The 288,358-nt window shown below is 45.3% G+C and overlaps 1 protein-coding gene across 1 annotated transcript; it reads left to right on the top strand.

Annotated features, from left to right (window-relative positions):
* Window positions 1-44,697: 44,697 nt before the first annotated feature.
* On the top strand, window positions 44,698-236,363 carry CHD7 (chromodomain helicase DNA binding protein 7). The gene is made up of 38 exons (XM_052652070.1): window positions 44,698-44,944; window positions 106,884-108,739; window positions 148,014-148,444; window positions 162,478-162,619; window positions 167,407-167,544; window positions 168,609-168,674; window positions 177,051-177,106; window positions 183,448-183,562; window positions 187,166-187,249; window positions 189,230-189,367; window positions 189,464-189,585; window positions 189,959-190,202; window positions 191,385-191,561; window positions 196,163-196,306; window positions 197,454-197,709; window positions 203,476-203,686; window positions 204,236-204,431; window positions 204,718-204,885; window positions 205,396-205,575; window positions 208,975-209,085; window positions 209,171-209,376; window positions 211,830-212,029; window positions 212,185-212,344; window positions 218,245-218,334; window positions 218,801-218,904; window positions 220,234-220,363; window positions 220,789-220,861; window positions 221,020-221,077; window positions 222,009-222,237; window positions 222,482-222,690; window positions 222,934-223,584; window positions 224,314-224,474; window positions 226,605-226,832; window positions 227,034-227,477; window positions 231,064-231,285; window positions 232,564-232,704; window positions 232,907-233,011; window positions 234,441-236,363. The coding sequence occupies exons 2-38, from the start codon at window positions 107,060-107,062 to the stop codon at window positions 235,356-235,358; spliced, it is 8,988 nt and encodes a 2,995-aa protein (XP_052508030.1). The 5' UTR covers window positions 44,698-44,944; window positions 106,884-107,059; the 3' UTR covers window positions 235,359-236,363.
* The last annotated feature ends 51,995 nt before the right edge of the window (window positions 236,364-288,358 follow it).

Raw genomic sequence — 288,358 nt, forward strand, 5'->3', positions numbered from 1 at the left:
TCAGCAATGCTCTGTCAAAGCTTTGACAGTGCTCTTGGGAGAAGTCACCTAATGCTATCTTAGTTTTAACGAGCCCCTCGAGGGCAGAGGGAAAGGTGAGGGGAAATCGAGGTTCCTGAGTATTTTTACTATACTTGTTTTTCCCTGAAAGTGGTGTTACCAAATTCCCAGTCTTCCCATTCACTCATCGGTGGTGGGCAGGACAAGTTGAAACAACGGGGACTTGTTCCACTCAACCAGGAAGAGGATGGTTCTTCAACTGCCATTAATTTTTCCAGAAGCTTAACATATTCCTTTCCCACGCTGTCTCCTCTAATTCTTGTATAAATCAAGTATAAAAACAGAAAGTAATGGTAAAAAAAACAACAACAAAGCACATGTATTTTAATAACCTAAGAGGAGCATGCATATGTGCTTAGTCACAGCCGACATTTGCGACCCTATGGACCAGCCCCCCAGGCTCTGTTCATGGGATTCTCCAGGCAAGAGTGCTAGAGTGGATTGCCATTCCCTTCTCCAGGGGATCTTCCCAACCCAGGGATCGAGCCCAAGTCTGCTGCGTCACACTCGAGTTCTTTACCATCTGAGCCCCAGGAAAGCCCTAAGAAGAGCTGGAGCCCTCAAGTGCAACCCCGATAACAGCCTTCCCTGCCTCGGGACTTGGGCAGCAGGGGCATGTAGGGGCCTCTCTGTAGTTAACACCGCTTTCTCTGCACACCTCACCTGCCAGTAAGAAACGTGTGGTGAATCCTTTACTTCAGTCAACAAAGCAGCATTACTGTCTAGCTTCTGCTCTCCTGTTTCACAAATAATGTAATGGTGATGCCTGGAACTGAACCTTTTAAAACTTTGAGTCTTCAGATGATCTTTGATCAATTTTTGTAGCATCCATGGACATGTTTTAAGAGCTAGAAAATCAGTCACTAAAAAATACAACTTTTAATATCTCAACATGTAACATTACAAAGTGGTAATCTTCATAAAGACAGCATTATAATTTGCCTTCTGGATTTAACAAAACTGAATTAAGACCAAATTTTTGAAAGAGTAGCATATAATCAGATACACAATTCAAACAATACGTGAAAGCAAAACTATATCTTCATACACTTATTTTTTATTGATGTATAGTTGATTTCGGTACTGTTTTAGTTTCAGGTGTGCAGCAAAATGATTTGGTTATACATACGTGTGTATATATGCTTTTTAAAAGTAGCCTTGTCACAGGAAAATAGTCCATAATTTTCTTCTAATAGGAAAGTAGGAATTTATATTATACTAAAATGTCTAATCACTCCAAAAGTTCTGTTTGGCTTTGGAAAACATTAAACATTTATTTTCTCGTAGCTAGTGAAGCACAGTACTAAAGTTGGCAGCCCAAGGTTTGACTGTGAGTTAAAAAATAATACAAAAAGGAAACCATAATAATGGAAAAGATGACCCTCTTCCATGATATGTAATTGACTATATACCTCCCTGTGTTTCTTAGAAAGAGTTCACACGTGCTTTGGTATTCAAATGAGAATAGAGCCTAACCCCAGAAGTAGAGTTTCTCATGTCGTGTTGGTATATACTAGACAACAGGGCTCACTTACTTGGAGTCAGGATAGGAAATAAGGTGCCAGTGTATATACTTGGTGTTCATTCATTAGCTTTGGAAAATCATCAGGTCAGCTCTTAAAAACTGAAAGACAAGAAGCAAAAACCTGCTAGGAAAAAGTTCACCAAAGAAAGATAAACAGAAGTGCCCCTAAAATGTATTTCAAAATTCAAACGGAACTTATAACTTCCTTGGTGGTCGCTGGTTAAGACTCTGCTCCCAACACAGGGGGCCCGGGTTTGATCCCTGGTCAGGGAACTACATCCCACATGCCTCAGTGAAGACCCATTGTGTCAAAGCGTCATAGCCAAGTTAAAAAAAGACCATGCTTCCAATGTAGGGGACACAAGCTTGACCCTTGGCCAGAGAACTAAGGTCCCACATGCTGCATGGTGCTGCCAAAAAATAAAGTTCAAACAATTAGAGAAATGCAAATTAAAACATAACATCTCTCTCCTATGAGATTGGAAGAAGTTTAATACACAAGTATGACAACACATTCTGTCGGTGAAATGTGTTCCTGGTTAAAGTGCAGACTTAACGTTCCCTTTCTGGAGAGGAACTCGTAATCCCTATGGAACTAGGAGACACTTAGCTGTTGACCTGGCCTTCCCGCTTCTGGGAAGATACCGGATGATACCTTCCAGCAGTGTGAAAGCCCATGTGCACAAGGTTGCTCAATGCAGCATTGGCTGTAATGACAAGATCATTGAAACTGACCTAAATGTCTACACATAGTGATTCAGTGACCTGGAACATCACAGGATACAGTCCACAGCTGTATAAAGTGTATGGGAGAGCTCTACGTGCTCATGTCATTCCCAGGATATACTGTTCAGTGAGAAAAGCAACATGTAAGCATGTCTGCAGTTTGTCATCCTTTAATAAGAAAGGCAGTAGAAGAAAATATGTATGTACCTGCTCATCTGTGCAGAAGAAATACAAGGATAAACTAAAAATTAAAGAGACTGGTTACCTACAGAGAATGGTCAGAGTAGCAAGTAAAGAGGAACTGGAATGGGGTATTTGGGACAAGTAGCACCTTTCAATATACATTTTTGTTTGACTCAAAACTATAGTAATATTTTACATACTCTGAAAATAACCAAAGTCAAGCATAATGTACCAGGAACTAGAAATAAAAACTAATGATTGGACCTCTATAGTATGAAAAAGTGACATGACCACACGGCACAATGCTGTGGAATTCTTGCCCAAAATGTATAACCTCAGCCGTGGGGAAACCTCAGACAAACCCAAACAGGAAAATCTTACAAGGTAAGTGGCCGGTGCGCTTCGAAACTATCAAGGCCGTGGACTTCCCTTGTGGTCCAATGATTTACAAAACTCCATACTTGTGCTGCAGGGGGTGCAGGTTTGATCCCTGATCTGGGAAGATCCCATGTGCCATGTGGCATAGCCAAAGAAAAAATTCAAGGCTGTGAAAGATAAGGAACAGCCACAGATTGGAAGAGACGAACATGACAACTAGATGCAATGTGGGGTGCTGGATGAGTCCTAGATGGGGTGTTGATGGAGGGGTGTGCGGGGCACCTCTGGTGTAGCAGTGTTCTGTTTCTTGGCCTGAAAGGGAGTTACAGGGGTACTTGCTTTATAATTCTTTGTACCTGTGTGCAGTATGGCTAACCTGGTTCCTCAGTGGTAAAGAATCCGCCTGCAATGCAGGAGACACAGTTTCGATCCCTGGGTCAGAAAGACCCCCTGGAGAAGGAAATGGCAACCCACTCCAGTAGTCTTGCCTGGAGAATCCCATGGACAGAGGAGCCTGGCGGGCTGCAGTCCATGAGGTTGTAAGGAGTCAGACATGACTTAGCAACTAAACAATGTGCAGTATGCACTTTCTTGTAAATAAGAATTTGTATCCATCGAACAAAAACGCTGCCTTATGAGTTGCCCTCAAAAGTTACATATGTGAAGTTTACCCTATCCCCTTTCAGAGGGTTGAATCGTGCTCCCTATCCCTGCCCCCATAATATACTGAAGTTCTAGCCCCTAGTCCCTCAGAATTTGTCTTTTTCTGGAAATAGGATGGCTGCAGATCTGATGAGTTAACATGAAGTCATATGAAAGCAGGACTGTGGCCATGTGAAGACATAGGGAGAAGGCTGTGTGACGAGACAGCCTCAAACCCAGGAGCCCGAGAGATGGCTACCAAACCACTGGCAGCCCAGATGAGTCCCCTGTGGCTTCAGAGAGGTTACAGCCCTGTCGACTCCTGACTTCAGGGGTTGAGCCTCCACAGTTGTGGAGTAAGTTCCTGCTATTTCAAGTCACTCAGCGGCACTCTGCTACAGCTGCCCTAGGAAATTAATACATCCCTTATATCTGATGAATCAAGACATTTTTTGACGGCTTGTCTGTGTCCCTTTGGTGAAAGGTCATGCTGAAGTTTGGAGTCATGGAAATGTACCACCTGCTTCACTGTGTGGCACACGTAAAAGTCATCCTGAGAGAAGCAGAATATTATTTTTACATTTTCCTGCTTTGGAATACGCATTCGGCTGCTATTCAAAATATGAAACATTTGTACATAGAGATTGCATGAAAAATCAGATACAATGCAGGACTTCCTTGATACGATATTAAAGATACAGTTTTTAATGTTACTTAAGCCCAGAATTCAGTTTAAAATTGAAGTAGTTGTCAAATGTGTATAAGAGTGATCTTATGATTGTGGAAGTGGAGATAAAGCAAGTTCAGCAATGACATCCTTCCTGTTGTGAAAATAAGGGAGAACAAATTAAAAGGGGGGTTCAAGCCGATCAAGAGGGGTTGTTTGGGATCCTGAGATCATTTCTGATCATTTGAATATTGCCAACAAGGTACAGAGCATCCAGAACAAGAGTGAAAACAACTAGCTGGAGGGTGAGGTGGTCACTAGGGAGAAGACCGCTGCAGTCTTATATTTGACAATCAATTTTGCATTCAAATTGCCACATTCCAGTCCCCAGGAGCCGCTATACTGAGTTCACATAAGAACGTGGAAACTGGCCGCAGAGTGAGCCCTTGGCTGTGTCTTTTCATGTACCTGTGTGTGTGTTGGGAGTGGCCAATACAAATATACATACCTCGTGTCATATCTGGCTTTCAAGCTGGTGCTGATTTATGTTAAAGCACTAAAATTCAGCATCCTCTTTGCAGTCAGAATTATGAAAGCCTTTGCTAAGGACTGCAGTCAGAGACGGTTCTCTCAGGGGCTTTGGCCACAAAACTACCTGTTCATGGAACCTGTCCACTGGAAACTTACTGTCTCAGGGGACCACGAGTTTATTCCATGCAACCAGCCATTACATGATAGGTGATGTGTTTATGCAACTAATGTGCCTTTTAAGGTAAAAAGGATTATTATACAATGTTTTGTTAGTTTGCTAGGGCTGCCATAACAAAGTATTGTAAACTGGGGGGCTTAAATGACAGAAATGTATTATCTCACAGTTCTGGAGGCTTAAAAATCCAAGGTCAAGGTGTCAGCAGAGCTAATCCCCTTTGCGGATTGTAAGGGAAGGTTGTTCTAGGCCTCTCTCCTTGGCTTGTAGATGGCCTTGTCATCCCTGTATCTCTTCGCATCATCATTGCTTTGTGTTTGTCTTCAAATCCAAACTTCCTCCTTGCACAAGGACACCAGTCTTATAGATTGAGGCCCACCCTAATGACCTCATTGTAACTGGATGGCTTCTGTAAAGATTGTATCTCCAAATGAGGTCACACTCAATCTTAAAACACTGGGGTTTAAGATTTCAACATGAATTTGGGAGGGGAGCTACACAATTAAGTCCATAACCAATGTGGTTTTGGATTGTGGATTTTAGACAGTAAGAAAGGGAGCCAACTGGCCCTTTAATCAGCCTCGCCTGTGTTTATGATGAAGCTAGGCTTTGACGGTCACATGGGGTGTGAACAGGCCAGTACGATCCCCAAAGGATACCCTATACCTATTCATCTGTTATTCTCCCTTACCTCTCCACCCTCCCCTGGTGACCGTTTAATCTGTGTCCTATAGCTGTGAATCTACCTATTCTGGACATTTCGTATAAATGGAATCATATGATATGTGCCCATCTGTGTCCGATTTTTTCATTAAGTGTGTTTTTGAGGTCCACACGTTGTAATATGCATCAGTACTTCATTCCTGGTTGTGATTGAATACTGTTCCATCGAGTGGATCAACCACTGTTTGCTTGTCCATTCAGTCACTGGTGGGCATTTGGCCAGTTTCCACCTTGTGGCTATTGTGACAACATCTACGATGGACAAGTGTGTGTGTGTGAATCAGTCTGATGATCTGATAGTACTTGGCGCCAACCTAGTTCTGATTTTCCTGCATTTAAATAACAAAAACATGGCTTCGACATTTTATTAAGTATTAAAATGATGCTTGCACATAGATTTTTTAAAAGATGAATAGTCAGACTACCCTGGTGGCTCAGTGGATAAGAATCTGCCTGCTAGTTCAGGGGGCATGGGTTTGATCTCTGGTCCAGGAAGATTCCATATGCTGCAGAGCAACTAAGCCCATGAACCACAGCTACTGAGTCTATGCTCTAGAACCGGTAAGCCACAACTACTGATCACACATGCCGCAGCTACCGAAGCCCACGTGCCTAGGACTTGTGCTCCGCAAAAAGAGAAGCCACTGCAATGAGAAGCCTGAGCACTGCAGCTAGAGCAGCCCCCACTTGCTGCAGCTAGAGAAAAGCCCGTGCGGCAGTGAAGACCCAGCACCGCCAAAAATAAATACATAATGAAAAAGGAAGATGAACAGTATTAGAAGGCATAGGTAAAAACAACCATCCTTCATCCCACCCGTCCCCTTCTGATAACCCCCTCTCTGGAGCTCTCAGCCCTGCTCCTCGCCTGCTCTGTGGTGCCTGGCATCCCTGTCCATCTCCAGGCCCTGTGCTCAGAGGGATGGAGATGGGCACCCCGGCTCAGCATCAGTGGGAGATGATGGGAGCCAGCCTCGTGCCTCCAGCTCCCCTTCCCCAGTGACTGGCTCCCTGCTCACAGACCTTCCCTCTACTCAGTCAGAGTCCTGTGGACATTTCTTGTACACGGCCATTTTCCTTTCCTTTCCTCTTTGCCCTGTGTGCTTGTCCATTTATCTTTAATGCCATTTGCTGAGACCTTGGGGAGGAGGTAAGGCTTCCCTGGTGGCTCAGAGGTTAAAGTGTCTGCCTGCAATGCAGGAGACCTGGGTTCGATCCCTGGGTCGGGAAAATCCCCTGGAAAAGGAAATGGCAACCCACTCCAGTATTCTTGCCTGGAGAATCCCATGGACAGAGAAGCCTAGTGGGCTACAGTCCACAGGGTTGCAAAGAGTCAGACACGACTGAGCAACATAACTAACTAACTGGGGAGGAGGTAAATGCATGTATTCAATCTATCTCATTTAAGATTTTTCTTTTTTTGATGTGGACCAAGTCTTTATTGAATATGTTACAGGTTGTGTTTTGGCTTTTTGACCTCCAGGTATGTGGGATCTCAGTTTCCCAACTAAGAATCAAACCCACACCCCCTACATTGGAAGGTGAAGTCCTTAACCCCTGGACCACCAGGGAAGTTCCCAGTGAATTCCTTTTTTTCAAAAAACTTTGCCTTCCTTTATAACTCATTAAAGTGCAATCTATTTGCTGCAGAAAATGTAAACAAAAGAAAATTGTGAAACTATTCTCCAAGTTTGGATACCCCACAAAGAAGAGATTTGGTTACAAGAGAGTTTTAAGGAAGAGGATGTCGGGGGTATAGTGAAGACCTGCAGAATCGAAGGGGAGAGGACACCATGCCTGCAATGGGCAGCGTTATCAGAGGTGTTGCTGCTGCAGGTGCCCGAGGCTCGTTGCCCACCAGGGACCCTCTGAGGAACAGAAGGACACGCCCCAGCCAAGGGCCCCTCCTTCACAGGTGAGCACTGCTGCCAGGACCTCAGCTCCCAGGCCTGCCCTGGACGAGGCACACTTGCCCTTAGGCAGAAATTCTTGTTCAGTCGCTCAGTCGTGTCCAACTGTTTTGTGACCCCATGGACTGCAGCACACCAGGCTTCCTTGTCCTTCACTGTCTCCAGGAGTTTGCTCAAACTCATGCCCATTGACTCAACAATAATATAGATTTTATTAAAGCTTTTCTATAAATAATTTCCCTCCAGAAATGTACCAATTTGTATTCCCACCAGACCATGAGAGCTCCCTGTTTCCTGTACTCAGTTACTGACAGTGGGGATTTTCATTTAAAAAATACACTTTTGGCAACTTGAAAATCTCTAGTTTCAGTGTCATATATTAAGTAGTTCTTCTTTCTCTCATTCCATTTAACTGCTTTGACTTCAGACAAAAGTTTTTATGTGCGTATTTGACTTGTTTCTGACATTTTTATCATGTCATAGATGACTACATTTCTGTGTTAGCACCATCTCTCAAAACCTCCCAAAATTCTATGGGGAATTTTTAAAATTTTTTAGAGTGTTTTAAATGTACCGTTTAATTTGGTACAGAAATCCACATTTTTATGAGATTAAATGCTGTCATCCAGGAATAAGATATGTCTATCTGTGCAGCAAGGACTTTTATGATAACGACATTCATTCCAGAAACAGAAGTTTAAGGAGCTCAGTTTGTTTTCAAAAATCTAAAATTAATCTGACTTCTGCATTTTTAAATTCAGTGCATTTTAGGGAGGAAATTTCTGCTCATTTTGCTTTTTATTTGATCAAATCTTAGGCATTTTATGATTTCCACTTATTTTAATCATTTCTCATTTATGTTTATTTTTCGACTATTTGTTTTCTCTTCTATACTTCTTTTGGTTCATGATCCTAAAATACAGCCTTTCATTTTTTTTGCTATGAAATGTCATCCAGGAATAAACAGCAGATACTCACTCAGTGTGCACCTGATTCAGTTCAATGTAAATGAACATGCAGCAAATACTGCATTTTTGCCAAGTAAATAGAGTGAATCATATGAATATGCTACTAGATAATATAATGAGATATTGTTTCATATTTAGCCTCCAAATCATTGAAAAGCAATGACTATGGGAGCCCTCGCTTATGGCCTAATTGAGTTTTCCACATGGTGTCCTGCCCAGCAGGTGGGCTCTTTTAGTTCTTTCACCAGGACAAATTGCGCTGATTGGCTCCCCGGCCCATCCTTCCACTTTAGAGACAATGTAAAGATGGGTTCTCTGGGGACTTCCCTGGCAGTCCCGTCGTCAAGACTCCACGCTCCCGCTGGCATAGGTTCGATCCCTAGTCAGGGAACTAAGATCCTGAATGATGCACGGTGCTGCAGAAATTAAATACAAATACTTAGTAACATCTCAGATTAAAGGTTTACTTGTTCATAAAAGGATGAAGGGGGACATTTTATTTCTAGCTCTATGTTTGATATCAAATACTGACACACTCATATCAAGGAAGAGATCGCATGCAACATAATATTTTAAGATAAAAATGTGATGCTGCTTTTTTGGGGCATTTGAAATTTTATATAAAGGAAAGAATTTCTTGAAAGAAAAACATAATGGTGAGACATAACCTGATCATATGATCCTGCAATAACTCACCCATATAAGTTGAAAACTTACATTCATACGGATACGCTACACACAAATATTCATAGCAGCTTTATTCATTAATGTATGAACTTAGAGGGCTTCCCTGGTGGCTCAGACGGTAAAGCGTCTGCCTGCGATGCGGGAGACCCGGGTTCGATTCCTGGGTCGGGAAAATCCCCTGGAGAAGGAAATGGCAAGACACTCCAGCACTCTTGCCTGGAAAATCCCATGGACGGAGGAGCCTGATAGGCTACAGTCTATGGGGTTGCAAAAAGTCGGACACGACTGAGCGATTTCACTTCATTCACTTTTATGAACTTAGAAGCAACCAGGCTTCCCTGGTGGCTCAGACAATAAAGAATCTGCCTGCGAAGCAGGAAACCTGGGTTCGATCCCTGGGTTTGGGAAGATCCCCTGGAGAAGGAAATAGCAACCCACTCCAGTATTCTTGCCTGGGAAATCCCCTGGACAGAGGAGCCTGGTGAACCACAGTCCATGGGGTCGCAAAGGGTTGGATACAGCTGAGTGACCTACACACACACACACACACAGAAGCAACCAACATGTCCTTTAATAGATTAATGGAAATGCAAACTGTGAGACATCCAGACAATGAAAGAGTATTCAATGCTAAAAAGAAATGAGCTATTAAGCATGGAAAAACATTGGAAGAATTTTCAATGTGTATTGCTAAGTGAAAGAAGACAATCTGAAAAGCCACATATCTGAATGGTCCCAATGATAAGACATTATGGAAAAAGCAAAAACTACAGAGCCAGATTATTGATTGCCAGAGGTTTGGGGAGGGAAGGATGGAGCACAGGGGACTTTTAGGGCAGGGAAATTATTCTGTATAACACTACTATGTTGAATACATGTTGTTACACATTCATCAGAACCCATAGAATGTACAGTACAAAGAGTGAACCCTGATGTAATCCATTGACTTTGAAGTAGCAGTGGTTGCTCTGTCATGTCCAGTTCTTTTTGACCCCATGGACCTAGCCTGCCAGACTCCTCTGTCTGTGGAATTCTCCAGGCAAGAATACTGAAATGGGTTGCCATTCCCTTATCCAGGGGATCTCCCCAACCCAGGGATTGAACCCAGGTCTCTCGCATTGCAAGCAGACTCTACTATCTGAGCCACCAGGGAAGCCCCCAATATACTGACTTTAGTTAATGATAAATATATCAGTATGCATTTATCCGTTGTAACAACTTATCACACTAACTCAAGATGCTAATAGGGGACATGGGGATGGCTGAGGAAATACATGGAAACTTCTCTATAAACCTAAACTTTCTACTTAAAAAAAAAAGTCTATTTCCTTAAAAAACTGGAAATAGAACTGCCATAGTACCCAGCAATCCCAGTGCTGGGCATACACACCGAGGAAACCAGAATTGAAAGAGACACGTGTACCCCAATGTTCACTGCAGCACTGTTTACAATAGCCAGGACATGGAAGCAACCTAGATGTCCATTGGCAGACAAATGGATAGGAAAGCTGTGGTACGTATACACAATGGAATATTAATCAGCTATTAAAAAGAATGCGTTTGAATCAGTTCTAATGAGGTGGATGAAACTGGAGTCTATTATACAGAGCGAAGTAAGTCAAAAAGAAAAACACCAGTATAGTATATTAACACACATATATGGAATTTAGAAAGATGGTAACAATGACCCTATATGCGAGACAGCAAAAGAGACACAGATGTAAAGAACAGACTTTTGGACTCTGTGGGAGAAGGCAAGGATGGGATGATTTGAGAGAATAGCACTGAAACATCTATACTATCATATGTGAAACAGATCGCCAGTCCAGGTTTGATGCATGAGACAGGGTGCTCAGGGCTGGTGCACTGGGATGACCCTGAGGGATGGGATGGGGAGGGAGGTGGGAGGGAGGTTCAGGATGGGGAACACATGTACACCCATGGCTGATTCATGTCAATGTATGGCAAAAACCACTGTAATATTGTAAAATAACTAGCCTCCAATTAAAACATATATTTTTTAAGTCTATTAATTTTTTTAAAATGTGAAGGGTGAGGTGCATGCTTCTCACCAGATCTCCTGATGGGAGAATCCCAGGCAGAGCCTAGTAATCATCACAATTTAACTGCTCCCTAGGTTAAAGCCCCACCCAGATGCTTGAAGAAGGAAGAAGGAAGCATGCAAATGGCAGACAGATTTAGCTGGTTTCTTTGCATGAGCAGAAACCCCATCAAAACATTAAATATCACTTTCTTCCCGGCCCCATAATATCACTCCAACCCCCGCCTCGACACCCATTTCCTGCATCTTCACTCACACCTCGACCAATTGTCAGACGCTGTTTCTTGAGTCTGTTCAGCACCACACATGAAGACTCTCAGCTGGCCCGCCTGGCCCGGCTCTGACGAGTCCTAGGGAAGGCAGGGGGGCTACTTCTAAACTCACACCATCGTCATGTCACGTGGGCCCGCAGGCCACCAGGTGGCTCTTGGCCAGAGACATGCTCTTCCTATAGCCTCATCTACCTGAACTCCTGTGTCTCAATTTCAGATTCAGTTTTCACCAAAACATAAAGTCCAAGGGGTCAGAGAATGCTATTTTAACTGTTTTGATCTCTGATGTAGCTCCTGCATCTAAAACAATGCCTCATTCATAAGAGGAGTGTAAAAAATATTTGTAAAAAAAAAAATGGATGAAGAAAAAAGGAAAAAAATATATGTATACATATACATATTGTAAAAATATGTATTGAAATATATATTTTGTATATATACAAGTATATTGTAAAAATAAATATATGTTGAAAAATATATTTTCCCTTTTTTATTCACCCACTTATATTTTTATTCATCCATATATTTTTTCCAACTGTTTCCTTTTTTGAAAAATCTCTTTTTCTCTAAGAATATTTTCTTCCTATCTCTTTGCTGTTGAAATGGCTCTTTTCAAGAAATAGTGTTTGCCCCTGTGGGAGGTACATTTATTTTACATGATCATCCTTAGTATTTTTCCCTATCACCTGTTCAAAGAAATGCAAATTTTAAATAAAAATAAAGTAATTGAAGTCCTTGCTTTTATGATGGCAATTTTTAAATATAATTGGCAAAATTAAAAAAATTATTTGCAACCTTGGATTAATTTCTCAAATTTATTTAATTTGATGTTTGTTTTTAATAGCAAAACCCTCAAATCCTGCAGCACTGAATACAAGGCTTTGCACCAACTCTGCATCAAATATTTGATGAGTGTGGGAATTCCCCGGCAGTCCAGTGCAATCTCAATGCAGGGTCACAGGTTCCATCTCTCCTCAGGGAAATACATCCCACTTGTGACATGGCAAGGCCAAGAAAAAGAAAAAAAATATTTGATGAGTCAGTGAACAGCCTCTAGCCTGAAACTACTGAGGTTGGTGTAGGGACCTCAGAACAATAAAAGTGTGCGTCGGGATGCGGTTAAGCGACCTTGTCGCTGTCGCTATACTCTAATGATTCCCCACGAGGCCTGCACCCTTGGGGCCTCCCCAGCTGGGGGGCAGTGCGGGCTGGCAAGGTGGGCCCCCCACCAGGATCCTGGAGCCCATGGTGCTGGGTGGCAAGTGAGGCTTTGTCTGCGTCAGCGTCGCTTGGGGCTTGTTCCAGGGCCACAGGATTGAAATGGGGGCGGTCATAGAGTCCTGCTGGAAAGACATCCTGCAAGACTTTCAGGCTGCTCTGCCCTCTCCCCCACATCCCTCTCCCCTGTATTCTCACCTACGCATCCCCGAGGCTGGCAGAGCGTGACCTTATTTAAAAATGACATATTTTCATGTGAGGTCACACTAGAGTTGGGGGATCGGGAGGGGAGCTTAATCCAACACGACTGTATTTTTCCAGAGGATGAAAACAGCCTGTGAAGAAGCACACCCCCAGGAGAGGCTACGTGCCACCCAGGACAAAGAGGTGAGTGCTGGGGCAGCGAGCCAAGGACCGCAGGTACCAACCACTGTGCTGGACCAGGCCGCGCGCATGCGCCCAGGGCCCAGGGCGGAGCGGCCCCGCCCACCAGCTCCTTGGCTTCAAAAAAGAAGCTGGGCTTGCAGAGTCAACCAGTTCTTTGCTAAAACAGCAACCTTAAGAAATGGGTGCAGGTTTGAAATGTTAGATTTCTCCACTAGCTGACAAGCGCGCCTGCCAATTCTTTGTTTTGTCTTGTTTTTGACCTTGCGAGTGATGATATAATTTGAACTCCATGTATTGATGGGGCGCTGTGAGGTAAGTACCCCTTTATTATTCCCCCTCAAATCTCCCACTCCTGGGCCACGGCTGCTCATATGACACCCACAGGATCCAAGGCGGGGAGCGGAGAGGGGGTGGTTCCCAATTCTCCAGCTCTTGCTTGGTCTTCAACTGGGAGGTCGGGGTGGGGGGTACCCCGCGGACCAGGTTCAGATGCAGGCTCAGATTCCGCAGGTCGGGGTTCACCCGAGCCTCTGCATTTCCAGTGATCACCCGATGCTGTACTGTTGATCACTCCCAACAGGCTTGGAGTACCAGAGGGCTTTTATTTCACGGCCCACTGGGGTCAGATAGAGAACTTTGGGCTCTTTGAGAGAACAGCCAGGCTGGATGGGGGAATGTAAGAACGGGCTTCCCTGACATGCATTGAGTCAGGGCGTACAGAACCCTGCCAGCTCTGGGACGCTCCCTGCTGCAGTGACAGGGGACAACATCCCTTCTCCAGGGTTATTTATTTTTATTGCCAAAGTCTTATCTTTTAGATTCCAGTTTACTAATGAAGACAGGGTTAGAATGCCTTGCATGAGATCGAGGAGATTTTGTTATCAGCGCCACCGTTTCCAGCTTGTCAGTACCTCTGATTCCTCTCTGGGGTTTCAAAGCCCTTCCTAAATCCAGTTCCTTGGAGCACTTAAAATAAAGATGCTTTAATAATAATACAACTTGTAATATTTCAATCAAATCATAATTGAAAAAGAAATCTACACTGTTTTCACCTGTCCAACATCTACTTGTTTTAGGGACGTTTGAACCCCCTTCTCAGGAGTGATGGTGGGTGGGATCAAATAGAAGACAGCATTGCTTTTTTATGTTAACATTTGACAGTGTGAGAAATGGACTTTGTCAAATTAAGGACTGCATTACCAATGCATCAGAAGCATGCATCTCAAACAAGTTTTAGTTCCTTCTGATGACACAGCATTAAACTGAACCATAACCCCACTTCATCATTACGAAGAAGGGTGGAACAGTGAGAGGCCTCTGTCCCGGACGGCCTCTGTACAGACAGCCCTCGGATGGCATTTCTTTAGGGGCTTTTGTTACTGTGAAGGAAGTCTTTTTACTTCTGTCGCATGATTTGACACTGAAAATTATTGAAAAGAACAAAACCAAAGCCATGATAAAAACAAAAAACAAAAAAACAACCCAACGTGTTGTGTATGTGTATCATTTGTATGGCTGGGACTGGTTTTATTGTCTTTGGAACTATTACAAGACTTCTGTTAAACATGTTAAATGTTAAGAGGAAACAGACTCTTGGCAAATGTGGAAAACCAATTACAGAAAACGTCTCTGCTGGAGATGGAGAAGCACAGGGAGGGACAGAGGAACACGTGCCCCCGCCCTTCTCCAACTGCTCAACACACACAGATGATGCGCTGTCTTGAGAGAAAATACAACTGTTACGTCGTTACCTTTACTTTCATATTTACAGTAAAATGACGCTTCTCAGTTCAATCTACTTGTAGTGTTGTAGAGTACAACATAGAGTTACTTTTCTTAAGGTAAATCTGATGTAAGAGAAGTAGTATTTCCAAAATAAATAACCTAGAGTATGACTATTTGCTCTACAAAAGAAAAATAAAAAGCCTCACTGCTAATAAATCAAATTATCTTAAATTTTAAACATTTGAATTAGAAATATTAATCTACTTCAGCTTTGAGAGCATGTCTGTTGTGTACAGTGTGAGCTTGCTATCATGTGAATATTAATTGTAAGATATAATTGGGCTTCCCAGGTGGCGCTAGTGGTAAAGAACCCACCTGCTAGTGTAGGAGACAAAAGAGATGCGGGATCAGTCCCTGGGTTGGGAAGATACCCTGGAGGAGGGCATGGCAACCCACTCCAGTATTCTTGCCTGGAGAATCTCATGGACAGAGGAATCTGGCAGCCCGTGGGGTCACACAGAGTCAGACACTACTGAAGCGACTTATTACGCATGCACACATACTTATACTTGAAATAAATGACTCTTCAATTTTGAATTGATTAAAATTTGCAGAGCTAGAAAGCTGATATCCCGAATGGATCAATCAAGGAGACAAAACCTTTTCAGCTGGGGTCTAGCAGCAGTTTCTTGATGTTCTTGATGCGTTCCACACTGTGCTAAGCTCCAAGGTACACAGGTGAATAAAACGTGGTCTCTTGATTTCAGGGAACCTCCATCTTGGAATGGTAGGACATTAATTCAAACGTGATGTGGTCAGTGAACAGGAGAGACAGCCCATGTGGAAGGCACCCAGGTTGTGTTCATAGTGTCTTTGGGACAGAAAGAGCAGTGGACTCGAGGGTCCAAGTATGTGGGGAAGAGGAGGAGGAGTTTACTGTGGGAGAGAAAGGATACAGAAAGGGCCAGGTACAGGCTACACTGGAGGAGTGGGTTGGGGCCAGGTTCTGATGGATGTGGGAGGCGGGAGAGAATGGAGCAAAGAAGAGGCACACTCATTTGGGCTTTTTGGAAAGACTTTTAAGAAGTCTGGGCAGGGGGCTTTCCTGGTGGTCCAACAGTTAAGAAGCCACCTTGCAACACAAGGGACACGGGTTTGATCCCTGGTCCAGGAAGACCCTTCATGCTGCAGAGCAACTAAGCCTGTGCACCGCAACTGTTACACCCACACTGTCTAGACCCCACACTCTGCAACAAGAGAAGTCACCGCAATGAGAAGCCCATGCACCACAACTGGAGAGTAGCCTCCCCTCACTCCAACTAGAGAAAGCCTGAATGCAGGAATGAAGACCCAGCACAGCCAAAAATAAATAAATAAACAAATAGAAAGAAGTGTGGGCAGACTGAAAGGACTCACTGACAAGGAAAGGCACCCGGGGACCAGCATCCCCGTGTAGGCTGCGGATCACAGAAAGAAGGCCCCATTTCCAGAATCTGGCTGTGCGCTGGAGCCCAGGAAGAGACGGTGGCCATATGTGGAATGCTAAGAAGTACTAGGACAGGAAGAAATGAGAGAGCAGGTAGGGCTTCCCTGGTAGCTCAGCTGGTAAAGAATCCTGCTGCAATAAAGGAAAGCCCAGTTCGATTCCTGGGTCGGGAAGTTCCCCCGTAGGGAACTTCCTTCTATCCCTATAGAAGGGATAGGCTACCTACTCCAGTATTCTTGGGCTTCCTTGGCAGCTCAGACGGTAAAGAATCTGCCTGCAATGCAGGAGACCTGGGTTGGATCCCTGAGTTGGGAAGATCCCCTGGAGGAGGGCATGGCAACCCACTCCAGTATTCTTGCCTGGGGAATCCCCATGGACAAAGGAGCCTGGCAGTCTGCGGTCAGGGGGGTTGCAAAGAGTTGGACACGACTAAGCACAGCACAGGGACTTGTTAGTCACCTAACAACAATTGTAATGTGTAAAATATTTTTCTTAATACTTGGATTTGAGAAATATCAGACGATAATAGCTTAATTATGGACGTTTGTTAAAAAAAAAAAAAAAAAAACCACGTAAATAAAAAGACGACCACTGGTTAATTAGAAGCCAGATGATTCTCTGTGGGGCCTGCAGAGGGTCTCCCCTGCCTGTCTGGGCACCTGAGCTGGTGAGACGCTGATGGTGGCCGTGCTTGTCACCCGCTGGTGGCAGGGGGACTCAGTGGGTTGGGCTTGCCTGGCACTGTGCCGCCCTGCATGCTGCTCACTTGAGGGGCTTCCCTGCCAGCATTTCGCTGGAGACGAAGGAGGCCTGGTGACCAAGGACGAAGTGTGGGGAGTGCTGCCACGGGTGCTTGGGGGAGTGGAGGACAGCTGAACGCAATCTTTTTATGCTGCTCAGCCCCCAGGTACATCAAATCCTAACACTGATCCTTCATCACAAAAGTTAAACAGACTTAGTCAACTCAATTTCCTGTGATAATGAGCATCAGAAATCACATGGATTAATGAACCACAAATGATCCCCTTCAGAATAATTTTATTTCTAATTTCTTAACCCTCCTGGTACAAGCCCTTGGAATGAGTGATGGCCAGAACTGAGGCAGGCTGCCCACTCTCCCCGTCCTGGGCAGAGCTACAGCTGAAGATAGCAATGGCCACTAAGCATGGAACCAGCGCCTCCACAGAGCAAGGTAAATGTGAGGACATTTGATTGTCTTCTGCATCCTTGACTGTCTTTAAGGATGTGCCACTTCTCAGCTAAAGGTACAGACTGAAGAAAAAAGGCAGGGGGAAAAAGTCTTAAAGGTACAGCCCTTTGCCTCAGCTTTATGCTACTGAATGTTCCACATTCCTGTCTTACATTCGTTTTATTTATTTAAAATATGCTTCCACTCCTTATGTTTGGCGGCATCAAGTCTAAGTTGCAGCACTCAAGCTCTTTATCACAGCACAGGGGCTTAGTTGTCCTGTGGCATGTGGCTCTCAGTTCCCCGACCAGGAATCGAACCTGCATCCCCTGCATCAGAAGGTGGACTCTTCACCGCTGGACCACCAGGGAGGTCCCTGTGTTGCATTCTTGATTCCTCCTCCCTTCTCTGTCTTCTGAAGGACTGGCTGATTTGTAAGCATTCGGACACTAACTGAATAACTGAACACCCTAGATCTATCCTCAGACTGACACCAGTTAGATGTAGCTAACACAGCCAATAGGTATTAAGGGGATCCTCAAAGAATTCGCCTGCCAGTGCAGGAGATACAGGAGATGCTGGGTTGGGAGGATCCACTGGAGGAGAAAATGGCAACCCACTCCAGTATTCTTGCCTGGAGAATCCAATGGACAGAGGAACCTGGTGGGCTATAGTCCATGGGATTGCAGAGAGTCAGACATGACTGAAGAGGTTTAGCACACAGCATGAGAAGCAGTATGTCCGAAAGAAGAAAAAGAGAGAAGAAAAAGACAAAAGACAGAAAAGCAGAGGGTGAGGGGGCTTGCTCATGTGCTACTGTCCATGTCCATGTCTGTCTGTTAGAGAACAGGAGACGGAAATCTGAGTGGAGTTTTCTCTTTAAAAATGACAGGGATGCTTGACTTTCAGTAGCAAAGTAAATACAGGTGGCAATTTTGTATCTACATAGTCACCCAAAAGATGAATGAAAGGGCTAATAAAAAAGTATTTAAATGTATAACTGTCAAAAAGAACTCATAAAAAATGAATAATCATATTCATAGAAATAATTAAGTCTATCTAGTGAGTGACAGAGCCAGCAGCTTTGAGCAGACTCAGGATTTTAGGCCTGAGTCCCAGCTCTACACCCACCAACTACCTGACTTTGGACAAGCTACCCTACCTCTAGAGCTTCAGTTTCCAAATCTTTAAAATGGGGATAATTATACCTGCTCCCAAGGTTTTTGTGAGGATGAAAGAAGATACTTAGGACAGGGTTTGGCATAGACCAAGTGTTCCATAAACCTTACTGCTCTATACAGACAAGCCTATAGTTACACATCAAATACCAAAGCAAAACTCCGAAGGAAGAAACTTGCTGGAAGAGTCTAAAACTTCTTTGGTAAGACATTTCATGCCTTATAGACTGTATCATATTATTTGCTGCTTGTGTTGATTGTAAACAACCTATTGCACTCATGTTAACCTTTAAATTTTAATAACGTTTTAAAATTAATTATTATTGGAGTATAGTTTCTTTATAATCTGTTAGTTTCTGTGGTGCACCAAAATAAATCAACTATGCATATATATATATATATATATATATATATCTCCCCTCTTTTTGAGATTTCCTTCCCATTTAATCCACCAAAGAGCAGAGGTCCCTGTGCTATACCATATGTTCTCATTGGTTATGTTTTATTCCTAGTATCAATAGTGTATGTCAATCCCAGCCCCCCAGTTCTTCCAGCCGCCTCTTCCCCCTTGGTATCCATACATTTGTTCTCTCCATGCCTGTGTCTCTGAGTCTGCTTTGCAAGTAAGATCATCTATACCATTTTTCTAGATTCCACATGTACGCATTAATATGTATTTGTTTTCCTCTTTTCTAACTTACTACAATGTTTGACAATCTCTAATAAAATTTAGTAACTTTTAAGTAAAATTCATTTAATTAGAAAAATCAACAATTTAAATGCTAGAAGTTTAAATTATCAAATGTACATTTGCTTCACTGACAGACATCCACACAGTTATTCATGTTTCACTTCTGGAGACAGCTAGAGTCTTTATACTGATGGTTTTTGCTTTTTCATTTCTTAATTACCATGGGTGAGGGTAAGGAGCCTGCAATAATTGTCATTTGAGGAAGCTACAACGTTTAAATATCTTGCTTTTATTTCTTCTTTTCTCAATATTTCTTCCCTTTTCCATACCAAAAGGGGGGGCACTATCAAATTAATATAATTTTGAGGAAAGTCTGTAAACTAAATTTATTTAACATCAAATCTGGTTTAGTGGAAATCCCTCTATTAAGGAATGAGGTCATGTCTCTTGCAATGAATCATGCCCATTAAATTTATCTTCTTTTCTGGATACTTTCCTTCCTTCATTTTGTCATTTCCAAGTCTCTAATTCTTGTTGATTGCTCAATTAAATGGAAGCACTGATTTTTTTTTTTTTTTAGTTTTGAAAAGGGCATGAAACTCAAGCTACAAAATATTATTTGTATCAACATATCTGCTTTTAACTCTGCAATAATTTTTCCTATCCAGTTTTTTTTAAAGCAAATACTGATTTAATTTTATTCAAAACTCTCCAAACATCTTCTCTTCTGATCGATTTTTTCATGTGTGTCTTCTCTTTTGCCATCTTCTGACTGCTTCCATACTGAAAACAAAATAGGAAAGACGGTTGTTCCCTACTATAATATTCTATTACCCAGAAAACTTACGGAGAACGAAAGTAAACCCTGCTCTTCAAGTTGGCTAATAACTGATTCATCTCCATACATTTCTCTACTGCTCATTTTCCTTGATGCCAAAATTACACACTAAAAGATTACAGCTCCACTTAAATAACTCCCACTTATTTTCATAGACAGTCCGAGGAGAACTATAATCTTCTCAAGGATTCTTCAAAAGGTCTCATCTATTCCCAGGCCTTGAGATATGATCCAGTACATAGGATGTATCAGGATTTTACGCCTGGATTCAGTTAACAATGGAAGCAAATTTGGAAATCTACCAGCCCCGTATCCTTTTTTAACGTGTAAGGAAACTAAGACCCAGAGAAGTTGTACTGTATAGAAAATAATTATTTCACAAATATATATGTATATATCATCTATACTGCTTACATTTTTATAGAGAATATCACATGAATCGTCATAGATACTAATTAAGGGGATCTTGAAGACAAAACTAGGCGGTTTTTATACAATTGGCCCTTTTCAATTAATATTTTTAATCTTAAAGGAAATCTTTATGGCAACACAAATGATTTTATTTCCTAGTGGATATGATTTTGTGTTTTGAAACAGCGCCTTTATTCCAGGTTCAGATGCCGTGACCTTGTATAAGTTCGGTTTCCCACCCGGGTTCGCCCCCGGGCAGGGACTGAGGGCCGCCCAGGCCCGGCTCGCACCCATCTTGCCCAGTGCCCGGGCGGCGGCGGGGACAGCGACGGCCGCGACCAGACAATGTCCTGCATTCACGGAGGCCTCGGCCAATCACAGGCCGCCGCCTCCCGGCCCCGCGCGGCGCCACCGGCCACGCTCGGGCCGGAGGAGAACCTGGCCTCCAGGCGGCCATCTACGGCCATCCTAGGGCCGGACGCCGTGCCCCGCCTGCGCCCCGGCCCGGAGCAGCGGACCCGGAGCGGCGGACCCCGGGGCAGGGGTCGCACTCGGAGCGCCGGACGCGCCGCCCCCTCCGGCTCGAACGCGGCGCTGTCCCTTTAAGACGAGCCTCCTCCCGGGCCGAGGAGCGCGTCGGCGGCCCCGCCGCGGGGGGCAGCGACATCCGGGCTACCGGGCTGGCGACGACGACGGCCCCTCGGGCAGCTCCCAGCCTCTGTGGGACGCCCGGCTTGCCGCGGTTGGCGGGGAACCGCTGCCGGGGAGGGAGGGGCGGGCTTCGTCGCCACGTAAGCCCCCGGCCCCGGTGAGCCTCGCCGCCGCCCGCCCCCACCTCGCGGTCGCCGGAGCTTGGACGCCGAGGCTCGGCACGCGGGTCACGGACGCTTCGCCCTCGGGGCCGCGCTTCGCGCGCCCACGTCGGGCCCGTCCCACCTCCTGCGCGTGCACGGGGGGCGGGGCGCCGAGAAGTCAGCCAATCAGCGGCGGCCGACCCGGGACCGCCCCTGGAGTCCTCGCGGGGGGCGGCGCGGGAGGCAGAACTTCGTGGGGGGCGCGGCGCGGGGCGGCTGGCGGGCTACCAGGGAGTGCGAACCGGCGAGGGAGCCGGACACCGAGCCTACCGGCTCCGACTCGGCAGCTCCGCGGAAGTGAAAGGGAGGGAGCGGCGGGGAGGGGCGCGGGCGGCGCGTGAGAACCGGCGCGGGAGGGGGGAGGGAGGCGGCGCCGGGAGCAGGTGGTGCAGCCGGAGGCGGGGGAGGAGAGGGCGGGGGCGGGGGCGGGGGAGAGCAGGCAAGTCCCGGAGATAGAGAACTAAGGATGGAAGTACCGAGTTAATGAGCGTGAAGCCAGAATCTGTCAGGGCTTATTTATGCAGCACGGAGAACTTGAAGAAGTTGTGCACTCACTGGTGAGATGCGTCCAAAGATTTTCCTCTGTCCGCGTTTTTCTAGAGTGGGTACAGATTTTTGATATCTGGCAAAGTTTATTGAAATTGAAAGTTGATCACAATATTTTATCATGGGAGTTGGGGGCGGGGAAAAGAAACAAAAGGCATTTAAAAACTAATTTCTGCAATCTCTTCTACCGAAAATTTGAGAAAGACTGTATGTTTCTGCAGTCAAGACACACTGAGTTAGTTTTTAGGGTAGAATAGGGGGTGTATGCCGACATGAACAAACCCGCACCTCGAAGTCTCATTTTCCTCGCCTGCAAAATGAAAGCCATGACCTCTACCTAATCTCGTAGATGTTTTGTCGTTCGATGCGATCAAGAAAAAGTGGAATATAAGTTTTGTCCGGTCGCACTGGAGGGACCCCCCTGGGCAGCTGTCCCAGGCCACCTTCTCCCCCCGCCCCGATGGTCTCGTCCCCTCGCACAGCGTCGTCCTACTCCAGCCCACCTCGTCCTGAGGTCCAGGTGTGGGTAATCTGGGAGCCTCAGAAACGTCATCTGGGTGTCCTACACAGAGCTCGGCACCTCCCCTCCAAACCTGCCGCGTCTCCCATCTCAGCAGGTGAATCGCTGTAGCTCGGTCATCAGCGCCTCACCCCATCGTCGAGTCATTAAACCCCTGGGTCCGCTTTACTTCCGTACTTCTTGACGCCTGTTTGTCGCTGCTGCCCTGCTCTGGCTTCCTCCGCGCAGGCCACCGGCGTCTCCCACCTGGGTTACCGTAGTTACCTGCTCACTCGTCTTCCTGTCGGGGGTTTTTGCCCCACCTACATCTCGATATTGCAGCCACGTAGATGTTTTATTGTGAAGTGCCCCGTGTAATCTCTTAGGGGATGTTTGTCACCCTCGGGATAAAGCCCTATCCCCTTAACTTCTCTTTATAAGGCCCTCCTAATCCTGTCTCCTGCTAGATCTCTCACCACCGGTCACTCTTCCCACCCGTCCCCAGTCCCAGCCTACCTGAACTGCTTTCAAATTCTCTAAATGTGCCCAGTCTGCTCTGGCTTCTGCAGCCTTCCTTAGTCTCCTTCTTTTCTGAGAGCTGGCTTCCTACCTTTCCCTCACCTCCTTCCCCAAAGTGTGAAAGAATTAGGGGCACCCACTGCACCCCTACCTCTGCAACAAACCATAGCCCTTTCCTGTGGTGGCTTGTCGTCCTGCCCTTCAGAGCAGGGGCTGTGTGCTGCTCAACATTGTTCCCAGTTCCTAGGAAGATCCTGGCAGTAGTCGTCGGAGCCGGGTGACCCTTTTAGAATACACAGTGAGGGGCACAGGAAACCGATAGCCTTAGGTGTCTACTGGCTGGTTCATTTTATATTGCTGAGTTTTTCAGTTTTGAATTCCTCTTCTCTTTGTTACAGGTTTCTTTATAAGAGTAACATTTTTTTAAAAAAAACAATAGATTTTACTTAAACCAACTGTGTTTTTTTTGTCACAACAATAAATCTCTTTCAGCAGAAATAGTGTGTGTGGTTTATGAAATGAAATTCATGGCCAGTGGCTGCCGTTCAATGCAAATAGGCAGAAATGGGTTAAATGGACTCATTTTACACTCAGACTCTGAATCTAAGCTGAAAGTAATGCCCCAGTGATGACTGAGGGAAGGCATGGAAAGAAAGAGTATTAAGCTGAGAGTTTTGGTTCCTTGTTTATTATTATCATTTTTTAGATTACCATTAGCCATATGTTAAGAAATTACTGATAATGACTTTGAAAAAACAACTCCTGATACACCTAATATTTTTCTTTTGCTTACAAGAAATGTCCGCATAACAAACTGAAATTCTCATTTCCTTGTGCTTGAAGCTCACAATACTAACATATTTAGATATGTAGTATTTCTAAACACCGCCCTGCCACACACTTTCCAATAAAGTTCAACAAGAATTCTTTGTTGAGAGATGTAATATTTGGAGGGGAGGATAGGGGAATAAATCTCAACTACTGCAAATTGTTTCCCTGCAGCCTTACTCTGAAGGAGATCCTTGTTGGCTTTCTCATTACTGTACAGCTACTCTGTTGATTCTGTTACACCTTGGTGGAAGGGAGGGGAGTTCAGTAAGAAATGAACATTTTTAAAAAGAAGGGAGGGTAAGCTTATTTCTTTAGTAAAATAACAAAAAATGAAATTATATAAAAGTAAAAGCAAATAATGTATTTAAAGTATTTAAAGGAGAAAAAACACGCATTATAATGATTTACTATTTCTATACAAAAGTATTCTCTCAGCATGTATCATATCTGCTTATGGGACTCACCAAATAATTATTATAAACAAATGGTAAGGGTTTAAAAAATGTGAGAGAAATGGCTTCTTTTGCATATGTCAGCTCGGGTAATTTTGAGTTTAGAAAACATTTTATGTACTGTGATTTAGTAAAAATCCTATATTTTACTTACATTTTAGCTAGTTCTGTTTTTCAGTTTTTAAACCTTAAAAAACATCTTATTTCCAAACTATAGAGTGGTAAAAGATTATTTAAAAAAAAACTGTTTATAGTGAAACATTTTTTACAAATAGCTACTTTTAAGAGGGGATTCCCTGCAGTGGTCCAGTGGTTAAAGGTTCTGCATTTTCACTGCTGAGGGTGAGGGTTCAATCCCTAGTTGGGGAACTAAGATCCTGAAACCTGCACAGCATGACCTAACAAAAGTAAATAAATATAAAGAGCATCTCTACAACAACATACATTTCAGCCTTATTTAAAAATGTCAAACCTGATTAAGTGACACCTTGAGAGAATCACACATTGAGGCTGAGATCTAAGATTGCCATTTGCTACATTTGTTGGTTTTAGCAGAGATTTCAAGCTGATTGGGCGGTCAGCTCAGCAGAGATATGCAGACAGTGATGACCAACAGGTAGCAAAGTGGAGAGAGGGTGGGTTTTGGAATTAAAAGACTCAGGTCTAAATCAGATAGCCTTGTACCTTCTGCAAGTTACGTCTGAAACCAAGGGTCCACATTTATAAATTAAGCAACTATTTGTTATCTTGACCACTGTGTCTGTGAGGATCATGTGAGGATAATGTATCCTGCCAGCCTTGAAATACTAGATAACTCATAGTTCCTGCTACTGTCCTACACATTCTGCTTTGTCATTGGAGACATTTGATTTTCACAGAAATAATAAAATTATATATGAATTATATATGTGTGCATATGAAAGAGAAAATGTTAGTCCATGGAATGACCTCATGGATTGTAGCCCACCAGGCTCCTCTGTCCATTGGATTCTCCAGGCAAGAATGCTGGAGTGGGTTGCCATTTCCTCCTCCAGGGGATCTTTCCAACCCAGGGACTGAACCCAGGTCTCCCACGTTGCAGGCAGATTTTTTACTGTCTGAACCAGCAGGGAAGCCCATATATATATATATATATATATATATATATATATATATATATATGTTGCATGTTAAGTTACTCCAGTCGTGTCTGACTCTTTGTGACAGTGGACACATGTGGGTTGCCATGCCCTCCTCCAGGGGATTTTCCCGACCCAGGGATTGAACCCATATCTCTTATGGCTCTTGCATTGGCAGGCAGGTTCTTTACTGCTAGCGCTACCTGGGAAGCCCCTCTCTCTCTGTCTCTCTCTCTCTATATATATAAAATGCATGTATATGCATACATATATACATATATATGTATGTATATACATACAAAGGAAAGAAGTTACTTTTTCATAAACTATGACTCCTCAAGGAGGATTTATATATGCTTGCATTTATCGGTGGGTAATAGCTGATATTAGAGACAATTGGGGCACCCTGTATAAAACACAATCCTTGTAGTAAGGGTACAGAGGATGCTGGTATGTCTAGAATTTGTGGTACTCTATGTAGAATGCAGGAGCAAGGTGATATGTGTGTGTGTGAAACTAATAAAAATGGATAAATGAAGATAAGGCAGATAGTTAATAAAGTTCAGTTCAGTTCAGTTCCTCAGTCTTGTCCGACTCTCTGTGACCCCATGGACTGCAGCATGCCAGGCTTCCCTGTCCTTCACCAGCTCCCAGAGCTTGCTCAAACTCATGTTCATCGAATTAGTGATGCCATCCAGCCATCTCATTCTCTGTCGTCCCCTTCTCCTCCTGCCTTCACTCTTTCCCAGCATCAGGGTCTTTTCTAATGAATCAGTTCTTCACATCAGGTGGCCAAAATATCAGAGCTTCAGCTTCAGCATCAGTCCTTCTAATGAATATTCAGGACTGATTTCATCTCTCTCTCTTTTTTTTTCTTTTGAAAAAAAAGTATTTATTTGGCTGCACTGGGTCTTAGTTGTCTCATGTGAGTCCTAGTTCCCTGACCAGGGATTGAACCCAGGGTCGCTGCACTGGAAGCATGAAGTCTTAACCGCTGGACAACCAGAGAAGCCCCAGGAAGTATATCTTGTCTGGTGTTCACTGTCGAAGGCTAAATAAGGAAGATATTCTTCAATGACAGTATTTATTTATTATTATTTACCCATGATAAACCTGGAGAATAAAGTAGCAAAATGGCAACCAAAACACTTCTATATCCTTGATTCCTTCACCCAAGTTTGAAATATCTGGCCAGTGGTTAATTATCCTAGGTTTGACTGAAAACTTTCATGCAGAAAGCTATAGTGCACATGATATGGATGGTTAAATAAACACAAAATGTATTTTCTCTTAAGGAAGAATTCTGAGAAAGAAAAGAAACAGAGCCCTAAGATATCTGTGAATGAGCCTGCACTCTGCCTGGGAAGGAGGCAGGATGGGCAACTTTCCACTGTTTCTAACGGACCTCCCCCCACCAAGCAGAGGAGGCATCTCCTACATGAATACCATACACTCGCCCTGTACTCTTCCACCCTCGGAGTCTCTTTCTCTTGGGTCCTAACACTATCCATTTTCTGAAGTTGCCTATTAAAATATAAATCTCCCTGAGAGGGGTGTCACTGGAACGGGGAGCTAACACCTACATAATCTTTTACCAGCTCAGCAGAGATGGTTCTTATCCTGCTGAGAACAAGGAAGGGAAGAAGATGGACACATAAGAGCATGTGAACAGCCAAGGTGGAGAGGAAGGTCCCACAGAGCGGAGACGGAAGCACGCTGACAGTTTTGCTGGAACAGTCCCTCCAGCTCTGTTTCTGTGCAGGTGTGACATCCTGCCGTGGGGTTCCGACCTCTGCCCTCAGGCTTTCAGATCTCTGCATCTGGCAGTACCCATAGCTCTCGACTGTCGTGAGGTTCAGCTGGATTCAGACTAGCTTTGTGGTAAAGACGGAGCTAGAAGAAAAAACACTCTGAAGGTCAGAAGACCCCAGTTCTTTGGGACTTTGTGCTATTCAGACTTCAGTTGCCACATTTGCAAAAAAGAAGGAATGGCTTCTGTTCCTATTCTGCTCTGCGTTTCATCCTCTCCCTGAAGACTTCTCTCCCAAATCTTTTTACTGTAATTAAGCCTCCACCTTGTGGTAGCTCCTAAAAGGTGGAAACAACCCAAGTGTCTGTGGATGTGTGGATGAACAAATGTGGTCTATACATACAATGGAATATTACTCAGCCTTAAAGAAGAAGGAAATTCTGACCCGTGCTACAGCATAGATAAAACCTGAAGACATTATGCTGAGTAATGTCTCATTCCATTTCACTGGAGGCCTCTGCTAATGCATGTTTTGGAGCTCTGTTTTGTCATGTCTCAGCCTTGTTCTGAACAAACCTCATTTTTAACTGCTCTTTTTGCAGCCCTCCAAAAGTGCTGTACTCTCTTGAGTCCAAATGTTTGCACAAGCAGATCTTGCTGCCTGGCACCCTACTTCTTCCCTCTTCTTTATCTAACAGATCCTACATGTTCCTAAGGGCTCATCTCTGAGAAAGCCGGTGCTAGCCCCTCCCTCAGGCTGTAGGAGGAGCCTATGGGCCCACGGCACCCCCTGCTTATTCCTCCCATCATTTGTGTGTTACGACTTTCCCACGAAAGGGCAGGGATTTTGGCGTCTTTATGGCATGCTCCCAATCTGATACAGGCCTGACACAATAAACCTGTTGAATAAGTCACTGAATATACTTTTAAAAAATGCTTCAGTTCAGTTGCTTAGTCATGTCCAATTCTTTGCGACCCCATGGATTGTAGCACACCAGGCTTGCCTGTCCATCACCAACTCCCAGAGCTTACTCAGACTCATGTCCGTTGCGTCGGTGATGCCATCCAACCATCTCATCCTTATTTTTGATTTATTCCTTTATTTGGCTGCGCCAGGTCTTTGTTTCGGCATGCAGGATCCTTAGCTGTGGCATGTGGCTTCGAGTTCCCTGATCAGGGATCGAACTTGGGCCCCCTGCATGGAGAGAGCGGAGTCTTAGCCACTGGACCAGAAGGGAAGTCTCCCCCTGAATATTCTTAAGAACACATTGTTTAAAAAAAAAAAAAAAAGTACACATTGTTATAGGTTGGTCTAATCAATGATAATTTGGCTTATACATTTTATTTCTGTAATTTTATTCTTATAAGTATCATGTCTTTATCTTTTAGGTTATCTTTTTTTTTACCTACTAGTTAATTTTAATACTTGACATGTCAATAGAATCAGGTTTGGCAGCACATAACAAAAAATTCTCAGATAACATTAGCATAAACAAAGTAGAAGTTTGATCCCAATTCTGCAGAAGTTTTTAAGTACAGACAGTGTTGGGCTGATACCCATTTCCCTCCAAATCTTCAGGGATTAATTCTCTTTCAGCTTCACTTGGCCGTCCTGAGGCTGTCTTTGTGCTCCAAGATGGAGGCCGGGCTGGAATTCCAGGAAGGATCAAGAAAGGCTGTAGGGTATATAGCAGCTGTCTTTCTGGAAGCTCCTCAGATGCTCACATACAGCATTCTTGCTCACATACTGTTGGGCAGCTTAATCACACGTAGCTGCAAGGGAGGCTGAGATACAGTCTGTATTCTGAGCAGACATGTCTCCAGCTAAAATCCCACTGGTGTGGAAGAGGAGCAATGAATATTGGGGGACAGAAAGAAGGGGAGGCCAGATGAGTATAAAAAAGATACAAACATGTCAATACCATAATCCAGTTGAATCTAGATTTCAGATGTATTCTTCCCAGCTCCTAATCTCCTTTGTTGGAAGGTCATGACATTTAGACTCGGGAGTTTTCACACTAAGCAAAGCCCTAAATTTCCAGGTTTTCTCCTTTTACCAGGTAATCAAAGAAGTAAGTGCTGTCCCCTTGTCCTTCGTATGGGGCTCAGAGAGGGGGCAGAGGGCAGTGGAGCTGAGGACTGTCAATGAAGAAAGGGCGCAGTAGTAACAAAGGCAGGATGTCACGTTTCAACACGTCTGATCGGGCCCCTGCGTCTCCCGGGCCGGCTTGGCTTTGTCCTGTTTTTCCCTGGCTCGGATCTCTGGGGCGTGTTCCCAGCAATTCCCAACCTCTAGCACCTGCAGTTCCACCCCGGGAAGCTGGAGGTCTCTGCTCCTCCACAGGCCACTGTGGATGCTCCAGTCACCCTAGAGGAGTCATCGGAGGCCACGGTCTCTGCCACCAGGCCAGGTGCAGATGTTGCCTGCAGAGGACCCCAGTCTGTACCACAAACCTGCTCTCACTTGTCACCAGCCTCATAGCCTTAGCCACCAGCCATGATGGCATGCCCTCATTCCCTGTTCTCACTGTTGCTCTCCAAGCGTCTCCTGAGCTTTTCCCTTCCATTATTTTTCCTCCTTCCCAGTGCCTTCCGGGGTCCTCAGAAACCCTGATTGCTCTCATGGCTTTATCCAGCTTTCACTCTCCACCTAACTCACTGGCAACCTCCTCCCCTGAATCTCTAACCTCCATCTCTTCTCTGTAGCTGAGGACTCTGCTCCAGGCTCAGCATCCTCCTCCCTCCTTCTCCGCAGGCTTCTTCCTCTCCCCCAGAGCCCTTTTTACTGTGAGAAAAGCCCTCCCTTTTTTTGCTGCTCCATCCGTTTTCTTTCTTTCATCGCCAAATAAGGAAAAACACTTTGCTTAGCCATTGCTCCCAGTGATTCATCACCACTCCTAACCCCGTTCCCTGTCATCAGGTGGCACACGCCACCTCTTTGTGGTCCCCGGTGAGCTCCAAATTACATCATCCAATGAAAGCAATAGATTCCTTGATTGTAACATGACACTAACATCACTGCCCTTTCATTACAATTTTCTCTTGCCTTCCATCACACTACATGCTCTGGTTGTTTTCTCACTTTTCATGACCACTCTGATCAGCGGTAAACCATCACTGCTTCCTCGGTGGCTTGGAAGGTAAAGAATCTGCATGCAATGTGGGAGACCTGGGTTTGATCCCTGGGTCAGGATGATCCCCTGGAGGAGGGCATGACAACCCACTCCAGTATTCTTGCCTGGAGAATCCGCATGGACAGAGGAGCCTGGTGGGCTACAGTCCATGGGGTGGCAAAGAGTCGGACATGACTGAGTAACACTTCCAGTTTTCTGACCACACTGATCAGTGATAAAACATCAGTGCTAACAACTAATGTTTAATGAGCACTTACTTTGTGTCAGGCAGGTCAAATGGTTTACACACATCATTTCCTTTAATGCTTGTAGTGACTCTATGGAGGAGATGCAGTTATTACCCCCACTTTACAGATAAGGAAACAGGCTCGTAGGCCTACAAAGGTCAATGATGTACTCACAATGACAAAGCTAGTAAGAGTTAGAGCTAAACTCAAACCCTAGTTTGCTGAATTCCAAACCAGGAGGACCCTCTTGTTCTGTGCCACCTGTTGTCCCTCATTTCCTGATTTCACCTTAAATATGAGACTTTCCCAGGCTTTTCTGTTCTGGGTTACCTGCTCCCCTGGATATAGACACTTACTTTTAAAAGGAAATGTGCTTCCACAGAGTGAGCACTCCATTTGTTTTTATCCCATTATTATGGAATATTTAAACACAGGGAGAGACAGAATTGTGTAATGACCCCTTACCCTGTCCCCAGGCAACGCCACCCAATTCCAACAGTCATCCACTGGTGGCCACTCTTGTTTTGTGTGCACCCCACCATTCCCCATACCCCCTACCAGATTATTTTGCAGCAAATCTCAGAAATCATATCAGTTCATCTGTAAATATTCCAGTATATTTTAAAAATATTGTTGTTTGGTCTCCAAGTCATGTTTGACTCTTTTGTGACCCCATGGACTGTAGCCCACCGTGCTCCTTCTGTCTGTGAGATTTTCCAGGCAAGATTACTGGAGTGGGTTGCCATTCCCTTCTCCAGAGAATCTTCCCATCCCAGGGATTGAACCCACGTCTCCTGCACTAGCAGGCAGCTTCTTTACCACTGAGCCACCAGAAAAGCCCTTGTAAAATGTAAGGACCCTTTAAAAAGCCTTAACCATGAAAACATTAATATGTCTAAAAATGAAAAAGAATCCCATGATATCAGCAAATATCCAATCAGATCACATTTCCTCAGCTGTCTCATGAAGTTTTTAAAGAGTTGGTTTGTTCTTTGTTCAGATCGGGATCCAAATAAGGTCCACACACGTCACTCTTTAAATCTCTCTTAATCATTTGATTCCTCTTTTCTCTTTTCCTACACCCCCAGCCCCCACAATTTATTTGTAGAAAGCACCCATTCCTTGGTACCCAAAATCCACCCTGTGAATTTTGCTGATCACATCCCCCTAGGGTTGTTTAACACATTGATCCCTCCATCCATTCAAATTTCCAGTAAACTATACATTGCCACAACAAAAGTCCGTCTAGTCAAGGTTGTGGTTTTTCCAGTGGTCATGTATGGATGTCAGAGTTGGACTGTGAAGAAAGCTGAGTGTGGAAGAATTGATGCTTTTGAACTGTTGTGTTAGAGAAGACTCTTGAGAATCCCTTGGACTGCAAGGAGATCCAACCAGTCCATTCTAAAGGAGGTCAGTCCTGGGTGTTCTTTGGAAGGAATGATGCTGAAGCTGAAACTCCAGTGCTTTGGCCACCTCAGGTGAAGAGTTGACTCACTGGAAAAGACTCTGATGCTGGGAGGGATTGGGGGCAGGAGGAGAAGGGGACAACAGAGGATGAGATGGCTGGATGGCATCACCGACTCGATGGACGTGAGTCTGAGTGAACTCTGGGAGTTGGTGATGGACAGGGAGGCCTGGCGTGCTGCAGTCCATGGGGTCGCAGAGTCGGACACGACTGAGCGACTGAAATGAACTGATAGTCAGATAGAGATGTGTGAGCTGATTCAAGTTCATTTTTCAGCAAGATGATTCTGTAGGTGAAATGATGTACTTCCATCAGGAATCTTGTTTATTTAGGTGACTTCCAAGCCTGTATCCAGCTTCATTCCTTTATCTTAGGCTAACTGATATTGGCCATCATCTCAAAATCGGCACGTCTAAAAACAAATTTATCTTCCCCCACACAAGCTTTCCCTCTTGACACCTTCTCTGTTTCTGTCATTCCTGCTGTCCTTTTAAATGTCTTGGGCTCTCAGGGCCAAACTTCACTCTCCCTTGACTCCCATGTTCAGTCACAAAGACCTGCCAGTTCTCTCTCTATAGGGTGATAGAACCCTTTCCCCTTGCACCTCACACCCATTGCCCTTGTCCAGGCTTTAAAAGTATTACAATACCTGCCCCCCACCCCACTGGTCTCTCTTTCCTCAGTTCCACTCCATAAACTGCCATTGGACCAAGGTCAAACCTGACGTCTTCCTTCAGTGTGGAATATTGGAGCATCAGATAAACAATTACTCAAGCTCTGGAATAGGCAAAGCTTCTCTCTGAGGATAATCCTGGATTTGTCTCAAGGGACACCCGTGGCCCCACACTAGGGGGAAGGCAGAGTTGCCTATCATCCTGGTGAAACTCTGCTTGCTAGCAGCTTTCTCTGCTTTCCCGGTAGGACATTCACACTTCTGTTTGTGTTCTTCAGTTGCTAAGTTGTGTCTGACTCTTTGCAACCCCTTGGACTGCAGCACGCCAGGCTTCCCTGTCCACTATCTCCCGGAGTTTGCTCAAACTTATGTCCATTGAGTCAGTGATGCCATCCAACGGTCTCATCCTCTGTCACCCCCTTCTCCTCCTGCCTTCAATCTTTCTAAACATCAGGGTCTTTTCCATTGAGTTGGCTCTTCACATCAGGTGACAAAAGTATTGCAGATTCAGCATCAGTCCTTCCAATGAATATTCAGGGTTGATTTCCTTTAGGATTGACTGGTTTGATCTCCTTGCTGTCCAGGGACTCTCAAGAGTTTCAAACACTTGTGTTTGTCTGGTCCTAAAACATGTGCCTGGCTGTCGACCAGTAATACAGATTGGCAGCCACCTCGGCCCTGCTCTCACGTCACCCGCTGGCTGGCTCTAATTACAAGCAAAGCACACAAACACCCAACAACACAAAGAACTCCCAGCACAGAGAGGGAGGGATGTTCAGAGAAAATTCCCTCGGAGACATGCTATCTGTCCACTCTTCCAAGAACTTCATTGAGTTAACCAGTGACCCTCTGCATCCTGGATGCCCTTCAACCAAGAGACTTTGAACATTATCCTGCTGATACTGCTCCTGCCCACAACTCACCATCTGTGAGAATTCCCATGTGATGCTTTCTTGTAAAATTCAACAGAAAGACCTGGTATTCACAGAGCTGGTATACCATCCTTTCCATAGAAAAAGCTATGAGTTTATAGTTTCCCTTTTTATGCTGGTTATCAAGAGGCTCAGGTAAAATTGCAAAGTTCAGTAATGGCTTAATGCTTTTCGTTAGAAATTTTATATTTTTTCCAAGGTCCTGACTTCCATTTGCAGTTCTCCTTTAATAATTTTGTGTTGTTATCTCATAAGCACCTTAAAATGCATTTTGGAATGATCCTGTGTGTGCGTTAAGTGAATAAAATGCTACTGCATTCCTCCATCCAGGCAAAGGTTCATTGATTTACCTCATCTGACTCCAAGTTTACTTATTCTGTACCTTCTGATGGGGACACTGCCCTTTCTATGGTCCCAGCAGCACCCCAAAGCCCACCCACCCCAGATACCTCAGTTCAGATGTCCTCATCCCCCCCATGAACCATCCTGACTCCCCAGCCTAGAGCAAGCTTGTCCTCCTCTGAGGGCCTTTCACGTTGTTTGTACACTATTCATCCACCACTTCCCATGCACTGTCTTTTATTGTTAGTTTTATAAGCTATTTTTTAAAGTAAAAGTAATTTGTACATATAGTAGAAAATTGAAACTGTATGAGACAGGTTGCACGGGAAAAAGTATCTGCCATCCACAATTGCCTTAGAGGCAATCACTATTGCTAGTCCTTTTTGTATCATTCCAGACACATCTATGCATTTACAAACATATGGATATAGGCATATATATACATATATGTATATATGTGTGTACATGTTTTCTTACAAATTCTTCTGTCCTTTTTCCCACAGCTATGAACATAACACATACATTCTTCTGCACCTCGACTTTTTTTTGGCTGCACCGTGCAGTTTGTGGGATTTTAGTTCCCCCACCAGAGATGGAACCTGCACCCCTTGAAGTGGAAGCACAGAGTCCCAACTGCTGGACCACCAAGGAGGTCCCTAGACATTTGTTTTCAATACAACAGTATGACTTGGAGATGACAGCACATTAGTATGCAAATATCTACCTCATTCTCTATAATACCTGCGCAGCTTCTGTTGAAAAGGTACACCTTAATTTATTTGATTAGTTATACATCATGGTTGGTATCTTTCTGGCTTAACGTACTCTTTCTGAGGGCAATGCAGACAATAAAACCACTCTTAGTATTGCCCTCCACAAATCCAGGGTATGGTATCTTCCACATAGGAAAAGCTTAATAAATAACTGATGGTCAACTTTTATCAGTAAATAGTCAAACAGAAAGTAATTCTACTTTATACAAATGTTTTAGGAGTAACTTGAGAAAGTCTTACCGCATCAGCCTTTCAACTATGGCCATCTTTCAGTGACATTGTCTGTGGTCTGGGCTTGACCTTGGGGTATACTGTATCTCAGTTCATGAAGAGAGTGCTGAGGGGACCTGAGCCTGAGGCAGGGCTCCCAGGGGATGCACTGGGTCCAGCCAAGTTTCCGCCTTCAGCGTCCAGAGCAGGGAATCTGTAGGACTGAGAGAAGCTGTCTGAGCTTCCCTGGTGGCTCACTGGTCAAGAATCCTCCAGCCAATGCAGGAGACAAGGGTTCCATCCCTGATCTGGGAAGATCCCTCATGCCTCGGAGCAACTAAGACTGCGTGCCACAACTACTGAGCTCGTGTTCTCGAGACCAGGAGCTGCAGCCACTGAAGCCCAAGTGCCCTAGAACCTGTGCTGCATGAGAGAAGGCCCTGCAATGAGAAGCCTGAGCACTGCAAGCCGAGAGTAGCCCCTGCTCTCTGCAACTAGAGAAAAGCCCGTGCAGCAGTGAAGACCCAGCACAGCCACCAATAGACAAATCAAGGTTTGAGGCAAAGGAAGTGCATGTGATTACAGAACATGGTATCATTTCCCCCAATTCATTCTCATTCCACTGCCTTGGTCTGTACCCTCTCTGAGCCCACATGTACTATTTGACTCGTGGTGGGAGACGTGTGCTAATATTACATTTTCTCTTCTTGAGAGAGGTAATCAAGAAACAGGTTTGGGGGGAAGTATGTGTAGCTGTGCTTCTGCGACTTTCAGCCTAGGTAACTTAGACGTGACCTGAGGGCAGTGGCCCCACCGCAACTCTGGGAGGATAGGACGGGGGCGGGGGTGGGGGACCCAGTGGGTGGGACAGAGCCCTGGGTCCACTCAACTCCCGCTGCTGAGATCTCAGGAAGTTGTGCTTGCCCAGGAACCGGAGTCAGCCTGCGGAATGACATCCAGGGAAACTGCCAAGAGGAAGGCTTAGGAGACAGGTTAATATGGAGTCTTGCTAGCTTTCTAAATGAAAAGCCCCAGCATAGTAGCTCCACCACATTAGAAACACATTAGAAACATATTAACAAGTAATTACTTTGGAGGAAGTTAACTCTGTTAAATTACAAATTAAGATAAAACTAGGAATATTTCTCTTTTCAGATTCAAGTGCACAGGATATGTATAGTTTTAAAATGATTCCTTTCTGAATCCACACATCCTCGCGCCTTAAATGCAACGCTTATTCCATAAACATTTGTCACGTGCCTCCTCTCTGTAAGGCACCCTACTAGGTGCTGGTCTTGAACTAAGCTTTCACAAATCTGAGTGTGGTACTGGATGGGTGCATTCCCACAACCATATTTCACCATGCAGCAGTGAGCAGAGAGGTGTCTGTGTCTCCACCCAGGAGAAGGCATGATTTGTAGCATCATTCTCAAGTCCGTCTTACCCAGAGCTGCAACCTAAAGAAGATCCTGTGAAAATCAGGGTGCGGACTCATCTGTCAAATGTCTTTTTCCCCTTTAGAGCAGAGGTGAGTGTACGCAATTGGATGTAAAGGAGTTCAGTTCACAGCGGATCGTGAGGAAGGCATGGCGTCTTTCCACCATTACTGGATTTCTGTTTGGCGTTGAGAAGACCTGGGTTTGGATCCCGCTTATTCATTCATAGCAGGGCAATCTCTCACGATGCAGATGCCTCATCTGTTGCATGAGTAGGATCTGCAAAAGCCAAATCTAATATTTTTTTCTACTGGGAATATTTTGACCAAGGAGGAAGAGGGCTGGAGCACCATGTGCTAGCAAGAGTTATTGGCAAATACCTAAACCAGAGTTAAATGCAGGCGCATCATGAGGTCTGACACATGCGGTATGGAATTAGGCAACCTTAAATTATGACCTGTTCTCATTTTACGTATCAGAGTACAACTTTAAGTTTGACACAGTTCAGCCTAGAACTGTCCAAGAACTTGCAATGATAGTATTATGTCCTTTTATGTCCCCTGTACGATACTGACACTGCTGAGATCACCGGAACAGAAACAGCACCCATGGCCTTGACCTGATTATCACTGGAATCCAACCAGATGAGCCAACCAGCCACCCTGGAACTTAAGGGAATAGAAGAAAGAGGAGACATATTCAGTTATTTCTCTGTTGTTGTTAACATCTTTCTTTCCCCAAAGAGGATTTGAGATGGCCAGTAATCTCTGCATAATATAATCACATACAGTCACGAGTTGTGTGTGATGATATGTATGTGATTTAAAGAAAGCACACTTGATTGTGGCTACTTCATGAACCATACAAGGTAATCTTGCCTGGTCCCTGGGAACCTGTTCTGGTGATGTGATCAACTATCCTCTTTGGTTCCTGCAGATGGCAATGACTCCCCCGTGTGAACCGGGCAGTTCTCCAGTCCGACTCCTTTTCCCTGGGGTTGAATATCTCTGAAGGAAACTCCAACAGTCTGATGCCTCTGCAGTCCCAGCTCAGGACTCAGGGAGTCCTAGGACTCCAGGAGGGTCCATTCACTTCATTTTCACAGCTTCTTTCTTCCTCGTAGAGACTGTTCCAAGACTGGAATCCTTGTCTCAAATTTCCTGACCCTCCATGAACATTTGAATCTCAGGAGATGATTAACCACTGAATTGAGGGTGGAAAAAAAAGAAGCTTTTATAAATGCATTTGCTTAACTTTCTGACAGCTCTCTCTACCCCAGCCTGTAAACGTATTGCCATTGCTGTCAGCCTTCCTTTGGTTTCAAAAAGCCCGGTGTTGCTCTTCCCATCAACCCTCTGCTGGATCCTTCTTCCTCTCAATAGGCCTGACTCTCCTAGGTCATTTCCCCTCTGCCTCCTGGCTCTTGTCTCTTACTCTAAAGTAATGCACATCACTGTCATTTATAAAAACAACAACAACTATTACTCTCCCTTTAATGGGAGTTCTCCTGTAGATGCTACTCCATCTCTTCATTTCATTTCTGACCTTCTAAGAAAAGAAGTCTGCACCATCTGCCTACACTTCCTCAATACCCATTCACTTTCTCTCCCCTCTGTGATTCAGTTTTTACTCTCAACTCTCGAAACTGCGAAGGTTAACAAAGACTAAGTCCATGAACACTTGTTATTCCTTGCATTCTTGTTCTCTCTGTGACACTTGGCACTGTTGCCCCTTCCCTTCTGGAAACTCTGCTTCCTTGATGTCTTACTGTTTCTTTTGGACAGTGAGTGATTCATGAGTCTTTCTCCAGTGGCTTCTCTTTTTCTGCCTGTCTCTTAGCATGTGTTTTGCATGGATAAGTAATGTTCCCAATGAATCACTCCCTCCTCTGGGCTTGCCTGGTGTTGAATCCGGGACCACGTGACCTGCTTTGGCCAGTGAAACCTCAGTGAACATGAAGTCAGCAGAGTCTTGACAAGGACTTGTGTCTTGGCACTTGCCTTCTTGAAACGCTCCTCAGAAACTTCTGTGTCTTCTGGATGACTAAGATGAAAGGCCAAGAAGAGAGAAAGGAGAGAGGGAATGTCAAAAATACCAGATTTTTTCAACTGAGTCCGAAGCCAGCTCACCCACCAGATGAATCATACCTTTTTTTTGGTTCAAGCCACTAAGGTCTGGGATGGCTTGACATACAGTAATAAACAACTGAGAAGAGCTGGTGTTTTAACGATTCCTATTGTTGTCCTGCATTCCTCTAATGTTGCATATTTTTCCGGACATCCATTCCAATGGTACCGTTCATATGTCATAATTATTAAACTTACGTTTCTAGACCAGATCAGTCTTCTAAACTCCTATCTCTTACTTCCTGGACATCCCTACTTGAATATTCCACAGACCGCTCTGAATTCCCACACCAAAGCATCAGATTCTTCCACAGACTTCTTCCCGCTTATTACTTATCTTGGTTAGTGATGCATCTACTTACCAGTCACTCAAGCAGAGAACTTAGAAGTGAATCTTTAACCCCTCCCTTTCATTCACTTATCAACAATCAGTTGTTCACCAAATCTTATCAAGTATGTCACCTAACTCTCTCTCACATTTATCCCTTTATCTCCAACACCTCTAATGCCCCCTGGTCAAGGACCTCAACGTGTTGTACTTTATCAAAAACCTCTACTGTCTCCCTGCTCTGAGGTTTGTTCTGATCATTTTCCAGCTGACAATCCTTTTGTGGCTCCTCACCTATGGAATAAGGTAAATATTTCTTAATATGCTACTAAACCCTTTCTGACCTGGCCTTCCTCACATTTCCACTGTCATTTTCTGCTCTTTCCCTGTGTATACTGTGATCTGAGCCAAATTACTCACAGGGCCGACACTAGCCATCTGCCCCATGGATGTCTCAGACAGTTTTCCTGCCTGGTACCTCCCCTCCCCTGCCATCTGCAGAGTCCTTGAAGACTCAGATTAAATGTCACATCCTCTGTGAAGCCTCCCTGCCTCTCTGGGCAGAAGCAAAATGAGGCATCTCTTCTGAGTAATCATGTACCCAGTAGTACCATGACTGTACACGTTTTTTAAATTGTGGTGATGTGCTTGAATATCTGTCACCCCTGATAGAGTCAGAGAGCTCCTCCGGGGTAGGGGTGGCTTTACTTTTGTTTTCATAGTGCCCAGCACAGTGTCTGATACACGGCAAGCGTTCAATAATTACTGAATAAATAAGACACTGTATTTTCCCACTTGTAACGTTTTGTTAATGTGCCTTATAATTGGCTAAGTTAGCACCTTGGATTTCCATTTATTAGTCTCAAAATAGAGACTGGAGATTTTAAGTGTTGCTGAACATGACTTAGGTAAGTTTGGTGGTAAGTCACAGAAGTTGGAGCTGGTAACTGAGGGGAGAAGAGGCAAATGCCTTGTTGCAGGTGGGCAGTGGGGCTGTGTTGGTACCACTGCCTCCACGCCCCAAGCAGTGCTCCTTTCAGACTGAGACCACCTTCTTCCATCACAGGGGGAGTGGTCCATCATGCCCTTCTGTTTTTCTGTGGGATGACGGCCCACCTGACAAGCATTTAGGAACACCTTGAGTCTGAACAATAACACAGGAAGTGTGGAATTGATTTTATTTCTTCCCTTTTCTTGCCTTATGAGGGTTTCTTCTCTTTTTCTCCCTGCTTCAGGTACCATTTCCCACCGTCTGCACCCCATCACAGAGGTCTTTCAAAGGAAAGATCTGACTTGTGACTGAATGTTTCAGTGAGCCCCCCCCAATGCTTTTGGGGTTCAATCAAGGGCTTTCCTTGGTTCTGCCTACTTCTCCAGTCTAATCTGCTGTCCCCAGACTCTACCATTTCTGTAAGCAGGTAAGCATTCACTGGGTACCTTTGTGTGAAGGCTCTGTGCCACTTGGGGATGCCAAAGGACAAAGCATAGCCGTTGCCCCCAAGTAGCTCACAATCCAGTGAGAAACTAAGACAAGAATGAATTGTAATTTAATGTAAACCAGTATTAATGGGGACAAGTACTGAATGGATGAGAGGACAGCCAGCCATCCTGGGGGCTCAGTGAAGACCAAGCAGGACCCGCCCTCCATGTGCCAGTTAGTATGGAACCACTTGCAGTGACCTGTGCTCACCAGGCTTTGAAACCTCTGGACCTTGTGGTCCTCCATCCTGCTCTCTTTGTTCCAAGAAAATCGTCAAGCCCCCTTCCTTCTAGGAAGCCTGTTGTGCTGTCCCAGCAGCCAGAACCACTCCCTTCTTTCTGCTGCCACCGAGCATGAACTCCATGTCAACAGGGAGCTCACTGTGACCTCCAGTGCTGCCACATAGTAGGCATTGGATCAGCGTTTGCTAAAACTACTAATGATTCCCTTAGGGAGCCAGTAGTGGCCTGATTGCAGCCCTAGTGGCTTCTTTTCTCCTGGTCTCTTCACCATTCCAATCTTGACAGTTGCTAGCAAAGGCAGTAGCAGCCAGGCCCGTGACCAATGGAATATGGAGGCTGAACTTACACATACAACCAGATTCTTTCCCCCATAAAAAGCATCAGCTGGGAAGGTTACGCTGTCCTTCCAGTGATGTAGGAAATGCTTTTCAGACTTCTCTTTTGGGGGCTTTCTTCAGCATTTATAGCCCTCTAGATACCTATAGCTTTATTTTTCTCTCTTTTCTGTTAAAAACATTTTATGGATTAAACATATTCAGTCAGAATTTATTATAGTCAAGTTTTTAAAACTTTGTGAATAGCTATCATATATACTATTTAAATTCTGTATGATTCCAATGACAGTACATCATTATTTAATGACAAAATATCCTTCTGGAGCTTGCCAAAATCATTTGGAACCAAATTTGATCAATGATAAAGTAGAATAATATAGGTTTTAGTGGAAAAAAGAAATTGGGTGCTAAAAAGAGTTATTTTCTATGATCCACAAATTGGCTCTGAACACGGTTTCAAAAGATGAGTTCCAAAAGTACATCAGAGTAAGTCCTCAACACTGGAACTGGTGTAATAGATTAGTGTAATTAACAATTCAGAAGAACAGATAGGGAAAAGCAGACAGCTTTCAATTGAGTGTGTTCTAGATAAAATTTGGGTACTAGAGATTGTTCCCAGAGACAAATATTTATTTGTCTAAGCAGTAAGGCAGACAAACTGTAGGTCAGGTTGCATTAGTTTGAGTTCCTGGAAGAGACTGTTTTAATTAATTTCAGGGGTCCTAGAAAACCTTTTTGTAACAGGTCAAGTTGTCCCTGGAATTTTTCTCAACAGTTTTCTGGGGGCACCCACTCCATCCCACCTCTAGGCCCACCTCCAGGCCTCTTGCACCTTTCCTCTGCCCTGTGGCTACAGTGAACGAAAGCCTGTCCTATTCCCTAGGGGCTGAGACTCTGAAGTTACTATTATCTCTTAGCACTAAATCAAAACCACCAGCCCATTAGATCCTACACTCCAAGACTGCAGGAACCTTGGTCCGTTCTGCTCTTACTGTATCTCCAGCGCCTAGCACAAGGCCTGGAACTTCTCAGACACTCATCGTTAAATGAAGGAAAAAAATCTCTAAATTTGTTAGTCCCAGCTAGGTGTTGGGAGAACAACCCATTGAACTAATTTGCACTCATCTGTGAATGACCAGGAGTCCCTTATCTGTCCCTAAGGTATTTGCATACTCAAAGGGAAAGCTTGTGAATTCAAATTATTCTCAATGGGAAAACTTCAATAGTGAAGCAAATGGAGAGAAAACATTGGAGGGTAAAGGGTAGGGCTGGGGAGGGGGTGGAGAGATTATGACTCCTAGCTAGGGCTGCCTAGGAGTCTGACCCTGAGGCCTTTCGCTTTCCAAGGCCCCACAGCTCTGCACTGTTAATCACTTTGGAGAACTTAGAGACTCCTCCGTCCTGTGGGAACCAGGAGGGAGATTAACCAGGGAGGGGCTGTAGGGCTGCTGGTCTCCACCTTGAGCTTTGGTTGTACAGTCTCTCATTTGTTTCAAAGGGAAGTGTCCTCACTTTCTGGTTAAATATACAAGGGCACGGGGGACCTCCTCACAGTCAAACCTATTTGTTAATTAAAGGTTAACTAATATATTTTTGGGCTTCCCAGGTGGCGCTAGTGGTAAAGAACCCATCAGCCAATTCTGGAGACACAGGAGACACAGGTTCAGACCCTGGGTCTGAAGACCGGCTGGAGTACAAAATGGCAACCCGTTCCAATTTTCTTGCCTGGAGAATTCCATGGACAGGAGAGCCTGGTGGGCTACAGTCCATGGAGCTGCAGAGTTGGAAAGGACTGAGCACAGCACAGTATACTTTTACTTTATGTAAATATCTTTTTTTAAGTTGGTAAATTGACTTGAAATAAACCCACATCTGACAGAGAGCTGGGTATACTGTAAAGGATAGAGATAAACCCTTTTATGCCACTTTTGAGTCCTCTAACATGATCCGTTACTAGTGATTTATCTGCAGACATGTGTCCTGTCTTTAACACCACCCCTACCCCTACCCACCCACCACATCCCAAGCATCCCCCATGCTTTCACTGAGAGATGTAAACATAATGGAAATGTAAACCTGACCTCAGAATTCTGATTCTTGGTTTATGAAATGAACTATAAAAAAGACAGAAGTTGACTTTAGTGTTTCCTAATTTTTTAACATAAGAATTTTCTGTAAGATCAGCCTTCTTTCTGTTTATTTGTACATTTCTTGAATGAAACATTTACCTCGTTCAAAAGACCATTTAAACGTGTGACAGAAAAGAGCAGAAGCCCAAACCAGTGCATTTCAATAAATGACAGTATAACACATATTTAGAAAATCATTACTAATGTTAGGAAATGTTTGAGTGATTAGATCTAGGATAATCAAACTTAAGTTATTGAAGAGTTGTAGTAGTAATGTAACAAAAGAGTTTTGATTAATCCTTGCTTCAAAGAAATATATTGTGATAGCCTTAGCACTACAGGATCTGAATGAAGAGAAATGATATTTTCTGAGTTTGTTTTGGAGTCATTAATTGGCTTTCCTCTGTATCTGTTATAGGTCCCTATTTGGTTGATATAAGTTCCTTTCTTGATGTGAAAATAAATGTAATTTTAACCTAATAAAGTCATCTTAATGTGTACAAGTGTTGACGGTTTAAAAAATGTATAATTGCTTGGTATTTTGCAGATTAAAGGTACTTGATAAAGGTTGGTAGCTCTATTTCCTGAAAGGAAAATTAGTAAAAGATAAATTTCTCCTGGTTTAATATTCATTTTGTACCGGGAAGGGAAACAGAATAAGAGAATTGAGTAAGGCTAGGCGATCATACAAAAGTGCCATTTTGGCCAAAGAATGATTAAAACACTCTAGTCCTGACACGTTTAATAATGGGCACACAACCTATTTCTTTGTTTCATAACCATTGCGCTCTCTCTCCCCCCCCCTTTTTTTTTTGGCAAAGCAACAAATTCAACAAAATCAACGCCATCTAGTTAAACTTTTTGATTTAGCGGTGGATCCGGCTGTCCTGTCAACGAGGAGGTAAGATCAGCAGTGTGCACAGGCAAGAAAAATTTATCTGAAATGGCAAGAAACGTGCCCATTCTAAATAATTTCCTGTGGGAAAATCGTTCCAAGTTGAAGGATAATTACAGGAGAGACGTCCCAACCCTCTGAGTTGCTGCGGTCCGTCCGCGCAGCGTTGCAAGGCTTCCCCGAGGCCCCGCCACCGCCGGGCCGCCTTCCTGCCGCCGGCGGCGCACCCGGACTCCGGGAAGGTGCCGCGCGGGGAAACGTGGCACCGTCTCCAGCCCGCGCCCCGGGCGCTGCCGCGCGGCGCGGAGCGACCGCTCGAGGAGCCGGGCCGGGAGGGCTGAGCGGCGGCCGCGCACGGGCCCGCGGGGAAAGCCGCCCGCAGCGCCGGCGCCCGCCCGGGGACGGGAAGTGGCGCCCGGCCCGCCCTCGCGGCCCGCGGCCCCGCAGCCCCGCGCCGCCCCCTTTCTCTCGGCCTCTCCCTCGGCCTCCGCCACCCCGGCCGAATTCTTGCATAAATTATGCCAGGCGCGCCTGACGTCAGGTGGCGGCGCGCGGACCCGGCGCGCCGCGGAGGGAGCCGGCGGCGGGCGCGCGCGGCCCCGCGGCCTCGGGCGCGCGCGGCGTGCCGGGCGCGCGCAGGCGCTGGCGTGCTGGGGCCGCGGCGGCGGCGGCGGCGGCGGCGGCGGCGGCGGCGGCGGCGGCGGCGGCGGCGGCGGCGGCGGCGGCGGTGGCGGCGGCGGCGGCGCGGGGGTTGAGCCGCGGTAGTGCGGACGCGCTCGTGCTCGGGAACTATCGGATTAAACTTGAATCGAGTGAAATTACACAAAGGAGCGCCGCGGAGGAGGCGGCCCGGGGACCCGGAGACCCTGAAACTCGCCAGAGCCCCGTTCGCCCCCGGCCAACTCCGCGCCCGAGGATCCAGCCCCCTGGCCGCGGCCGCCGAGCCAACTCCGGAGCCCGCTCTGCGTTTTGTCCCCCCCTCGGCACCGGGCGGCGGAGGAGCCCGCCCGCCCGCTCCGGTAAGCGCGAGAGTTCGCCGGGCGCCTCCGGGAGGGGCGGCAGCGGCAGGAAATCGCTCCGGGCGGGGGCCGGGGCCGCGCGAGGAGTTGGGAGCGAGGAGTTGGGCGTGTGCGGGGCGAGGGGCGAGGGCGGGCGGGGGCCGGGGCCGGGCGCAGGAGCGCAGCGCCGCCGCCGCGGGGCCCGAACCCGCGCCCCGAGCGCCGCCCGGCGCCCCAACTTTTGCCTGCGTCCTCGGGGCTGGCGGCGGCGGGGGCGCGCGGTCCGGCCGAGGGTCACTTCCTCGCATGTAAATGGCTTTTTGTTGTGCTGCCGGCCGTGGGGGGGGGACGGGGGACAGGAGGGAGCGTGTCTGCGCGCGGGGGAGCGCGAGCGCGTTTCCTCCCGCCGGCGCCGAGCACGAGTTGCCGGCTCCATTCGGAAGAAAAAGGAAGGAGGAAAAGTTGGGCTGCAACTCCAGTGCGAGTGGGCGATGGGCGCGCGGGCGCGGGGCGGCTGAGCGGCGGCGGCTCGGGGACTGCGGCGACCCCCGCCCCCCGCCCGGGACCGACCACGCCGCGCTCGCCGGGAGCGGCGGCCGCACCGGCGCGAACAAAGTGCGTCCCTCCCGGCGGCGGCGGCGCCGGCCCGCGCGGGGACGGCCACCGGGCGAGGTGGGTCGGCGGCGGGGAAAGTGCGCGGGGCGCCGCGTGGGGCGGGGGCGGCGCGAACACGCGGTGCGGGGGGCGTCCCGAGCCCGGCCCGTGCCGGCCGCGGGCGCGGAGTTGCGAGCCCGGAGCCGGGGGGCTCCCGGGGCTCCCCAAGTTCGCGAGGAAGAGAAGAAAGGGAGCGGGGCTGGGGCGGGCGCGGGGCGGCGCGGCGAGGAGGGGACCCCACCTTGCCGAGCTGGCCGGGCCAACGGCGGCGGCGGCCGCGGCGGCGCGGCGGCTGCATAATAGCGACTTTAAGCCCCCGGAGGCAACTCGGCTCCCCCACCCCTGAGCCTCCCTGGGGTCAGCGCCCGCGGGGGGGGGAGTCACTAGGTGGCCCCCGAGGTGGCTCGGGTGCTCTCTGCCCCCGCAGAGATCCGCGGCTCGGAGCGTGAATCGTCGAGGTGGCTGGAGGCCAAGCGGTCAGCGGGGAGAGGAAGGAGGGCGGCGGGGGACGCGTTGTTTGTTTGGTCGGCACCGGGGACGGGGCTCGCCAGGGGTGCAGGGGCGCGGGCACCCGGTGGGCTGCCGTGCGGGGCGGCCGCGTCGGCGCGGGGCGAGCGCCGCCCGGGGGAGGGGGGAGGGCGGCGATCCCGGGCGCGGGGGTGGAGGGGGGGGTCGGGAGGCTCCGGGGAAGGAGCCGCCGGCCCCGAGCAGCCATCATTACCGAGCCGCCTTTCTCCGGATGGCTGCGCCTCGAGGAGCCCCGCGCCGTGGGAGCGCACCCCGAACTCCCGACCGGCCGCCCGCTTTGTGAGCGCCCCCGGGGAGCGGCCGGGCGGGGAGTGCCTCTGCTACCGGGCGGCCGGTTTTCCCGGAGGTCACTTTTAGAGACTGTTCACGCCTCGATTTTAAACTAGTTTTTTTTTTTTCCCCCCTCTTCTGAACAGACAATGGACAAAAGAAAAGTGGCAACCCACATGGAGAGTTTCCTTTTGAATTGCTAGAATTAGATACACTATCCAGCTCGCCACTTGCTAAGTATACTTTCTAGTTTCCCATTGTGTATTACCTCGCCGTCGATTTAAAGAACTCATCTTGAAATGTGTCCATCCTCTGGGCTTGATTTCTCAGCTGTATTAAATATTTTCATTTATTTCTAAAGGATTATGTGAAGGCCCTGATTTTTATTTTCAGAGAATTGTAATTCACGCTGTCTTTGCAGTGGGCAGCACCTTTCAAAGAGGTGGAGTGTATGCTCCCCCCCCATCCCCCCAGTTCTCTCCCTATAAGGGGAGGGGGGAGTACTCCCTAAACGTAATAATCAAATAGTTAAAAAAAAAAAAAAAAGCAAAACCAAACAAACTTCTCTTTATTTCCTCACAGATCTATTCTGACGATGGCAAAAAAGAAATAAATAAAAAAAATCGTAGTGACTGTGGTCTTAGCAGCATGGGAACTCGATTTATTCCAGTTAAAATTCCATTTAGGTAGTAGCAATGTATGATCGTATGTAATTCTTATTTCAGAGATAACTGGAGCAGAGCAGTGATTCTCCGAAGTTGAACCCTCCTCCCAGCCCCCGGAGTGCGACATCTGTCGCGGAGTGTTTTTGTCTTGCTGTTGCACAACAGAAGCCCTCCAGTCTTTACCCTAAAATGGCAGCTTTCATTTGACTGGGGCCCATTCATTGACAATGATAATAAAGAGGCTGAAAGCTAGATGCTTGGGGCACGGAGCAGGACTGGGTTTGCCTTTCTAGGTGCTAGTAAGTGGGAGACATTTTATGTCTTCCAGATTTGCTCAGGAAAAGTTTCTTTTTCCTGAAAAATCTGGACTGTGGAAAAAAGTTACAAAGTAAACAGAATTTGGAAGTGGAAAGGGACTTGTAGCAAATTTTAGAAACTTAAGTTTTCTTGTTTCACTAAATGGTGAAATTATGACATCCTCCCTTACCCCTTCCTAACCAGATCAAGGGAGGTAATGAATTTTTGTGAGGCTTGTAACAGGTGAATTTCATCACTATAACACCCAAGAATTGTTTTTTAGCACTTTAGACTTCATTATTTATAGTCTGCTGATATTTTCTATTTTTTTTCCTCCCTCTGCGCAAGTCAGTAAATTGAAGCTTGATGAATTCTAGGTTTCTCAGGATTCAAATGAGTTTCTTGGTAAGAAAAGAATAATAATAATAAAGGGACTGGTATATGAATTTTAAACTCTAATTTTATTGGTTTAATCAGTGAAATTATTTTTGAGTCAGTTAAAATAATTGCTTCCATTTCTATGTCTTAAGATGGAAGTAAGGATAGAGAAGTCATTTATAAGTGATGGTGATAGTTAAAAACTCAAACATTATTTTCCTCTTTCGAGGAAAAAATAACACTTTTCCTCCAAGTTGAGAATATATAAGTTGAGTTTTAAATAACAGATCTTGTAACATGGTTTTAAAACAGTACTTTCATAGATTCTCCTGTACTTGGTCTAGTTGTTAATCACTTTGGCTTACAGGACTATTTCCAAAACTTTTCCACCAGAGTATTGAGTTAAAATGAATACCATGGGGAGTATGTGTATAAAACTGTATCAAAGAAATGTTACAAGTTTTTCTTCATACAGATGCAGTCAATAATGTATTACCTGTAGTATATTTTTAAGCTGTTAGGTCAAAAGAAAAAAATGCATTTTCATCTATGAGGAGATATAGTCAGAGTGCGTAGGTATACATGCCATGTAACCCGTGAGAGCAATCTCAGTGCCAAGGTTAGAGTAGGCATTTCAGACCTTGATGGAAAGCATGTTATTCCCTGTGCTTAAGCAAGTTGGCTTGTCATACAGTCACCATTCATTTGGTTACTTTGGATTCAGCAATCACTAGCGAGTTTTCAGTGTGTAAAAAGACAAATAGAAGGCAATGCTTTCCCTCAGAGAGTTCACCATCTAGTAGGAGAGAGCCTTTTAAAGGTACACGGATACTCACATTTAACTTTTAAGGTCAACTTTGGAGGTAATAGTTATTCATCTTTTATTATCCATACATAGCCATCTTATACATATCTACTATAAATAAGGCATCACAAGAATAAAAATGCTTAGTCAGGGCTGAGCATTTCAAAAATGACTGACTTCAAAAAATGACCCTTAAGATTTCAGCTTTGAAATAAAATGATTTAATTCCAGTATTCAGATGGTTTCTAGATGTAAACAAACTAGTACTTGGATACATCACATAGCTAAATTCACTGGAGGTAGGAAGGGACATTTGGGGTGATGTTAGGAACATACTGGCCCTATGTGATTCTTTAATTGCCTTTTTCATTCACAAGGACACATTTGTATATCTTTAAAAGGATATTCTTTTTATGCCTTCTAGAAATTGAGAATTTTGCGTTGTATCTTACCAGGTTTCTCAAACCATTATGATTTTATCAGTCTGGAAAATAAAATTTTCCTTTTTCTCTGGAAAACTTTATTATTCTTAGGTTTTTTTTTTTAAACTCTGACATTCAAAGATGATGGATGATGTTAAAATATAAAAGAAATTGGGAATAAATGACCCCTTAATTTTTCTACCAAAAAAAAAAAAATGAAGATGTAGTGATTTAATTTGGGTATTACTCAGATTGGGTTGCAATTATGGCAGAAGCCCATAGCTGATCTTGATGGTAGTTAAGAGTGGGGAAAGTAATTAAAAACACTACTGCCATTCTTTTACATTTAAATTCTATCAGTATATAAAAATTCTTAAACCACACCTCTGTGATAAAAATAATAAACAGGAAAGCACAATGATATTGTCAAGTAGAAATTCATCTTGTGATCATTAGTGAATCTTTGGGTATTTAGAGCATGAGGACCTTGGAGAGCTAGTCGAACTTACTCATTTTACAGATTAAGAAACTGAAGCCCAGAGAGATTAATTAAAGGAGCCGCCTCTGGCTGGCCACCCGGTTACTGCTGGGCAGTCTCGGTCACGGTTGTCTTGCTGGCGCCTAGCTGGGTGCTGCTGCAAGGGGATGCTGGGTTGGTCCTTGCTGGATGACAGAGCTGGTTCTTGAAGGGTCTAGCTCTCTTCCTACTTACATCTGACTCAGAAGCACCTTTTGGCTTAAGAACCCTTTAACCCACGCTACAATAGCTCTTAAAGGTGTTCCTGCTATTGCTGCTGCTGCTAAGTTGCTTCAGTCGTGTCCGACTCTGTGCGACCCCATAGACGGCAGCCAACCAGGCTCCCCCATCCCTGGGATTCTCTAGGCAAGAATACTGGAGTGGGTTGCCATTTCCTTCTCCAATAAAGGTGTTCCTAAATCATCATCAATATTGTGTTTGTCTCTACTGTGTAGTGGTTTGGATGTTTTTTGGGGTGTTGGGTGGGGGGAGGTATGGTTACGCATCTAGAGGAAGGTACGGAAAAATTATCCTAAGATTTGATTACTGTTTTCCCTTAAGAGGCATGTATTCTTTATCATAATTAGATTGCTATACCTTTTAACTCATGTTAGGTGACTGCAAACATGATTATGTTATTCTTAGTATTTTTGGAGGGTTTTGTCTTGTTTTTACTTCGAAAAGTAAAAACTATCTTGTTAAAAATGAAAATAGCATAGAACAGTAATGAAGAAGGATTACTGGGTAGGAGGAGGCTGACTGGTCCCTTGGCCCGTTTGCTTGTGACCACGTGGCATCAGAGATGCTTGCTGTCTTCCGTGGTCCTTTCGGCCTCAGTACTGCTGTAGGTGCCAGGCTTGGCTCGAGTGGCTGGCGGCTGGAACTGTGATCGGTTTTCTTTTTCATCTGTTTTCTTGTTCATCGATTCAAGTATTTATTGGGTACCTGTTACCCACAAGGTGCTGGGCTGTACCTGAGTTAGGAATATAATACATAAGAAGACAGAGGAGACCCACGTGAAAAAGAAACAGAACTGCCACAGTGTCGTAGGTGCTATGTGCTGGATACCAGGAGGAGGGAAGATCACTTGTTAGCTCTTAGGAGTGGCCTCAGCACTGCCGTCCAATTGGTGGTAGAAGAAGGGGGCTCACCTGGAGGGTGGCAGCAGGTCCGAGGTCTACGGAGAGCGGCCAGATGACGCCTAAGAGGTAGGCAGAGGCCAGCTCGGGCGTGGCTTACGGGATCTGGAATTTGGGATTAGGGAAAAAGAGCAGCAGAGCCACTGATGGATGCAGAGCAGTGCTTGCCGTGAGCAGGCTTGTGTTTTGAAGGCTGAATTGGCGGGTGGGGCACTGGAGGGAGACTCAGGATGTTCCCCCTGGTGGTGAAGGAGCAGTGGTTTGGACTGGACTGGTGACCGTAGGGAGGGAGAAGTGGAGAGGCTGCAGAAATATTCAGGAGGCTCGCTGGATTGGATTTGAAGATAGATTTGTTCTCAGGGAGAGGAAGGGGTCAGGGAATGTAGGTTTTCTGGTGTGTTCCAGGCGTGGCTGGCTGGCTGGTGATGCTGCTCACTGAGGTGGGGGGCACCTGGTGGGAGCCAGGTCTGAGGAGGAAGTTCATGGGTTCTTATAGCGTGTGACTGAGGTGGCCGATAATGGACCATGAAACCACTGTCTCAGCCTTCTTTCCATTGCTAGCGGCATTCTAAAACTTTCCAAAACAGCCTGCTAGCTTCCCCCCAAAGATGGAGGTATACGGTGAGCCCACCAGGAGACCTGACAGAGAAGGGGAACTTTGTTACTTGCCTCCTATATGGCACTCTGCTTGTTACTTGTTGAAAAGAACTTTGCTTGCTCGTTCAGAGACGAGAAGCCTCCAGTAAGCAGACTTTCTTACATTTTGTTCTTCTGTCTCCACATTCCAGTGGCTGCTTTGTGTTGCTAAGCATGAGGTCCTTGGTCTCCCAGCAGTAGCTGGTGGGTCTCATAGTTGGCTCTGGTTGAATTTTAGAGCTGGTTGCAGCCACACATGGGTGTGGTAGAAATGAATACATTCATTGCTCAGATAATTGTGGAGGGAAGTACCATCCTTGGTCTGAACACTTAACCTGCTCTGGGTGGGGAAGGAAGGAGTATGTATGAACTAGTTTAATGTATCTTAAAAGTCACTTTGATCAATTATTATAAAAAGTTGTTGTTCAGTCACTCAGTCGTGTCTAAGTCTTTGCGATCCTATGGACTGCAGCTTGTCGGGCTTCTCTGTTCTTCACCGTCTCCTGGAGTTTGCTCAAACTAGCATGATTGGTAGCAAATGAGAAGGCCATTTTCTTCTCCAGGGGAATCTTCCTTCCCACCCAGGGATTGAAACTGGGCCTCCTGCATTACAGGCAGATTCTTCACCGTCTGAGCCACCAGGAAAGAGGTACTAATGAATAAATCCAGACATGTTTTGAAGTTTCTGAGAAAAAGTATGAAAAGCCTGAACATTTATCTTGAAACAGTTTTTTTTGTTTGTTTGAGGGAAGTGTTTGTATTTTATGTGTGTGTGCGCAGCAGTTTATAGAGTAGTGATATTATTGTTTAGTCTCTTAAGTTGTGTCTGACTCTTTTGTGACCCCATGGACTGTAGCCCACCAGGCTTCTCTGTCTCTGGGATTCTCCAGGCAAGAATACTGGAGTGGATTGCCATTCCCTTCTCCAGGGGATCTTCCTGACCCAGGGATCGAACCCAGGTCTCCTGCAAGTCCAGTGTCACCCGTTTATTTTTGTTACAGGTCCAGCTTTGTTCTTGGTGTAGAGAGGGGTCCTTCCTGGGCCTTGTTGCCTTTGGTTGGGGTTCATTTCAAAGATGCTCTGCCTGACGCCGGTCCTCACAAGCCGTTTGGTACCATTGTGACTCCATCCCAGCTTCACTAGGGCCCACCCCGCCTCCTCCGGGGTTGGCATGATTGTCCTTTGCAGGATTTTCAGGGGCTTGCCTAGGCTGTAGGGGCTGCTCCATCTGCAGGTTTTGCTCTCTCCTCTAGCAGTCTTTAGGGATTGTTTGGATACGTTTAAACTTGAGGGGCAGTAATGTTCCCATGTGGTGAAATAATATAGAAATGCTGGGTGTGCTGACTTCAGGTGGACTTGGCTGGCGACCCTACAGTAGTTTTCATTTCTGACCCTAGTTCTTTCCCTGGTTAGTTTCAGACATTTCAAAAAACCTTTAAAAATACATTGCCTGGCTTGTTCCCATCAACAGTATATTGGTTTAAGAAACCGTTGGCCTTTCTAGAGGTGCATACATGACATTGAATGTAGGGTTGTGCCATGTGGCCTTCAGTTGAAGAATAAAGGGGATGTTATCCCCACTCCCAACCCCCACCCCAGCTTTAGCCTGTCTGTCCTCAGCATGGGGCGGGCAGAGAGCCGCAGCCACTGTGCACGGGGCCTGGGCTGCCACACCAAGCCTTTGTGCAGGGAAAGACAGGCAGATAACGTGTGCAGTTCTGACATGTCAGGGACTCTCCCCAGGATCCTCCACTCACACATCAGAGATCTCTACACCGTATTTGTGGTTCATCTGATAAAAGGGTACATGGTTCCTCAGTAATTAATTTTCCCCTCGTTCTTTGGCAAGTTAGTGACTGCTTTAAATGATTAAAGAGTCCACTTTGTTCTCTTTTTGTCCTTCTGAAAGAAGCCATAAACACTTCAGAGTTGGTCCTCTTGATATTTAAAACATAATTAGCAAAAGTACATATTATTTTAACACACGTAAAAAGAATGATCCTCTCTACCATGATTCTAAGCCAGCAAGTAGCAAGAAGCTTCTTATAGAATTACAAGCCTGCCTTATTTTCCAAGCCAGGCCTGTCCTGGCACTAGGTGAAGAATAAAATCAATTGGAACACAGGTGTGCAATCAGCATATGCCTTAGTTGTGATGTATTTTAAAGTGTGTGGGTCTAGAAATTACTTTATTTATGGATAGGACTAATAATGGATTGTAACTGTTAAGCCTGGATCTTCAAGGTGAACTTTTCCTTTTTAAACATCTCTCTCACTGTGTTTTATGTTCTTGTATACTTGACCTTGTTTGTGCTTGGGATTTTGCTTTGGCCAATTGCTGGTGTATTGATCTTGTCAGAAAAATCATGCAGACTCATCTGGAGAATGTAAAAATTTTGATTAAATTAGGAAACTGTCTATTTTCTCTGTTAGCTGTGTGATCAACTGAAATAGTGCAGAAATAACCCAACAGCATTAAAGATATCATTAATCACCATAACAACTAACTAGCAGTTGATTTTTGAGCATTTCCAATCATGTAGGGCTTCCCCGGTGGTGCAGTGGTAAAGAATCCTCCTGCCAATGCAGGAGACATGAATTCGATTCCTGGATCAAGAAGATCCCCTGGAGGAGCAAGTGGCAACCCACTCAGTATTTTTGCCTGGGAAATCCCATAGACGGAGAAGCCTGGTGGGCTATAGTCCATGGGGTCACAGAGTTGGACCCGACTGAACATGTATGTGTGTGTGTGCACACACATACAGTCAGATAGGCATTTGCTAAGTGTTTTGGTCACTTGTTAGAACAACTCTAGGACAGGGGTCCCCAACGCCTCTGGTCCTTGGCTTGTTAGGATCCGGGCCACATAGCGGGAAATGAATAGTGGGCCAGCCAGCAAAGCTTCATATGTTACTTCCCATCACCCGCATTACTGCTGAGCCATCACCCCCACTCTCCGCCCAAGGTCCGTGGAAAAACTATTCTCTGTGGAACCAGTCCTTGGTGCCAAAAAGGCTGGGGATCACTGCTCGAGGAAATAGAATGTTTACCCCCATTTTACAGATTCAGAGGCTTGGACTGAGGGGTTAAATTGCCCAGGACCACACATAACTGCAGTGCATGCTGGAGGAGGATTTTTTTTTTAAAAATAATATTTATTTTTATTTATTTGGCCTTGCTGGGTCTTCGTTGCGGTGCATGGATCTTTGAACCTCATTGCCGCACGCGGGACCTTTAGTTACAGCTTGCAAACTCTCAGTTGCGGCATGTGGGATCTAGTTCCCTGTCCAGGGGTCGAACCCAGGATCCCTGTTTTGGGAGCCTGGAGACGTAGCCACTGGACCTCCAGGGAAGTCCCTGGAGGAGGATTTTGAAGTTCACCAGTCTCCAGAGTCTGTCTTCGTGGTCCATCACCAGTCTCGTACCACTGCTGCCTTAATAGGGAGAAGTGCATTAGAAATGCCGGCAATGCCCTGTAATCCTGTGTCTCCTGTCGGCCCAGGCTTTTCCGGTCACACGTGCTCTTTTTGTGCCTGCTGTACTTGGGGCGGGGGGAGAGGGGGCAGGGGCGACACCGTATATTAATATCTTGGGATGTCTTGACTCCCAAGATGACCGGGTCCCATGCCTTTCAGCATCGTACCCTTCCTGTCCCGTGAAGACACTGAGAGGAGTTGTTCTCCAGCAAGTTTTATTCTGTGGTGGCTGAGAACTTGAGTTGTGGCATCCGACGGATCAGCTCAGTGAGTCATGAAACTGGGAATAATAATACTCTCCACCAGCTAGGGTTAGGGCGGAAGGTGGCATGAGATGCTTCAGCTTCAGGCACTAAGTATAGCTTATGGCATATTTATTGAGGAGTTACTAGTAGCATTAGCTGACTCTTGGTCATTGAATTTATCAAACCATGTGCCTTGGTTTTATTTTTACTTAAAAAGTCCCCATAATCCTGAGTCATGAGAAGCCCACTGTGGAGTCCAGCTGCATGGTTTGCCTCAGGAGTCGACATCAGACTTCACAGGTGTGTGTCTGTGTCCAGGTACAGAACTAGTTGTTGTTCCCCTACACAGAGGGAACTTGGATATCCCAGATGCTAACGATGCTACCTTTGAGGGAGCAATCTCTTCCTGGCCCTGGGGATTCCTTCTGCTGGCTGAGCCTTGGCTGTCTCGCCAGAGAACCAGTCATTTCTTCTTTTCCCCAAACCTGCAGTTCTCCAGAGACAGTGGGGATGTCACCAGCGGTGGGCATATTCTATCAGCTCTGGCGTGGACGAGCCTCCCAGCGTAGACCAGAGAGGCACAGGCTGTTCTCAGAATCTGTAACTCTAGATCCTTGAGTTGAACGTTGGAGTTAACCCTCCCCTGCCCCAGATTCCGTCTGTTGCTTAAGAAGGAGACAAGAAAGGATCTAAACTGAGAGTAGATTCGGGGTGGGGTCTAGGACAAGAGTAGCCGCTGTTAACAGAAAATGAGAAGGTTCCATGCCTCTGGAAACATGAGGCTCTGGGGGCGGCTTCCCTGGTATCCCACTCTGTCAGGACTGGCACGACGGTGGGCGAGGTGGTGCATTGATAGCTTCCGTTTTACTGTATTCCATTTTATTGTCACTTAGAAGTGCCTCTTAAGGGAAGGTGAGGTGGGGTGGAGTGGAAGGAGCTGGCAGACAGGGGCCCGTAGGAGTTTCCCGTAGTCTTTGGCTCTACTACAGGGTTGGAAACTTGTAGAAGCTTCTTGGTTCATGGACTTTTAAGAGCTTGACCTCCATAGCTACCATATATGGAGCGTGGGGTTCATGTGAGTTTGCATTTTGCTAATAACCTGTGTACTTACCTGAACTGTTGTTCCCAATGATGCAAGCAGGATTAATCAAGATTGTTTAATACATGGTGCAGTTGGGACTCAAATCAGGACAGGTTCGTTTAAGAGCCTGTAGTGTGAACCTCTCTGCAGAAAGTGCTTGGGATGGCTGGTCACATTGGAATGACCTCGGCCTGAGAAGGGCTGGACCAGCGTCTATCAAGACGTGCACACCTGTGCTTTCAAGGCCTGGCTCCCCGAGCCACACTAAGAGGCCCAGAGCTGCGCATGAATGGCTTATAGTCAGGGGCGCATCTTTTCCTCCTTACACGTCATATCTTATCAATTGCGAACACTTTCCACCTAAAAGACACTCATTGTGAGACTCACTAGTATTCCACCCTGTTTTTGTTTATCAGTCCAAAACGTGACCAACCACAGAGTATTCAGCTTGCTACAGAACTGGCTGTTTCTTTCCAGTGTTTATCCAAGATATATTCATTCACATGGACTTCCCAGGTGGCGCAGTGGTAGAGAACCCACTTGCCAATGCGGGAGGTTTTAGAAACACAGGTTCCATCTCTGTGTTGGGAAGATCTGCTGGAAGAAGAAATGGCAACTCACTCCACTATTCGTGCCTGGGAAACTTCATGGACAGAGGAGCCTGGTGGTCCACATGGTCCATCTGGTCACAAAGAGACACACATGTGTGCACACATGCCAGGTTGCTTCAGTCATTTCTGATTCTTTGCCACCCTGTAGACTGTAGCCCACCAGGCTCCTCTGACCATGGGATTCTTCAGGCAAGGATAGTGAAGTGGGTTACCATGCCCTCGTCTAGGGAATCTTTCTGACCCAGGGATTGCACCCTCATCTCTTATGTCTCCTGCACTGGCAGGCGGGTTCTTTACCACGAACCTCCCGTTAAAACTTGGAAGTTTTGCTATTTTTGGTGCACTTAAAAATTCCGTTTTTGTTTGTGTGTGTGTGTGTGTGTGTGTGTTTTGTTTCATAGAGCTAGGTTTATCACCAGAATTAGCATTTTAAGGTTTCCATTTCCCCCTCTCATTAGAAGACAAACAAAATCCAGGTTGGTATTGGAAGCAAAATTTCAAGCTCATAAGGAACTTCGTGGCTACTGTGGGCCCGTGAGAGCCATTCTGTTTAGCTGCCGAGGTCTGGCAGGAAAGGAGAACTGTCTCATGTCCGCCAGAGGCTTAGTAGGGATGCACTGCTGTGACGCAGTCAGGTAATTTCCCACATGGTTTACCCTGTGGGTGGTGACACAGCTGTGCCTGGGTTGCTAGCAGGCAGTCATTGTCACCATAGACTAGCTGAGAAATCTGGTGTTTGTCTCCGTATGAACGGAAGGAGATGTACTGCCTGAAGGTCCGCACAGAAGCCTGGCTTTTGCTGATGGTGTGGTGACATCGGGGACCGATGGTCCGTCTCTGACTGTATGTAGCTCAGGCTTTTCAGAACTTGGAGAAATGCCCACATCACTGGTGTTATCCTTTACGGATCACTACCACCGTAATAATAACATTAAGAAGAAGAATATCCTCACTGGGCAAACCTGAAAGTGACTCGACTACCTGTGCCTTCTCTAAACAAGACGGCTTGAGCCAGCTGTTGAATTTGGAACGTAATCTGATTTGTGTCACCTACCAGCTCCAGGCTAGGGGTGAGAAAATGGGTCTGTTTATTCAAAGCATTACAGCATTCACTCATATCATTATGAGGTTTTCTTGTGTGTCTCTTAACTCTTCCAATATTCTGTTGTGTGAAAGGAACCCCCACTTTTCCTCTCCTTACCTTTTTGAGACAGGTGCATAGAAGACTCAGGTCCCTCGTTCCCAGGCAGAAAAGCTAACGAAGTATGTGGTGGATTTTGGGGAGGAGGGAGCGCTCTGTCTCGCACCTCCTCAGCAACGTCCTCCCCTCCCTTCTACCTGCCAGGATTCACAGGGACAAGGTGGTTTTGCAGAAATAATATATCCATTGGTCTTTAAGGAAGAGGAGATGATGAGTGGGACTGAGGTTACTTTTTCATCTGTTTTCTCCAAGTGACCTGTAGAATGGGTCTGTTCACGTGATCTTGAGGCTCTTATATAATTATTTCAAAAGTTCATCTGGTAGAAAGTGACGGGCACAGTAGATATTTATTGGGCCTTAGAATGAACACAGTCACCTGGTGGTATGTGCTTAATTACTCACTCAGTCGTGTCCGACTCTTTGTGACTCCGTGGACTGTAGCCCACCAGGCTCCTCTGTCCATGGGATTTTCCAGGCAAGAATACTGGAGTGGGCTGCCATTTACTTCCCCACCCAGGGATCAAACCCACATTTCCTGCATTGGCAGGTGGACCCTTTACCACTGAGCCACCTGGAAAGCCCCACAGTCACCTGTGCTGCTTGTTAAAGATGCAGATTCTGGGAGTCCAGTGATGAGCACTCGTCACTTTCACTGCCAGGTCTCAGGTTTGATCCCTGGTCAGGGAACTAAGATTCCACAAGCCTTGTGGCGTGTTACAGCAACAACAATTAACAACAGCAAAATGCAGATTCTTCAACCCTACATTGGTTTTATTCCTGGATTAAAATCTCTGTGGGCCATCTAGAATCTGAATTTTTATCTCGGTGCTTTTGATATACTCTAAAAGGCCTCACGTTTAGACCAGTATGTTAGTTATACAGTGAATGTACCATGGAAATACAGAACAGTTCAGAAAAATGGTAGCATATGTTTTTACAGTATTTTTTGGAGCTTTGCAGGTAATGTTATTCGTTTACATGTGAGTGAATGAAATGTAGCTGCTATTCGGGATTCCAGCTATATAAAGGGCAAAGATGGACACATGGTTGAGCTTGGGAGCATAGTCTACCTTAAAGGCAGTAAAAGGGATGGAGAACAACATGTGTTTACTCATTAAATTGTATTTTCATTCTGCCACAGAATAATTAAAAACTTATTTTATGTGTAGTTGCAGCTTACATGATTAGCGGGTGGATTTAGGGGACTTCACCAGCAGTCCAGTGGTTATGACTCTGCCCTTCCAATGCAGAGAGGGTTGAGTTTGATCCCTGGCTGGGAAACTAAGATCCTGCATGTGGTGTGGCCAAAAAAAAATTAAATTAAAAAAGTATATAAAAAAAAGTGAGTGGATTATTACTGTTTGGGGGCAGCCCGTTCCAAGGCGGTGTTATTTCCAAGGGCAGCTCAGTCGTGAATGGTGAGTCTGGTGGCATGTCGTCCGGCAGCTGGACTTGGCAGCGTCCATCTCCGTGGGACCCCGGTACTCCTATGGGAGGTGATGGGAAGCGGCTCCTGGCTCTTTTCTCAGCCCTCCTCCTCCCTTCCTTTCCGATTTCTTCCTCAGCGCCTGCCCCATCCTCTTGCCCCACCATCTCCCTGGACCTGGGCTGGGAGGCTCCGTCAGGGTCCTGGGCTTCCCTCGGCTCCTCACCCCTCCTGCTGCTCCCTGAATGCAGCCAGTGTCCTTCTGAAAGCGCCCATCTCGGCTCCAGCTCAGACCCACAGCTCCAGATCCTGTTTCCAGGTGATTAGCTCCTAAAACTTTATTTTTATTCCCAGTATCTTCCCCCAAGCTTCTGTTCTTCATCTTCCCAACCTGTCTGAACCCGAAGTCTTCCCAGCACCTCCTCCTTCCTGCATGAAGCCCTGGCCTCTCAGCCCCACATTGTGCTCCGTGCCACCTCGCATCCCAGCCACCTCTCAACCTCTCCGGGCTCCTCCGAGTTCAGAGGGCTCCACATCCCTTGGGTCCTGGTTTCTTTGACCGCATTACATCCTCACGACACTCACCTGCCCGTTAGCACACAGCGCCAGGCCTGCTGAGCCCTGGCCGTCCTTGTCCTCATCGTCTGCACTGGAAGAGACTGCTGCTTGCCCTCTCTGCTCCCAGCGTTCTCCTTCATTCATTCCTGGGGCAGCTGGCGCCCTGACTGCGGGCCTGGAAGCTCCCAGGCTCCCGCAGAGGGGTCCTGCTCATCACCTTCGAGTGCAGTGGGGCTGATGGGTTTAAAGTCAAGACTATTGGTGTGGGGGGGGGGGGTGAGGTTTCCCTGTGCCTGTCCCCCCTGCCCCCTCCCCAGTGACAAGTGGTTCCAGCTGTACCTGGTTGTCCCCCAGCAGGTTCAGAACGTGAGTGGGAAGAGGAGGTGAGAATTCCTCCTCAGACCCCATTCCCATGTCCCTGCTGTCTAGTTGGAGGGCCTTTTCCCTGGTTGCTGTGTTCTGATTAGGTACTTAAGATGCCCTTTGGTCTGTCTCATGATCTTTAGGTTAGCCCAGGAATATCCATAAGATATAATCTTGTGTTCAGGGAAAATTATTAAACTGGCAACTGAAATCCTTTTGTGGGGAGTCAGTTGTGCTTGATCATGGCCTTAGGGACTGGGGGCTTTCAGAAATGGGCCTCCAAGTTCACGACAGAGTGAACTTTCCATACAGGCCTTCCCCAAGCTGGCTGTAGGAAGGACTTCAGTGAATGCAGAGACATGGCCAGTAAGGGCAGGGAATATTCAGCGGTGTTTCCAGTTTCCACCTCTATAGGGTAAACGGTGATTTCTGTGTGAGGTTGACTGTGAAGTCTTCTTGGGTTTTGGAAACCTGGATGTGTCTGGTAAAAGCTGTTCTTTTATTAACACCTTTCAAAAGATCGGTAAGAATTACAAGCGCACAAATCTTAATATTCTTGCTGACTTTTGGGGATGACACTAATGTTTGAGAAGTGGTGCTCATGGAAAATTGTAGCTGTGCCGAGTTCTGCAGGAGATCTAAAAATGCCGACCGTGGCTCCGAGATGCCGGGTCACACACCTGGGACATATAGCAGGTCAGCACCGTGTGTGGTCAGGCGCTGAGGACGTGTGATGCTCTCAGTGGAGGTCTGGTAGTGGAGGAGGACATCAGCAGATGAGACCCGTGCTGCCTTGTGATAGGCTGGGAGGATTGAGAAATGACAGGAGCAGAACCACAGAGACACAGCGAGGCCAGCCCCCCAGAGCAGGCTGCAGGGCCGGGCTGGGATTGCACCCCCAGGGAGAGGGGCACCCTGCCTCACACCTGCCCTCCTCCCAAGCTCAGGGAGGGTCAGAGGTGGCTGGAAGGAGAGGGCAGGGGATGGCCGGGCAGGGGATGGCCAGATAGGGTTGAGGGTGGGCTGTGGTGAAATTGGTGACATGCATTTGCACTAAGTGATGGAAATGGCATGGTTAGTTTGGTAATGTGTAAGGGTTGGTGGTTGAAGAGGGACTGGAGGGGAAAAGTCAGCAGTGGAGCTCCACCAGGGCAGGGGGATTGAAGAGGTGCGGGGGCGGTGAAATCGGTGGGTGATGAGGAGAGGACCGGTCCTGCCAGGGGCCAGCGCCCACCTGAGAATGGCTTGGAAGCCTCTTTTCAGGAGAATCAAGGTTTGATGTTTCGAACTTAGATTAGATCCAAAAATAGGAAACATTTGAGGAGGGTGAGATGTATGAAAAGATAAAAAGATCACTTTAGAAAGCTTCCAAAAATAAAGCTACATCGCTCATGAAGTTGTGCAACCAGCAAGCCAAAAAAATATCAAAATAGTAACCCCCCTCCCCGGATATTTTAATTAAAGTTAGTGTCTTATGAAAATGATTTTGGAACTGTTTTCACATGTAGTTTGACTTTATTTCTTTAAATGTCCTTACTACTTGGGCACAGCATAATGTGAAAGAGTTCTGTAGGATTGTTCATATTGCTCTTTCAGAATCAAAATGGCACATTGGTAGTTAGGGAGTTTGTAAACGTCTACCCAGTTATTACACACAGATGGTGATCTGTTCACTGGGGTCATGCTTTCTTCTGAGTGTGTGTTCCGACATTTGGAAGACCTGCCTCACCATGTGTGCTTCACCTGCTCTGATGGGTGCGTGTGGATGTATTGAAAAGACACATCAGCAAATACAGTAGAGAAACAGCTCTAGCCCATAGAAAAGCAGTAAAGGATGTAGCAGGTAATTCATAGAAAATGTAACTGCCAAAAACATGAAAATTTTCCCAGTTATGGAGTAATAAGAATGCAAATTAAAATGAGATAACTTTCCCTCCTTATCAAATTAGCAAGGATTTAAAAAGTATTCTTGGTATTGACGGAATGTGGTGAGGCTTGCAGGCTCACTGCTGTCTGGGGTTCGGTGAGTGCAAACATTTTGGAAAGTAGCTGGAGATCCCATGTTTCTAGACCTTCCTGAACAGCCATGCCAGTCTTATCAGTCATCCATCCGAAGGAAAGGTCTGCAGTCCAATCAGCTATGATAAGTAAGAGGTCACAGCATGTTGTTCTGACAGTGAGAAGTCAGGAATGGTTAGATTTGCGCTGTGTTCATAAGCTCAAGTGTGATGCAGGTGTTACAGATTGTGTTTTTGAAAACCGTAAAGCCTCAAAGAGTAGAGCACAAAATAATATATTAAATCTGGCTCTAACTTGATGCAGATTATTACCACAAGCCTAGGGGGGGAAAAAAAAAACTAGAGAAAATACATCAGTTTTAAAAAATGAGTAGTTTCAGGGATGGACAGTTTCACTTAGTTAAAAGCTCCGATTGCAGAGTTACACAGGTCAGGTTTGAATCCTTGCCTGGCCATTTGCTGGCTGTATGAACTTGAATAGGTGACTTCGTAGCTCAGTGACCACAGGCGAGGTTTAAACTTACCTGAACCTCAGTTCCTTCAGCTGAGGCTGGGAGGGGTGGCGGCAGTGCTCAGCTCCTAGGCCTGCTTTTATTCATGCAGTGATATCTGAACTACCTCACATGGTGCTTATTGCATCATTTGCTCTCCACAAACGTCAACTGAGGTTGTGTTTATTTTAATTTGTATTTAAAATTTTATTTTAAATGTATTTTGATTCATCTTTACATTCAGATTTACAGTCTTAAATATTTTCTTAATTTTATACTGAAAGGCACTTTGCATAATCAAGAAAAACAACCGTCACCATCCCGAGGAGCATCTCTTGCTTCTGAGGGGGAACAAGGAAGCCCGACAGTTTTTAGTGTTTTCTGATATAGACAAGAAAATCTTTATAAAGTAATTTCAACTACTTATTTTTCTGAAATGATTACTCCCCAATTTGCCTCTTTCCCCTTGTTTTCTAGGTCACTGAGTAGTATTTGGATTATTTTTTTCTATCTCAAAGAAATTTTGTTCTGTAGTAAGTTGAATTTAAGAGACCCCTGCCTCTTTTTTTTTTTTTTTTAAGTTTTCTGAAATCCGGGAAAACAAGAATCATCTTTGAAAAAACTCCTGTAGATGAGATCTGAATTTGGTTAGTGTTTACTGTGCCTTCAGCATTTGGATTACAGTGCTAGCTTCTGTACACCTCACCTAATTGTTTAAATATGTGAGCATGATTTTGATATTGGGGAGGTGGAGGAGAAACCAACCTCCTGAAAGTGTTTGAGCTTGAGTTAAAAGACTTGCTGTGTCTTGGAGTGAGTCGATGTGTGCAGGTGGGAAGTCTTAAGCATCTGGAACCCTTCTACCTTGGAACTGTGTCTTTCTCACAAAAGAAGCACATTGAGGTTGCATGCAACCAGGAGAAGCCTTCAGGCTCTATTTTCTTCGAAGGAGGGCCACAGGTTTGCACTTATAATAAAATAGCTTCAAAGCTTTCGTCTCCTTGAAGTTATGTTACCTTTCATTTATCTCAAACATTCTTTATTATATCTTCTATGGCAAACAGAAGAGAATAAGAAAAGGAAAAACAGATTTTTAACACCGTCTCCTAACTTAATTATGAATAAACGGGTTGATGGTAAAACTTAAACGATAGAATCCGAAATACATACAACCACATTGTATTATTGTGTTTCATCACACTAAGATGGTACCAGTTGTAAGACAGGTCCTATTTCTGACCTATGGGAAAGTGAAATAGAAGTAGGAGTTAGAATCAGTGAAATATAGTATTGAGTGAAAAATGAGGACACCTCCACTTTGCAGTCACTCATACCTTTCAATTTTGTTTACTGAACAAAAAGGAAAGTCACCTGAATGCATCAGGAGTGGGAAGTAAAGCCTCTAATCTTTAGCAGAAAGAATTCATAGCCGCCTGTCACTTTAATCACACCTGGAGCCATCCTCTGCACACCTTGCTGTGCTCGTTGTGAATGGCATGTACGGCGCAGCCTAGATGGGCTCATGAATCAGGCATTTCAACATGAACCTGCTTGGCTACCGGACCTAATGTAAGCAGACAGTGGGCCACTTTTTATAGTGTTAATCTGCCAGACTGCTGTCAACACATTGGGTACCATAAAACAGAGTCACCAAGGCTATTCCACAAGGGTGATGCCAAAATCTATTAAAACTCCCAGTAAAACAAGAAACGTGCTGCTTAACCACTAAAAGCCTGACTTGACAAACAATCAAGTATTTGGGTATAGATTCCGAGTTTAGTGCTGGGTTAGTGCCCACGTGCTGTAAATGCAGAATGAATGGATTTTGCTTACGAGTTTAAAAATCTAATTATTCAGCGATACAAAGCAAGGAGAGGCCCTCTGTCTTTCTTCTTTTTTTGTATCTAGGATAATTTGAGAGGATTTTGCATCAGGTGGTGTGAAGGTAGAATGAAGAGAATGAATGTAGACCCCAAAGGGGACCCAGTATGACAAAGTCAGAGATTTGCTCTCCACCAGTCATAAGAAACAAAAATCTCCAATGGAATTATCACACTGTACAGGTTCTTTAAATGCCTAATTGGAGGTCAGATAAGCAGCATGGTGGAAAGGTCAAAGCTCTGGAGTCAGACAGCCTGGGTTTAACTACCTTTGGAACCTTGGGAAAGTTGCTTAACCCCCAGCCTCAGTTTCCTCATTGATGAGATGGGTTAGAATAGCCCCTGCTTCAGTACCAGCCACTGATTAAGACCAGCAGTTATTTACACTGTCACGGCTTGCTTTGCTTCTTAGGAAAGAGAATGTGAAAGTGAGAGGTGTAAAGATTTAAGAGCCTCGGTGTCTATTAGTATGACTGTAGAGGTTTCAGATGAAGGTGAGAGATAACGCCCTTCTGGGCGCTGCAGCCAGCAGTAGAAGTCTTGAGAGCATCTAGTTATGAAGGAAACGCTGAGAGTACGATTGTGGCAACTACCTGTAGAGCATTTTCTTCTGATACCTCGGTCGGGGTTTTATGGATTTCCCCCGTGTCTTGTGGTTGAATAAGGAGTGGTTTTAACAAGGCAGTGTGGACTTGGGTTATAACGAAGGGGGCAGCAGGACAGGGCTCTCTCTGTCTTACACCATAGATTCTTCTCTCTTGGGTGATATGAACAATTACTTTAATGTCACCAAAGACTGATGACCAAGAAGGACTGAGGTGATTTCAGACTTGCCAAATGTTGATATTTTAACTGGGTTGTTGCTGGTCACCCAGAGGGAGAGTCAGGGGTGTGTGAGAGATCTGTTTTATTTCATGTTACCTTTTTTTTAAAAAAAACAAAAAACTAGGATAACCTGTTCAGCTGCAGCCGGCCTTGCGTCTCCCTCATGGCTGTGAAGTATGTCCCAGCTTCCCTGCTTCCTTCCTGAGAGCCCTGGGGTAGGGGTGGGGGCACAGAAAACCAGAGCAGGAGCTAGGGCAGGGCTGTAAGGCACCACCATCTTCTACGGCCGTCCTTCGCTTTCTGCTCTTAGGGCATCATGTGTTAGTTGACCTGGGTTCTTCTCCCCCACCCCCCATCGTTTATTGTTGTTATTGTTTCACAGTCAGAGCTTGTTTTTGTGGAATTATTTTATTGTAATTTTGTTCATTTATCTTCTGTGCTGGGTGTTCGCTGCTGCAGGCTTTTCTCTAGTTGTGGTGAGCGGGGGCTCCTCTCTAGTGGCAGTGCATGGGCTTCTCATTGCAGTGGTTTCTCTCGTTGTGGAGCACAGGCCCTCGGGCGTGCGGCTTCTCGTTGCAGCGCATGGGCACAGTATTTGCGCCTCCTGGGCTCTAGAGCACAGGCTCAGCAGTCGCGGTGCAGGGGCTCAGTTGTTCCAAGGCATGTGGGGTCTTCGCAGATGAGGGCCGAACCTGTGTCTCCCGTGATGGCCGGCGTATTCTTTACCATTGAGACACCAGGGAAGCCCTGGAATTATTTTAGATTCCAAACATCCAAGTTACAAAATATCATTCGGGGGACTTCCCTGGTGGTCCAGTGGCTACGGCTCTGTGCTCCCAGTGCTGCGGGCCGGGTTTTGATCCCTGGTCAGGGAACTAGATCCCACATGCTGTAACTGTGTCATTAGGAGTAAAACTAAAGACTGAATCGATATTTGGTGATTGCTGGCCTTAGGCTCTTTCCAACCATACTGGCAGCTTTCGCCTTCACAGACTGTGTCTAGGACGTTTCTAGAAACTTACCATGTCACAGCAATGACAGCACCGCTGCCTGTGCTGTAGGAGGTACCTGGGCCTTGTCCTTTGATGCTTGGCTGACACAGCACATTGACCTGATGGAAACCACAGATCATGTGTGTCTCAACCCAACCTGGATGAAGACCAGCGGAAACCCAAAGGAATAAGGACCACGGAATGAGGGGACCGCAGTGCATGACGTCACACAATGAGATTACACCATGTTGAATGGTGAAATAGTTATGGAGACTTAAACACGTGGTCGGCTCCGGGGTTAGTGATGAGGTCCTGCTTAACCCAATGGAAGGGGTCTACACACGGGAGGTGCAGCCGCCACCAGCTCTGCTGCCGGTGACCGTTGGAGGCAGTGTTACCTTACAGGTGGGGGTGTGGGTTCTGAACTCAGAACCTGGTTCTCACGTGGCCCTGGGACAGTGCCTTGAACTCTGCAGGCTTGGTTCCTGAGGGAGCTAGTGCCTGGGCACACCGACAGAATCTGGGGCCTGGGGGCGGGGAGGGTGGCGAGGACCTTCCAAAAGCAGGGGGCTGGCCTCAGTTTGGAACAGTGTGTTCATGTGACTTGTGAGCTGAGTGAGGTTGGTGGATGATGTCTTTTTGGGCTGGAAAATAATCTGATGGAAAGTGAAGCCGCATGCAGTCATCACCCCAAGGTGGTTCAGGGCGTCCTGTGTGGTGGGACAGGCAGGTGGCTGCATCTCAGCTGGGTCTGCAGACCAAGGGTCAGATGCAGAGTCATGGTGCACACGTCTTTATGCGCAGCAGCAGCGGTACAGGGTTAGTCTCCGTCTCATGAGACAGCCCTGAGTGCGAGGAAGTGCCAGTGAAGGGCTGTCGTGATGGACAAGATCATGGACATAGAGTAGGCCTTCAGTCGTGGGTGTCACCTGCAGAAAGTCTGACGTTCCATCCTCAGCATCTTCATTTCTCCGAAGAAATGAGAGTCCCTTCAGGCGAAGCAGGTCCTTGTTCCTCCTCCCTCTTTTCTACATAAACTTGGCCCTGTATTTGGGAGTGGATGGGGCTTACTCGTTGTAATGGAGAGGGTGTTTCTTACTCAAAAGGTGACACTGTGGCTTCTTCACAAAGCACTGTCTGATTGTACCAGGGTTCTTCCTGGCATAGATGTCTATACTGTATAATGGGAGTATATCTTAATATGACACATTGGGAATAGCTTTTTATCAAGTAATTGCAATTTTTAAAAAGAACTTTATTAGGAGAGGTGGATTTGGTAAGGGAAAAAACAAAAAACACCTCTTCTCGTTTGAAAAGTATCTGGTTAGGTAACAGCTGTATGTGAATATAAAAGATATTTTTAACCTTCCTGGGGATTTTTACAAGCATCTCCCCCACTCTTTTTCGGGGCAGGCAGCATCACCACCAAGGGTTGTTTGATTTCTCTGCAGAGGATGGCTACCTGCTGTAGGCAGAGGCTGTTTCTACCTCTTGAGCAAATCCTTCCGCCCCTGGTGGGGCTCTGTGCAAGGTCGTTGGGAGGAGGCCTGTGTTTTCTCCCTTGCAGTGTTGGGTTTTGGAGACCAAGCCAAAAGAAAAAGAAAAACCCAGCTCCTCCACTTACCACTTTGGTGATTCAGAGAGTTGCTCGATGACTTTAATCTCCTCTTCTGCATCTACAAAATGTGGGCAGGTGCTGCCTCAGGGATTGTGATGGGGATTGTGTGTGTGTGTGTGAAAAGCCCAGTGCTCAGTGAGCACTTTGTAAAATGTTAGTTACTCTTCCCCTGTTTTAATGCTAATTTTCCTTATGTGCTGGGTATATAATCTTGAAGATACGGGATTTTCTTTTTCCAAATATTATACTTTAGACTGGGTCTCCCCTGTGGTATCCACCATAGGTTGCTGCATTCACATCACACCTCGCCTCTTTTAGCTCTAATTGTGGTTTCCTCTTCAACTTAGCTGTCCCTTCCAACTTCCTAGACCAACTGGAATCTATTGAATCCACTAACTAAATAAAGCTTTTTATATTAAGACCTCCCAGTGACAAGCACATGGGGAGGAGGAGACTGTGGTTTCAGTTGTAAACTTAAAAACAAAGTCTCTCACCCCTGCCCCTCCCCGTCACAGCTTTGCAGTTGCCGGAGATCAGTTCATTCTCTTAGAACCTGGAGCTTCATGGTGAGTCCAGTTACCTGCTCACCTGGCCGGTGATGGAGAGGGGTGCTCAGGCGCAGAGAGACGGGGGTATCCTGCAGTTTCCGCAGAGGATGTGCCATCCCCGAATTCTGCTGTGAAATGCCTTTGGCCAATGGACTGGTGATGGTGCTGAAACTCCAGGATGCTTCCTTCCTCTCCCATTGGTCAAGGTGGGGTTACAGGTAAGAAACAAAAGAAGACAAGGAAATAAAAACAAAAGTATGTGCTTTCAGTTTCGCCATTATAGTCCTTGAATCTTGGACACCGTTTCAGGATAAGTTCTTGAAATCCTATCTGGTTAAAACTCTGACCGTTGAAATGACAGTCTCTACCCCATTGGCATCACCCCAGGTCGGAGGCAAACTCAGGACGCCCCAGTGACTGGAAGCAGGGCCTTGGCCCTTGTGTTGTTAGTTTAGCTGCATCGTCAAGCTCACTCTGTGTTTTGTCTTCCGCGTGCTGATGCCGGCCTTGCTCAGCCCTCCTGGAAGGGCCGTCCCGCCTGTGTTCCTGCCACCTGGTGCCACCTTGGTTCCAGTCTCCCAGACCCCCCTCCTTCCCCGCATTGAGTCAGTTCTCCAGCTCCTGCTCTGTCTCCTCTCTGAAACACCCATGACCCCTGCCTCTTCCTGCATCTGACTTCATTCTGCCAGATTCATCTTGATCTCAGTCTGTCTCAGCTCCTGGGTCGACAGTGTGAAATTTCCACTTACCTTTGAAGACTCTCGCCACCCACCCTCCCCTTACCTGACCCTCCTCCGCTCCCATGAGCTCATCACCACCACTGATCTCCTGCTGCTCTCTGATTGGTACAGTCTTGGGCCCCCTTTCCTCCTGGTTCTCCCCTCTGCTTTTTTTAAAAATTGAAGTATAGTTGAATTACAATGTTGTGTTAATGATTACTGTACAGCAAAGTGACTCAGTTATACATATGTGCTATGCTCAGTCGTGTCCAACTCTGAGACCCCATGGACTGCAGCCTGCTAGGCTCCTGTGTCCATGGGGATTCTCCAGGCAAGAATACTGGAGTGGGCTGCCATGCCCTCTTCCAGGGGCCCTTCCCAACTTGGGGATCGAACCCAGGTCTCCCGCATTGCAGGCAGATTCTTTACCATCTGAGCCATCAGGGAAGCCCCAGTTATACATAAATATATACATTCTTTTTTATATTCTTTTCCATAGTGGTTTGTTACAGGATATTGAATATAGTCTGCTGTGCTATACATCAGGACCTTGTTTTTTTTCCATTCTGTATATACCGGTTTGCATCTCCTAATCCCCAAATCCCAATCCAGTCCTCTCCCCCGCTCCTCCCCCTTAGCAACTATCAGTCTGTTCTCGGTGTCCCCAGTTCTATTTCTGTTTCATAAATAGATTTGTTTGTGTCATATTTTAGATTCCACATATAAATGATATCATATGGTATTTGTCTTTCTCTTTCTGATTGACTTCACTTAGTACGACAGTCTCTAGTTGTGTCCATGTTGCTGCAAATGGCATTCTTTTTCCTCCTGTGGCTGAGTAGTATTCCACCGTATATGTGTACCACATCTTTATTCATTCACCTGATGGACATTTAGATTGCTTCCTTGTCTTGGCTGTTGTGACTAGTGCTCTTAAGAACATGGGAGTGCAGATATCTTTTGAATTATGGTTTTGTCTGGATATATGCTTCGGGGTGGGATTGCTGGATCGTGTAGTTCTGTGTTTAGTTTTCTGAGGAACCTCCCCATACTGTTTTCCACAGTGGCTGCAGCAGCTTACATTCCCACCAATAGTGTACGTCCCCTCCGCTTTTTGAAACTTATTACACCACTCATTGTGAAGTTTTTCCCTTGTTTGAGTTTCCACAGTGCTCATATGCTTGATCATATATTTCATCTCCCCCTCCCTGAAGTAGTGGCCATAGAATTAGTTGTTTCTTTTAGCTGTTTTATTGACTGATCCAGAAGAGCAGGTTCGCTATTTGTTGTCAGGGCTCCGTGCCGAATGCTGGGCATGCAGAAGTATTCCAGGTGCCCACAGCCAGTGGAACGGATGGATATTAAGCAGATAGCCACACACACATGTAACAGTGCAACTGGAACAATTGTTCAAAAAAAAGAAAGAGGAGCGCGTGGTACTGTGGGGCGGGTAGTGGGTGCTTGAGTGAGACGCACGACTGGCTCACCTGAGGAAGCTGAGCGTGAGCTGGGGTCCTCCTGCTTGGCCTGAGCCCACAGTCACTCTGCTGCACAAAGGTCGGTGGGGTTCGAGGAGGTGGGGAGACCACTGCCTAGTCATGAGAGGAAGTGGTGATCCCGCCTCGAGTGGTGGGTGTGGATGTGGACAGAGGTGGGTGGGCTGAGGTGGATTTCACAGGTTACCTTGGTAGGTGGGTGGGAGCCGTCAGAGGAAGGTGTCTTGGGTGGCTCCCGGGCTTCTGGTCCAGCTGGTCCAGCTTCTGGGCCTGGCCAGCTCACTGGGGGAACTGACGGCCGTGGGCCCACCCGGGCACCTGGGGTGCCTGTGATGCTAACGAGAGGCCCTTTCTCTAGGGTGTGTGCCCGGGCTGGTGGAGTACCGGCTTGATCTCCAGGCCCACTTGTTCCTGCAGCTGCCTGGGTTGTGAAGGGTCCACTCAGTCACACACTGGCTGTAGCAGTCACCACGGGGCAGGCTCACCAGTGTGTTCTCCCTTTCTTTCCAAACCAGGCGACGTTTCTCTCTCTCTTCCTTTTTCTAGAATCAGATGGCAGAGACTTAACAGTTGGGGAAAATCCACTTGAGAGATTATATAGGACAGTATGGGAGAGCAAAGGGCAAGATTCCTGAGAGCGGGGGAGGGGACACAGGCCAGGAGTGGGGGACCTGCCCGACCTGGGCCCTGGGCCTGGCCCAGCCATCCTGTGGTGATAGGCAGGCAGGAGCAGTGGATGGGGGCAGATGGGGGCTGGGGGTGGGGGCGCCTGTTTGCCCCACAGCGTAGGAAGTGAGGTTACCTATTTAGGCCTTGCCCATTCAACCAGAGCATAAATTCACTGGGGACGAAGAGGTGTATAGGTGTAAACATGCTTATTTGTTTCTTTCGTAGCTCTAGGTTGATGGTTACTGAATGGTTGGGCTTCAGTGAAAAATTGGGCTCATTGAAAATTTAGACTTGTTACTTGGGCTTATGCACGAAATTTACATGGGCAGGATAACTTGCTGTTTTACCAAGTTTGCAAAAATATTAAATGCTGTTAACATAAGCCACACTCCGTTATTTCTAACTACTTCCTGAGTGTTACTGACTTAATTTATGGTGAGGTATCTGCAAATAAACCTCATGCAGTGAAAATGGCAGGATTCTTCCTAATGGTTTGATCCACGGGCTTCAGAGAAATGCACACCACCCCTCACTGAGATGAGCTAAAGTACAAGGATGGAGATGACACACACAGAAAACAGGGAGGAAAACCACATGGTCCTTTACATCAACGCATGTGTGTTGGTCAGTGTTGCGTAATAGAGCGAGTCACAGTGTACTGTGTTTTATTGCTTATCAGGCGCCTTAACACTGGCATTGTAATCCATATGACATTTTATAGATGAAGAAATTTAGAATTTACCCAGAGCCACACACATAGTGGGTAGACGAGACTTTTTTTTAATATTTATTTTTATTCTTTTGGCAGTACCAGGTCTTAGTTTTGTTCGGCACGCGGACTTTCCGTCTTCCTTGAGGCACGTGAAATCTCCTCCTCACCCCTTTGTTTTAGCTGCGGCGTGTGGGATCTCGTTCTCTGACCAGGGATCAAACCCTGCATTGGGAGCGCAGAGTCTTAGCCACTGGACCAGGAGGGAAGTCCTGATGAGACATTGACTCCAAAACATTCGGGTGCCTCCTCACTGTGGGCATCCCGAAAAGATGAATCCCATTTGGTCAGCAGACTCCTGCTCTGCAGTTCCAAACAGCGCGGAGTATTTAATACAAACCCACAGACTTTTACATGGTGATTATGTTCATGCCATCTTATTGTTGTTGGGTGATGTAGCAAGTTTTCTGATTAATCTTTTATTTGTTTTCTAATTACATCTGTGCAGAATTATTTAAAATGGTTCAAATTTGAGTGTGGATTAGGTAATTGAGTCATTTTGAATTGCTTAAGTTGGTCTGACATTCATGAAGTAGACAGGAATAATTTAGTATGGCGCTTATTTAGCGTGCATAATATTTTTAAACATTTGATAAAATAGTGAATTTTATGAGACCAGGGAGTATTTTTATGCTTGACTACAATTCCGCATCTGGTGAAGTAGGAACAATGTAAACCATACGCCAAAACCGGGTCTGAGCAGCCCGGGTGCTGAAAGGACCGCATGGGTTATCCTGGGCCACGTGTGATGTGGTCGCACGTTACGGGCCTTGTTCATGGAGGATCTTGCTCTAAGTTTTGAAGAGTCATCATAAAAAGTAAGAATTAGAGTTGTAACACACAAAAAGATGAATTAGAGAGTAACACATTTATCTTCATATTAGGAGGATAAAAGTATAGTAATTTCATTATGCTTTGCTGATTTAAGATGTCTTAAATCTGTCAGTTAAGATATTTTGTCACGAGAAAAAGTGAACATGCTGAAGGTTAATTTTCATATGTGAAGAAGAGGGAAGTTCTTTTAAACATTGTTTACTGTTAAGATCTGGAGAGTTCCTGGAGGCAGTAGTTTTCACGCAGGATTGAAGGAGTAGAGTGGTCCTGGAGAGGGGAGGGAGTAAAACAAAGCTGTGAATTTAGGAAGTAGGAAGAGTGTGGTGTGCATGAATTTAGAGGAGATGTGAAGTCTCAGGAGGCCACCCGGGAGACTCGGGGAGACTCCACTCAGGAGACTCAGGTCTTTCATTCTTAATGCCAGCCTGGCTTTGTGGCCATGGCATTTGCTCTTCTTAAACACATCCTGTGACCAGGCTTGCCTGGTCCATGAACACCCAGCAGCTTCTGGCCTCGGTGCCTTTGTTCTCTTTTGCCGCGCGTCCATTCCACCGCCCCTCCCCCTTCACCTGTCGAAATCCTATTTGTCTTCAGGTTCTGTTTCAAGTGCTGCTGCTTCTGTAAAGCCATTTCTGATTCTTAGCAGAAGAATCCAGTGTCCTTACCTTATACCGTCTTCTGTCTAGTTGGTGGTGCTCACGGCCCCTTGTAGATGACTCCGTCAGTAAACACACAGGTGAGACATAGCATCATCTTGCCTTCCAGTTGCTTGCAAGGCCCCTGTGGGGTCCTCGCTGCCCGATCCTTCCCCTGGAAGACCACCTCTCTCTCCCTGGTGCTGGGCTCTGCCTGTGGCATGCTGCTTTCACAGAATGTTTAAGATGACATTGCTCTGACATATCTAGAGTCCTGTTTTCTCGGTTCTTTGAAGACAGTCTTCATCTATTTTAGTATTTTTTTTTTAATACTTTCCTGATTGTGCCTATTAAGGGTTAGGTTTGATTTCTAAAATAGGTAGTTGAATTGTACATTCCCTAAGATGTAACCAAGGTGTTTTTATATAGCTTGCAATATTTTGATTAACTTTGTGAAATGGTGGGTTCCTTTAGAGGGGGCAATCCTGTGTCTAGAATTGATAGAATTCAGCATGAAGATAAGTATAGTATAAAAATCACAGAAACTCATTCATCTTATTTTTGTATCCCCATAGCAGACAACCTATAGGAGTAGGTTTACAGGTTTTGATTTAATTGAAAAAAAAAAAACAAACCAACTCAGGTAAATACTGTTATTTTGTGACTGAGTTATTAGAGTGCCAGATCTTCTTGTGTCCTGTTAGGGTTCATCAGGAATTTCTTGTTTACTTTTTATTCCCAGGACCAAGCATGGTGTCTCTCACATCCTGTACACTATTAAGTTTCTAAATAGAAATTGAAACTGTGTTTAAGGGTGAAAGGAAACTTTAGTTCTAATAGCAACAATATAGAGACTGACATCTAAAGATAAGAATTTTCTTATAGAGGAGTTTAAAAGTGTCTTTTAGTAATAGTTTGCATCAACTCAAATATTTTAAATTTGTTATTAGCCTTGGGGTATTTAAGACTGGAGATTCATGCATCCAGGTTGGTAGGAGTAGTTTTAGAGATTCTTTTTAAATTTGCAGTCTGAATTCCCTCAGTAATATTGTTCATGCTTGTTGTTCTTGATGGCTTTAAAAAATTCACTCTTAGTTTTGGGGAAAGAAGTCTCCAGATACCAGTTTCTTCTTTATATTTTGTGTAGATGAAAGGCTCTCTTGTTGTTGTTATTATTTTTGGCTGTGCAGCATGTGGGATCTTAGTTCCCCAACCAGGGATCGAACCCGAACCCCTTGCATTGGAAGCTCAGACTCTTACCTGCTGTTTCTCCAGGGAAGTCCCTGAAAAGTTCTCTTACGGTGTTTCACAATCTGAATACATTTGAGATATCAAAATACATGTTCTTAATTCATTATGATTCTCGTGTAGGCTTTTCAGTTTTAAAAACCTTGTCACTGTCTCCCTGACGATGGCAGTCCCAGCAGCAGTGTTCTTTTCAGTAACAAAACCCCGAATGCATGCCTGATGGGGGACAGATGCTGCGACCACCATGTGGAGGGCCGAGTGGTGTGCACGCCATTCAGCTCTCTTTGCCTGCCTGGTGGGAGATAACATTCTGTCTGTCTCTAATGGACCACCTGTGCTAACGCTGGTAAACTGCCGTGCTGGTTGACTTCATCTAATTTAAAATCCAGTTCTAATCAAGATTCGGAAACTCGACGTCTTCTTTGGTTGAGCTCACAGGTCTGTTTTATCTCCCCTTTACTGCTCTTGATCTTGTCTTAGCAATCGCACAATGCCATACCAGAATCCTTAATCTCCAGGTGTTCTAGGTGTGCATATCTATGTCAGGGATGACGAGCCTGACCCTTGTAGGATTTAAAGACGGTGTGTTTTTCTGAGACTAGGATGAAATGTGTACCTCAGAGAGCAGCATGGTTGCAAGAGGCAGCACTGAATCTGCCCTGTGGCGTGGCTGTAGCTGGCGTGTTGACCGGCAGCTTGGATGTCTGCTCCCAGATTCCTGCCTGAGAAAAGGCTGGAAGGATGTGTGGTGTGTGCACTCACGTCTGTGTGCTCACATAGGCAGGAAAGGGTACAAAAGAAACTTAATTGTCTTTGGGGAATGAGATCAGGGTCGGCAGTGGGAGAGAGAACTCCAAACTCATTTTTCAATTTTTATTCCTCTTGGAACTTCCTTGGTAGTCTGGCAGTTAAGATTCCGCACTTCCATTGCAGGAGCCGGAGGTTCGATCCCTGATCTGGGAACTGAGATCCTATATGCCACTCGGTGTAGCCAAAAAATAAATTAGGTCATACTCTTTTGATGTATGTATGTGCACGCACTAGATGTGCGTGCACACACCACATATCTTATTGGATTTTTTTCCCCTTGTCATGTCAGATTATTTTCACACAAAATCAACCAGAGCCAGTTAACATTTTGAGAAACAATCAGTGTGATACAGCAATCCCTGGGTGGGGAAGATCCCCTGGAGAAGGGGCTACCTACTCCTTATTCAGTTCCCTTCAGGTCCCTTCAGTTCTGTTCCACTTATTGGACCCCCAAAGTCTTGTCCACGTGGTGCTGTGAGAAGACGCTGCTGCCCATCTTTACAGCAAAGTATAAACGTGAGTTGGAGGAGGGCATGGCAACCCACTCCAATATTCTTGCCTTGAGGATCCCATGGACAGAGCAGCCTGGTGGGCTACAGTCCATGGGGTCGCAAAGAGTCAGACACGACTGAAGCGACTTAGCACAGCACAGGACTTTTACTCATAGACTCCCATGCAGTCCCACATCCCAGTCCTAAGGGACAAACGTGGTCACCCTTGGGGAGAGCATCTCTGAGGCTCACCAAATCCCATTTCAAATTCCATTTTAGGGAGAAGGTTATAATGGAGTGCAAAGCAGTCTCAAGGCAAAAGTGTGGCAGCCTCATCAGAGACAGCTTTGCGGCCTGGTGACTTATAATGAGGGTGGCGTGTAATTAGAAATCGTCCCTGTCTTTTCTGAGTGCTGATGAAAACCACGGCTCAGAGGTTAATTCAAACAATAATTAATATTGGTCTCTGTCAGTGCAGGGTGGTAATGAAATCTCTCGTTATTTGATGACTTTGACTTTAAACATTGAGCGAGGAGTAACACTGCACACACATCGTGGGGAAGTGCAAAATGGGGAAGTTTGCTTTTCGAGAAGTGTTGCGCACAGAATTTTGTTGCATCCTGTGATTGTCTATGATAGAAGCTCTAAGACAACATGGTGATACTAACGTTTTATTTTCTAAAGTGATGCTTCTTTAGGGTGATCCTAGGAAGGGTTTCCCCATTTTTCTACCGTGTGTGGTATAGGCAGCAATGAAAAGTGAAAGTCGCTCAGTTATGTCTAACTGTTTGCAACCCCATGGACTGTAGCCTGCCAGGCTCCTCAGTCCATGGGATTCTCCAGGTAAGAATAAGGATCTTCCCCACCAGGGATTGAACCCTGGCCTCTTGCATTGCAGGTGGATTCTTTACCTTCTGAGCCACCAGATTACCATCTAAATCCTGGCAGATTACACATGCACATTGATCTAGAGACAAAAACCTCAAATGGCTGGATGACTTGAACCTCCAGTGTCCTTTGCAACCTTGAAAGTAATGACTCTGAAAGTCATAGCGTCACGTTTACTGGACATGTTTCCTATGTAGAGTTGGGAGTTAACAAATGAAGCAGAAGATGTATTCTGAATGTAAGGAGGTGGTTTGGAGACGCAGTAATACTTGTTAATACAATCACCTCTAGCTTTGCACACCTGTCAGTGCTGAGTAGAACTGTTTGACTAAAATAGTTTCTTTTCGGTGGCAGGAAAATACAAACACACCAGTGAGCAACTTGCTCTAAAGTTGGTTTTCCTTTTTGAAGCATGTGTTGGTGTATCGCTGTAGCTTAACCTCTGAGGGTAATGTTTGGTGTCATCATCTTTTATAGGGAAAAGTAACAGACAAATGAAGAGGGATTTGTATGAAGCCTGAATACTTTGGGAGCCTTTCTAACACACGAAAGTAGATAGAAGGCTCCTGTGAGCCGTCACAGACCCTCCGCCAGCTTCGCTATTAACTCAAAGCTGGTCTTATTTCATTCACACTCACCAGCTTGCCCTGTGCTCTGTATTATTTAGAAACAGATCCCAGAGAGCACAGTATTTTATTTTAAAATATTTCAGTATGCATCACCGAAAGGAAAGACTTCTTTCCAAATTAAATTGCTGTAGAAGCTCGTATGGACATTTTAAGAAAGTTTTTCTCATTTTAATTCAAAGACCATCCTGCACTTCAGGAACAGTGTACAAACACCTTTTTTTTTCCTCCTTGTGCTGGAGCAGAGTGGGTGACTGGCAGTTGTGACACCGTTAGGAGCAGTAGGTTTCGTTTGATTTCGAGAGCCACCGCAATTCTGTCTGAAATGAGAACAATAGGATCAGAACACTGTTTTGTTTACAAGGGTGTCAAGACCGTTTGGAGCCCAGAAGCTGTGGGGGAGCTGGGCACAGCTAATGAGACCTTTTCTGCAGCGGTCGCTCTCTGGGGTGGACCACAGCAGAGGTTCCCAGAGAAGGAATCAAGAGTAAGCCTTGCACTGCACTCAAAGTGACCTTTCCCTGCAAAGCCCCATCTTCTCACTTTGCTGAATATCCTCTGTTGGCTTCTCATTGTCTTCACACAGGCCAGGGATTCTGGCCTGATTCTTAAGTCTTTCTCATCCTTCAGCTCCTCCAGGACCCTGGTTTCTCTGCCTTGGCCTTGAACCCTCTGCCTGCTTTCGGCTCCAGCTGCTGTGCAGGCCACGCCCTCTACCGGAGCCCCGCCCACCCGCCTTGCCTCCTCTGCTGGTTCTGCCCCTCCTTTGCCTCCAGCCACAGTCTTCGCTCCAGGAGACCTACCCTGGCTGTCTGTTATCCTGCTTAGGCACCCTTCTCAGTAGCCTAATCTGCTTTCCTAGCCACCATTGTGCTCTAATTACCCACATGGAGATGGACATACCAGCAACTGGAGTGGCTTAGCGCTAGTCAGAACCATCCTTTGTGGCTAGGTGAGCAGATGGACTGAGGGATTGAACAGCCCAGCAGGGTGGTGGTGGAGCGTCGAGGGTGCAGGTGACACAGAAGGGAGGGAAAAGGAAGGACACCCTTCTGGCAGCAACAACTGAGAAAGAGAAGCATTCTGTCTGAAACATTTGCTTTTCGAGTTTACGGATTAGCTGAGTGCATGTCTCCTGGGGTGAGAAACGTGTCTGGGGAAGGATGTGAGGGTTTCACAGGTGATGGTGAGAAAGACCGGCCTCCCCAGGGAGCGCAGAGCTGGGAGCTGATGCCCGAGGCCCGGCCCTGGAGCGTGTTCCGGTTCCCAGGGCTGGAAGGGCCGTCCTTGTCCTCCTAGCCGTGTGGCTCCCTTTCAGAGTCGCCGGTCCTCCCCTGCGCGAGGCGGGCATACAGAGGGCCCACCTGTGCCCAGTGCAGGGAACTGCCTGAGCACCAGCTGCAGGTGAGCTCAGGTGAGGCGGCTCGTGGGTCCAGGCCAGCTTCGGAGACGCCTCGGAACAAGGCTTCTCCATCTTCCATATATGGTAACACTCTACCTTAAAGAAACAAACGGAAGACCAAAAAAAGCCACATGACATAGTGGAAAAAACCCTACACTTGGGAAGGAAATCCAGGCTCCTGTTTTGTTTCCAGCACTACCTTATACAGACAAAACACTTGCCAGTTCAGGCTTCTTCCCTGCGGTGATAAAGGGAGGGAACACCACCCTCACAGCCTGCTTCCCGAGACTGTGTGTCCTGTGTGCGGCCAGAGCTAGGCTGCTCTCGGAGGCGGTAGCTGTCTGAGATGGAGGCCTGGGGATGCTCTTTGACTCCTCCCCTGCTCCCCCTTCTCTCGCTGCGTCAGATGTGTCCTCAGAGCCTTTTGGTTCTGCCGTCAGAACTGTGTGCAGAGTCCGACACCGCCTGCCTCCTCTTCTGCCACCCGCCCACGTGGCCGTTCTTCCTGCAGGAATTCCTGCAGCAGCTCCCTGCCTGGACTCCGCATCCGCCTGCCTCCTCCGGACTGTTTCGAAACTGCAGAGAACCTAGCTTTCGGTCCCTGCACCCTCTGTCCAGTGACCATCCCCCCCATTCTACTTACAGACCTTCAAAGTCCTCTTCTGGGGGCTTCCCCATCCCCACTTTAAGATCGTGCCCTTTTCTCCAAATTGCCTCTCTCCCTTCTGGTGCTGTAGCTCTTCTCTTGTTTTTTCTTGCACTTATTTTACTTGTATTTTACTAGTTGACTCTGACTCCCTGCTAAACTGCAGCTGAACTCCATGAAGGAAGGAGTTGCTGTCTCCCAGCACTAGGGACAGTGCTACACCTGTGGCAGGCACTCTGGGCACGGCTCTGCATGAAAGTTCATGGGAGTTCATCACTGGAGGGAACAAGGTCATCAGTGGGCTGCTCTGTGGGTCATGCTTTTGGCATGTGCAGCAGGTGAAACTTCATGGAAGTTACAATGTGGTGACTTTCAGAAATCAGGAATTTCTTCTGTTTGTGATGTCAGCTTATTAATAGCAACCTGATTAGCAAATTATACTCCCCCGCACCTGACATTGGAACCTCCATGGTGGCTCAGATGTAAAGAGTCCACCTGCAATGCAGGAGGCCCAGGTTCAGTCCCTGGGTTGGGAAGATCCCTTGGGGAAGGGAATGTCTACCCACTCCAGTATTCTTGCCTGGAGAATTCCATGGACTGAGGAGCCTGGCAGGCTACAGTCCATGGGGTTGCAAAGAGTTGGACACAACTGAGCAACTAACACACTTTGGGAACACACACCCACCCCGGTTAGACTTAGGCTAAGGCTTTTTTCTTGGTCAGAGTAACCTGGTGTGTCTGTCTTCAGGGCATTGTGTCAGGGAACATGATATCTCTCGTCCCATTTACTGCTGATGTTTGATTTGATCATTTGATCACTCTGTCTTGAAAAGGAGGTTATTAGAATTCCATGCACAAGCTTAGTTTATGGTCAAATTAGAATTATAGTGATTTGCCTGCTTGAAAGTGAAGGCAAGTGTGTCCTTGTAGTGTTTTCATTTAGTTACTTGCTGTTGGTTATAATGTAAACACTTGGGTTAGTTCCTGGACTTGGTGATTGACGCCTTTGTGGAGAACCTCTCCTCTAAAAACTCAAAATAATTTTGCCTTTGTTATTTCACTGTATGTTTGGTTCATCTGGAGAGAGAGTGGCTGGGGTCTCCATGTGGGTGAGGCCTTAGTGATGGTTCAGAAAGTGGCTGCAGTGTCTTCCCTGGCACTTGTCTCTGTTCTCACGGTAATGTGACCGCTTCTGCAATTAGACCTTAGCTGTTCAGGGCTGGGTGGGCGGGAGGACTTGCAAAGTGAGAACTGACTAACTGTATGAGTTGGAAGTCTGATTATAGGTTCATGGACAGTGTCTCGCATTCTGGACCATCCCTCGAGAAATGTGTAACACTTTGTATTTGGGAAAGAATTAGTCATGGTAGGAAGCTTTGGAATTGATAGACTTCCTTTTTGATTCAGTTAAGTCTGATGTATGATTTCAGATGAGTAGACTGAAAATATTTTTTAAGCTTCCAAAGCAGGAATGTGGAAAATTCGGCCATCTTTCATTTTGACTGTCCACTGTTGTTACGAAATTTAGACAGATGGAACAGTTTTGTATCTTTAGAATGTTTGGAGTGTGTGTGGTCATTTCAAAGATTCATAAACCTTTTTCTCCAAAATTCCCTTGAAAGTGAAATGTGTTTCTGCCTTGGACTGACACGTTCTTATATCACCAGTATTGATTTGATATGCTGGCTCTAGATTACCTTGTTCACATGATCAACTTTTCATGCTAGGCCCTCAGGGAGCCCTGGGATAACAGAGGGGCACTGGGCTTCCCTGGTGGCTCAGATGGTAAAGAACCTACCTGTGATGCGAGAGGCCCAGGTTTGATCCCAGGGTCGGGAAGATCCCCTGGAGAAGGAAATGACAACCCACTCCAGTATTTTTGTCTGGAGAATTCCATGGACAGAGGAGCCTGGCAGACTACAGTCCATGGGGTTGCATAGAGTCGGACACGACTGAGCGACTAACACCCACTGTATACTCAGGTCTGCGCTCAGGGAACTCCCTGCCCACAGACCGTCGTTACCCTGCACAGGGTGTAAGTGCAGTGAGGGGAAGCAGGGGGCGTTGAGTGCAGAGCACAGGTGCCCCTGCTGACCCGGGAGGACAACAGGGCTTTGTGAGGTTTAGCAACATCATCACTGGTTTGAAGAACTCGGAGGGAAGCTAGATCAATTTGACATAGGGAAAAGAATTTTAATAACCTATTTTTTTCTACCATCTGCCTAATTGTAAGTATGCTTGTTCCAAAATAATTCACACCATAATACATGTATAAGGTAGAAAGTGAAAGCCCCCACCCCAGTAAACTCTGGTCCACGAATTATTCCTCTAGGTTTTTAGTGGGAGGAAGGTTATCACAGTGCAGACACATTGTAACTCCCTTTTCTCACAGTATGGTGGCTGATCTTTTCATATCAACACATACAGCTCTGTTTCATCTTTTCAAAGAGCTCAGACAGCAACATCCTGTGCCATGGCCACTTCATCTGCCCATCCTCCTTTAATGGGCATCTAGGTCATTTCTCACGTTCCCCGTTTAAATCAGTGTGACTATGAGGATGTGCCCTTCTCGTCTACCTCCATGTCCCTTTAGGGCATATTCTTAGGAAGGGGTCCCAGGCTGCCAGTTTTCTGCAGGGTGCCTGTCCTCCAAGTTCACAGTCCTTTCCATGGTGTGGGGTTGCCCATTGTTTCCGCCCTTGCCAATGTGGGACTTCTTGTCCTTTGCCAGTTTGGTGCACTTCTTCCATCGTCAGTGAAGTCAGGTATTTTCCTTGTGTGCCTCAATGTTCTGTGTTGCCTTAGCGCCTGTCCCTGGCACCATGTGCTGTGTGGCCCCTGGTGCCTGGAGTCCATCTCTGATTGAAGATCACCGGTGAGCCGGTACTCTTTTCTCCCTTCTAGGGGAGACAGAGGTTAAGGCCGCGGCTCTGAGAGCAGCCTCACGATTGTTGGCAGGCTGTTTGATCTCTAAGCCACCCATTTCCTTCCTGTAACGGGGTGACGAGGATGAAACAAGCGAGGGCATCTTGGCCTTCCCACAGGGCCTGGCACCTGAGTGGTTGCCCACCGTCAGCACCAGGCACCAGTGTGGGGTGCCTTTCCTTCCCTCGTCCCCTCCTGTGGGAGCTCAGTGTCCTGCTCAGCCACTCTGGGTCCCTGGTGGGGCTGGGGTTCCCTCGGCAGGTGCTGCAGCTCCAAGTGACCCCTTTCTCCTTGTCCTGGTGTGTTGCAGGCTCTGAGGCCAAGGGCCTGGATCAGGAGCACCAGCCTCACCTGGGGCCTGAGCATTCTTCCTTCTGAAGTCGGCCCCAGACTGCATTGTGTCCCTCCACATCTGTGTGCTGAGGGCCACCCCCCAACCCCAGTGTGACTGGAGGTGGGCCTTCATGAAGATAGTTAGAGTTAAATGAGGTCACAAGGGTGGAGCCTTCATCCAGTAGAATCAATGGCCTCATAAGAAGAACTGTTTCTCCCTCTCCCTTCTTTTGCACAGAGAGGTCATGTGAGCACTCAATGGGATGACACCTGCTTAGAGGCCCAGGGAAGAAGCCTGAGGATGCAGCCTGCCTTGCCAGTGCCTCAGTCTTGGACTTCTGGCCCTCAGAGCTGTGAGCCATCCGTCCTGGAGTGCCGGCCCGCAGCCTGTGGCATTGATACTTGATGGTAGCAGTTCTAGCACCTGAGATCATTGTCCTGGCCAGTGGGTGTCTGCCTGTGGCATCGTGGTTTCTTGGCCTTTAGTCCAGACATTGGAACCACCTGGAAGGCTTGGCGAAACCCGGACTCCTGGGCTCTGCCAAGAACTTAGAACTGAATAGGTTTGGTTGGTCTGGGAGGTCAAGTTTCTACAAGTTCCCAGTGGTGTTAGGGCTTCTGGAGTAGAACCACACTTGAGAACCACTAAGCAGTGTGTGGAAGGCTTTCAGACAAGACCCCAAGAGACTTGAGGTCGGGGTGTGGGTGCTCCCTCCCAGTTACGGAAGCCCTTTTAAGTTCAGTTCTGCTGTTTGTGAAGTTGGGATAATGTTTACATCACTCATCTCATAGGCCTGCAGAAGCTAAGACACATGAATCAGAGCTTCGCGTCCTCCCGATTTTCAGACAACAAGGTGGGAGCAGGAAGTGTCACATTCCTGTAAAAAGAGAAGAGCAGGATGGAGGCCTGAGGACTGTAATAGTAAGCTCTCCTTTTGCACCCTGGACACCGCCTGGGCATTTGATTTGCTGGCTGTGGGGACTTTCTCTTCTCCCACTTCTCTTCTGTGCATCTCTCACCCAACTTCCCTTGACAGCCAGGCAGCCCAGCCAAGCAAGCAGCTTGGGTCGGACAGTCTGATTCTCTTTTGTCAAGGACGTCTGGTTCTTTTGGCAATTGTAGCATCGGAAACTACTGAGTTTCTAGTTCTCCACAGGGAAGTCTTGCTTTCCATGGCCAGGTATTGTATTTGAAAGGTGTTTTTGTTTTGCCATGTTTAAAATGTTTCATGGTATAAAAGTTTCAGGTGTGTATATGGTTACTGGTATGTTGCATTTTGAGCAGTGACTAGTGACGAGGGTCTTCATCATCAAGTTAGAGCTGTGGTTCTCAAATTTTGTGGTTTCACGCCCACTTTATACTCTTATTGAGAACCCCAAAGAGCTGCTGTTTACATAGGTTATATCTATTGATAGTTACTGTATTTGAAATGAAAACTGCTTAAACATTTTATTTAGTTAATTTAAAATAACATTAAATCCATGGCATGTTAATATAAACAACATAATTTTTATGAAAAATAATTATTTCCCCAAACAGAAGTTTAGTGAGAATGAAGGGCTTTACTTTATATTTACTTAAAAATATTTTAAATTGAAGTATAGTTGCTGTACAGTATTATATAAGTCACAGGTGTACAATATAGTGATTCACAATTTTTAGATTATTCTCCATTTATAGTTATTATAAAATGTTGGCTATATTCCCTATGTTGCATATTATATTCTCTATAAAAAATCCTTTATTTTAAATTGAAGTATATAGTTTTGCTTTACATCTTATTAGTGTGTTAGCTTCAAGTGTATAGCGCAGGAATTGTTTATACATATATAGAGAGAAGGAAATGGCAACCCACTCTGGTCTTCTTGCCTGGGAAATCCCATGGACACAGAAGCCTGGTGGGCTACAGTTCATGGGATCAGAAAAGAGTCGGACATGACTTGGCGACAAGACAACACCAACACACATATATATTTCTTCAGGTTTTCTTTCTTTATAGGTTATTAGAAAATGTTGCGTGTAGTTCCCTGTGCTAGGCAGTAAGTCCTTGTTGATTATCTGTTTTGTATACAGTAGTGTGATATGTTAATCACAACTTCCTAATTTATCCCTTCCCCCAAGCTGTAAGTTTGTTTCTCTGTTTTCTGTTTTGTTTTTTTTTTTTTGATTCCACATATAACTGATATCATATGATATTTATCTTTCTCTGTCTGGCTTACTGCACTTAGAATGATCATTTCTAGGTTCATCCACGTTTCTGCAAATGGCATTATTTCCTTTTTTATGGCTCAGTGTACAATATATCCTTGTAGCTTATTTTATACCTAATGGTTTACACCTCTTAGTCCCCTGCCTGTATGTTGCCCCTACCCCGATTACTTTATATTTTTGTAAGTCTCTTTTAATGTCTGGTTCAAGACAAGACAGAGTCTGATAGCTGCTGTACATTCCATCTGTTGTAATACACTGTTTTGGTTGAAGAACATGAAGAAAATCTGGTATGCAGATTTGTAATTGAAAAGGGAGGAATATTTGAATAGCCTTTTCAGATAATTTGATACTACACTAAAACCAAAAGGAGTAGTTTCTTAAAGGTTAGTTGCAGTGTGGACTCTGAAATCGTATGAGTGAAATTTTTGTTTCTGGTTTCATTAAAATTCGTTGGTGTGTTTTGTGCTTTGAATGGGCCTTTTATCTATGCATGGTTTTGTAACATCATGTGTCGGTAATTTGGAAAATATTGGTTCAGTGAATTACACAAATCTTTCATATGTCAATGCATTTTATTAGACAGTATTTAAAAAAAATCACATTTGTTAATATCAGCACCTATTTAATCAGAGAAGTCTTTTAAGTTCTGGGAGGCTGTCTAGTTCATCATGGTAGATAGAGATTTTCCAAAATTCTGGCTTTTGCTTTGGAAGCTCAGATTTTATCACTGGCAACAGAACTGTCAATTGTTTTCCTTGAAGTGACAGACTTATTTTGTTCACTTTTGAGAAGAACGCCTGCCAAATGCCTGAATAGCTATAGTTTGTCAGTTTCCTTTCCACTCCAAGTCAAAATGCTGCTCTTTGGAAAAAATCTTGCAACTTGGTTGTACGACCTCTTTCCGTATCTGCCCTGAATTGGATGTTTTCTTTATTTTCTCGGCCATCCGGGAAGCTTGGGTGGTTCTGGGCATGCACCACCCTCTGGAGGGGCGCAGGGGTTCAGGAGCGGTGGTGCGGAGAGCAGGTGTCTGTGCGTGTATAAAGGGCTGCCCAGAAGCATTCTGGAGAAGCAAGTATACGCTGCTGGTTAAAAGAAAAAAATCCTCCTAACACAGTTGACTCAATACACCAGACATTATGCAAATGAATGTTGTTTCCTTCAGCACAGTGACCTTGGAGAGAGAACGCTGCGGTCAGTGATAACAGGACAGCCAGGACGTTGAGAAGCCGCCTTATTTGGAGTTGCTGCAAGTTATGAGTAGTGCTCATGCCACAGGTCGTGTCTGGATGTCCTGTTTTAAAACCAGATTGCTTCCCCCGCTTGTTAACATTGGCCCAATGGTGTTATAAATACTGCTTGTCTAGTCTGAGAATGGGGGGCTCGCTCTTCTGCCCTGTGGGGTATTCATTGCAACAGCACCAGACTCAGTCTAGGGGTCTGAGCACTAGGCCGAGTCTTCCTTCTGACCTCAGCTAGCTGGGTGACCTTGAACAAAGCAGGTGCCTCCTCACCGCTGCTGTGTAGGGTCAAGCAAGCGGACTAGGGCTCCAGTCTTTCAGTGCTCCCATTTTGGGTTTCCCAGGTTCTGGAGACGTGAAAGCAAGATTTCCAGCCCCCTTCCCTCTCTGGGAAAGCGGCCTGTGGGGGGCTCGTCTGCAGCCCTCCTGTCCCTTCCCGCCAGCCCCGTGTCTGCCCCCTAAAAGTTGCAGGTTAAGGTGGGTGTCTGTGCTGGGGGGGACAGCCGGTGTCAGTGTCCATCCACCACATGCCAGGCAGTCTGTGAAGAGCCGCTTGCGGCAGGTAAATGAGATCATGTCTAAGCAGCCCTTTGACGGCAGTGAGGGCATGGTGCCGGTCATGTTCTCCTGGAGGGGGAAGCTGAGGTCCAGAGAGCTGCTTTAAGTTACCGGGGCAGAGAGAGTGTCGGGGGCCGGATGAAGCTGGTTTCCCCCCAATTTCTTGATGCTGCTTTTCTGCTCCCCACCTTGGCCCCGACATTTCTTCCTTCATTCCTCTGTGACTATTTCTCTCGGCTTTTCTAATGTGTAGAGAGATTCACGATTGGGCATCGTTCATCTTTGATGAGAGGTGGTAATTTTATAAATGACCTTTAAGTTTGAGAATAGTCAGTAGAAGTTAAAGATGGTAAATGTTTATGTGAACCCATTGTTGTTCAGTTGCTAAGTTGTGTCTCTTTGTGACCCCATAAACTGCAGTGCATCAGGCTTCCCTGTCCTATACTGTCTCTAGGAGTTTGCTCAGACTCATGTGCATTGAGTCATTGATGCCATCTAGCCATCTCATCTTCTATTGGCACCATCTTCTCCTGCCCTCGATCTTTCTCACCATCAGGGTCTTTTCCAGTGAAGCAGCTCTTCACATCAGGTGGCCAAAGTATTGGTGCCTCAACTTTAGCAGAAGTCTTTCCAATGAACATTCAGGGTTGATTTCCTTTAGGATTGACTGGTTTGATTTCCTTGCAGTCCAAGGGATTCTTAAGAGTCTTCTCCAACATCACAGTTCGAAAGCATCAATTGTTCGGTGCTTAGCTTTCTTTATGGTCCAACTCTCACATCTGTACATGACTAGCTTGTGTTGAAATGGGGTCCACCCAGGGTGATTAGACACAGAAAACCGAGTATGAGCTTGGGGACGAGTCTTGTGTGGGGCTCTGAGGGCCGTGCCCGGGGTCTCCCAGCTCCTTGGGAGGGGTTGATCCATGCAGGGACCCATCAAGCAGAGACTCTATACTTGGGGAAATGTCTGGTCATCGTGGGTCATTAGGGAAGGAGATGCTCTAAAGAAATGTTCTGTGATCTCTTCTGTGTTACAAGAGTGGAAGCCGAGGTCAAGGATAGTTTGAAGTTGACATCTCATCTCCTGTGGCTTCTTGATGAGGGAGGCTTCCCATCTGCTTGGTCAGGGTATCAGAGGAAAGAATCCCAGGTTAGACCTCTGAGATAAATCCAAGTGGAGAATAAGCATTTTAATACAGTTTTTGTACAACGAAATGTGTTATTGGCTAAGTCACCTTCATGGCATCCCTGAAGAAGACATTTGACAGTAATCTGCCTTGTTACTGGAAAAAGCGGTTCAAGAAGTTACGTTACGTCATATTGGTTTGTTCAGCAGATGAAAGGGAAATACAATATTCCAGCACCTGGTTCATAGGTCAGAGCTCTCTGGGGCCTCGAAGTTGTGTTCTGGGCTCTTAGGTTAGTAATTCAGTGGGAAGGCTGCAGTTGTGTGGGTAGTTGTGTCTGGTGGTGGTGCTCAGCAGGCAGAGTGCACCTCCGGTCCTGTGGAGAAGAGGAAGTGTGAGGTATCCTTCTTCTAGAAAATTCACTTCCAGTGGCTGTGGGGGCTCCTCACATTAGGAAAGATCCCAGGGGTTGTCCGGGGTTGTTCTCCTGGAGGTGGTGCCGGCTGGTGCCCTGCGCCCCTGCTCCCTTTCTCCAGGTGGGCTGAGGCCGAGGGATTGCCTGTGATGCCCCTGCATGGCATGACGAGCGAGCGTGTTCTGAGAAATGGTGGTTTCCTAATCCAGTTCCGTGTAAATCGGTGCTGGCTTACCTTTGGGGAGCAGTTGCTTTAGGATTACTAGTTGCTGCTGCTAAGTCGCTTCAGTTGTGTCCGACTCTGTGCGACCCCATAGACAGCAGCCCACCAGGCTCCCCCGTCCCTGGGATTCTCTAGGCAAGAACACTGGAGTGGGTTGCCATTTCCTTTTCCAATGCATGAAAGTGAAAAGTGAAAGTGAAGTCACTGAATCGTGTCCAACTCTCAGTGACCCCATGGACTGCAGCCTACCAGGCTCCTCTGTCCATGGGATTTTCCAGGCAAGAGTACTGGAGTGGGGTGCCATTGCCTTCTCCGATTACTAGTGAGTCCAGACAATTTCACATTGAGAACTGAAGCTTCACTGAATTATTTACATAGTATATATGTGTTTGATTTATCTTTGTCATCACTTTTTATCAATTATCTGTGCTTCTTGGAATTTTGATTATTTTTCTCCCATTAAAAGTGTGAGTTTCAGAAGAGGACTGCTATACTTTTAAGTATAGCTAAGTCTAAGCATAGACATGAGTCTCATGGCAAAGCTACCTAGGTTAGCGTCTTCTAATGGAGGGCCCCCTTTCCACCCTGCCCCCACAGGTGAGAAACCGGAGCAGAGAGGCTGAGTAACTGGGTCAAGGTTACTCAGCCTGGTCAACATACTCTGTGTATCTAAAATTTCTCATGTGCGTAATGTATCGTCTGCCAGATGCAGTGCCAGGCGCTTTACATATACACTCCAGTCTTGATGAATTAGAGTCAGTGGTCTCATCTGTGCTTTACAGATGAGAAAAGGAAGCTCGAGAACAGGATGTCATTTCACAGCTGGCTTCAGACCTTGGGTTCACAGTGCCCTCTGACCCTGACCCTTGGTTCTGTCAATTCTTGGGGTTTTCTGTGGTTCCATACAGATTTTAGGGTTGTTTGTTTCTTTGAAAAATGCCATTGGAATTTTGAGAAGGACTGTGTATTTATAGATTGCTTTGGGCAAACTGGACAGTTTAACAGTATTTTTTTTTTTTCTTTTGAGCTTTCTATTTTGTATTGGGGTATACCTGATAATAGAATCAGCTATTCAATTATAGCTGAATTGAAGAAGAATTGATGCTTTTGAACTGTGGTGTTGGAGAAGACACTTGAGAGTCCCTTGGAGATCAGCTCCCAAGGAGATCAAACCAATCAATCCTAAAGGAAATCAGTCCTGAATATTCATTGGAAGGACTGATGCTGAAGCTGATACTCCAATAATTTGGCCATCTGATGTGAAGAACTGACTCACTGGAAAAGACCCTGACGTTGGGAAAGATTGAGGACAGGAGAAGGGGTGACAGAGGATGAGATGGTTGGATGCCATCACTGACTCAAGGACATGAGTTTGAGCATGCTCTGGGAGTTGGTGATGGACAGGGAAGCCTGGCGTGCTGCAGTCCATGGGGTCTCAAAGAGTCGGAGATGACTGAGGACTGAACTGAAGAGCTGATTAACAATGTTGTGATGTCTCAGGTGAACAGTGAAGGGACTCAGCCATACATATACATGTATCCATTTTCCCCAAACTCTCCTCCTGTCCAGGCTGCCATATGACATTGAGCAGAGTTCCCTGAGCTGTACAGTAGGTCCTTTTGGTTATCTGCTTTATTTTTTAACTGTTTATTTGTACTGGGGGATAGCCAGTCAACAATGTTGTGATAGTTTCAGGTGAACAGCAGAGGATCTCAGCTGTACATCTGATCCATGAGCACAGATCGGCTTCCCATTTATTGTGTCTTCTTCAATTTCTTTTTTCACAACCACTGCCTGCCTCTGAACTCAAGCCAGTTGAGGCCACGGGGATGAGACCACGTTCTCTCGTTTACTTCTCAGCCTCTACACCCTCCCCTTACTGTCCTGGTGGAGGAGGCAGGTCTTGTCTCCGGTGCTCTGGATCCCGCCCTAGCATCTCCCCTTCCGTGTGCTTCTCCTTAGACCCTTTACTCTCCATGCCGCCTCCTGTTAGCATTTGTGTTTTACTGAGCAGCAGGCACTGTTCTACGTGCTTTGCAAATATTCATGTACTTAATTCTAAGATCCCGCCATCACATAAATACCCTTATTATTCCTCTTTCATACTGAGGCACAGAGACGCTAAGGGTTCCCTGACCTGTGATGGAACACAGCACCATTTTTCTCACACGAGGGAGACAGATTCTCATCCTTGATCCGTCCACTTCCACAACTGCCTGGCTTGGTTTCCTGCTTCTCAGTCCACAGCTGGGAGCCTCTGCACTGGTTCCCTCCTCCCGTCATTGCTGTGACTGAGCGCTTGAGCTTCTGCCTCCACTATTTCGTAGGAACACTCTTAACAGTGACTAACCTCCTACTGGTAGAGTCTGGTGGCCACTTCTTTCTCTGCAGCATTTGAACTTTGTCATCACTTCCTCCTTGCAGCTTTTTCAGGATGTCTGCTTCCATCTCACTAGCTGGCTCTTCTCTCTGCCCCTTCGGTGTTGCTGTCCTGCAGGGTTTTGCCATGGGTCTTTTCTCTGGTTCTTTTAGAATATTTCTGGCCATTCTTGCTGGGGAATCTCATCTGCTCCTAGACTTTGCCTTTCTTCTGTCTGTCAGTGACTTGAGTTGTTGTATCCTCAGCTCTGCTTTCTCTCTGGGGTGCTCTTCGCTCTCATATTTATTGAGTTGCTAACTGGGCAGCTCCTGATGGACTTTCTCCACCTGCCCCCACCCTATACAAAATTCTCTTTCTCTTCTGTCCCCTACATGTCAGTGCACGGTATTACCATTTGCTCAGGTACCCAGGTCAGAGCTGACCTCCCAGACTCTTGTTCATCCTCCAGCATCCAGTCAGAAGCCAGGTCAGCTGGCTGATGGGTAGTCCTATCTCAGATAGCTCCATCTCCTTCTTTTCTGTAGCAGCAACTCTTACCTCAGTTCTGTAAGAGCCTTCGAACTGGTCCTCTTGGCCCTAGTCCCACCTTCCCAATATGTGATCTGTATTTTAGTAAGTTTTTTTTTTCTTTCTTTAAAATGTACATTTTTCTGAATGGGTAAAGAAGATGTGATGTATGCGCGCGTGCACACACATGCAGAGCAGAATGTTGTTCAGCTGTAAAAAAGAATTGGAATAATGCCATTTGCAGTAACATGGATGGGCCTAGAGTTTATCATATACTAAGTGAAGTATGTCAGAGAAAGACAAATATTTTATCATGTACATGTGGAATCTAAAAAATAATACACACAAATCTATCTATAAAGTAGAAACAGACTCACAGGCACAGGAAGGAAACAGACTTATAGTTACCAAAGGGGAAAGGAAGTGGAGGAACGATAAATTAGGATTTCGGAATTAATAGACACACACTGCTGTATGTAAAATAAGCAAAAACTGTACCTCCTGTATGGAGCTTCTCTGGTGGCTCAGATGGTAAAGAATCTGCCTGCAATGAAGGAGACTTGGGTTCAGTCCCTGGATTAGGAAGATCCCTGGAGAAGGGAATGGCTACCCATGCCAGTATTCTTGCCTGGAGAATCCCATGAACAGAGGACCCTGGTGGACTATAGTCCATGGGGTCTCAAAGAGCAGGACGTGATTGAGCAGTGCATACACACACACACACACACACACACACATTTATATAACTGAATCACTGCTGCATAACAAACTAACACGGTATTATACATTATACTTCAATTTTAAAAATGTGCATCTTTCTAAACAGCATTGCTTAAAACGTTAGACTGACTTCTCCACAAGTTCAGAATGCATTGTATTCAGAATGCCCTTCATAATCTGGCCTCTACTTGAGCCACGTCGAGGTACTTGCAGACACCTTCATGTGTGTGTTCTCTTCCCTGAGCCTCGGGCATGGACCCTCCGGGCCTCTCTGCCTCCCTCTTGCCAGACCCTTCACTTGTCATCCTCCCATTTGCCCTTTAGGTCTCAGCCTCAGTTCCTGTCACTTTTCTGGCATGATGACAAGTCCCCCGAGCTCTGTGTTTGCTGTGCCCAGTTTCAGGTAGCTCCCCATGTGGTTGCTGAGCAGTTGAATGTGACTGGGGTGACAGAGGAGCTGGATTTTAAATTTTATGTAATTTTAGTTTAAATTTAAACAGGTACATGGGGCTTCTGGCTTCTGTACTGGAAACACAGGGACCATTACGAGGGGCAGCTGAATGGTACTTGATCTTCTTGCTCATCTCCACCAAAACACCTCTCCAGCAACAGCACAATTGCTGATAGTCTTGGAGGAGTTGGAAGAAATTCACAGAAAGCAGGCTCAAGAATCCAAAGTATTTGTATGAGCACACAAGAATATTATAATGCAGCAAAATAATTTTATGAAAAGTGATTTTTCCAGTACCAGTTATTTTTAGCATGTTCACAGGGTTACTTTAAAAAGAAATACTTATTTATTTGGCTGTGCTGGGTCTTCCTTGAAGCATGCAACCTCTTAGTTGAGGCATGTGGGCTCTAATTCCCTGACCAGGGATCAAACCGAGGCCCCCTGCCCTGGGAGCACAGAGTCTTAGCCACTGGACCATCAGGGAAGTCCCCATGGTTACTTTTTAAATATTAGATTTACATCTGAAATTCTTAAATAGAAGCTGCAGACCAAAGAGGCCAGGTGAAATAAATAATCATAATTTCTTTCAAACATTTTGTTTTGGGGTGCCAGGTAACATTATAGTTTTTAATGGTACTCGATACTGGATTGTTAGCATTTATCGATGGAACTTAAAATGGGTGAGAAGGCAGTGTGTCAGGAACTTTGGACCTTTGGAGAAGTTTCACCTACGAAAAGCACTAAACAGCAGTTAATGCACTGCTGTCTTGGGCGCACTGCGCGCAGGTAGCACCTAAAGCGGGGGGAAGAAGCTGCCGGGTCCCCTGGACTCTGTTGATGGGAAACACAGCAGATTACGTTGCTCTGGGAGTGCCAGCCTGAAGGCTGGAGCAGGTCCTCACAGAGGGATTTGTACAGCTAGACAGTCATCAGCAGCTTGTGGTTCTCCTTTTAAATGGCGCAGCATCCATGGAGAGACGGAAGGGGTGCTCTCATTCCCCGCCCCAGCCCAAGCGTCTCGGCTCCCTTGTGTGAACAGAACCTTAGGAGGCAGTACTGCGCGGTGACCTCTCTCTGTAAAGTTTGTGGGGAGGAGGAGGTGTTGGGAATATACTGGGATGCTACACATAACAGCTAATTCCTTAAACACTTTGGGGGCACCTGGTGTGGCATTGGGGGTGTCAAATGACAGATGTAAAATGCAGAGTCCTTTCTGAGGCACTCACTTCTGTGGGCATGCTGGGCATATTTATAGTCAAGAGGGCAACAGTTAGATGTTTTATGATGAAAGAAACACTGAAATGCAGTTTGTATTCATGAGTTAACCTTTCAGCAGGACACTGTTTATTCAGAGAAAAATAGGGAAAAGCAGAAAGAATTCTTCTAATGATAAAGTGGCAGCATTTAAATTCATTTCACAAAAAAAGAGGTAAAATATAAAAAAAGAGCTAAATGATTCTGGTAGGTTAAAAACTTAACTACCAAGTTGATAGGCAACGCATAAAAATTAATTGGATATTGATGATCTAAGCAGTTTATCGTTAGTGAAGATTTTCTCCTTTACCGTGGTCAGGGAAACCCTTCGTCTTCACCATTTCAGGACGAAACATCCTTGGCAGCTGAATGTGCAGCGTGCTTGACAAGTGACCAGACCGGAGCCCCGAGGGCTTGTGAGGGTAGTTCTGACGTAGAAGCATGAGGTGTGTGGTCTGTCAGAACGTGTTCTGCTCTTTCTAGGTGTGCGGTACAGTCTGCAAAGTACAGGGTAGGCGGTTTTCAATTTAATGGGGCACTTGGGTTTACATTCAGAATCTAGAAGGCTGTTTCAGAAAATCTGCCGTCTTTTTTTGTCGTAGCCGCTGATCTTTAAAGACACTGAATTCTCGGTGGTAGCATAGTTTAAAACGTTTCTTTATTATTCTTCAGAATTATTTTATAGGAAAAATTGTGAAGATTTTCAAACCATCTCTGAGAAATGGGCATGAAGTAGAGAATTTGGTATGTTTAGAGGCCTCCTAGACATGGGGCAGAAACCTGAACAGTGCAGGGTGGGTGTCATGAAATGTAATTACTCAGATTTTCTCATTGGGATCATCATTTTATTAGCAACTGATGTCGAGGAATTAAGCTCATGAAAGCCATACAGATAGGTGGATGCCTCAGTAGACTCTTTTTAAAGCAGGGTAGGTGTCTGGTCGTTTTTGTATTCTTTGATTAAACCAAGTACAAAATTCAATTATAAGGCGTCATCGGTAGCCTTAAATTATCTCGATTGTCCTCATTATGTGAAACGAATGTCACACTTGGTTGTAGCTCATCTTCCCTCTTTGCCTTTTCTTACCGTCTACTTGCTGATTTGAAGTGAACTTAATATTGATCTGTGATTGAAGTGGACACAGTGTTGAAATTTGTAACTACATAATGGGGTCCCCTTTCAAACTGAAATGTTAAGTTTACCTGCAGGTTAGAATGAGGTTCTCTTGTGAGGATCTTGTACACTGAGGTAGTGAAAGTGTGAAAGTGAAAGACTACTCAGGTAGTCACTCAGTCGTGTCTCTTTGCGACCCTATGGACTGTGGCATGCAGGGCTCCTCTATCCATGCGATTCTCCAGGCAAGAATCCTGGATGTGGGTGGCCATTCCCTTCTCCAGGGGATCTTCTCAACCCGAGGATTGAACCTGGGTCTCCTTCATTGCAGGCAAATAATCTTGACCATTGAGCCACCAGGGAAGCTCAGGTAAGAAGTACTTAAAGCTAGAATTGGCTGATTGATTTTTTTGGGGGGGAAATAGTGAGGAAGATCTTTACAGGTGGCTCTCAATGACACTGAGGAGTTTGGTGATACAGTCAGACAAAAGGAATGTGCTATGAGCATATTGTAATCTTTTTGTAAACACATATAAGGTGTGAATTAATTTACTAAGAATAATATAAAAAGTATTTCATAAAGTGAGTTTTCCCCATGGTACACAGCTCATTGGGGAAAAGGCTCAGAAGATTTCAGGGTAATGAGGAGAAGGGTCAAGTTAGGGCTGAGCCTTTGCTCTGAGTGCGGGAAATACACACAGTTTATGGATAAAGCTTTAATTTTTTAATAAATGCAAATATGAGTGAAGACATTTAATTGGCTAGAAGAGGTATTAGCTTTATTTAGCTGCACGCAGTGGATAGTTTAAACAGCAGTTGTGTGTGTTAGTCGCTCAGTCGTGTCCGCCTCTTTGTGACCCCGTGGGGTGTTCCCCGCCAGTCTCCTCCATCCATGTGATTCTCCAGGCAAGAATAATGGAGTGGGTTGCCATTTCCTTCTCCATCAGTTCAGTTCACTTGCTCAGTCGTGTCCAACTCTTTGCAAGCCCATAAATCGCAGCACGCCAGGCCTCCCTGTCCATCACCATCTCCCGGAGTTCACTCAGACTCAACGTCCATCCAGTCCGTGATGCCATCCAGCCATCTCATCCTCTGTCATCCCCTTCTCCTCCTGCCCCCAGTCCCTCCCAGCCTCAGAGTCTTTTCCAATGAGTCAACTCTTCACATGAGGTAGCCAAAGTACTGGAGTTTCAGCTTTAGCATCATTCCTTCCAAAGAAATCCCAGGGCTGATCTCCTTCAGAATGGACTGGTTGGATCTCCTTGCAGTTCAAGGGACTCTCAAGAGTCTTCTCCAACACCACAGTTCAAAAGCATCAATTCTTTGGCGCTCAGCCTTCTTCACAGTCCAACTCTCACATCCATACATAAACAATAGTTATTTTATTGTGGGCTCCAAAATCACTGCAGATGGTGACTGCAGCCATGAAATTAAAAGACGCTTACTCCTTGGAAGAAAAGTTATGACCAACCTACATAGCATATTCAAAAGCAGAGACATTACTTTGCCGACTAAGGTCCGTCTTGTCAAGGCTATGGTTTTCCCTGTGGTCATGTATGGATGTGAGAGTTGGACTGTGAAGAAGGCTGAGTGCGGGGAGGGCGGGATGGGGGGAGCCCTCTGGTTCAAAAGCCAATAAACAGGCTACGTTGGTGGAAAGGAAAGATTGCTTTATTTCAGATGCCATCACTGGGAGGGGGAGTGGTGGACGTTGTCCGAAGGCCTACTCCCGCCCTGACAAGCAGGGCATGAGAGCTTTTATAGACATAATGGGGTGGGGGGCTCCATGCAGAAATAGTACCGTCATCTCTAACCATCTTTGATTGGTCGTGAGTTGTTTGACTAGCATCATCTTGGTTGTTTTAGGTTCAGGTAATTTTCAGTTCCAGTATTGCACTTGTTTCCATTTTTTTTTGCCGTCAGTTCTCGGAATTGTGGCAGCTCGTGTCCTGGGTACAGTCTGCTCATCATGTAGTTAACTTCTCCACCTGACACTTTAGTTTCTACAAGACAACTCACAGGATATGGCTCAGAATATTATCTATAGCCCTTGAGAAAGAACTAAAGGTCCTTGATTATACTTAATGCCTATATTATTATTATTTAGTCCTTAGACAGGTTTTGTTGTTGTTGTTTCCACATTTTTCTGATTAAACTTATTCTTTGACTAAAGTTTTTCACAGGCAGAAGGCATGCAGAGGACATGGTTGGGGGGCAAGGACTATATGGCGCTGCTCCGTTTCAATTTGGCATCTTAGGACACCCTCCAGGTTACCCTGAGACCTCTGCCCTTGGTGTCCTGTGACAGTTGGCCTGGCTGTGTTGTTGTTTAGTTGCTCAATTGTATCCGACTCTTTGTGATTCCATGTCTGTGGGATTTCTCAGGCAAGAATACTGGAGTGTGTTGCCACTTCCTTCTCCAGGAGATCTTCCCAACCCAGGGATCGAACATTCTTTACCCTCTGAGCCACCAGGAAGCCTGGCCTGGCTCTGAGCTCAGGTTGATGGATAAGGCTCCCTTCTCATCACATGTGCTCTGTTCTCACAGGAAAATAGAGAAGTTATTTTCAGCTGCGGTATTGCTGAAGACTTTTTTTTTTCCCTTTTCCTTGAAGGAAAAGAACGCTGGAGGTGTGTGTCAGAGGAGGTTGTTTAACCACACTCTGCCTGCCTGCCTTTCAACCAGGCTGAACTGGGGTACAGTTTTAAACTCTCTGAAACAGGATCCCCCTTACAGCTTCCAGAACCTTTTAAAATGCAGAAGCATGCAGGGAATTGCAGTTAGTCAGTTAGTTAATCAGTGGCAACTGCAGTAAGTATACAAGAAGCGAGGTTCTTCCAAGAGCAGTTGACGTGCACTGTCCTTTCAGCCTCTCAGCATGTTGCCCTTGGCGTCCTCTTGTGACTCAGGGTCTCTCTACAGGGGCAACCCTGGATCAGGTGGTCCCGGGAGCTCCTTCCTTCCTTCCTTCTCTCCTATTCTCACTCCTTGTAGGCTTGGCCCCACCCAGATGTTTGTGTTTGTGTGTGCACACCTGTACATGCCAAGTCAGTAGCTTGAAATAGGTCTAGAGTAAGTGGGGAAATACATTTTCAAATGCTTTTTTTTTTTAAAGTGGGTTAATAAGCACATGGCATCATTATCTTTGTACACCAGTCAAATTTTGTCTAAACTATCTCAGGTTCTTTTACAGTATTCAGCAAGACACACTAAGCAGTCGCCACATTTCATAAAATTTGTGTTACTCTTCCCTTAGTCTGCCCCACGCACATCCTTGCAAAGTGAGTTGAAGTACATTTCTGAAGTTGACCTTTTCCCCATCCCAAATAAATCACACACAGAATTTCCATTTTCTTATTTCTGGACCTGGTTTCTCTTGTTTTCCCCTTTGTCTACAATACAATTAAGGCAGTGTTAAAAAGATAAGGGATGGACGGCACACTTCTTTTGCGTGTCTGCCTGTGTGGACATGGGGCGTGCAGCTCTGTGTTTGAGCACTGTCCTCACCCCTTGTCTGCGTATATGTTGCTTATTTGCAGTGTTACTGGATCGTGAACCGTCTGTCGTGGCACACTCTGCGCTGCACGCGGGACGATCACACTGAGTGTGTTCTGGTGTCTGCAGTGAGACAAGCCATTCAGCTGTCTTCTCAGTGGCCTTGGTCTTGGAAGGGATTAATTTCAGGGAATGATGTTTCAGTGTTGAATCACAGGTAGTAAAGGTTGCTCTCTAAAGGACATTGATTCTTGTGCTTTAGTGCGCAGCTTACGTATAGGATGCTATGCATCTTTTGACCAATTTAGGAAAGAAAAAAGTGCTGAGACCGGGCACTTAGTATAAACTGTGAGATGAGTGCTATTTAATTACTTGCCTTGAAAGAAAATTTATTAGCCCCAGGACTCTCATATAGAAAAAAACCCACCTTTATCTGAAAGGCAGCTCAGAATGTCCAGACTCCTCAAAGTTATGTAGAAATAACTGAAGTATTTCTGCAAGAAACCTATGAAATAGGGTGTTATGTAACATAGAATTAGATATTAATGTTAACTGCACTTTTTCTTTGTCTTGCAAAAATGACTGTCAAGAAGGTGGATGGATGTATCTTGAAAATTAAACCACTTTTGGATGTCCACTGTTTGTAAACCCCTACAGATTAAGACTTGTCACTAAGGGTTGTTCCTAGTCCTTTGGGTGAGGTCAGTCTTATTTCTTTGTGTGTCATGAATGGCAGGACATGCTTCCCTTAAATGTAAGATGGCATGTCTTTGTTTTACTTGCGTGGTAATTCTTTGAGACCTGTTACCTGTTGTTGAGGGCTTCCCAGGTGGCTCAGTGGTAAAGAATCCATCTGCCAATGCAGGAGATGCAGGTTCCATCAGCACGGTTGGGAAGATCCTCTGGAGAAGGAAGTAGCAACCCACTCCAGTATTCTTGCCTGGAGAATCCCATGGACAGAGGAGCCTGGCTACAGTCCACGGGGTAGCCAAAGAGTCAGACATGATTTAGTGACTAAACAACAACAACCTGTTGTTTGTGGTTCCTTCTTATGTTAATCGAGGAGAATCACAGCTGTAGCTCAAGAGGCACTCAGGGTCTGTGAACCAGACTTACCAAATTTCCACAAGTGCAGGAATCACCCGGGTTCCTTGTTAATAACATGCAGACACTGGTGCAGGAGGTCAGAGTGGGCTCAGGATTCCACATGTCTCACCCGCTCCCAGAGGGTGCCGGTGGTCCCAGCATCCTGCTACAATGGCAAGGCTGCAGTCTGCAGGGAGAGAAACCAGAGCAAGGTGTGCTTCATGCTTTTGGAGCTCCTGCCCCAGTCGGGTGGGAGTTCTAGGGAGGGCTTTGGACTCAGCCTGCAGAGGGAGGGCTGAAGGGCAGGACACTTCCCAGGTAGGTGGTCCCAGCCGGGGGGTGAGGAGGCAGGTGTGGAGGTGAGGCAGGTGTGAGGAAGTGGCCAGTAAAGTAAAACACAGTACTGGCAGTGCTTTGATGGACCCAGCCTGGGTGCTGGTGAAGGTTTCAGGGGCGGAGGAAAGGGAACTGGGGAGCAGAGGACGGGGAGGCCAGTGGCGTCTGATCACAGAGTGCCATGCAATCTGCTGGAGCCTTTGGGTTCCATCCCGGGAGCTGGGGAACTGCTTTAAGGATTTTAACCAGGACGAGAGAGGACTCATGGCGTGGCCTCGAAGATCCTTCAGTCAGGCACGTGAGCGTGTTGAGACCCGACTCCAGAGAACCCTCAGCCTTTAAAGTTTTATCCTTCACCAAACCACCATGCCTGATTACATCAGAGACAGCGTGAACCAGAGGAGGCAGTAGACTGCAGTGTTTGAGAGGAGCATCCCCAGGCTGGATGGGGATGGATGGGCAGGGTGTCCACGGGGCTTTATTAGAACAGCAGGCTGCCTGGAACAGGGGCCACGTCTGCTCATTCAGCTCTGTTACCCAGTGTCTATTAAATGCTTATGCAAAGTAGGTCCTCATTAGATAGTTTTTAAATGAATAAATGCTGGGAAGGATCGAGGGTGGTTTTCCATCATCTGGCTGGGTGGAAGAGGTGGGTGGAGGGAGCTGAGCCACACAACGAAAAATGTGTCTCTTCAGCTATTATCAGCAGCGTTGGAGGCTACCTAGTGATGTAAATGGATATAAACACAGCTCTTATTTCCTGTTTTTGGTTTTATTTTTCATGTGGTTCTTGGACTAACGTAGACTTCACATCCTTTTTCATTCTTTCTGCATCTCTTTCTTCCAATAAAATAGTTAATGAAAATAGTACACAAAGCCACTAGGAAAGGGAGTGGCCTAGATTTTTGGTTTTTAAAATTAATCTTGCAAATAGTTTATGTAAGCACAACTGTAAATGAAAAGGGCTTTGAAATTAATTATTCCCAAGTGTCTGAATTTTGTGTAGTCGAGTTATTAAGAAATAGAAATATATGTTGGTATATATTACAGAAAGGATAAATTTTATAGTTAAAAGTTAATTAGCATAGAATATGATGTATGGAAAGAACACTATACATTTCATCACAAGGGATAGGTATGGACCTTTGTAAGAACACTAATCTCTGAGCAGTAGAAAATATTTTTTCATCAAAGTGATTTGCTACTATTTAATATGGTCTTTGTCTAAGAACATTACCTCTAGGAAGAAAACTGTAGCATTGCCGTCCATAGAATTTTCTGCCCTGATAAAAACGTTCCATGTGTGCACTACAGCCACCAGCCATGCCGGCCTGTTGAGCACTTGAAAGGCAGCTTGTGCGACCGAGGAGCTGAATTTAGAATTTTCTTTAGTTTTTATTCATTTAAATAGCAACACATGGCCAGTGGCTGCCACGTAGTTCAGCACAGTCATGGCCTGGACACAGGAATGAGGGAGAAAATGTGGTCTCGCCATGGGGAAGGGGGCTCCAGGAACGGTATCCTTTGGTCCAGCCAGGAGGCCAACCTGGAGCTGACGGGCGGGGAGCTGATGCTGGTCACTTGGAGGTCTTCCTGTCGCTCCATCTGGGTCACTGTGTGTGGGCTCAATGCTTCCTCCCACATCAAGCGGCAGCCTGGGCAGGCCCCTGCTTTCCCCGGTGGTTGCTGGGGGCCCATAGCGGGGTGCAGGGATCATCGTCCACAGACCTGGTGATGGAGCTGGAAGGACCCTCTGTGAGGAGCAGCCCAGCCATTTGGGGCCTTTTTTCTCTGCATCCCTGCTGTCGGCCGGGGGTCCTTACCCCCTTTGGTGTGATCTGTGGCCTCGGTGGTCTGAGGTATCTCCCTGGCTATGCTGAGGGTGGGGAGGTGCCCTTTTTCCTGACACTCCACACTCCCTTGGATATGCTGGCACTTGCTCCCCCAAGTCCTGAGAACAGCAATCAAGTTATGTCGCAAACCTCAGGCTCCTGGGAGGTGGGGGAGAGAGATGCAGAGAGAAGGAAGCGCAACAAGCCACATTACACTAAGGTGGTCGCTGGCCTCTACAGGGCAGCTGCCTCTGACTTCACACTTGCCCCGTGGGTTGGATTCTTATGAAAAAATGGGTGGCACCTGGATGGCATTTGACTGCCACAGCCGGATACAGAGTGGTTGAGCTGCAGTGAGTATTTTGCCCGGGGAAATGAAAGGTGTTCTGTGTTCACCTTTCTCCTGTCTGGCTTTCCAGGTCACTGAGACACCAAATTAACACCTGACAACACAGGTGCCATCCTACTTGAACCAGAGCATGGCAGTGAATTGTTGTTTATGTAAGCTTTGGAAAGTCAGAGATTCCCTTCAAAATATTAATACGTATTTTCAGACAGCTTGTTTCTTTCATTCTGGTGTGTCGTACTCCTGCTTTTGCCCACCCCCCTTTTCTGGGTGCGGTTTACTTGCTTTTTGGAGTTGCTAGTTTGCATCCTACTTACTCCCCCAAATATTAACCAATAGCCTCAATATGGTGCTAGTATGGGCTTGCTTCCTAAACGTAACAGAGAGTATAAGTGAAAATTTTCTTGAAAGGAAACTCTTCTGTTTAGTGGTTTCAGCAGTTATTTTAGTGACCAATCTCTGAATAAATAGGACCCCGTCTAAGACCTTTAATCTTTTGCCCTCACTGGCGAGTTGACATTTCATCTGTACATTTCTCTTTGGTCTTTGGGAACTGTTTGTCGTTAAAATATTTTGTATCAGAGGTTTACTCTTCTTAGTCCATAGAAGTGTTCTTCATGTGTAAAATGAAGAGGGGCTTGGATTAGGAGGTCTGCAAAGCACTGGCCAGCTCTAAATTTTCATTGCTGGTTGCACAGCAAGCCTCTGGTCAGGTGTCCACGACTCCCTTAGCAGGGCTGTCTCCTTGTGCCTCTCTTCACCCCAAACACACCTCCAGATACCTCTGAAATCAGAAGATATTTGCTAGTAGGGTGCTGAGCAGAAAGATGTGATTGTGTCATTATAGGTGTCTGTACTGAAATTGTAAATAATATCAGACAGTTAAAGCACTTGTCATCATGAATTACCAAGAAATATTTTGTAAAATGGTATCCTAAATTTTATACCATAACCCATGAATCTTAATTTTTATTTAAAAAGTTTTAAATAAACTTTTAAACTAGAGATGAATGTAACCTCCAGGAGGACAAAAGGGAACTTGTTTTTTTTTTTTTAATTATTATTATTTGACAGCTTCAGGTCTTAGTTGCAGCGTGCAAGATCTTTTAGTTGTGGCGGGCAAACTGTTAGTTGCGGCAAGTGGTGTCTAGTTCCCCTGACCAGGGATCGAACCCTAGCCCCCAGCATTGGAGCACAGAGTCTTAGCCACTGGACCACCAAGGAAGTCCTGGAACTTTGTTTTTATTCACTGATACATCTCTGGCAATTGTGATCAGTGCCTGGATCACAGTAGGGACTCGATAAATCTGTTTCAAATACATAAACGTGATTTGAGATTTAACTTGATTTTCACTTAAAGCCAAATCAAATGTAAATACAATTCGATAATTTATTTCCGAAGTGATAATGATGAGAATTATTTGATAACACTGATAACTTAATATTTCTCTTTCTTGTTTTTAATAATCTATACCTGTGCCATCTTGTATGGTAGCCATTGCCCCCACGTGTACCTTTCTGATTTGAAATGTGGCTCTAGTAGGAATTAAGATATACTCTATGTGTGAAGTACATATTGGGTTTCAAGGACTCAGTACTGAAAATGTAAACCGTCTCATTCATATCAGTTACATGTTGAGGTGATCATATTTTGCATATGTTGGGATAAATAAAAGTTATTAAAATTAATTTCACTCTTTTGGGGGCTACTTTTTAAATGTGACTACTAGAAAATTCAAAATCACCTATGTGGCTTCGTTGGACAGTGCCAGTGTAGACACAGAAAACTTAGACCGTGAATGGAGACAAGGGCCAGCCCTCTGGAAAGGAAGATTATATGAATATCTTTGATAGGAACAAAATTAAGTGTTGCAGCTGTGACTTAGGAAAAGTGGGCATTCAAATGGTCTTGATCAAATTAAAAAAAAAAAGACCAAAATACATTAATTAGATTAGCTCAGATCAGAAATATGAAGTCCAGCTACCAGATGGATTCCTCACATAGTCACCAGCGGAGTGAGTCTAGAGGTCAGGAAAGGGGCAGGCTGGGTGGTGGCTGCCCCAGCAAGCGCAAGTGGTTACCAGCGGCAGACTGGAGCCGTAGTGTTTGGGCTCCTCTGCCTGGACTTCACCTTCCTGGGGTGCCCCGTAACTGCCGTTTTCCCTACTGCTGGGAGATGGCCCCTGGGTGGGAGGAGCAGGGAACTGGAGACCCAAGTGTTGGGTAGGATTACTCGCAGTGTGAGTTCTGTTTTGTCCTTTCCCTGGCCTGGAGGCAAGTTCTCTTTCCCTTTCTCCTTAGCCTTCTAAAGTGAATGCCAGCTCCCGGCTGCCTCTCCAGGCCGGCAGTGGTCGGAGTGCGGTGTCCTAGCTCATCCACTCCTCGGGACTCTTTCCGTAGAGTCTGGCTGAGAACCCCATATGGCCCTCCTGTGACACGTGGAGGGCCTGGGAGGATGAAGCCATTATCCTATAAAATAAGGCCATCTAGGACATGCAACTTAGATGCTACCTTCCTTAAGCTAATTTGAAAGGTTATTTTGGTAAGTGGTTAGTCTGCACGGCTGGTTTAAGCTATTATCAAGTCCATTCCTGTATTTATTTCCTTGAAAGCCGGAATGAACCTTGAATAAATGAAGACTGACTGCGTAGGCTTTTTAGGAGTAAATTCAATTTATAAATATTTGTTTCATTGGCACTGAAGATTTCGACTGCTCCTGAGTTTGAATTTTAAAGCAGCTGTGTAGTGAAGCAGCGTGTCTGTAAATAAAATGGCTTTCACGCTCACCTTATTTCCACCCGTCTGACTCCTGTTTTTGGAGAAAGTAGATCAGAAAATTCACGGCAGTTAGCGGCCAAGTGAAGAGACCTTTGGCTTCAGCTGACAGCTGTCGCCTGAGCACTGCCGACCCGGAGACCCTCTCAGGTGTTCTGTCTGTAGCTCTGACAGCAAGCAGGAATGCTGTTTACATTTTCTGTAGGCAAAGATCCCTCCCTTGTTGGGGGTGTGTTAGAATAGGACGAGTGGAATCTGAATTTTGATCTGTCTTGGGATGAGTTCTCAGCTGGTGCTGGAGGTGCTGGCCAGCCCTCCAGCCGGCCCCTTTCCCATGCTTATATGGATGGGTGTCAGTAGGATTTATGGCCGGGCCTGTTTATAACATCCCTTTTGAAATTCTTCAACAAGATACTGTTTTTTCAAGTTGGGCAGTATCACACAATGCTTCGTGTGCTTATGAAAGAGGGAAAAAAATGAGTTAAATTCCAAAGATGTTTAAGATTTTGGACATTTTTCCTATGTGAATTAGTTCTTTATTAGGCCTGTCAAGTTAATTAGCATTGAAAAAAAAACACTTTCCTGTTTTGATTGTGGAAACATTGTTTAAATCGGTTATTTTCATCTGATACAGAGTCCTTAGGAAGTGTTTGCATAAAGCACAGAGTGTTACTTAGTATCCACCACATGCTTAAACCTGGGATGCAGACGGGTGGGCTTGCTCCGCTTCCCCCTCCTGCTCTGGCCTGCCTGGTCCCAGAAGAGGTCAGGGCGAGGGAGAGGGCTGCAGAGACATTTTGAACTTTATTCTGTTAAAAGTTTCAGTTTTGAACGGTTTGGGTAAAGGTTTTCTGTCTCTACCAAAGAGAACAGTCATTGTCTAGAAACTGTCCGTCCAACTAGAGTTTATTCAAGCAGTCACACAGTGGTCCATTCCTAGAGCCCAGGGCTGGTGGGTGAACGATGAACCTGTGAGGGGACTTCCTCTGGTGGGGGTGAGTGGGGGATGCTGGAGAATGAAAGTCTTCCTTCCCGTCTCTCTCTGGCCTCGTCTGTTCCTGCCATCAGATTTAAGGAAGTAATGAGTGGTCACACCACTTGCAAGTGGGCCTTCCAGTATTTTTGCCGCCGCTGTCTCCTTCGACACCCCTGTTCCCATTTCCTTGTTGGTTGTATGTGGGCCGTAAATATCCAATTTGTACAAAATGACTGATTTTGGTATTTGTATAATCCTCTAGTCAATTTAACTAAGTTGAGCTTTTCACAGCCCTCGGTGCAGCGGCTGCTCATCTGATTACACCGCTCAGGGGAATAAGGTTAAGGGCGGGCTGTTGGTAACCGGAGCATTTCCAGGGCTTTAGTGCAGCAGATGGGCTGCTTGGCGATAGTCATGCATCTGCTGGCCTGCTGTGGCAGCTGCTGCTGCTTCATGTTGTGTTCTTTTGTTCTGTTCCATCCAAGAATGGAACGCGAGGAAGTGTAGTGAATGGATTAATTTAAGGTTAAGGTTAGTGTTTTGCTTGCTTTCTAAGTAACTGATCATAACAATGCTTCTGGTAGAAGCTAATGAGTTTCTCTTAAAGTGAACTAGATTTATAAAATATGGCTCAGTGAGGGGGCTAGATTAGTATTGTTGGTGGAGACCAAATTCAAACGCGTAAAATGCTGGCAGGTTTTTTTTTTTTTTTAAATCATTTGTCCCTAATTCTTTGTTTTCTTCCTTCCTCCCCACTACCTCCCGATCCCTTCCAGGACCTCGATCCAGACTTTGCCTGACACTGCAGGGTCCAAGAGAATTAAAGAAATATGGAGTGACATGAAGAAGATTAGTCAGGATTATAGGCTCTGAGGACAAGCCCTCAGTGAAGTGAAGCACAGACGAGCTCCCGCGCTCTGGTCTGGAGGAGCCAGCCGTGTGCTGGGAGAAGATGGCGGATCCAGGAATGATGAGTCTTTTTGGCGAGGACGGGAATATTTTCAATGAGGGCCTCGAAGGCCTGGGTGAATGTGGTTACCCTGAAAACCCCGTGAATCCCATGGGTCAGCAGATGCCTATAGATCAAGGCTTCGCCTCCCTGCAGCCTTCCCTCCACCATCCCTCCACCAACCAGAATCAAAGCAAGCTGACCCACTTCGATCACTATAACCAGTACGAGCCGCAGAAGATGCACCTGATGGACCAGCCCAACAGAATGCTGAGCAATGCCCCCGGGAACGGACTGGCGTCTCCTCACTCGCAGTACCACACCCCTCCCGTCCCCCAGGTCCCCCACGGAGGTGGTGGGGGCGGCGGCGGCGGCGGCCAGATGGGCGTCTACCCGGGCCTGCAGAACGAGAGGCACGGGGGCCAGTCCTTTGTGGACGGCGGCTCCATGTGGGGCCCCCGGGCCGTGCAGGTGCCCGAGCAGATCCGAGCCCCCTACCAGCCGCCGCCGCCGCCGCCGCCGCCTCCTCCTCCTCCGCAGCCCCAGCCGGCCCCATCAGGGCCCCCTGGGCAGGGCCACCCCCCGCACCTGCAGCAGCTAGGCGGTTACCTGGCGCGGGGGGACTTCTCCATGCCGCAACATGGCCAGCCGCAGCCGAGGATGGGCCAGTTTCCCCCAGGCCAGGAGGGCCTGAGTCAGGGAAACCCTTTCATCGCTGGCCCTGGGCCGGGCCACCTGTCGCACGGCCCCCCACAGAGCCCCGGGGTGGCCCCGAGCCTGCGCCACGCGGTGCAGCCCTTCCACCACCACCCTCCCACCGCTCTCCACGGGGACTCGGTGGCCCACAGCCCCCGGTTCTCCCCCAACCCCGCTCCGCAAGGGGCCGTGAGGCCGCAGACCCTCACCTTTAGTTCTCGGAGCCAGACAGTCCCCTCACCCACTATAAACAACTCAGGGCAGTACTCCCGCTATCCTTACAGCAACCTAAATCAGGGATTAGTTAACAGTACAGGGATGAACCAGAACCTAGGCCTTACCAATAGTGCTCCCCTGAACCAGTCCGTCCCGAGGTACCCCAGCGCGGTGGGATTCCCGCCCGGCAGCGCCCCAGGACTCCTGCACCAGCAGCCCGTCCACCCCAGCGGCTCACTGAACCAAATGAACGCGCAAACTATGCACCCTTCGCAGCCTCAGGGATCGTACGCCTCCCCGCCTCCCATGTCACCCCTGAAAGCGATGAGCAGCAGCGCGGCGGGCACGCCGCCCCCGCAGGTGCGGCCCGGCAGCGCCCCCATGGACGTGGGCGGCTACCCTAGCATGCCGCACCCGCAGCCCGCTCACCAGCCGCCCGGCGGCGCCCTGGGGCTCGGACCGAGGAGCTTGGGCCCGCGGAGCCTGCCGCCGGCGCGCCCGTTCCTGGGCATGTCCCCGGCCCCGCACCTGAGGCCCAACGGCTGCCCCGGTGTGAGCCTCGCCGACCCGCAGGCCGTCCAGGACCGCCTGCTCCCCGGCCAGCAGCACCCCGGGCCGCAGCCGGCCTTCCAGCAGCTGCCCAGCTGCCCTCCGCTGCAGCCCCACCCGGGCCTGCACCACCAGTCTTCACCCCCGCACCCGCACCACCAGCCTTGGGCGCAGCTCCACCCCTCGCCCCAGAGCACCCCGCAGAAAGTGCCTGTGCCTCAGGTAAGGGGGCGGGGCCTGCCGCCTCGCGGTGACGGTCTCGCGGTGATGCGCTGCTCTCGCGAGGTTTCCCATTATCTTTGGGGAACGCTGCTTCACTCCAGGTCCTTTGTTTTCTTGTAAGCTGCTCCAGAATCTCTCTTTTTTCCCTCTACTTGTTGTTGTTCAGTCGTATGTGACTGAACGTACGTAGCCCAGACGTATCCGACTCTCTGTGACCCCATGGATTGCTGCACATCAGGCTTCCCTATCCTTCACCATCTCCTGGAGTTTGCCCAAGTTCATGTTCGTTGCATCAGTGATGCCATCCAGCCGTCTCATTCTCTGACACTCTCTTCACCTGCTCTCAATCTTGCCCAACATTAGGGACTTTCCCAGTGAGTTGTCTGTTTGCGTCAGGTGACCAAAATATTGGAACATCAGCTTCAGCATCAGTCTTTACAGTGAATATTCAGGGTTGATTTCCCTTAAGATTGGCTGGTTTGATCTCCTTACTGTCCAAGGGACTTTCAGGAGTCTTCTCCAACACCAGTTTGAAGGCATAAATTCTTTGGCATTCTGCCTTTACTGGTCCAGCTCCCACAAGCGTATGTGACCACTGGGAAGACCATAGCCTTGACTATACGGACCTTTATCGGCAGAGTACTGGGTCTGCTTTTCAACATATTGTCTAGGTTTGTTATCGCTTTCCTGCCAAGAAATAATAGTTTTCTGATTTCATGGCAGCAGTCACCATCCTTCTGTTAGTTCCTAACTTACTCTCTCACTTAGTGGCTTGTGCATTTACCCACTTTTTCAAAAAAATAAAAAATAAATCTTGAATCCCCCTGCCCTAGGGCTTGTGCTGGAGCTAAGAGTGCATAGAAAAGCCAAACCCAGGTCCTGCTTGCAAGGAGCTCTGTTCTCATTGCCAGCGGGGAGGTGGATATTGGACCCAAGTGGTTTTCCCTTCTCTTTATTTTTCTATGCTGTTCTCTCTACCCCTCTCTCTGATTTAAAAATACACTGAGCCTTGGTTTCCAGCAATGTTTCATGTGTTTGTGGTAGTGCCTCCCACCTCTTTTAGGAAATCATTTTTATCAATTATTAAAATAATTTTTATCAATCGTATTTTCAGTTCAGTTCAGTTGCTCAGTCGTGTCCGACTCTTTGTGACCCCATGGATTGCAGCACGCCAGGCCTCCCTGTCATCACCAACTCTCAGAGTTTACCCAAACTCATGTCCATTGAGTTGGTGATGATTTAATTAAAAATTAAAAATCGTATTTTAATAAATATTAAATTTTATTTTATTGTTATTTTCCCTGCAACATGTGGTCTCCTGAACCAGCTGTTGAATGTTAGTGTGAACTTAACTGGCACCCTGCAGAAAATCATAGTAAACGACAATCCACAGAAACTGTTCAGTCTCTTAACAGATTTGGATACCTAGCACTGAAAGCAGAGGTCTTCCTTTTTATCAGCTGGGATTTCATCTTACAGAATTTATAAGCAGACAGATTTAGGTTTTAAGCTCTAGTACTCCCAAAGCCATCTTTCCATTATAAGTGTTGGTGTTTGTGCCCTGGGTCTAGGAAAAATAAATTAATGTCTGTACGTACAGAGTATTTGGAGTGCTGTTCAGAAATATGTATTGATCTTCCACTGTGATTGCAGCCCTGAGCATCGATGGCACAGTGTGATTTTAGAGCTGTAAGGCACAGTGCTCGTTCCTAACGAACTTGTAATCAGTTTGGGGAACCATGACCGATATGTGAAAGTATACATCAAAGGGAAAGACCATGCATGGTTATGTGACAGGTGTCCAGAGAGAGGCGGTGCCTATTGGTGAGGGTGCTTGGAACCTGGTCAGGACTTAGCCAGGGGTGTGAACTGAGGATGCATTGCAAGTACATCGGAGGGGGCATGGGCTGTTGAGTTCTCTGCCGGCAGGGCCTGGGCATAGAGGTCTATATTCTGCTGTAAAGAATTTGGGCTTCACCAGTGATAATGGACTAGACAGTGCCTGGGCTGGTGGGGGGACCTGGAGGTGAGCTGTGAGTCTGGAGCCCAGGCCTTGTGAGGACCGTGTGACCAAGGATTGGCGAATGGGAATGGGAGAGAATGAAGCTACATGCAAGTAAAAGGATGGGGTCTGGAAGCAGAGCCTTTTAGGGGGCATTGCGGGTGGAGAGGCATTAGATCAGAGAAGCTTCTGCCTTGGTGAGACTAGGGAAGTGAAGGTCAGGAAGTCTCTGGGGGACCGTAGGACACAGTGGGGGTTTGGGGAAGCTGTGCTTACAGGCCCGACACACTGGGGATTCTCAGGATGGGTCTTGAGGTCGGGGGGCCACAAGGGCCTCAGCCACCTGGCCTGTGCTCCCCTAGAGAGAGCCGCTTCCCATCCTGGAGCCTCACCTGCAGTGATGGGAATGGGCTCCCAAGACTGTGGACAGCATGGAGGGAGGGCAGGAGGGCTGTCCACCAGCTGCTGGGGCCTTGGCCCACCTGGGTGGCTCCTAGGGCAGAAAGGAGCTTGACTTAGTTTCCAGGGAGTAGTCCCTTCTTGTTCCCCCAAAGTTTCTTACTGAACATGGGATCATCTCAGAGCAGTGGCCCTTAGACACCTCCTGGTCCCAGCATCTTCTCTCCTCCCTGGAGGACAAGCACAGTGTAGGGGAGACTGTAATCCCATCCCTGGGTGGAAACTGCTGATCTCCTCTAGCTTTCCCTCATTTTAAGAGCTCAGATGTTTTAGCAGAGGTTCAGAGGACATAGATGAGTGTGTGGGCTCTGAGTCCCCTAGTGCCTGGGGTCTGTGCCCTGGTAGATACCGATGGCCACCAAATGCATTTCCCTTTATCTCCAGCTCCATCCTCTCGAGCACACCATCATAGACTAACCTGGAACTGTTTATGAGGTATATTAAACAAGTAGATTTGAGGTATTTTTATTATCTAAGTTTAGTTGCCTTTTTAAACATTTCTACATGGTATTTGCTTTTTTCTTTCTGCTCAACTTTGCAGAACCTCTTCAGCTTTTGAAGCACTCAGTTCTGAAAATCATACTAGAGAGGCGTAAAGTCTCAAGATGACCGTAGACTTTGAAATCAGAAGAGTGTTTGAATTACAGCTCTCCTTATTTGCTTGGTGACCTGAGATAATTTCTTACCCTCTCTGAACCTCAGATTCATCATCAGTAAGAGAGGAAAAAGTGCCCATCTCAAAGGGCATTGAGGTCAAGTGGGGTAATGTACTCGTATTGTGAGAGTGTGATCTCTAGCCTGTGGTGCATGCTTGTTGTGCTTAGTTGCTTAGTTGTGTCCGACTCTTTGTGACTCCATGGACTGTAGCCCTCCAGGCTCCGCTGTCCATGGGATTCTCCAGGCAAGAACACTGGACTGAGTGGCCATGCCCTCCTCCGGGGAGTCTTACCAACCCAGGGATTGAACCCAGGTCTGCTGCATTGCAGGCGGCTTCTTTACCGTCTGAGCCACCAGGGAAACCCGTAAATGTCAGTTCTCTTCTAGGTTCTACTTTCTGATCTGCTGCAGTGAGAACCTTACTTTGTAATTCGTGTCATTTCACGTGTACTAAATACAGTATAAAGTCACTTTTATTTTTAAGGAACAGGTTACATGTTATGAAATACGGCCTTAGTTATGAAACATTAAATTTGACTTGTGCAAATATTACCCCCCTTTTAGCCCGTGTTTCTGGGTGTGGTGAGTTTAATGGAGTGGATAGTTCAGTAACCTCAGCACCTCTCTCTCCCTGGGACTGACTCACATGCCACTCAAGCAAATCATCTATCTATCTGATTATGTTTTGCTTTAGAACTACTAAAATTATTTTACACTTCGTATATGACACAATGGTGATTCAAAACCATGCTGTGTAGCAGGGAAATTACCAAATTAAGTTGAAATGTTGATGTAATTTGCTGAATTAGCACATTCAGATAGGATTATTGACTTTTTTATCTTGAGGGTTTTTTTTTTTTTACATTTTAATAGAAGTTATGCTTTTTAGATGTTTCATGGGTAGTGAACAGATATTTTTAAAATTCTATCACATGTTTAAGTATCTTTGAAGATAAGTCTAACTTTATAATGAAGAGTCAGCAAAGGAGAATATTAGAACAGACGCCAGAGTTCATCGGGCCATATGTTCGTTGTGTGGACGCAGTCTTTAATGTTAGCTCCAGACTAGCTTGATGATTTGATGATACAACTTAGAGGGAAAGAGAAAACCTAGCTTCTATTTCTTTTCAACAGCTGATTAGGACAGTAGTTTCCCTCTTCATCTCAGACCACCCTCCCTCCTTCCTTCCTTCCTATCAATCATTAAATAGTTTATTTATATTTTAATTTTTTTTCCTCCAGTTTTGTTGAGATATAGTTGACCTACAGCCTTGTATACAGTGTACAAGGAGTATGGTATAATAATTTGATTTACATATGTTATGAAGTGATTGTCAGGATAAGTTTCGTGAGCACCCATCATCTAAGTCCAAAATTAAACAGAAAAAAATTTTTTTTCTTGTGATGAGGCCTCTTAGGCTCTCCCCTCGTATCAGCTTTTACGTATGATATACAGCAGTGTTCATTATGTTCATTATGTCGTACACTGTACCCCTGGTACTTATTTATCTTATAACTGGAAGTTTGTACCTTTTACCACCTTCCTCCAATTCCTTCTCCTCTAGCCCCTGCCTCTGGTGACCACAAATGTCATCTCTTTTTCTATGAATTTTTTTGTTTGTATTTCAGGTGTAATTGACCTATAGCACTGTAGCGTTAGTTTCTGTTACACGACACAGTGCTTTGAAATATCTATGCATTTCAAACTGGTCACCACAGTAAGTCCAGTTACAATATGTCACCATGCAAAGATGTTAGGTAATCGTGGGCTGTATTCGCCACACTGTACGTTTCACAGCTGTGGCCCATTTGTTTTGTAACTGGGAGTTTGTCCCTCTCAGTCACCCTCACGTATTTCTCTTCCCCTCCACCCACTTCATTCCAACAGACACCTGTGCGTTCTCTGTGTCTGTGACTCTGTTCCTGTTTTGTGACGTTTGTTCATTGGTTTGGCTTTTTTAGATTCCACATGTAAGTGAAATCATATAGTATTTGTCTTTCTCTGCATCTCAGTCCCTTTTACGTGCTTTAAAATTGTTGGTGACTCTAGGCTTCTTTCTATTTTTATTGTTTTTAACACCAAGAACATTTTATACTGGGAAATAGCCAATTAACAATGTTGTGATAGTTTGAGGTGAACAGTGAAGGGACTCAGCCATATATAGTTGACTTTCAAGATTCTTTATGTGAGTTTTATGTGTTAGTATTTGTTGTCTTAGAAATTTAAAGCAAGGACAGTTTGAAATATTTGTTACTTTCTTGTAAAATGAGTAAAAATAATAAACCATTATGTGTTAATGTTCATCACATCTGTAACTAAAAAGCAGCTGTGTTCCAAGAGAACAAAACCCTCAGTGGCATTGTTTCACCTTTTCTGAGATTTCGCGTTCTAACAGCTGCTTCCTCGTGCAGTCTGCAGGCAAGTCATGAGCCTCTGACCAAGTCAACGTGCATTCAGAGAGAACAAGTGTGAGAGGCTTGGTGACATCTCAGTGTCACCTACAAAAAACGCCCTGAGCTCCTGGAGCCCTGATGTGAGAACCAGCCGTGTGGAGGCGGGAGTGTAGACCTTGGAATCTACAGTTTCTTGGTAGGAGAACTACCAACTGGTTCCTGACCCCACAACCCTGACGACTCCACCTCAGGGCCCCTTGCCTTCTCTCCAGAATGAGGGGTGACCCACCCTCTTGGTTAGAGGCACAGAGAGAGGAGCGGTAGTGTCCGTTAGAATCTAACCTGGTGTCAGACGCACAGTGGGGACTCAAAAGTGACCCTTTGTCGTCAGGCAGGCACTAGAATTGCTTGCTGCGGAGTTGGGGGAGTGACCCCAAGTGCTCATCCTAGGGTTGCGTGTGGTCAGAGCTGTTGGACTCCCTGCCCTTGCTTCCTGGGAACAGTTCACAGATGCCCAGGCTCCCCATGCTGCTTCCTGGGGGAGAAGTGGAGGGCTTGTTGGGCGGAGGGGGTGCGGGCCGCCTCTGGAAGGCACGCTGTGGTGGTGAGCTTGTGTGCTGGAGGGCAGCTCAGCACCCAGTCTTAGGAGGCGAGCTGGGGGCCTGTGTCTGCTGAGCTGTGAAGCATCAACTGAGTTGAGTGGAGGGTGGGAAAAGGTAGGCAAGGAGAGAGTTGGAAGGCTAGGAGACATGGGGGCAGAGAGAGAGAGAGTGAGCCCAGGGCCCTGCATGTCCCTCAGTGTTGCTGGACTGTGGGACCAGGGCCAGGGGGACTCCCCTCTCCCCGGCATGACCCTCAGACCAGGCTCCGTGTCCACGGGTGCACTGGGAAGGTGCAGAGGGACCCAGAACCATCCTTGGGAAGAGGGAGAGAGCGGAGAATGGGGCCAGGTGAACGCTGGTGAGAACTACCGAGAGGGAAAGCTCCGGATATCATTTTTCTCTTGAAGAGCTTGTGGGTTGTCCTACAGGTCACAGGTGAACTTCCGAGTTTCTGAATCATCCCGCTCAAATCTGCAAAGGTGTAGATTCATTGGCTATACTCTGAGGTGGGCAAGTCCTGGTGAGATTTTTAGGATCCTTGTGTGTTTGTGTGCACACTCAGTCATGTCTGAGTCTGTGACCCCATCAGGCTCCTCTGTCCATGAGATTCTCCAGGCGAGAGTACTAGAGTGGGTTGCCATTTCCTCCTCCAGGGGATCTTCCTGACCCACTGATTGAACCTGTATCTCTTGCATCTCCTGCATTGGCAGGCGAGTTCTTTACCACTATGCCACCTTGGAAGCCCCGCTGTGCCCTTAGAACAAGTATGTTTTGAATGCATTTGTGCTTCTCTCATTAAATTGGTCCTGAAATACAGTCATGGTGAAGGAGCACAGAAGCAGAATGCATCTTTAAAGGACCACTTAGATTGAGGTGATGGATAATAACTCCTGTGTCCAAATTTTCCCATGGGAGATTAAAAAGGATCCAAAAGAATCAGTGGTGCAGCTTTTCCCATTCTGTCTTTCTGTGATATGTTATGAATAGCTTAAAAAAAAAAAAAAAGCCTTTCTGGGAAACCCTTTTCCTGGTAAATGTCAAATAGAGAAATCCTCTCAGTTCACCCAGTAAATAACAGAATTGCAGACACAAGCAGAGTAATTGGCAACTACTAAATACATTTCATGGAAAAAGTGGGCCTGCATCTTTTACCTCATTTATGAAAACTGTGGTCAGGAATAGAGAAAAGGACCGTTTTCACTGAGAGTGGATGTGTCTCTGTGAATGCCACTCTGGACAGACTTACACTTTGACACCCCTGATGATGTCTGATGGAGGTGGGCAAACAGATCAGGTCTGAAGAAAACGTGTATTTGACCTGAGTGGCGCCCGGGGGGCTGTGGTCACTATGTCCACACTGAGAGGCACACAGGGTCAGGCCTGCTGGAGTAGCTGTCCTGCTGAGCCCACCCCCTTCCCCAGGCACTGGTTTCAGACACCTGGGGTTAGGGCAGCCACCCCCTCCCCGATCGTTCCCAGTAACCCCCTGTCTTTCATGAAGACTGAAGGTGTCTCTTCTGACCACCCCTATCCGTATATTTTACTGCTCAGTGAGCACCGCCTGCATTTCCCCTGAGCACAGCTGGTTTATTCCGGAGGCCAGCGATTCAGGGGGTTAAAATGGAAAATGCCAAGCGTAGACTTAGAGCAAAGAAAACATTCTACCCCATCTGTCCTTTTACCCCACACTCTGAAAGCATGAAATGAGCCGAATGCTAAATTGTAGGTACCCTTGCCTCTGAGTGGCTTTTATTTTCTACAAGGGTATTGTTTTCTGCAACTCTCAAAACCACCATAGATAGCGAGAAGTTCGTTTTTAAATTGACTTTATGGATCAGCCTGCGTATGGTCCATCTGCTAACTGTCCCAAGCAGCTAGTGAATTTTCCTAGCTTTTAAGAAGCCACTTTTAGATGCTGCTTTTTTACGTCGTACCTCGGTTGCCTTCCTTCAGCTCCATCAAAGAAGCATTTAGAGAGTGATTGTTAGGTGCCGCACACTATGTTAAGGACCAGGTTGGTGGTGTGGCGGGAGGCAGGGAGAAGGCCAAGGCCTTCCCTGAGGTGGATAGGGAGTTTTGTCATTGAGGTGCAATCTCCTGGACATCATTTCTTTGTGTACTTACTATGTTCTAGGTCAGTGCTGTCCAACTGACATACAATAGGAGCAGTGAATGCTAGCCACATGTGTTATTTTAAATTTTCTAGTCACTACATTAAAAAAAAGAAATGATGTATTAGTATTATGTATTTAATTAACCAGATATATCCAGGATATTATTCCAACACACATTCAGGATAAATAATTACTAATGGGGTATTTTACACACTGTTTGAGATAGAGGATATATTTACAGGCAGAGCCCATCTGCATTTGTATCTGCGTAAAGCAAACCAGTAGCCCATGTGGATGGCAGCTGCCATATTGAACACTGCAGTGCTATACTCTTTCCAGTGCAGCTGCTTCCGGTTATCTTGGAAAACAAGATTGTAAGAAACTAATGCACATATAAATAAATTTAAAATTGTTTAGTCTAATAATGACAGCCTCAGTACAGGTGTCAGCACCCTCATGGTAAAGTTGGGAAATTAGTAACTTTTCTAAAGGTATAAACAGTACGTGTATTGTTGCAGGGGTGTGTGTGTGTGTATGTGTTTGTGTGCAGTATTAGTATCAGTTCCTAAAAAGATAGATTATCAAAGTGAAATTTCCTTTATTTGGACTTCAGAGAAAGCTGTCTTTCTACTTTATTGTAAAATAATGTAAAAATAACCTTTTTCTCAGAAAGATGAGTTATAGCCGTTTTTAAGATTTTAGTTTCAAGTGGTTTGGGGATACTTTTCATAGTTATTCTCTCCTGCCTTCCCCTTTAGCTTGTCTTTGCCCCTCTGTGTCTAATGCTTGTTTCTTTGTGAAATTGGTCCTTCGTTTTCACTATCAGGCAGGCACTGCCACTCTTCCACCCCCACCCTTTTTTTCTCCTTTCACCTTTTCTTCTCTGCTGGTCTTTCTTCTTCGTTTTATCATTTGTTCAGAAAGGCAGTCTCTGGCACTGCAGAGAGGTAGTTGTCTGGGGAAGGAGAGCTGGGAGAAGGCTCAGGGGGACAATTAGGAGAACAGCGTTGCTGGTCCTGACTTGGAGAATTCACCTTAATCTTGACATCTCAATATCAGTCTCTGTCCTGCACAGTTACAGCTGTCAGTCTGCAGATAATCTCTAGGAAACCACGGGGAGCTGACCCTTATTCTGCCCCTGATACTGGCTGCATGCAGCTCTTTATCAGCGAAGGAAGTCAGTAGCAAACTTGTGCTTTTGCCTTGCGAAACCTTAGTAGGTGATGGTGCATCACCATGAGGGAGGTTTCATTTTTTTTCTTCACTTACTGTTAACAAAACAACAGAGGACCTTCTAGGGCCTGGGCCATGGCACAGGGTCCAGGTCCTGGTGGAAAACTTAAAGGAAATTGGCAAAATGCTAAGCTATCAGCAGCACTTGAAAAAGTTGTCAGCACAGAGGCGCTTATGGTTCTACTAGCTTGTGCTCTGGTTTGGGTTGAGTGATGAGAATGATGATCTCGTAAGACTGGGTGCTGCTGCTGCTGCTAAGCAGCTTCAGTCGTGTCCGACTCTGTGCGACCCCTTATCCTTAATTCTTCTTTCAGTGATTGAATTAAAATCAGCACCCCAGCAGTCACTTGAAGGAAACACGTCATGTCGATGCCCATTTGTGAAGAGCATGGTGTTCGTGATCTGCTTCTACAGTGTTTTTGGTCTCTCCTCTGTCGCCTACTGTGTTTAACTCTAGACAATTGCGTATCACAGATTGCAGGAGAATTCTTAGACTTGAACGCTAACCGGGTGGAAGCAAAATCAGTTGTTTTAAGTTGTAAGGGAGAGGTATTAGTCTTGAGAGCTGCTTTGTTCCGTTTGTTTGCTTTGGTCATGGGTATCAAGTGCTGGAGAATGTTGAAGGCAGTGCAAGTGGTACTGGTGGAAAAACCTGGTTAAGAGTTCCTGTAATGCTGTTCACTCATGCTTGCCTCCCTGGTCATGGTCTGGCTGGACAGCTGGGCAGCATTAGCATAAGAATCCCACCCCCAGGGAAAAGAAAAGAAGAATCCCATCCTCTCTCCCTGAGATAGGCTATGAAGCCCCTGCCTCTTGCTTATTGTAGAGTGTTACAAGCATCGCAGGGTGGATCTCCTTGTGACTGACTCTGTGTGTTTGTGTGTGTGTGTTAAGTCACTTCAGTCGTGTCTGACTTTGCAGCCCCATGGACTGTGGCCTGCCAGTCTCCTCTGTCCATGGGATTCTCCAGGCACGAGTACTGGAGTGGGTTGTCATGCTCTTCTCCAGGGGATCTTCCCTACTAGTGATTAGGCAGTGACTTTTCAGATCATCCTTTCCCTTAGATGTTAATGAAATGGTATTTCTGGATATACTTTTTAGTGAAGGGATGGTATGTAGACTTAAAGTTCTTATCAAAAATAGGAATACTTGAAGTTAAAGTTCAGTTTTTAGGTCAGGCTCCTAGATGGACTGTACAATGTGAACATTCTCTTTAAGAAAAAAATTGTATAAAATTGTGAGATTATTCAGGTGTGCACTTCCCTGGTGGTTCAGACGGTAAAGAATCTGCCTGCAGTGTGGGAGACCTTGGTTCGATCCCTGCATTGTGATCCCCTGGAGGAGGGCATAGCAACTCATTCCAGTATTCTGGCCTGGAGAATCCCCATGGATAGAAGAACCTGGCAGGCTACAGTCCACAGGGTCGCAAAATCAGACGTTACTGAGCGACTAAACTCATGATGTATTTGTTTTCACTGTTAATGCAGAAAATACCTCAAGGGGCTTCCCTGGCAGGCCAGTGGTTGAGACTTCACCTTCTAGTGCAGAGGGCGCAGGTTCAATCCCCGGTGGGGGCGCTAATATCCCACATGCCTTGTGGCAAAAAAACACCCAAAACATAAAATAGAAGTAATATTGTAACACTTAAAAAGTGGTCCACATCAAAAAATCTTAAAACAAAAGAAGAAAAAAAAACCCCTCAAAATGTCAGTGTGAAGAAGTGGCCAAACTTGAGTTGCACCGTAGAAGTGGCTAGAAATGGACGGTGGGAACTTAGGGAGAATCTGCCTTCATCCTGGCATTTTGCCATTACTGCGCCCCTCTGCAGTTCCAAGCTGTAAGCCTCCGGATAACCTGGGCGTGGCCGTGGGCAGCAGGGGCACTGGGACAGTTACTGCTGTGATGTGCTGTTACTGCTTTAAGTCGACCCCTTACTAAGCTCACTGTGTTTCTGGCTCGCCTCATGCTGCAAGGACATTTTCAAGAACCCATGAGATGCATGGAGGCGTGCCAGGGCTTAAAGGAGATAAGCAAGAGTTCTTTAGGGAAAAAGTGTGGTGATTTGGTGAAGACTTCGGTAGCATTTTATCTTTATCAGCTATTCCTCCAAATGACTGAGATCCTTTTCACTTTAACCGCATTACCTCAGACTCTGAGGGTGCTAACAGGGCGCCCTCATCCTCTGTGCTGGGGTCAGAGGCCACAGCGGTTGGTGTGCTCAGCGTCTTAGACTCAGCCTCTGACTCCGCTGGGCATCTGTCTGCCTTGGAAATGATGGTGGGAGACCTAGCCTAGGGAAGGAAACATTCCAAGGTTTGATTTTGGAAAAGGTCTGTTCTTAGTAGAGCTGAGCATAAAGCTCACAGATTTAGTTTTTGCAAGCAATTTGAAAACCAGTACTTTCTTATAAATAGTGTGCTTTCCTGGTGGCTCAGACGGTAAAGAATCTGCCTGCAATTGGGGAGAGCCCCGTTTGATCCCTGGATTGGGGAGGTCCCCTGGAGAAGGAAACAGCAACCCACTCCAGTATTCTTGCCTGGAGAATCACATGGACAGAGGAGCCTGGGTGGGCTGCAGTCCATGGGGTCGCAAAGAGTCAGATATGACTGAATGACTGGTAACTTCTTATAAATAAAGTCTCTAAGCTAGGGTGTCATTGGTGAAGGAAAAAATAACCAAAAAACCCCGTAAGAAACTAGTCATTTATAGAGCAAAAATGAGCCAAATGTGACAAGCTCGTGTTTCCTTTGTTGCAGACTTGAGTGGTCATCCTTTCCAAGCTGTGCCGCGTTAGATGCTAGAATAATAATTCATATTAAACATAAATATAGTTCCAAGAGTAAGTTAATGGGAAGAGGCGTCAGCTTACTTGTTTAATCCAGAGTTTACTTCATTGTTTAGACGCTTCTCACCTGCTCTTGGGTCTCATGGCCCCACCAGGCTCCCTTGTGGGGAGAGGGTGCTAGGTTGGGGGCAGGTGGTGGTGGGGGCTGGGGAGGGGGGAAGATGGCATACAGGGACGAGGAGCTCTGAAGACCATGGGCTTCAGGACACAGGAGTTGCATTTGACTCTCACTTCTCCAGTGTTTTGCTTAGTAAAATTTTGACTTAGCCCAAAATTGGACACATCCCTAAACATTAGTTTCCTTAGGATAATATTTGTACCAATTGCACAAGATTATTGTGAGGATTAAAGAAGATTATGGCTGTAAACTTTGTAGCATAGTACACAGCATGCAGTTAAGTCCCCAACGAGTGTTAACTGTTTTATTATAACTTTTGTAAATGTAGTCATTGAAATGAGCTCTTTTAACTATTTTATTATACCTTTTGTAAATGTAGTCATTGAAATGAGCTCTCAGAATTTTTCTCCCCATTGTCTACTCTTTCATCTTAAAGTAGAAAACCGTTCCCTTATTTTGTAAAATAGAATATTGTGTTTCAGTGTCTTAACACCCAAGATATCAGATTCTCCATAAAGCAAATGCAAATTGATAATATTTTTAGGAGGAGGGGGCAAAAATTGCTACCACTTTACAGTATTTCTTTTTAATTGAATCTCAGGGAAATGGGATTGTTGTTGCCATTTAGTCACTAATTCACCTGACTCTTGCGACCCCATGAACTCTATAGCCCACCAGGCTCTTTTGTCCATGGGATTTCCCAGGCAAGAGTACTGAAGTGGGTTGCCACGTCCTTTTCCAGGGGATCTTCCTGACCCAGGGATCAAGCCCTCATCTCCTGCGTTGACGGGCAGTCTTTACCACTGAGTCTCCTGGGAAAGCCCAGGAAATTGGATACTGTAGATAAAAGACTGACTGCTTTCTCAGTGTTGAATTTCTTCTCAGTTGTAACCAAGGTGAAAGCCATTACTTGGCGATCAGCACCTTGAGGCTGCTGGGGTGAAGCCAGTATCCTGTTTTGTGTTGCGAGGGAAGTTGACTAGTGTTCCCTCCAGCATCCAAGCGGTTAACCCTGAACTCTGTTTACACCTATATATAGTAAGTCTTGACCTGGTTAAATACAAATGTAAACTTACAGCTGTTAACCATACTTGAAGTGATCCTCTTCACCCTGTCACCCTGGCCCATATCTTACTGTCTCCACCGTAGGCTCTGACGCACCTTGAGCTGCAGTGTTGAGTTTATTCGGTGAGTGTGTACCGGTCACCAAGGAGGAGCACCGTCTGAAGCTCTGAATGTGACTTCATGTTTTACAGTGAAACAATCACAAAATAATTTGTTGTAGTTTGACTTAGTAGCTGGATTGTAAAAGCCTTGCCTAAGAAGGTGATTCACATTTTAGAGTATGTGAGGTCTGCAACTTTGGCGATGGTTTTTGTGCAACTCCTAACACTGCAGCCACTTTTTGAAGTTTGCTATTTTGAGCTGTGAAACTTTAGAGCCCCAAAGAGGCTGGAGCCCCAGTCTTGTTTTTCAGGAAAGATCACAGCTGCATCTTAGCTCCCATTTGGTGATAAGGAAGAAGCCCTTGGCTTATCATCTTCAAGCTTTATGCACCGCAGTTTTTTACATTTTATAAAAGTATTGGTTGAAAAATGAGATAGGAAAAAAGTAAACGTAAAACCTGTTGGTTATTATCTAATGTCCAGATATAATGTGTTTCTACAGCGTCATGTGCAGGATGTGTATACGTATGACTTTTCTGAACCATATTCTACAACTTTTGTGTAAAATGATTTGCTGCCTTCACATTTGTTTGTTGTTGTTTAGTTGCTAAGTTGTGTCCGACTTTTGCAACCCCTTGGACTATAGCCGGCCAGGCTCCTCCGTCCATGTGTCCATGGGATTTCCCAGACAAAAATACTGGAGTGAGTTGCCATTTCCTACTCCAGGGGATCTTCCTGATCCAGGGATCGAACCTGCTTCTCTTGCGTCTCCTGAATTGGCAGGCAGATTCTTTACCACCTAGCCACCTGGGAAGCCCTCCCTTCACATTGTGGAAATATTTACTGTAGAGTGGCTGCAATATTCAGGCGTGTCATATTCTTTCATTTAATTCATTGTTTAAGGGGGGAAAGTCTCTAAGTATATTTAGCTGTGTACCAAAGTTTGTCAGAAAGTAGTATTTTCCAAATTATTTTTGCAAGAAAGTTTGCCATGTTTTTGGATATCTCACGGTAACCTATTGGTAGAAAAGGTCTAGCCTAGTGGTGTCTGTGGACTTGTGTTGAGGCTGAGAATTGTCACTGTCTGCTTTGTCCGGTACAGAAGCTACCAGCCACGTGGGGCCCCTGAGCATCTGAAAAGAGGCGAGTGAGACTCAGGCACGTAAATTTTAATTTAATTTAATTTAAATATAAATAGCCATATGTGGCTAGTGACAGGCATGTTGGAAAGCTCAGTGTGTATAACCAAACAAGACAAATTATTTAAATCACAGGAAAATAAGATGTAGCGCGTAGACCTAGAAAGGGCAGTGTTTTGTTGGGTGCGTAGCTGGTGTCAGCTTTGAATTTCTGCTGCTGTTCTCTCACCTCTCACCACGTGGGCCTGGCTAGATGGTGAGATGATATGATGACAGAGAGCCACGCACGCACGGCGATGCCGACGAGGTTCGCCTCGTGATCCTTGGAGTAAATCTTCGCTGCGTACCTGCCAATTGTCGCTCAACACGGTGCGGTCTCTTTAGTGATGTGAGGAGAGCATCTTGTTTTCAAGTATAAGTGATCTTTTAGAAAGCTGTTGTTTAAATTTTCTTCCCAAAGACATGCCAGTCGAAAGTACTTTGTTTAAGATGTGTGCTGTTACTTGGTCTGTTCGTTGAAAAGCTGTTCCTACAGTTGGTAAAATTGTTTTTTTCCCTTGAAAAAGGTTTTTTACAGTTTTATGTTAAATTTGATATTGAACTGTAAAATTTCCGTCTCCTCGTTCCTGGAAGAAGAAGCTGCTGGCTGTGTCCTGACCATCAGCCCCGCAGGGTGTATGTACTCATGCCTCGGGGTGGGCATGTGTACCCGTGTGGATCTCTTGATCCAAGACCCTAGGCCTTCATTTGGCCCTGAAAACAAACAGAGAAACTTGAGTTGTTTGAAGATGTTACTTTAGGGTGAATTAGTTCTATCCTAAGATTAATATTGTGTTCTCAAATTTTCTAATGTATGGTTAGTGGCAGAGGGTAAATGGAGTCAATGGAAATCTAGGCTATAGTCCTTAGTCAGTATTTCTCCAAAAAGGATTTGAGACATTTTGACAAAATGTTTGTGTGTGTGTGTGTGTGTGTGTGTGTGTGTGTGTGTGTGTGTGTGAAATAGAAACAGGAAATTGGGTTCTGAAATGGAGACCAAGGAAGCATGCTAATTACAGCCTCAGCTGCTGGGCTGGGCATCCTGGTAAGTGGACAGAGGGAAGCCGGAGAGGTGATCACTCTCATCATCAGAAAGAAGGAATTTTTTTTCCCTCCTCAGAGATTTGTGTGTGTGTGTGTGTGTGTGATGAAATCCTGAGAGAAACTTTTTGCTTGGTGTATTTTATACGTAGGAGGTGTTGATGGGCATCACAAATACTTTCTTGACAAGAGTAGTCTTATAACACGTGTGGAGATAGTTTTGGTTTCTCTGGTTGTTTTTCATCTTCTGCTTCCTCCCTTGACCCTGGATGGTTCCGCCCCAGGTGGTGGCACTCAGGACCACAGGGCGCAGGCTGTCCTGTGGGGGCTGGGTTGCTGTGGCCCAGGGGACACTCCCAGAAGCATACATGGACCAAGGATGCCTGAGGTGATGGGTTGCACATCTGAGGTATCTCCACATTTCCAGACTTCTGGTCTGTTAATTAGGTCATGGATAGGCTTTTGACAGATTGTTTGACAGAAGATTGTCAAGTTGTTTAGGTAGTCAAGAATCTAAATTATTATCGGTATCTTCAATGCCACTGAATTATTTATATTTATTTCTTTTTGGCTGTGCTGGGTCTTTGTCGCTGCAACTGGGCTTTCTCGAGTTGTGGTGTGCAGGGTCTGCTGTCTAGCTGCAGTGTGCGGGCTTCTCGTTGCAGTGGCTTCTTTGTTGAGAAGCACAGACTCTAGGCCCGCAGGCTCAGTAGCTGCGGCTCATGGGCTCAGTATTGTAGCTCCTGGGCTCCCGAGCACAGGCTCGGTAGTTGTGGCTCGCGGCCTTAGTTGCTGCATGGCATGTGGGATCCTCCCTGACCAGAGATCAAGCCTGTGTCTTCTGCATTGGCAGGCAGGTTCTTAACCACTGGACTGAAAGGGAAGTCCCTGAATTATTCATTTTTAAATAGTGAATTCTATATCCATGAGTCTCAACTCAATTTAAAAAAAAAAGAGTCCAAAGCACTAATTTGTATCTTAATGGTGGAAAGCCAGAGCCCTATTCTTTAGAAACCAGATAAGAGGGTTATCCGATGAACATTATGTCTTGAAAGTTGGGTTCCAGTAGGCGTTGTCACCTGGATGGAACTCTCTCACCTGCTGCTGGCGTTTGGGAGCATAAAAATGGTTGTGGGAAAATCCAGAATTTCCTCTAGAAACAAAGCCAGTTAAGCAGTCAAGACTCCAGAGCAGCTTTGCCCAGTGGAATTTTCTGGTGAATCAGAGTGTTTTACGTACTGTCCTTTATGGTAGCCTGTAGACATGTTGGTTACAGACACTTAGACCATGGCTGGTGTGACTGAACAGGTAAATTTTATCTAACTTTAAGTAATTTAAATGCCACATTTGGCCGGTGACTGCTGCATCGAACAGAGCAATTGTAGAGTTGTAATTGATAAGGCAGAAGTATTCAAAGCGTTTTGTTTCCTACAAGAATTTTGAAACAAAAAACTTTCAAAAATTCTAGTTTTTTTTTTTTTTTTTTAAGTTCAAATAAATACATTAAAAAGTGTTTGCCTGCATGACTGTCACCACTAAACAGGCATTTACCCCGGCACTGCCCGCTTTGATATTTGTTAGTGGAACTCTTTGCTGCCAAGACTCTCCTGCCCTGGAGGTGACACTGAGCAGAACACCCCAGTAGAGTAAAGGGAGCAAGTCTTGTACACGCCTGGCGGAAGCCAGTATAGCCTGTGCAGAGGCCCTGGGGCAGGAGTGTGCTTGGAATGCTTGAGGGCAGCAAAGAAGCCAGTGTCTTTGGAGTGGAGGGAGGGAGGGGATAGGAACTTTGGTTCAGTTCAGTTCAGTCGCTCAGTCGTGTCTGACGTTGCGACCCCATGAATCGCAGCACACCAGGCCTCCCTGTCCATCACCAACTCCCGGAGTTCACTCAAACTCACGTCCATCGAGTCGGTGATGCCATCCAGCCATCTCATCCTCTGTCGTCCCCTTCTCCTCCTGCCCCCAGTCCCTCCCAGCATCAGAGTCTTTTCCAGTGAGTCAACTCTTCACATGAGGTGGCCAAAGTACTGGAGTTTCAGCTTTAGCATCATTCCTTCCAGAGAACACCCAGGGTTGATCTCCTTCAGAATGGACTGGTTGGATCTCCTTGCAGTCCAAGGGACTCTCAAGAGTCTTCTCCAACACCACAGTTCAAAAGCATCAATTCTTCGGCACTCAGCCTTCTTCACAGTCCAACTGTCACATCCACACATGACCACTGGAAAAACCATAGCCTTGACTAGACGGACCTTTGTTGGCAAAGTAATAGAAGAGTAAATAAAGCAGGGGTTGGGGTGGTTCTAGATCAAGCAGGGTGCTGTGAGCTCTGCTGAGGAGTTCTGAGTGTTACCACGAGTGAGATGGCGAGCTGTCGAAGGGTTTTGCGCCTGAGAGTGGCACGAGGTGCTGGTATGTCAGCAGGCTCACTCCGTGCGTCTCTGAGAAATAGGTAGAGGGCAAGTGCGGTTGCACAAAGAGGCCATCGATCAGGCAAGATGCAGTGGTGGCCTGGACTAGGGCGCTGGCGTTAGGAAGTGACGGTTTGTGCCAGTGGATTGGAAATGGGGTTTGAGAGAATGAGAGCCATCGTGGTTCTGACTGGCGCAGCTGAGGGATCTGAAGATACAGGTGAGTGCAGGAAACTCAGTTTGGACATGTTAGTGTGGAGGGGCTCCTAGACTCCAGTTCAGATAGCTAGTTGGATATGGGAATTGGGGGATGAGGTTAACAGCTATAATTGTATAAATGCTGTTGTTCTTCAGTTGCTAAGTTGTGTCCGGCTCTCTTGCGACCCCATGAATTGTAGCCCACCAGGCTCCTCTGTCCATGGAATTCTCCTGGCAAGTATACTAGAGTGGGTTGCCATTTGCTTCTTCAGGGGATCTTCCTGACCCAGGGATCGAACCTGTGTCTCCTACACTGGCAGGTGGATTCTTTACCACTGCGCCACTTGGGAAGCCCTGTGTAGATAATATTCTGCCATAGGCCTTGACAGGGTTAGAAGAGGAAGGTGAGGCCAGGGCCCCTGTACAGCCCATCATTAGTACTCTAGGCTAAGAGGGTCCCAGGACCTGCAGTGAAGAGAGACCACCACCAGGCATTCGTCCTGGATCCCAGGAGAGGAGAGAGTGGCCAGCAGGGGACCTTTGATGGTGTCACATGCTCTTACTATGAGGTGTCCCGTAAGACAAGGACTGAGTCCCACCAGCTTCAGTCTCAATGGTTAACTCTTCTCATACCCTTATATAATTCTCACCTACCTAACTCCTGTTGTTAAGTTGTGAAATTTTAGCAGACTTCTGAACACGATGTCGCAGTGCACCCAGAGATGGTTGTCACAACACTAAGCAGCTACCATGTACCAGGCTGTGTTGTTGGCTTCTGAGGTCGAAGGTGGATAAGAGAAGCCCCTGTAGACTTCTCAGACTTGCAGTCTGAGGAGAGAAAGTGCCTGAGCATCTTAGTGCCGTGCTTGGCATGATGACTGTGCGGGGGCTGGCCTGAGGGCCGTGGAGGAGCGAGTGACAGATCAGTGAGGTGGTGCTGAGACCGGAATCACCTGGCATACAGTCTCTACTCTCCTTCCTCCGGCGAGTGCCATCTTCACACTGTGAAAAGCATCCAGTGTTGAAGTTTACGAAGGCATTTATGGGAGGACGTGCACTTGAAAAGCAAAATCGCTGTTCTTCAAAGGTAACCAGTGGAAATCTTTGCTTATTGCTCATCCCACTTTCCTGCTGTCTGCTGTCACCAAAAGGAAAAAGAAAAAAGAGAACCTAAGAGTGGAGGGGAGTCCTTTGATGTTGCTTGAATTGACAAGATAAGCATTTCTAGTAAATCTCACATTTCATCTTTACAATGAATGTGAACTTTGCAGTCTACTCAAGTATGTCATGTCTGCTTAGCTGTTTGATCATTTAACTCGCCCTTGGCCACAACCCCTTAAGCAGCGATTCTGATTCTTAAGGAAGGTGTGCTTTTGGGGTTACTTTGGATCCCTGTTGGCTACTTGCCATGTACACTTGGGTAAACTCATAGGCTGGTGGTTTTGTAACATGTCTACTCTGTAACTTTGTCATCAGAAATTTCCTTAATGTCTAGGTAAGTGTACCTGTCCGTTGGATGAAGATAGTACAATATTGAGAAGCCCTTAGGCAGGGCCTCGAGAATTCCTCCCAGGGGGACCGGGTTTCGCGTCGGTCAGGACAGTAGGTCCAGGCTGACTCACCAGACAAGGAGTGAGCACCACAGGCCCCCTGCTCTTGTGTCCAGGGGCCATGCAAGGGGCCAAGCTTCTGGGTCATCCTGTCTCGTGTCTTCAGGGGTCCTGTGCAGGTCCTGTAGAAAAGTTCCTTCTGCAGCTGCAAGTGAGCAGAGTCCCATCTTCCTCTGCCTTCTCTCCTTCTCGCCTCCCCAGAGAAGGTGAATTGATTCTAGCTCTCCCAGACCCTTTCACCCTAGACTTCTGTCCAGAACATTCACCTGTAGTTTAGAAATCACTTGTTCTGTAACGTCTTTTCTCTCTACGTTGCAATCGCTCGTCTTGGGAGGCAGCAGGTGCAGCGTGGAAGAGCATGGCCTTGGAGTGCTGGTTTCATCACTGCGGAATCAGCTGTGTGACTGTGGGTGAACCGCATAGCTTCTCTGGGCCTCAGTTTTCTCATCTATACAGTAGGAATCATATCTGCTTAATGCTGTTGCTGGGGCTTCTCTAGTGGCTCAGTAGTAAAGAATCTGCCTGCAATGCAGGAGACACAGGTTTGCTCCCTGGGTTGGGAAGATCCCCTGGAGAAGGAAATGACAACCCACTCCAGTATCCTCACCTGGGAAATCCTATACACAGAATAGGCTGGCGGGCTACAGTCTGTGGAGTCACAAAAGAGTTGGACACAACTTAGTGACTTAACAACATTAACAAATACTGTTGTTAGGGGGACTGATGGAGAAGGCAATGGCACCCCACTCCAGTACTCTTGCCTGGAAAATCCCATGGACGGAGGAGCCTGGTCGGCTGTAGTCCATGGGGTCGCTAAGAGTCGGACACGACTGAGCGACTTCACTTTCACTTTTCACTTTCCTGCATTGGAGAAGGCAATGGCAACCCACTCCAGTGTTCTTGCCTGGAGAATCCCAGGGACGGGGGAGCCTGGTGGGCTGCCGTCTGTGGGGTCGCACAGAGTCGGACACGACTGAGGCAGCAGGGGGACTGAGATCATGCACTAGTGTGCTTCGAACTGTGCCTTCTGCATGGCATGCTGCTTGTGAATGCAGCTCAGTTCAGTCGCTCAGTCGTGTCCGACTCTTTGCGACCCCATGAATCGCAGCACACCAGGCCTCCCTGTCCATCACCAACTCCCGGAGCTCACTCAAACTCACGTCCATCGAGTTGGTGATGCCATCCAGCCATCTCATCCTCTGTCGTCCCCTTCTCCTCCTGCCCCTAATCCCTCCCAGCATCAGAGTCTTTTCCAATGAGTCAACTCTTCACATGAGGTGGCCAAAGTACTGGAGTTTCAGCTTTAGCATCATTCCTTCCAAAGAACACCCAGGACTGATCTCCTTTAGAATGGACTGGTTGGATCTCCTTGCAGTCCAAGGGACTCTCAAGAGTCTTCTCCAACTACAGTTCAAAATTACTACTGCCATTAATGCCTCATTATTATATTATTACTACTTCTGTGACTGTATTGTTGCTAAAATACTCTGTATCCCACTCTATGTTCTAAGTGGCATGAGGGGAGGGTTCCTGTCCATCACCTTCTGTGCCGTATCCCCAGGGCGGGGCACATTCATTCTGCAGGTGCCCATGCAGTGCTCCGTACCCAAGGCAGAGCCTGGGAGAGGGGCACTGTGGGGCCATGGGGGGCATGGGGAGAACGGTATTGGAGGGCATCCTGTGGGAGGAGGTGCCTTCTGGGCTGAGTCGTCCCTGCTGGGTGGAGGGCAGCCAGATCTGAGGGTCACGGAGCACTCACCTGAGGACTCTGGGGAGAGCTAATAGGTGGGAAAGAGCAGATGCCCTGGGGAGTGGAGTGGGGAAATGGGGGGAGGGGGCAGCAGAGAAACTGAGGACTTCCCTGGGCAGTGCTGCCCAGTGGGGAACTGGATGTGAGCCCCAGATGTTGAGTAAAATTGCCTCCTCAGCACATTGAAACAAAGAAACAGGGAAGTTCATTTTTGTGTATTTAATGTGCATGTGTGTTTAAGTCGCTTCACTTGTGTGATTCTTTTCGACCCTATGGACTGTAGTCCGACAGGCCCCTCTGTCCATGGAATTCTCCAGGAAAGAATACTGGAGTGGGTTGCCATGCCTTCCTCCAGGCGATCTTCCTGACCCGGGGATGGAACCTGTGTATCTCATGTCTCCTGCACTGGCAGGCAAGTTCTTTACCATTAGTGCCACTGGGGAAGCCCACATTTAATGTAAGATACCCACAATATGGTTTCAGCATGTAATAACTGAATATCCTTTCAACAAATAATATTTAATACAAAGATATTAACAAGATCATCCACATATTTTCCTCCTAAGCCTCTGAGTTCTGGTGTGATTTACACGTGGAGCCCCTCTCAGATCAAACCTGCCACGTGCTCTGAGGCCACGTGTGTCTGGGGGCCGCTGCCTCGGAGACCCCAGGCCTCAGGGAAAGGTGGGTGGGAGGTAGTCCTGGAAGCAGGACTGCGGCAGTGTGCGTGGTGGGGTCAGGGAGGGAGAACTGGGCTCCCACATTGCTCAGTTGCTTAACCAGGTGAGTGGTGGCCTCACAGGTTGGTGGAAGAAGTCAGCAAAGAGAGCAGAGGGTTTTGGGGTGTGTCTTGCTTCAGCAGTGGACGGGCAGGAAGTGAGATGGTGAGTGAAGTTCTGGAGTTTGTGGCCAGGTAGGTCATCGGGCTTCGTGGTGACAAGCCTGGTCTAGAGCTTCATGACCTTGTGGTTGAGGACTAGACCGAAGCTCCTTAAACCCAGTGTAGACCCTGGGTCCTTTATCCCTCCAGCCAACTCAGGCGCCTCCTTCAGCCTCCTGGCTTCTCCTCCTGGGCTTTAGCACAAGGTACATGATCATTCCCCCACCCCCTCGGGAGATGGGCTGTGGTCAGAGCAAAAAAGAGAAGCACACGTGTGTCAAAATTTGCAACCATGCCTTAACCTTCCACCTAAAGCAACTGAAATATTTCACAGCTCAGAGTCATTAGAATTTTAAAGTTTATTTTAAACATGTATGTAGAAGAAAATGATAAGCTGTCTTAGATAAAAATATATGATCAGTGTAGTTCAGCACTTACCAACGATATTTTTGGAGGCCAGATTCTGAGAACTCTTTCTAGGTCTCTTCCCCAGGAGTGCTTTTGTTGGAAATGAGCTGCGGGATGGTGATCCATTCATAGCAGAGGGACAGCATTTGGGGCCTGTTGAGACTTCTTTAAAGATATTATTTAAAGATAGGGTGAGAACCTCATACATCTGTCCACCCATCCATCCACCCTCCATTTATTCATCAGGCAGCATTTTGGAGCATTTGTAACATGCCAGTCACTCTGTGAGGTCATGGAGATATAAAAAGAAGGTATTCTCTCCTTAAAAGAAGTCTAGTTAAACAGTGGTGTCCCTGCAATGAGAAGAGAGAAGTGCAGACTTACATGGGAGCAGATATGCAACTTAATTGTTTGCAGGGTCAGGAAGAAAGGGGGTGCTTAAGTCAGGGAAAGAGGAGGAATGAAGGAGAAATTTGTGCAGACAGCAGGCAGAATGTGCGGCTTTCAAAGGCCATCAAATGTTTCAACATTGCCTCAGACCAGTCAGAAGAATGTGCACTCACTCACTTACGCATTTATTAGTCCACAGTGTCCTAGGATACCCTTGTGGGCACCTTGGCGGTACAGCAGTCGCCAGGAGCTCCCACAGAGCATGTATGTAATCAAGACAAAGGCTGGAGGTGTGACGTCTGTGTTAACATTTGGGGAACGTTTCATAATCAGTAAATACTAGGCCCATGGTATGTGTCAGTTCCTGCTTTAGGTGTTGGAGAGAGAGACAGACAGGCACACATTCTGGTATATATGCCTCTGTATACAGTTGACCCTTGAACAACTCTGTGGCTGGGGCACTGACCTTTCACACACTTGAGTATATGAGTATAATTTATCGTTTGTCCTCCCTGTGTCCATGGGTCCTCCATACCTGCGCATTCAGCCAACCCCGAGTGTGTAGTACTGTGACATGCACTGCTGGAAAGAAGTCCTCGAGTAAGTGGACCCCCGCTTTTCAAATCCACGTTGTCAAGGGTCACCTGTATATAGACAAATGGCCTATCAGAGGCTCACAGTCTTCCGAGGACAGAGGCCGCCTGTGCAAAGATCCTGAGGTGGAGAGCTTTTGCCCTTTGTTGTTTGACAGTAAACAAGGGATCAGCATGGGCTTCCCTGGTGGCTCAGTGGTAAAGAACCCACCTGCCAATGCAGGAGACGTGGGTTCCATCCCTGGGTCGAGAAGATCCCCTGAAGAAGGAAATGGCAACCCACTCCAGTATTCTTGCCTGGGAAATCCCATGAACAGAGGAGCCTGGCGGGCTACAGTCCATGGGTCGCCAGAGTCTGACTTGACTGAGTGCCTAAACAACAACAAAGGATCAGCGTAGTTAGAGCAGGTTGGGGGGTGGGTTTGCAGGAGATGAGGTTTGGGAGGTGGCAGGGGTCCATTTGAGGCCTTGTAGTCCATGCTGAGGACTTGCCATTTTACTGTGAATGAGAGGAGAAGGTCCTAGTGGTTTTGAATAGAGGTATATTGTGGTCCTATTTACATCTTTAGAGGATCACTGGGACTGTGCAGGAAATAGACTGGGCTGGATGGCAAGCCTGGGAGACGGGTCAGGTGCAGAGATTGTGGCAACAGTGGTCCAGGCAGGTCTCGAGGTGCTTAGACAGGGTGGAGTTGGGGTCGTCAGAGGGTGTGTCCTGTGTGTGTTGTAGGTGGAGCCAGGAGGAACCACAGAGTGGAGTGAAAGTGCTGGGTGAGACTGAGCCGAGATCAGGGCTGACTCCCCATGTCTGGCTTCTGCTGCTGGTGGAGCTGGAGTCAGTAAAGAAATCAGGAGTTTGGTTTAGAATTCATGGAGTGTGAGATGCCTGTCGGGGGCGTGCAGGTGGCTAGGTCAGGTTGCCAGTTGCATGGGGACGAATGGAATTCAGGGGAGGGGCCCAGAATCTCGAAGGAATCTTGGGAGCCATCAGCCACGGGTAGGTGGTGTTTCGAGCCGTGACCCCTGCTGAGGGAGAAGGCAGAGATCTCAGATCCAGATGTGAGGGTCCAGGGCACCTCGGGAGTTATGGGCTGAGAGGTTCATGGGAAACCAGCACTGAAGGAGCTCATGAGGGGTGGTGAGGCTATTGTGAGGTCCCTGAAGAAGCTGGGGGTGAGGCTGTCGGCTCCTACTGACAGTTCAGGAGCATGGGGGAGGGGGTTCCCTATGAGGAAGGCTGGCTGTTCAGGTGGAGTACGAGTATGAATTCTGCCTACCAGGGGAAGGCAGCAAACGCTGTCATTCCCTGGAGCATTCTGTCCTAAAGGGGAGCGAAGAGAGGCAGCAAGGCTGGAGGAAACAAGGATCCAGAAAGGTTCAGTGGGTCACTGAGAACCTGAGCGAGGGTGAGGGGTGGAGGGTATCAAGGTGGAGAGACCAGTGTGGGAGGCAGGAGGGTGGGACAGAGTGGGGAGGGATGGAGGTTTGGAGGCTGCCGCTGTTTAAATCATTCCTGAGGCCCACTTCTTATAAATGACGATTTTAAAGAGGGTCGCTCCCAGGCTTCCTCGCTGCGGGTGATCAGAAGCCCGCTGGGGGCTGCCTGGCTGGTGTGGCCTGGCCCCGGGTGAGGAGCATGTGTGCTACACACCGCACTCAGCTGTGTTGTGAGGAATTGGGGGTCCCCACCTCCCTGAAGTCAACAGGGCTCCCCTCAGAAGTTCTCAGCAAACCTTCCAGGGCTGGGAGAGGTCCCTGCCCAGTGCTCCTCATGTGTGTTCGTCTCCAGGTCCTGTGGCTGCTGTGAACAACACGCTTCTGTCCTTCCCACCTCCCCTCTGTTCTTCCCCTTCCCGTCACCTGCCCATGGTTTATTTGCTGTGGATCCGTGAGTTCAGGGATTCACAAACGTGAATGATTCTTTTATACCTGAGTGTTATTATTTGTGCATACACCGGTGGCTCAGTGGCAAAGAATCCATCTGTCAGTGCAGGAGACTCGAGACGAAGGTTTGATCCCTGAGTTGGGAAGATACCCTGGAGACGGGCATGGCAACCCACTCCAGTATTCTTGCCTGGAGAATCCCATGGACAGAGGAGCCTGGTGGGCAACAGTTCATAGGGTTGCAAAAGAGTCGGACACAACTGAACGACTGAGCTTGCATGCATGCACAAGATATTTAATAAATATTGCAACACATTATATTGAGCAGAGACTGAACTTACTAGGAGAAAACCTTATAGACATTAGGTACCTATGAAATGAAGTTATGAATTATTGCAGTGAAGTTCTGAAAGTTCTCCTTTTTATAAATGGGGAAAGTAAATTGTTTATGTTAAGATTTCATTTGCATCTCTAATTCCGGTATATCGTATTTAATTCGGGCTTTCTATTGTAGGTTTTTAAATGTCTTGTTTTTTGTGTTTATCTACAAAACTTCCTTAATAGTTCCCTCTGAAATGATCTTCACTTCTCATTTCACTTTACGAGTGCTCATTTCTTGCTGGACAGGTGGGGTGGCAGTTTAAGCAGGGCTGACGCCAGACTTTAACAGCAGAGAATATCGGATGATAGAGTCTTAGGGTTGGAAGCCGTTACAGACCAGCTCCTCCACTTCTTCGTCTTACAGACAGGAAGCTGAGGCGTCTTGAGATGATAGGTCTTCACACTTGATAAAGCTGCCACAGAGAAAAACGCTCAAAACCAAGCCTAATAGTGAATTCACTAGTCCACCCTGCTGTTCTTCCTTCAGATGAATTATCCTGACAGAGCTGCCAGCACCCAGAGGAACACGGCCAGGGGGCATCTGGCTAATGCCGGCGTACTTGGTGGGGGCACAGATCCTCAGCCCCGAGAGACCTGACTGCATTTAGGCCTCTTGGGCCAAGGCGGCTGCATGGCTGCCCACCCCTGTTAGCTGGGTCCTTCCTGGTCGGGGGTAAACCCTTTCTTCAGGTTGTTTCCTGTCTGCCTGCTCTCTCTAGGGATCAAGATAGTAACAGATACAAACACTTGTGAGTGAGATTGTTCCCAAGATAATTTCCATTTCTGTTTCTGAATGTGCTATAATAGAAGCAAAAGAGAAAATCTTTAGGGTTCTTGAATTAGAGAAGTGGTTAGTGTTGGACTGGACGTTGGGCGATTATTACATTTTTGCAAGTACAGAGCTTATGATCCTGATACTTTCAAATAATGCTAAAATGCCATGAAAAACACCCCCACTCCTTTGTTTGCTGATGTTCATCCATAAATACTGCTCAAACTTTACACGGTCTCCTTGTGAATAATTACATTCTTATTCATACCCCTAAATTACATTTTAAAAGGGAATATCAATATAAATATTTATTATTTTAGACATAAGTGAGATTTTGTCACAAGTCATCTGAAGTTACGCATTTTCAAAAAAGTGATGTTTTTAAATACAAATAAGTTAAAATAGAAACAGATACACTCAGATGTTCATCATGATGTAGCAGCATCTTTGTAGCACCTTCAAATTGTTCAAATAGTTTCAAAGAGACAGAAGTATCTGAGAACTTTGAAGAAGGCTGCTCAACTGGATGTTGACATTAGGCACAGGGTAGGTCACACGGCAGTTTAAACTAAAGCTGCTTAGTTCAGAGGGTACTGCTGTTTTATCACCATATTTAAAAATCCGTTCCTCTTTTACTCCCTCAAACTGAGCTCAGGGATATAATGGATCCCATTATAGGTAAAAGGTCTGTGACTCAGCCATCGAGCTGCTCAAACTCTTGGCTGTTTTAATTGCCACCATTAAAGCTTTAGTACTTTTATCTCATAAAAATAGATATCATCGATGTAAAATGTGTGCCTGTCGAAAATACATTGGTACCTCTGCCCTGGTGGTTAGCTAATCATCCTTCCGAGTTTCAGGAGAGTTAGGTTTTAGGCAGATGGGAACCTGACATAGATCACAGATTTGTTGAGATGGAGTCACTTAATTAAGAAAAGAATTCATGTAGTAATAAAGGGTAACATCTAGTTAGAAATATCCTCAGAAAAGAAGCTTGTTTTGCTTTGGTTTGTGTTTTAAGTGCATTTAACTGATGGAAGGATGGTGGATTTTTACTCAGCTCGTTCTTGAACCCTAGAGAATAATGATGCTTTTCTGATTTTGATGCTAAAACTTCAACAATTCAAGGGAAATGTACCAGTCGCTTTTCCGACCCTGTTAGACACACCTGTGTACACTTAAGTGCAGTAATTGGCGGTGTTTCTCTGCCTGTCTTCTGCAGAGGGGCAGATATCAAGGTGGAAAGGGAGCTCCAAGAACACAGTGGGAGCCAAATGTTAAAATGTGAGAAGCGACTTTGTTCTGCTGCTTTCCCTCCAATGTGGCCCCCAGTCACAGTCATTCATTATTCATACGCCCGTGCACAAACAAGGTAAAATGTCTCTGGAAGAGGTCTGAAATGAGCACATCACGAGAAAGCTTCACCTCCTGCCCACTCTGTACATAGGGACCCCTCTGTAGTTCAAATGGGAGCAAATAATTGGTGAGCAATTCATTGAGTTCTTTTCCCTCCTGCAGTTGTAATTGTGGAATCGTGTTCGGTTGAGAGAAAAAAAAAATCTTGACTGTAGAAGGATCTCCATTCTGAACCAGCTCTAAAACTAAAACCTACCCACACAAAGCAATTGTGAGCTGATATACATAACCAGCCTTCTCTTCTTGCCCAGCTGTGTAGATTCAATTATAATAATTTTCTCAGTTGCATAACATTGCTGTTTGTTTATTACTGCGTTATTAGTCAGTGAATGAACCTCCCTCTTTTTGACCCCTCAGCAGTGTTTATAAAATACTTAATTGCTTTGGTATCTTCTGTTTCATGTATAATTCCAGCTGGAAGGAGTCATGGGGACACAATCCCCTTTAAGTGTTAAACCGACTGTTTCTAAGGTGCAGGAAACTTTCTGTTAAAATACACATCAGGAACCTTTAATATTGCTTGTAGTGCAGTTTCTTTTCTTTTTCTCCCTTCTTTTTTAAAATTTGAACACAGTGATTAAAAAAAAAAATCTCCCTGTGATGGTTTCAGTGGTGCTTAACTATCTCAGAGTGTCAGACTCCAGCCTGCCTGTAGCACCTACACCCTTCATTTCATCTCGGTTCTTCCTGTCGGAGTGGGTCCCACCTCTGTCCAGCTGGTACTTCGCACACAGCTGTCTGTGTCATTACGCCTTCCTCCTCTCTGAAGACACGGCAACAGGAATGGGCTTCCCTGGTGGCTCAGGTGGTGAAGTGTCTGCCTGCAGTGCAGGAGGCCCAGGTTTGATCCCTGGATTGGGAAGATCACTGGAGAAGGGAATGGCTACCCACTCTAGGAGCCTGACAGGCTATAGTCTGTGGGGTTGCAGAGACTCAGATACGACTGAGTGATTTTCACAGGAATGGGTGAGCTGCAGTGATCAGGTAATAGGTGTAGTGGCTAAGATGAGGGCTCCACAGAGAGGTGCCTGGCTTGAATCTTGACTCTCATAACGAGCTTTTTGTGACTTTGGACAAATGCATCACCTCTTTGTGTGCCTCAGTTCTCCCATTTATCAAATGGGGATAATTTCCCCAGGTGGGTTGTGAGCACAGAGAGGTGCTTGGCACAGGAGGGCTCAGTGTCACCATCAACAGAGCAGCATCGCAAAGCGATGAACAAGTCCTGTTGTGTTCTCTGTCCTCCTGTGGTCAGTGGGATGTCTACATGCAAGGGGGATCCAGGATGGGGAGGGGGAAAGACTGAAAAAAAATTAAGACGTGAGTGGCTGGGGATTTTAAGGTATGCATTGTTGCTGCGTAACAAATTGCCACAGATTTCGTGGCTTCTGACAATACCGTGTTCTTATCCCCTGTTTCTGTGAGTCAGGATTTGAGCCCAGCTCAGCTGCCTCCTATGCTTGGGGCCTTTTCAGGCTACTATCAGGAGTGGGGACTGTGTTTACATCTGGAGTCTTGGCTGGGCAGGGATTGACTTCTGTGTCCACTGGGGTTGTGGGCCGAATTCACTTTAGGTAGCTGTGTGACTTGGGGCCTCAGCCTGGGGCTGTCCTTGACCTCTGGAGGCTGCCCTTGGCTCGTGACCATGGTGGGTTGCTCCCAGCTGGCAGCAAGGAATGTCTGGCCCTCAAGGGGGGACCCACACCCTCTTCACAAGCTTCCTGAGTAAGTCAGGCCTGCCTTTGAGTAACTCAAAGCCAACTGATTTGGGGTTTCTAATCATACTTGCGAGTCCCTCTCAGCTTGGCCACGTCTGCTGGCCAGCAGCCACAGGTCCCCCTCGCGGCTTGCTTGGTGGAGATTGTGGGGTCACCTTAGAATTCTGCCTCCTACAAGATGTGAATGATTTTTTTTTTTTAATAGAACCAAAGCAATCTATCATTAAGCATTTATTGCAACTAGATCTTTCGCTAGCCTCACAAGCTCTGAGTCCTGGAGAACTTACTGGGTGTAAATTAGCTTTATTACTGAGCTCCTTACAAATGGATTTTTTTTTCCCCTTAAAGACTGTTCTATTCCCATTTCTACACAAACCCCTGGGATTGTTCTGTGTTAGGTAAAGACACAGAACTATTGAGGTTTGACTTTTTAAGTTGATAGGAGAAGCATTGTAAGCTACCTTTAACACTGACCTTTTTGGGCTAGTAGAAGTCTATGAAGTGCAAATGTGGAATGAATTGGTTTTCCAGGGCCAAACTCTATACGTTCCCCCTTTCTAACTCAAGGATCAATGAACTTTAGGTACACCAGTGATAGCGGAAAAAAAAAAGAAAACAACAATGGAAGTGTACAGTAAAAACAAGAAAAAAAAAACCCAAACGACTGAATTGAACTAAACTATTTTTGGTATGTAAATTTGGTCTTTGTCCTTAGTGGCTTGAATAGGCTCTATTTATGCAAAACATGTCGACCAGCCCGGAAGCACTGCTGTCTTGTTTTGCTGAGCTTGATCCCTAGTAAGCTCGGTGGCTTCAGCTCTGGGTGTCTGCTGCCAAATTCAAGCATCCAAACAGCCTTTTGAGAACTTTACAGACCTTAGAGATAACTGGAAATAGGGAAGAGGAATGCCCCTGTAACTGGGATTAGTTCTACAGATTCTCATTCTCTGGTGATTGTGGAGTGGAGGCTGTTAAGGGCAGGGTGCCCTGTGCAAGGTGGTGAAGGAAGAAACAGGAGGGAAAGGAGAGACAGTACAGTTGGCCTTGTTAAGGACCCCGAGCACATTCGTTATCTTTCCTGTTTTTACTTCTAGGAAGTAATGTCCAGTAACAGATAACACTTGAGGATTTACTGCTTTTAGGAAGCAAGACCTTCGGAACAAGAGGGTGAAAGTTTGGCCCTGTCTCAGATTCCCCTAATGGGGTCAGAGTTTGGGTTGGTTACTGGAAGTCAGAGGCACTGCGATGCCACATTTGCAGACCCTGTTCCTTTTTGGTGGGCGGATGGTGCGGCAGCTGTAGGAGGAGAGTGGGTGTCATCCTTATGGTGGGTGGGCCTGCTGCCTGCAGGGACTGTCCCCTTGTGTGCCGTCCAGGCTGCCCAGGAAGTCACTCAACGGCTTTCAATCGTGTTGTGTTCATGCTGGTTTCTGTCTCTCCCCTACCCAGAGGAGTGAGGCTTTTCTCAACCAACCCCTCTGCGTTTCCCTTCTATTACAAGTACTTTGGGGAAGGAGATTTCAAGGTTAGGGGCGTGGTCTGATGACCGCATAGGCTCTTTGGAGAACTGACACATGTTAACGCAACATTCAAGTCTTGTCTAAACAACTAAGCTGATTTTCCTAGGCACTTGTGAAGCAATGGAGAAACAACAAAACAAAAACTTCAAAACTTTAACATCACTTTAACTCTGTGCCCTCAGTGTGTGGGTGTGTGTGTGTGATTTGGATGGGACAAACATGTCATCTCATTATATGCTTTTAAAATGTAAGGCGAGTACTTGGTCTGGTGCTTTTGCTAAGCACTAGAATTGACCTGTTACCCAACTGGCATGGTGGCCACAGAGCCGTACCCTCCGGCTGGCACCTCGCTCAGCCACAGGGCGGCACCCAGCCCAGCGTGACAGTCTGGTTGCATGGACACGGAGAGAGGGCGGCGACAGGGAGCAACAGTGGCCAGACGCCCTGTTCTCCTGCACTGGGAGGGAGTGCGTGCCACTCAGAACTTCTCAGACACTTGGGAAGGGGGTCAGCATTGATGGCATCTCTCCGCAGGGCTGTCGAGGTCCAGTTGCCCATGAAAACACCAGAGCACAGTATGTCCCACACTACAGAGGCCAGTGACACTCCCCGTGATGTAGTTTCACCCTGAGCACTGCAAGGTGGCCAGGATTCACTGTGTGATGGGAAGTTATTTAACACTGAATTCCACATGCCCAGTTGGTTCATTGTTTTGGACTCTTCTCATTCAAAATGCACTTACAGTGTAGATGCTGTCAAAATGCCTACAGATGATTTTTAAATGAGATACTTCACAGTAACTAAATTTTTTTTTTCAAGTCTAAAACGAATGATTCTGAGGGACACACTAAGATAAGTTATTATATTTTAAAATTAATTTTATTTAACTTATCTTCACTGCATATATATATTATAATGGAAATTGTATAAGTCAATTGATTATATGATTATACTAATGTCCCTGTTTTATTCCTACATATGACCATAATTGAGTAAGCTGTTTTCAGTGCATTTATATAAAATTGTATTTATTCATAGAGTCGTATACTAGCTTTTAAAATATTTGGTAACCACGGCTTTAAGACAAGCCCTCTTTCTCTCTCTCTCACATTCCTCCCACAGAGGTGATGAATTTGCTCTGCTTTAGCTGCTTAAATCCAGAGTACATTTTAAAGAACATTTTTATTCAAGATATTCTTGGACAAAGAATGCCATAGTTAAATATCTGTATGGCCCACTGTGTCCTGTCCCTCTTCAGAGTGTAGTAAGGGTTTGAAGAGTTTTGCAGTGAAGAAAAATGCTTAACATTGTCTAACCCAGAATTCTCAAAACTCCCATGACTTGAGTCTTCTTTTCTCGGAACACTTTTTAAAATCCTAAACTTAGAAAAAAATTTTTCTATACTTTTTGCCTTCTCAAGTCATATGACCAACAAGTGTGATACTGTTCATTTTTGTGTCTATGTTTATAAAATTGTTCATTTGATATTTTTTTCTTAGAAATGGTCTTTTTAAATGAGCTGAATAAAACTAACTGGTATAGGAAAGGCTTGAGCTTGAGTCCCTGACTCTTGATACCAAATTTGGTCCAACAGAAAATATTCTGATCCTTGATTCTTAAGATTGTTCCTGTCCTTGTAATTTTATATCAAAGGATGAAAGTTAAAAATTATTTCAGTTGACCATTCAGAATAATACCTGTTCATCTTGATCTCCTCTCCAACAGTTTTGAAAACTGTTGGAAAGTTTTGAAAGCCCCCTGTGAGGTACTTTTGTGTCTTCAGTCCACCACATCCTAGACGTGGTTTGTTGCTCCGGCTGGTCCATCAAGGGAGGAACCCCTGGCCAGTGTTTGCCTCCCTGAACCGTGTTTTTTTCCAGAAAGCCTCCTTGGTGTCTGCTGGGTGACATGCTTTGCCCTCCCTCAGCAGGCACCCAGGCTCCCTGGTTCACTGTTACATCCTCAAATGTTTGTTGGATGAATAAGTGATTTGAGCACGAGGTATTACTGAGATGGTCTTTCTGCCAATGTCATTGATCAGAAAAAGATGTTTAAATCTCAGTGGAATTTACAAAACCTTTGCTAAATGCTCTGTTGAATCCTGGTACATTTAGACTGGCGATTGAGCTGTAGTGTTCATACCAGAATTCATTTTTAAGAATGTAGAGGGACTGAGAGCCTGTGGAATACTGGAAAAAGAGAAGTGAAGAAAACCAGTAATGGGAACATGTCTCCAAAGCCATTTAAAAAACCTCCAACAACCAAATTGTACTTTTCAGTCTTTTTTCTTCCCCCTCTTAGCCACTCCATGTGGCTTGCAGTACTGCAGTTCCCTGACCAAGGATTGAACCTGTGCCCCTGCGGTGGCAGCGCAGAGTCCTAACCACTGGACTGCCAGGGAAGTCCCTGTACTTTTTAGTCTTAAATGGCTACTTAATATCTGTAATTTTACAAGCCATTGCATTCATAGTTGAGTGTTTTGAGCTTGCACCTGTTGTCACGTGCGGCTCAATTTTCCTGCCACTTCTCCCCCTGGATCTCAGTTTCTCTGAGCACCAAGTGCCTGCCTCTCTTCAGCCTACTTTGTGGGGTGGGATGTTTCCCCCGGAAGCACTGTGTCCTTTCATCTAGTTGGTAGTATCTTCTCTTTATTATAAAGTAGCATTTTGATTTTATATGTATTGTGTCACTCGCTGAGTAGAATGTTTGCCCACAGACGTCCGGTATTACGAACAGTGTTGGTTTGCAGGGATCGTCCGTGTTGGAAACACTGCATGCTATTTACTGACTCATGGTCACTGACCTTGAGAGCAAGTTGAGGCTTCAAGACTATAATTAAGAAAAAACATGGTTAAATAAGATAGGCTTTGAAGTCAAAAAATGCTGGTTCATGTTGGAGGGAAAACACAGTGGAGATGGACGTAGAGTGTCTTTTTGGGCTTTTTTGGTTTTTTTGCCTACACTGAGTGGCATGGGGATCTTAGCTTCCCGACCAGGGATTGAACCCATGCTCCCTGCAGGGAAGTTCAGAGTCTTAACCACTGGACCGACAGGGAAGTCCCTTATGCATTTTTTTAAATGTTCTTTTGCAGGTTCCTGAGCCTTTGGTGTCACCTTTGCTTAAAGGTAACAGAGGGGTTGGCCTTGCCTCCCTCACCCATCTCTTCTTTGGTTAAATTTACAGTCTGTTCTGCTGTTTTACATGAGGAAACTTGTTAATGTGTTTGCCTAATTTATATGTTCATGAAACATAGAGTTGATAAAAATCATCTTCAGTTTATGGTAGTTTTTTTGGATAGCACACACCTTGGATGATTTTTATTTATTGTTCAAATATCAGTCACTCTATTTCAGTTCCGAAAGTGCATGGCACAGTCCTTCCAAGTTCCATAATTCTCCAACAGGCACATGAAACTATGATAGAAAATGTGTTAAGCAGGAAGTCCTGAAGGGTGTATTTCAAAATACCTTTGGTATCTAACATTCTCTGCATTTACCCTAATAAATGAGAGGTTTTAGGAATGCCCTATATGGTGATATCAGATGTTAATGGCATTGATTACCTGTCAGGCAGTGGGAAATGATGGGAAAATGTCTGCTGTAAAATTAAATAGCATTAGAGAAGACTGTACCATGCGTTTGGGTGTGTGTAGGGGGGGTGAGGGGGCTGGACCTGGGAGACTTTGTCAGGGTATTACTCTGAGCTCCAGGTTTTTTCCCCTGCATGATTAAGGCAGGCCATCTGTTCTTTGTTAAATGTTTACAAAAACAGCTTTTCTCTAAAAGATTTAAGGAGATGTGGGTCTGGTAAACACTATAATATTTCTAAGCACCTTTCCCACCCGACTTCAAGCAGTGTTCAAACAGAATTCTGCTGCCTATCAAACAGCCTTCATATCTTTTTTGTATTTGGTCTTTACATTCCCCCCTGCCAACCTCTTCTTACAGATGATTAAATTTTTAAGGGATACTAATTTATGGCTTCATTTGTTACTGAAAGGAGCATCCAAAATGATTTGTATGCTAAAGTGTAGATGAATTTTCCGACTTCTGGTATTATGTGTTATATGCTTTTTCTGACTCACATCCATGGAACAGGTATCTCTCATCGGAAGCTGGCATCTGGTTACCCTAGTTAATGCCATGCAGATTAGAGAAAGGTACACATACCTGGAATTAATTCACCATTCTAAGCTGTAAGCACTGTTTACTCAGAGACTTTCCTCTTTCCTTCCCCTTCCAGGAAATGCCTTGTCTTCCATTTCCTGACAAATAGCTTGTCCCAAATAAGTTTGATCTCCATGTGTCTTATGAAAAGATCTGGCTTTTTCCATTGTACTTACACGAGTAAATAATATTTAACAATTAGTTCTACCCTAGCAACTTAGATATAGTAAAACTGTTGAATCAGATCCCATTAATTCTCAGATACTAAAATTAAAAAAAAAAACTTTTAATTTTGTATTGGGGTATAGGTGATAAACAAACAATGTTGTGAGTTTCAGGTGAATAACGAAGGGACTCAGCCATACATATCCTTGTATCCATTCTCTCCCAAACTTCCGTCCCTTCCGGGCTGCCACATAGCATTGAGCAGAGTTCCCTGCGCTATATAGCAAGTCCTTGTTGGTTAACCATTTTAAATATAACAGTGTGTACCTCTTCACCCCAAACTCCCTAACTATTCCTTCTCCCCATTCTTCTCCCCATCAGCCATAAGTTTATTCTCTAAGTCTGTGAGTCTCTTTTGTGTTTTGTAAATAAGTTCAATGGTATAATTTCTTTTTAGATCCTGTATATAAGGGATGTCATACGATATTTCTCCTCTGTCTGACTTACTTCACTCACTATGATGATCTCAAGGTTCATCCATGTTGCTGTGAATGTCAGCCATTGACAGTTCGGTTAGGTCCTCGGTTGGTGTTTGCTGAAAGCGTTTGTTAGGGCAGGTGGGTAATGTTTGCCAGGATGTGCTCATTTTGTCACCACTGGGTGGGCCCTGCAGCTGCGTGCATCCCCACTCTTCTGCCCTGGCTCCAGTCTCCTCCTGTGCATCCTCCAGGGTCTTCCCCTCTCTCCTTCAGGGTTTCCCCACTCTCCTTCAGGGTCTTCCCCTCTCCCCTTCAGGATCTTCCCCTCTCAGCTCTGACCAAGAAACAGCAGTATGTATTTGAAGATTTTCTAGTATCGTAGGATGTTGGAAGAGACTTTGGGATAAATGCTTCCTTTTGCCGAGGAAGAAAAAGTGGCATGATTCCCCCCAGATAATACACCTCATGGCAGGGTTCGGATTAGAATGTCCTCTCTCATCTCGCAACTCTAACTCCGGCTGTTTCTCTTACACCAGCGCAGCTGCAGAACTGAATGTAGGCTCCTCCGGTAACTGTAGTAGCTTTTAGTGGGAACAGAACAACCAGTTTCTTTCCTGGCAGTGGTTTCTTTTCTTTGAGTTTTTGGAGGGTCACTGAACACTGGGAAGAAAGTGAAGTTGCAGTACCTTTCCCATGAGGATGAGGCCTCTGGGTGAGGTTTCAGGAGCCAGGCAGAGGAGCGCTGGATTTAGTAGGAAACCTAGATTCAGATGACACCTCGGGCCCCCCACCCTTGTGGCCTCGGGTAGCCACCCAGCCTCCTCAGATTCTACTTCTTTTCTGAAAAACAGGGGTACATGATCACATTTTGGTTGTATTGGAATCTGAATTGCAATCTGAGCTCCTCTCTCATCCCCTGCAGACCTGGCCTCTCTGGCGGCTCCTCTCTTGGGGTCCTCTCACATCCCCTGCAGACCTGGCCTCTCTGGCGGCTCCTCTCTTGGGATCGTGTGGGCGGGCACCTTGCCTCTATCGCTCTTGGGCACATGCATCACATGAATGTGTCTATGTCCACAGAGAGCTCTCCAGGCTGGCGCAGGGATCGAACAGTGTCCCAGACTAAAGTGCTTACCTAGCACAGGCCCACCATGTGGTAGTTTTCCATGCACACTTGTGGCTGTTACTACTGTTGCTCTTTATATTATAGTTACTATCCAGTGTCTGGAGAAGCATACAAAAAAGGCAGAAAATGAATGACGCTTGCAGATGTAACATTTTCAAGGATTGCGTTGAAATGTAAAGGTGCATTAGATGTCATAGTTTACAGTGGAGACAGGTTGTCCTCTATCCCTGTTGTCAGCATCCTGTCCCAGGTGTTGGTATTCTCCACAGTATTAAAGACCATCTCTGGATATGGTCCTGCTGCTGCTAAGTTGCGTCAGCCTTGTCTGACTCTGCGTGACCCCATAGACGGCAGCCCACCAGGCTCCACCATCCCCGGGATTCTCCAGGCAAGAACATTGGAGTGGGCTGCCGTTTCCTTCCCCAGTGCATGAAAGTGAAAAGTGAAAGTGAAGTCGCTCAGTCTTGTCCGACTCTTTCTGACCCCATGGACTGCAGCCTACCAGGCTCCTCCATCCATGGGGTTTTCCAGGCAAGAGTACTGGAGTGGGGTGCCATTGCCTTCTCCGGGATACGGTCCTAGTGGATGTTAAAAATCTCCTGCCAAAAAAAAAAAAAAAAAAAAAATCTGCAAGTCATGTCAGATTGACTGGGGGAATCTCTTACTCTCTCTGCCCCTGCCTCCCTTCTTCCCTCCCTTCCTCTGTGTGAGATTTGGAAATGTGAAGCTTTAATAGCTTAATAAAAACATTATCTTCCTTGCCTGTCAGTACCAGAAATCTAACCAACCCCAAATTATTCAGCTGGTATGTGTGTGCTTAGTTGCTCAGTTGTGTTAGACTCTTGAGACTCTATAAACTGTAGCCTGCCAGGCTCCTCTGTCTATGGGTTTCTCCAAGCAAGAATAATGGAGTGAGTTGCCATTTCCTTCTCTAGGGGATCTTCCCAAACCAGGAATTGAACCTGGGTCTCCTGCACTGCAGGCAGATTCTTTACCGACTGAACTATGAGGGAAGTCCTGTCCACATATAAGCTGGCATATATGCTTTTAATTTGACATTTGAATGTCATTTAAATTAGAAATGACTTGTACTGTATAAGATTTGTGTGTTTATACTCAGACTTCAAACTTTCACAATATCTGATTCTTACAGTGCTCAGTTTGCCTGCTGTTTTTAAAAGGGACTTGATTATCCATCTTTAATTTCCCTTTCCTGCATGGGGAGAATTCTACTTGAACTCCATCTTTGTGGCTTAGCTTTTGCTGCTGTTTCATCCTTCATCAGTTCCTACACAGGTGCTAAGGACATGGAAAGTGTCTTTAAATTGGATGAGAAATTTTCTCTCCTGAACAGAATTTTTTTTTTTTAACTGAATGACTAAGTTGCTCACTTTAACTCTATTCATTTAAAAGCTTTCTTGTTGACGAAATCTGTTTTTTTTTGGATGAGACAAAATGATAAGTTTCACAGCTGTATAGTGGGTTAAGTTTGCTGCCTTGAGTGGAGAGTAAGTTTGAGAACTGTCAGCACTAACTTTCAGTTCCTTTCTAAACTACGAAGAATGATAAACTAATTTCAATTCCTATTTGTATCTCTTAGCATTCTCCATCGGAGCCCTTTCTAGAGAAACCAGTGCCGGATATGACTCAGGTTAGTGGACCGAACGCGCAGCTAGTGAAGAGTGATGATTACCTGCCATCGATAGAACAGCAGCCACAGCAAAAGAAGAAGAAAAAGAAGAACAACCACATTGTTGCAGAGGATCCCAGTAAAAACTTTGGTAAAGATGACTTCCCTGGTGGGGTTGATAACCAAGAACTAAACAGGAACTCACTAGACGGGTCCCAAGAAGAGAAAAAGAAAAAGAAAAGGCCGAAGGCAAAAAAAGATCCCAAGGAACTGAAAGAACCCAAGGAGAAAAAAGAGCCCAAGGAACCCAAGACCCCGAAAGCCCCTAAGATTCCCAAAGAGCCAAAGGAAAAGAAAGTAAAAACTGCCACGCCAAAACCCAAATCCAGCAAAAAGTCAAGGTAGGCTGCGGGCAGAAACACCCGCCACCAAACAGTAGAGACACAAACACCAAACAGTTACAACCTGTGGGATGCGGGGGGGGAGAGGGGGCAGCTCAAGGGCGGGGGTCACTCTGATTTTTGTCCTTACTGTTAAGCTTCTTTCTCTCACACCCAAACTAACAAGTGAAGGTGTTAACGCATTCTACAATTTAGGACTCCCATTATTATGAGTTGTTGATTCGGGTGGTAGATTTTTAGAAATGTTACTGGGTGAAGAATAGTTTCTTATTTAAAATCACTGTCTTATATTTTTATGAAAACCTGGCATTTAACAAATAGAACCAGGTTACCAGCATAATTTTTTGTAAGCTTAGACCACCAACCTCATTTTCAGCAACAATGCCAAACTGGGTAAGGAGGATTATAGAAGCCAGGCGAGTCACTATATTTCAGCAGGCTCTTCAGTCCTGCTTCCCAGAAGTTGAAACAGGAGAATTAATTCTCCCCATTTGGCAGGCAGAGTGAGCCTTCCAGGGGCAGGGTGGAGATCCTAGTGGGCGACATGGGACAAATCCAAGAGCAGTTACCCATTAGATATGCCATTAGATAGATAAGACCATGTAGTTTAGGTTCTAGGGGAAAAGCCTCCTACACGCCCTCCTTCCCCTCCGTACTTCCCCACTGACTCTCTGACCCCCCAGGAGGCATATTTATTCAGTAAGAAAAACTGAGAGGAAAAGACATTGAAGACTAATTTTTTTCATTTGTACTGAACATTTCTTACAACTGTTCTGAACCAGTTCCAAACATCTGAATCTATTTTTCAGAATATGGCTCATGTTATAAAATATAGTTTCCAGATGGAAGTATGGTCAGACTTGGTTACCCCGAACCTGTTTGTAAAACTCGTGTAGAAAATATGCACCCCCACCGTAACCCCCCACGTGTGAATGTGCATGCGTGTGGCGCACATGCATAGTCAGCCCTGAGGCTGAGGGCGCTGGATCCCCGCATTGCGAGCTTGCGGGCCAGGCAGCCTTGGGCTTGTGGGCGATCCTGTGTATCAAGAGCAGGTACACAAAGAGGGCGTGGTTTCTGTGGCTAGAGAGATGCTGCAAAGCGGAAGGACAAACTGGGATTTTCAACTTCCTGCTGAAAATATCTAAACAACCCAATGCATTATTCTGTAGTGTAAATTTGAATCAAAGTACTTAAAAGAAAACCTTTTGTTGTCAGTGCTATATATGGTGCCCAAATAACCGAGTTACAGTTCGCCCTCCACAAGGGACTTGAGTATCCTTGGCTTCTGGTATCTGCCAGGATCCTGGGACCACTTCCTTGTAGATATGGAGAACCATATATTCAATAATCGGGTCTAATAGGTAACTTGATGTTTGCATTTACTTACGAGCATTCTTTGATGCCTTGGTATGTGGTTTCTCAATTGAAAGCCTTTATTTTTTTTCCTCTGTACAAACACTCTTCTAAACTCACAATCCATTATAAGTTTCGTTTTCATTTACTTAAGAAATATTTTATTGGGGGCTTACTATTTGCAGGTACTGTGTTAAGACAGGGATGTGAGCCAAGAGGATGCTGTTAGAATTTCGGTCTGATTTATGAAGGGGGTTTTAAAAATATAGTTGCTTAAATCTGAGTGTTGTGCTTTTGGTAGGAAGAGACATGTGCTTTATTTCTGCAAAATCTAAAAAGAAAGGTTTTTTTTTTAACTTAAAATGTGAAAGAGTGTGTGGTCTCAAGAAGTTTTCTGGAGTTCAGAAAATATATCACCAGAACTAGCCTCAAAATATATCTGTCTTCAATTTTTATCTTAGTGTTTTGAGTTTATTACCTAATGGTAATAATTGATTGAAAAAACCCCACTCTATCTTGGATACTGGTCATCAATTCCCAGCTGTATTCTTTGAAGCTCTCAGTCTACCTCAGACTGACCCTGTCTTTAAAAATGGACTTTAGCACATCCTTAGGCCATGTAGGATACGTTGTTTAGTTGCTAAGTCATGTCCTATTCTACTCGCTACAGTGTGTGAACCCATGGACTGTAGCCTGCCAGGCTCCTCTGTCCATGGATGTTTCAGGCAAGATTATTGGAGTGGGTTGCTGTTTCCTTCTCCAAGGTTGGGGAAGATACTAAATTATTTTGTTTTAACAGTGAAACTTGTTGAAATGTCCCTAGTTGCCATAAACAACCATTAGGAGCTTGGAGCATCAAATTCAGTCTTTCCAGGCCCCTCCCCCACCTCCTTGGTGCAGGTACAGACTGTGCCTTTATCTTCAGAAGACCCTTCGGTGATGCTCGTCTGTGGCCTTGGCCACCCAGCCTGACGTGTGTGTCCGTGCATAGGGAGCGGTCAGCATGGTTGAGACTGAGTGGCAGCCGTGCCCTAGAGTCACAGGCTTTCAGCAGGAGGAAGATGTGTGATTATCTTCTCCCAAGAAGAAAGCCTAGTACTTTTTTTTTCTTCTTGTGACTAGTAGTCTCTGTCAATGGCTGCCATAGGTGACAATTGTTCTCCCCCAAGTGGTGTGACAGTAACTGATGGGAGCCCTTCTGTAGTATCTGGAGAATGCCAGTGGGGAGGGGGCATGCCCTGGAGACATGGGGGGCCACCAGGAGGGCCACCAGTGACTTGACTTCTTAACCGGCCACTTGCCGACTTAGGATGAAGTGTGGTGAGGACGTGCCTGAGAGAGGTTTTCCTGTTGTTGATGGTCTGGTGAGCGTGGCTGTCTGAGAATATGGTAACTGAACAGGGAGTGTCATTCTTAATTAACCAGCCAACCCATTGTTTTGTTGAGCTGCAGTGTTTCTGCTGGTCAGGTGAACAGAGACACTCGAGTTGTGGTCTTGTTTAAGGCTAGGAAGGAAAAAGTGTCCCCCAAGCAAGGATAAGCAGATTGCACACAACTGCATGTAAATTCTGAATAGCATAGCAGAATAATTATGTAAATTGAATATGCAGTGATGAAGGTAATGGGAGGTTTGGGTTATGTCAGTGCTGGGGTTGAATTGCTGGAGCAGGTTGCTGTAAGCCCTGGAATACAGCAGTGGCAATTTTGTTTTGCAGAACGTTATGTGATACCAGTTATTTCCATCCTTGAATAAGTTAACTTGATGAATTTGTTTATACAGAAAATAATTCTCCTACAGAGGGCTGGAACAGAAGGGATAAACAGAAATGGAAGGAAACAGTTACTGTAGAACCGCTCACATCTCTCCCGTTTGGCCCTCTCTACTGGGTCACTCGCAAGATTTCTGGTAACAAGCTCATGCTCTGAGTGTCTGGTGACAGCAGTGACCCGTTAGTGGTCTGCATTGTGTCCAGGCAGCAGAGAACTGGCTTTGCGTCATTGACACACTTGTGCTAACATAGCACGTGAGAAAGGATGGTTGTCTTCAGTGGGACCAGTTTTCCTGTGTGCTTCCACGGCTTCATTCTCTCAATCTGTCCTCCCACTTCATTCCTTTGAGTCTCTGAGGCTTAAATTTGTGGCCATTCCCAGCAAACTGGCCCTTTTGGCAACAACATATGATTGAATCTGTCTTGCCTATTCAGGGGAACCTAAAAGAACTGTCCAGAAGCTGTTACATACAGTGGTGGTGGTTTGGTCATCAGGTCTGACTCTCTGCGAGCTCATGGAATTTAGCCCCTCGGGCTCCTCTATTCATGAGATTTCCCAGGCAAAAATACTGGAGTGGGTTGTCACTTCCTTCTCCAGGGGATCTTCCTGACCCAGGGATCGAACCTGCATCTCCTGCATTGCAGGCATATTCTTTCACTGCTGAGTCGCCAGGGAAACCCTGCATAGTAGAACAGTAGGGAAACAGAAAAAGGTGTCAGCATTTCAGAAAGAGTCACTTAATATCTTAATGGCGGGGGAAAAAAAAGTACAGGCCATATTCCTCTTTTCTAGTTAGAGCTATATCTTTCTTCCCCCTTTCCGTTTTACCTTAAATATATATTTTTCCACATGTTTTTCCTGTGAGCTCTCCAGGTGTCTTTATAGCCTTCTAATATTGTCAGAGAATATTGAAAATAAGGGCTCAGACATTTGTGGCTTGGAAAGGATACTCTTTTGCATACGGAAGGGGTCACGGAGCTGAAATTCGAGGATTTGTGGCCTTCCCTTCAATGCATTTTCTGTTGTGTGTGCTTGGGCCTTGTGCAAAGGGAGAATTTGGAGGAAGTGCTTCCTTTGAATGACTTTGAAGGATTTAGTAGTGCGTTTAGCTATATAAAGATTCTTTGAATGTACATAAAGAAGGGAACTTGGCCAAAGGGTGTGACTTGACTGTTGAAGCTTCAGTTCAAAGAAGCCATGGAGATTCGCTTCTGGTGCAGTTTCTAGGAATTCATCTGACTCCTTGCTCCCCTCTCTGCGCCCCTCCCCCCAAGTATTAAAGTTAGTAGGAAGCTAAAAATGCTACTTCTCAATTAAGAGTGAAGATATTTTAAAGTGGAAAGCAACCATACTGTTCTTGTTTTAGAAAGATATATTAAGTAAACATGTAAACTGTATTTTTTTGCATACGACACTTTCATTAATATTTATGTTGTGACTTTCTTCTAACAACGGTAGCTTTTCAGATACTATCTTCTCAATTATGATCCTAGAGAGTAGCAACATTTACCTGAGAAATACTTTTATTCATTCATTCAGTCAGCAAGCCCAATGGTGGTGTATTTCAACCAACTAATACATATTTTATAGTGTGCTCTTAAACACGTAGAATTATTTGCACACAAAACAAACCATTAAACTCATTTTACTAATAAGTACAGAATTGCTCGATAGGTATCTCCCCATCGGATAAACTGAATTAAGCCAGCAGCTCTTCTTCTTCTGTTTATTTGTTCTTTCTTCTACTCACATGCTGTGACTTGGTTTTTGACCTAAGACACTGAATACCTGTTCAGACGGAATTAGCTGTTTTAGATGCTGTGCCTCAAGTGGGTATAGGTTTCTCTAGCATGTGGTCACAAAGGGACTGTTGAGCCCTTTCGGTGTTGGTGAGGATTAAGAACTTCTCATGAACATCATGCGATCTGCCTGCCCACGGGCCTGCACTGTCTGCTCCTGGTCAGTACATCCAAGCTCTGGGACAGGGGTGTGGCCAGGTACCCCCTTACCTGCTGATCTCAAAGATTGTCTTCTCTTTGATAAACGGGCCATGTATGCGCTCAGTCATGTCTGACTCTTTGCAACCCCATGGACTGTAGCCGGCCAGGCTCCTCTGTCCATGGGATTCTCCAAGCAAGAATACTGTAATGGGTTGCCATTTCCTCCTCCAGGGGATCTTCCCGACCCAGATATCAAACCCATGTCTCATGTCTCCTGCATTGGCAGGCAAGTTCCTTACCAATAAGGCCTCCTGGGAAGCCAAAAGGACTCAGAAGTCAGAAGAGAGCAAACATGTCCATGGGGTCTCCTTAATCCCAAATCCTTCTTTCCTTCAGTAGAACCACCTGGGATCCTTTCCTGTGCCAGTGACAGGCCACATTATGACATTTCCCCCTTCTGGTTTATCTTAAATGAAGACAAGCAGGGAGAGAGAGTGGTCAGCTGCTTTTCAGTACAGACTGACGTCTGACAGTACCTGAGTCCGTTTACACTTACTGGGGACAGGAGGCCCTGCAACACTGACCCTTAACAGAAGTTCTGCTGACTCATGCTCTGGGCTGAGTGCAGGCATGGACCACACTGGGCCTGCTGGGGGTTTGGCCCTTCCTGTCCAGTGAGCTGCAGCGGAATTCAAGAGTGAAGGCCTGCTGGCATTGTGGTCTGTGTGGGGGAGGTGCAGTAGGTCCCACTGCACCCATCAGAGGAGAGGTGAGCAGGCCCTAGAAGGCAGAGGGATGGGTGTGAAGGGTGGCTTTCCTGGAGACGCATTCCTCTGAAGTCTTTCCTAAGTGGGATTTTAGGGTGGGGCATAGGAGACGTGGTGGTGACGTCAGAGTTGGAAGATGAGGAGCAGGAGGAATCACGTGTGCATGCTAAGTCACTTCAGTCGTGTCAGATTCTTTGCGACCCCATGGACTGTAGCCCTCCAGGCTCCTCTGTCTGTGGGGATTCTCCAGGCAGGAATTCTGGAGTGGGTTGCCTTTTCCTCCTCCAGAGGCTCTTTCCAACCCAGGGATCGAACTCGGTATCTCTTAAGTCTCCTGCATTGGCAGGCGGGTTCTTTACCACTAGTGCCAAAATTATTGTTAAAAGATTTCTATGGTTGTGAAACAAACGTTTTTGAGAAGTATGAAGTTTTGTACGGATGCTGAACCTGTCACGTGATATGTAAAGCACTCCCTGCTAGTTGTTTTCTGCCCAAAGGCCCCCGTGGGATGTTGGATGCAAAGCCACTGTGAGAGCATCAGGCACGTGAGAGGCCAGTCCTTGCATTGGCTATCCTCCCCATAGATGCCTGTGTGACTGAGCTCTCAGTGTCGAATAGGGAGCTGGAAGGTATAGGATTAAGAAAAAAGACACTGCTTTCTCTGTCTCTCGCTCTCTGTCTTTTAATTTTAGAAAAATAACACCCTTGAACTTCCATTAGATGACTAATTTTATGTGTACCCTGATTCCTGTAGGAACAGTGTAATGTCGTGGGAGTTCTGCCTCTCCTGTCTGGGTGGGTGGTAAAATTTATTCTTTTTTTCCTCATGGGCCTTAAATTTGCTGAGCCTAATTCTCCGCCTCTGGACCTCACCCAGTTACATCGAGAGTGGGCTGCCCATCTCTGGGGTTGACTTTAGCCACCCTGATGCATCAGAGAAGATGCTCTTGAATCTAGGGGAGTTGGGGTCTGGCTGCTACCGCCTCCCACACTGTCCCTGTCCTGGTCGTGGGAATGCTGCTCATGAAACAGACAAGCATCTTAGGACTTGGCACAAGCTGCCAAATCCCGGCCCTGCTGTCTGGCTCTTCGAAGAATATCCCATGGTAGAAGGGTAGTGAAAGGCCTGCTTTCTGCCCTAGTTGTGTGATGAGTGGTGTGCCCAGTCCTTTGCACTGTGTCTCAGTGCCAGGCAGAGCCTCGGGCTGATGCTGATGTTTGCTGAGCTTCTGGTATCCGATGACACATTAGCTTACTAGACTTTGCTTCCGTCTTACTTCTGATGGTGGTTTAGTCCCTCAGTCGTGTCTGACTCTTTGCAACCCCATGGATTATAGCCCACCAGGCTCCTCTGTCCGTGGGATTATTACCAGGCAAGAATACTGGAGTGGGTTGCCATTTTCTTCTCCAGGGGATATTGCTGACCCAGGGATCGAACCTGGGTCTTCTGCCTTGCAGGCGATCTCTTTACTAACTGAGCCACCAGGGAAGCCCTCATTGATTCAGTCCATAAAACTCAGGAACCTTTAGTCTTTCAGTGATAATTTGTGACTGCATGATGTCTTTTTTTTTCTTTCTTTTCCCCAACACCTAGAATCTATTCAACATTAAAAACGGGTTTAGCTCTTTCAGGAGGACTTTCTGCTGTACTTTCTGTTTCATTTCTTTTTTTTTTTTTCAACATTCTTCTTTATAAAATGGTCAGCTGGAGCTCTCCTCAGGACAGAGTGCAGTGTTAGTTACTCAGTTGGGTCCACCTCTTTGCGACCCCATGGACTATAGCCCACCAGGCTTCTCAGTCCATGGGATTCTCCAGGTAAGGATACTGGAGTGGGTAGCCATTGCCTTCTTCAGGGGGTCTTCCTGACCCAGGACGGGTCTCCTGCATTGCAGGCAGATTCTTAACCATCTGAGCCACCAGGGAAGCCCCTCCTTAGGACAGAGTTCTGATGTTATTGGAACCTGCCCAGGGATGAGTCCAAGTAACAGAAGACATTTACCAGGAGAGGTTTTCCCCAGGACCTGGGCTCTGGAGCTAGGCGGGTCCTGGGATGGCTGCTTACTAGGCTGAGCGTTTAACTGCTTTGACCATTTTGGACAGTTTGATAGAAAGATACAAGGGTGAGTGGTACTGAGTCTGAAATAGACATTTTAAATGAAAGCAGGTTAGGTTTCTGTATCTTTCCCATCCTTCTTTGCTATTCTCTTTCTAGAAATTTAGCACAGTTAAGGTACTTTGGGGGTAGTTGATGCTCTAAAAGCTACTTAAAGTAATAAGTTAATAAATAATCAATAACTTAAAAAGTTTATTGATTGTCATTGAAGTTTGTTGTTCAGAAGTAAAACATAATTCTTTCCTCTAACTCCCTCTCCTTCACTTCTCAGCTCTCCTAACTTTCTCTTTCTCAAACAGGAGCATGGGATGAAGAATTTGTGGGTGGCATTGAGGAGTAGTTGGGGGTGGCTCAGCACCTGAGCGCTGATTGCTGGGAGGTTGTGGGCAAAGGGGGCCTTGCTCCAGTCCTCCCATCCCACCCTGGTACTCTCCTTGTGGGGAGTCTCAAGCATTGGGACTGGCTGCTGACCACCACTGGGCCCTTGGTCCAGGGAACCCTGATGGCCTTCTTATGAAAGTGTTGATGTATGGTTTTCTTGTCTGTCACGCAGAATTTGTCTTCACGCTTACCTCACTAGTTTATTCTGCCTCTCGCATTTTTATCACACCCTAGTTTAGCTATTAAATAAAAATTTTTAAACATCTTAGGACTTTAACATTTTTATTTTATTGAGTTGGCCTTACGTCATGATATATCACATTTTATGTTGCCCTCATTGATCCTTTTGAACTTTCAGTCCTTTATCTTGCTCTTTTTTTAAATTTTCCTCTTTATCTTTTGATTTTCTTTTTTATTGTTTAAAAACTCAGAGGAAGATGTGCTGAGAGGCCAGACGCTTTCCTCCTACCAGCCTTGAGCCTGCAACCCTCGTGGCTCAGGGATTGTATCATATGTGATCTTTCTGAATCATGACAAGTCACACCCTTCCTGCGCCACGAACGTTGCTCACTTCTCATCTATGACATTCGGTTTCTTATGGAAAAGCCTTTTCAGTATGTAAAATATAAGGATATGTTTCAATACTCTTTGTTCTCCTAAAAGACAGTAGTTGTGTGACACTTTGGCTTGATTTCCTGAAAACAGGCCTGTTTAATGTTCACAAACCTCACGTTTGATTTTTCCCAATGTGAGGAGGCCCTTCGCCAGCGTGTCCCGTCTGAGGGTCTGTGTGGTGAATCCCTGCTGCTGTTCAGCTGCTTCACTAGCTGACTCGATTCCTCTGATCCCATTTGGTTCCACAGTATGGTTCCTTTTCAAACTTTCTTTCCTTGGAGGACTTAGATCCTTAGGCTAATGTTAGTCGATGTTTACACTCTGTAACAAACCAGGGCAGCTAGCTGGCTTTCCTGTAAGTCCTGGTCTTTTGCATGAAAGTCTTGTTTAAAAAACCTGTACTGTTTCTCACCAAAGAAAATCTTCATTGTTCATGTGCTATATCCAAGCTGGGATTTATATGTCCAGCCCCTTTCCAGGGACCATCCCTTGGCCCATGGCTGTGAACTCTTACAGCCACACGCTGAATACCATCCTTCTGAAGGGCTGATCCCCTCCTGTAAATCCCTCCTCTCTGAACCCACCACTTATTTCTCGGAGTTCTCATCAGGGTGGTGCAGGCTTTGATCACATGGGGCAGGGAACAGAACTTCAGAGCTTGGTCTGTCAAGGTGACGTAAGTGTTACTTAGCCATTGACCCCTGAGCACATCTTTCTGCCCACCACCATGACCTGCCTCTCATGGTGAAACGTGACATGTGAGTAAAGCTGGTGGAGGGACAGTGGCCCTGCCATCCCCCAGCAGCATCCCCAGAAAGAAGTCACCTTTCCAAGAATACAGGGGCCCGCCCAGCTTCACGAGGGGGCAGCCCTACATCTCGGCCACACCAGTAATGATGGGCGATAAGGATCAGGAAATGAAAGAACTTTTGTGAGTACAGAGGGGAAGTATAAAGATGTTCAGGGTTTGAGGCATTGCTAGGTTTCACTCTATTTGGGTAGTACTTTAGCCTCACTTTACTGAGCTTCGTAAAGATAGAATCTATGTGGGGTTATCGTAAATGCGTTAGCAACCAGAGAGCTTGAGCTGCAAACAGTCCGGACTGTGTAGGTGTTTGTTGTTTTCCCTGTTACTTTTACTGTTTAGTTAAATCACTCAGCTAACCTCACCTGACCAGACATGAGGAATACAGAGATAAATAAGACACAGTTCCTTCTTGAGCTTACAGGATATTTGGAGAAAAAGATACACACACAGTACTTCGCTTTCACTGCATTGCAGTCATGTTAGCCCTCAGGGTTGTGTGTTTTAAATATCCCTTGTGTGTGGGATATGTCGTGTGGCATGTAGAGGGTGCGTGATCTGACTAATCCAGACTTTGGTGGCCAGAAAAAGGTTCTCTGAGTGAGTGATGTCCACCTAAGCCTTGCAGATGAGTAAGCGAGGGGCAGTGGAGGTTGAGGAGACATGTGTATGCTTTCAAAAGTGCTTCTGTGTATCCATAGGGTGGAAGATGGGGGGTTTAGGACATGGGAAGAATAGAAAAAGAAAGCTCACGTCGCTGACTGTAAAAGCTGCGTGTAGAATCTCAGACATCAATACACGTGGAACTGAACTTCAGCAGAATGACTAGGTCAGGTTTGCCTGTAAGCCAGCTGCCCTGGTGGTGCCCGGAGGATGGGTTTGAGGGCGTTGTTTGGGTGGCAGGACTGCATCTCAGAGCTTGGGGAAGGAGGTGGGCAGAGCCAGTCTAGGGTAGGCATGAGGACAGACGTGGCTTCTCCACGGAGGCCACTCGGGGGGGACCCCATGCAGCCCAGTCTTCCTCGCCATGCTTGCGGATGGGGTGCCGGGCCAAGGCCAGTGCTGCAGCTGTTGGAGGCGCTGTGAGGTTGTAGATCTGCGCCAAGTAGCCCAGGGTCTCTTCCCCCACCTCATAGTGTCTGGTCATGGGGTGTAGCATCCTTGTTAATACCATTCCCTTCTCCTCTACCGGAAGAGCTGCCCTCTCCATGCGCTCAAGCTCTCCGGATTGTAACTTGGGAGAGGAATGTGTATGTTTTGGCTTTGACATCACGAAAGATCAGTTTTGAACCTCACACATCTGAGTCACGGCTGTGGCCCTGGGATTCGTGTCCTTTTTCCAGCAGTCTGGGTGTTGTGACAGTCACGGTGAGATGTGATATGTGTCTGCACTAAAGCAGTGGCTGCTGGGCTGGTCTGCTCGTTTGTCCTTTGAGCTGGTGTTGAGCTCTGTTGATACAGGATGTTCCTTCTCTTCGAGTGGCTTAGATGAAGCAGTCACAATGTAGTGTGGCCTGTCCTTAAGTGTCTGCTGGTTATTCTGCCCTGTGGGTCTGAGCCATAGTCAGAGAACAGTTCCCAGCTGTGGGTGCCAGGCACTAGAAAGATCGAGTCTTGGAGCAGGGTGTAATTAGTAACCTCATTTTGTAGATGAGTAAACTGAAGCTCAGGGAAATTTAAAGACGTAGGGAAATTTAAAGAAGTATCCAGGATCACATTCAGGTTAGCAGTGACAAAGTTGGAACATGAACTGAGGACTGTCTGAAATCAGTGCTCTGATTACCCTCCTTGGCTGGGGAAAAAAAATTCTGATTCTGGCTTTTTGGGGGCAAAGCAGTTTTAATGTAACAGTTGAAAGTGCAAATGAGCTTACTGCAAAATAGTGGCAAAGGCAATCTGATGTAAATAACTCTCTCTGGTCCTTGATTGTCGTGTGTTGGGGTGACATGAAGACTTTGTAGCATTTGACTTCTTCGTGTGTTCCTGGTTTATGTGCTGATGTCATGAGAAGATGCTAGCGAGGAAACGCTGAGCTGCCTCTGAGCAGCATGGACAGCACAGGATCTGCTGAGATTAGAAATCCTCCAGTCATCGGAGCTGGGCTGGGCGCTTCCCTGGGCTGCCGGCGTTCTGTCCATGCGACCTCGGGTGGTCTCAGAGCTTCCATGGCGCGCGTCCCCAGCCAAGGACAGATGGAAACGCATGAACACGTCTCTTCTTGGGCAGATTGACGTCTCCTCAGACCTGGGCTCCAGCAGGCTCCGGGACAGCGAGCCTTTCTCTCCTGGAGGATGGCTCACCCTGGGTGCAGTAACCCCACTAAATCAAATGGTGTCCTGCGCTCCAGGGTGGAGAGGGCGCGGGCAGAGGACGAGCCGCCAACTTGCTTTACCTGGCAGCTGTTCAACTGTGTGACAGGCCTACCTCTGATTAAACAAATTTGAGAAATATGTAAAGTTTTGGAAGCAGTTTTGCACTGATTTGATAAAAGAAACCACAAAACACTGCAGCGCAGGTGTTGAGAATGTTTGAAAGCTGATTGAGGGAAGCAGATGGCTTTAGTCAGTGGCATCCAGCCAAAAGAGCAGGTGCTGGTCATGTGACCGCTGGTTACCAGGGTAATCTGATTGCTCTTGGCGTGCAGATGAAAGGAAAGGGGCCCAGCGTTCAGCTGTAGTATTGTATAATTTGTGGCAGTTAGAGCGGAAATAAATGCTGGGAATGGAGCCTCATAGTAGGGGAGACTGCTGTCCATGTGTAGCATAAACACTGGGATAGTTGGATGAGGAACTCTTGTATGGATTTTTTTTTAATTTAAAAAATATTATGCTTTCTGTGGATTTTTCGGAGGCCTAAAGTTTTTAGGACACTGCCCCCCCCCCCCCCCCCGCTTTTTTTTAATTAAAAAGAAGTCTGTGAACCTAACTGCTGTTTGCTATAATCTTGAATCATTGTAAGTTTTTTCCTTATGGGACTATTTACTAGGCTAGGATATTAACAGCACAAAATAAAAAACAAGCTCTGAGGATTTGAAAATGACTAGTATTATCAAATATCTTATTTATTCGTTACAAAAATCCCTTTTAGGTGTGCAATTATATTAACACATACTTTTGAAATATTTTACATGACATGTGCTTTACTGAAATTAAAGCGTTTGGATATCCTGGCCTCTTTTCCTTTTGTAATAGTTGGGACTGAAACAAAAATGCTACTTAATGCATTCTGGCAGCATATTTTTTTAGGAATTTACAAGCTCAAACTTTTTAAAGGTTTTTGAAATGTATCTTTTGTTTTCAGTAGTAAAAAGTAATAGTGACTGAGGTTGGATTGTTTTAAATGTTGGATAATAAATGATAATAAATAATGTTAGGAAACCTTGAGGCTGGTTTGGAAATTGCTGTGAAAGGTGGCACTAAGAGTGCATTCTAAAAGAATGGCAAATAAAGGTTCTAAAGGTGATGGTAGACTTAAATTTAAAATCTTTTTTTTTTTTCTTACAGTTCATTCTTGTCTTTTGACTTTGGTAACATTCAAATCCTGTTAACCTTTGATGGAAACATGCTATGGATCATGAACTTGAATTATTGGGGTCACTCTGCTATGTTTTTGTATTTTGGAGAGCTAGCTTTTGAAAAACAGGCTATTGTGACACCTTAAAAAAAAACGCCTAGCACCAAAACAAAGCTTATATTTACTTAAGAACATAGCATTAAATAAAACTGTGTAGAAGAGGAAATTGTTATATATTTTGTTATATTTTAAAAGATTATAAATTGGATTAAAATGTAGCTGAATGATGTAAAAGAGGACATGCAATATTACTAGTTAAGAAAAGGACTTAGGAGTATTTAAAGCTATCCACAGGAGATAGGAAAAAATGATCATTATGTTCTAGCTTTCCTTGAAAGTCTTAAAAACATAGTCTGGTGCCTTAAAAACTTGATAGCAAAACAACTTCTTAATCTGATTTTTCATCAGGGCTTTCTGTATTGGCAGAGACTGTTCATTGTCTTGATAAACAAATGTACTCTGTGTGATTATTAGCAGTTTTTGCATGCCATTTCTTTTTAATTAGGTCAGATATTTGCCGAAGGTCATCGGTATGGGGTTTTGCTGTAAAAATTAATTGAGAGTAAGTACTGTTTAACTCTCGATGGCCAACATGCATTGATTTATCCACAGTTATTGATACTTCGGGGATGTTTGTGTGGGAAACAGAGGCATGGGGTGTGTGGAAAACCTCATGAAAAAGTGAACACTAAGTGATCCACTTTGATTCTAGTAATAAGAAACCTGATTCAGAAGCAAGTGCTTTGAAGAAAAAGGTCAACAAGGGAAAAACAGAAGGTTCTGAAAATTCAGACTTGGACAAAACGCCCCCACCATCCCCTCCTCCCGAAGACGATGAAGACCCAGGTGTTCAGGTAATACCTTTATTCTGATCCTGAGCTGTGGTTGTTGAGCGTGGGTAACCTTAGCTGCATATCAAGTGCACTGGACCCACCTGTCTTTGTTATAGGGCTGCTGTAAAGATGGGTTTTTGTTATCTGGAACATTATATTCATTGTGCTGAGAGCTGGGCGGCCAACCTGAAATTAAACTCCTGACTTCGTGGCTTTGCCATCTTTGACTCTATGATAAATAAAACAGGCTCTTTACATTTATTTCTGTAAATGTATCTTTTGATGTTTATGTATATGTTAGTGTTAATGTATTCTTAATATATTGGTTCATTAAGAGCTTCATCCACATTTCTAAATTTCTCCTAACTTTCGTTCCCTGTCAATTATATTGCATAACAAAGTTGAAGATGTAATCTGTACCTCATCTTAAGGTTTCTGACATCTGACGGTGAGAGTCGAGATGTGTTTGTGTAATACTAAAGTTTCTATGAACCAACTGAGTGACTTTCTGGATGGCAGCTCTGCACGATTGTCCAGTGTTAGATTCTCCTGACTTTGGGACAATTTTATAGGAATCAGTTGAAAGACTGGCCCTGAAATAAACATCAGGAATTCAGGTTCTTGCGTGTAAAGCACACTGCCTCCACTGAGAGGACTATAAGTAAGGGATCCCTCCACGTGACTGTTGAACATTATTTCCTTGTTACGTTCCCTGGAAGCATGCCAGCGTGGTCCTCTGGGGTGCCTGGGAACGTGGCTTCTGTGAATGACATCTCTGCTGTCAAGTAGCAGTTACTGAGCGTCCTGCCAGGATAGAAAGCAGCCCCTGGAAGCAAGTTTGACCTTTTCTAATGGTTTGGTGCATATTCAGTACTCCTTGTACCTACTAATTTGCTTCAAAGTTAGTAACAAAGTACTTGCAATATACAGCTCTGTGCTAAAGAATTTCAGATAGCTTTTGTTTGTGTGTGTGTGTTTAACTAGAACTCCCTGTTACCGATAGTCACAGAATGGCCTAACCTAAGAGGACCTGAAAGGGGGAAAGAGAGAATGAATGAATGAATGAATGTGTGTCAGTGAAAAGATATGGGAGAGGTGAGTAGATATTTTTAATTGTTTAGGGAGTTTTAAACGAAAGTATTTTTAATGATTTTGAGCTTAATTTTTATGCTCACAGGTGGTTCCCCGCCCCCCCCCCCCCCCCCCCCCCCCGAATTGTCTTTGCTTAAACTAGGACCTTCATGCAGTTATTTGGACAATATGAGGAAGACTTTCACACAGGTCAAGAAAATTATGTAGTTCTTTCACAGACACTACTGAATCTTAAAAATCCATTTGTATTAATGCAGACCCAAATGGGCTTTATGAAATACCAGTGTTTTGTGTTTTTTTCCCTCTTCTGCATTTCAGTTATAGACAATGCTAATCAATGCAAATGGACATCGGTGCATCCTTTCTCACTGGCTGGTGCTGAACTGTCCTGGGCTGCACAGCTGAAGTCAGTAACCACACAAGTCACTCTTTCTCAGTGTCCCTCCTGTGTCTCCGCACAGGAAGTGATGCTGCCTGCTGGTTTGTTGTGTTTCTTCCTGTCGCACACACTTCAGTAAAGGGCATGTAGTTCTTGAGTTTTATGATTGATTTGTTTAAACTCTAGTAAACGCCATGTCTTATTTTTTCTTTTACCCAACTGAAAATGGTGTCACAAAGTACTGCCACAGTGAGGTTGTGACAGCACATTTAAATCTCCTGTTCAGTATACCTATTTTAGCTATAAGAAAATTCTTAAAACAATCCAAGTTTAACAAGTTATTTTGCTGTTAATTCAAAAGTTTTGACCTTTAAGTGTGATTCTTACATTTTACTTTGATCCCCTCCCAATCTTTTTTTTTTCTTTTTTAATTGAAGGATAATTGCTTTACAGAATTTTGTTGTTTTCTCTCAAACATCAGCATGAATCAGCCATACTCCCCAAGTCTTTTAAATAATAATCATCTAACAGATCTTAAAGAAGCCTATTATGTAATAAATTATTTTATGTTGGGAAACTGGAAAAGGAACCTTGATACCCAAAATAAATGAACTTAAGATCAGTTATTATTTAGAAGGTAAAGAAGCCATATAATATTTAAATAGTTCAGAAAATTCAGTTCTAACTGTATATTTTTTTTTTACTCTTACGTAACACAAAATTGATGTGAGGAGAAACTTTCATTATAAAAGTTATATTCATACATACATTTCTATATTAAAAAAAAAAGTCTCTGTCTTATTGCACTGGAACATTTCTTCATTATCAGAGTGGGGTTTAGTTTAAAGTGGGTTTGTCTTAGACTCTGTCCAAGGACGTTTAGTTACTTGCACTGAAAGAATCCTGGGGCGGTGTGGCTCCAGCCACGGAAGCCTGATAAAGCACCACAGACGTGTCATCCGTAGCATGTTCTCCGTACAGTAATGACATAAAGATGAGAATAAAGATTAATCCGTTTCCATTTAGCGAAATTGATACATCAAATGAAATACAGAGATTATGCTAAATCTCACCAAATTAAAATGTTGTTCCTGATAACAGGCTCTTGCATCTTAAAGAAGCTGACAGCCAGAAGTGGGAGGTGATAAAGTGAGGCAGAAGAGGAGTTACTTCAGATGAGCTGTGGGAAGAGAGGAAGGAGGCTGTGTAATTTAGCCTGGCTTTAGAGCCTCACTGCTTCCTGACTTTCCTTGCAAAAGTGGAGCTAGTTGCTGATGACCGTAACACTACTAATTGCATTTAGCATTAGCACGTTTTGAATGCACCATTTTGAATGCTTCCAGTGAATTCCCTTCTGTGATCGTCACAGCATACTTATGAGGCAGCTACTACCATTACCCCTATTCTGCAGATCGGGAAACTGAGGTCCCTAAAATAATGCATTCAAGGTCACACAATGAGAGACCAGGCTCATTCTCATGGGGACATGCGATGCCAGGGCTCACAAGGTAACGTGGGGCAGGATGGGACATGGCAGGACCCCCACTGGCCTCTGTGTCACCTCCACGTGGAATTGGTTATTCTGGAGAGGAGAGGGAGGTCAGAGGGGAAAGTCAGAATTTGGATGCCTCCTCCTAACTCCCCCCAATACCTAGATGCAGAGCTAAAAGTTCACAGTCTCCAATGACCCATCTGATGGTCCTGTTGTACCAGTTGTATTGTGAGCGGGCTCCCACTCCCTTTTGAGAGCAGGGGAATCACAGACGTAATACAGTAAAACGCAGTGGGTCCCGTTCTCTGGTACAGGGTGCTGGAGCTTGGTGGTCCCGACTTGGGCTCTATTGGTCTCTGGCCCATACCTCCTGAGGTCCATGTGGTGGGGTGATTTGCTTCTCTCTGCCTCACTGTCCCAACTTTAAAAAACTCGCAAGGCTCTTCAGAAGGTTTTTCTTCATAATTCTTAGAAATCAGTTTGTATCAGTGTTACTTTTTTCCATATTCTTTTTATTCTGTGTGCTTTGCCAGCTCATCTGTAATAGTCTCGCCTTGCTCAGTGATTTAGAACTTACACAAGTCATTTTAGAGTTAGCTTAGATTTTATCACATACACGTATTAATGAGAAAGTTATTTATCTCCATTTTTAATTAACAGACAAACCTATTTGTATATCAGAAAGGTCAAGCAGTCTAGAATTGTTTTGAACAAGAAGTGCAGACTCTTTCCTTCTGCTGCATTTATTTCACTCCCCAGAATTAATACCTTTAACAGTTTGTTGTGTCTTTTCAGATTTTTTTCCTATTATTGAAAACATGCACATATACATTAATTTTTTAAAACAAATATTCATTGAGTCATAGGAAAGTAAACAAGATACACAGTGTGTTTCTCTGGAGGAGTTATTATATTGATGGCCCACATATGCAGATAGATACACAAGGTTTTTCTAATCTTGGAATTGTAAGGAACCAATTGTTATGTGACTTGCTTTTCTTTTTAGTTAACCATTTGTTTTCTGGATGCATCCTGTAGCTTCCTAGGAGTTTGCTTGCCAGAATGAGTGGGCAGGTTTTACATTTTGACCACTCTGGTCCTGCAAAAGTGTATTAGGTTCTACTTTGTCCACTGGATGAGACAGCATCTTGTCAGTGTTCCCACTAATACTGTTAACAGTCCTTTGCATTTTAATTAGTGCAGTCAAAAATTTTTAAAGTTCCTTATCATAGTTGCTCATTATAAATTCTGCCACTCAGTCCTTCATCTCTTCAGAAATGTTCAGACTATTTCTTTTAGGACCAAGATTAAAATGCACACCTTCTATTTAAATGGACCTCTGAAATATTATTGCCACCTTGGATAATAATCTAACTGTAGTTATATAGAACTTTATAATTCACAAAGTACCTTCTAACGCCTTCAGTTTTTTTAGACTTTTTATCATGGAAAAAAAATTTTTTAATATACAAAAATAGGATGGCCTAATGAAGTCTTATATATCCACCACCCAGCTTCAGTATTGCCTTCGCTTTTGAGCAGCTCACTACCTGAAGGAGGAGGAAGATGTGTTGTTACTGCCGTTGCCCAGTTAAAGGCCACGTAGCTGGAAGTGGCAGGACCTTGACCTGCCAGGTGTCTGACTTCAGACTTCCCCCTTTCCCATTATATTTGTTGCCAGTGTGATGTTTTGTATGATTTACAAGGTTATAGTTGGTGACTTTTCTTTAAGATCATTGTTGTTTTATAATATAAATATACCCTTGCCATTCTAAGAAACAGAATGTAAAGAAACAGAAATAAGCATCAGCTTTCTAAGCCCTCCATGGTGGGTTTTTGTTTTAGAAACGACGGTCCAGCAGGCAAGTGAAGAGAAAGCGATACACCGAGGACTTGGAGTTCAAGATCTCTGATGAGGAGGCCGATGACGCAGATGCTGCTGGGAGAGACTCCCCCTCCACCACCTCACAGTCAGAGCCACAGGTGAGCAACCAGGTGTGCGGGGTTCCAGCGTGCATTTCAAAGAGTAGGCTGGAGATTTTATAGCTGGTATCTGAGAAGTTCATTTGAAGTGTTGGACTTTGAGCTGGAAACATCCATCTCGTGTTGGTGAACACACTTTGGGAAATCAGTGGTTTAGAAGTAGGTTTTTTAAAAAACCCTGTTCACTGAAATTTATTTTAGTGTGAGCCTGTGATACACAATTTGACACCGTTTTGGAGAATTGATGGTCCCTGTTGAGGATGAGTCAGAGCTGGGCTGCAGGGAGACTGAATTTCCCTCTGAGAGTTCAGTGCTGTATAGCTTCTGGGACTTTAATAAGCCACTCAGGCTTGTCTCCTGCTGCTCAGCATCATAAGAACCCCTTTATGAAATTACTGCCGTGTAGTACCCAGCAGGGCATACTTTATTCTCCATGCAATGTAAATGATGGATAAAAGAGCTTATAAAATATGGGTAGTGATGGAGGATTGATTATTGTGAATATCTTTTTTCCACCCCCCCCCCCGCCTTTTAAAGTCCTCTTCCTACCATCACTGTGCTTTAGTTAACAAACTGGTAACCCACTGAAAAATGTATTAAATGCAGTTTTGTAATTCATTTGGTAATTTGCACTCTGTCAGGTTGTTCTGTAACGTTTTGTGTGACCTCCATAGATCAAAGCTGCCTACAATAACAGAATGATGAGTATATTTACCCCATGGGTCCAGACAGGGAGAAGTCAGGTCTTTGCCATCATGCGGAGATCATTTCTCTTGGCAGCTGGAGTTTCTGAATGCTCCTTGGCTTTGGGGATCCATGCTAGTCCATGCAATTAAACCACATAATCGTGAAGTAATAAACACAGGTCTCCCTTTTTGCCTTTCTGTAGAGGGAGATTTTTGTTCTTTTCAATTGTATTTCCCACTGGCGATCCTGCCCAGTGATTTAAAGGGTATGAATTTAAAGGGTTTGGAGGGAGATGCAAAAGGGAATGGTTTCTCACTTTTGTAGCTTAGAATGGTATGCTCTCTGTTTGCATTCATCCCTTCTGCTTTATTTTTTAGGAATCTGTTGATGCAGATGGTCCAGTGGTAGAAAAAATTATGAGCAGTCGTTCAGTAAAAAAACAGGTAAGCGCCCATGTGGAGTTATCAAAACTTGTGGTGTGGGTATGACTCAAAATTATTTTTTGTTTTACAGTTTCCTTTTAAAAATTTCACTATTGTAAAATAAAACTTCTGCTGATGGTTCTAATCCTGTCTAATTGATATTAGTCCAGTAGCAATCTTTGGGATATTCAACCCCAAATGAAATTAAAATGTATCAAACAGTCAGTGCTTTATTACCCCATTTAGAGTAGGCAGGAACTCAAAACATCTCAAAAGAAATGTATAGGACTCATAGGCTGCCTATTTCATAAATATTATTCATAAAAAATCATAGATATGAATCTGTCATCTCTCTCAGGAAGGTCCCTACCCCCACTCCCCAACCCTGGAAGCTCCCTTTATCATTTTAGCAAGTAGGTGTTTTCTCATACTTTTCGCAGCATTTTTTCACATGCAGTTGAATTCTAATTTCTTTTTTTGTTTGTTTGTTTGACTGGGGATTTTGTTTGTTTGTTTGTTTCAGTTGTGCCTTGCAGTACGTGGGATCCTAGTTTCCCTAACTAGGGATCGAACCTGCACCACCTAGAGTGAAAGTGCAGAGTCCTAACCACTGGACTGCCAGGAAAGTCCTTTCATATGCAATTGAAATATTCACTAGTATTTCTTTTTTGTTACTGCAGAAGTGAAATACTGAAATATTTTCAGTATGATTTTTGAAGATAATATACCTTATCCTTCCAAATTATTTGAAATTCATGTTGATTCGTGAAGGTGAGCCCTAAGTATCCTTTATTAGCCTGGTGCCCCTGTCCCTCAGGGGCACACACACTGTGACAGTGAATTCTAGGAACACTACTTCTATTATTGATGGAGACTCCCTGTCAACCTTTCCCCTTTTTCATCAGTTTGAGAAAATGCTTTAGTTTGAAGAAGTACATAGGCATCCAGGTACATTTACATGTTCTAGCAAACTGTGTTTGGTTTGTTTGTCTCTAGAGATGGTCTCCTTTAGGTATAGATCTCTGTCTTCTGGCTTGAATCATCATCAAGTGCAGTTATTTCTTTTTCTTTGCTTTCAAGGTGGGTGGAAGTATAACCTCATTGTTTTGACATGTAAAATAAGCTTTTTTTTCTGGGGAAAAAAAATGTAAAGTGTATACAAAGTGTAACTTCCAGTGAGAGAGATGAGGAGTGGAGGAATTACAAGATTTAAAGTGAACTCCTGGGTTTATCAAATAGGAAATATTTAAGAGCCTCTTGATGAAGGTGAAATCTTTGAAAAGGCTGGCTTAAAACTCAGCATTCAAAAAATCATTCAGCCTTCAAAAAACGAAGATCATGGCAATCCAGTCCCATCACTTCATGGTAAACAGATAGGGAAAAAGCGGAAACAGTGACAGATTTTATTTTCTTGGACTCCAAAATCACTGCTGATGATGACTGCAGCCACAAAATTAAAAGATGCTTGCACCTTGGAAGAAAAACTATGACAAACTTAGACAGTATACCCAGACAGAGATACCCATTTGCCAACAAAGGTCTGTATAGTCAAAGCTGTGCTTTTTCCAGGAAGCATGTACAGATGTGAGAGTTGGGCCATAAGGAAGGCTGAGCACCAAGTATTGATGCTTTCAAATTGTGTTGCTGGAGAAGACTCTTGAGAATACCTTGGACAGCAAGGAGATCAAACCAGTCAACCCTAAAGATCAAGCCTGAATGCTCATTAGAAGGACTGTTGCTAAAGCTGAAGCTCCAGTACCTTGACCACCTGATGTGAAGAGCTGATTCTTTGGAAAAGACCCTGATGCTGGGAAAGATTGAGGGCAAGAGGAGAAGGGAGCGACAGAGGATGAGATGGTTGGATGGCATCACCAACTCAATGGACATGAGTTTGAGCAAACTCAGGGAGATAGTGAAGGACAGGGAAGCCTGGTGTGCTACAATTCAGGGAGTCACAGAGTCGGATACAGCTTAGTGACTTAACAACAACTCTTCAAATACTTTCTAGAGGTCCTTGAAATGGTATTTTACCAGTGGTAAATTCTTCTTTGCCTTTGCTCCAGTACTGTTTTGCTGTTCTATTGTGTTATTCAAGGCATAGATTTTTATCAGAAGATAACATTCTGGTTCATATGAAAATAAAAGCAACATGTCAGGATATTTTCAAGATGGTGCAGAGAGTTCTGCTGGGCGATGCTGAGCCAGAGTATTCAGTCAGACAGGGAAACACAAGCCCAGCTCACTGCAGTGAAATGGAACGGATATTTTATTACCAACCGAGGGTGTCATCGGATCAAAATCCCACACACAGAATGTGTATGTGTGGCTGAGTCTCTTCGCTGTTCACCTGAAGCTGTCACGACATTGTTCATCGGCTATATCCCAATACAAAATAAAAAGTAAAAAAAAAAAAAAAAAAAGATATTTTCAAAATGAGTGTAGAGAATGAAGATATATGGAATTACCTACCTGGTGACTCTTTGACCTTGAGAATTTCCTCTCTGATGAATGTAAGATCTCAACCAAATTTCACTCCTGTTCAAGCAGAAATGAGCACTATTAACCTAATTAGAAAGGTTGTGTTTTAGTCCTTCTAATGACTCTAGAATTGTTAATTTGTGAATTGTAGATATATGGCAGAATGTAAATGCTTGACATAGTATGAAGCGTAATCCCCTTCACCGAACTGAAGTGACTTGAGTAAATAGCCTGTGGTTTGCATGGGATATATTAATTTTCATTCAATTGATAGTGCTTTGGTAGGCATAGTCAGCAGGTTTGGGGGTTGCAAATTATAATCAGCTCTATTACTCAGAGCTGCTTAGACTATACATGATGGAGGGCATTGCTTTTTCTTTCTGTCTTGCCCACTATAGGGCTAGTTTTTTCCTTCTTTCCTACCTTTGAAAGAGAGCTACCCCCAGTTTAGGAGTAGGTATTACTACCATTTAGAGATGACCAGGCTCATCTTATCACCAGAGATTAAAAAATCACTGTAATTGTATGTGAGGGTAGTAGAGTGTTTGTTGAATTGGTGAATTTTAGGATGAAGAAAAGTAATGGGAAATTTTTTCTGGAAAGAGAGATATGCCTTGAGGTGTGATTTAAAATAAGAAATATGGAGCTCATTGACTTGCTTGTAGATTACTGGTATTTCATAAAGGGCAATAAAAAAACCATCAGAAAATTGTAAACATTAGCAGGTACTCACTTTTTAAACTGCTAATGTTCTCGAAATAGTTACTTTAGTTATCAGCCTTAGTAACAGTGGACGAAAGTGTGGCAAATAGAAACAAAAGGAAATTTGAGATTTTCCTGTGGATTCTAGCTGGCCCCGCGGGTCTGTTTCCTCTTACCTTGAATAATTGAAGACGTGGCTGTGAGAAGGTGCCTTTGTCTCCCCCTGGCAGCACCGTGGAAGCTGGCTGAGGGCTGCAGAGCTGCCCCTGTGCAGTGCTGACACGTAGTGGGGACTCAGGTAATTTACAATCCGCTGACCTCATCCCTGTAGCTTCTAAAGGGCCATCCCTTATGATGGAGCCACACAAACGCACAGAACTCATCTGGTAGAACTTCCCTGGTTCAGCAGCTCGTGTTACATGGGGATGGCTCAGGCATCTATGTTGTTCTGGACCCACGTTAGGTTTTCCCTGGTGACTCAGTGGTAAAGAACTCACCTGCTAAAGCAGGAGAAACCAGTTCAATCCCTGGGTGGAGAAGACCCCTGGAAAAGGAAATGGCAACCCACTCTAGTATTCTTCCTGGGAAATCCCATGGACAGGGGAGCCTGGCAGGCTGTAGTCCAGGGTCACAAAAGTGTTAGACATGACTCAGCTACTAAACAACAACAACAAACCCAAATTCACAAGCATGAGACCCAGTAGAAGGAACATAGGTGGTACTTGTATTTGAATATTGAGATAGGTTTAAGAATGGACTTTTGGATTGTGTAAAGGTTAATTCTCTTTGCACAGTGAGTCATAGTATATCCCTTTCTGCCTTGAGCCATCTGTCCTTGGGGGAAAACAATTCAAATCCTTTTTGTATCGGAAGGTCAAAAATAGTTTTGAAAGTGAATTCTGTATTCATGATGTCCTATTTTCTTCCTAAGTAAACCATGATTTGATACCTCTGATAGAGTACACAGTAGGTTGGGCCAGAAGTAAGAATGGATTCATACCTTTTCTTTATTGTTACTTTCATCAAGGCACTTTCTCATTCGTTTCTGCATTATTTAATAAGATTTCCACCTTTTCACCCTAAAGTTTAGCTTTGTTTCCTCAATGCAACTGCTTAATTTAGTAATAGGGTGCTTGGGAAAGGTCTTTCAGGCTTGGATTATCATTTGCTGAATGACTGTTTTAGAATCCAGGTGGCCGAGGAATTGATTTATGCCTGGTTAAGGTTCTGTTTCATGGCAACAGTGGGACAAGTATAACTTAATATGTTTGGAACTTTCAACTTCATGTGAATAATAAGGATTTTGATAGACTACTCTAAGCGTCTAATAAAAGGATAAACACATTTCTCAAAACTAGTCTACTGAGTATGTAAAATTACTTCAGAGCACTCTCAAATTTACCGGTAGCTGTCCTAGAGATAATGGGTTGGCCAGAAAGTTGGTGGGGGGTTTCCATCCATAAGATTATGGAAAAACCCCAAAGACCCTTTTGGACTAACCCAGTAGATTTGAGTATTTTGTGTGTATGTGTGTGTGCGTGCTCAGTAGTGGTGCCTTGACTCAGTTGTTCATTGGATATGCCCATTGAAGAAAGAGCTTTGAACATTGAGGAGTGAAGATAGGGGACTGGGGCTGTTTTCAACTGTCTTAAGAGTCTGGTCAAACTGACTGCCATTTAGTGAATAATTAAAAGGATGCCCCTGAGGGCTGATGAATTCGTACTCTTTTGTTCATTGTTTTGCTGTAAGTAAAACAGAAGAGGCCAGTGTGATCATATTTATAAGATATGAAGGGCAAAACAGTTCTCTAGCTCTCCACCTACAGTTCTGGAGCAGGGAGACAATCCACCTATAGTTCTGGGAGTGGGAAGAGGGTCCACCTACCGTTCTGGGAGCAGGAAGAGGATCTACCTACAGTTGTGGGAGCAGGAAGATGATCCAACATGAGTGGTCACTGAACAGAGCACAGAGATCTAGTTCAGAACATCCCAAGGAACTAGGACCTGAAACGGTTCTGCACCTGCTCCAGCTGCTGCTCAGTGAGGTCTGGAACCCGATCACCTGCTCCCAGAGAGCTCGAGACCCTCTTGTTGAGATCTCCATAGCACGCCCCCTTGAAGCATAGCTGATCCCAACAAGAAAATAGGTCTGTGTGACAGTCAGGGACACAGCGTTGATACCTTTAAGAGTCTGAGCCTTCTGGAGCAGAACTGAGGCAGAATGAAAATGACCTCTTTGTTCGGAGATCATCCTGTGTGCTTTGAGGCCCTCTTAGCAGTTCCAGTCGGTGAGACCACTTAGAGTAAGACGGGAATGACAGTACAGGAGCAAGGCTCTGAAAGAATGACGTCAGGAAATGACAGACCATGGGAGGGACAAAGCTTGTCTTTTTACTACCTCCAAGGTATGTAATTTTGGAAACCTTTTTCAGAATTGAAAGAAATAGAGTTAACATCAAAAAGTTAAAACAGCAGACCAGACATCTGAATTCCATTCGAGGTTTAAATTTCATGATATGTTATGAGAAGCACCATGAGATCTAGGCTCTTCCTGGCTTTTCATTCTCCTTGGCTGGCCCCTGTCTTATCTTTGGCTTTCTACTGAAATCCCCAGTTGTATGCCAAGATAATGTGTCTCAAAATGATTGCTGAAATGTGGGCGTGGAACTGGGTAATACTAGGGCTAGAAAAATGTAAGGTGAGTCCGGGACGGTTGGACTCAAAGCAACCAGAATTTATCGATACAGTAATTGCTGGTGTATACTGAAGGCATCTAGCAAACATTTCATCTTGGACAACTAAAATGTCTGGGACACGTCACAACATTGTAAATCAGCTATAGTCCAATAAAAATTGATATAAAAATAATAAAAGTAAATACAATCTGGGACACAGATGGTTTTCTGTGCAAATTGATTAAAAAGTTGCTCTGGGGCATCCTTGGTGCCTCAGTGATAAAGAATTCTGCCTGCCAGCGCAGGAAACAGGTTTGATCCCTGATCCTGGAAGATCCCACATGCCTCAGAGCCACTAAGCCCATGCACCACAACCATTGAACCTGTGCTCTAAAGCCCGGGAGCTGCAACTGCTGAGCCCACGCACCCTGGAGCCTGTGTTTTGCAGTAAGAGAAGCCAGAGCAGAGAGAAGCCTGCACAGCACACTTGGAGAGTAGCCCCTGCTCACCGTAACCAGAGAAGAGCTCATGCAGCAATGCAGACTGAATACAGCCAGCAGTAAATAAATAGTTATTATTATTTTTTTTTAGAAAAAAGAAACTGCCGTTGCTATAGGGACTTCCCTGGTGGTCCAGTGGTTAAGACTTCCGGTGTGAGGGATGCGAGTTTCATGCTGGTCGGGGAGCTGAGAACCCACTGGCCTTGAGGCCAAAAAACCCAAAACCTAAAACAGAAGCAATATTGGAACAAATTCAATAGAAATTTAAAAAATAAGTCCACATTAAAAAAAAAAATCTTTAAAATAAATAAAATTGGTGATACTTAAAAAAAAGAAAATGTTTTAGGATGATGATAGGGCAGGACCAGATTTTTTTTTAATTTTTAAAACTTTTTGTTTTGGGGTATAGCTGATTAACAGTGTTGTGATAGTTTCAGGTGAACAGCAAAGGGACACAGCCATATCAACATGTATCCATTCTCCCCCAAACTCCCCTCCCATCCAGGCTGCCACGTAACATTGAGTAGAGTTCCCTGCGCTATAGAGTAGGTCCTTGTTGGTTATCCATTTTAAATATAGCACTGTGTACATACCCATCCCAAACTCCCTAACTCTCCCTTCCCCCAGTTCTTCCCCTGGCAGCCATAAGTTTATTTTCTAAGTCTGTGAGTCTCTTTCTGTTTGTAAATAATTCCATGCGTATCATTTCTTTTTAGGTTCCACATATAAGGGATGTCACCCAGTATTTCTCCTTCTCTGTCTGACTTGCTTCACCTAGTCTGACAGTCTATAGGGAGGGTAGGACCACGTGTTAATGGCTTTTGGCCATACTCCTCAGTGTCCTTATTGGGGATCTCTTGGCAGATGGAAAAGCTGCTTGATATTTAAGTTTAACTGATAACTTGGAAGAGTTTTGAAGAATAGTGTTAGTCTGCGGTCTTTGACAGGAGTTTGAAGGCTAAGGGTTGAGGGCGATCCCAGTGTCTTTGAATGGACCTGGTGCCAGTCTGTCACCCAGTAAATGTCTCTGTTCCTTTGTTCGTCCTCTGTCATGCTCTGACTTGCCTTAGTTTTCTCTGCGGCATCTCTGAGGCCGTCTAGCAGCCAAATGCGACCCTCCAGGCAGGTGCTCTCGTAACAGTGTAAAAGCAATCTTCGAACATCTGTAAGTGGTGTTTATGTTTTACATCCCTGATTTATCTGATCAAATGTTCCAGAAGAAAATTACATATTACGACTTGTTTAACAGCCTAAAACCAAAAGGAAAAAAAAAATATTGAAAGAGATGCTTAAAATATCATCCACGTGGTATCTTCTGCAGACATGACGGTAGGCAGGATCAAGGGAGAGATTCTAGATAATCTGCCCACTGCACTCCCGGTCTGGCTGACGGGTCACCACGTTAACCTCACCTCAACGTCGTATTTGGAGTGTTAATTTTATTTGGCTGCTACGTGTGTGAGACATCTTGTCTGAGAGATTTTAATTGTACCATCGAGTCAAACTAAAACCCTCAATAGTGATGCACTGAAATTACACCCTAGGAACAAGGTTTAGTTTTATATGGTTTCTTGTTTAGAGTTATTAACTATATGGACGAATAAATGTCTTTTAAATATTTTAAAACATTACAAAACCCACAATGTAAAGTTGCCATGAGGCAGCCAAAAATAATACATATGGCATTCAGGAGAGCAGTTGCTAATTGGCTGCTGCCTGCGAAAATGGTACACTTGGCGTCTACTTAACACTGTGGGTTTGGCAGAAAGCCAGATTTGGGGTCAGGTTGTTGTGAATGAAGCTGCATGTGGTTAGGGAGGAGTTAAAGTGATTCATGTCTGAGAAGCCGGAGCCGGTCGGGTAGCGCCTGGCCCGTCCTCATCCGACTGCCTCCCACCAGCTCACCACGTGCTCATCCTTCCAGGAACATCCCATGCCACTTCTGCGATGCCTTATGTGTGTCCAGACGGGAGTAAATCATTACTTTCGGAGCATTCTAGTAGATGCTTTCAAGTATATGCCTGAAATTTTCCTCTGTTGCAGAAGGAATCCGGAGAGGAGGTAGAAGTGGAGGAGTTCTACGTGAAATATAAAAACTTGTAAGTACATTGTGACTTTTTTTTTTTTTTGAATGGGGGAGTATATTTTCACGGTACAAAAGTAAAAAGTAATCAGGAATTTTTTTTTAATTGGCAATGGGGAAATTTTGGTATGATTTATTCAGTGCTGTGGAGGCCATTGCCTCCTAACTTTTGTATCTTAGATAGTTGATAAGATTTATTTTTCTGTAAAATGTATAATTGGTATAAAGGTTGACTAGCTTTTATGCATAACCAAGAAGTTCTTTTTAGAGGAGATGAAACTCATATAATAACAGAGAAAGTAATATCTGCTTGACCTCTGAAGATGAATTTTGCTCTGTGAGGCCAGGTACCCTGCCTTCATCTGTGCCCAAATGAGAACTCTGCTCCTGGGTAAAAGCGCTAGAAAAATCGTGACATCATCTCAAGTTTTGAAATGTAGCGAGCTACAGTTTTGATGATCTGTTTTTATTTCTGATTTGTGTTTAGTGAATTTGAATTGCTTAACTTTGAAAAAACTGAGTCACAAACCACTGTGAGTTGTTGTTCTGATTCTAAGAGATGGAGGCAGGATGCTAGGACCAAGCACACTCTGATGGGACAGCCTAGTTTGAAGCATCAATATGCATCCTACCAAGGAAAGACCGCAGCCATTCTCTAACGCAAATAACAATCACAGAATAAAGACACAAATATTTATTGATAACGTAAACATTAAATGTACTTTAAACTTTTTAAGGCCAGGAAATCAAGTGTCATATTACTGAATTCTGGGGTTTCAAGAGAGCCTTCAGGGAGCTGTCAAGACAGCCTAAGAAAATCTATCCTACCCTCAAAAAAGCATCAGGCCCGATGGTTTCTGTTATCACCCCCTGTCGCATTTGGCACTGTGTTAATGGATGGATATCTTCCTGACGCTAGTGAGCAGAACCGTCCACCAGGTAAAAAGATGAAGGAGTCTCTTATCAGTGTCGCTGTAAAAGTTCAGCGAAATGAAAAATGCTCAGTAAGCGTCAGATGCGGTGATCATTTTATACGCAGAGCATGAGAAGCTTACACACATGCCAGGTATGCACAAGACGTGGTTTCATGTAGTCTTATCAGGTGGATGGAAAGACTAGATAAGGAGGAGACAACCAAGTAAGCCAGAGAGAAGGCTCTCTGGTGGATTTATCAAATTGCGCTCCAAGTCAAGAAGTTTAAGTTATCTATTGCCAGGAAACAACTCGACTAGATAGACACCCATCCCCGTCAGTGTGGAGTGCTGAGGCCCATGGTGTTTGGTTCTCAGAAATCCTCTCAACTGGCCTGTGACCAACCCTAGCCCCTGGGGTACCTCACCAGGTGCCGCCGTGGCCGCCAGCCGGGGAGATGAGTCATCAGTCATGTGAGATGAAGCAGCGTGGTGCTAAAAAATAGCTTTCCTCTCTGATGTTATAGTGCTCTAAAGGAAGTTAAAATTTCCATAAAATGAAAACTTTTTGTTAACCTTTCATTTTGACATAATTTTGAAATAGATTTACAGAAAAATTGCAACAGCAGTACAAAGAATTCCTGTGTGGAGTCTTATGTTACTCAGGGGTCATAATCCCTTACTGTCATGGCATAATTTCCTGTGCTCACTTGATCCCAGACCTGTCCAGTGGAAGCCCATCAGGCTGTTTCCTCCCTCGCTTACCTTGTCCCTGTCCTTCTTCGAGCACTTCCTTAGTTTCTGGCACCAGAAGATGTTCCTGACGCATCTCAAAACTTCCTGTTCAAGTCCTGGAATTGGTCCTTTCTCTTTGGAGCCTTGGTTGTTTTTACTGGAGAAGAGCATTTAGAAACCAAGGTTTAACTAGGTGTGTTCACTGCCACTGGGGAGTCATTGCTTCTGGGCTTAGGAAGGGCATCCACGTGCCTGTGTGTATGGTAATGCATGTATGTATGACATATACACATACATGTTACACACACACACATAAATGTTCATTGTATACACCCACACATTTCTGTCTACCTGCCAACCTGCCAACAAGGAAGAACAATGTCTTTATAGTGATAGTTCCAATTTTATTTCAATGCCACGGGATTCATTCTATTCTTTCCCCTTCTAATATTAATAACTCTCTGTTTTCTACTGTGAGAAACCTGTCACAGTAGACATATGATCCATAATATATTTTCTGTGATCCATAATATATTTTCTTATTTGTCAATCCTGGAATATGTAAGAAATGGATTCAGAATTATTAGACCATATTTATGTGAAAAACAAGCCTGCTAGCTTCATTCAGTATTTGTTAGCATTTTTTGTTGTCTAAGTGCTTTTTCTAAGTGCTTCTTGGTCAGATTAGCCCTTCTCCTTCCTGCCCCGCTTCAGTGGGATGTTATTTATTTGATACTCAGTTTGTCTTATTATGGTCTTCCCTGGTAGCTCAGACGATAAAGAATCTGCCTGCAATGCAGGAGACACAGGTTCGATCCCTGGGTCGGGAAGATCTTCTGGAGGAGGGGATGGTAACCCACTCCAGTATTCTTGCTTGGGGAACCCCATGGGCAGAAGAACCAGGCGGGCTACAGCCCATGAGGTCACAAAGAGTTGGACACACCTGAGTGACTAACACTACTTTTGGCTCGTTAGTTTCTGTTTGTATTTGTAATCCATTTTAGGCCCCACCCGGTCTGTGGGGTCGCACAGAGTCGGACACCACTGAAGTGGTGTAGCAACAGCCATCCTTTGATTTTTCTTTTTTTTGGCTTTTTTTTTTTTTTCAAGTTCATGAAATACTAACATGCTTCAGTAGTCAGAATTATATACAAGACGATACCCAAAGAAATGCCATCCTCCCTTCCTTTCCACCCCATTCCTACTTACCTTCTCATTTATCTCAGATTTATCCTTCCTGTAATTTTTGGCATGAATATGGAGATAGGTAAATCGATAGGTTGGTTTATTTTATATGTTATTTCCCTTTCTTTCTTAAGCATGAAAGAATATCATCAATACACATTGGCACTTTGCTTTTTTCACAATACTATGAGTACTACGTTACTCAAAATCAGTTCATAGGGTCTTCCTCATTCTTTGTTACAGCTGCCTAGTACTCCACTGCACATCTGCGTGATAACTTACCCAGCCAATCTCCCATGTGTGCTGGCTTGTAAATGGCTTCTGATATGTTATAGTTACAGATAATGCTGCAATATATATTTTCATGCCTACATATTTTCGAATTGTTGGAGGCATAGCTTCAGGGTGAGTTTTTAGAACTGGGATTGCTAGATCAAAAGGCAAACATAAATGCACTTCTCCTAGGGAATTTTGCAATGTCTAATAGTTCTGTTTGCATTCCTACCAATACTGTGTGAGATCACGCATTTCCACACAACATTTCCAATGTAGTATGTATGTGTGTATGTGTGTTTGTGTGTGTGTTTGTGTGTGTATGTGTGTTTGTGTGTGTATGTGTGTTTGTGTGTGTATGTGTGTTTGTGTGTGTATGTGTTTGTATGTATATGTGTGTGTGTTTATGTGTGTGTATGTGTGTGTTTGTTTACTTTTTGTGGGAAATTGTATTTCAGTGTGGTTTTAAGTACCATTTTCCTTTATTGTAAGTGATTTAGAACTTCTTTTCGTAAGTTAGTTATGTGTTCAGATCTTTTGCCCAGTTTTCTGTTGTGCTTCCTTCCGTTTTTAACAGTTCTTTATATGTATGCGGTATTAGTCCTTGATCTATATTATATATTGCAGCTATCTTTTCCCAGTTTTAGTTGTCATTTGACTTTATTTATTGTTGTGTATAGCATTGTATTTTTTTTTAAGTTTTTTATATTCCGATTTGTTTGTCTTTCCTTTTATTAGTTCTTACTTTTGAATCGTAGTTGGAAATCCTTTCCCTACCCCTGGCTAAAGAGGAATTTTCTGTGTTTTTCTGTAATATTTGCATGTTTTTATCCTCTCTGTTTCGGTTCTTGATTCACGTGGTACGTGGTATAAAGCATAACTCTAATTTTATTCTTTTCCAGATATTGTTGTTTCAGCATCATTATTAAAAAGTCCATCTATGCCCTGGTGATTTGAGGTGCACTTTATCATAAACTGAAGATACATATTTATTGGGTCCTGTCTGTCTTTACTCTAATCCTTTGATCTGTCTCTTCACAAGTTATAGCATACTATTTTACTTATAGAGGCTTTATAGTATTTTGTTATCTGGTTTATTGGAGTTTCCCCTGACAGTTCCTTTTTATGGTTTTTCTGGATGTTTAGCATGTTCATGTTTATATATAAATGCAGCATTCACTTGTCTAACTCCATTAAAATAGTTGTTTATATTTTTATTTACATAAATACAAATTTATTACTTCTTATATTGAGTCTTGCTATCTGAAAACAAGGATGTCTTTCTTGGCTCAGCTTGCTTTCTGTGTCTTTTAGGAGGATCTTAAATGCTTCCTTATACAAGTTTCACATGTTCCTTATTAAATTTATTACTAAGTATTTTTTCTCTGTTGATACTATAAAAGAGGTTTTCACTATCATTATTTCTTCTGTTTTATTTGTGTAAATGGGGACATTTGACTTCTGTCTGTTAATTTTATATTCTGCTATATAACTGAATTATTTTATTTTATTATTTGAATTAGTTTCCTAATTGATCCTCTAGGGTTTTCCAGTTACGCAGTCATATTGTCTGCAAATAGAGTTCTTATTTTCCAATTACCACTCCTCTTATTTTCTCTCATCTAACAGCATTGGCCAATGCCTAGAATGTGATATTGAACAGTAGAGGACATATAGGTATCCTTGCCTTGTTTCTGATCCTAGTAGAGAAGCCTGTGGTTTTTCTCCATTTAGTTGGAGCTGATTTCACTGCCCAAAATTTCAGCCTAGTTTGCCTGAGGGAGGGCAGGGCTGGACCAGCTGTTGAAGGGCCTGCATCTCCCTCATGGCCGGCCTGGCGACACTTTTAAAGGCATGTGCACCTCAGCCAAGACAAAGGTGCTAAGTGCTCACATACCTTTTTCTATCCAGTAGTTAGGAAACTAGACTAGGTGATGTTTATAATATTTGGTTTTGGTTATAACAGTATTGCATGTTATTTATTGAAAATTTGGAAAATACAAGTCAAAAGTAAAAAATATTTACAGTCTTACCGCCCAGAATGATCACTGCTAGAATTTTGATGCGTTTTCATTGAGTCTTTTCCCTTGAGTGTGTGTGTGTGCGCGCGCGCGCATACAGGGCGTCTATCAATTCATATCTATACAAGGCATATGTATTTAAAATCCTTATCTCCCTCAGTCCACTGTAGGACTAAATTTGTCCTACCTATGAAAATGCATATTAGATGTTAAATGAATAAAAATGATATGATATTTAATGTCATCAGCCTTTTCCATATCATTAATCATTTTTTGAAAGATTTTTGTAGTGGCCACATAATTTCTAAGAGTAGTAGTATCTTGATTTTGAAAGCACCTCATTTTTTAAAATGTCATCACTAAAAAGAGAAATAAGAGACAGGCAAGGTTATAGGGATGTGGGGTAGGGAGAGGATGATAGTACTAAAGGATATTGAAATAACTAAATGAAAGAATGTCAAAAAGGTACTATACAACATTAGCTGTATACCTGTGAGTCTTGGGGATGAAAAGGGAAAGGTGGGATGGGGAGTATTCAAGTTCAGGTTAGAGAAGACACAGCAGCAGCTGCTCAGAGGTGGTGAGTCTCAACAGAAGAGACTAACCAGTGAGAGAAGAGAGTAGGCATTGGAGAGTGAAGAATTCACAAGGGACCCCAGGGGGCGTCATCTCAGAGCTCCTGGCAGAAGGACTAACAAGGAGAGGGCTGGGGGTACTGATGTTCTAGAGCTGGGTGGGGGTGTTCCTTTTCTCCCCGGTTGTTTTAGAAGGAGGAAATGAGGTTTACCTTTGCTATTTTAAATTTGAATTCTTTAAACTTGACAGAAACCTTTTATTTCTCAATTTAATGATAAAAAGCTCAAAACAAATCCATAATTAAAGCCATCTTGTAGGGCTAATTGTTTTGTATTGGAGTAAAATCCATTCACTTATGAAAACAGCCTGTTATTAGGTCTTTTTCCTTCTTTCTTTCTTTTTAATGGGAAATGGGTAAGAGAACTGCAGACCCAGCACAGAAGGCAAATTTTAGTATCTGTTATTGATTATTTTCTCTTATTCTTAACCATTAGTAGTTATATTGAAATGTGGCTCAGCAGCCTCTATGAGTAAGTAATTAAACAGGTTATTCTGTTAGTCATCTGTGTAGTTGATTTTGTGGGGAGAGTGATAATGAACATGTATCATAAAGATCAATTATTTTCTGTTTCAAGCATATCGTTTTATTTTTTTAGCTCTTATCTTCATTGTCAATGGGCGTCTATAGAAGATCTGGAAAAAGATAAGAGAATTCAGCAAAAGATTAAGCGATTTAAGGCAAAGCAAGGCCAGAACAAATTCCTGTCAGAGGTATGAAAAACCTGGTTAATTTTCTAAAGTATTTACATTTTTATTTTTATTTTTTAAAGTATTTACATTTTTAAAGTGTTCTAAATTTTGAATTTCACGTCAGCATATTATTAAGAGAAACTAGTTTGCCTCATTTGGTCCTGTTACTTGCATATTGGTAACTGGTTATTGCTAAAATAATTTGTAAACAGGAAATTTCTCATTTTTCCTGTTGCTTAGTCTAGAAGATAACTGGTCCTTCTGAGATTATGTGGAAATATAGTGGTATGATTCAGTCTTGTAATGGAAGTACACTTAGTAGACAGTGAAAAACTAAGTGGACACAAGGCAGGTAAGGGACTCTCTTAGCCCACAAGTTAAGGCTTTGCTTTCTGCTGCGGGAGGTACAGGTTCGATCCCTGGTCAGGGAGTTAAGATCCCACCTGCCTTGTGGTGAAACAACCAGAACATAAACAACAGAATTAATATGGTAAAAAGTTTCAGTAAAGACTTTAAAAATGGTTTATATCCAAAAAAAAAAACTTAAAAAAAAAGTTTAGCAGATTAAAAACTCAAAACCTCTACAGTTAGTATTAAGTTCTAGGATGTAAACGTTTATTTCGATTGGGGAAGGTGTGTGACATTTCTCTTGTTAAAGTCAGAGAGTTTGCTGACCTTCTTTTCACAGATGATACGCTGTGGTACAGGAGTTGATATAATATCTAATATCTTTACCTCCCTCCCCTTTATCCTAGTTTATCAATTAAGATAACGAGGTACCCATACTTAGAGCTTCCCTGGTGACTCAGACAGTAAAGAATCTGCCCTAGTGTGGGAGACCCGGGTTCAATATCTGGGTCAGGAGGATCCCCTGGAGAATAGAATGGCAACCCACTCCAGTATTCTTGCCTGGAAAATCCCATGGACAGAGGAGCCTGGCAGGCTACAGCCCATGAAATTGCAGAGTCGGACGTGACTGAGCAACGAACACTGATTGACTGACTAATATCTAGGGCAGGAAAGAATGCCTGCATAGTTTAGGAAGAGCCACGGTTCTCTTCCAGCATAGTCAGTTACGTAAACAAGGCTCTCGCGGGCTGCCTCCAGGGGTCCCTAGACCCGTTTGCTTTCATTTATAGCCTCAAGCAGATAAAAAGAGAAACCGTCACACTGAAAGACTAACCTGGCCGACTCATTCGTTTTCCTCTCCATGAAGGAGTTTAACAGAATGTAAACTGTTAAAAAAAGTGTGAAATTGGATGGAAAATCATACCTGTTTCATGGCCAACTTCACAGCCCGACCCCTTGTTGGAGATGGGGGAGGGGGGTCACAGACCAACGAGTGTGCAGTGCTTTTATGTCATAGAGTCCAGACTTATCCTCTCAGGTAACAAATCTGGGGTCTCCTGGAATCTGAACTCCATGCCCCCAAAGGCGTAGTGTAAACTTGGCCACCTGATGCAAAGAGCTGACTCATTGGAAAAGACCCTGATGCTGGGAAAGATTGAGGGCAAGAGGAGAACGGGGCAGCAGAGAATGAGATGGTTGGTTGGCATCACTGACTCAATGGACATGAGTCTGAGCAAACTCCAAGAGACAGTGAAGGACAGGGGAGCCTGGTGTGCTACAGTGCACGGGGTTGCGAATAATCAGACATGATTTAGCGACAGAACAACAATTACAAGATTGAAATACATTATCTTCCTGGTAACTTAGTAACAGTAAATCTTAAGCTTTGTCCTAAATAGGAGCATAAGCTTGTGTCTGAAAAGAGGATCTGAGGGTTAACAGAGAAGGATATCAATTCTTGATCCTTTACACACACACACACACACACGCAGGTGTGCTCACACACATACCTGTCCTTTGTCGTGTCCTATAAATGGTCCTGGCTTCAGGCACCCCCCAGTTCTGCTACTTTGAAATTTTTAGTCATGACCACTATTGCCTTCTCTGATTCACCTAGCTGCTGCTGCTGCTAAGTCACTCCAGTCGTGTCCGACTCTGTGCAACCCCATAGACGGCAGCCCACCAGGCTCCTCTGTCCCTGGGATTCTCCAGGCAAGAACACTAGAGTGGGTTGCCATTTCCTTCTCCAGTGCATGAAAGTGAAACTTGAAAATGAAGTCACTCAGTCATGTCCAACTCTCAGCGACCCCATGGACTGCAGCCCACCAGGCTCCTCTGTCCGTGGGATTACTTAGGCTTCCTTTTAAGTCACTGCAACTAAAACTCTATTCAGAAAAATTATTGAGACTGGAAATCACAGGTGTGCTGGCATAGATTACTTGCTTGAAGGATAAACATGTTTAGGAGTAAAGTTAAGGATTTTAATTCAGATTTAATAAAGGATTCTGTTTTAAGAACAAGTTGCCTTAGAGCTTTTATCATAAAATCCTAGTTTGTGGAAAGGTTTAGTGTTTGTGCTCTACATGCATAATACGTAGATACTGGGCACCTAAATCTAGAAGCTTTGACAAGCCAATGCATTTAATATATTAACACTTCAAATTAACAGTGTTTCAAAGGTTTTTGTTGCCTTAGTCATGAACTCCAGGTAAATACCCGAGGCAGTTGAAACACACTCTTGGTGTTTCTGGGTTTTGTTTCATGATTCACAGTCCACAGCATCCAAACTGGGTGCATTAAGTGGACACAGGACCCCAGAGGATGTTTGTTATCCTGAAGTTGACTGTAACCAGGTGGCTCTTCAACCTGCAACTTTGGGGACGTGGACAGTATCTAATGTTTTTGCAAAGCATTTTAATGAAGTTATGTTGCTGATAAATTAATCTCTGGGAACACATAGTAATGTGTCTTTTTTTTTCTAACTTATCTGACTCTGACTTCTTTAAAGTATGGCTTAATCTGTAACTTCCCTTTGAGCCAAATTGTCTTCTTTTACGTGAGATCAGTTTGCAGACAAGCAGCGTTACTTCTGTAAAGACTGTTAATGTCTCAGCTAGAGAACCCAATGTTTAAAGCCTCATTTCTTTATCCTCAATACTTTTAGCCAAATGTTCTGTGTTCAATACAAATAAATCATGTGAGAACACTTTGATGTATGCCAAGATTGTATTCAGATAAGGTACTAATACTGATTGGCAAAGGTGACCAAACAATATAAACTCCGTTCACGCTTAAGTGTGGAATTCACTGGTTTCAGTGTTTTTAGCTTTCGAATAACATTCTGCAAATGATGCTATAAGGCATCAGACAGTTACAAGACTCTGGTAGCACTTACTGTGCACAGTTCTGATCTTTTTTGCAAACTACAGTCTCAAGAATGCTAAATGCATTGTGTGCCATAAGCCTTTTGGATTGCTCATTAGTGAATTGTAATTTCACACTTGATTTAAAATATTCTTAAACATTCTCTCACAGTAAAAAGGTTTCACACAGTAATTAAAAGACCCAGTTAACAAAGTCTGAGAACTCTTGATTTCCTCATGGGGAGTGATTTTGCTAAATTATAGCATTTCAATTAATATAACAGACCTTTGCCAAATATAAATTTTGTATTGCTGTGACCCCAAATAGTACTGCCTGATGAAAAGTGAAATAGTGTTTATTCTTAGGAGTTAAATAAACATTTTAACTTTCTTTTTCTCCCCTTTGGTGTAGATTGAAGATGAGCTTTTTAATCCAGATTATGTGGAGGTTGACCGGATAATGGACTTTGCACGTAGCACAGATGACCGGGGAGAGGTAACAGAAGACCATTTGTCTTAGGGGGCAGTGGCTCAGACCGCCTACGTGTGTTTATGGAGAACCATCATGAATTCTCAAGATCTGGTCCTGCTCACAGCCTTGTATTATGACACACTTGGTCGAAACCAAACTGAAATGTACTAACTTACTATTAGTTTGGGGACTTAATAATCACAGTAAAAATGTTGCTTGTTTTAGTCTGAGAGCTTTTTAAAAGAAATCAGTTTTCAATGTGAAGCAGAGAGCACTGACACTTTGCACAGTTCCAGATACGATCAGTAAGGAATTTACTATATTTTGGTGTAAATCTGTTATGTAGCACGAATTCTGCTTATAAGAGTGCCCTTGTAGCAAAAACGCAGTTCAATGTTAAGTAACAGAAGACATCGCTAATGAAGTTGATGGACCTCATTTAACACGGTACATGGAGGATGCTATAGAATCCTTCTTTTTGTGAGATCTGAGTCTCAGCATGCCCGTTTTGCTTTGAAGAACCCAAAGAGGTTGTAAAGGGCAGTTGGTAGGGCACCCTACTCATCGCGTAAGAATAAACACGCGTCTAGTGACTTCTGAGCATTGTGTCTTAGTAAGGATATGCCTACTCACCGTGAGGTCTGTCACTTAGCTTTTTCTTGTAAATTAAACTGCATAAAGTGTTTGGATGTTTGAATCTTGCTTGTCTAGTGAGAGTCTGCAGTGAAGTCCCATTTTTAATCCAAATTCTGTATCACAAGGTCCATGATGTTTCAAAGACCATATCTGTAATACAGTGTTTACCTTTCTAGTTTTGCTTAGTTGTACTTAAAAAAAATTTTTTTCCCCCATATTTTATTTATATAGTACAGCAAATGTTTGTAACATCACAGCCAGGTCAGAGCCTTGGTCTAAATTTAGCTGAGATTTATCGATTTACTATTAGTTTTAGGGCTTAATAATCGGTACCTTTGTCCTAAAATGAAGATCCAAAAACCCAAATGTTTTCTAGAAGAAAGGCAAAGGAGATCTTCTTGGTCTGCATTACCCAAGGTATTTTGCTCTCCAGTTTTCTAGAGCTCAAACACATTACTTTAAAGCAATTGCATGCAGACAGTATTCCTTTAAGAAAAAAGAAGAAATTCTAATAAGTTCAAACCTGTTTCTCATTGTTTAAGAAAGTAGCCAGTTAGGTAAATATGTAAACACACCAAGGTAAGTTACCCTGTGAGTCTGAATCAGTTGCCTGATGATCACACAGATAAGAATAAGATTCAGATTCAGTTTTGTTATTTACTAGCTATTTCTATATACTTTTTGGCTTTTGAACATGACTTAACCAGTGGCTTAGATAAAAATCAATTTGTTCTGACAGTATTTAATATTACAGAAAGTCCCCTACATACGAACCTTCAAGTTGCAAATTTTCAAAGGTGTGAACGTGTGTGTGCATGTCCAGTCGCATAGGTTAGTTCATGTGTCTGGCATATGTTGTCATGTGTGTGCATCCTCGACAGATGGTTGACCTTTTGTGTACTTTACTGCTGCACAGTACTGTTACAGAGTACAGTAGCTTTATTTCAAACCCGGGATGTTTGGAAGCAAGTGTAAAAGCAGAGGTGTATATAGCTTATTGTATTAGTTGGCTACGTCCCAGGTGGCGCAGTGGTAAAGAATCCACCTGCCAGTGCAGTAGATGTGCGCGCGCACACACACACACACACAGACACACACACACACACACACACACACACACAAGCTGGGTACTTAGGCTAACTTTGTTGGACTTATGAATGCACTCTTGGAATAGAGCTCGTTCATATGTGGGGACTTAACTGTATTTTCAGTTCCTTTAGACACTAACCAAGGGCTCCTCATTCGACGGTGACAGTTTTAAAACGTCTCCCAGCTCCGTCTCGCTGTTGCTGGGGTAGTGTCTGTCAGTAAGTGAAGTAGAGTGCATGTTTTTCATACATCATTCTGCTGTGTTTAAACCCGGCCCAGCCTGTGACTCACTATCTGGTGAAGTGGTGCTCACTGCCTTATGAAGACAGCACATGGGAGCTGAGGCAGGACATAGACCAAGCCAAGATTGAAGAGTTTGAGAAGCTCATGTCCCGGGAGCCAGAGACAGAGCGTGTGGTGAGGACTGGCGGGTGGTGGAGGGTCGCATTTGCACACAGCCGGGTGGTGTGGTCTGTGAGAAACCACTAACGGGATTTCCTGTATTTGAAACAGGAGCGACCCCCTGCTGATGACTGGAAGAAATCGGAGAGTTCCAGGGAGTATAAAAACAATAACAAACTCAGGGAATACCAGTTGGAGGGAGTAAACTGGCTACTTTTCAATTGGTACAACATGTATGTAAAATGCATTTTTCTTCACCTTTTAAAGAAAGCCTATAATAGCTCTTCTGCAGTTATTGAGAGTATTGATCAAATATAGCAACATTTTAACTCGCTAATAAAAATTATTTAAAAAAGCAAACACTGGCAGTATGCTTAATATTTGTCTAATTAGCATGTACTAATGTAGAGACTGATTGAAGTATGTGGAAGTAATTTTCTGTGTCTCCGAACATTTTGTTTGAAAAATGTATCTCATTGTATTTAAAGAAGCATTTAAGGCATGCATTTATGAGTTTAATGGATATATACACTTACCTTGTGACAAGAAAGCGCTGTCTTGTATGTGTACTCATGAAAGTTTCCTTGTTTTATTTCCCTCCCAAAGGCGAAACTGCATTTTAGCAGATGAAATGGGTTTGGGAAAAACTATCCAGTCCATTACATTTCTCTATGAGATATATTTGAAAGGAATCCATGGCCCTTTTTTAGTGATTGCCCCATTGTCCACAATCCCCAACTGGGAAAGGGAATTCCGGACCTGGACAGAATTGAACGTGGTTGTGTACCATGGGAGTCAAGCTAGCCGTCGGACCATTCAGTTGTATGAAATGTACTTCAAAGATCCCCAGGTAAAGTGTTTTAGGCGGACAGTCCTTACACGTAGGGGTGCTTTAACACATTGAATGTTCAAATGGTTTTCAGACCTTTTGGGGGAATGTCTAGATTTTTCAGAACTAAAGAAATTTTGTTTAGATTTCTTACCCAATTTATGTTTGGATTATAATTCCTTATCTTATGACGACAGGTCTTCCTTTTTATAGCCTTGGTCTTTCTAATTATTAGAACACATGAAATTATTTTTACCTTGGATGGCTGCTGAAAATCATTCAATGCTTTGATAGCCTAATCTGGTTTATTTTTTAAACCCTAAAAGAAAGTGAAACCAAAAAAGAGTTATTAAATGGAAATGGGAAGCATATTGTGTTCTTTATTGTTTCTAGAAGTGAAAAATATTAGGCACCTAACATTAACTGGTGCATTGAATATACCCAGAGGGAATAATTTATACTTTGGCTCTTAGTAGCAGTTGCTATGACTTTTAACTAATTCTAGTTATCTGTATGAAATTATCTTTGATGTTGACCCTGAAGCATTATAAGTGACAGAGAAAGAAGAACAAATAGTATGTGCTATAATAAAATAGTTTTAAGCAATAGGTGAAATGCAAGTCCTATAACTGGAAATAGGACAGAGTTTTGTGTTCTATATTTATTTGCTTTGAATGTAAAATCTGACCTACAATTACTTAAAGGAGAAGAATATTAAAATGTGTTTTGGTGTTGATCTTTACATTTGGAAAGTTGTTGATAGTTCTGTCCTGAGTTGAATGCTTTTTTCATGTTGGCACGTTAAAAGTGAAAACTAAGTTACAAAATGAAAAAAAAAAAAAGGTTTAAAAAGTAAAAACATTTTTAAAACGTTGCCTTAGTACATAGCCCCTCTGGCCTTTTGCCTGTTGGAGTCTATAGGATGTAACTAGAATAGGCACACTTACTGCATCTTATCTATAAAAAAACTGGATTGGAAATTTTACCAACAAATTGCAAAACTTCCTTAAAAAAGGAAAGATTTTAAAACTCTGTTGTACCGTAAGAGCTTAAAACCTCCAAAAATACCTTGAAAATAAAGTATAAATAAAGGTGTTCCCAAAAGGATAAACATATATGTATATCTCTTATGCTATTTATTCATCCTTAAAGTTATTAATGTAATCTTCAATGCTAAACAGTAACGCAGAGTCCTTATTATAGGGTCGAGTGATAAAGGGGTCATATAAGTTCCACGCCATCATCACTACATTTGAGATGATTCTGACCGATTGTCCTGAGCTGCGGAGTATTCCCTGGCGATGTGTAGTCATCGATGAAGCCCACAGGCTGAAGAACAGGAACTGCAAGCTCTTGGAGGGACTCAAGATGATGGACTTGGTTAGTGGTCATATTGGTGCTTCCCTTGAACTTGGATAACATTGTTAACCGACTCAGTATTCCTGATGCTCTGAGTCCGGCCAATCCCTTTGAAGGGTGTTTGCAAAGCCTGTCAAATCCTGTGACATGTTTGCTCCTGAGTTTACTTAAAAGTTGCTGCTGTCTTCCTGATTCTTCTGTTGTTGGCTGGTGTCTTTGTACACTTGTTATCACAGCAGAGTGTGTTCATGATACTTCCGCTGAGTTTCAAGTGTCTGCTTTTCCCTTCTGTTTGTAAGTACTGCCACATTGTAAGCCATTGGGCCAAACTTTAGCTCCATGATGATGATCCAGTTATATTCTAGGGCTTGTAGGTGTAGTTTTTCTCTCTAAGTTGAGTGGATATTTGAAATTGGCCCAATTTGTCCAGACACTTAGAAGTTCAGTGCATGAGAAGGCCTTGAATTTGATCTGGAGTTTTAGACCAGGTCTGTTACATACTCTTTTCCCAAGAGATGGTCAGGACTTCGTGAGTAGACTGTTTTAGATTTTTTTTTTCCCCCGGTAGGAGTATCTTGGGATAACATACTGTGGCAGTGGTTGGAGTTTGGTTGGCTTTCCTCACCGCACTGCTGCGTGGTCTTCTAGCAGACATTATCACATGACTCTGTCACCCTCAGGCCTCTGTTCACTCTGTAGTTTACAGGATGGGTTTTGATCACTTGTTTTTATTTTTAATGTACATTTCAGAAGCAAAGATATTGTTATTCAGCATGTCTTAGATGTTTAGATGAGTTTTTCAAAGGTACAAAAAGATTTTTTAAATCCTTTAATGTTGACTTCTATAGATTAATTTGATCTCTTGTTAATTGAGAGTGTGAGATGGAAAAGAATATTCTGTATGTTCATGGCTGTAAATTTTTTTTTACTGAAGACTGGTACCACCAAAAAGAACACTTAAAAGCTTTCTGTTGCAGCTGGTTCTTTGAATCGGCTTCTTTTATTCCTAAATTAAGGGGATTGGATTAGCCAGCTATTCTTTTAATTAAAAACAAACAAAATCTAGTTCTGTTTAAAGGGAAAAGTCTGACTGAATTATCCTATTTAGAGTGGAGTTTTCCATCCTTAAGACCTTTCTCAGAGCAGTTTGTACTATTTTGGTGTTCAATCCACAAAACAAATTAGAACACTTTGAATAATCTTGAAAACATGAGGAAGAGAAACACTAGGGCTGTAACAAGTCTCTCCAGATGATAGTTTTAGTCTTACATTGAGGAAATGGCTCAGATGATAAAGAATCTGCCTGCAGTGCAGTAGACCTGGGTTCAATCCCTGGGTCCAAAGATCCCCTGGAGAAAGAGAATGGCAGCCCACTCTAGTATTCTTGCCTGGAGAATTCCATGGGTAGAGGAGCCTGCCGGGCTCCAGTCCATGAGGTCACAGAGTGGGACTGACTGCATGACTAATACACTTTCAGAAACCCATTCAGGTTTGCTGCTGCTGCTGCTAAGTCGCTTTAGTCATGTCCGACTCTGTGCGACCCCACAGACAGCAGCCCACCAGGCTCCCCCATCCCTGGGATTCTCCAGGCAAGAACACTTAGGTGAACATTAATTTTCTTATGAAACCTAACTGCCTTCTGAGTAGGGGCCCATCTCCACAGGGGTGCATATAAGAGACATTTATGGCACCGTTTCCTGAAGGCGTAGTCATCTGCGTTCATCTGAGTTGTCTGTTACTAGTTTCTGTGCTCCCAGATAGCGGATTCTTACTACAAAATAGCCTTTCATTGGTGAGTACAGTTTGTTTAACTGTCAACATCCAACAATCTAATTGTCACTAGGAGATTCCAAAGGATTTTCTGTTGTTTATAGTAACGCTTCTTTAATGGGTTAGAATCTGTTATCCAGATAGTTTTTCTGTTATATACGGTAGTGTTCCCTAACCATTTTCCCACAGTGACACATATAGAAAATGATAATATTTGTGTATCATACTGCGGTAAGCCAAGAGGGCTGGCCACTGCCACAGGTGACCAGTCCTGGGATCCTGACTGTCTCAGCCTGTCAGCTGCCCCAAGGACCTGGCATACCTATAACTCATTCATGTCTCACCACAGAAAGCTCTGATTAGCAAATGAACAAAATAATTGTTTTTTCCAATGATCAAGAGTTGTTGATGGAATGCAATATCATTGTTCAGAGTTAGAATATATACATTTGTCCCCTTCTGAACTGCTCACTGGGGCTTCCCTGGTAGCTCAGCTGGTAAAGAATCCGCCTGCAATGCAGGAGACCCCCGTTAGATTCTTGGGTTGGGTTGGAGAAGAGATGGGCTACCCACTCCAGTATTCTTGGGCTTCCCTGATAGCTCAGACGGTAAAGAATCCACCTGCAGTACGGGAGACCTGGGTTCAATCCAGGTTGGAAGATCCCCTGGAGAAAGGAATGGCTACCCACTCCAGTATTCTGACCTGGAGAATTCCATGGACAGAGGAGCCCGGCAGGCTGTGGTCCATGGGGTCTGGTCATTGCCTAGTCTTTAAATCCTTACTTCAAATATACATCATGAGAACATATCCACTGACCAGTCTCTATTCATCTTTCCTAGAATAAGTCATGGTGAAAATGGCAAATAATAATTCCACCCCACCACAGAGCAGGTCACAGAGAACGGCTGTTACCTGCGCTGGATGCAGTTATGATGAAAGTGGTAGATTCTCAGAAGGCAAGGACCAGGCAGCATCTTCAACTCTCCGGTCACCAAGCAGACGCTCGAGAAGCTGCTGGGCTGAGGGGCATTTGTGTTCTCTGCCCCCTCCATGGGAGCGCAGGAGGCAGGGCCGTCTCCTTGTCGCTTATGGACAGGAGGGGACCCTCTGAAGGTGGTGGAGGGTCTTCATGGATTCTGTTAGCTCATCATTCATTGTCAGGAGGCCTCACACAAATTAAAGACTTTGCTGAAATGAAATTAAGTGAATGTCACTCCATCAGAGCTAAAAGGAATGGCAACATTTTCAAGCTGAAAGCTTAGCTGCTGGCAAAGTTGAACTTGGATGTGATAAGCCTGATAGCCTGTCTCTTACTTGACATTTTGTGACACCTGTATATTATTTGTATTTATGTTAATAATGACTTTCAAAGGGAAACCTGGTGTAATTTCACTACCTGTGCAACCTTACCAAAGGGTTCTCTGTGTAACTGTTTGATAGAACTGGCTTTAAAAAGAACTTGAAGGGAAGCAGCGTAAAAAAATTCTTTTCTTGTTTTTCAAATAAGTTAATTTTAAAATTACTTTTGCTGAAGTATTTTGGTTAGCAGCTCAGTATTTCCGTTGATCATAAAGGATATTAAAAAAAACTGAGAGACGATCTTTAGTATTGATACAGCTCTTCCACTATAGTAATGGTTTTCCTGAATCTATGGCAATATTTTTAAAAATTCTTGGGTAAAGTAATTCAGGACTGGAAGAAATCAGGGACTTGGCCCATGTTACCCACCAGTATGCTTATACGTTAGAAAATCTTGCATTGGTTTGCAAGCTCCTTACTCTTTATGAATTTAATGAGTTAGAAGATGACGATGTGTATCTTCCTGAATCAGAACCCTCTTTATTTAAAAGAAACCAAAGGAAGAATAAAAGCAAATCTAACTGCTTCACTGTGGTTTCAAAGGGCTTCATTGACAGATAAGACTCAATAGATGTTGAAAAAATGAGCATGCCTTCAGGCAAATCACCATCCAGTATTTACTGAGCACATACTCTGCTCAGCAGTCAAGCCTTGTCAGACTTCCAGTAAAGTCAGAATATCTCTTTCGAACCTCCTTGAAGGTGTAGCCACTTTTGGAAATAGTTTTATTAACTGTGTGGTGTCCTAGAAGGCCAAAGTAGAACGTAATAAAGCCTTTAAGATGAGTAAATTCATTGTCATTAAGACTGGTCACCATGTTGGATATGTAGAAATAAGAGGACAAGGGTATGGATCCATAAAGAAAGCTGAAGAAAAAGCTCGTTAACAGGAAGAAGTGCCTTAAAGAAAATACCTACCTTGGTTCAAGGAGACAAAGTAAGAAGTAGCCTCTATTGAAAAAAAAAAAAAAAAAAACATGATTGTGGTATTTGAAACCAAGCTGACCTCTTTGCTAGACTGAAATGTTTGCTGAACAAAACAGGTTCTCATGTGCTGTTGCCTGTAGAAAACCTTCTTTTGTCTCTTAAGTGAGTCATGCAGGAAGCAGATGGGGAGGGCACAGCCCTGTAGAGAGCAGAAAAGGAGCACGTGCGCTTCATCTGAGCTAGGGATCTGAGGCAAAACTTGAACTTTGGTGGGAAAAGATGCCACGAGACGCAGGAGACGTGCAGGGCCACACTGCCAAAACATTGACCTAAACATCCCAGGAAAAAACAGAATAGCAGACCACGCTTACACGGTCTGGGAATCTAAGACAGAGACCACATTTCTTGCATCTCTGCCTTCGGATCTTATTCCTGTGTTTTATGCTGGGTGGATGCTGAATTTCAGCGACCACGAGTGGAATTGGGGAAATGCTGATCCCGAGGGAGGCTTTGGCATGGCTATGGTTTTTGTTATGATTTGCTCAGTTATCTTCGCATCCCCATAGGAACACAAAGTGCTGCTGACGGGGACCCCGCTCCAGAACACAGTGGAAGAGCTCTTCAGCTTGCTTCACTTCTTAGAACCAACTCGCTTCCCTTCGGAAACCACCTTTATGCAAGAATTTGGTGATCTGAAAACCGAAGAGCAGGTACTTACCGTGGCTCCTTTTGTATTTCAGTCACTGAATTGAGGATTAACTCCCAAAGGGCCAAAGCATTAAGATTTAACTATTTTTTTAAATGTAAATTATGTCAGTTTCCCCCCACCTAGTAGACAAGTGAGATTTACACATCCTTTCCTTGGATGTTCTGAGTCTTCATTAAGGCGATGTCCTGGCTGGTTGGTTGGTCTCTCTGCCCTCCTGAAGGGCTCTTGAGATTTACGGAGTCTCCGTACCTGTCCACCTACTCTTCAGCTGCTGTCCTGTCAAGTTTGGTGGTTTTGCCTTGTGTGCTTTTGGGGGTAGTGTCAGAAGTGGCTGAAATTTCGCAAGCTGTGTCCGTCCTGGAGATGCAAAGTTCTAGTCTTAGCTCCTGCTTGCTCACATTGCTTACTCTTCTTGAGTCTACATATTTCATTTAGAAACATGGTTCCTAACTACCTTGCAGGATTTCTATGAGAAATAAATATGGTATCGGGTATGAAAAGTGGCCAGTTATCTTATACATCGTGAGAGTTATGTAGGTGTTGGTTATTAAGCTCTATTTGAAACAAACTTGATGCTTGAAATCTTGGTCTTCATGTGCCCCCTCCCCTAATTTACCATCTAAAACCTCTTCTCTTAGTTCAAGGGAAGTCTGTTTTGTTTTGCCCTTCGTAGAATAAATCAGAGCTGTCTGGTGTGCCGTGTCCTATTGCCAGTCAACAGAGATGAGAACAGAGAGGGACCAGAGAGCTCCTGGCTTACTCACACATTCTGTCAGCTCTTGCTAGAAAGGAAGAGAACTGAAGCGAGTCATTCCTACGACTTTCTCCCTTCCTTCCTCATCATCCCAAAGGCTCAAAACAAACAGAAGGGAAAACTTGACAGAATGAATAGGGTTCTTTTCTGCTGTATTCCGTTCAAGCCTCCTGGCTGTTCAGGACTCTCTGGCCAGGTGAACTAGCCCATCAGAAACTGGACATTCAACCCTCACATGCTCCTATTATGAGAGCTGTAAGATAATGCCCTCGTACCCTTCGACAAACGAAAGTGAAAGGTAGATAAATAAGAGACTCCTGGTTTTTTATGGTAGACTATGTTTTACCATGCTAGCAAGTCCCAACACCAGTATTTACTTAAGATCCTTTTGTAGGTGCAAAAACTCCAGGCTATTCTAAAGCCAATGATGTTGAGACGTCTCAAGGAGGACGTGGAAAAGAACTTGGCCCCCAAAGAAGAAACTATCATTGAAGTGGAGCTAACAAACATTCAGAAGAAATATTACCGAGCCATCCTTGAGAAGAATTTCACGTTTCTTTCCAAAGGTGGTGGTCAAGCTAACGTACCCAACCTTTTAAACACTATGATGGAATTACGGAAGTGCTGCAATCACCCCTACCTTATCAACGGTAAGCCTGGCTCCTTGTTTCAGTCGTTGTCGAAGCCCCAGAAATCCTTGCCTCCCTCCACACGTGTTATTGTATGGTTTGTAGTTGCCCCAGTGTGAGTTTCATCATCTTCCTGTTCACAATGCCTCCTTCTGTGAAGCCGTAGGTGCAACATCTTTGTCCCCGATGGTCCCTGAAGCAGGACCTCACATCACCTGTCCTGCATCTGCATCCCACTCCTTGAAAGGAGGTGACGGTGCTCGCTGGCTGGAAGCCATCACACATGCTAACAATTAAAAGAAAAATTAACCCCCAATGAGGTGTGTGTGTTTACATCAGAGAAGTTAAAGAGCACCTTTGGTGTGAGAGGCAGCTGTTGGATGCCTCAAAACTCTGATGGGAAAGAACTTCTCTCAGTCCAGAGGCTTCCAGCATCCATTCTCTAAGAGTGAGAGGTTATCTCGAGCATTGATAATCAAGAGCATGGTTCATGATCTTCCTGTATTCTTAACTAAATTGATAGTGTTATGTAACTGATAAGAGTAAGAACCTGTATCGTACTCTTCCAGAAATCATTAGAGGAATTCATGCCTGTGACATGTAAAATACTCCGGAGGCATGAGAGCAGGAAAGCCATTCGAAAGCGATGACAGTGAGACAGGCTTTTGCCCATTATAGTTAAAAAAGGAAGGGGCATTTAGGCTGATGTAACCGCAGGAGACAAGAGAAGGAGGCAGAACAATGTGGAACCTGCCCAGGATATAAAGTATGTGTGCGAAACAATGGGACAGTGAACCGTAGACAGAGTGGAACCTGGTTATGGGAAGCCTAGATGCCAGCTTGTGGAATTTTGGTGGAGCTAAGAAATGATTAGACATGGGATTTAGGATGATTGATCTGGAAACGTCATATGAATAAACAGATGGGAGTAGGGAAAGATATACAAACAGAAAGCCCCACTAGGAGGCTACTGCTGTCATCCAGGCGGGAGTTAATATGGGTTAAAGAAAAGTGATGGTGGTCTCAATCGGGGTGTTTGTGTACAATTATGATTGGCCAGCAATGCAGTTAGGGTGCTTTCCAGGGGCGAAGGAACCAAGCCAGGTTGTTTTTTTTCTTTTTTTTGTCACTATCATAATCCGTGAGGTTCAAATGCAGCTGATGTCAGGAGTTCCTAGTCTCTCCCCGTTTTGTAATCTATCCTCCTTGGGCCAGCTCACCTCCGGAATCTGCAGTTACTAATGACAGAGTGGTCCCTCCCTGGAGCCGCCTCACCGCAGCACCTGAGGTCATGGCTGTGCTGTGACCTTGGTGCATTTCTGCTTCAGACTTGCTGCTTTTAGCTTGGTCTTCCCAAGAGAGACTCACACGTGACCATTGTGTGTTCAGTGCTGCCGCTTGCTCATCCTCATGTGTGTAAGAGCCCGTGAGGCCGTTGTGGTGTCTACAGCCTGGTCCTGAGCTAGGGAGATGGAGCTGGGCCGAAGGTGGTCGGTGGTATGAGTAGAGCTCTGTGTGTGTGTGTGTGTGTGTGTAATCTGAGAGACACACACACACAAATACACAGTTTTTTTCATTTGATGTCTGAAAAGAGGAACAGTAGCCTCCAAGAGACTCCATTCCAGTGTTCTTGGAGAATCTCATGGACAGAGGAGCCTGGCAGACTGTGGTCCGTGGGGTTGAAGAGTCAGATGTGGCTGAAGCAGCTGAGCACATGTGCGCATGTGAGAGTGGAAATGCTGTTGAAGACGTGGTGGGGTCCCCGATGGCTTGGGTTGACTTATGAGTCCGTGTTGTTGGGCAGAAGGGGTGTGGAGAACAGTGAGCAGAAAGAAGATGAGGCTGAGCTTGTGATGGAATGAATTTCAGAGAGCCAAAGGGTAATCTTCAAGAGAAATATTTTCTTACTTGTTTGTGGCTAGTATAACTGGATAACATTGCAGCTCCTGCCCTCACAGTGACCATCTGTTTAAGGGAACAGACTTCCACACTTCCTTAAAGTTGTCTCTGCTACATACACACACACATGTGTGCACAGACACACTTTTAAATACAAATGCAGTACTTTAATTTAGGGCAGTGCCATTGGAGTATTTTTGGGCTCCCCTGGCGGCTCAGTAGGTAAAGAGTCTGCCTGCAATGCAGGAGACTCAGGTTCGATCCCTGGATCGGGAAGATCCCTTGGAGAAGGAAATGGCAACCCACTCCAGTATTCTTGCCTGGGAAATCCTATGGACAGAGGAGCCTGGTGGGCTGCAGTCCATGGGGTCACGAAAGAGTCACACACACCTGAGTGACTAACACTATTGGAGTATTTGGGCTTTTTATAGCCTATTTCCAATTTTTAATTTTCTGATTGATGTTTACAGATCTAGTATCAAGGTAAATCTTTAGTAATTGATAACCTTGAGAATCATCACTTCATGGGAAATAGATGGGGAAACAGTGGAAACAGTGTCAGACTTTATCTTTTTGGGCTCCCAAATCACTGCAGATGGTGACTGCGGCCATGAAATTAAAAGACGCTTACTCCTTGGAAGGAAAGTTATGACCAACCTAGATAGTATATTCAAAAGCAGAGACATTACTTTGCCGACTAAGGTCCGTTTAGTCAAGGCTATGGTTTTTCCTGTGGTCATGTATGGATGTGAGAGTTGGCTGTGAAGAAGGCTGAGCGCTGAAGAATTGATGCTTTTGAACTGTGGTGTTGGAGAAGACTCTTGAGAGTCCCTTGGACTGCAAGGAGGTCCAACCAGTCCATTCTAAAGGAGACCAGTCCTGGGTGTTCTTTGGAAGGAATGATGCTAAAGCTGAAACTCCAGTACTTTGGCCACCTCATGTGAAGAGTTGACTCATTGGAAAAGACTCTGATGCTGGGAGGGATTGGGGGAGAAGGGGACGACAGAGGATGAGATGGCTGGATGGCATCACCGACTCGATGGACGTGAGTCTGAGTGAACTACGGGAGATGGTGATGGACAGGGAGGCCTGGCGTGCTGCAATTCGTGGGGTTGCAAAGAGTCAGACACGACTGAGCGACTGAACTGAACTGAACTGCACTGAATGGCTTAGAGGTCAGTTTGGTTTTCCTCCTGGACATCTTCCCTGCCCTTCTTTCTTCAGCTTTTCTGGAAAATATGTGCTCAGTCACTTCAGTTGTGTCCAACTCTTTGTGACCCATGGACTGTAGCCCGCCAGGCTCCTCTGTCCATGGTATTTTCCAGACAAGAATACTGCAGTGAGTAGCCATTCTCTCCTCCAGGGAATATTCCAACCCAGGAATAGAACCCGCATGTCCTATATGATTTGCATTGCTGGCAGATTCTTGACTGCTGAGCAACCGGGGAAGCCCAGACAGAGTATAATTATAGCTGAAAGCATCGCATAGGAAATATGTTTGCTGATATATTTAAAGGAAGCGTTATTAGTGACAACTGGCTGCCACTTTAAGAGCCTGAATTCATAGCAAAGAGCTGAATTAATTCAGTAAGAACTTTTGTCAGATAAGAAAGGACATATTTTAATTCTGACAGTTTTTGATGATGTATTATTGGTAGAATTGAAAAAGAAGGAAAGGTACTTTTCTCATCTAAATAAATTTAAAATGAAAAAAATTTCTCTACTGATTTGACTGAATTTATATTTTCAAATTTTCTGCTAAAATAGTTCAAACACATTAATTTTGTCATGATTATTTCATTTTTGAAAACTATTCACTAAAATATCTAAAATAGTATATTTTGATTATGGATTGATATTAATATCTTAATTTTAACAAAAAATAACTACCCAGATATTATAAGTGAAGTGTGTTTCTGAATTGCTTATAGTATATTATCCAACAGGAAGAAACGTTTTGAAAAAACCTAATGTAATATGTGGATATGATCCGTTCCCCCTGTCTCCTGAGGACCTTCTTGTCCTGAATCTAGAACCTAGATTTCTAAATTTTCTGTTTTGGAAAACATTATTTGACTTTATACAGGGACATTTGGTGAACTTGCTTGCCAACACAGGAGATATAACAAATGCAGGTTCGATCCCTGGGTCAGGAAGATCCCCTGGAGAAGGAAATGGCTACCCACTCCAGTATTCTTGCCTGGAGAACCCCATGGACAGAGGAGCCTGATGGGCTACAGTCCATGGAGTCACAAAAAGTTGGACATGACTGAAGCAACTTAGCAAGCATGTAGGATGCAAGAACATTTATTCAAGAGGGTGCTTCATTCAAGGATATTCGTGCTGATGCTCTTCAACAGCAGTTTGGTTTTTACCTTTTCTTAGAGAAACCTTTGCCTTTCATTCCCTTCAGATTGAAATCCCGAATACTAGCCTTTTATTCACATGGGAGAGAGAGGGAGTGAGAAGCGGCAGTTCCCACCCCGCTGGCATTTTCTGCCTGGCCCTTCCTGGGAAACAGCAGTGGCTTGCTCTGCACAGACCTCCCGGCCCAGCCCAGGCATTTGTGACTGTAATCTGGTCTCAGAAAGATTCTTTGTTGATTAATAACAAACAGACTGTATTTCTGGATATGATCAGGTCATGACTTCATTTCCACAGGTGCTCTGAAAAGGGAAGTGGGGGCACTGCTGTCCCACCTGTGGCTGCATGCCCCCCTTCTGTCCTGGCAGCTCTGGTGGCCCAGGTGACCTGGCCCTTAAACCCTGGAAGGGTCTCATATCCCCATCAGTACAGTGCCTTCATGTTTAAAAACCAATGGTTAAGAAGTCAGGTTCCTGATGTGGTTTAAGGCTGGGAAGTAATCCCATCAGATGGATTTGTCTGTCTGTATTTCCCAAAGAAGTGACTACCCTGCATCCCCAGCGCAAGGGTGGAGCACAGTGCCCGGGCCCTGATTAACCCCCTCACCCTACCCTGGACCCCGCTGTCTAATTCTAGTTAAGCCACTTAAGCGGCTGCAGGAAGCTTAGCCGGCTACTCCCTGGACAAGTGTGTTTGGTGTCAGGGGCAGAGGTGGGAAGAGTTTTGGTCCCTAGGAAGGTGACAGTCTCTCTGATGCACCCGCAGCAAGTGCAAGTCTCTGAGGGGCTATTAGAAGAGAGGGTTAGGTATCAATGTCTTTCATTAAACAGAGGTTGATTGTTTAAAGCTTTGGATAACTCAAGATAGAACTTTTGTACTTTAGGAAATTATCAAATGAGAATGAATGTAGAGGGAGATGGAGAGATTGCAGTGAAGATGTGTGCTCAGATCTCCTGAAAAAATCTCTCAATATTATCCCTGAAGCGGGACTCCCTTTTGCTGCAGCCCTTTTGGCCATATTAACAGGCAGTTTAGATACACAGATGACTGCCCTTGCACAGCAATTGTTAGAACTCTGTTCCCTTGCCTCTTAGTTTCAGAACAGATTTTGTTATGTGTGTTTATGTTTCGCGAGTAAACAGCTCCTCATTTCTTTAGCATTTTAGGTTCCAAATTTTCTGTAGGTATCCGGCCCTTGGCTTGTTTCTGCCACTTCTAGCTTTGACAGTCTGTTGTTGAAATTCAGTTTCTACAGACAGCAAACATTTGTTTGTTGGAAAATGTGGGGGTTCCCCCCCAAACGCTTGAAAATGTGTCATGCTGAAAACTCTGATCCCTCTTCTACCTCCCTGGTTTCCTGCAGACCCCACTCTGAGCTGGTGGACGGATGTGTGTTCGTGAGCGCGAATGCGTTGTTCTGGGCCCTGCTGTTTGCAGTGGGTGTTGAAAGCAGGTTTGTTGTTTTCAGTAATAAAAGAAAAAAACCTTTTACAGTATTCCTATTATGCTGTCCAATCTCCGCAGGTGCTGAAGAGAAAATTTTGGAAGAGTTTAAAGAAACACACAATGCCGACTCTCCAGATTTTCAGCTCCAGGCGATGATCCAGGCTGCTGGCAAGCTAGTGCTGATTGACAAGCTGCTGCCGAAGCTGAAGGCCGGTGGCCATAGGGTGCTCATTTTCTCCCAGATGGTGCGCTGCCTGGACATCCTGGAAGACTACCTCATTCAGAGACGGTGAGGGCCAAGCCCCCGGGGGTGGGGGGTGGGGGGAATGTGGGACTGGGCTCCACACGCTTCACCTCCAAGTGGCCTGTGTGATAAAGGGGATGGGTGGGGGCTTGTGTCTTAGCTCTTCTTGAAAGCTATGGATGGGCATGACAGTTGTCCCATATGACGCGTGCTTTTGCAGGTAGTTCTATTTTTCCACTTCTTTCTCTGGGCTAGGGGAGGACAGCTTTTTCTTGATGTTGAAATAGTATCTGACATTTTTGTGACCCCCATGGACTATAGCCCGCCAGACTCCTCTGTCCCTGGGATTTCTCCAGCAAGAATACTGGAGTGGGTTGCCATTTCCTTCCCCAGAGGATCTTCCCGACCCAGGGATGGAACCTAAGTCTCTTGTCTCCTGCATTGCAGGCAGATTCTTTACCACTGTGCCATCAGGGAAGCCCGAGCCTGTTAATTTATATCCCATGTTGTAGTACGTTCTTAAAAGCACCAGGAAAGGAACACATGTCCTGTGGCCATCTGCCAGGCCTCCTTGTTGACACTGACATCTTCCAGGTACCCATATGAGAGGATCGACGGCCGGGTCAGAGGCAACCTCCGTCAGGCAGCTATCGACAGGTTCTCCAAGCCTGACTCTGATAGGTTTGTGTTCCTCCTGTGTACGAGGGCAGGAGGCCTAGGCATTAATCTCACTGCTGCTGATACCTGCATCATCTTCGATTCTGACTGGAATCCCCAGAATGATCTCCAGGTAAACATGCAAGAAAACCTTTCTGGTACACCCCTCCCCCACTTTGGAAAGTCGTTCCGCTACATCAGACCAATAAATTGAAATCCTGCCGTCGCTCAGGCAGTGTCCCATGATCGGGGCAAATGAACCAACCGGTAATCAATTGATTGATAATGTGAAAGTCATTTCTTGGCATGTTAACCCTCCACTGTTGAACGGTACACCTACTTATCAGAACAGATGCTCTTGTAACTGGCAGTAGGGTGTTCTCTTTCTCTGGTGGCCATGCATTTGCTTTTTCTTTCAGGCTCAGGCTAGATGTCACAGAATAGGACAAAGCAAATCTGTGAAGATATACAGGCTGATTACCAGGAATTCTTATGAAAGGGAAATGTTTGACAAGGCCAGCCTGAAGCTGGGTCTGGACAAGGCAGTCCTGCAGTCCATGAGCGGACGGGAGAATGCTCCCAATGGGGTAAGCCTTGCTGTCCTCACCCTGTGTGCTTCACTCTGCTCCTTGCTTCGTTTAGCTCCCAGTGAGAAATCATCCTCATCTGGTAATTTTTTGGCCTCAATATTTTAAGCATGTTTGGTCACATTTACTTCGTCATAATTGAGGTTTACTGTCTTGGAGAAAAAAGTAAGCATTTGTTCAGTCTCCAGACATTTCGGTTCTTTGTTATTGTTCAGTAGCTCAGTTGTGTCTGACTCTTTGCAGCTCCATGAACTGCAGCACACCAGCCTTCCCTGTCCTTCACCATCTCTCAGCGTTTGCAAGTCAGTGATGCCATCCAACCATTTCATCCTGTCATCCCCTTCTCCTCCTGCCTCAGTCTTCCCCAGCATCAGGGTCTTTTCCAGTGAGTCACCTTTTCGCATCAGGTGGCCAAAGTATTGGAGCTTCAACTTCAGCATCAGTCCTTGCAATGAATATTCAGGGTTGATTTCTTTTGTCTAAATGACTTTAAATACTTCTCTAACACAGGTACAACAGCTTTCCAAGAAAGAAATAGAGGATCTTCTCCGGAAGGGGGCCTATGGTGCGCTCATGGATGAGGAGGATGAGGGCTCCAAGTTCTGTGAAGAAGACATCGACCAGATCCTGCTCCGGCGGACCCACACCATCACCATCGAGTCCGAGGGCAAGGGCTCCACGTTTGCTAAGGTGCGGACCCACCCAGGAGGCAGGTCTTCTGGGGAAGCGAAACAGAGGCTGTGTAATGCGCTCATGAGAAGCACACGTAACAGCTGCTTTATGTTGCACGTTAAGAAATTAGTGATTTAATCCCAGTGGGGGCCCTGACGCACAAAATGTGCTTTATGTTCTATGCGTCTGGTATCAGGGTCACCCTCACCTTGTCCCATCCCTGCTTCCGGGCTCCCCAGGCTCGTCCTCTCTCCGTGTCCTGGCCGCCCTCCCTTCCACTTCTTGAGCCTCTGCTTTGTCATCACCTTCCTCCTTTCCTGGGATCTTGATTCCTGATGAAGCCTTGAGAACAATCAGCTCACTCCTATCTTGAAAAAGTCCCCCATCTGCTTTCCTCTCTGGCTGCAACCCCATAACTCCTTTTGTAGCTAAAAACCACACCAGCAACCCACACAGTGTTATTGACCCTGCTGCTCCACTGCCTTACTCTCTACTCATTTCCCAACATCCAGCTTCTACCCCTCCCCCACCCACCCCAGCTCCCCCCAACCCCCCGCCCCTTCTGAGGCTTCACCCACCCACCTCCAAGCCCAGTGCCACACTTTCCACTTTCATTTTGAGCAGCTTTATGGAAATGTAGTTTACTTACCATAAAAACCACCTATTTTAAGTGTACCATCCAGCACCTTTACCATATATAGACATGTACAAGTATCCCAATATCTACGTCTAGAACATTTCCGTCACCCTTTAAGAGTCCTCCCCCCACCCTCCTCCCCATCTAAGTCCCAGCAACCACTCCTCTGCTTTCTGTCTCTCTAGGTTTGCCTACTCTGGACAGTTCATATAAATGGAATCATACAACACGTGGCCTTTTGTGTCTGGCCTCACTACCTTAGCCTGTTTTGGGGGCTCATCCATGTTGTAGCGTGTTATCACTAATTTCTTTCTTTTTATTGCTGAACCACATCCCATTCTATGGCTCCACCTTATTTAACACTTGAATATGGACCTTGATTGTTGATCCATTCACTAGCTGGTGCTGAAATTTGGATTGTTTCCATTTTTTGGTTATTATGAATGATGTTACAAATATTTATGTACAAGTTTTTGTGTGGACATATGTTTTCATCTCGCTTGCTTATATTACCAGGAATAGAATTGCTAGGTCTTCTGTAACTCTGCATTTAACCCTTTGAGGAACTGCCAGACTCTTCTCTAAAGTGACTGTACTACCAGCAGTGGTTAGGGTTTTCATTTGTCCACATTGTTGTCTGTCTTTTCTAATCACCACCCTGTTACCGAGTGTGACATGATAGCCCACTCTGGTTTGATCTGCCTTTGGTTTTCATTTGTCCACATCCTCACCAATACTTTTTGTTGTCTGTCGTTTCTAATCACCACCCTATTACCGAGTGTGACATGATAGCCCACTCTGGTTTGATCTGCCTTTCTCTGATACTATTTAGCATCTGTTTGTGTGCTTGTTGGCCAAGTATTGATATATATCATCTTTGGGGAGGTGTCTCTTCAGATCTTCTGAACAGCTTTGAACCTTGTTCAGTTATGTTTTTTTTAAATTGAGTTTTAAGTGTTCCAAATAAAAGTTTCTTATTAGGTAATTTGCAAATATTTCCCTTAGTCCTTTCTTAATGGTGTTTAATTTTAAGAAGCCCGGGTTACCCATGTTTTTCTTTTATCATGTGTGCTTCTGATCCACTGTTTAACCTGTGATTACAAAGGTTTGCTCCTGTGCATTCTTCTAAGAGTTTTATAGCTTTCACTCTTAACTTTGATGTCTCTGATCCCTTTCTGCGTGAATTTTTGTGTGTGATATGAGACAGAGGTGCAGCTCCCTTCTTTTGCATATGGATATCCAGTTATCCCAGCTACTGCACTTGCCCCACCTGCTCCACTTGTTGAAACTACTCCACTTGTCTCAGCTGCTCCACTTCGCACAGCTACTCCGGTCTTGAAAGGTTCTCCTTGTCTGGGCTCAGTGACCCAACACCTTCTCCCTCACATCTTTCGACCTCTTTTCAGGTTCTTTTCTCCGTCCCCACAGATACTTCACATTCATTCGGTACCAAAACAGGTCCATTCTCCCTTTCCCTCCACCTCTGTGCATGCATGTGTGCACGGGCACGCACCCGTTTTTTTCGCCTGAGTCACACCTCTCAGATGCCAGAATTGAATGCTGGGCTTTCCATGGCTTCCTCCTCCTTCAGGCTTTACATGCCCTCACATTCTAACCCCTGTAATTTTACCTTGTAAAGACCACCTTCTAGCCTGTCTCCTTTTCTTCATTTCTGCAGATCTTCCCCATTTCCTCCCTAAACCCTGGCTGCAGCTTGTCCTGCTCTGTTCTGTACTCCCCGCATCCCACCCCCTGCTCCAGGACACTGGTGTGGTCCCTCTGACAGGTGACTTTGCATATGGTCTCATCCCTCTCGAGATTATTCCCATTTTCAAAGAATTTCCTGCTGCCTGAGGATGGGTTTTGGACTCTGCTAACAGGACATGCAAGGCGCTGCTGGCCCCAGCTTCTGCCTGCCTCACCAGCTTGACCTTGGGCAACACCCCTGACCACCCGAATCCCTGGCTACATGACACAATCACCTTTCTTGGCCCGTGTGCCTTTGCACATGCTCCATCCTGAACATTCCCACTTGCTTTCTTGTTCTATGGCCTTTTAAAAAAATTAATTAATTAAGTTTTGGCTCTGCTGGGTCTTCATTGCTGTGCTTGAGCTTTCTGTAGTTGCAGCGAGCAGGGGCCACTCTCTGGTCGCGGTGCTCAGGCTTCTCATTGTGGTGGCTTCTCTCGTTGTGGAGCATCGGCTCTAGGCACACAGGCTTCAGCAGTTGCGACTCAGAGTCTCAGCAGTTGCAGCGCCCAGGCTCCAGAGCACAGGCTCCGTAGTTGTGGTGCAGAGGGCTCGTTGCCCCCTTGGCATGTGGAATCTCTGTGGACCAGGGATCAAACCAATATCCCCTGTGTTGCAAGGTGGATTCTTAACCACTGGACCACCAGGGGAGCCCTATTCTGTGGGATTTTAACAGGCTGGTTTGGGCACTGTGTTCCGGAGGGCATATTCTCTCTTCCCAGCAGGAGCCCCCACCCCACCTAAGCCTGGCTAGGGCTCCCCTCTGTATATTGGCTGCATCTGTACATACCTCTGTCATCTGTCATTTATTAGGCTGTGCTGTCATCTTTTATTTCCTGATCTGTCTCAACCCCTGGACAGTGAGCTGCCTAAGGGACAGTCCTTTGTCCCAGTCCCACTGACCATAACACCTGGCACGCACACAGTGGAAGGATGCCTGTGTGTTCAAGTGAATGAATGAGTGAAACTGCTTTGCATTTCACCTCTGAGAAAACCCTTGCAAAGTAATGAATATCTTTTTCCCCCTTTAGGCCAGCTTTGTTGCATCTGGAAATAGGACAGATATTTCCTTGGATGATCCAAATTTCTGGCAAAAGTGGGCGAAGAAGGCAGAATTGGATATCGATGCCTTGAACGGGAGGGTGAGTGAGCGGTCATATTGACTCCCTGTCTGACCTCTCCCAGGGCTTCCTTTTCAGAAGTTTCAAAGTATCTGCTGTCTTTCAGAACAACCTGGTTATTGACACTCCGAGAGTGAGGAAGCAAACCAGGCTGTATAGTGCAGTGAAGGAGGACGAGCTGATGGAATTTTCAGACCTGGAGAGCGACTCAGAGGAGAAGCCCTGCACAAAGCCGCGGCGGCCACCAGACAGGTCCCAGGGCTATGCCAGGAGCGAGTGCTTCCGAGTTGAGAAGAACCTGCTCGTCTATGGGTGAGTCAAGCCCATGTGAGAAATGGAATTTCATTCAAAAAATGGTTAGAATTCCAAGTGGTGTAGGAAAAACTCTAATTTATGTTTGGGTTTCTGTGACTGCCCAGGACACAAATGCTTTTGGCGCAACCCAGGTGGTTAAAGAACTCAAAGCTGTGCAGATCCTCAGAGAGTTGAAGGGGATTTGTCCTTTAAGGAATCATGTCAGACTCAGATTCACTTGCTGATCACTAATAACTCAGAATGGAAGTCTCAGAATTACATCTTTTTCTAGTGTTCCTTCACATAAAATTACCACTCTCTCATCACTTTTGGTACTCTTTCATCATTTTTCTGTTATAAAAATTTGTTAAAGGCAGTGGTCTCATTTGTAAAGCTCTTCCTACCTATCTGAAATGTGGAGGTCATTTCAACCATCTGAATGGGTCGTATTTCTCCTGCTCAACCGCAGGATCCACATTGAATCCATCTCTGAAACTCCATGGCACAGGGCTTCCAAAGGCAGGGTGCTCGGCGCAAATCAGAATTCCTAAACAAGCATGCTCTCATACCTGGTGGGACTGTAAGCAAATATTGCTCAAATGCAAAACCTGCCACAAAAACTGTTTCTATAGATCTGATGACTTTTGCTCTGTGATTTCTTTCTTCTAATAGATCATGATTAGTTTCAGAAGAAACACAGATATGCTGCTAACGTGGCCGACAGGGATCTTACCTGGCCCTTGTCTGTCCTGTGGGTCCTTCCCACGGCACTGAGGGCTGCTCTTAGGACAGACCCTTCACCTTCTGCCATGTGCTGTTTCCACAAGCAGCCCTGCCCCCACTCCCCCAGCCCACACTTGATCTGCCTACCACCTCCCGCACTTGACCTCCTAGCGGGCATCAGCTCAGCATCCTGCCCCGCCTCCCGCCCCTAAGGGTCTCCTGCACGTGCTGTCACACTCAGCCTGTCGCGTGACGGCTCTTAACGGTCACGTCCTGCCAGAGCCCCAGTGAAGGACTCCTTGAGGCCTAGGGCTCCTCCTTTGTCCTTGGGGCAGAGTGTGATGCCAGCAGGCACAGTGCGCGCTGGGTCAGTGGTTGCTTACAGTGAAGGCAGATGCACTGTAGCCCGTCCCATGTCTTGGCAGCTGGGTCCCCTCTCCGCGTCATCTCCACACGCCGGCGGTTCTCTCCTGGCCGTCTTTACTTGGCGGAGACCCTCCACCTGAGCCTTTTGCTACTTCACCTGTTTCCATGATTCAATCTTAGCTGTCAAAGTTGAGAATTTTGCTGCTGACTTTAGCAACAGAGCATATTAATCGCTGCCGAAGCTGGAAGGTATGCTTATCTGTCTTTCTGTAGAGCCCTTCCCTCCTCAACCGTGAGCAGGATGGCCATGGCACCCCCACCCCCACCCCAGAAAGACAGGTCCTCTCTCCTTTAACAGGCAGCTCAGGTGCTGTTTCCTGCTTCTAAGTGGGGGAATCAAAGAAGGCATTCCACAGAGGCGGCATGAACAAACATCTTGAATTAGCTGGAGTAAGAGTAAGGGTGGGGTGTCGGACAGGGAGAAGAGAGTTTCCGGCAAGAAGAGCTGTGGGTCCGAAGGCCCAAAGGCTAGGGCCAACCTTGTGGTTTGAGGAACTGGAAGAACAAATCTGGAAGCTGGAGGACCAGGTGGGGCAGAGGCAAAGCCACTGGTGAGGCTGTGCCCCTCGCCTGGGGGCTGATTTCTGCCCTGAGCACCTGGAGCCTGGGGAAGGTGTGCTCACATAGCACCCGCCTGTGGGGGCCTGTCCACGGCCCTTTCTCTCCCTGTTTCACAGGAGGACACATAAGTGCTTATATTTGGGACTTGTTTCAGAGGGAGACCTTTCGTGGCTTTCCATTAATTATCGGGGTGTCCTTATAATTTCCTTCTAACACATTACACAGCACCTTACCAAAATGAAAATCACATATAACTTTTTTTTCAAGCTGATGAATGATGCTTCTAATGAATGATGCTTCTGATAACTTCCTGTGTGGTTGGTTGTTAATCTTCCTCACTCCGGGCTGAAGGTCCGATGTGAGCCAGCAGACCACCTCACGTCTGGGTATCGGAAGATGCTCAGCTGCTTCTGCGGCCACACCCTCAGCCACCAGCTTCCTGATGTGGGGGTGGTCACACCTGCCACTTGTCACCTTTCATCTCAGATGACAGGTCAGCATCAGAACATGGGAACCACGCCCTTGAGGAGTGGAGCAGAGGGTTTTCAGGTCCCTGCTGGAAATGCAGGTGTCAGCTCCCACCCTGCAGCTGTGTGTGTGTGTGTGTGTTTAGCTTCTACACCTGGACTGCTTTCCCATTGCCTGATGTTGATGTCACTAGTTTTGACCCGAGCCCTCCTAAAGCTGCCACCTGCCTCTGAAACCAGAGCCCCAGGTCTCAGGTCAGAGGCACCGTCCACATGTGGAGATTTGCTTTGCAGCTGGGGGCGGTGGACGGACATCCTCTCCCATGGCCGCTACAAGCGCCCGCTCAGCGAGCAGGATGTGGAGACCATCTGCAGGACCATCCTTGTGTACTGCCTCAATCACTACCGGGGGGATGAGAACATCAAGAGCTTCATCTGGGATCTCATCACGCCAACGGCTGATGGCCAGACGCGGGCCCTAGTCAACCATTCCGGTGGGTCTGCACCTCCTGCTTGGGGTCCCGGGAGCCTCCGAGGAGCTTGGGAGGCGCCCCAGACCCTGCGTGTCCCTGACTCCTGATCCTGACAAGGTCACTGGGGTCGTGGACAGTGTCTATTGTTATTATCATCATGACTACTCCGGTTCTAGGTTTGTCAGCCCCGGTGCCCAGGGGGAGGAAGGGCAAGAAGGTGAAAGCCCAGAGCTCACACCCAGTGGTACAGGATGCCGACTGGCTGGCTGGCTGCAACCCAGACGCCTTGTTCCAGGAGGATAGTTATAAGAAGCACCTGAAGCACCATTGCAACAAGTACGTCAGGGAGGGCGGGTGTGGAGAGCGGGCAGCCCTTCTGGTTCTTAAATGTACGTGTACTCAAGTATGTGTATATACTGAATATCCATCAGTAAGACTAGTGCACTCTCATGGCGCAGCTTTATTGTTTTTTTTTTTTTTTTTTCTTGAAACATGATGTCAAGTCATGTGGAAGCCTGACTTTAGAAGACTGATTTTGGGGGGGAAGGGGGGCAGTAGTAAAGATGCATAAACACAGTTTTACTACTTTAACTGTTTGTAAGTATACAGTTCATTGGGAATAATTATATTCAGATTGCTGTGTGCCCATCACCACTGTCTAGACCCCAAACCGTTTCGTGGACCTTAATATAACCTCTGCTCCTATTAAATGATTTCTCGCCCTTCCTGCCCTCGGCACTTGACAACACTGTCCCACCATCTGTCTCTAAGAACTGGCTTATTCTAGGTATCTTGTTATAGTATTTGCCTTGTTGCAGCTGGTTTATTTTACTGAACATACTGTTTTCAAGGCTCATCCATGTTGTAGCTTCTACCAGAAGCTCGTTCCCTTTCATGGCTGTGTAATACTCCATTGTGTGTATAGACCACATTTTATTCATCCATCCATCGATGGGCACTTGGGTTAACGGATGTCTTTGGCTGTTGTGAATGATGGTGCTGTGGACATGTGGATAACTGAGTTTTAGCCAATGTGTTTAGAGAATGTGGTTCAGTCAGTTCAGTCACTCAGTCATGTCTGACTCTTTGCGACCCCATGAATTGCAGCACGCCAGGCCTCCCTGTCCATCACCAACTCCCGGAGTTCACTCAGACTCACGTCCATCGAGTCCGTGATGCCATCCAGCCATCTCATCTTCTGTTGTCCCCTTCTCCTCCTGCCCTCAATCCCTCCCAGCATCAGAGTCTTTTCCAATGAGTCAACTCTTCGCATGAGGTGGCCAAAGTACTGGAGTTTCAGCTTTAGCATCATTCCTTCCAATGAACACCCAGGACTGATCTCCTTTAGGATGGACTGGTTGGATCTCCTTGCAGTCCAAGGGACTCTCAAGAGTCTTCTCCAACACCACAGTTCAAAAGCATCAATTCTTTGGTGCTCAGCCTTCTTCACAGTCCAACTCTCACATCCATACATGACTACTGGAAAAACCATATCCTTGACTAGATGGACCTTAGTCGGCAAAGTAATGTCTCTGCTTTTTAATATGCTATCTAGGGTGGTCATAACTTTTCTTCCAAGGAGTAAGCGTCTTTTAATTTCATGGCTGTAGTCACCATCTGCAGTGATTTTGGAGCCCAAAAAGATAAAGTCTGACACTGTTTCCACTGTTTCCCCATCTATTTCCCATGAAGTGATGGGACCAGATGCCATGATCTTCGTTTTCTGAATGTTGAGCTTTAAGCCAACTTTTTCACTCTCCTCTTTCACTTTCATCAAGAGGCTTTTTAGTTCCTCTTCACCTTCTGCCATAAGGGTGGTGTCATCTGCATATCTGAGGTTATTGATATTTCTCCCAGCAATCTTGATTCCAGCTTGTGTTTCTTCCAGTCCAGCGTTTCTCATGATGTACTCTGCATAGAAGTTAAATAAGCAGGGTCACAATATACAGCCTTGACGTACTCCTTTTCCTATTTGGAACCAGTCTGTTGTTCCATGTCCAGTTCTAACTGTTGCTTCCTGACCTGTATACAGATTTCTCAAGAGGCAGGTCAGGTGGTCTGGAATTCCCATCTCTTTCAGAATTTTCCACTGTTTATTGTGATCCACACAGTCAAAGGCTTTGGGTGTAGTCAATAAAGCAGAAATAGATGTTTTTCTGGAACTCTCTTGCTCTTTCCATGATCCAGCAGATGTTGGCAATTTGATCTCTGGTTCCTCTGCCTTTTCTAAAACCAGCTTGAGCATCAGGGAGTTCATGGTTCACGTATTGCTGAAGCCTGGCTTGGAGAATTTTGAGCATTACTTTACTAGCATGTGAGATGAGTGCAATTGTGTGGTAGTTTGAGCATTCTTTGGCATTGCTTTTCTTTGGGATTGGAATGAAAACTGACCTTTTCCAATCCTGTGGCCACTGCTGAGTTTTCCAAATTTGCTGGCATATTGAGTGCAGCACTTTCACAGCATCATCTTTCAGGATTTGAAACAGCTCAACTGGAATGCCATCACCTCCACTAGCTTTGTTCGTAGTGATGCTTTCTAAGGCCCACTTGACTTCACATTCCAGGATGTCTGGCTCTAGGTGAGTGATCACACCATTGTGATTATCCGGGTCATGAAGAATTGTGGTTAGCTTTATATAATCCTGCCTTCAACTGACTGCTTCCCATGAAAGGACTGGGGAATTTAGATAATATTTTTTGCTTTGTGACGCCATGAGCAGAGGCGCCTGGTGGACTACAGTCCATAGGTTCGTGAAGAGTCGGACACGACTGAAGTGACTTAGCACATGTGCACGTGTGCACACATACACGCACGACTCCTCGATTGCTGGGTCCATTTTTTCTTACCTGTGAGCTTTAGAATCCTATTCCTCACCTTTATTTCCAGAACCTGATTATATATAACTGAAGGGAACTGGGCCTGAATTAACTTTATTGCTCGGAGCTCTGGGAGCTGCTGAGCACCTCCACCTGTGGATGCTTCCCCTCCTCTGAGCATGTGTTTCAGTATCTGGGGTTCAGCAGCATAGCCAGTGCACATCTTGCACCCTTCCTGATTGGGGCGACCTGGGGCAAGCTTATCATCCTCTCAGACTCGCTTTCCTTACTTGTCAAATAGAGCTTCAATAAATGTCTGTCTCTATAGCGCAGCAACAGAAGTCTGAGTACCTATTACTGGCAGCACGCCAAGCGCTTCCTATGGATTTTCTGTTTGAATTGTCTAAGACGAGTCATCTTGCTCTTTTATCCCCCTTTACCAGACAAGGAAACCAAGTCTCGGATACTCAAGGTCCCTCAGCTAGTTGAGGGACGCTGCCCTTGCTCTCGACCACGTCCCCTCCAACCCACCGCCCATGTCCGAAGCCTGTCTTCCCTCAGGGTTGTCGAAAGCCTCAGTGAAATAATTTCCTAGAGAACACCTGCTTCTCCTGGGTTGCCCTGACTCATGGTTTTCGTCCCTTTTTAAATGTAATGGTGCTTTCAGGGACCACCTTTGATCACTATTCTTAAATTTTGACTGACAAAAATTTTCCTTTCTGAGTCTTCGAAACCATTACCTCAAACCATCTTGGCACCTCAGAAAGCACTGTTACTCTCATAGCCTAGTGGTTCTCCTTAAAGTCCCGCTCCACTCATAGCTATTAGAACACTTCTATTTCTTTGCAGTTTCTGTGAAGTTAGGGTCCATAACCTTACGAGTTCTGGATTCAGACAAACCGTAACTGAAGGGATTCAGTGTGGGGGCAGGCTTCTGTTCCCAGGCCTCACTGAGACAGTGGTTTTTAATTTCCTGCTTTGATGTCAATCACAGACTTCCATAGGGCACCCTCCCTGGTTAGTAAGTGAGCTGTAACTCGTGCTCTTTACATCTTACCTGGGTCTCAAGAGAACTGGCCATGTCTCCACCTCCTCTCTGGGATGAGTAGTTAAAGAGAAAAACGAGACCCAAATTGTGAGATCTCCTGGAAAATATCTGACCGGTCCTCTTCAAAAGTTTCAAGAGACAAAGACAGGAACTGTCTTGGGTTGAAGGAGGCAGAAGGGGTGGGACAGTTCAGTGCACCTGTAGTCCTGACCTGCATGCTCATCCAAAAAACAGACCCTAGTGGGACCAGCCACCAGAATGAAGATTAACACTGGGGACTCGAGAGGCATCCTGACTCACCACATGCAAGCCCCTCAGAGTCCAAGGCCACCTTCCATCACCTCATTATCCTACCAGGACCCACCATGTATTCCTTAGGGGCACTCAGCTTGCCTGTACATGAGTTTGAATTTTTTCCTCTAGAAGAAAGATGACATTCACAGTTACAATCGTTTGTTAAAGCCTCCATCCACAAAACTAAAACTCCTCATCAGGTAGAAAACTTTGTCTTCTCCTGAAGGGAGAGAAACTGCTAGGGTTAGTGCTGCTGCACTGAGGTTTGGTGCATGAAAGAAGATCCAGGGAAAGGTGGAGGGTGCGTCCTGGCTGAGCATCCTCTGTGAGGAGACCTAGGCTGCAGACTCTGCTCGTGCCGGGCACTGCTGCCCACACTGTCACTTCGCTTCTGCAGGTTCAGTGTGGCACAGCCAATTTTTTAATCTTATCCAGAGAAAGAAATCTTAATAAAAACCAGTTTTCCAAAAAGATATCTTACTTTGGAGCACATTCAGGTCTTTACAGCTTTGCGTTTTGCCTGTTGAGAACCCAGGGTGGCCAGGAGCAGCCCCCATGCTGGACAGGCAGGCAGGTGATACAGGGGGTGTCTATGTGTGATCTGGGGTGGGAGGTACATGGGTTGTCTCTGTGTGATCGGGGCAGGTGGTACATGGGGTGTCTGTGTGATCAGGGGTAGGTGGTACATAGGGTATCTGTGTGTGATCCAGGGCAGGTGGTACACCAGGTGTCTGTATGTGATCGGGGTGGGTGGTAGAGGGGGTGTCTGTGTGATCGGGGGTGGGTGATACAGGGGGTGTCTGTGTGCGATCAGGGGCAGGTGGTACACAGGATGTCTGTGTGTGATCAGGAGTGGTCTGTCGTGGTGAAGCCACCCCTACTTGCCATTTTGATATGTACAAGGTCCACATCCCTAGAGACAGTACAGAGTGGTGGAGTCAGACGGCCTACTTCTGAGTGATCCATGCTTAAAGTGACTCTGACTTTGAAGTCCGTCACTTGTGTTCTGTTAGCTTAGAAAATGGAAATCGTAACTTGTCCCACTTTGCCCTAGAGTTACTGTGAGGATCAAATGAACTGGTGGTAGTACACGTGACACACGGATTGAGAAGTGTTCTCCAAGAGTGTGATGGGAATTGCACTTGGTTTTGTCTACTCGTGGACAAGGCGGTGGTCTTCAGGTGTCTGTCCTGAATGCACACCAGGGCCAGTCCAGGAGATGCTAGACTTGAGAGTTCTTGGAGCGTTTACCAGGTGGGCTTTATCCAAAGAATTAGTTTTACGCCATTGAGGAAATCCACATGAGATTGAAAATTTGGTTCCTAGAATTCCATGAGTTTTTAAAAACCAATTCCTTGAAAATGACTAAGAACTTCAGCAAACCGGACACACTTTAATCTCCTTTGTGATGTTGTATTATTATTTGGTAAGTGACAATTTGGGCTTCCAGGTTATGTAAGCTAGAAGGAATAAAACATGGGTAGTGCCCCTTAAGGGGTGGCCCGGCGAGGATCCACCCCCACCACCATCTTCCTTCCTCGGAAGCAAAGTTGTATAATCTGGAAAACCTGACATTCTGTATTGAGGGTTTATTGTCAGGTAGTAAAACCAGATTTTATATCTCGTTTATTCCTACAACTTCTGATGTGCTTCCAAAAATGGTATTAAGGCAGCAGCTGAGGAAATTTTATGAGATAATGAAGCAGAACAGTTACTGAAAGCCATCTGCTCAGTTGTTTACAAACTTGCTTCAATACTTCAGAGGCAGTGGTGGGCTACGTGTCTAAACTTCACAAGCTGCGCTAGGTAGGACTAAATGAAGTGCGCCTGGGCCGGGCTGAGCGCCGGCCCTCCCGTGCAGGGGGCGCGGTTGCCAGGCAGGCCGGTTGGAAGCCAGCAGAAAGCACACGCAGAGGTGATTATGTGGCACCATCTGTCACGCTTCAAGCCTACCATACAGCATGGCTAATCAGCCTTGGCAGGATGATGGATGAACAGCAGCAGCTGCCAAAAGCCACTGTTGGCAAACAGTCCCGGAGTTAAGAACTTCCCCCCGCTCCCCCGTCTCCCTCTCCAGGGTCCTGCTGCGTGTCCGCATGCTCTACTACCTGAGACAAGAAGTGATAGGAGACCAGGCAGAGAAGATCCTGGAGGGCGCCGACTCCAGGTGGGTACGCGCCTGTGTTCCTCCTCGCCGTGACCATCCAGGCGGTCGGAGTCCACATCAAGGGTGGGGGCACGCTTCAAATCTCCTGCATCCTCAGCGCATCTCTCTTTCTGCATCTCAAATGCAGTGTTTGTCCTACCAGCCTGGGGACATGAGGAGAATTGGGAGAAGCCTGTTTGTAGGTCTGTGTGGACGTACAAAAAGGTGTGAACTAAATGACTCGTGTTCTGAGGTGACCTTTAAAGCAGGGTCCTGTGTGATAAAGTTTACTCCTGGTCCTGGTAGAAGGCGGCCGACTTCTGCCCTTCCCTGCAACCTTGGGTCGCACCGCCCCAGCATCCCCACCCCACTCCACGATGCTCAGGTGCTTGTCGTGGGAAGGGGGTGAGTGTCATGCTCCTCACTTAGCATTCTTTTCCAGCAATGGGGTCTATTGTAAATATCACGTCAGTGGTTGTCTTTACAGTGAAGCTGACGTGTGGATACCTGAACCTTTCCACGCGGAAGTCCCCACAGACTGGTGGGATAAGGAAGCAGACAAGTCCCTCCTCATTGGCGTGTTCAAGCACGGTAAGGGGCGTCTGCATCAGACCCCATCTTGACCATGTGTCTTTGTCTTTATTTAGAGCTCTCTGCACAGTCTCCAAAGTCATAATATTAATGAGGCTAGTTCCAAAGGACTCTTGGCGTCTACGGTTTCCCTACACGAAAGATCTAATATGAACTGTAAATATCAGATGCTGTTTTTGAATGTTTGTTGAGTATTTGAGAAGAAAACATTTCTTCCTTGGCTGTAAATAGAACCCAAACCATATTTGTTTTAATAATAGCCAAGTTGTCCTATAGCTCTTCGGAAACTTTACTTCCAGCACGGCTCCCCTCGCGCGCTCTGCCAGCCCATGTCAAAGTGGACGGTGGGCTTAACCTCTGCTATTAATCTGTACAAGTGCCTCCTGGGCTTTGTTCCAAGCAATATTTCACAAATGTCAGTGCCGAGAACCCGCGGCTCCCCTGAGTGGGACGCAGCCTTGTTAACTTTGAAAGGCCGGGGATGCAGAACTGGCATGATATATACAGTGAACGATTCCTGATTATAATCCCGAGTCTCTGGAGGTCGCTGAGGTATTCTCGGCAGCCCAGCCTGACTAAGGGGGAGAATGATGGCTTATAAAACCTTTCATGATTACAGTTTGGCTGGCGGCTCTACAGCAGTTAGGAGCCGAGGTGGTGTTGTACACACCCTAATTGAATTGTGCCATTCTGCTTGTGCACTGCAGCCGTGTTTTGTGAGCTCAGCCTCAAAAGCCATCTTCCCGCAGTGCACTGTTGGGATCTGCCATTTCCCATCTAGTCAACCTGGGCAGTCAAAAAGCAAATTGCAGTTTGAAAACCATAGAGGGAACAGTGTCATCTTACTGACACGCATCATCTTAAACCTGATCAGACAGGTTCGTTGGCCTGACGTAGACAGGGATGTATCAGCCGGCGGTGGACTTCCTGCAGGACTGAAGCTGCTCAAGGGAGGGTGGGCTGGACCACTGCAGAGGTCATCGAAGAACATTATGCTGCCTTTTAAATGCCAAGCAAAATTAGATTTTGGGGACAACAGGGTCAGACCTCTTCCCGGGCATCTTGCAGTTACCCTGAACCTGTTTTTTCATTAGTATTTACTAAGGTCATTCTGATAACATCCGTGAAAATTCCCCCGCCCCCCCCAAATCTGCCCCGGGAAGAGTGTTCCAAGAATGAGCTACTTCAGCCTGGTTAGTTTAAATAGGGCATAAACCGTCATCTTATAAAGAGATGAACTTGCTGTGAGGCAGCCATGCTGTGGTTCTATGAGTGACGGGCCTTCGTTGTCTCTGTGTGTGTCCTCTCTGGGCTGGGGGGACGGCGCAGGGTACGAGAAGTACAACTCCATGCGAGCTGACCCCGCGCTGTGCTTCCTGGAACGAGTTGGTATGCCCGATGCCAAGGCCATCGCTGCCGAGCAGAGAGGAACAGACATGCTAGCAGATGGCGGTGACGGGTAAGAAGGACACTTTAAAATTTTAATAAACTTTATGTCAGTGTCAGAGTGTCAGATCCACTGGCAGGGTTCAGTCCTTACACAGCACCACGCACTGCACTGCATCTGATTTGGACTTGAGCGGTGTTTACCAGTATAGTCTTGTTTATGTATCATGATGACTATTTAAACACAATATAGCATCTAGATAATCTGCAACTTGTCTTTTTCAAATGATCATGACCCCCCACCACCACCACACCCCACTGCGTGCACACACACCCTCCGCCCCTCACGGCAGCACATTTTAAATACCGACAGAGTCGCTTTGGATGTCAGGCTCAGAATTCAAAGCAGCATGAGGCGAGCTGTTCCTTTTTCTCAGGCTCCTTCGGTCTCTTGCTAATCAGTGTGATTTAAACATTTTTAAAAAACATTTCGTACAGGGGAGAATTTGATAGAGAAGATGAAGACCCGGAATATAAACCAACCAGAACGCCGTTCAAGGATGAAATAGATGTAAGAACTTGAGTACATTCAGTTTTATGGCCCCAGTAAAATATTATATGCCCACATAAGACTTATTAAACTTTATAGATAATGGCCTTTCCTTTAAAAGAAAAAGCAAAATAGAACCCCAAATTAAAATAATTTGTCTTTCTTGCTTTGCTTTTGAGGAATTTGCAAATTCTCCTCCGGAAGATAAGGAAGAGCCCATGGAAATACGTGCCCCAGGTACAACTCTGAAAGCTGGGGGGAGCAGAGCTGAGGAGTGGGACTCAGGCCAGGCCCCACAGCCAGGCTGCAGCTTCTCCACCAGGGTGGTGTCTCCAAATGGCACTTCATCTACTGCTCTCTGTTGTGAAGAATTCTAACTCCTGCTGGTTCTTGGTTAATCGTTATGTTCAATCTCTTTGATAAAATAACAGTTTTTTTGGACAAAGACAACTTATATATTTATGATTTATACCAGTTAATGAAAACTCTTAAGCATCTACAGAAACATAGCTCATGGAAGCAGGAAATTTGTTAAATATCTGAAATAACTGCCAGTTTATTGAGACTATTACCCTACTTTTCCCCTGATATAAAATCATTAGGTAACAATTATATGATTGGTTTTTATGTTCAACATTATTGTATTACATTATCACCATGTAGTTTGTGGCACAAAGTATGTTTCTTTATGTATGATTGATATATGAACTTGGCTTTTTCTCCCCCCTAAGGAATTGAGAAAGAATGGTTTATGAGTTCCATACTAATATGAAACTTCCATACTTCCTCAGTAGTAGTGTTAGTCACTCGGTTTTGTCTGACTCTTGGGGCACCATGTACTGGACTGTAGCCCACCAGGCTCCTCTGTCCATGGAATTCTCCAGGCAAGAATACTGGAGTGGGTTGCCGTTCCCTTTTCCAGGGGATCTTCCTGACCCAGGGATCGAACCTGGGTCTCCTGCATTGCAGGCAGATTCTTTACCATCTGGGCTACAGGGAAGTATTAAGAGCACCACCATGATTTTTCCCAGGCTATCATTTGAATGTTAGCAAGTCATCCTGTTTGGATGGGAAACCCTACGGATGGGAAACCCTACCTATGGCAAAAGTCATAGCTACACATTCAGGAATGTTCTCTCATTCAGGAATGTTCTCCCCGCCTCCCCAGGCAAGCACAGCGAGGGCAGCGCTGAGCTAGGCCAGCTGTACTGGCCCAGCACCTCCACGCTGACCACCCGGCTACGCAGGCTCATCACTGCCTACCAGCGCAGCTACAAGCGGCAGCAGATGCGGCAGGAGGCGCTGATGAAGACAGACCGGCGGAGGCGGCGGCCCCGCGAGGAAGTGCGGGCCCTGGAAGCCGAAAGGGAGGCCATCATATCGGAGAAGCGGCAAAAGTGAGCCTGTTAGGGTTTCCTCAGCCCCTGGTACCTGCCTCTCTCCTCCGCTCTTCCTGGCCTGTAGAGGCAAGAATCACATCCAAGAGGATGGCCATCAAACCCAGCCCCCTCACCAAACCCCCTCGCCCCCCAAAAAAACAAAGAAAAAGCGCTATGGATTCAGTTTAAAGGAGAAGCAGCAGTAACCTTTAAGCCTTTTTACTCGGGGACCAGTCCACAGCTAAGATCTCCTCTCTGACAGGTGGACGAGGCGGGAGGAGGCGGACTTTTACCGCGTGGTGTCCACATTTGGGGTCGTTTTTGACCCTGCGAAGCAGCAGTTCGACTGGAACCAGTTCCGAGCCTTTGCCAGGCTTGACAAGAAGTCCGACGAGAGTCTGGAGAAGTACTTCAGCTGCTTTGTGGCCATGTGCCGGCGGGTGTGTCGCATGCCCGCCAAGCCGGATGATGGTAAGTCCCCAGGGATGCGGAGAAGCAGGAGGACCAGGCATAGGTTCCCCAGGGATGCCGGTGGTGTGGGGATGGGAGCCTGGTGGGGACCGGAAGGGGCGGAAGGTTTCCGAAGGATGCAGGCCGTGCTGGACAGCCTGGGATGGGAGAGGCTGGGCGGGTTCGGGGACCTCCCGCTGCACCTCTCAGTGACACGCGGTCCACTACCCCCTCCCCCCTCCCTCCCTCCTGCCCCCCGCGCAGAGCCACCGGACCTGTCGTCGGCCATCGAGCCCATCACGGAGGAGCGTGCCTCCCGCACGCTGTACCGCATCGAGCTGCTGCGCAGGATCCGCGAGCAGGTGCTGCACCACCCGCAGCTGGCTGAGCGGCTCAAGCTCTGCCAGCCCAGCCTGGACCTGCCCGAGTGGTGGGAGTGCGGCCGGCACGACCGGGACCTGCTGGTGGGCGCCGCCAAGCACGGCGTCAGCCGCACGGACTACCACATCCTCAACGATCCCGAGCTCTCCTTCCTGGACGCGCACAAGAGCTTCGCCCAGGCCCGTGGGGCTGGCGGCGCCCACGCCCTGAACCCTCTGGCCCTGGGCTTTGGCCAGACCCCCGCCGCCACCCCAGCTGCCCCAGGTCAGGAGGACAAGGCGGGGGCAGCCGAGGCCAAGGCCAGAGAGGCCTCCGAGAAGCCCGAGGGGAAGGAGGAGGAGGAGGCCGAGGGTGGCGGCAAGGACCAGAGGCAGGACCGCGAGGCGGAGCCGGGGGCTGGGAAGAGTGAGCCCAGAGGGGTGGAGGTCGGTGTGGACTCCGGGCCCAAGTCCATTTCTGAGAAGGGTTCTGAAGAGGACGAAGAGGAAAAGCTGGAAGATGATGACAAGTCAGAAGAGTCTTCCCAGCCTGAAGGTAAGACCTAACAGATCCTCAGGCCTCTCTTGGCCCCACCCCAGCAGCTGTCTTCATGTCATGTGATCTGTGTCATCTTTGGGTTTTTAAAGGGTAATGAGTGTACATTTTCATTAGGATGGTATCGGTAATGCTTAGATGTGTGTTTTGCCCTGCTATGACCTGTGAACGCACTGCTTCCAGCTTCTCAGAAGGTTTTACAGGCAATAACAATTTTAAGGCAAATGATGTTTAATTTAATTTACGTTCAGAAATAAAGAGTAGGAGTAGAATCTAGGAAGAACCAGTTGTCTTCCTAAGTCCCAGGTAGGTTGCCACGAAACAAAAATAAAACACGTGCTACACTTTTCTACCTGAGCTTCAGCTCGGAATCATGGCCAACACGTTAGTCCTCTTTCTGATGGAGGAGCAGAGGGTCCTGCGGGTCAGAGGCTTGGCTATCACCACCCTCCCCCGAGACTTGTCTGCAGCAGGATGCCCACTGACTAGTGACATAGCCCCCCAAGCCTCCACTTCCTCATCTGTTAAACGGGAGTAACGCCAGCTACGTGCAAGGGGCCTTGCAAGCTTTGAGTGACGGGATTTGCAAAATGCCTGATACCATTCTAGCCATAGTAGGTACGAGATACAAAGGAGCTCGTCAGCATTCAGACATTAATTCCTTTCCCGTCTACACTTCTTTTCAGAAAGATTCTGGTTGTGGGTGATGCACAGTAACTCATTTCTCAGCAGGGGCTGTTTCTAGAGGGAAGAATTTTGATGAAGAGAGCAATGCTTCCATGAGCACTGCTAGGGATGAGACCCGGGATGGATTCTACATGGAGGATGGTGACCCATCTGTAGCTCAGCTCCTTCATGAAAGGACGTTTGCCTTCTCATTTTGGCCTAAGGTTGGTGGGATTTTGTTGTTATTTGGTGACCAAATTAGTAAATGGGGTGAAGAAAATCATTCTACCTTGATTTTTCAAATAATTTTCAGGTAAACTTTGACATAATGTATGAAGATTGTATACTGGATTTTTTTTTTCTTATAAAAGAATGATCTGGAAAAGCGCAAAGAAAAAAAATCTGTAGAATGGTTTCATATAGGATAGGAAAGGTGACAAGAAGCAAAGAAAGTAAGAAAAAACAACTGTTTATAGGGCTCTTTGGTTCCTTGAGGTTTTTTAGGTTATTTGTCTAGTACAGTCGATGGATTATTGCTTCAAAAGACTCACCCATTGATAAAATGAAATGTGTGGATTTTTTGAAAAAAATTTTATTGTGGTAAAAAACACACCATGAAATTTACAGTCTTCACCATTTTTTAAGTGTGCAGTTGGGTAGTGTTAAATATATTCATATATTCACATCATATATATATATTTTCATGCTGTAAAAGGATCTCCAGGACTTTTGTATTTTACAGGACTGAGACTCTATACCCATTATCCCACTCCCCTCCCTCTCTGCCCCTGGATAACCACTATACTACTCTCCGTTTCTGTGAACTTGACATACAGAAGTAGAATCATACAGTACTTGTTCTTTTGTGACTGGCTTATTTCACTTAGTATGATGTCCTCAAGGTCCATCTTTGGGAAAGCATGTAAGAGAATTTCCTTCCTCTTTAAGGCTGAATAATAGTCCATTGTGTGTCTGTACCGTATTTTCCTTATCCATCTGTCCACCGTTGGGACATTTGGCCTCCTTCCTTCTCTTGGCTTATCATGGTGCTGCTGTAAATGGGAATTACTGATATCTCATTGAGACCCTGCTTGCATTTTTTTTTTTTTTTGGTACATACATACAAGTAGTATTGCTGGATCATAGGGTAGTTCTGCTTTTAATTTTTGAGGAACCTCTGTACTGTGTTTCACAGCAGTTGTACCATTTTGCAATCCCAACAACAGTGCACAAGGGAAATGTGTGGACTTTTAAAACAGTGTTTTGTTTTGTTTTGTTTTTAATATCCTGAAGCAGAACTTTCAGATCTAAGACAGCTTGCTATATATTTGGAACCCTGTAATCTTCTGAACTGGGCAGAGGATGGGCTGCTGACCCATTTGCTCAAATACGTTATGAGATAATCGCAAATGTAGTTATCTGTAACCAAAAGCAAAGTGGAAATTACTCTTTTGGCTAACTAGTATAATTTTATAATAAATCTCTGTGTAATTTGGGTCTGTTTTTCAGGGTGGGGAAATAATCTTCCTAATCACCATAACAGGGCTGTCTGGTTTAAGACAGACAGCACAAAAAAAGGTCTCTATGGCCCAGGCTGGTCTCACATAGTGTCCGTTGGAAAGAAACAATGTGAAATTTTTAACTGAAGACTGTACTATCAGAGACGTTGCCCCCTGCCCCCTGGCCCCACCCCCCTTATCTCCCTTGTTTTGCTCATCTCCCTTACTGAGTTTAGAAGGGAGCTTCCCAGATCAGCCCGGAGGCCCCTAGTAGCAGGCCCTTTTAATCTGTGGAAACTGGGTCTAAGAGCTGTAATTAGAAATTTTTAACGTCCACGCTTCAGTGAAACTTGAAGTGATAATAGGTAGAGGATGCAAATCGACACTCATTAGGTGTTCCTAGGTTGGTGCCCATTTGTAATGCTGAACTTTATTAATAGTGACGCTAATGATGTCCCACTTCCTGGGAGAGGCTGCAGTCCAGCATGTGGTGAAGTCGGAGTGCAGGCTTCCATCCATGGTCACCTACCAACACACACCAACAATCTGTAGCCCGAACAGCCTGACTTGTAAAACACGGGGACGTCTTAGAGGCAGTGGTTATGTAATGCCCTCCTATTTATGCGCCTCAGTGTTCATAACTGAGAAATACTGAGCGGTCTGTGTTGTGGCCACCTTCGGACCTCGCAGCAGACTAAAGCGGTTCTGGTGGGTTTGGCTTCTTCTCTCGCTTGTTTGCTTTCTGCTTACTTTTAAGCCTTTTCCGCTCTTTGGCATCTCTGCGGATGTATCCATCTCGTCATTTTCAGCAGGTCTTTGTTATGGTTTCGTGTGACTTTTCTTCTCTCTCTCTAGGACCGAGTAATGATAAACCGATTAGACAACATCTGTGAAGCAGTGTTGAAAGGCAAATGGCCGGTAAATAGGCGCCAGATGTTTGATTTCCAAGGCCTCATCCCCGGCTACACGCCCCCCGCCGCCGACAGTCCCCTGCAGAAGAGGACCCTGGCCGAGCTCTCGGCTGTGGGCCAGGCCAGCATCAGCGGGAGCGAGGAACTCACCGCCTCCCCTCAGCTGTCCAAGGTCAGTAAGAGCGCCCTCCCCGGGGAGCCTAGAGATAAGCTCTCCTGACTCAGGTTGGAAGCTCGTGTTGGCTGGTCCCATTTGAAATAAGAAGGCTGCTCTGGCCTCAGTGGTTTAATTCCTTAAACTTCTCATCCCTGGTTTCCGCTGTGCAGCAGGTGCAGGCTGGGCTCACTGTTTCTGTGGGGATTTTTTCAACAGGAAGATGCCCTTAACCTCTCTGTGCCTCGCCAGCGGAGAAGAAGGAGGAGGAAGATCGAAATCGAGGCCGAGAGAGCTGCCAAGCGGCGAAACCTCATGGAGATGGTGGCGCAGCTGCGGGGGTCTCAGGTGGTCTCGGAGAACGGACAAGAGAAAGTGGTCGATTTATCAAAGGCCTCGAGAGAGGCAGCAAGCTCTACCTCAAACTTTTCATCTCTCACTTCAAAGTTGATCTTGCCCAACATCTCCACGCCGGTGTCTGATGCCTTTAAGACTCAGATGGAACTGCTCCAGGCCGGCCTGTCCCGCACGCCCACCAGACATCTGCTCAATGGCTCCCTCGTGGACGGAGAGCCCCCCATGAAGCGGAGGCGGGGAAGGAGGAAAAACGTGGAGGGCCTCGACCTGCTGTTTATGAGCCACAAGCGGACATCACTGAGTGCAGTAAGTCCAGGGGCTGGTGTCCCCCCTCCCCACCCACGTGTGCACGCTGGCAGCCGAGTCCTGGCTCTGCTGCCCAGGCTGGGGCGTGTGCCCCTCCATGGTGTGGTGTGAAAGCTGTGCCTCCCACCAGAGGAGCCACCGTGGACAGAGCTGGGGTTCTGGGCTGGAACATTGTGCTGAGCGTTGGCACAGATCACTCAGCCTGAACCACATGCAGTTTGAGGATTTATTCTTCCCAAGGCCCTAATGTATTGATTACTCTCGGCAGACTAGCCCCACACAAACACGTGTTCTTCTGAGCCTATAACCTGTGAACCTCGAGATGGAAACACTTCTGCTCTTAGAAGTATCAATATGTTTGGGGCCCAACATTTATTAGATTTGTTCAGCTTCAGACTGAAGATTTGTGTTCATATGCAAAGCTAGTGATTGCAAATTCTCCCACTTCTGTAAATGGGTATTTTAAAAATCTCAACTGAATTGAGGTCTGTGCTAGTTTAGGTTTGCAGGAAATATATGTGTCATTGGATTTTGACATTTACTTCTTCAAAGGAAATGAGTGCAGTGTAATCAAAATATCTCTGTGCCCTGATCTGTCTCAACCACTCACCTAAAACTTTGCCACCCCATTAAGAATGAAAGAGTTTCTCCCAGGAACCAGATTACACAAAGGTCCCCTCTAAAGCACTGAGACTGGTACAAAGCACCAAAATAGCAACCTGCTCCAATATTCTTATCTGGGAAGTCCCATGGACAGAGGAGCCTACCGGGATACAGCCCATAGGGTCACATAAGAGTCGGACACAACTTAGAGATTAAACAACAACAACTCAGTGAGCCTGTGGATTCGAAACCCGAATCAGCACAGGTGCCTGATGAGCCGGCATACGGGTGGTGGGCCCATCCCCTGGGCGGTAGACACAGTTTAAGAAACGCCAAGGGGAGAGGTTTGTTTAAATATGTTTTTCCTTATTTCATCCGTATTATTATTTCCCCATTTTTGAGTTCTTGAATTTAAGGGAAGCTTAATAACCGTAAAGAGTAGGGAGACATGGTGGAATTAAGGTCTAGAAGTGACAAACAAGCTTCCATTGAAACTTGTCCCCTAGTTGGGTCTGATTCTGGAGCAGGAAATGGCAACTCACACCAGTATTCTCGCCTGGGAAATCCTGTGGTCAGAAGAGCTTGGCGGGCTGCAGTCCATAGGGTCACAAAGAGTAGACACAGCTGAAGTGGGCTAGCCATGGGTCTGAGTTTTAGAAGCATCCAGGTGATTAAAAGGTAATTTATTTTCAAAAATTCCCTGGTGGCTCAGACGGTAAAGCGTCTGCCTGCAATGAGGGAGACCCGGGTTCGATCCCTGGGTTGGGAAGATCCCCTGGAGAAGAAAATGGCAACCCACTCCAGTACTCTTGCCTAGAAAATTCCATGGATGGAAGAGCCTGGTGGGCTACAATCCATGGGGTCACAAAGAGTCAGACATGACTGAGCGACTTCATGACAATTACGAATATACCAGTCATAGTAATGGTCATTTTTGTGGATCATGTGATTTACTTTTAGAATCTTGTAAAAAATATGCCGTACAGGGTATCAGTTTGACTAGTTGTTCCCCAAGTTAAAGCAACGCCATTGCTAGGTGTGTGGTCCCCTGCTGGGAACCACCCTAATGCTTTGATAGGTTTAATTCACTGAAAATCCTTTCTCCGGGAACATCAACAAATCATCTTTCCATTTGAATTTCATTTTGTGGACCCAGGATCAGGAATTAGCAATTACAATTTCCTATTGTAATTATAAACACCATAATAGACTTACGACTGACTTTATTCATTCACATATTTTAAGCTATCTCTAAGAGTTTATTAGTTTTTTCCCCCCTAAAGTCCTATTAGCAACCTAGCTCAAAACTCTTAACAGATATTAGAGAATGTATGTTTATTTTAATTATTTTTTTTTACTTTTAAATGTTGGAATTTCGCAGTTCCTCATTTGGTGTTATAGAGGGTTTTGTGTGAGCACATAAAACAGAAGGAGAATGGATCTATAAATAAACTGAGTAGTGAAGAGCGGTAGAGGTCAGCAAGGTTACTTGTGTGGAATGAGACAAATCCTAAAATCTCATGTTGACATCATGCTGGAGATCACTGTGCAGCTGTGAAAAGCAAGGATGCAGCCGTTCTGCATTCAACAGCCTTGTGGGAATCAGCCATGCCCTGTGCCAGGTACTGGGATGCAGAGAATAAAAGCCTGACAGGTGCTTACACCAGAGAACGCAGTGTTTAAGATGGGCGACAGATAAATAACAACCTGTCATTGTTGTGAGGCGCCCCTGGGGTATTTTGAGAACCCAAAGGAAGAATGGGAATGGAAGGAGGAGAATGTGGGCAGAAACAGGTGGGAAAGTTTCCCTATAGGTGGTCATACCTCAGTTAAATTTTGCAGGTTGTATGGGAGTAAGTCATTTGAAAAGAGGGGGCTGGGAGAGCATGTGCAAAGGGACCGTGGCCAGGGAGAACCCATTGTGTCCGATGAACTGAAAGTTACTGGCCAGGGAGTTTGATGAGGAGGCAGCTTCAGCAGAGAGGAGCTTGGGCATAAGGTGAGATGTAAACCACAGAGGGCTTTGGTAGCCGAGCTAAAGAACTTGGATTTTATCCTGAAGGTGATGGGAATTCAATTACAAAGTTAGCTTAACTAGGGGAAGTGATGTAACATAATCTTTGAACTAGGAAGGGTGCAGTTCAGCAGATTGCCTCCTGTCTAACAGAGTAGAGACTGGATTAAACAGGGTGGAAGTAGAATCAGAGGGGCCGTTTAGAAGTACTGCAGTGATGCAGGGGACCAGTGATGGAGACCTGAACCAAAGCGGTGGCAGCATGGCTGGGCAGATGGGCCTTGTGAACGACGTCTGCAGGTTGCAATGCAGAGTTTGAGGACCAGTGGCTGGGCGATGGTCAGGTCTCAGCTTCAACTAATTCATCTTTCCAGTGTTGCCACACAGGCCTGATATGAAATATTGTACTACCAACAAAACTGTACTGAGTGCAGAAAGCCAAAAAGCTACACATGAACTGGCTTTTGGAACATTCTGTGAATTATAATTTCTATAATTTCTTTTTTTTTTTTTGCTGTACTGTGCCGTATGTGGAATGTTAGTTTCCCAACTAGGGATTTGAGCCTGTGCACCCTGCCTTGGAGGTCTTAACCACTGGACCTGCAGGGAAGTCCCCTAATTTTCGTTTCTTTAATGACGCTCTCCAGGGATTCCCAAGAAAGACTGAGAGGCTACCCACCCCTTCAGGCACACCAGGCTCAGACTCCCCTGCCTGTGTCGTGTTCCTAGTGGGTCTCAAACATGGAGCAGAGATGGACTGTGAATTTTCTACCTTATTACTAATTGTACAGTGTGAAGAATAAGTTACATCTTCTGACTTAATCGCTGTTCCGAAACTGCCACTGTTTCAAGTAGCCTTTTTCCCTTTTGAAGAGACCCACCCCGCTAGGCTCCTGGTTCCTTGGGCCAGGACGTAGTCAGGACCGCTCTCTCCACTCAAGAATTGAGACCATTGTCTTCTTTCTGCAGGAGGATGCTGAAGTGACCAAAGCTTTTGAAGAGGATATAGAGACCCCACCTACAAGAAACATTCCTTCTCCTGGACACCTGGACCCAGACGCACGGATCCCTGTTATAAATCTCGAAGATGGGACGAGGCTGGTGGGGGAGGAGGCGCCTAAAAATAAGGATTTAGTTGAATGGCTGAAGCTGCATCCCACTTACACTGTTGATATGCCAAGTTATGTACCAGTGAGTATCACTGAGCAGAGACTTGTTGCAGGGGACTCTTGCCCGGTCAGTCCTTCTCCTTCTCCTGTAGAACATGGAAGTCTCTGGTCCCTCAGTCTGTCTTGTCAGTGTGAACGTTTTCCAGCTTTCATCACTCTGTATTCTACATTAGGGGTTTTCCTGGTGGCCCAAGTGGTAAAGAATCTGCCCGCCAACTCGGGAGACGTGGGTTCGATCCGCTGGAGGAGGGAATGGCAACCCACTCCAGCATTCTTGCCTGGGAAATCCCATGGACAGAGGAGCCTGGCGGGTTGCACTCCATGAGGTCACAAAAGAGTCGGACACAGCTTAGTAACTAAACAAAAACATAAAAAATTCTACATTAGAGAAACTAACTTCAGGTCTGTCCAGTGTGAAGAGCAGCCTCGTAGCTATTTGAAGACGCCTAGTATGCATTTCCTTGTTTTTTCCTTCTCCCACCAAATAGATGTGATTTTTTTTTCCCATTACTCTTCACATGGTGTGGTTTCCAGGTGGTCCCGTTAATAGAAAAACACACACCCCACCCCCAACCAACACACTTTAATTGGTCTCTGGACTGGATCTGCCCAGCACAGATTAGGAAGCTGTTCCGGAAGAGATCTGAGCAGCTAATGCAGCCTGAGGCTTTATTGGCGTCTTTCTTAAACAACTAACACTCATGCCGTTTATTAAACATCAGACAGGAACCCTAGATGATTTGTCACTTAAACTGCTTGCTAGCTTTAAACAGCGCACGCTTTATGTCTTATACTTACGTGATTGAATTTTTTCAAGCTTAAATGTGGGAGTTTGCATTTTATCTTGGTGAGTTTCTGCCACTCAGAATGCACCCTCCTGCATAGACTCTCTATCCCTTAGGCTGTTTTTTCTCGTGCACATTCTCATGGCGTAGACATGAGATCATCTCTGTATCCATTCACATCATCGAGTAGAGATTAGTAAAGGAGCAAGAGAAAGTTTCCTTTTAAAATACTATGACTCAGTGAAACATTTGAAGTCAAGACTTGAAGAAGGTTATTGACAGATGAGAAAAAAAGCATATTCTCAGCTTTCAAGTTTGTTCTTTAAGTATAGGAGAAGGAGAATAGTTTTTCCTTTCAAAGAAAACTAGGGTTTCTGATCCTTAAAATGATCCTTGAAATTTCCATAGTAGTTAAAAATGGCCTGACTGTTCTGCTTGTCATCCATATAGGAAAGAATAAGTATTAACTATGGTTTTACTAAATATGATTCTTGTATTTTTATGTTTTTTTGCAGAAGAATGCAGATGTGCTGTTTTCCTCATTTCAGAAACCGAAACAGAAACGACACAGATGTCGAAACCCTAATAAATTGGATATAAACACTTTGACAGGAGAAGAAAGGGTGCCTGTCGTGAACAAACGAAATGGGAAGAAGGTAAATCCTGGGAAGGAGAATTGATCTCTCTGGGATGTCTTTTCCCAGAAAGAAATATTTTATTCCAGCCTCTTTATAAGTTGATATTTCTTCCAGAATACATGTGATATGTGTATGTATCTGTGTAGATACACAAATGGGGTGGGGGGGAGAGGGAAGAACTTGTTAGTTTCTAAGTCTTTTTCCAAATGCCTCTCCCCAGATGGGTGGAGCTATGGCGCCTCCGATGAAGGATCTGCCCCGGTGGCTGGAAGAAAACCCCGAGTTTGCAGTGGCCCCAGACTGGACGGACATAGTCAAGCAGTCTGTAAGTACAGATTCTGCCTCTCTGTCCAGGAAGGTATCTGTACAAAATAGTTTTCCTGAATTTTTCTTTATTTTCTGCTGGTTATTAATTATTCAATGATAATTTATTCTTGGCTTAAAAGAATTGACACAGTACATCATTTCCATAGATCATCAATACATCATCATTCCTTGTATCCATATGTCATTAATCCAAAGTGGATTAATTTGACAGCTATGATTTAAAGGACTGTATACAAATACACACTTATGGTATTAGAGGCAGACTTACTCTAGGGAGAAAGCCCCCAGGTAAACCTGGGTAACAGCATCAGTGGAATGGAATTTATGGTGGTTGAGATCCTTAAGATTAACTGTGATTTCTGGTTTTAAGATAAACAAATGAAAAATACAGCAATTCTGCCTAGATATTTATTTCACTATTTCTTTTTGCAATTAATTTGTTAATAAAGTCTTTATTCTTTTTATTTGTACAAAGTATATAGTAAAAGTGCTTATTTTTCTTTTGGTGAACAGTTGTATTCATCTTCACACGTGGATAGTTTCTTGAACAGTTGCCATAATCAGAAGAATATAGACAGTTACATTGCTGACCCAAATTCCCTTGTATTGTTCTCTGTCTCCACCTCCAGCCCAGGGCACTCACTCCTTGATCTGTTCTCCGTTCCTAGAGTTTTGTCTTTTTGAGAATGTCACGCATAAAGAAGTGTAAATTACATAACCTTTTTGAGACAGCTTCCTTCACTCATCATACAGAAATTCATCCAAGTGGTTACATGTGTCCGAAGTTTCACGGCTGATACACTCCTGTGCTTGGATATAACCCTGGGTGTGGTTCACTATCACCCATGGAAGTACTCTGGGTTGTTTTCAGACTGTGACAGTTACAAGCAGAATTGCTGTAAAACACTTGTGTACACATTTTGGTGTGAAGATGAGTTTTTGTTTCTCCAGGATAAATACTAAAATGTTACTTGAAAGTGAAAAGTGTTAGTCACTCAGTCGTGTCCAACTCTTTGTGACCCCATGGACTGTAGCCCACCTGGCTTCTCTGTCCATGGGATTTCCCAGGCAAGAATACTGGAGTAGGTAGCCATTTCCTTTTCCCAACCAAGGGGTCGGACTCATGTCTCCTGCATTGGCAGGTGCGTTCTTTACAACTGAGCCACCAGGAAAACCCCCATTGATAGAGTACCCTTTCACATTTTTTTTTCCCCTGAAATTCAGCATAATCTGAGGAGCTGTATAATGCTAAAAGAGAGAAGCTTTGCTTTCATAGGTTCTATCCTTGAGCTTTTTGAATGGGAATAATTTGCTTGTGTATTTCCATTCTGAACCATCAGTGTTGAGTTTATCACAAAGGTCTAGGTGGAAATGAGGTTTTGTCTCGCAACTTTGACAGCCCATGTTTGCCTCTCCCTTCCCTTCAGGGCTTCGTTCCGGAGTCAATGTTTGACCGGCTTCTCACTGGACCCGTGGTGCGGGGAGAAGGGGCAAGCCGGCGCGGACGGAGGCCCAAGAGTGAAATCGCCCGGGCTGCCGCGGCAGCCGCAGCAGTGGCCTCCACGTCAGGGATCAACCCGCTGCTGGTGAACAGCCTGTTCGCGGGGATGGACCTGACGAGCCTGCAGAACCTCCAAAGCCTCCAGTCGCTCCAGCTGGCGGGCCTCATGGGCTTCCCTCCGGGACTGGCCACTGCCGCGGCGGCCGGAGGCGACGCCAAGAATCCGGCGGCCGTGCTGCCCTTGATGCTGCCGGGCGTGGCCGGGCTGCCCAGCATGTTTGGGCTCGGGGGGCTGCTCAACGCCCCGCTGTCCGCCGCCGCCGGGAGCCCCGCGGCCACGGCCGGTCCCACGGATGCCGAGGACGGTGCGTCCAGGGCGGAGGAGAAGGGTGGCGAGCACGAGGACGAGAGCAAGGACCCGGAGAAAAGCACAGACGCCGTCCCGGGCCCAGACTCCGCGAACGGATCAGTGGGTGCTGCTACCGGCCCGGCCGGCCTGCCCTCCAACCCGCTGGCCTTCAACCCCTTCCTGCTGTCCACCATGGCCCCCGGCCTCTTCTACCCGTCCATGTTTCTACCTCCAGGACTGGGGGGATTGACGCTGCCCGGCTTCCCCGCGCTCGCGGGGCTCCAGGGCGCCGTGGGCGCCGGCGAAGACAAGGCCCCCGACAAAGCGGAGGGGGCCGCCTTTCAGGAGGAGGAGCCCCTCGAGGGCAGCGACGCCGAGGAGAGCCTGGACAAGACGGCCGAGTCCTCCGTCCTGGAAGACGAGATCGCCCAGGGTGAAGAGCTGGACTCCCTCGACGGTGGGGACGAAATAGAAAACAATGAAAATGATGAATAACCAGTACCAGTTTCCAGTTAAAGTGTTTAAAAACTTTTGACAAGTGGTAGTCCTACTGTTTACACTCACAGTTAATGTTCATACCTAGTTTTATAAGCTGTTCTGTAACATAGTGTAGCAAAAGAAAGAAAAAAAGTCCCAAGTCATGTTATACAGGTGTGTCAAAAGGTATCTTGGTCATTAAGTATTGTGCAGTGCATTATTTATTATCCCTAGGAGAGATGAAATTTGAGAGGTGATCCTGTCTTTTTAAGGAAACTTACATAATGCTCTGCTTCTTTTTTTTTTTTTCTTCCCTTGTTCTCTACTTTTTCTTTTGGTACCATTGGTATTATAATAAAGAGCAATTTGTAACCGAGTGGCACTCATGGAAGGAAGTGCTGCTCAAAGGAAGTATGAAGTTATATATTTAATTTTTTAATTTTAATTTTTTTTTTTTTTTTTGCTGTGAAGGTCAAGATGAAATTTACCATACATATCATACTTGCTCATTTGTTTCCCTTTATGACTGTACGGGGGCGGGGGGTCCCACACTCACGCATCACACACATCCATACACTCTGACAATCTCCACCTTAGTGTGAACGTCTCTGTCCCGAGGCGCAGCAATAATAAGGCAGCTGTTGAATGTGAAGGGTCCCTTTGGAAATTAACCTACTGGGAGGGTTCTTGCCAGACAGAACTGCAGTTCCATTGTCTCGTGGTCTTGTAATGCACTGGTATAAACAAAATAAATAGATGAAATTAATAAAGAGTGAAAGAAGAGAGAATCAGGTACCTTTTTTAAATTAAAGGACTTTGTTACTTTAGCCACAAAGCTAAAACAGCGTTACCTCAGCTCTAAACTAGCCTTGAAGTTTACAAACATGACTTTGTAAATGTATTGTTTTTCTTTGTTGTGATGTCCTTTTATTTTTTTTCTTTGAAAACTGCTATCATGTAAGATAAAATGTAAATTGCTGCCAACTGTAGTAATGATGCTTTTAATAAAAGTGGCCCACGATATGCAGAGATGTAATTATAGAATGTAGTAGGGTAGGGGAACTGGTCACTCTATTTTTTGTATTCGCAATAGATGCAAATACAGCATTCTGGCCTTTGTAGTTTCTTGATATATTCTCCTATACCAGATTAGCTCTTGGTAATTGTCTTCAGACTAGACAGGAAGAAAAACCTTCAATTGCCTTTACATAATTCTACTCCGGATATCTCAATAGACCCGCACGCAAAATCCTCCCATTATGTCCTCAAAAGGGCATCCAAGACTGACAACACTTATACACGTGTGCAGCATCTGATAATGTGGTACACCGAGGAACAAGAGGGCAAAAGAAAAACGAGGCTTTTAATAGGCACGGTATCTGGGTCATTTATCCCCAGTTAATGGGTGGAAAAATACAAGGTGTGGGATCAGCAAGGGACGCAGAGGCAGGCTCCCCAGTGTCCTGCGGACCCAGGCTGCGAGCCAGGGCGGCGAAGAGCCACGTGGAATGAACACGGATGCGTTTAAGCAAGTGCGTGCGAGCGTGCACAGGTATGTTGACAGGTACACGCACACATGCCTCTTCTCGCGCGTGCACGCGCGGGGCCTGGGAGCTGCTGATCAGTGCACCTCTGTACGACCTTTGATATTTCAGGTAAACCGAAGTTTGAGATCCACTGTTTTCATCTTGTTGTCACTTGAGCAAACACAAAGCGCCTTGTCCTTGCCATTAAAAAGCAGAGGAAGAGCCAGTGGGGTTGGTGAGCGGTGGCGTTGGTCTGCGGGTAGCTTCTCTCCACGCCCTCCGCCAGGACGCACACAGGCCATCCCCCGCCCCAGGTGGCACGGGACAGACTGTCCCAGTTCTTTTTAGACAATGAGGTTCTGTGAGTTCCCATCCCAAGGTGAAAATATTCCCATGACGATTCTGGAAAAAGAGCCTCGTGAAGCCTCCACCTTAGAGACCCCGTGGTGGTTTCATCCATCACTGGGACTTTTCTGTTTTTTGAAAGCGCCTGCGTTGTGCCCAGGAGGACAATTAATGCCTCTAAGAGAATGTCTCCTGGAACGGAGTTCTTAAATCATGGATACTAAGACTAGAACGGCACGAAGTATAGAGAACTTAAATATTTAAGTAACTGGAAGATTTTTTAAGCTTTAACATAGGCCCTTAGATAAGGAGAAAATGTTTCATAAAATGAGCCCCAAAGAGTCTTCTTTGGAAATTCGTTATAGCATTCTAAGTTTTCCTATGACCTCCGGTAAACAGAGCACACGATGTGACTCTGTCCCTGTTGCAGGAAGATGCTGAGAACAGTGATGATCTTCAAAGCAGAGGCATGAACTGCTTGTGGCCAGAAGAAACGCTGCTGTGATAGGTAGGTCAGCGGCTGGCTGAGTCATCTGCAATTGATGTGTGAAGGTGACCTTAAAGTTATGCAATGTTCCATGCTGGGAAAAAATGCATCTTTTTCTCTTTTTTTCTCTCTTTAATGGAATAAATTCTTGATACGAGATCTCGGATTTATCTAAGAAATGTTTTAAATTCGGTCTGATCCTTCGTGACTCCTGTTGGTTGGGTGCCCTGTATAAATTAAGAAGTAAGGTGCTAAGTGTTTTCCATGGCATTGCTGAAGGCAGTCCTGTTCTTCCATGAGGGAACTGAGACCTGGAGACTCTTTAAGTAACAGGCCAACAGTAAATACAGGAAGCTGGGTTTGAATCCAAGCAGTCTGATTAGAGCCTCCTTAATAGTTTCTTGAAATACCACATTCGGGTTTCTGAAAATAATTATTTAGTGATGATTTGAAATGTTTAGGGCTTTGTATTTTTACATCCCCTCCCTTACGCCTCCATGAAATGCAAGTACTGGTCCGTCAGTTGTGTCCGACTCTGTGTGTGACCCCATGGACTGTAGCCCACTAGGCTCCTCTGTGAGATTCTCCAGGCAAGAATACTGGAGTGGGTAGCCATTCCCTTCTCCAGAGAATCTTCCTGACCCAGGGATTGAACCAGCATCTCCTGAATTTAAGGCGGATTCTTTACTGGATGAGCCATCTGGGAAGCCCCGCCCTTCCATAAGGGACCTTAAATCTCAGATTGGGATTTAAGAGACAGTCTGTATGAAGCAGATCCTGGAAGACTGTGAGCTCTGACTAGGGAAACTTGAGTCTCAGTTACCTCTCTTAAATTTGGATTTATCTTGCCCCGTGAATATTTCTATTTTATAAAGAAATCAAGTCTTTAGAAAAGACCGAGCATCAAAGCTAGTAAATTGCAAACCTGGTATTTCAACTCAGGTTGACCTAACTCCAGAGCCCAAGCACTTAACCTGTGTGCTGGGGTAATTAACATTCATCCACAAACATTTACTAGGTGTTGTGTGTTAGATACTGTTTTAGTGGCAAGAGTATAATGAAAAACAGAATAAGAATAAACTAGAGGCATGTTGTCATTATGCTTATATGCTAAAAGAAAGATGATAAACAGATACAAATACAATTTTTGTAGGTGGAGTTGTTCAGTCGCTTAGTCTGACTCCAGACTGCAGTCACATGGACTGCAGCACTCCAGGCTTTCCTGTCCTCCGTCTCCCAGATTTCCTCAAATTCATGTCCATTGAGTCATTGATGCCATCCAACCATCTCATCCTCTGCTGCCCCATTCTCCTTTTGCCTTCAGCCTTTTCTAGCATCAGGGTCTTTTCCAGTGAGTCAATTCTTCACATCTGGTGGCCAAAGTATTGGAGTTTCAGCTGCAGCATCAGTCCTTTCAATGAGTGTTCAGGGTTGATTTCCTTTAGGAGTGGCTGGTTTGATCTTGTAGATGGAGGCATACTGTTAAATAGAAGATAGGCAGGAGCTCACTGTGGAGGGGATGACTCTGTTTACAGCTGGGTAATGAGAAGCAGTGGCCAGACAAAGCTGGTTGGAGACTGTTCCAGGCAAATGGAAGAGTCACTGCAAAGGTCCACAGTTGACAGATTGGAAGAAGCAGGGTCAAGGAGCTGTCTGCCTGGAAGTTATGGGGGAGGGCGACCAAACCGATCTTCATGGAGGATTTGGATTTCCTAAGTGCCGTAGAAAGTCCTTGGAAGGTTTTATGCAGAGATGTGATATCATATTCATGTTTTGTTTTGTAGTTTTTAATAATCACTGTGACTGCAATGTGGGGGAAAAAAATGGCTTGGAAAGAAGAATCAGGAACTCAATCTTGGGTTAAGGCAGTCAGTAACAACGAAGATGCTATTATTTAGTTGTTAAGTCATGTCTGACTCTTTGTGACCCCATGGACTGTAGCCTGTCAGGCTCCTCTGTCCATGGGGTTCTCCAGGCAAGAATACTGGAGTGAGTTGCCATTTCCTTCTATCTTCCCAACCCAGAGATTGAACCCGTGTCTCCTGCTGGGTAGGCAGATTCTTTACCACTGAGCCACCTGACAAGCCCAGCAATGGGAATGGAAAGCAGTAAATGGATTTAGGATACGTTTTAAAGAAACAGAGCTTCCAATCTGCATTACATGAATAACTCAAATTAACTTTTCAGGATTGCTCCTACTGGATTATACCCAAAGGTTAAACCAACAGATGAAGAATGTATACAGTGCTTTTTTTTTTTTTAATTCCAGGATTAGTGTTAATAGAGAAGATCCAAAGAACAGAAACCCTTCTATCCATGTTCTTAGAAAGTTATCTTTTCAGTTAAGTGAAAATTATTTGTTAATCATCTTTGAGAGAAGTTTTTAGAAATGATTTCTAACAAATAGTGGAGGTATGGATGTGTGTATTGTTGAAGTGACGTGTGTGCAGTGAACATGAGTGTGTCTCCAGAGCCAATAAATTAAGAAGCAAAACAATGTAAATGACCTCTACTAACAAGCACTTAAAAGGTAGAAATATATCTTACTCATTCAATTTGGCTCTCTAATGAGCAATTTTATGTATCTTCTTAGCACAGGTAAAATTTACTATGGTTTTATAGACATTTTATGGTAAAGTAAACTACATTTGACAAAATAGATGGATCAATTACCATTTGGAATATTTAATGTAAGACTTCTTTCTGTGGGAGTATTTCATTGTTGAATTTTTTTGTTGGGAGGGTTACCTAATTTGGAGATTTTTTCTTGTGGGAGTTAGAATGGTGATTTTCAAAGTATTTGGGACTCTACCAGTTATTTCTGGGGGTTTCCCTGTTAGCTCAGTTGATAAAGATCCACCTGCAATGCAGGAGACCCCAGTTCCATCCCTGGGTTGGGAAGATCCCCTGGAGAAGGGAAAGGCTACCTCTCCAGTATTCTGGCCTGAAGAATTCCATGGACTGTATGGTCCATGGGATAGCAAACAGTCACACACGACTGTCATTTCTATGTTTAAGGTTTCTGTTGAACTTTCCTAATACTCCCATTCTTGAGTCTCTAAGCCAAAACTAAAACACTGTGTGTATGCCTTGGCAATGTAACTCCACCCTCCTTATGGGCTTGTTGGTCTGTAGATCTTATTCTGAGTCTACCAATGTAGGGTTGAATTTTAATTTGCATCTTCTTAATGAATGTTTACTATGTCATTTAAATGAAATTGAAGAATAGCTTAACAACAATTAAAATTTCAAGTAGTGTTTCATCTGACATCTTTCTCTCCAGAACAATTGACTCCTATCATTCATGTAGCTCTAAAACCAGTTGAATTATCCATCAGTTGAACAAAGATGGCAAAACCCATCTCCAAAGGCACTACAGACATGTTACTTAAGTATAGTGGCATCTCCTGGTAGGTTTCTTCCTGTGAACCTTTCTCCCTCACTCTTTACTGGGCTCTGAGAGAAATATGTCATGGTGAATTTGAGTTATAGATGAAGGATGGCATAATAGGTTTCTAAGGTATAATAAAGAGAAACACTAACTCAAAATATTGTTTGGAAATCACTTAATACTCCACTTTTGGTGGCTTATTTCATTGTCCCTGGCCCCCCTCTGCATTTTGATCTGAAAGCTCAAAGTTAACCAATGAGAGAAACTTGATTCTTTTCTGTGACTCAAGCCAGATACTGCAGCAGGTTCACAGGCTTTGCAGCCCCAAACCATCTCCTAATTGTCCACTGCAGTGAAAGAGACTTCCACTTAGATGTAGGAAAATGACTGAAACCTAAGCTGGCTGTAAATGTAACACTTTGGGGAGTACACATCACACTTGAGAATGGAAAATTCATCTGGTTTAACATGTTTCACCATGTTTCTTTGGGAATCGGGAAGCGCTTACCATTTTAGAATTCAGCATTTTTGTTTGTTAATAGGCACTTGTGAGTTAATCCACACCACACCCTGGTTAGTTCCAAGTTCTTGCCACCACCTGTTTACTGGGTGAGATAGGATCAGTTGCTCAAGTCCTAGAGCTGAAACAAGTGTGGTGACAAGAATTAGTATTCAGACATCTCCAGTGTTGGCTGTGTCCAGCAGTGGGCTGTCCATCTTATGTATAAACCTGACGTTCACATTAATTCACATCTACGATCTTAAACAAGATCCCCCAACCTAAGGGAGAATAAGCTACACACTCTTTTAGTAACAACTGATGTTATGATCTGAAGAACAAGCCAGAAGTTACTAGAATCTCGTGCTATAGGACAAAAGTACCCCAGGACAGGACTGAAAGATGTTTAAGTTTAACAAAGTATACAATTCCAAGCTTGCTTTATTTACATTCTTGCTGATTGGATAATATAACCTAGGCAGCTGATAGTCTACATATCTTTGCACATTCTTGAAGCTGCTTCTCTAGATTTTGGATTGTGAGTCGTGTATCTGAATGGCCCAGAACTGGCTGCCCCAGCTGAGTCTAGGACTTGAAGACCCTGTGAGGGTGGATGTGACCCCAGCAGCTTGGTCAGGCCCCAGTTCCCACTCACAGGACTTTTCTGGGCAACTGTGGCTCTCAAGATGGGTTTGCATAAATGTAGCTGCCAGCTCCTGCTCTCTCATGAGGCTGGAAACCCTTTGAGGTACCTCCAGGATCCTTTCCATCTGATTGTAAGAGTCCCTGGAAAAATGAGAGAGGCCTCTGTCTGACTGCAGAGGCATTGTTCTTGCCTGGACAGAGCTGGCCTGCTTCACAGCCTCTGGGTGTCTGCTGCCTCAGCCTGGGGAGCTGCTGGGTGACTCAGGAGCCCAAAGAGTTACATAAAACCATTGAAAATTCTCCCTTTCCCTCTCACTCTCCAAAATGTAGGGCTACAGGCCAACTCCAAACCCTCTTTTCTTTCGAGCCTCATTCTGTGCAGCACCTGTGTGTTCTTCGAGAAAACAGAGAGTAGAATAGCAGTGGCAACTCAAGGACAAGGTGCTGGGCTCTGCCCCGGGCCTCTCACCGGCTCTTGAGAAAAAATACCATTGGCATCACGACAGCTGGATGCAGTTAAAGCAGAAAGTGTCCCTTTACCATTCACCTGGAAAGCTGCCTAGTGCTAGGAGATGCTCAGGTGTTACTTGTTTATTACCATTAAAATCTTCCTACTGGGGACAGTCACTGCAAAACCCCGAATACCATTTGTGATGTCAGGGAAGTGAAGCTTTCTGTGTTTATGTTGTTGTTTCTTTAATGTGGTTTGGGAGCAGGCCAACCGAGCACAACAGCTCTGACCTGTGATAGGTGAGAGGGCACTGGGAGACCAAGGTGTGAAACAGACAAACAGACTCCGGAGGGAAAGCAGTTTGCAATTAATTCGGTGTTTCTCCTTGTACTGTGCTATTGTGTGGTCGGTCGTGTCTGAGTCTTGCGACCCCATGGACCGTATCTCACCAGGTTCCTCTGTCCATGGAGGTTTCCAGGCAAGAATACTGGAGTGGGTTGCCATGCCCTTCTCCAGTTTCTCTTTGTATTTGGAACTCAAATGACTAAATGGCCCAAAACTCATCTCCTCATTGACATGTTCCCGACATCCTCAAACTTATTTCTCTACGTATGTTTGCGTACATTGGAAAGTGCACGATTTTATTTTGTAGATGTTGTAGCACTGAGGCACAAGGGAGCAGGGTACATGGTAGGGGGGTGGGCTGCTGATTGCCCTGCTCCCACCAGCTGAAATGCCGCTGCTGAGCCCATGGGTTACGGGAGCCCAACGTCTCTCCCAGACCTCAAGGAGACACGGGGATCCTCTGTATGTTGAGGGTTTGGACAGACTTACAGTTGCTTTTTAAAATTTTTATTTGTTTATTTTTGACTGCGCTGGGTCTTTGTTGCTGCTTTCGGGCTTCCTCCAGTTTCAGCTACTGGGGGCTACTCTCTAGTTGTGGTGTGCAGGCTTCTTGTGGTGGTGGCTTCTCTTATTGACGACCATGGGCTCTAGGGCACATGGGCTTAGTTGCCCTGTGGAATGTGGAATCTTCTGGAACAGGGATGGAACGTGTGTCCCTTGCATTGGCACGCGGATTCTTAACCACTGGACCACCAGGGAAGTCCTAGACTAGCTATTACTAGCTATTCCAGGTCAAAATATCCTAGCTGGTTGATTGACAGCTGTTAATGTGTTGACTCTTAAGTGTACTGAATATTTAAGGAGAGCCTAAGCCCACAGACCCTGGAGTAGGGCAGGTGATAAGGTGGGTTGTCCTCAGCTCCAGGTAGTTTTAGCTCCCTGCACCTGACGACCTCATTTCCAGAGTATGAGCAGCTTAAACTGATTTTGATTAACTTGAAGGCAAGGCCATCTAGACTTTTGAATTATTATTGTTCATTCACTCAGTCATGTCCAGCTCTTTGCAACCCCATGTGCTACAGCATGCCAGGCTTCCCCATCCTTCATGATCTCCTGGAGTTTGCTCAAACTCATGTCCATTGAGTCAATAATGCCATTCAGCCATCTCATCCTCTGTCACCTTGCTCTCCTCCTGCCTTAAATTTTTCTAAGCATCAGGTACCCCCGGCCAAATTAGAGACTTCAGTTAAATGGCTCCCATATCAGCCCCTCCTGTGTGAACAGTCATCATGTCACTCCTCTTGTTGGCACACTGGCAGTGATCTGAAAGTGATGGCAATCAAGGCTGAGAACAACATTCCTGCTGCCCGTGTCCACAGCCGACTACTTCCTGGACCTGGACACCCTTGTTCAATGGATTCAGGCAGCCATTCTGTGCTTGGGCTTCCTATATGAAGCCTCCTCTCTCTCTCAAGGACAAATGTCATGGAGTCTTTTTGTGTATGAAGGTCAGACACTTATGTAAAGCTTGCTAGAGAAAGGAAATAATAGGCATCACTCTTGTTCTTAAGTAGCCGTCAGTTACGGTTAGAGAAGGAAATGGCCACCCACTCCAGTATTCTTGCCTGGGAAATCGCATGAACAGAAAAGTCTTGCGGGCTACAGTCCATGGGGTTGCAAAGAGTCAGACATGACTTACCGACGGAGCACGAGCCATCAGTTGGCAAATATTTAATGTGCAGCTGGAGAGTATGCCTGCTGGAGGTCGGGACAAGGGACAAAGAGTGTAGTCAGGGTCTTGGCTGTCTGGGCCCTTAGCGTGTTGCTGATGCAGTTTGTGTAAATAACACATATCTGCTTGCAGCTTACAGATTTTAAAGCCTGTTGTATAGGCATTATCTTAACTGAGACAACTTTGAAACCGGTAATTAGTTGTGACTTTAGAGATGGGAAGAGACCCTGATGCTGGGAAAAATTGAAGGCAGGAGAAGAAGGGGATGACAGAGGATGAGATGATTGGATGGCATCACTGACTCGATGGACGTTTGAGCAAGCTCCAGGAGTTGGTGATGGACAGGGAAGCCTGGCGTGCTACAGTCCATGGGGTTGCAAAGAGTTGGACACGACTGAGCAGCTGAACTGAACTGAAATGAAGGCTCAGCCATCCCAAGAGGTAGGAGGTGGCTTAGTTGGGTCTTACAGGCAAGTGTTTGGACTGTAAACCCAGAGATCTTTCTACCACATTATGACAGCCAACAGGCAACTCCACTCCGTACTGTGTAGCTGCCCTGCTCAACCAGAGCTCGGCTCCCCTCTGAGCCTTACCGCCCTCATTTGTAAACCTGGAATAAAAATAATAACAACAACAACCATGCCTGCCTTGTACTGCTGTGCGAAGATTAGAAATAGTGACTGTGCAGAGTCTTTTGAGCCTGGCACTGAATTGACACTCAATAAAGGATGCCTTTAAGACCACCCTCAGAAATGTTAGTGGGGCAGCATAGGAAGCGCAGTTGAAATGCACTGAGACGGCTTCCCTGGGGCCTCAGTGGTGAAGAATCTGCCTGCCAGTACAGGAGAGGTGGGTTCAATCCCTGAGCAGCGAAACTCGTGCTAAGCTAAGCCATAGCTATTGAGCCTGTGCTCTAGAGTCCAGCTGCCGCAGCTACGGAGCCCTTGTGCTGCAACTACGGAAGCCCAAGGGCCCGGGAGCCGCAACAGGAGCAGCCACTGCAACGAGAAGCCTGTGCACCGCAACTAGAGGGTAGCCCCTGCTCACAACAGCTAGAGGAAACAGCAATGAAGACCTAGCACAGCCAAAAATAAATAAATGAAAAAATTTTAAAAGAAAAGCACTGAGGAAGTGGCTGGGGTCTGCAAGGAAAGTCCCACAGAAACGAGGCTGATGCCTGTCCTGAAAACACTGGTCAGTTCTCATCCAGCAAGAATAATACAGAGCCTGGAGGAGGCAGTCCAGGCAGGGGGTGAGGCTTCCAGGCTGCTGGCTCTGAGACATGAGGCAGAAATACGGCTGGCACACTGGGACATTTTTTCCAGAGCTTCACACTGTTAAACGTATCTTTCCTCTAATCCACTCTCTCTGTTGTATTCTATTTCATTAAAAATGATCACAGCCCTCTAAACTGATTTTAGAATTCAATAATGATGGTGGCCTGCTTTGGGGAAAACTGAGCTTTAAAACAAGAGTTTTTAACTTGGGCCTGTGGCTGGGCTTTGGGTCTTGGGGTGAAGGTGGCCTCCTAGTTCCTGGAGTTGAATGCACAATGTGTGTGTATCTTTCTGGAAAGGAGGTCCCTAAGTTTCATCTGTTCCTCAAAGCATGTGACTCCCTCTCTGAGAGGGTAGCGAGAAAGGGAGCCAGAAAATTCAGATTGAGTTGATCGGGAATTGCTTTTAATGCCACTTAGAGTTGGAAAACTGACCCAAGACTGCTCCCTGAAGAGCAGAACCCAGTTCACAGCTAAACTGAGCATCCCCCACATACGTCCGGGACAGAGGGCGCCTCTCCCCATTGTGTAATGACTGGTGGTCATGACTGCCTCCCTCTTCTCCCATACCAACTCGGATGCAGAGAGCACCTACCATATAAGCCCGTTTTGAAGGCTGGATGAGATAATGCATACAGAACCACAAACAGAACAGGCGCAAGATAAACACATTCACAATGGCCACCATTGTGCATCCTGACCGTGCGTGGTGGTGGTGGTACCACAGGGAAGGTTGGCCCCATTGTATCTGCTCCGTTCTGGTATGAGTGTGTGTGTTTGTTTTTAGTGGGATGAATTATTTCCCTCATTCACTAGGATGGAGGCCCATAGATAGAAATTCAGGGTCATGAAATACACCTCTGGGCATCTCCCCACTGTCCTGATACAGAGCTCGAGGATAGCAGTGAGTCCTTTCCTCCCTCTCTGGCTTCTGGACGGTGGCCCCCAGACCTGAATGGCACACCTGCCAGGCTACCCCAGGTTCCACCTGGCAGATAACACCCACAGTCACCACCCCTTCCACCCCAGGGCATCTAGGACCTGAACTTGGGTCCATACTCGCACTTCAGTATAAAACCAAATCAGAGGGGCTTTCCTGGTAGCTCAGGGGTAAAGAATCCACCTGCCAATGCAGGACACACGGGTTTGATCCCTGATTTGGAAAGATCTTACATGTCATGGAGCAGCCAAATCCGTGTGCCACAACTATTGAGCCTGTGCTCTAGAGCCCAGGAGCCGTAACTACTGAGTCCACGTGCCCCAGCTCCTGAAAGCCTGTGCACCCTAGAACCCAGGCCCCGCAATAAGAGAAGCTGCCTCAGTGAGAAACCCGTGCCCCACAACTGGAGAGTAGCCCCTGCTCATCACAAGTAGAGAGAAGCCTGCACAGCAACGAAGACCCAGCACAGCTAAAAATAAATTAAAAAAATTATATTTGAAAACCATCAGAACAAAACGAAATAGGCCCAAGAGAGTTGCCGTCCACTTTCCATTTTTATGAAGAATACTGCGAGTTGAGAAGGGAAAAAAAAAGCCCTCTTTGTGTGATTGCTTGCCTTTTGGGGAGCCTGGATTTCCACCTTCATTCCTGCGAAGTCTACCACGTAATTTGCTGCCACGCTGCTCAGTCCAGACACTGGGCTCCAATAGCAGTAGTGCCTCTGGACACAGTGGTGGCCAATGCCGCAGCTCCGGGTCCACTGGATACACATGGACTGTGGGGTCAGGTGCTGCTCCCAGGAGGGGCCGAAATGCAAGCAAACAAGTCACCTGCCAGAACCAGTTCTTCTTTTCCGGAGCCTCGTTTCAAAGGATACGCTGACAAAGGTTTGCTGATTTTAACAACTCACACCCAGTAAAGGATGACGTTGTATATACCCACAGGAATTAAACCTATTTGTTTTAAATTAGGTATTTCGAGAGATGATTTAAGGGAAAACAAGGTTATATGGGTGGGCCCTAATCCAGTGTGGCTGGTTCCTTATAGAAAAGGAAGACTGGGACACAGACCTAGGGAAGACCAGGTGAAGACCCAGAGAGAAAATGGCCACCAAAGCCAAGGAAAGAGTCTCCTAAGGAACCAACCCTGCAGACACCTTGATTTTGGTCTTCTGGCCTTTAGAATCGTGAGAGAATAAATTTGTTGTTTCAGCTGCCCAACCTGCGGTACTGTGTTATAGCGGCCCCAGCAAACTAACACTCTGTGTACTTTATGAATTCATTAAGTAACAATTTACAAGTCTGGCCAGCCACATCAGAAAAGGAAAAAATAAGAAATCATCATGGGGAAGTAAAAAGCATAAAAAGCAGTGGTTTGGGGTTGGAGTGAGTCTGCTGGTGTCCTACTTGACTATTTACAAGTCCATGCCCAGGGCAAGCTGCTCCACCTCGATGGGCCTGTTTGCTTAGACATGATGGTGGTGATGTTGATGGTGAAGGTGTTGGTGGTGATGGTGGTGATGATGATGGTAGCCTGCCGGGAGCAGTGGGTTAGCCTGTGTCCAGCATTTAGCACTGAACCTATACCTGGGAGTACTAGCTGAGTGATTATTTTGTTGCTATCACACACCTGACAGTCGGTGCCAAATCTGGAAGCTCGTCCTTCCCAGACTTGTGACCTTGAGGAGATCAACACCCTCTGGAACTATTTCACTACATAGTGAAGACCCAGTGACACTTCAGGACCCTTTCAGCACTAACATTTTATTATTCTAATAAATTTTGCCATGAACCATTCTACAGGAGCAGTGGAACATCTTGGTGAGCTGTGAAAAGCATAACAATTTGGGGGGTTTCTATACTCTATTTGTTCCTGGTTGACAAACCTGAGTAAATGGGGTGCCTTTAAAGAAATGACCTTCCAAACGATTCCCTTTAAAAAAATCTGTACCCTTGGATTCTGTAGGCATTAACATAGAAAGGAGGGGGAGAAAAGCAAAGTTCTACTTTTAAGCAGTGCAAAGTGACTGCAGTAAATCTGTTTAGGTATCATCGTGTTTGACTTTAAGAAAATGGCTGAGCTATGGGCAAGGTAATTCAAGAAGATATAAATGGCTGCATTATAATAAGCAGACACCTATTTTAAGCATGATCTATGTTTTTGAGAAAATTCATTACAATGAGTCTTACAATACCAACCTCTTCAATGAATTTTTCATGTCTGCATACCAAGATATATATAAAACGATCGTAATCATATACCTTTGGGGCAATGCTGAGCGCCAGCTGTTTTGGAATGATTTATAGGTTGCCATGCTCAAGGTTAATAATCAGGAGAAACAGGTTACAGTGTGCAATGTATTTATGTCAGGTTAGAAGTTCAGTTAGTGAAGATAGCACATTGTAAGGAGGCACACACTTTTAATTATTTTCTAACCACCCTCCCCACCCCATTTCTTTGCAATAAACTAAAAAAAAAAAAAAATGTTTTACATAGGGCATCCTCTCTGCCAAGTGCATTTTCTAGTTACTGGTGGCTTTATTTAAAGGGAACCAGCCACTAGGAGTTAGTAGCTATACATACGAAAACACAGCTTGAAGGTACTTAAACATCTGGGCAATGGGCCCATGTAAAGGGTATGATGGAGTTTTGTGAGCATCAAGGTAGTTACACCCTCTTGAAATGACAGCATTTTGCTGCTGTCAGGATTTCTAGCAGGATTTTCAGAGATGTGATGCATAACAGCCACAAGTCCATCTCCAAAAGCACTAACATAGGACTTGTCTCTCTTTGGAGACAAAATTATTGCCTCAAAAGTATTTCTGAGATTCCAAATACCTGTTTTGAATTGAGACAAAAATGTATTTTGTCCTAGGAAAATTTTTTTATAATAAATAGTGAGGAAAAAAAAATTTTTCTGCAGAGGGTTGAGTTCATTGTGATCCTCATTCATCTTCATTGGTCTCTAAAAGTCTCTCTCTTCTTTCATTGCTTTTTAAAATTCTCTTCTATACCAGTATTGGTCTCTCAGCTCCCACTCACCTAGGAGACGCTTTCTAATATGTGTATCACAGATATGTATGTTTATTTGTACAAAATGTTGTTTTGTGTGCACACATATATTTAGTTATGCAAATGATAGTCATGTATCTCATTCTACTTTTAAAATTTTGTGAGTGTATCTTTTAGTTAACAGCTTTATTGAGATATCATTGGCAAATATTGTAATAGACATGTTTAAATAACTTTGGACACCTATGAAGCCATCACCAAAATCAAGATAATGACACATTTATTATTCCCCAAGTTTCCTCTGGTTTCTTGTAACCACCGCTCCTGCCCCTTCCCACCCCCTCATCTCCAGGCAACTACTGATCTGCTTTCTGTCACTATAGATTAGTTTATGTTTTCTAGAATTTTACATAAATGGAATTTTATTTTATTCTATATACTCTTTTTTTTTGCCTACCTTCTTTTATAAAGCATAACAGTTATGAGATTCCTTCCTTTTGCATGTATCAATAGTTCATTCCTTCTGTGATAGAGTACTGTATGGATATATCATTTATGTACCTGGATACCTGCTGATGGACACTTTGATTTTTTCCAGTTTCCAGCTATTACAAACAAAGCTGCTTTGAGATTTTTGGTGTTTTTTTTAATGGAGATACAATTTTGTTGTGTTGTGCTGTTCTGTGCTTAGTCACGTCTGATTATTTTGCAGTCCCATGGGACAGTAGCCCATCAAGCTCCTCTGTCCATGGGATTTCCCAGGGAAGAATACTACAGCAGGTTGCCATTTCCTACTCCAGGGGATCTTTTCGACTCAGGGATCAAATGTGTGTTTCTTTCATATCCTGCATTGGCAGATGGATTACTTTTGGAAAAATGCATAGAAATTGAAGTCTGGAAGTGGTAGGTATAAGTTTAACTTCTTATTAAGCTGCCAAACTTCATTCCAAAGCACTTGCAGTGTATTTTGTTTTCCTGCCAAAAGTGTTCCAGTTTCTCTACACACTTGCCAACACTTGGTGTAGACAGTCCTCTTAATTTTAGACATTCTAGTAGGCATGTAGTGGTGTAGTCATTATGGTCTTAATCTGGATTTCCCTAGTGACTAAGGAAGTTAAGGACATTTTATGTGCTTATTTGCCATGTGTATATCTCCTTTGGTGTGGTGTCTGTTCAAATCTGCTCACTTGTGAAGGAGGGTGTTTGTTTTCTTATTATTGAATTCTGAAAGTTATTTTTATAATTTGGATACAAGAGCTTTATCACTTACTATATACTTCATATGTTCTCCTGGTCTACAGCTTTCTTTCATTCTCTTAATAGAGCCTCTGGAAGAGCAGAAGTTTTTAGTTTGGGTGAAGTTCAATTTATCAATTTGTTTTCTTATGGGTCATACTTTGGGGGTTGTTTGTGATCTCTGTATTCTGTCCCATTAATCTACTTTTCTTTCTTCATGCCAAAACCAGACTGTCTTGATCACTATAGCTCTATAGTAAGTCCTGAAGTCAAGTAATCCAAGTCCTCCAACTTCATTCTTCTTTTTCAAGGTTGTTTTAGCTATTCTAGTACTCTTGCTGTTCAGTTCAGTTCAGTTACTCAGTCGTGTCCAAGTCTGCAAGTTCCTTGTAGTTGCATATAAACTTTAGTAGATGGAACCTGCATATAACTTTAGTATATGGAACTAACATAGCTTGTCAAATTTTACAGAAGAGGCCTCTGGGAATTTGATTAGGGTTGTATTAAGTCTACAAACCAACTTGAACAAAAAGATATCTTAACAACATTGAATCATACAGCCAACAAACATATTTTTAAAAACTCTTTTCTTTTAACATTGAACATTTTAAGCTTAATTTATGTTGATGTGTGTATATTTACTACATTGCTTCTAACTCTTGCATAATTTCAGCACATTTTAGTTTTCCTATTGGAGCTGTAAGAAGTTCAGTTCAGTCCAATTCAGTCGCTCAGTCGTGTCCAACTCTTTGTGACCCCATGAGCCTGCAGCACTCGAAGCCTCCCTGTCCAACACCAACTCCCGGAGCCCACCCAAACTCATGTCCATTGAGTCAGTGATGCCATCCAACCATCTCATCCTCTGTCGTCCCCTTCTCCTGCCCTCAATCTTTCCCAGCATCAGGGTCTTTTCCAATGAGTCAGCTCTTCGCATCAGGTGGCCAAAGTATTGGATTTTCAGCTTCAACATCAGACCTTCCAATAAACACCCAGGACTGATCTCCTTTAGGATGGACTGGTTGGATCTCCTTGCAGTCCAAGGGACTCTCAAGAGTCTTCTCCAACACCACAGTTACACACATCTACAAGCTGACAGAAGAGAATACACAAATGTATTCTCTTACGATTCTGGAGGTCAGAAGCCTGAAGTCATTTTCACTGGGCCAAAGTCAAGGTGTTGGCCAGATTGGTTCCTTCCGGAAGCTCCAGGGGAGAACCTGCTTCCTGTCTTTTGTTCAGATTTAATGATATCTTATCTTCTGTGGCTGTGGTCCTTCCTCTGTCTTCACAGCACATTCCTCTAGCCTCTTCTTTCATCCTCACATCTCTTTCTCTCACTTTGACCCTCCTGCCTGCCTCTTTTTTTTTTTTTTAATTTCCATTGCTCTAAGAGACAGATCCAAAAAGATATTGCTGTGATTTTTTTTTTTTTACAAAATTTATTTTTATTTTGAGGATATTATACAGTGTTGTGTTGGTTTCTGCCATATGTCAACGTGAAAATGTTAGTCACTTAGTCGTGTCCAACTCTTTGCAACCCCATGGACTGTAGCCCACCAGGCTCCTCTGTCCATGGTATTCTCCAGGACAGGTATTATACTGGAATGAGTTGCTATTCCCTTCCCCAGGGGATCTCCCTGACCCAGGGATCTAACCTACATCTCTTGCATCTCCTGCATTAGCAGGCAGATTCTTTACCACTGAGCTACCTGGGAAGCCAGTGTCACCATGATCATATATTAGCTGTATGTGTGTGTGTGTGTGTGTGTGTGTGTGTGTAATATTCCATTAACATCTTTGCTCTTCTACTGGTCTCATATTTTTTCTTACTGTGGCTTATGATACGCTTTATTATTTAGTGTGAAAAATCCTCTCTCTACTATTTTCAACATGGATCTAGATGTTTTATTCTTCCATATACATGTTAATATAAGTTCCTCAAAAATGCAGTTTCTAATCATGATTATGATTCCGCTGCAATTATAGGTTAATTTAAAGACACTGACACAAACTGTTAAATCATCTATCTGAGAACATGGACTATGTCTCTATTTTTTTTTTTCAAGTCATCTTCTATGTTCCACCTCAAATTTTGTTTTGTTCACAAAGCACTTCGGGATTCTTCAGGATTCTAAGACACTTTACAGCTTTTGTTGCTATTGTGAGTGAAGGATTTTATTCATTATTAAAATTTCTAGTTGGTTATTTTCTGCCATTTAGTAGGTTGATCACATTGATGACCTGGCTAAACTCTTGATGAGTTCTAATGGTTTGTTATCGATTGGTTCCCCACCCCCTCCCAGGTGAATGATTCTATCATCTGCAAACAATGCCAGTTTTTCGCTTTAGGAAACATTTTCCCCCAGGATCCTATGCAAGCTTTATGGCCTAAATTAGGGAGTCCTGTGCAAGACTTCTTCCTAAAAACATTTGAAATATACTTAATGTCTCACTATACCTCTGAACAAGACGAGAATGAAAGAGCTGCAATTTACAAAGATGTAATTACCCCAAATTGTGAAATATACCCTCCTCGCTGGGCTTTTCTCTTTAGAATTTTTTGTTTAGTCAACACTTTTAAATTTTAGTTAAGAAATATAATGAGAGGAATAAAATTCAGAAAACTTCCAAAATTAAAGCTGAAACATTTACAGTAATGACATCATGTCCCCATTAATTATCCCTCTTTCAGCATTCTGGGGATGACTAAATCTTTTCCTTTCTCTTCAAGTTATTTGTTTAATATAGTCAGTAAACTACTCAAATCTAACATGTTCTATAAAGGCTGGGTCATTTTTTCTGAGTCAATTTCATATTCTATTTTTTACGGGGAACAAATAACTTGGAACTCTTTTTTCTTTTTTTGCACTCCACACACCTAGGAAGTGTGAGGTATCCTAGTTCATGCTTGCAAGGCTGTCCCAATATTGTTCCAAGTATTGGCTATGGCTTAGCTCATTATGACGGAGAAGGCAATGGCAACCTACTCCAGTACTCTTGCCTGGAATATCCCATGGACAGAGGAGCCTGGTAGGCTGTAGTCCATGGGGTCACGAAGAGTCAGACACTTATTGAGCGACTTCACTTTCAATTTTCACTTTCATGCATTGGAGAAGGAAATGGCAACCCACTCCAGTGTTCTTGCCCGAAGAATCCCAGGGATGGTGGAGCCTGGTGGGCTGCCATCTGTGGGGTCGCACAGAGTTGGACACGATTGAAGCGACTTAGCAGCAGCAGCAGCTCATATGAAAATTCTGATTTCTTTGACTGAAATATTTGAGGGGAACTGTCATTAGGTCTGGTGCTAGGATAAACTTGAACATGAATAAATTTCTATTTTGTGCAACACCTATCTAACATTCCATTGCAGAACATATCCCAGAGATAGGGGGTCTAAGAAAATGCAGCTTGTAGCTCTTCCCCTTATATCTGAGCTTGTTGGAGAAGCCCAAGCCTCTCAAGTTACTGATGAGGAAATTGAGTGTCTCCAGCCCACACAGTGAGAGGCAAGTATTAATACTCAGACCCACTAACTCTCACCCCAGAACTCCTTCCAGCAGCACAGGAGATGGCCTGCCTTCCACCTCTATGTAGGCATCACTAAGGATGACCAGAGGGAAAAGGAAAGGGCAGGTAGAGCCCAAAGAATAACAAACACCGTATAATTTCAGATAATTCTCTTTATGGCTCACATCAATAATAGATGTAGGTAATGATGGCTAAATGGCTGTGTGAGGAGGCCTTACAAATACCTGTGAAAAGAAGAGAAGTGAAAAGCAAAGGAGAAAAGGAAAGATATAAGCATCTGAATGCAGAGTTCCAAAGAATAGCAAGGAGAGATAAGAAAGCCTTCCTCAGCGATCAGTGCAAAGAAATAGTGGAAACAACAGAATGGGAAAGACTAGAGATCTCTTCAAGAAAATTAGAGATACCAAGGGAACATTTCATGCAAAGATGGGCTCAATAAAGGACAGAAATGGTATGGACCTAACAGAAGCAGAAGACATTAAGAAGAGGTGGCAAGAGTACACAGAAGAACTGTACAAAAAAGATCTTCATGACCAAGATAATCACGATGGTGTGATCACTCACCTAGAGCCAGACATCCTGGAATGTGAAGTCAAGCGGGCCTTAGAAAGCATCACTACGAAGAAAGCTAGTGGAGGTGATAGAATTCCAGTTGAGCTATCTCAAATCCGGAAAGATGATGCTGTGAAAGTGCTGCACTGAATATGCCAGCAAATTTAGAAAATTCAGCAGTGGCCACAGGACTGAAAAAGGTCAGTTTTCATTCTAATCCCAAAGAAAGGCAATGCCAAAGAATGCTCAAACTACTGCAGAATTGCACTCATCTCACGCGCTAGTAAAGTAATGCTCAAAATTCTCCAACCCAGGCTTTAGCAGTACGTGAACCATGAACTTCCAGATGTTCAAGCTGGTTTTAGAAAAGGCAGAAGAATCAGAGATCAAATTGCCAACATCTGCTGGATCGTTGAAAAAGCAAGAGAGTTCCAGAAAAACATCTATTTCTGCTTTATTGACTATGCCAAAGCCTTTGACTGTGTGGATTACAATAAACTGTGGAAAATTCTGAAAGAAATGGGAATACCAGACCACTTGACCTGCCTCTTGAGAAACCTGTATGCAGGTCAGGAAGCAACAGTTAGAACTGGACATGGAACAACAGACTGGTTCTAAATAGGAAAAGGAGTATGTCAAGGCTGTATATTGTCACCCTGCTTATTTAACTTCTATGCAGAGTACATCATGAGAAATGCTGGGCTGGAAGAAGCACAAGCTGGAATCAAGATTGCCGGGAGAAATATCAATAACCTCAGATATGCAGATGACACCACCATTATGGCAGAAAGTGAAGAGGAACTAAAAAGCTTCTTGATGAAAGTGAAAGAGGGGAGTGAAGAAGTTGGCTTAAAGCTCAACATTCAGAAAACAAAGATCATGGCATCTGGTCCCATCACTTCATGAGAAATAGATGGGGAAACAGTGGAAACAGTGTCAGACTTTATTTTGGGAGGGCTCCAAAATCACTGCAGATGGTGACTGCAGCCATGAAATTAAAAGACGCTTACTCCTTGGAAGAAAAGTTATGACCAACCTAGATAGCATATTCAAAAGCAGAGACATTACTTTGCCAACAAAGGTCTGTCTAGTCAAGGTTATGGTTTTTCCAGTAGTCATGTATGGATGTGAGAGTTGGACTGTGAAGAAAGCTGAGCACCGAAGAACTGATGCTTTTGAACTGTGGTGTTGGAGAAGACTCTTGAGAGTCCATCCCTTGGACTGCAAGGAGATCCAACCAGTCCATCCTAAAGGAGATGAGTCCTGGGTATTCTTTGGAAGGAATGATGCTAAAGCTGAAACTCCAGTACTTTGGCCACCTCTTGCGAAGAGTTGACTCATTGGAAAAGACTGATGCTGGGAAGGATTGGGGGCAGGAGGAGAAGGGGACGACAGAGGATGAGATTGTTGGATGGCATCACCGACTCGATGGACGTGAGTTTGAGTGAACTCCGGGTGTTGGTGATGGACAGGGAAGCTTGGTGAGCTGCAGTTCATGGGGTTGTAAAGAGTCGGACACGACTGAGCGACTGATCTGAACTGAATGATAGCTAACATCCTTGCTTATACATTTTGTACAGATTATCTCATTTAATTCCTACAAAAGCCCTATGATATGGTGCTTTGATTGTCATTTCTATTTTATAGATGAGAAAACAGGTCAGTAACATCAAAAATGTGCTGAAGAGGCCACAGCTGGAAAGTGACAGAGCAAGGACTTGAATTAAGAAGTCATGAGGCTGTGTCCCTAACCGCTGCCTTACGGTCGACAATCTTCTTACCTCCATTTCACAATTATGAGCCTGAGGTCTGGCCCAATGTGGCAGAGTTCTTCGTTACAATTTCTAACAACCAATTCTGTCTCATTTAAGCAGAAAGAGAAAACTTATCAAAACTCACCTCTCCAGGTTCCAAGAACATTGCATCCTTTGAGGTTCCCCAGGGAGCTTCTTGGAACCCACCTGTGGGTCGCTCTCTCCTTGGTAGAGCAATAACTTCATCTCCTCTTTCCAAGCAGATTAATTACTCCAGCCCAAATCCATAACACCCCCATCACCAAATACACACACACAATTTTTTTTTGGCCTCTTCACCCAATGGAAGAGGGTCATAATCCAGGTGTAAGTCTCAGCTTTGAGTAGAGTGGAACCACTTCTGCCTCATCTAGAGGAAGTGTGCTCATCTTGTTAAGGCCTCTAAGCAAAGCCCAGCACTATGGAATCAGAAAATAGAATGGTTTCCAGTGATCAGGTCATCACATTCTCATGTCCACCCTTCGCAGGCGGGGACATCACGTGTTGATTGCTGACTCAGCACATTCCATACACCATAACTCATTAGGTTGACTGTTATGAATTCACCATATTTGTAGGTCAAAAATGGTTGCTTACTGGCAAGGTCATTTGATTCAACTTAAGAGCAAGGCTTCTTTTTTTCTACTTGTCCTGTTACTAGATCTAAGTCTTCAGTAGATTCTTCTGTGAGGGCAGCTGCTCTTGAGAAGTGGGCGACATGGTATAATTGGTGAGGCGCGTGGCTCAGATGGTAAAGAATCTGCCTGCAATGTAGGAGACCAGGGTTCGATCCCTGTGTCTGGAAGATCCCCTGGAGAAGGGAATGGCAATCCACTCCAGTATTCTTGCCTGGAAAAGTCCATGACAGAGGAACCTGGTGGGCTCTATGGGGTCGCAAAGAGTCAGACACAACTGAGTGACTAACACTTTCCCTTTCACTTTCATCGACACCAGCTCAGTGTCTTGTCTTCTGCTCAGACGTGCATGCTTTGGTGAGAAGTAATTGTATGTGACTGTGAGAGACCGTCATGATTAATAAGGCGTCCATAAGACTGTGGGTTTTGGAGGAAGAAGTGTGAAAGGAAGAAAAGCATTTGCAATCCAAATCCACAATAAGTGTTTATTCCAGTAAGGATGAATTGCTACCTCTTTGATTATGGAAAAGATCCAATGTAATTAACCAGCTACCAGGAGGCTGGCTGCTCCTCCTGGAAATGGCACTGTATTCACGCCCAGGGTTAATCAGTACTGCTGACAGGCTGGTTACTCAGCCAGGTGAGGACATGCCCTATGTTTCTGAGCCCATGCTTAGCTTCCTGTGCACCCTTCACGGCCACTTACTTCATGAACCTGTTGAGTGAGCATAGCTGTTGACTTACCCAGAAAATAGGTCATCACATCCACCTTAGTAAAGAAAGCTTCGTCCATCATGAGGGACTTCCCATGAGTACTTACACGGTACTCTTTGTGCCTGTTCTTCCAGTCCATAGTCTTTCCCTTATTTGGTCACCAACTCTTAAATTTTTACTCTTTTCCATTTCCTTAAAACTGTTAGTGGCTCAGTTATGTCCAGCGCTTTGTGACCCCATGGACTGTAGCCTGCCAGGCTCTTCTAACCATGGGAATCTCCAGGCAAGAATACTGGAGTGGGTTGCCATGCCCTCCTCCAGGGGATCTTCCTGACCCAGGTCAAACTCAGGTCTCCCACATTGCAGGCAGATTCTTTACTGTCTGAGCCACCAGGGAAGCCCATTTCTTACCCTATGGCTAAACCATAGGGCCAAACAATGAACCACTGCCTGTAGAGACTGACCTCAGCTTCTGTCTCCTTCCAGGTGAAGTAGAGAATGGAAAAAGTCAAAGTTACAGCGACTGGGAAGATTTCTTAGCCATCCTTCTGGGCCAGCCCTGAGTCAAGTGTAACTCTTCGGCGGTCTCTTTCTGGCTGACACCAGCATGTTGTCAGGAGAATGCTTGCAAGGCGCAGGTTTAGGTTGAAGGAAGGGTTGTAATATTGGAGGAGGGTTCAGACTGGGAGCCTGAGCCATCTGCTCACACAATTTTCTGGTGCCTCCGGGATCCGTTCAACTTGAATTATGGGTGCATCTGGGAATACCTGATTTTATGGCCTGGAGAATGAGATGAAACCCACTTCATGATGTGCCGTTCAGGTTTACCTGGTGTCTTAGGCTGAGATTTTTTAACACCCATAAGAGTCCAGAAGCAATGCCTCTTGCTCAGAAGAAAAACCATTCCTCCCAAACGACTGTGGCTCTGCTTCTCACACCCAGAGGCCTCTGCTGTGATGCTCTGCAGAGCCTGGCTGAGATCTCCCACAGTATCCCTACCTACTATAGACATGCTGGGACCACTTGTCTGCCGTCACAAGGCTCACTGGGCAGGGCTGTGTCTGCCGCTGGTCCACGCGGAGAATGGGTGAGCCCTGCTTAGTGCTAGTGGCCTTTCAAGTGACGTGGTTCATGAGGGGAACCACACTACCAGATGTTACCTCTAGACTCTAGAGAAGTTCCCGAGGTGCTGTGCTGCTTTCTCAGGGGCTACAGGGGACAACAATCAGTTCTCCACTTTGAGAAGGTAGGCTGCATTCCTCCCAGACTGCTAGAAACTGTCCTGATATGGCCTTCATTTTTATGGGGTGTATCCGATAACTTTGGCTTATATTAACTTACCCAGATGTCTTGGCACCTACTCTTTACTGCTCTCCAAGTCGTGTTACTGTGGTGTTCGCAGAGGAGCAGACCAGTGGGAATGAAAGATGATTGATGACCCCTTGGCATGGAGGCTCGTAGCAAGGCAATGAAATGTATTGCTGGCCCACCAGGCAAAGCCAAATTTCAGATATCTCTACTGATTGAAGTAAAGAAAAAGCATTGTTTTTTTAGATTATTACCTGCATAGAAAGTACCAGAGGCTCTGTTGACTTATTTCTGTAGGGGGAGACCACTTCTCCCTCTACGGAGTAAAACCACTTTATTAACCTTGTGATAATCCACCATAGGTCATTCTCCAAAAGCCGTCTACCCTCAGCATCACCCTGAAGTCTGTAACCACTTTCGGTGCAACTCCTTTACCCATGAGCATCCTTCGTCAGAAGCAACAGACACTGGCTCTGGCTGATGAACGTACTTGAGGACCCCCCTAATCTCTGGTCAAAGAACTTATCTCTGCACTTCTCCCAAAGATAGGCACAGTTTGGGATTTACTGTTTGCCAGTGGCAGTCACTAGGAGCCTGGCAGGCTACAATCCATGGGGTTGCAAAAGTGTCAGACATGACTGAGGGACTAAACAGCAACAACTGCAACAAGGGCCCATCACTATGTTTCAGGGATTTCCATCCAATTCTTTGACCCAGTAGCCTTTGCTCCTTTCCTACGGATGAGCCAAAGTGAGGAGTCTGGGAATTGTGGAGATGACACACTTAATAAAAGGTAGGGATGGAGGCTGGGAGGATGAGGTTTTACTGAGTCTCCTGGGAGAGGATTTTGATCAGAACTCTTATTTCCTACTTCAGTCTCTGAAATCTCCCTCTCTGACTTCTGCAGGGGTCCCCAAGCTCCAGAGTCTAAGGCCTGATAACGTGAGGTAGAACTGATGTAATTATAAAAGAAATAAAGTGCACAATAAATGTAGTGTGCTTGAGTCATCCCCAAAACATCCTCCCACTCCCTGGTCCATGGAAAAATTGTCTTCCACTAAACTGGTCCCTGGTGCCAAAACAGTTAGGGACTGCTAGACTAGAGTGATGTTCCAGGTCTCGGGGAGTGGGTGATTTCTAGAACCACCATCACCCCAGCCTACAGAAAATGGCAACCTGGTGCCATACAGGTACATGCTAGTCCAGTATATGCGTGCATAGTTGTGTCTGACTCTTGTGACACCATGGACTGTAGCCCGCCAGGCTCCTCTGTTCATGGGGTTTCCCAGGCAAGAATACTTGAGTGGGTTGCCGTTTCCTTCTCCAGGGAATCTTACCAGCCTAGGAATTGAACCGATGTCTCCTGCATTGGCAGGCGGATTCTTGACCACTGTGCTATCCGGGAAGCCCACAAATACTGTTGGCCCTCACCTAACCCATGCATTTCTCAGTGCTTTGACGAAGGGACACTTTTCTTGGGGCCTTCTTTGGTACATCTGAGGAAATACATTTCACTTATGATAAATCTGCTTGTATTAATAACAGTCCTCTTCCTTCAAACTTGAATCCTCTGGATCTATTCCTTCAACTATATCCCCCAAATCTGAATATCAAAATCTCATTCAGCAGGTACTGTTAGTGAGTACAGGCTTCAGTTGACTAAATAAATAAATAACTGACACTGTTCCCAGCTGCCTGAGTTAAGTCAGTGAACCCAGACTCTCCTGTGTCAACTAAACTTAGTTCGGTCTACAGATATGTATTAATACTCCTCTCCCTGGTGTGGGTCTTTGTGGAAGGTTCAGGGGGAGCCAGAGGATCCTGGTAGATCCTCCCCAGCTCCCCATTTCAACCCCGAGGCATTTACTCTTTGCTGATCAATGCTCTAAATTCTGCAAAAAATACCTACTGAAAAAGCAGAGATATTACTTTGCCGACTAAGGTCCATCTAGTCAAGGCTATGGTTTTTCCAGTAGTCATGTATGGATGTGAGAGTTGGACTGTGAAGAAGGCTGAGTGCCGAAGAATTGATGCTTTTGAACTGTAGTGTTGGAGAAGACTCTTGAGAGTCCCTTGCACTGCAAGGAGATCCAACCAGTCCATCCTAAAGGAGATCAGTCCTGGGATTTCTTTGGAAGGAATGATGCTAAAGCTGAAACTCCAGTACTTTGGCCACCTCATGCGAAGAGTTGACTCATTGGAAAAGACTCTGATGCTGGGAGGGATTGGGGGCAGGAGGAGAAGGGGACGACAGAGGATGAGATGGCTGGATGGCATCATTGACTCGATGAACGTGAGTCTGAGTGAACTCCAGGAGTTGGTGATGGACAGGGAGGCCTGGCGTGCTGCGATTCATGGTGTCGCAAAGAGTCAGACACTACTGAGTGACTGAACTGAACTGAAAGCTGAGAATTCACTGTAGTTCTTTAGCATTCAGGATCCAACTTTGAATCTGGCTGTTGGTTGGCTTCTTTAGACTTATCTGCAAGTAATAAGAGTTTATTAACAGACAAGTCCCATGTTTTTCTGACTCTGCTTTGGGCAAGAATGTACATATGTGAGCCCTACCCTTAGATCTGTAGTTCCTTGTGGCCTTCCTACCATTGTTTGGCAGGAGTCACATGTCCCCCAGAAGTCTGTCGTGAATGGATGTGTCATTTGGAGGGCCACAGGTCACATGAGCACTTTGCCACCACGTGTTAGACCAGACAGAGTCCCATTCTTACCTGCACTGTTTCTGCTTTTGCCACAACTCAGCCTGATAACCAAACCCAGATTTCCCTCATTACCTTGAGCTCTGTTTCCTATAACCGCCTCTGGTTCCAATTTCTCCATTTGTGCAGTCTTAATGGTAAGCAGCAGAAACTTACTGGGGTTTATTTAAGCAGAAAAGAAACTGATTCAGAAAAGATATTGAGGGGGTTTCCCTGGTGGCTCAGTGGTAAAGAATCCGCCTGCCAATGCAGGAGACATGGGTTAGGGTCTGGGAAGATCCCCCATGCCACAGAGCAACTAAGCCTGTGCGCCGCAACTGCGGAGTCTGTGCTCTAGAGCCCGAGGGCCACAGCTGCTGAGTGCACAATCCGCAGCTGCTGAAGCCCATGGGCTGACAGCCAGCGCTCAGCAACAAGACAAGCCAGTGCGACGAGAAGCCTGCATACTGCAGCAGGAGAGTAGCCTCCACTCATGGCAACGAGAGAAAAGCAACAAAGACCCAGCACAGCCAATAAATAAATAACATATATATGGGCTTCCCCGGGGGGTCAGACAGTATAGAATCTGTCTTCAGTGCAGGAGACCCAGGTTGGATCCCTGGGTGTGGAAGATCCTTTGGAGAAGGGAAAAGCTACACACTCCAGTATTCTTGCCTGGAGAATTCCATGGACAGAGGAGCCTGAGGGCTACAGTCCATGGGGCCCATGGGGTCACAAAGAGTCAGACACGACTAACATATATACATATTTTTAAAAAGATATTGGGAATCCCAGAGAATCTAGAGGGATGAAAGAAGAAATAATACCACCAGATTACCTTACAGGATCTATCCGATGAAGACCCCAGAGTTCTCATCTCCTAACACCATCTCTTGCAACTCCCACCCCTGACACCACCGGCTGCAGATGTAAGAATCAGCAGTGTTGGATCTGCATTCTCTTGAGCTCCACTTGCTGCAGTTGCCCCTGTGCCAGAGAACACATGTCTACCTCCTGATATGAGGCACCACGGAGGATACGTTACCTCCGAAGATTCCTTCCCAAAGATGCAGGACCTCATTCTAATCATGAGGAAACATCAGACAGAGCCAGCTGAGGACGGTTCTGCAAGATAACTGACCAGCACTCTTCAAAATTGTCAAGATCATAAAGGGCAAGGAAAGATTTGAGAAACTGTCACCGACTGGAGGAGATAGGGAGATGGGACAACTAAATGCAGCGTGACATGCTGGGACTGAGACCCCGGACAGAAAAAGGACATCGGGGAAATCCAAATAAAATCTTCAATTTAGCTAGTAGAATTATGTTGTTGTTGTTTAGTCACTAAGTCATGTCTGGCTGTTTGGCGACCCTGTGGACTGTAGACACCAGGCTCCTCTGTCCGTGGGATTTCCCAGGCAACAGTATTGGAGTGGGTTGCCAGGCCCTCCTCCAGGGGATCTTCCGACCCAGGGATCAAACCCATGTCTCCTGCACTGGCAGGCGGATGGATTCTTTACTGCTGAGCCACCAGGGAAGCCCTCAGTAGAATTATACTAATGTTAATTTCTCAGATTTGATCATTGCAGTATGGTTCTGTAAGATGAGGAAGCTGTATGAAGAGCATATAGGAACTCTCTTATTTTAGCAGCTTATCTGTAGTCCATCTAAAATCATCTCAAAGCCATCAACAAATGTTAAAACCAAAAGGCAATATTATGCTGTATAACAAATGGCACATTTGAATGGAGGGAAACATGCTCTATTTTTTCCTCTTAGCTGCTGACTCCTTGAGTTAATATGTCAGGGTTACTAGATACCAGGGATCAGCAGACAGAGGAGGAAGCAAGCATCGGGGGAGGGAGAGGGAAGTGGGAGAGAGTGGGTGGGGAAACCCCATGACAAACTCATGGGGAAGGTATTTTTAAGCAGGCATTTGAGATGCTTTAAATTCTGCCCCCCAGAATGACTATTTGCTTATGGAACTGGCTTTGGAGATCTTGGTTTATTACTCTGGGATGAGGAAGAGGAATACTCCTTAGAGTAGTAGCCAGTCTTGGGCATCTGAGCTTGTCTCTTATTTAGAAGCTTTGCTTCTAATGACAGCACTGGTCTAGTAGAAATTTCAGCGATGGTGGGAATGTTCTGTATCTGTGCCGCCCTGTTCTGACTGTTGCCGCTAGCCATGTGCAGCCATGGAGCACTTGAAATATGGCTCATGAACTGGAGGAACATGTTTCCATGTAGACAGCCACCCACAGTGACTAATGGCTCCCGTGTTGGACGGGGCAGCTCCAGTAACTAACCAGCTTGTCTTTTTTCCTGTTGATCATGACATGGTTCAATACAGGCAAAGAGGTGTAATTTTAGAGATGCGTATGTATGTGTGTAATCAACTATCCGAACCGCAAAGACATAGTGAAATAAGGACTAGCGAATGAATCGTTTTACAATTGGTTAAGCTGGTAAATCACAGAATTTCACAGCTAGAAGAGAACTTAGAACTTGTCCTTTCCAACAGCTTCATCCAGGATCAAGAGTGAGATAAGAACAAAGGCAGGATTAGGACCAGGTTTCCCCAGACCTGTTCTGGGACTGTGCATCCTTGCATGTGGCTTCACATATATAGAACTAAAGATGACACTTGCCACCTCATTCACACTAAACTTGCATCCATACTGCTGAGCTAGGGTGCCCCACTCCATGCTTCCCTCCCCACCTCGACCCTCCCCAACCCCCACTGTTGAGCTTCATGAAATGCACCAAATGGGATGCTTGATGAACAATTTATTTTTAACAAAAAGTGACAAAGCCACTGTCTTTCAGCCACATGGTCAGTCTTCTGGCCCCAAGGGAAGAGGAGAACTGAATAATAAATCCTCTAGAGGACCCAGAATCAGGGACCCGAGAGATCTCTCATAAATTGCCTCTCCATTACAATTTGAATATATACACAATGGAGAACTCTAAATAAAATGAGGGAGAGCCGAATTCATTTTATAAACATTAATTTAAATCTCTTTGTGTACCTGAGCCATGAAATTAATTATGACTATGAGGAAATATATTCATCTTAAAACAGCTGAAGTTATTTGGGGGCTTCCCTGGTAGCTCACATGCTAAAGAATCTGCCTGCAATTCAGGAGGCTCAGGTTTGATCTCTGGGTCAGGAAGATCCCCTGGAGAAGGAAATGGCAACCCACTCCAGTATTCTTGCCTGGAGAATCCCATGGATGCAGGAGCCTGGCAGGCTACAGTCCATGAGGTCACAAGAGCTGGACACAATTGAGCGGCTAACACTTCACTTTCATGTTGAAATATGATGGTGGTGGTTTAGTCGCTAAGTTGTGTCCAATTCTATGAAATATAGTCACCGCCAAATAGCTGGGGTTATATGGGGGCTTCCCTTGTAGCTCACATGCTAAAGAATCTGCCTGCAATGCAGGAGACCAGGTTTGATCGCTGGGTTGGGAAGATCCCCTGGGGAAGGAAATGGCAATCCACTCCAGTTTTCTTGCCTGGAGAATCCCATGGACTGAGGAGCCTGGGGGGCTACAGTTCATAAGGTTGAAAAAATTGGACATGACTGAATTGACTTAGCACACACCCACGCATGATGAAATAGGGAGAAAAAAGGAGTTGTTTAAAACTGTAATGAATATGACCTGAGCTACCTTCTTCAGCAGTTTACTTTCCAAAGATGAGTACAGCAGAGAATTCCATAAATGTCAAGCCTTATGAAAAGGCAGGAGATGGCAAACCACAGTCAACTGGGTAATTCAGCAGAAAATGTTTGTGAGAGTCTCATTGTCAAGGATGCCTCTTTGTTCTAAAACAACCAACACAGTTTAAGTCCTTGAGTGGTACATAGATTGGGAAAACCCACCCTCAAATGGAATTATGAAATTGCAAAGATCAGTAACGACTTCTCAACAAGATTGTGTGTGATGGAGTCTGGTGTGGAGATATTCCAGACTTTGTTTTTTTCTGGTGTGAATTTGGGGTTTTTGAAAAGGCCCATTTCTTACAGCTTTTCTCCTGAAATGTAAAGAGCAAAGCTTCCACCTGATTACCGAGGGAGACCATTCTAAGAAATTTCACGTTTGCTGTGATTTCATTTGAGTAAGAGCACACTCTGGGGAAGTTCCAGATTCACTTATTGACATTGGATGTTCCTTTCTTTTGTTCAGGGTCTTTTCTGAGCAGGACCTGAAGCCTATGGCAACTGACACATCTAGCCTGTGAATTAATTTCTGCTGACTATAAACACACATGAAATCAAAGTGACATCCCAAGCTCCTCTCCAGCCTCAGGATGCCTGAGGAGGATGGCGCTTTGTCAATAATCTATACACACGTCAGTTATCACGGGCCCTGCATGAATAGTTAAAGATCTGGGGAGAGCAGCAACTAATATTTACCAAATGTTTTTCTATCGGATGGGCACTTTTCAACCATTATCTCTTACAATCCTTTGAGATAGATGGTATTACTATCATTTTCATTGATGAAGAAGTTGAGGCAAAAAGCAGTAACTTGCTCCAGGGCATGAAGCAACCAGGTGATGGTCAATATTTGCATCCAGATGATCTGGCTCAGGGGCTTCCCAGGTGGCGCAGCGATAAAGAACCTTCCTGCTCATGCAGGAGATGCAAGACACAGGTTCCATCCCTGGGTCGGGAAGATTCCCCTGGAGAAGGGCATGACAACCCCATCCAGTGTTCTTGCCTGGAGAATCCCATGGACAGAGGAGCCTGGCGGGCTAAGGTCCCTGGGGTTGCGAAGAGTCAGACACAACTTAGTGACTAAGCACACAGCACCTTTGTGGCTCAGACCCTGAGCTCTTAACACTTCTTTTAGTTTGCTGTCTTTTGAAGGAAAGAGGAGTAGAGAGAGACCCAACCAATCAGAGTCCCCTGCTTTGTGATAGATGATTTCTGATCTGGGCTCCACTAATCTCCCTAATCTGCCCTAATCTCCCAGATGACAAATGTGTCTGCGGGAAGTTGATGGGCATATGTGCCTTCAACAGTTTTCACTCCTTATTTCACCTCCTTCCTGTCACCCCCATCTTCATCCCTGACCCCTACTCTGTGGTCTCAGTTCTTCCTGGCTCTTCTGTGCTGTGCTTTGCTTAGTTACTCAGTCTTGTCCAACTCTTTGGAACCCGATGGACTGTAGCCCAGCAGGCTCCTGTGTCCATGGGATTCTCCAGGAAAGAATACTGGAGTGAGTTGCCATACCCTCCCTTCAGGGGACCTTCCCAACCCAGAGATTGAACCGAGGTCACATTGCAGGCAGATTCTTTACCAGCTGAGCCACCAGGGAAGCCCTGGGTTCAGTGTATAAAGTGAGTGCTAACTGACTCAAGTTTTCTCTTTTAAGGTTACTGTAGGTCCTCTGAGGCCAGGATACATTTACTCCCCCTCCCCACCCTGTGTGTCTTGGTTGCGGGGGTGGAGTTTTGTTTGCTGCAATGCTTTCCCCTGGCCTGGACTTCCACACAAGTGCTCACCCTGTGAGGTCAGGCCAGGGAGGTGGTGAGACATGGGCAGCTCTGGTCATTCATGATCACAGTTTCCTTGGGAAAGCCAAATCTTTGCGTTACTACACTTTTACTCTTTGAAGTATCCAAGAATGACATTATTTTATTTTTCTTCCAGTTTCATTGAGATGCAACTGACATGGTGCTGTGTGTAAGTTTAGTGAACACCCCTTCATCTCAAATAGACACAACATGAAAGAAACAAAAAAAAATATATTTTTTTCCTTGAAATGAGAACTCTTCAGGTTTTCTCTCTTGGCCACTTTCCCATGTAACACATACAGTAGTGTTGGTTGTCTTTATAACGCTGCACATTAAATACCTGGGAGCTTGTGCCTCTTGACTCCCTTCATCCAGGTTCCCATCCTCCACCCCTACCTCTGGTAACTACAGATCTGATCTTTTTTTCTATGAGTTTGTGTGTTTTTGAAGCATAATTGACCTGCCACGCTGCATTAGCCCTGGATGTGCAACAGAGCGATCTGATATTTCTCTGCATTTCAGAATGAGCCCCGTGGTAAGTCTAGGTGTTGTGTCATCATACAAAGATACGATGCCATTGTTGACTATAACCCCACACTGTACAGTTCGTACTCACGACTCATTTGCTTTCTAACTGAAAGTCTGTACCTCCTGATATCTCTTACCTGTTTCTCTCATACACCCACCCCTATCCCTCTGGCAATTGCCTGTTTGTTCTCTGCATGGATACCACTGTTTCTGTTCAGTCACGTTTGTTCATTTGTTTTCTTTTTAGATTCCACATTTAAGTGCAAAACTACAATATTTATTTTTCTCTGTCTGCCTTATTACACTTAGTGTAATACCCTCAAAGTCCATCCATGTTGTCACAAGTGGCAACAGTTCATTCTTTTTATGGCTGAGTAATGTTCCACTATATGTGTGCATGCTCAGTTGTGTGCAACTCTTTGCAACCCCAGGGACTGTAGCCCGCCAGGCTCCTCTGTCCATGGGATTTCCCAGGCAAGAATACTGGAGTGGGTTGCCATTTCCTTCTCCAGGGGATCTTCCCAACCCAGGGATCGAACCTGGGTCTCTTGCATTGCAGGCAAATTCTTTACTATCTGAGCCATCAGAGGACTTCATTCCATGATGTACGCATGTATAAATACACAAGTACATACACACATATATGTATGCCAGTTATCTGTTGATGGGCATTTAGGTTGCTTCTATATCTTGGCTATTGTGAATGATACTGCAGTGAACATAGAGTTGTAGATATCTTTTCCAGTGAGTGTTCTCCTTTTCTTTGGATAAATACCCAGGAGTGGAATTACTGGATCATATGATAGTTCTGTTTTTAATTGTATGAGGTATCCTCATACAGTTTTTCAAGAGCTATCTTAGAATCACCACAAAATTTGCTTTCCAAATATGCCCTCTTCAGCTTTAGTCATGTGTTGGGGAAAAGGTAGTCCAAATGTCAAAGCATTTTCCAGCTAGATGGACCTGGCAGTTCACATCTGGGTGCTGACCCACGTAGTATGTGATTTGATGGTGATAACTTAGCCGGGAACAGACTGTAATATTGTAGTGTAATTGCCACATGCATATGCGCCTTCGTGAATTTGACAATAAAGGTCAAAAAGGGGAAAAAAAAGGTGGTGTGGGGGAGTGCAGAATATCAGCATGACACTGGAAGCAGTGTTGTCTGTCTGTCCACTCAGTGAGGCTGAAATGGGTAGCAGAAGTCTGTCCTTCTCTCGGGGGTCTCAGCTGCCACATGCCTTGGTGATCTGATCTCTGTCACTCTGGCGTTTAAACAGATGGACTCCCCACAAGTGCTCACAGGTAAATGCCGAGGAAGCAGAGATCTGTCCAGAATCGAGGAGAATCTGACGTACTGGACCTGGGAGAAACGCCTTTCAGTGTGGCAGCTTCCTAAAGGGCTTTTGAGGGTCCTTCTGAAAATCTGTGACTTTGCCCTGAGAGTTAGAGAGGGGACTCCACTGGAGACGAGGGCTGCGTCACGTCCTGGTGATAATAACTATCGCCTGCTAAGAAGCCACTGCATGCCCAGCTTCTTTCTTTCAGCAAGCTTGGTGTCAGGTTCATACAGTGCACACCAGACAGGACTCAGGCTGGTCCTTCCTAGCAGAGCCCAGCTATGCCATTGTCCCTGGAAGCAGGTGCCAAGCCATCAGCACCCTGTGGACGCCCCATCTGTGGCAGAGAGCGGTGGGCCTCACTTCTGTGGCCCAGACTTCCCTACCACCGACCCCTTGGCTGATTTCACATCAGGACCGACTTTCTCCATAGGGTGGCTCCTGGCAAGGTTGACTTCACAACTGCAGCAAAGAGAACTCTTTGCAGTTTTAGTATTGCTCCTGGGAGCCAGTGCATTGGCCTCACTGACCTGGTTTGACTCGCAGGCCCATCCTCACACTGGTCCCTGCAGCGAGGAGAATGGGATGCTCTGATTGGCCAGTCCTGCAGTTGCAGAACCACAGGACGGGGGTGAGGAAAGTGCTTCAGGGGTGATCATACCTGAAGAAAGGACAGGGAATGATCACTGCAGACACAGCCCCGGTCCCCCTCTCCTCGTCCCCAGTCACTTCCATCTCTCCTGTCACTGCCATCTGGTCTCCCCTCCCATCCTCCTCCCCGTGCCCTCCCAGATTCCAGTGCCTCATGGCTTTGCTGCCTCCCAACTTCCACACAGGGAATGAGATGGTTAGACAGCATCGCTGACTCAATGGGCATGAATTTGAGCAGACTCTGGAAGATGGTGGAAAACAGAGGTGCCTGGCATGATACAGTCCATGGGGTCACAAAGAGTCAGATATGACTTAGTGACGGAACAACAGCAAACTTCCACGCCTTCACGCCTTCTGTTTACTTCCTTCTCCGGCTTTCTGTCCATGCCTTCTCACTCCACTGTTTGTTGTTCAGTTGCTCAGTCAAGTCTGACTCTTTGTGACCCCGTGGAGTGCAGCATGCTAGGCTTCTCTGTCCTTCCCAGTTCCTGGAGCTTGCTCAAACACATGTCCATGAGTTGGTGATGCCATCCAACCATCTCATGCTCTGTCGTCCCCTTCTCCTGCCCTCAATCTTTCCCAGCATCAGGGTCTTTTCTAATGAGTCAGCTCTTCGCATCAGGTGCCCAAAGTATTGGAGCTTCAAATTCAGCATCAGTCCTTCCAATGAATATTCAGATTGATTTCCTTTAGAATTGACTGGTTTGATCTGTAGTTATGTCTTTAAAAAAAAAACAAACAAAAAACAGCTCACACTGTAGTTCCCTGAAAGTTACCTGTTTGGGCTCGTTAGCATCTCATCCAGCGGGTCTGTACAAAGCAGTGTTGTCATATCAGGACATCCCATAGTCACCAGGCAGCCCCCACAGTTCATTTCCTTCAGGTCAGATCCCTTTCCCTGGAATCTTCAGCCAAGATAACGGAGCTGTGCAGTGTTACAGATCAAGGGGCCTCTGTAGAAGGCACAATCTTTGACTTTTTTTGCTCAGCACAGTGATTAGAGCTTTGTGGCTAAAGATTACATTCAGTATTTCCCCCTACTATGGTTTCTAGTATACACTATATAAACCTAAAACAGTATCGGCTGTAAAGAGTGGGTTTTTTTTTTTTCTCTTGACATCCTAGGTGATACCACTGTTGGGTATAAGTGTCTAAATGGAAACTAGAAACCTACCATCTCAATGACGAAAGGAAAATGGGTTTGATGAGAAAAGGTGAAAAGGGTTGAGAGGGGCTGAAAGGTGACCACATGATGTTTTTAGGAAAATGAAGGTTAAAAAAGACCTTGCTCAGCTATTCCATATATACAGGGAGTGCAGAACTTGGTGGTTGGGTTTCCATAGTGGCAAGAAGCAACCTTATCAAACCACAGATTGCAGTCCTGGGAGAAGCTTCTAAAAGCTTCTAAGAGCATGTTCTTAGATGAGGGGGTGGAGTCAGGGGGTTCAAATTTAGAGTTTTATAGCTTGAAATCTAAAATATAATAAAACTGGGAAGCCCAATGCTTCTAAAGGAAATCAACCCTGAATATCCTATTGGAAGGACTGATGCTGAAGCTGAAGCTCCAATACTTGGGCCACCTGATGCAAAGAGGTGACTCATTAGAAAAGACCCTGATGCTGGGAAAGATCGAAGGCAAAAGAAACAGGGACCAGAAGAAAATGAGATGGTTGGATGGCATCAATGACTCAACGGACATGAATTTGAGCAAACTCTGGGAGATAGTGAAGGACAGGGAAGCCTGGCGTGCTGCAGTTCTTGGGGTCGCAAAGAGTCAGACACGATTTAGCGACTGAACAGCAACAATATTTCTCTGATTTTATTTAAGTGGAAGAGACTTCATGGTATGTGTTGATAGCATTCCTCCCACCCCACGGTGATTGCTAGTGGCCCAGAATCAGAGGGAGGCACAAGCCCTGAATTTAAGGAAGCCCTCCTTCTCCCTCTCAAGTGCCAGCCCTGCACTTGCTTCACAGCAAGTACCTCCTTAAATTTTGTGTTCTGGGCTCCTCCTGCCTGTCTTACGGGCATCCTGGCCCTCTTCATTGAAGAATGGTGGTTTCATTTTCCTAAAAGCAAACCTTTTTGGTAATTCAGATGAGATCAATCACTTTATCCTGCTTTTTATGATGCAGGTGAGTGGACTTGAACTGAACAGTGAGTTTTGTTTGTAAGTGTGTGAGATAGAGAGGATCAAAATGCAGATTTTTCTACATGTAAAAAGAAAATCTTGATTTTATGTTGTCTTACCTTTTTTTAAGTCCCTGCAGATTATCAAAACACCTCCTGTCCTGGCTAGATCCATCCCCAGGGCTGCCAGGTGGCTGCTCCGAGCACTTTCACATAGGCGATCTGTTTCCTGTGGCCCAAGCCCTTCTCCAGACGTCTCATGTTCACCCGTCTTATTAATAATTGGCTGCAACCTTTTCAGTTTTCCCCTCTAATAGGCTCTCAGAGTTGCGTTACTTATCACTATGAGTTCAGTTCATCTAGATTTTTACATGAGTCCTCTAATGCCTTCAGGTAAATTGAAAAATCACCTGAGTAAGTTGATGCTGATGAGGGAGGCTTGAAGGCCAGCACGGACCTACAGGTGGGGCCAGGGTGTTCTCTGGACACCTGACTTCACTGTCTCTAGGCTGCTTGGCAGAATTGCAACATATGTGGCTTTCCCCCAGCAGTAAAAAAAAAAAAAGTCCTGTGAACAACTCAGCGTCTCCCCCACAAAGCAATGAGATCACATTACCGCTCATTTTCTCATTGTCTGCATGGCACCATATTCATTCACTGATTCACCCTTCTACTTCCTAAGATGCCTTTTTCTGAGTTCAGTGTACCTCATAATTTTAAGCATGGAATTTCTTCTCATCTTTTAGGAAAATATTCCAGGCTTCTTGCCCTGATAGAAATAGTTACCTATATTCAGAAAATTTTTATTCGTACCTTTATTCTTGGAGGGAAAATCCTTAGGAACTCTGACTTTGGGGTGTCTGTTTCCAGATTATTGAAAAATAACTGCTTTTTGATCAGCAGTTATGAATCAATGTGAAAAGTATCAAACGTCAGGGTCGCAGCTGTGGGCTGAGGTGTTGGGAAGAGAAAGGTACTTTCCCTCCCTGGGGTTTTGCCTCAGTTAGAGAGATGCTGGACAAATCATCTGGGGGCTAGTTGGCTAGGTGGTTGGATTCCCAGGGGCAGTACCCTGATGGGTCCCCAGTCTGGTCCCAAGCTTCTCAGAGCAAGAAATGATTAGTTAGGTCATCTGGAAGAGTGGGCTTAGAACTGCTTCTTAAAAAAAATTGTTTATTTTTGGCTGTGCTGAGTCTTTGTTGCTCTGCATGGGCATTCTCTAGCTGTGGTGCGCGGGCTTCTCATTGCAGTGGCTTCTCTTGTTGTGGAGCACAGGCTCTAGGGCGTGCGGGCTTCAGCAGTTGCAGCACATGGGCTCAGAAGTTGGGGCCCATGGGCTTAGTTGCTTCAAGCCATGTGGAATCTTCCCGGATTGGGGATCGAACCTATGTTTCCTGTACTGGAAGGCAGATGGGAAGCCCTAGAACTAACTGCCTCTTGCTTAATCAAAACCCACATGAAACTGACATGTCAACCCAGAGTTCAGCTAATTCATATTTAATGCACAGCATGCCAACCACATGGTCAAGAATATGTACAACACGAGGCTCCGACATCTGTCCTTCCTGCTTTGATCCCCAGTGTTAGGGCATCGATCCCTGAGCGCATATTACTCATCGGTCAAGTCATTTTCTTCCCACTTTCTCCCAACAATACTAAGGAGACAGTGACAATTTCTGGATCTAGAAGTCCCCGTGATGATTGTTTCAACTTGGTAGAGACTTCCTTGAGATTGGTCTTCTTCAGTGACTTGATGTTACCTTCCTGAGAAGTGGGCTTGTCACTTCGAGGGACTGGGCCTGTCAACTTTCTGTAAGCCGCACATTCACTGGCCACCCCGGAGAGCCTGTCATTTCTACAGACAGCTGATCGCACCTTGAGAACTGAGGTTCCCTGTGTCACAGGGGTCCTTCCTGAAGGACTGAGCTGGTCTCGATGTTGCCTGCATGTACAGGCAATTTTTACAACCGCCACACCAAAGAGAAGAAATCATACCCACGTGTATATGTATGACTGAGTCCCTTCGCCGTCCACCTGAAACTATCACAACATCGTTAATCGGATATACCCCAATACAAAATAAAAAGTTAAAAAAAAGAAACCAGAGCAAACTGAAGGTTCACCTTGCCTACCTTTGCTGAATTTCAGAATCATTTAAGCATAACGGCAAATGCACGTTGCACAGAAGCTCAAGATTCACAAACACCACCCTCAACACACACATACGCACACACACGCTTCAACATATGAAAGACGAAGTGAACCAGTGAAAACAAAATTGTGTACTTAAAAACACTGACAGTGCATACAATCTCTCTCCCCTATGATTTCACAGTCAAGTTTGGATTCTTGATGACAAAGTTCTCTGAAAAATCTCAATTTAGTCTGAATATTTCTATTAAAAACCCCTCTGATAGAAAGATGACATCTCACTTTAGGCTCTAAGTAACATGGCAACATGCATATCAATGCCAGTATGTGTGGGTAGACTTTTCTTGTTAAAACTCTCCCAACAGGCAGAGATGATTGATAATAAGATCAACTCTAGATTGTTTCTCTGCAGCTCACCTTCTCATCCCCTCCCCCTGCAAGCACAGGTTGGCTTTCTTTCACAAACACAAAGACTCAAGAGTTTAAAAAAAAAAAAAAAAACAGCATTGGTTAGTCAGAACACTCTCCCCACTGGAAAACCACCACTGGAGGGGCCAGGAAATGACAATTTTCAGCCCCCTGTGGTACGTGAGTTATAAACCATACACAGTGTCATGTGAAACCAGGGAAATTCATACATTGCAGGAAAATCTCCCCCTCCCTCTGGACTTGTCATGTTTTGTTCCCTGTGAATCGAATTCCTGTATTTTCCTACGGAGCATCTACGGTTCCCACCGGAAGGAAACAGAAAACTTCAATTCTCTGAAGGGAAGTACCACATGTGCAGGGTACAGGGCTTGGCTGGAACCCGGGTGCACTTCCTCAGGGGGATCTGCAGGGTTTTCTCAGCTGTGAAAGCAACAAAAAGATAAGACCAAGGACATCTTCCTCGTTACAAAAAAGCCAGTTCCTTACTGTCTGCAGAAACAGTGAATCCTTAATATTGAAGGGACTCCAGCAATTTTAGAATGAAGCAGCCCCTCCTCTTTTTGAATTTAGCTTTTCTCTTGGGTGAGGGCTTCTGATGATTTCTTCAAAAATTTTAAAGTATGCTAAGTCCCTTACATACGACCACATTGTGTTCCAGGAGCATGTTCGTAAGTCCAGTTTGTTTTTAAGTTCAACAAAGTTAGCCTAGATACCCAATTAACACAATCAGCTATACAGTACTGTACTGTAATAGGTTTATAATATTTTTCACACAAACAATACAGAAAAAATAAACATTTTTTCATCTTACAGTACACTACCTTGAAAAGTACAGTAGTACAATACAACAGCTGGCATACAGGGGAACATTCACATCTTTGAAAGTTCATACACAGGGGACTTACTGTACAGGTCCCTTGGTATCTGTCTGGGTTAGTCTCAGGGTGTCTAAGGATGCTCAAGTCCTTTATATAAAACAGCACACACACACTCATGCACATCCTCCTTTAAACTTCTCTAGAGTAGTTATAGGGGTTCCTTGATGGCTCAGATGGTAAAACATCCGCCTGCAATATGGGAGACCTGGGTTCAATCCCTGGGTTGGGAAGGTTCCCTGGAGAAGCGCATGGCAATCCACGCCAGTATTGTTGCCTGGAGAATCCCCGTGGACAGAGGAGACTGGTGGGCTATAGTTCATGGGGTCACAAAGAGTCAGACATGACTAAGCGACGAAAGCACAGTAGAGTAGTTATAATACCTAATACAATGTAAATACTATGTCAATAGCTGCCTACGTGGAACAAATTCAAGTTTTGCTTTTTGAAACTTTCTGGAATTCTTCTTTCCCCTGAATATTTTTGATTTGAGGTTGGTGGAATCTGAGGACCCAGAACCCGTGCACTAGAAGTATAGGTCACTGGGTTTGTGGCTCCATTTGTCTCCTACTATTGTGAAATAAAACCACATTCTGCTGGTTTCCGTAGGTAAGAGCAGAAATGACTGGATGGAACGCCCGTCAGCCCGTGCGATTTGAAGAGACATAGTCTGAATCCTCAAATACTTTGAAAATTAAAAAAAAAAAAAAAAAAAGAATAGCAGGAAACACCGCATCAGAAACCACAGAACATTTTAATATTAACCTGTGTGGCTGGTGTAGGTGTGCAAGGTGACGGCTTCATCTCTAATGTATTTGGAGATAGTGCCCTTCTGTAAATTTAAACAGCTCCGAGTCCCTCTTCTATAGAATCCAGTTTGGTCTTAACAGTTCCTCATGGTCAAGTGTGTTCGTCATTTTGTTTTTCGGTTTCAATTGAGGTTCATAAACTGAAACAGCCATCGCCCCATTTCAGCTATAGGACTTTTGGGAAGTTATTCACACCCTGCACCTCTTCATGTATAAAGTGAGGGTAATAATAGTATCTTCCTGTGAGGGTGCTTCTCTACTGATTAATTTGACGAATAACACTGCGCATCCCGGAAGTGTCAGAATGGGTCTGAGAGCAACATTGAACATGTGTCCCATCCATCCTGCTGGGTTTTGTTGCTCAGAGAGAAAAAGGAATAAGTAAGCAACCAAAAAAGCAATTGATGTTAAGAGTGATGAAGGAAAACAGAGTGATTTGTCTGAAAAAAGGTCTGTGAGGCAGGGACATTTGAAGAGTGAAAAAAATTTAGCTGGGCAAAGGCTAGATATTCCAGGTGGAGAGAGGAGCATGTGCAAAGGCCCTTGGGTACAGATGATTCTGAAGGCTGGAGAAACTGAACACCGCCCTCTGGGTTGGAGGACAGTGCTGGGGGCAATGGGAAGCACTCAGAGCTCAGTTCTGGAGCACTCGGGGAGACCCCTGGAGGACTTTACTCAAGAGCCACACTTGACCTCATTCACATTTTAAAAAGCCCTGGAGGTGGAAATGGCAACCCACTCCAGTATTCTTGCCTAGGAAATCCCATGGACAGAGGAGCCTGGCAGGCTACAGCCTATGGGATTGCAAAGAGGTGGACACAACTGAGTGACTGAGCATGCATGAGCACATTTTAAAAGGAGCTCTCTGGCTACTGCTGTGTGAAGACTGGGCAAGGGGTGGAAGCCAGAGTTTCTTTTGTAAGCACTAAATGAAATAATGTTTGGCATTTGGTGCAATACTTGACACAAAGCAACTGTCCAGTTGATGTGACTGATTGCTATTAGCAATTATTACCAGTGTTAATAGCAATAATGCTTCAGTTTGACATCATAATCTGATGCTATACATTCAAATGTACACCTAAAATTAAATGTCCTCTCTGATTTTAGTCACTATCATGCCAAAAAGAATTAGGTCAGAAGTTGGGCCATGAGTTTATCCACCTAACTGAGTCTCAAAGCCAACGTTGATTCCTAAACTGTTTATGATTGTCCATATAATTAGCTGCATGTGTTGAAGGTCAACTTTTTAAGAAGAAAGTTCGTGAAACATTTTTCACTAATTAAATTATTATACCAACCTATAAAAGAAGCCACTTATTGAAAACACTATTTTTCAGACATGCAAACTGGCTCCTGTGAGGTCTGCTTTTGACCCGAGGGCTTCCCTTGTGGTAAAGAATCCCAGCTGGTAAAGAATCTGCCTGCAATGCGTAAGACCCCAGATTGATCCCTGGGTTGGGAAGATCCCCGGAGAAGGGAAAGGCTACCCACTCCAGTATTCTGGCCTGGGGAATTCCATGGACTGTATAGTTCATGGGATCGAAAAGAGTGAGTAACTGACTTTCACTTTCACTTTCTGACCTGAATGAGGATATGAGTGGGGAGAATGTGTGTTTGGAGAACCAGCCTCTCTGTGCTACATCTCCAGCTTCAGGAAAGGACCTGTGTTGGCTACAGAAAATCAGGATGTGTGTTCTCCATTCAGCTTGCTCTCTGGTGGGCTTCTAGTGCTCCTGGCCATCTCCTCTCCTTGGGGCTTCCCAGGTGGTTCACTGGTAAAGAATTCGCCTGCCAATGTAGGAGATGCGGGTTTGATCCCTGGATCGGGAAGATTCCCTGGAAAAAGAAATGGCAATCCACTTCAGTACTCTTGCCTGGAAACCCCATGGACAGAGGAGCCTGGTGGGCTATAATCCTTGGGGGTCCCAAAGAGTGGTACAAGCCTGAGCCTGAATAATGATGGCTATCTTCTCACCTTCCAGGCATGGGCAGGACTGGTGAGCTAGGAGTAACCCTGTGGGCCCTCGCAGGCCTCTCTAAGGCTCAGTCTTGTATCTATCAAATGGTGTGGTAAGTGTCTTCCTTTTAAGGCTGTGAAGACTTAGAGAATTCATCAAAGTGCTTCCATAGCGTCTGACACATAAAAAGAGCCCAACAACTAACCATGGAGGCAATTACTGTTATTTGAAGACCAAAGTCCCCTTCCCCTTATTCCACAGGTTTAATTCCAGATAAAAAGGACGGTTCTAGTTTTTAAAGTAGCACTGCTTTGGCGATTAGAAAAATGTTCGTGATGACATTTTATCTCTGACCCTAGTTTGACCTCTGAGCTAAGAGGATACCTGGAACGGAGCCTCCGGGGAACTGGTTCCAAAGCTACTGAATCTAGAGTCACAGACTCACAGCTTTGTGGGAGGCGGCCTCCAAACCTGGCTGGAAATCGCATTTGTAACCTGGGAGTTTGATAAGCCAAGGGGCCGGGGGTTTCAGTTACCGGCTCCTCCGTTTTTCTAACCGGCAGTAATTACCTCTGCAATGCTCCGGTGCTAAACAAAGATGCTGCTCGAGCGCGATTTTCTCAGGCACAGGTGCCAGCTGGTACCTCGCCGGGCAGCTGACCGCCCAGGCGCTCTCAGGCGCGTTCCCGTTCCCGGGGCCCAGCCCCTGCCCACCAGAGCCAAACAAAGACAGCCCGGCCTCCCCGTCCACCCCGCCCTTCCCACCGCGGCCTGGAGGAGCCCCGTCCCTCCTTCCAGCCCTCCCTCCTCCCCCGCCCCTCCCTAACCCTTCCCCTGCTGCCCTCCCTCCCTCCCGCTGGTGGTTTCTTCCTGCAGCAGAAATCCAGGAAGCCGCCCCGCACGTTTTCTCTGCCAGCAATTTTCTCCAGGGCCTAACTCACACCCGACTCGGCTTGATCTGGGGTTCCCTTTTCTCTGCCCCAGGAGAACCCCAACTCTGGGAGTGGGAGCTTACTAGAGAAGGTGGCTTATTTTTGAGTCTCATAATTGACCTTTCATCAGCGTCATTTTAAAAAAAAAGCATATTTGAAGACAAATTACAGAAGAACAACTATGAGGCTTGTGTGTGTCTCTGTGTCGTACACACACACAGCCCCTTTACACGTTGGTCAATAGAGCTGCAGAATGAGTGGGTTTTCGGTAACTTTAATCTCCTAATTCATTGTGTCTGCGGTGCGGGTTGCAGAGCTGAAAGGGTGTAACAGCAGGCTGGTCTGGCACACAAACACATTTAAATGTGACCGGGTGGGGGTTGCCCACCTTACGAGGAGTGGTTGAAATGCTGCCAAGAAAACAAAACAAAAACAAAACAATAGGTGGGGTGGTTGAGGGCTGGGGGGGTCGGAGTTGTAGTTTCTCCGCAGGGCGGAGGCTCCTTTAATCCCGCCGGCTCCGAGGCTGCCGGGGGTCACGGCCCAGCTGCTCGGCAGGAAGGACAAAGGGCGAGGTGGGCGCCCGGGGCTGGCGGCGGGGCGCTGGGCGGGCGCGACCGAGGCCCCGGTCTGGGCGCCCACCGCGCGCCGCCGCCGCTGACCTTGACTTGTCCCTCCCGCCGCGGACGCGGGAGGGGACCCGGGCCAGATGGGCGTCCCGCGCGTGACGCCTGCCTCCGCCCCCGCGCCCTCGCGCAGCTGTTGTCGGCCGCTCGGGGCCCCCGCGCGCCCCTGCGGTCCCCAGGCCCGGCCCACGTTCGGGAATCCCCGCCAACAAAGGCGATCGGGGCTCGGCCGGCTCGGGGTCGCCGTCCCGGGGGGCCCTGGACTCTTCGCCCCGCGGGGCCCTCAGTGGCCCCTGCCAACCGCATGCCCGGACCACTGAGGACACCCGCGCCCTGCGAGTTCCTGGAGATGCCCCGCACAGGGCCTGGCCGGAGGCGGCTTGGGGAGATCCATAATTTATGATGTTGTTCTTACCAGTCCGGTTTGGGATTTCACAAGCCTGGCCTGTGTTTTTTTCCCATTTGTTGCTTCCGTCTGTGCTTTCGGAGACAACGCGGCTTCCCCTCCCCAAGACAGTAGTTACCTTGTAGAATTCTTGTGATAAGAAAGAAAAAAGTGTTTCTACCTGAGGCCTTGCTCGGGGGTAAGAGGAGCCCAGGTAAGGGGGCGGGGCTGGAGGAGCTGGCGGGGTCCCTTGCGGACCTTCCCCTAGCGTCACCCAACTAGGTAGGATAAAACCCTCTTTTTGCAGAGTTGGGGTGGGAGGTTCCCGTTGAGAAGCCGTGAGAGCAGATCCTTCGCTGCTCTCACTATTAATACCAGTCCTTTTCCTCATTTGTAACTAAACCTCTGGGCCCTGAGTGGTTTTTTAGCACTGCAAGGTCGCAGAAATGTTGATGGTAAGCAGAAAGAAAGGGGTTAATTGCTCCCCCTTGCACCCCGACCTGGCACTGACCCCAGCATTGCAGCCAGGCAATCTCAGGTGCTCCTAACTTAGGATGCATTGGGGGGGGGGGGGGGGACCCTTTGGCAAAGGCTGCTTCTGTTCTGAAAATTCTTTAAATTGCTGTCATGATTGGGGAAAGATTTATGGATTTTCTCACGTCTTAGTGCAATAAGTGAGTAAATGATAGGGACAACAAAGGACCCCACAGTAAGTTGGGGGAAGTCCTTTTCCTTGTTCCCTTTCCTTTAAAAGAAAAATCTTGAAACTTATTCTAGGCCCCTTCTTTTTCTCATTTGAATTCAGTGTTGCTAAATGGATGTGGGACCAGAGAGGGCCTGTTGCCAATGCTTTTTCTGAGACTGGAGCCTGCAAAGACCTGGCCGAGAGGGTCTCTGAGGAGGTTGGATTCCTGAGGCCCCAAGTCTGGGGCCTGGGAAGAGCCTCGAGCTCCAGAGCCTGCCTGTAGCTGGGTCATTTCGTGGTTCACAAACAATAATGCAAGTTGAAGCCACAGTCGCTGTGGTTCTAGGCAACCATGATTAGTCACACAGTCAGTGACCCAGTTACGGCACACCCTCTTTTAAAAGGACATTTGTCCACATCTTGCTACCTTGAACGCAGAAATGGTTCATGGATACGGGGAGGATGAAGACTGCGAGGGACAGGGAATTGAAACCCAGGTTGTAGGATCATATAGGCCAGGAGCTAGGTTTTCTGAAAAGGAGAAGTTCTGGGGTGTGACTTTTAGGACAAGTCCAATTGCACTGAGCTTTGACAAGAGAGTGTTTTCCAACTCAGGAATGGTCTCTGAAGGAAAGGGAGGCAGGGAAAGAAAGAGTCACCTCCTGAGCATTGACTTGGCCTATAGATTCAGGATCATCTGTCACATGAAGGTGGGGAGACAGGAAGAGGAAGAAAAGCCCTACATATGGAGGCTTGTGTGGGTTTTTGCTTTTAAAAATAGCATTTCTTTTTAACCGCAGAGGCGTAGGAACTTGTAAACATGAATCCCCAACAATAGTAAACAAATTCTAGGTTCTTTCATCTGAAAAGTAAGTAGAGCAAGTGTCTCTCTGGTCTCTCTCTCTTCTCTTTTTACAAAGGGAAAATGCAAAACGAAAATCCCCCATCCTCTTAAAGGCTTCTTTGCTGGTGAGTGTTTGTCCAGGAACAAGCAGTCTTTTATTCGAATGGTCTCCAAAAGTTCATAAGCAAAAAAAAAAGTGTCCGATGTCTGGTTACCCACAATACAGTCTCTGGCTACATAGTGGAGCTTTTCTGTCCTGAATTTGTGATCTGCTATCAGAGTCCTTTAATTTCTCTGAACAGAAGGCTCTTTGGGAGAAGAAAGCTTGGGGGTGGGGGAGCCACATCGCAATCAGTCTTTTCTTTTTTTTTTTCCCCGTTTGCTGTTTTCTTCCAGTCAGTGAGGAGTGCTGGAATTCTTCTGATCTTTCCCAGCATCTTAGTGAACTGAGGGCCACGGAAGGGTTAAGCCAGGCTGCGGGCAGGTTTCCCTGCTGGCCTATTTTCCTGGGGTGGAGCTGCTGGCGAGGCATCACCTAGGAACTCTTCATGAAAAGGAGCCGCCCTGCTCCTGACTGAGGCCCTTTATCTCCTCCGGAGCTCTTCCTTTCTTCCTTTTACTGCTCGTTTTATACTATCTTCAGTGAGAACCATCTTTTTAAAGTCATAGGTTCCCTTTAACTAAGGGAAGTTTACAGATGTCCCTGACATCACTAATGTAGTATCTGGTGAGATGAAAGAGGCAGACGATGAGGGAGAAGACGGACAGTCATTTTGAGAGATCGGCAGAAATAATTACTGTAGCTGAATTACAACTGCTTAGAAACAAATCATTGGTTGCATTTGACCACTAGTTGTGGGTCAAGGCTTCAATGCAAATAAATTCAGCTTGATATCCTTTGATTAAGCAGCCCTGACCCCAACTGGGTGCTTTCCTTGGTGCCCAAGAATACAGAGAGGCAAGGTACACCAAGACAGCGCTCTCACCGAGCTTACATTCTGTGGGGGAGACAGCTAAAAGGTACACTTTTAAATGACTTCTGGATAGGGATGAGATCTTTGAAAATAGTAATGTCAGACAGAGGGAAAGACCACTCTGTGTTGCTGATATATTTGAGCAGAGATCAAGACCAGGCAATGCATGAGATGTGGGTTTGATCCCTGGGTTGGGAAGATCCCCAGGAGAAGGGAATGGCTATGCACTCTAGTATTCTTGCCTAGAGAATTCCATGGACAGAGGAGGCTGATGGGTCCATGGGGTCACAAAGAGTCGGACACAACTGAGCAACTAACATACAAACACACAGTGGTGCAAAGAGGGAGGAGAAATTTCAGGTATGCTAAAACTAGTAACACTAAATATATTATTAATTTTGTTCTCTGGCCTCATCTCCCACCTTCAGGATTTGTATCAGATCCTTTAAAGTTTTAACAACGAGTAGAAGAGCTGGTTCACTAAACTGTCTTTACAATATGTTGTTAAGAACATAGTCCATTCATTCCTCCAGTCCTTCCTAAGCATGTGCAGTGGGGTTAGCTTTGGGGATGTGCCTACACGGAGCTTACAGTCAAGCAGGGAAGACAGATCATACAAATAGAATGACCAAGAAGGTTGGTAGGTGCCCTGGGTGGTCAGAAGGTCACAGGACCACGCACTGGGGTTCCTTAGTCTTGTGTCTTGAGAGTAGGAGCCAGCAAGTAGAGGAAGAGTTCCATGCAGAAGGAAACAGAATTCACGGAAGTCCCTCAGGCCGAGAAGCATGATATTTTTGAGGAAGCAAAAGAGGTTCAGCCTGGGCAGAGTGTGCGTGGGATGCTGAAAGGCAGGACAGGAGAGGATGCATGGCCAGGCCATCGCAGGCTGTGCTCCAGAGTTTTGATTTTACCCTAAAAGGCAAAGGAATGCCACTAGAGGGTTTTACATGCCTCTGTGTGTGTGTGTGTGTGTGTGTGTGTGTTGTACCCGCAACAACTGGGACTTGAGCATTAGAAGGGAATGGCTATAGGAGGTTGCTGCAGCTATCAGATTCCAGGAGATGGAGCCTGGACCAGGGCAGAGTAGCGGAGGGGCAGAAAAACACGTGGATCTGACCCATATATGTGAGAGGACTTGTAATAGGTTGGATGTGGGAGACAAAGGAGAGGGAAAGGTCGAACTCCTCGGCTTCTGACTTGAATACCTGGGAGGGTGTTAACTTGTTGAGTCTGGGAACACCTGGGGAAATGCAGATGAGGAGTGGACAGGTCTGCCTGTATGCACGCCGGGTTTGAGAATCCTGAGAGATATCCACAAGGACCTGAGCTTGGGGACACTGGTCATCACTGGTGAATTGAGACAATCACTCTGATAATTTGTGTGTTTATAATCTGTCGTGGTCTGAGACCTTTCGGTCATAAGGAAAGGGACTCAGTTAAGCTTGCTCAAATAGAATGTGGAACTCTTGGCACACAGAGGGCTTCCTGGGGTGTGTTGCTCATGGGACAGCTGTGGGGATGGGCACAGGTCTACCAGACGGCAGGGGGTGATGCGGCCACTGTTGCCTTCATTTCTTCCTTGCTTCCCCTGTGGACCAGCCTTCTCTGCTCATGGTCCGTCCACCAAGTGCTTGCTCTCGATAGAGCTGGCTCCTGCTCTTGCCCCCAGCAGACCAGCATCTGAGCTGAAAAGCTTATGATCATTATATGTCACCATAATTTATACACCTCTGTATTCAGATTCTTGAGAAGAGAGGATCTGATTGGCATTTAGAAGTTAAGAGCATGGTGGCTTTGGGTCAGGTGACCATCCTTGGTCCAAGCAGTGACAGCAATGTGTGTGTGTGCACATATGTATGTCTGTGTCTGTGTGTATGTGTATCTATATGCACATGTATATGTGTAGTGTGTGTATATATGTTCTTACATGTCTCTCTGTATATATGCGTGCATGTATGTGTATATATGTGTGCGCCTGTGTACATATATCTGTATGTGTGTAACGTATGTATACATACATGCATGTCTATGTATATGTGTGTATATACATGTGTGCATATGTGTATCTGCTGAGGGGGTGATTCTGTGTGAGAGGAGTGGTCAGGCCAGTTGCCCTGTCAAATGGAAGACAAGCTGGACAGATGTGGGTACACTGTTTACTTGTCTCAGCTGTCGAATGTTGATTCTGCTGCTCTTCTGTGTCCCAGGCAGCAAGCAGGAAGACAGAGCCTGCGCAGCCAGACTAGGACTGCACGTTTCCTCTCCCATGAGGCCTTGGGTGGTGTGGAGCCTCTGAGAGAGCCCCAGTTCCTGCTCTGTAAATTCAGTGATCCTGCCTGCCCTGCAGGCGAGGGGACGGAATGAAGTGACACTGTGGATGGCTGGCAGTGGGGGGAGACACCCGGTGGCTGTCTTCCCTTCCTCTATGCTTGTTCAAATCACCCTTTTCCCAGAAAACAGGAAAAGTACTTCCATCACATTTTTGTAGTAATTCCTCTGTTAAGTGTGAACAAATGTTTATAGAATGATGATATATTTTACACCACTAAAAAAGTAGTTGTAACTATTCCATAACATTTTGGAAAACAGAACCAGAAAAAAATCATTCACCCACAATCTAAATAAAAACACATAAACCACTTGATTTATTTCTTTTCAGCTTTTCTTCTAGGCATCTTTTTTTGTTGTTGTTACATACACGGAATCGTAATTTACATACACTAGTGTTTTACGATGTTTAAACATGAATTATTTGCATAATGAAAGACATATACTTTAAAACTGTTTAATTTTCGTAAATCTAGAATCCATATTGGTATCTCACTCTAATTTCCTCTGTTTGGTCCAGAACATCTCGCACATGGGACATTGTTGAGTTAGAACTGTATTTATTTCTACCAAATTACAAATATATTCCAAGCAAGAGCTATGTCCCTTCAACTGTACTTGGAGATGTTAGATTTAATGCAGGGCTAATGAGGCCAAGCCAGAGGTTTCATGCTCACAGGAGTCAATTAGCCTTACGCACTACTGTGGCCACAAGTTTCACCCCAATCTTGGTTTCCTACCTTACAAATGAATGGCAGGAGTCACCAGGGAGACTGAGAGAACGCAGAATGTTCAATGCAAATCTATTACCATTACTAGGCAGCCAACCTAAAGACTTCTTTTTTCAACCATTAGGTGAACTTGGGGGCTTCCCAGGTGGTGCTAATGGTAAAGAACCTGCCTGCCAATGCAGGAGATGTGGGTTTGATCCCTGGGCCGGGAAGATCCCCTGGAGGAGAGCACTGCAAAGCACTCCAGTATTGTTGCCTGGAGAATCCCATGGACAGAGGATCCTGGCAAGCTACAGTCCATGGGGTCACAAGGAGTCGGACACAAGGAGTTAGCCTGCCTGCATGCAGGTGAACTTGGGCAGAAGAATGCTGAGTAGGTACAATTAGAATATTTCATGTTGGACAGTTGTTGGATTCTAGTATGAAAATCACAGATCCTGCTAGAACAAAACCAGTCCAGACCCATCTCTTTTCAAAGATGGTACCTGAAAAAATCTCTCTAGCCTCCCAGAAATAGGGGTTGGCTGCTTCAAACAGTGATGGAAACTAGAAAATTCTTGTAGCACGTTCTCTTTCTTTAAATTAGTTGGAGTTAGTAATTCTGAGAGAAATCTAGTTACTGGTTGGAGAGATTTGAAAAAATGCCCCTTCACTTGTTTTACTTGAGGTTATCTTAGAGCAGACACAGAATTTCAAAAATTCCATTTGAGAAAGCTGCATCAATGTGATTGGGGAATTTTCCACAGTGATGTTAAATGTATGTCTCTGGACATCTGCATGGAGTTTTACGAGTCTTACCTCTACAGTGATGCACTTTCTGTGCACTCGTGCTTTCTTTTCAGAATGACTTGTACACATACCCTCACTGCTTGCAACTCCATAGAGAAGATGCAGGCTGTCGAGACATTCACGTGTGGGCCCTGGTGACCTCTTCCACCCTGGCAACAGGGGTTTGTGCCGCATTGATTTAATTGTGAAGTCTGAAGAGGGCAGGGATCCTAGCTCTCCTGTGTGACGGCTGTTCATCAACAGTTACACATCTGTCACATGGGTTTAGTCTCACATGAAAAGGGAACATTTCAACCACCAAAGCTCTCGGGCTGCTTTTTGTAGCTTCTGAATTTTTTACTCCAAAGTCTCCTTTCTCCCCTTTGCATGACCAGCCTCATGGTTCGGGCTCAGAGCTTGCCTTGGAGGCTGTTTGATATCATGCTTGCTTGTTACCACATCACTGGCATCAAATGTCCTTATTGATTTGTTCCTGATTAGTCCAGCCTGGAACAAGATCGGCTTCATAGACGGGACATCTTGTGGTCTGAAATAGGAGGTTTGTTTCAACAAGCCACTCTTAACCATTATTTGCCCCAGCGAACTAAGCAAAGGCAATTTATGAATTTCTTCTTGGTGGTCTCGCTGGGGACCGTTCTCTCTCCTTCTAATGTCCACCTTCTAGTGTCCTCTTGCTTCTTTCTCCCACTGCTTACAAACAAAAGCCCCCAAACAATACTCACTGAACTCTCAAATCATTCCCTGGGCCCTTGAATCAGACAGAACTGTGTCATTCTGGCTGTTGATAGAGTGTAGGATACTGGGGGAAAAAGTACCATTGTGTAAGTTAAGGAAAAGGTCAGAGAACCGAAAAGACAGCAGCTGTATGGGTTGGGATTCTCCTTTTCAGCTATAAAAAAAAGCATAAATGATCACAAACTTGAAGATGTGGCAAATGAGAAGAATACGAGGGTTTTGTTTTTTAAGTGACATTTCGCTTTTCCCAGGAATGCCAACATGAAGGTTTACATATTTTTCGTGTCAGCTCTACTCCCAGGCACCTTTGTTTGCCAGCCTGCCTGCGTGCCTCCCCTTAACAGCTGGACACATCACCATCCCATTTTTCTATTGGTTGTGACTGAAGTAGCTTGAGGTCAATTATTTCCCCAGCAATTGACAAAGAGTCTTGACGAAGAGGAAAGTGACATTGTCCCTTGAACAACACTGCCCCCTCCTC

This window comes from Budorcas taxicolor, chromosome 14 (assembly GCF_023091745.1).
Source record: "Budorcas taxicolor isolate Tak-1 chromosome 14, Takin1.1, whole genome shotgun sequence".
In the NCBI taxonomy this organism is placed as follows: domain Eukaryota; kingdom Metazoa; phylum Chordata; class Mammalia; order Artiodactyla; family Bovidae; genus Budorcas; species Budorcas taxicolor.

Excerpts from the sequence above, each read along its gene's own strand:
- CHD7 (XM_052652070.1), top strand. The coding sequence starts at position 107,060 with ATGGCGGATCCAGGAATGATGAGTCTTTTTGGCGAGGACGGGAATATT. Across the intron at positions 189,368-189,463 it reads AGCCAGAGACAGAGCGTGTG|GAGCGACCCCCTGCTGATGA; the intron begins GTGAGGACTGGC and ends TATTTGAAACAG. Across the intron at positions 223,585-224,313 it reads AGAGTCTTCCCAGCCTGAAG|CAGGGGCTGTTTCTAGAGGG; the intron begins GTAAGACCTAAC and ends CTCATTTCTCAG.